Genomic DNA, 286,222 nt, shown 5'->3' with positions numbered 1-286,222 from the left:
CCAAATGACATGATAAGAGGGACATTTCGACTCCCCTTTTTTATTTTATTTTATGTTATTTTTTAATTTGAACCAAGGCACACGTCCCGCGCGATCGCGCATCATGCAAACACTCCGAGCAGGGGCCTGCGTGTTGTGCAAGCCCCATTTTTAGCTAAAACCACCCCAAGGGGTTTTGGCCCTATTGGATGGGCGTTAGCCCTGCCCACACCCCAAATGGGTATTTGCAAGGCTAATGGTCAATCCCACTTTGTCAAAACCTATTTAAAAAAAATAAAAAATCAATAAAAAAATACTTGAAATTCTTATGAAAATGTTGTTAAATTAAAAAAAAAATTAAATTTTGAGTTTTGGCTCTAAAACTCTCTATAAATACCCCCACAGTCTTTTTTCTTGGGCATGATTTAACACTTAGGGAAACCATAGTTCTTTTTCACTTGAAGATTTAGAGTTTTCGTTAGCTATCTCTCTTCATTTCTCTCTTTTTTCTTCTTCTCCAACCTTGAGAGCAAACTTCTCTAAGTTCCAATTCTTCAAGGGAGCACGAGGAGATCTCTTGAAGGAATATCTTCATTGTCTTGGAGATTCACCCGAGGTGACCCTAGGATCATTCAAGAAGGAGACTCGTTCATAAAATTATCCATATTAGAGGTATGTAGTCCTCCTCTTGTTTTTATTTATTTTCATTTCCTCTTGCCACCTCGTCATGGTTATGCAAGAAAGCTCTAAAGATTTCATATTCGGAGTCGTGAGCTACTCTTGAGTGTACCAAGAGTATGAGCAAGGCAAAATAAATTTCATTTCTTCATTTATTTTCAAAAAATATCGTTGTTATATTGCTTTATTTATTGTTTATGTTTAAGATGATGTTCATGCATGATAGATTAATTTTTCTTAATTAATGAGCAAATGCACAGTGAGAATAAGTGTTTGGGCTAGGATTTATTCATTATTATTTTGATTTTGAGGTTGGGATTTTTCCAACCCGAGAAAGCCCTTCACGAATGTATACTTGTTAAAATGCATCTTCATGACATTCTTACGTTTAGTTTCTCTTTTAATCACCTGATTAGGACTCCCAATGCACGTTGCTCTCCATTTCATGTATATTTTATTTTCTTTCATACCCAATGGTGGGAGAAATAAGTTTTCTTGTAATAAACATGATTTTATGCTTATATATAAAAATATTTGAAACTATGTTTTCAAAAAAAAAAGAAATTCAAAAACAAGACACTATTTAATGAGGTCTTGGAGACTTAGCCTACGCTCTTGCATGGGCCCAAGCTTCTCTCTTGCCTACATAGAAAAATCGAAGTCAGATGTTTTTAAAATTATTTTTTCATATCAACTCTCATGAAAGCATATGTGTATATGCATGTTGTGTACGTATACGTACACATGACTATCTCTCTTTGTCATTCTCTCTTTATGATTTTACATACTCTTTTTCAAATTCTCATATACTTACATATATAAATGAATATATATACGTTTTTTTCTACTTTCTCTCTCTCTCTCTTTCTAACATCTTCTTCTTCCTCTCCATTGGAGTTAATACTTTCTTTTCAAGAGTTTTCATATACCTATGCATACGACATATCTCTTTTCATTTTATAGACCTTTTATTTTGTGATTTTCAAAATCTCTTTCTCTCACTTCATATTCATCTCATATTAAAGTCTTTTTTTTTTCATTATTTTGAATATTTTCCTCCCAAGATCTAAGGTTTGAACTTTGCTGACTTCACCAAGACCAAAATTCAAGTAATGACCCAATTAAAATCATGCTTGATGATCCACGACCCATTTCATTTTCAAAATTTTTTTCTCCTTCCATAAAAACACTTATGATAATTATATAAATAAAAATGAGAAACTTAGATGTATGTAATGGTAGGAATGTTTTTAGATAAATGTTATGGTAAAAATGAATGGTTTGCTTCTAATCATGTTGGGTCAATGCATTCATACATCACATTCACTTAACATCACGAATAATCACAAACACCCTTCTAAAAGAACTTAAGCAAAATGAGATTGAGCTCTAGTTAGGTAGTAACCAAATTAGAGCAAAATCTCAAACCTATTTAAATTCTTAAGAGAATACTAAATCCACTTCAAAAACAAACTTCAATGGTTTGCAAATGATATTTGTAAAGATTTTCCAAATCAAAGTGTTCTATACTCTCACATGATTCTTCAAAACTTTCTCAAAAATTTGTAACATCAAATCTTTAATATTTTCTCAAACACTACACCACATTTAGAATGAAAGGATGTTTATGCAAAAACAAAATGCATAAAAAATAAGCATAGCCTTTGGATTGGTTACCCATGATAAAGGCGTATGGAACAATCAATCCTTGTACTGACGGGCAAGTCCATTTCTCTCTCATTTCAAAATGAAACCTCATTTTTATGAAGCACTCCAAAAACCAAAATATTTTTGGGAATGCAAACAGTGAGACATTCGTTGTTTTACCAAACAATACTCATACACCTAAAATGTATGAAAAACTCTTTCTTCCTTTGAAAAATCTAATTGGAAAAAAGATATAGACAAAAACTTGGCTTCCATAAAAACAAATAAGGTCTGAGACCTTGATGATCTTGTAGATGGAAGAAAATCAATTGAAAATTAGTGGTCCTTAGCATAAAAAAAATGTGGAAGGATCAACTGAAATATTCAAGGTTTCATTACACTTAGGTAGAATGCATAAACTATGAAAAGATTTTCTCTCCTATAATCAAATTGAACTCTCTTCATCTTTTACTAGCCATTCTTTTGTACATGGATATGGAATTACACTAGATGGACATAAAGATAGCATTTCTCAATGGAAAAGGATGAAAAAATTTAAATAAAACAGCCTGTGAGTTATGTTTCTAAATGACAAAAATGCATTTTGTAAGCTTAGATGGTCTATTCGTGGATTAAAATACTTGAAATTTCAAAATACAATCATAAACAACGAATTTAACATGATTGATGAAGATTACTATGTCTCATGAAACATCAAAAAAAGAATAAATCTCTCTATATATGTGAACGATATTTTATTTTTTAGTAATGATACAAAGATATTAGTCTGTAAAGAATGACTATCTACTCATTTTGAAATGAAAGACATGGGTGATGCAACATTCATTTTGAAAATTGAAATTAAAGGAGATGCTCGAAATGACTTTTTGCTCTAACACAAGTTTTATTTTAGGAAGATCCTAAAATGTTTTGACATGAAAACCTGTAAGTCCAAATCACTAATGGTGATCAACTCAACCTTGAATTGTATCTTAAAACACCCGAGAAATAAAGCTTATGTCTAAGGTCCATATTCTATTCACTATGGGTAGAGTAATCTATTTAATGATGTGCACCCAACTTGATATATGTCATGCAGTTAAGATGGTTAACTGGTATCAGTAGATCTTTGAAATAGAGATCGGAAAGCTGCCAAAAAAAATGTGATAATTAAAAGGCACAAACAATTTTGCATTGTGCTAAAATGGTGGAGATATTGCACAATGATGTATATAGATGTAAATTGTGGTGGTGACCAAGATGAACACAAATCCACATCTCGTTATGTATTCTTATTGAACTAAGGAACTATATATAGGTGTAGTAAGAAACAAACAAGAATCTAGCTCCTTCAATGGTAGTACAAGAATAGTTCCTGATGTAGAGCTAGCTGCCTATGACTATCTATTAGGATAATCAGGCCACCAGTTAAAGAATCTCAAATTTCATAGTAAAACCAAACATGTAGACACCACATGAAAATACATACAAGACATTGTGTTAAAAGGAAAAGTCATGTTGCAGTGTCTACCTACTCATGGGATGGTGGCCGATCCTTTCAGAAAACAAATGACTAAGGATTTTTATTTGAACTATGTAAAGTACATGTGACTATACAAAATCTGACTCATCAATAAATTGTTTTCTGTTTCAAAGCATGTTGCACACCTATATGATTATGCAACTAGGTTAGATCATTTTCTCACATGGACATATTGTTTAGGCACTACATGCGAGTGAGCTACAATGAGAGGTTGACAACATAGGAACATTCATCGGATAGTGAAACGAGTTTTTGAAGATATTAAGGAACTCAAATAAGAAGAATGATGAGTTAAGTTATCTTCTCAAAAATATTATAAATCACTTTGAAAGGTTCAAGATGAAGCCTCATTATTTGTAGGCCAACATGATATACCTGAATTTTGTAAGCTTGGTAAAGCAAATTCAAGAGCTTAGATTTAACAAAACTAAATTGGACTCTTGGTTATCTGTATGACAATTTGTTTAAATTTTAGTGCTTTGCATATGCTCATTTAGACATGAGTTATTTTGCTGTAGTACGTGATACATAACACATATGACTGACCAATAATGAGAAATGAAGAATTATTCCTACTTCTTCATTGTGTGAGTTTCAGAGGTATAAAATTAAATAACTCAAGTTATATATGTGCCCTCATGACTCTTGACTACATGTTAACGAGATAAACTAGTGTTGCTACTTTAGCATGTCACCTAAAGCCATGAATGATTCAGTGACTCAAGAGATACATGTAGGGGAGGAAGGTCAATTGTCTCTTCATTGACATTTAGAACCGACAATATCGAATCACTTAAATAAGACTTGATTCAATAGTAAATATTGAGCACAAGATGAGATCTCAGCCTAACATATTCAGCTTTATTATTAAAGAGAGATTGAATATATTAAGACTTATGAAGATTGAAATTGATCTAGGGTAAAATGAGCAACCTCTATGAGAACTATACATTTTTCTTTTGCATGTACAATATATTGTATGATTTTACTCGGTGCATAATATCCTTTCATTCCTTCATGCTCATAGGGTTGCATGATCTATTTGCCAATATGTATATAAGAATACACATAGTATAGTTGACAGAGTCATGTATTTTTCCCACCATATGCAAGTGGCAGAATATTGTAATTTAGTTCCAGATCCACCTAAGATGGGAAAGATTCGTATCTGTTTCAAGGTTGAAATTTCATATTCAAAACTTTGAATTCTACATTTGATTTTTGACTAAGTTTGGGTGGTTAAATAACCAATCCTCCCTCCCACACACCAAAAAAAAATGTAAGCAGTAGTGTAGAAGTTAGTTGAGGTAGTGCGACCTATAAATAGACTAGAGCAAGCTTCCATCTCAAACAAGAGAAAAACTAAAGTAACTTTGTCTTATGGCTTTACAAAGTACTACCATGAGGAAGCATGTAATAAAGTGGAAGATGGGATCCCAAATCAGAGGCTCTTGGACTGTGGTGATTTGAGAAATTAGGAAATTCAGATCAAGTTCTAGCTAAATTGAGCTCCAAACATGAAATAGAGTTAAATGATTGAGTGACCTAAATGGATAAGATTAATAAATATGTAAAATTGAAAGTACACTTCACCATAGATATTTTAACTAAAACTGAATTGGGGAAGCTTCAATGCAAACTTATGGGGAGAATAGGTCTCCCAAACCTTTTATAAAAAAATTAAGTTGTACAAAAAATACATGAGAGAGGCACTAGCACAGATCTATGGTCACAAAAATGACTCCAATGGGAACTATGGACTCCATGAACAAGGTGGTCATACAGCTCTTTGTATCAGAGACAAAATGTTTTTGACAACTTACAGAGGATGGTTATCATCTACCACAATTAGCTAAGCCTTTATTCTATAAACCGGAGGAAATCTATCCAATAAAGGATCACTGTCCACTAGGGCTTTATGAAGGAAATTCTTGCATCTTCTATCATTTGATAAAATATAAATTCTAGGAAAGTAAGCAGTCATCTTACTGATACATTGAGAAAGAAGGCTCAACTACAGAAACAGATTATCTTCAACATTATCTAATAAAATAATCTAACCTAGGTTTGATGGGACTTTCATGTTAGAGGCTCCCACCTTGAGTTGGTTGTCCAGATGAATGGACAAAACAAAAATGAAGCAGTCGAATGTCTCCTCACCAGCCCATGGATCAGCAAGAATACCAAACTTCAGCCATATTCTGAACTCTCCCTCTTGGGTCTTCCAATCTATTGTGAGGAGATTCTCCACATACACTGATCAAACTGCATCAAAAAGCTTGGGGAATATAGAATGTCCAGCCTTGTTGGTAAGTCTCCTCATGCATAAACCAAATCTTCCATATCACTATAGGGAAGTTAGGTGTAGTTATGAAGAAGATACTTTCAATTCAACATGAGCTGATAGAATAAAATGAAATCGAAATTGAACTCGAAATAGTGTGCCCATCATTGGGGAGAGTGATCTCCCAATAGTTTGAAAATTGAAATGAACTAAATCCAGGATGAATTAACCTACATTGCTCTTAGTGACATTGACACAAACATATTCTAGATTCAACTTGGGCTAACTTAACCAAATGGAGCTAAAATGAGCCATTAATTGCCAACTTAAGTGAGAGAGTGGCCTAGAGAGTATGTTTTTAGAACTGTAATTTGGAAGTTGTACTTTTATAGCTGCTAAGGTTAAATTAAATGGGTTATGAAAACCTTATCCTAGGTTTGTTTCAAGCTATAAATGAGAGTTTAAGCTAAAACTTATCATTTTTGGAGTAGTAATGGGCCCTACTAGGCTTAGTTAGGCTAAAATGAGTTGTTCTAAGCAAGTCCAAGTTCATAGAAACCAAAAGTGGTAAATCTAGGGCCTAAATGGAATATGAGACAAGGTAAGTTGAGATCAGATTAATCTTACATAGTGAATTTTATGGTTGGGTTTAGGAACAAAATGGTAAATATGAGCTAGGGCTGACATAGGGAGGTAGGGTTTCATGGTTTTAGGGTAATGGTAGTCCTATTGGGATAAAATGGGACTATCTGATGTTGTTCTAGAGTAATGAACCAAACAAGTTAGAAAATAGTTTGAAAAAATAATAAAAGGACTGATATAGGGGTAAATTGGTCATTTTATTATGAATCCTCCATGTACATATCTTATTATTGATTCATGAATCTCAGTTTGCCAATGGTGAGAAAGAGGATTCCTCTATTGTGCCATGTTAACTATGCAAACAAAATGAAAATATTTGTAACTTTGCTTAGCAAAATATTATACTCAAGTCAAGGGAAAAGCAGAGGTCGTGATAATATAGTATGTCAATTCTATGAGAAAATAGGGCACAAGATAAGTTTTAAAATTACAAAAAAAAAAGGGGAAAGTCCAATAGTTCTCAAATGTTGACTAGAAGCAATTCTTGACCGCATGCATGTCATTGCTCCTTGGATGATTCATGTTGGTACTTGAACTCTAGAGCATCATATTGTATATCAAACAAGCTAAGAAATATGAACATTCACTCTCCATATGATGGTTAGGAATAAGAGCACATCAAGAAGTTGTATAGGTGAATATTCTAAACACTGGTCACTCATTTTATTCCTCTAACATATCTAAGTTTTTATTTAAAGATATTTTACATGCATCTACAATTATGAGAAATCTCCTTAATATGAGCAAGTTTACTTTCAATAATGATGAATAGAATTCACCTTGATTTATATATTGTGAAGGATCAAGCAACAAGGAAAGAACTTATCCACAGACCAAATCTTAAGTGGTACATAAGACTCTTAGGCGTTCACACTGTTTTGCTTAATGGTGATTTACAAGAAGAAATTTGAATGTCTCAACCCCTAGCTTTGAACAAAGACTCTTTAGTGATATGCAAACTAAACAAAGTAATTTATGGGCCCAAACAAGCTCCTGGAGCTTGGTACTAAAAACATAGACTAGTATTATTTTCTCTTGGCTTTGAATTGTCCCAAATTGATACTTCATTATTTGTGTGCAACAAAGCTAATGTGTTTTGTCATTCTACTAGTGTATGGAGATGATGTTTAGGACCTAGACAATTTGAGCTACATCCTCAGAATCGAAGCAAAATGAACCTCAGAAGAACTACTGATCATAGCTCAACAAAAATTATGTGGTTGATGATCTTTAAAGAACACGTACGGTTGGAGCCAAATCACTTAATACTCTTATGTTGACTTGAAAGTGTCAAGTGAAGGAGATGCAGCTTCATCTCTTCATCCTCCAAAATATCATTGTGTTTGTAGAAGCTCTACAATATCTCACTCTTATGATGCTTGACCACACATTTTTTAGTTAATAAAGTATGCTAGATCAGACACCGACCAGTAGATGAACATGTGGGTAGCTGTTAAATTAATTTTAAGATACATTAAGGGGCTGTTTGGCAGCAAGAATTGCTTATAACTGTTCCATGAATATCCTTAAAACATTGGGGCAGATTTATAGAACACTTTAACAAGTGTTTTATGAATCTGCCTCAATCTTTGTGGCACATATGTACAATAGTTACAAAGAGTTTCATTTGTCAAATGAGTCATAAGAGGTCATTTGTTAGTAGGGACACTATATGAGAGCCCCATGAATGTGTCCTTAACAATTAGAGTAAATTCATGAAACACTAGAGTTAATGTTCCATGAATCTAACCTAATCATTGGGGCAGATTCATGAGATACTTCCTATTGCTAAACGAGCCCTAAAGGAACCATACAATTTGGGTTAGTTGTCATCCTTTCACCATTTTTTTTCCAAATGCCCATTTTGATACTGACTAGAGTAGATCGCTTGATGACTTTAAGTAAACTGGTGGATTTATTTCTTAGACCTAACTTGTTATGATAGAGCTCAAGAAAGTAAACTGTTGTTGCTAGAACAAAATCATAAGTTGAGTATCACTTTGTTGCCAATTCTCATTACCAAATTAATTCAGATCCAATGCCTGCTTCAAGAACTTTATATCCAATATTCAAATACACCAGTTGTTTGGTGTGATAATGTAAAGTGTTATGTACATGTCTGCTCATCTTGTGCTCCACAGTTGCAACAAGCACATCAAATTGGATGTTCATTTTGTTCTTGACTGGATAGCTAAGAAGCAATTAAACTCACACATGTACCTTCATCTCATCAAATAGCAGACGTCATGACTAAGCTGCATCACTAGTGTTCTTCACGACACTAAGAACCAAATGCATGTCTTCTCTAGGGCGTTAAGTTTGAAGGGGGGGAGGATGTTAAAGAAATTAAGGGACTCAAAGTTGGGCTCAAATAATATTGGTTAGGGAGCTAAGGGCACCAAAGAAGACGATTCCACCACGATGAGGAAGGATGATCACAACAAGGAAGGAGTCGACTCATATTCAGCAATGCAGCAACGTCTATGCTAAAGTTCAAAAGAGCATGGATGAAAGAAACAAGAAAGAGAAGAACATCGTTTCTAACATTGAAAGCATCGTTACACATAGAAAGCTACATTATATATGTAAAACAAGCAATGCTAATGGGTTAGTGCAAGACCCACTTTTCTATGAGTTTAACTGAGTTACTCAAAGGTAGTCTTCCTTCTCACTATTCCATTAGAGAGAGAGAGAGAGAGAGAGGTCTAAGAGAGGACTAGGTGATATTTTCATCACCAAACCTCTTTATATTCTTGTGTCTTTCTGTTCTGTTCCTTTTTCTGACATTAAATTCAATCTGATCATAGGTTGCCGTAATTTCTTTCCTACATTTCTCTTCTTTTCACATTTGTGCAGCTGAATTAATTTGGAAAAGGTGCTTCAAATTTCTGGAAACACGAAACCAGTGCTCCAACTGATCATATTCAACTTTGATTTCTTGCTATAAATGTCACATCTGTAATGGGGTCACACATGTGAAGCACCAGAGTTCATCGTCTTCATTCCTATCTCGGCAACCTGGTTACCACTGTCTGCACCTTTGTACCTATACCACCTAGCGAAGAAAATGAAGTAGACAAAATTTACAACACCACAACCAGCAATCACGTAGTAGAAAAAGTCCAGTCTCCCATGGTTGAGGTTCTCATTCAACCAGTTTTCATGGCGGCCATGGCCTGTTGTCTTATGCACAACGCTCACAAAGAGACTGCTCATGTAGTTTCCTGCAGCCATTCCAAGAAAGAGGAAAGACCCACTAACACTCCTCATGTTCTCAGGAAACTGCTTGTAGTAAAACTCAACCTGACCTATTATGTTAAATGCCTCTGCTAGCCCTGCAATAGCAAATTGTGGTATGAGCCATAGACTTGACATGAGGGTCCCCTCACTTACTGCAAGTCTCCTCCTCCTTGCTTCCACAATGCCTGAGACCACCATGGAGATCACACAAAGCACAAGGCCGATCCCCATCCGCTGCAGAAGCGTGAATCCGCCGTCCTGCTTCGTGATCCGCCGGACCGCAGACACAATAACTCGGTCATACAAGGGCAGCCAAAGGGTCAGGGCCAACATGGAGATGACTATGAAGGAACCTGCCGGGATCTGGAAGTGTTTGCCGATGTGCCTGTCCATGTTCATGGCTTGAAGGACAGCGTAGGTAGTTTGCTGGGACAAGGCCATGTAGAAGATTACGGTTGAAGACCAGATTGGGATCACTCTCAGCAGGCACTTTGCTTCTTCTACTTTCTGGATGCTGCATAGCCTCCATGGGTTGGTTGGTGATAAGCCGTCTTCGTTGAGTGTATCTTCAGGTGCCCTGGTTGCTGCCTTGTCCAAGAACCTGTTCATGCATGAACAAAAAGCATATTAGTTACTGCTCTAACTGTTCGGTCTTCTTCTGATTATTTCTCCCAAAAGGAAAATATGTGATCTTCCTTATTAATTGTTGTATCTATATTGTAATCACTAATATCAATCAAAATTTGATAACCACGTGATCCGGTTTCCATTCTCAAGTGATGTGAAAATAAGTCTTTGCCAAGAATTCTTAAGAATAGGGGCTGTGGACAACTCAATGAGGTTGAGAGAAGAGCCACAAAAAATTGGCATAGTGGATGCAGGGGCTGACCCAGAAATTCTTTTTAAGGGAGAGGGGGAATAGTATTTTCAAAATTTGTACATGAGCTGAATAATATTTTCAGAACTTTTACGCAGGTCAATTTAAATATTTTCAAAAATATTTTTTTTTCCAAAGTGTGAAGGGAAGCTGTGGCTCTTGGCTGGTTAGATACACCACCTGGTGCACAAAAAATTGAGCACGAAGGATATAATGACCAAAATACCCCTGGAAAGTAAAAAGGGAGTCCCCGTACCAGTATAAATAAAAGGTAGTGAAAAAGGTAACTGTAAAAAAGACTTTTTTAAATGCCCAAAATACCCTACGTCTCTGTTTTTTTTTTTTGTGTGTATATGTGTTTGGTGCATACAACTCACTCTCCCTAAAAAGCACCATCTGGCACTAGCACCAGCGCACTGATGATAATACACCAAACTAGGAAATGTGCTACCTTTGCATGTAGTGTATACACCAGTGCCGGAGCCACATATAGACTAGTGTGGGCAGTTGCCCACACAGCACCTCAAATTTCCTGTATTTTTACATTAAGGTATTCTAATATTTACTTTGTTATATATGTAAGTTCCCCTTAAAATATGTGAATTTGTTATATATGTAAGTTCCCCTTAAAATATGTGAATTAGTGCCCGTCAAGAAAATTTTTCTGGCTCTACGAATGGTATACATTAACTAAACTACATAGTGAATTAATTCAGATGAGAGAGAGAAGGTGCACCTGAATTGATCTGTATGGTGAAGCTTGGAATTGAGCAAGCTTGTATGTGGGGGATCAAAGAGCTCCTTCTCCGGCTGGCTCACAGCCTTCAACCTTCTCTTCTTGATGCAAGCAACAAAGACTTGGGCTAAGCTGGTGAAGGGGCTCCCCTCTGGCTTGATCTTTACATATATGTTGGTGCCCAAAAAGAAGCAGACACAAGAGAAGAACATGGCAGTAGTGGGGATGGCAAGGCCCAAGGTCCAGCTCACACTCACTTGGACATATACTATGATTGTCAAGGACACCATCATCATGGATGTGAAGGTGAAATAGTACCAATTGAAGAAACTGTTGATGCCTTTTCTTCCACTCTCAGTTTTGGGGTTGAACTGGTCCGCACCAAAGGCTAGGTTGCATGGCCTGATCCCGCCTGCACCAACGACTAGAAAAGCTAACCCACCTAGCAAGAAAGCTAGCTGAGATTGGCTCGGTCCAATGCAGCCTGTCCCGGCTAGGTTTAGGCTTTTACAGTGTGGTGGGTGCAGCCTTGGTATTCCTGCAGTAAGGGTCACAAGAAGCATTCCCTGTTTGTTCAAGCCAAAAAAATAAGTGCCTTTAGTCTTTGCATTTTATATATATATATATATATATATATATATTGAAGAAATCCGCTAAGGAAATTACATCAAAATGAAGGTGCACATGGTTCAACAGCCAAAATACATATCATGGTGAAATCTCTTAGGGTCTTCCCTCTCCGCAGATCGGAAAAGCAATATGAAGTTTGATAAGACACAAGAAGGAACTAGAAATTAAACCATATCTGGCATCCCGATTTCTGCCACCATTCCAAATGCAATTATAAAACACATTAGATGCAACTATATATATATATATATAGTGCTAATGCAATACACCTGCTAATTTTTTGTACGTTATTAAAATGATTGGCACTAATTATTAAATGATGGGTAGCCAAAAGCCGGTGCCCTTTCTCTCTACGTACATACATAGTGATCCTCAAATATAGGAAAATCAAAATCGAGTTTTATATTTATAGCATTGGAATGCCATAGCTTTCCATATAAATTAGAGACCCCGAGGGAACATTGCTGTTGAATTGGTGGATCAGTAAAAGTCTAATCATCAATTTGATTCTTGTAATTGTTACTATTCTGAAATATAAATAGTGAATATGTGATATTGTAGTTGAGTTGGTGTACTGCTTTCCACTCAGCTTCCGAAGCAGCCATGAGCCACTGAGACAGAAAAAAGGAGGAGGGGCTTCGGCCTTTTTAGTGTATCCTCAAATCCCCAATATAAATTAAAGAGCATCTTCCTCTATATGAAAGCAAAATCTCTCTCTTTTTACAAGAGATGTATTTTCTTGTAAAATTTTCCTGGTTAGTCTCACTCATGGCGTTTAAGTAAAGCCATCATCGATTCCGTATATGGAACGGCTCCTATCGGGCCAATGTCGGCCTGGTTTTTTTCATTTTTGTATAAAAGACACTCAAGTACAAGGACATAGATAGGTGGGGGTTTCATGGTGAAAGCTTATAGTAGCTTTTCAACTTGGCTTGATCTACAGTTATATAAGACTGTCCCACGAGTCTTGTGTCACGGCTTTATGGCCAATTAAAAATTTGTTAACTATATACTTAGTGCTTCCTTAAAAATTTGTGGCTCTTCTTCTACTCAAGTTCAAGTATGTTCGAAGGTAAACTAGAAACTTGGAAAAATACTATTGCCTCGCCGATGGTAGCCACTAGGATAATGACATATTCGTTCACATTTTCTAAAGCAATAAATTTGAAGGGGAAAAAACTGATGATCACATGATTGATGGGAATGAAAGGGTGGGCCAAGAGCATCAGTCTTCGCGCTTCACATCTCAAAAAGTAAAAGTTGTGACAGAGGTAGTGCCAAAAAAGTTTTGGCTGTGAGCAATCAGTCCAAAAGTTTTAAACCCTAAACACAACCATGTATAAAAGGAAATGATTAAGGTGTAATAACATATAAAAATGCACAAATAGATGGGGGCCAACTATGTAAATAAGTAGCTTTTATGGGACTGTGATGCACAAATAGATGGGGGCAACTATGTAAATAACTTTGATGGGACTGTGTGGGCAACTGCCCACACATGCCCACATGTGGGTCACGCCTGAGTTGTGACGCACACAACCAACCAATTATAAGGCAGCAGATGCATTATTAGAGGAAAAGTAAACTGAATCTGGCACTTTCTCATGCAACTTTCATAAAGTGCTTCGTACTTCTAAAAGAACAAGTTGGTACCACTATTTAATACAAAATTGCCGTTTCAAACTAAAATGTATTGGTTAATTTAAAAAAAAAAAAAACTGTCGGCCTACGCTTGACTGTTTGGTTGAAAGATGGACACCAATGTGTCATTTCAGAAAGATACGAGCACTAAAAAAATCACGAAAGAAATTGTAGAAACTCGGAGCATATTTTCTGTTCGTCTAGCTTCTGATTCTGTCGGCAACACTAAAATTGATCATGAAAACTGGAAGAACTTTGAACAAGTTTTTGTTTCTTGATGTTGTAGGTTTGGAGATTTGGCTTTTAGCGTGTGGAAGGGAATCGCAGTAACTTGTGAACTGGATCAAGAATTGGCAGATAAACAAATGAAAATTTTCACTCGTGAAAATGATGTTACGAGTGACCTGGATGAAAAGGCTCAAAGGTCTCCACCTTTATTTTCTATGTTTTGGGTTGTACTGGCATCACTTGCGCCAAATTTTCTTTTAGTGAAAACACTCATTTAATACCTTTAATTTTTACGTATATAACAATTAAATATATCAAAACATTAATACATGTATTAAATTAATTTTGTGTAGGCAACTCAATATAATATTCCTACTTTTTGAGACTTAAAAGAAAGTAGTACTCATGAGAATCAATGAATGAACGAGCACGAGCACTCGTGTGTTCATCCCAACCAGAGTTACAAATAATGTTTCAGAGTTTTAACGGTGAGATTTTTCTTGAATATAATACGGTGAGCTTGAAAAAATAAAAAAATTAAAAATATTATAAATTTTTAAAAATTTAAAAAAATTAAAAATAATGAAAAAATAAAATAAGTGAAAAAATAATAACACAAACAGTAGATTTGCTACAAATAAAAAATAAAAATGAAAAAAAAATGTTCGGCATTAAAAAATAAAAAATGAAGAAAAAACGTGTTAAAAATATGTTAAATTAGTTTTAAATGACATTTAATTTGTTCACATTTTTTTCGAAAATAATGCATATTTTGTGATTATGATCCTTACCAACTATGCTACCCCATTTTGATGCCACTGTAAAATGTTAATGACGGTAGCTCGGAGAAAAAGTTTAATTTCAACAATTAATTGATTACCAGGAAGGTAGCAACGCAGGCGAAGCCCAGGGTAGCGTAGCGGCCGAAGTAGGAGTCGGAGAGGAAGGCGCCTACCACCGGCGCGAGGTTGGTGGTGCCGGAAAATACGTTGAGCAGGATGGCCGCATCAACTTGCTTCATGTGGAAGACGGTGGTCAGGTACACTATCAGGTTGGAGAGCATGCCCGTGCTCCCCAGCTTCTCAAAAGTCTCATTGCCTGCTTGATCCAAAGCAAATCAGAAGGTGATCAAAACCTCAGTTAGTAGGGCCATAACCGACTGAGTGCCTCTAAGGAAAAAAGAATCTGGAAGAAACCTAGAGCCAATTGCCTTCTGGTGTTCATGCTTACCCAGGACATAAGGCATGGCCTTCCAACCCTTGTGCTTTGTGACAGTGAGCTCCTCTACCTCTTCCTTGCTCTCCATTTTCGTGCTGGAAGCAGGCTTTCTTCCTCGGCAGATGTACAGGAATTAGGTGTCCTTTGGGGCAGTCACTGGCTCTTGGTGCCTACAGATCGTAGACAAGACACAGAAACTCTGAAAGAGAGAAGAGAGAGAGTTGCTCTCCAGTTGAAGGCGATAAAGGGATAAATAACGATTGGGAGGGGCTCTTTCTTTCCTACACAAGAGAGGATTTTTCTTCTGGCTTTTGTACATTCTCAACCGTAAAATTTGTGGGCACCTACTGTGAAATATATATATATATATATATATATATATATATATAAAAAGAGAGAGAGAGAGATGGGTTGGTAGGCTTGTTACTGTCTGAAGAAGTGACCCATGTCGCAGTTGGGCCATGTGCAGTGCTTGGATACGTGTTTGAAAGAGAGAGAGATGAGACAGAGAGACAGTTGCGTCCATACAATGCTTACTCGTTGTGGTCAAATTAAGATGGCTGTTCTGATACGTCTGTTTAACATCAACAAAGATTCGTTCGGACCAATGTGATGGTTAGCAGGCTTCCCCATGTGTGCAGTTGCAGATCTTTTTTGACAGTGCCACTAAGGGCTGACACTGGAGCATTAAGGGTGGGTCTCGTTCAGTGTTCGGGCCGGCCCGGGTCTCGTTCGGTGCCCGGCCTGGGTCTCGTTCGGTGCTCGGCCCGGGCCGGCCCGGGCCGGTCCATTTAAATTAAAAAAATATTTTTTAATTATAAAATAATATTTTTAATATAAAATATATTTATTAAGAATAAAAAAATTAAAAATATATATATATTTCTTTAGTTACCCGGCCTAAACGGGCCGGGCAGGGCCGACCCGGGCCTGGCTGTCGGGCCCGGGCCGGGATTTTCCCGGCCCATACCGGGCCGGGCCGGCCCGGCCCGATGCCCAGTATGATTAGCCTTAATCATACTGTCCATAAATTTTACTAAAATATCAGTATATTTAATTACTAAAATACTTTTAGTTCACATTAAAAAACTTTTGTAAAGATAAAAATAAAAAAAAGTAACAAGACTATAATAATAAATTACCAAAATGTTTTTTCCTTCCTTTTTTGAGCATTCAACTTTCTCTCAACAATAAGAACCACATGACATGAACTTGGTCCTACAATATGTGAAGGATCCAGTGTTTTCTAATTTTTAGCTCCTTGTTTGTTCGTGTTTTTGGGTAGATTATCATAAGGTCAACCAGTTCTGCTGCCTGCTATCCCTTTTAATGATACTAAAATTTTGTTACAAGACCCGACTTTGGGATCCTTCAATGGAAGGCCTTAAACATGTTTGGTTTAAGCCCCCTCGACTCTAGAGATTGGCCTTAGTTCCGGGTAAGCACAAGGGTTATCCCATCATTCCAAGCTTCCTTTTTCCCTGTGTCCAGTTTTTTAACAAAAATTTTTAAGTATAAATAATTATTTTTTAATCCAGTATATATGAGTGATTCCTAAAAACTAGACGCTTAAGTTAGGAATAAAAACCAGATCCATTGATTTTTTTGTTAAAAAAAAAAACTATTTTAGTTAAAATATAAGCATCTTGATAAGTTTATAAAGTTTATTTTGATATAAAACATGCTTTGATTCAAGTTGCTTTAATGAAAAATGTTGATTTTTTTATTATCATTCCATGGGAGCCGTTCATTTTTTTTTCTTATTATAGAAACACCATCAAGTCTAACAAACGATCAACTTTATGTTGTGCATCAACACATTCTTAAGATCATACCAACAAGGTTAGATTACAGAATTTTAAAAAAAAAACATAGTCCAAGGGTCTGGCTTTTATTCCTGATCTAGGTCTCTGATTTTTACTCTCTCTCTCTCTCTCTCTCTCTATATATATATATATATATATATATATAGAAGAGAAAAAGACAACCCAGATCACATCGAGGTGTTCCCACCGCAATTTAAAAATATGGACGTCTCAAGTGGAGCGTCAATAGTTCAAAACACAATTCTTGATCAAATTTTATGTTGACTCCATTTGAGTGTGTCCAACCCGTCTACATCCCCAGTGTTGTCTCTTGTCACTGGTAATTGCTCCTCGTTTAAATGTGAGAGCTCCTTGGACGGCAAGGGAAGACAAATGAGTTTAAAGGTTTATTTGGATCTTCTGATGTATAGCTGAGATATCTATGCGGATCCAGCCAGCCCGTCCACACCCAATTCTTCTCGCTTTTAATGCTGCTTGCTTCACTGTGAAAGCTCTTTGGGACCATGACAAAAGACAAATGAGCTTAAAGACGAAAGGGACAAAGGCATGATAAATTAAGAGTACCACTTTTCAAAGTGTCATCGAACTTGTCAAACATGTGCAGCAGGAATCTGCCTTGCAAATTTTTTCCTTTGGCATTTCCAGATCAATGTTGTTGGGGAGGCTCCACTTTCTATACATATATATATATATAAAAAAAATCAAGAATGAGACACTCAAAATAAGCAGTCAACGCAAACACAAGCTATACATGCAAGCTAAGTTAAGATATTAAGTTAAAAGATATCCCTGAGTCCCGCAGATCGAGTTGCGTGCACACTTCAAGTATGCACCAAAGGGGATGGAGCGCATTTTTGAAAATTTTCACTAAAAAATGGACAATTTAGACTTTTTTTTAAGTTAAGATATTAAGTTAAAGATATCAACGAGTCCTGCAGACCGAGTTGCGTGCACAGTGCACACTTCAAGTATGCATCAAAGGGGATGGAGGGCGTTTTTGAAGTTTTTTTTATTAAAAAATGAATAATTTAGACTTTTTAACTTTTTCACAATTCTTTTTTACCCTTTTAAAAAGTTTCTTTTTGTTATTTTAATGGAGGTATTTTGGTCATTGCATATCATATACACAACGTTTTTCGTGCATAGGGGTGTGCACATAACTTGCTTCACGAGTCTGACCCCATCTTCCCTCTTGATATAAGAGGCGACTGCTGACCTCTCTGACTGGGCAACTATGAAAATGTACGTACATAGCTTCAGTTTAAGTATGGATGTACAATGAGCACGAGCTAGCTCTGCTTTGAGTCACATATTGTTTGACTCGATCTCCATTTGTTTAAGCTTGTGTCTCTTGATTCATATTTTTTATTTAAGTAAAAATGAAAACCACAAAAATGTTAAAATTCATCAAAAAAAACCGACATACCCATGAAGATTAACAAACATGATAGACATTTGAGCTTAGTCGAGTTTAAACAGGTCAATCTCGTATAACTTGAACTCAAATCGTTTATAACTTGAGATTTAACCCAATCTCAAGCTTGACTCGTTTATTAAACAAGTCAAGCTCAAGTCGAACTTACGCAAGCGAGTTCAAATTGACTTGACTCGTTTATTAAACAAGTCAAGCTCAAGTCGAACTTACACAAGCGAGTTCAAATTGACTCCCAGTTGGCTCAACTGTTGTACAATATCTCTAAATTTAAGAGGCTCAACTAAATATATGATCAACAAATTTTCAATTGAGGTCTCGTGGGGCTGTCATGTATAAGTGGACACAGGTCCACCGAGATCCAACAATTAAATTATGCTTTTATAAAATTGACATTGTGGAGCACACACCCCACATGGCCATAGAGACGCCACCTATCTCCGCCCCTGCAACCAAATCAAATAGTGTTGGCGTAAGTCTGTAAGGTCAGCAGTGAGAGGGATGGCAGAAAGCATAGACAATAGCTTCTATTTCCTTTGAGATCGCACACAAGGTGCCCTTGGCCACGACCAAGTATTCATTGTTGGGTGGATGCATGTTCTGGCATATGCAATTTATAGAAAATGCATGCTACATTAGATCTAGACAGACAAATGTATAACAGGGCTCCCATTATGTGTCTATAATGATATGAATCAAAGAATGGTTGATCATTCGAAATAGGCAGCCTGGATGCCCAGCTATTGGTATAGAGCATGGTTTGGCATTCTCCATATGGGCACGTTAAGTAGTTTTGCTGACTAAAGTAGACTCTCCAATCAATATAGCTTACTTTGAGGCCCAAATTAAGTTCCTCCCAAGTCCTTTAAGTAAAGGATGCACATAACCCATGTATCATTTTTTGAATAAGAGCAGGTAACATTCTAGTCACCTAGATGTCATTAACATAAACATTAACATAGATTCATTGTCTCTTTGTGGATGCAATAAATATAGAGCCACTTGATTGTGCAGCCCAAAATCCTTGTTTCTTAATATAGCAACTAAGTTGTTGATACCATGCACACAAGGTCTCGTTGAATCCATATATTGCCTTGCCTGAAAAGAATGATGTTTAACGGCACACACATATGATAAGGATGCCAGCATCATGGTAAGGATCGTTTGGAAAGGATCATGGCAAAAATCAAGGTGGTGGATTATGGAAACAGTTACAGCAAAAATCAAGGAACGGTTTTGTTGATAATGAATATCTTGTTACAGCTCCTTAAAATAAGGAGTTATCTCATCTGTAATGCCTATATAAGGGATTGGCATACTTTGTCAATGTCAAGGCCGATGGCCTTCCGTGGGTAAAGAAAATATGCTCCACGTTAATCTCCTAAGTTCTTTTATGTTATTGTTTTATGTTTTTCAACATGGTATCAGAGCAGGATGCTTGAAGAAGAAGATCAAAGCCCAAAGATGGCTTGCAGACGGGCAAAGAGATCGCTGCCTTCTTCATCAAAGCGAGGACTCGATCCTGTGAACAAAATATTCAAAAATCAAGCTTGAGATTTCTGAATTGCTGCCAAAGCATGAAATGCCTCCACAAAATCTCCATGGCAAATTTGGACTTTGTGAAACGCCGTCCAATTTGAGGGAAGATGAAAAGAATGATGGTTAACGGCACACACATATGATAAGGATGCCAGCATCATGGTAAGGATCATTTGGAAAGGATCATGGCAAAAATCAAGGTGATGGATTATGGAAACAGTTACAGCAAAAATCAAGGAACGGTTTTGTTGATAATAAATATCTTGTAACAGCTCCTTAAAATAAGGAGTTATCTCATCTGTAATGCCTATATAAGGGATTGGCATACTTTGTCAATGTCAAGGCCGATGGCCTTCCGTGGGTAAAGAAAATATGCTCCACGTTAATCTCCTAAGTTCTTTTATGTTATTGCTTTATGTTTTTCAACGCCTAGTTTGGGCACATAAGCCAGTAGTTAAGGATCGGCATAGCGCTCGCATCAAACCATGTAGAACTCTTCTTTTAGTACACCATTGAGGAAGACATTTTTGAAATGTAGTTGATCAATGGGTCATTCGTATTGCATTGCCATGCGTAAGAGAACACAAATAGCAGTGGCCTTGACCACCAGATTACAATGTCTATGTATAGTATATCCCTTTTGCTTAATGAAATTGTTTAGCAACAATTCATACTTTGAACCAAGCAACAAAGGTATTGGCACTGTACTTCACCTTGTAAACGTGTTTTGATCAAATGACATTGGAAGTCATTGTATGGGCCTAAGGAAAGCCCCAAGATGTTGGTTTTGTAAGTTTTCAAATGCCTTGATTAAGTATGTATCTGCACTCTAAAGCAGATTACTCGATTTCATATTTCATAAACAAGCTATATATGCTCCATTGTGTTAGTATATGCTGATGACCTTATAATAGCAGAGAATAGTGAAGAGTGCATAAAGCAGTTTAAATCTTACCCCAACAAGGAGTTTCACATTAAATCTTGTCTCAGCAATGGTACTTCATGTGGAAGCAGCTATAAGAGTGATTCTTTATCTCAAAGGGACCCCAAGCAAGGCCAGTTTTGTTGAAGACAAGAAAACTGTATTTACTTGACAGTATACTGTGATGCCGATTGAGAGTCTTGTAACGATACAAGATGTTCAGTCATCGGATACTGTATTTTCTTAGGTGTAAGACTGTAAGTCCTATTTCATGGAAGACAGAGGCAGGAAGTGGTATCCTTGTCCTCAGCTAAGTCCGAGTACTGGTCGATGACACTGTTTGTGAGTTAATTTGGATTAGATCCATTTCACAGATTTTTTATGTTAAACATAAAGATTCAGCAGATTTAATTTTGTGATAACAAAGCAGTCATTCATATCTCATCAAACCCAATGTTTCATGAGTGCAAAGAAAACACATGGAGGTTGATTGCCATGTGGTGCATGTCTGCATAAATTCAGACATGACGAGAACAAGAAGTGTTTCCAGCAGAAATCAAGTAGGTGATATATTCATTAAGGTACTTAGTCAATCTTAAGAAGCAAGCTGGGTGCATTAGAGACTAGGGCTGGGCATCGGGCCGGGTACCTGTCAGGTACTCAGTACCTGGTCCAATCGGGCCCAGGTTCGGACCCGACAAAACCAGCCAGAGTCGGCTTAATAACCTACTGGGACGGCCCATGTTGACCCGATATATCTCTTGATTCATATTTTTTATTTAAATAAAAATGAAAACCACGAAAAAATGTTAAAATTCATCAAGAAACTGACGTATCCATGAAGATTAAGAAACAAGATAGACATGAGCTGAGTCGAGTTTAAACAAGTCAACTTTGTATGACTTGAACTCGAAACGTTTATAACTTGAGATTTAACCCAATCTCAAGCTTGACTCGTGTGTTAAACAAGTCAAGGTCGAGTTGAACTTACACAAGCAGGTTCAAATCGACTCCCAGGTGGCTCAACAGTTGTACAATATCTCTAAACTGAATTGGCTTCTCAAGCCCCTTCCTCTGCAAATTCCCAAACTACCCAGCTTTTTTTTTAACCCCATGACCAGGATGCATGATGCGTTTATGCATATTATGAACATTCTTATGCAAATGAGTCTAGGCTATAATGTCTTCCCCCACATCATTTGCACCATAGTGATATCATTCCGCATGTTGAAAACCTCCTTCTTTCTTCTTGACAATAAGTGTGCCTTTTCATGATCCAGATTTAATATGTAAAGGAGGCTTTTTATGAATTCTTGGCTCATCTCACACATCATGTCGCTATGATGCAACACTTACAAATACAGGCTGCTGCATTGGACACAAGAAGGGAAGACATTTACACAAAGGTGACGGCTATGGAAGAACATATTCCAGCGTTATGATGCCTTACCATTACAATCCACATGATGATTTAAGTCATGTCCTTCATTTACATTAGGCATAACATCTTATTTAGGACCTTGTTGTGGGTTTAGTCTCATATTGAAGATTTTGAGAAATCTTCATGAACTTATGAGAGGGTTAGTCACGTGACTAATTTTCCTAGTTTTTTTTTAGAGGAACAAAACCAATGCTAGAGGGAATGTTCAGATCCACAAAATTACGCGTCTGCCAGATGGTTACATCTTATGAGATCATTATCTTTAATTTGCTCCTTCAAGCTTAGTAAACAAGCAATTAAAAATAGATTCATCAAACTATCCACATGTTGCTCTTGTGAATGAATAAATTGTAGTTGGGTGTGTTCTTGTTTACATGATGTCTAACAAAATAGAATCTATCATGTTTTGTTCTAATTGCATGAAATACTTGACTGGATGCAAGGTAAAAGGCATTGATACCGTCACTATAAATGAGATGCTTAATTCATGTTGAGATCCAATTCTTTCAGCATAGATTGAAGGCATAGTATTTCAACAACTGCACACATACTCAGTGTTGATACTTGATCGAGCAACTATCCATTGTTTACAAGATGCCATAGCACTACATTGTCACTAAAGAAATCAACAAAAAGCCTATTTCTTTTCTTATAGAATAGATAATCAATCAGGGGCGGAGCCAGATTTTGTTTTTTCCATGAGGCATTAAATATATGATTAACAAATTTTCAATTGGCCATGGATCAATGACACTAGGTCTCGTGGGGCTGTCATACTGAACACAGGTCCACGCAGATCCAACAATTAAATTATGCTTTCAGAGAATTGACATTGTGGAGCACACACCCCCACATGGCCATAGAGACCCCACCTATCTCCGCCCCTGCAACCAAATCAAATAGTGTTGGCATAAGTATGTAAGGTCAGCAGTGAGAGGGATGGCAGAAATCATAGACAATAGTTCTATTTCCTTTGAGATCGCACACAAGGTGCCCTTGACCACGACCAAGTATTCATTGTTGGGTGGATGCATGTTCTGGCATGTGCAATTTATAGAAAATGCATGCTACATTAGATCTAGACAGACAAATGTATAACGGGGCCCCTATTATGTATCTATAAAGATACAAATCAAAGAATGGTTGATGGTTCTAAATAGGCAGCCTGGACGCCCTGCTATTGGTATAGAGCATGGTTTGGCATTCTCCATATGGGCACATTATGTGGTTTTGCTGTCTAAAGTAGACTCTCCCATCAATATAGCTTACTTTGAAGTCCAAATGAAGGGGAGTTCGTTCCAAATCCTTTAAGAGAATGATGTATATAACCTATGTATCATTTATTGAATAAGTGCAGCTGACATTATAGTCACCAGGACGTCATTAACATAAACATGAACACAGATTCAGTGGCTTTGTGGATGCAATAAATATAGAGGAGCCTAAGGAGCCCAAAATCATTTCTTAATATAGCAATTAAGTTGTTGATACCGTCCACGTGTGGTCAGTTTGGATCCATACATTGCCTTATCTAGTTTCCTCACATAAGACGACAATAGTTAAGGATTGGTAGGGCAGCACACGAGCCGAGCCAAGCACGACTTGGGTCAAAAAACTCGACCTCGAGCTCGGCTCACACTCGAGTCGAGCACCTTATAGCAAAAGCGAGCTCGACTCAACTAGACTACACAAAATCAAGCTCGAACTTGACTCTCGTTTAACTCGTATAAGCGTTAACTCGCGTAACTTGTTTAACTCATGTAAGCATTAACTTGTGTAACTTGTGAAAATTTGTTTTTACCTTCAAAGTTAAAACCAGTGATTTGGTGAATCGGTTTTGGAAAATATTATATAAAGTACTGGTGCGAGCCGAGTTGAGTATAAATGAGTCGAGTTCTTGAAACTCGAACTCAACTCGTTTATCGTTTTGAGTATATTTGTAAGCTCGAACTTGGCTTGTTTATAAACGAGTCAAACATAAGCCGACTTTTTTCGAGCAAGTTTCAATCGAGCCCAAGTTGGTCGGCTCGTTGTGCAGCCCTAAGGATCTGCATGGCCCTCGCATCGAACCATGTATAACTCTTCTTTCAGGACACCATTGAGGAAGACATTTTTGAAATATAGTTGATCAATGGGCCATTCATATTGAATTGCCATGCGTAAGAGAACACAAGTAGCGGTGGCCTTGACCACCAGATTAAAATGTCTATGTATAGTATATTCCTTCTTCTTAATGAAATTCTTTGGCCACTAATCATACTTTGTACCGAACAACAAAGGTATTGGGGTTGTACTTCACCTTGTAAACCTGTTTTGATCAAATGAATTGGAAGTCATTGTATGGGCTTAAGGAAACCCCAAGATGTTGGTTTTCTAGGTTTTGAAACGCCTGGAATAAGTATGTATCTGCATTCTAAATAAGATATTCGATTTCATATTTCATAAACGAGCTATATATGCTCCATTATGTTAGTATATGTTGATGACCTTATAATAGCAGGGAATAGTGAAGAGTGCATAAAGCAGTTTAAATCTTATCCCAACAAGGAGTTTCACATTAAATCTTGTCTCAGCACTAGTACTTCATATGGAAGCAGCTACGGGAGTGGTTTATTATCTCAAAGGGAAACCAGACAAGGCCAGTTTTGTTGAAGACAGAAAACTCTATTTGCTTGAGAGTATATTGTGATGCCGATTGGGAGTCTCGTAACGATACAAGATGTTCAGTCGTGGAATGCTGTATTTTCTTCGGCGTAAGTTCTATTTCATCGAAGAGAGGCTGGAAGAGGTATCCAGGTCCTCAGCTGAGACCGAATACTGGTCGATGGCACTGTTTGTGGAGTTAATTTGGATTAGAACCGTTTCACAGATTTTTTTTATGTTAAACATAAAGATTCAGCAGATTTAATTTTGCGATAACAAAGCAGTCATTCATATCTCATCAAACGAGTGTTTCATCAGCGCAAAAAAAACACATTGAGGTCGATTGCCATGTGGTGCATGTCTCCATAAATTCAGACATGATGAGAACAACGGGCCCAATAACCTACCGGGACGGCCTCCGTCCACCCGATATGTTTTAATATTATTTGTATTTTAATAATCATATGTATTTTGTCATTAAGAATATATCTTGTATTAAAATTTTTATTTTTTATTTACAAAAATACTTTTTATTTTAACTGGGCCGGGCTCTGGGTCGGGCAAGCTGGATACCTAGGCCTATTAGAGACTCATATGCACCAGTTTGAGGGTGAGTGTAAGTGTAGAAAATAAAAGTATCAAGAATCAGATAAAATTCAGTGATTAGAAAGTGATTCCACAGGGCCCACACTTGGTTGTGATCACAAGAGAATTGATTTCGAATTTTATTTTTTTGTATTTTCCTAAAAATTAAATTATAATTTTGTGGCAATGCATAAAGATGTACAAGCTCATTCTTTCTAAATAACAGAAGATGCAGGATCTGTTTTGTGCTTTCCCTCTCTTTACACTGTTCTTTCCTTGTGTATCCATTGCAGTGATCTGTTTCAGTCAGATATTAACAGATCTGAGAAATATTTATTTATAAAATACATTTTTAAATTAGAAAAGAATGCACAACTGTTTATTTGGAAATAACATTTTTTTCACTGTTTTCAATTCGGTCAGATATTTCCTTTCGAATTGTTTTGTAATAATAAAATACGATCGTTTAAAACTTTGAAAAAGCACCTTTTTCTAATAACACAAAAAAATTGAAAAAAAATACTTTTTTTCACTGTTTTTCATTTTATTCATTTTTTTACGTTTTTTAATGTCAAAATGTTTATTTATTTTCTAATTTTTATTTATTGCAAGCCTACTTATTTTTATGTTTGCATTATTAGTTTCTCACTTAGTTTATTTTTAGTTTATTTTTTCTTATTTTTAGTTTTTGTTTATTTTTAAAAAAAACTTATCGTATTTTTATCACATTTTTCCTGTCCGTTCAAGAGAAATACCTCTTTGTTTAAAAGGTAGGAAAGATTTTCGTGGCTATGAATATATTCAAAAGATCTGAATCATTTTTAAATTTTATGCTCTTCAAAATGTCGTATTCATTGTCTATTTACGAGAAGGGGGAAGAATAGCTCCAAGCTAATGATTTATGAAAAGAACTCAAATGTGATCAACCATGCTTAGAAAAATCGTCCACTTTCCTAAAAATATTTCGACTTTCGGCTTGACACACCAAATATCTCATAGTCAATAATACCAAGGAACGTCAATACAAGGGTCGCAGGCCCATGAACCTGCTTCTTTCCGGATTCTTTGTGTTGTATTTCTTCTTGTTTCTCATCTTCTTAGTTATGCGAATTTAAACATGCCGACCTTGTTTAAGGTGAAGCGAATCTTCTGAAGAAACAATTTGTTTGGGAAAATATCTTTATAATTTTGATACTGGACCCAAGAAAAAAAAATCTCCACATGCCTTCATCTCAATTCGGAAATAAAACAACTAAAAAACATGCACATTTTTCCAGGAAAAAAGTAAGAAAGTTAAACCAGCTAGAAAATCTTTCCACGGACTAAAAATAAATGGAATACATAATATTACAAAACCACTCTCTCTCTCTCCTCATGTATACTAGGACATAGTAAGTTGGCAAATGGGAAGAGGGTAACTATGATTCATCATGTACTTTAAGTCATTTCTTTCTGTTTTATGTTTGTGTTACTCATGCCTACCATGATAAGACTCATGCAGAGGAGGAGTTCAGTGGGTGATAGATGTAGGCAATTGTCCACACGGATCCCAAACACTTCTTATTTTTATAAATTTAAAATTTTATACCTAGTGCCTCTTAACCAAAATTTTGTGACTCCGCCCTGCCCTCAAAGGCTGAAACGGCCTATCAATAAGCTCATTAAACATTTCATTTCCTTGGAAAAGAGTTGAGAACGACACTAAAAACACCTGATTGTCAAGGGCTTCTTCCCTTTTGACCTCCTTTTCATCTTAGTGGTTGTCTTAAGATCGATCACATCTCCTTGCTTGCCTCATACTACAATATTAAGGTTAGGTCCAAGGCAATCTCAAAAATTTTGGATATTCTAGTTTGCTAGTGTTTGCATCCCCAAAAACATTTTGGTTTTTGCAATGTTTCAGAAAAATGAGGTTGTATTTTGAAATCAGAGAGAAAGGGACTCGCCCGTCCGTACGAAGATTGACCATTCCCGGTGCTTTTACCAGGACTAACCAATCCAAAGACTATGTTTATTATTGATGCATTTCATTTTGGCTTAAACATTACAGTGTAAGGTTTAAGAAAATGTTAGAAATTTGATGTTTCAAATTTTTGAGAAAGTTTCCAAGAATAATTTGAGGGTATGAAACATTTTGATTTCGAAAATTTTGAATTCGCAAATCCAAACAAATAATGTTTAGAAACATTTGAAGATCACCTTTCCAAGCTAATTTAGTATTCTCTTAAGAAATTAAGTAGTTTTGAGACTTTGCTCTAATTTGTTGCTACCTAGTTGGGGCTTCATCTCATCTTGCTTAAGCTCTTTGAGTGGTGCTTGTGATAATTCGTGATTTCACAAGGGGATATGAATGTATGGATATATTAATCCTACATTATTAGAAATAGATCATTCATTCCTATAATAACATTCATTTAAAGGCATTTTTACAATTAGATGCATCTAAGTTTTTCATTTTTTATTTATAAAATTCTCGTACGTAAGAAATAGTTTTTGAAAATGGAATGGGGTTATAGACCATCAAACATTATTTCAATATTGAGTCATTACTTCAACTTTGGTCTTAGTTAAGTTGGCAATGAAAAATTAAAACTTTAGATCTTCGAAGAAAAAAAAAACCCAAAATAATGGGAAAGAGAAAATACATTAATCCAAGAAAAATGAAAAAAAAAAAAGAGAAAGAAAAAAAAGATTTTAAAATACCAAAAAAAAGATTTTTTAAAAGAAAAAGAGAGAGGTAAGTATACATATACATATTTATATATATACATATACACATGTATATATATATATATATATATATATATATATATATATATATATATATATATATATATATATATACACACACATATATAAAGTTTGTCAAAAGAAAGTATTAAATCAAATGGGGAGGAAAAAGAAGATTTTAGAAAAAGATAAGAGAGAGAGAGAAAGTGGAACACACCTATATATATTTATTTATGCATGTACTTATATAAGAATTTATAAAATAATATGTTAAATCATAAAGAGAAAAACACAAAGAGAAATAGTCATGTGCATGTATATGTATATAACATGTATATATGTATATGCTTTCATGAGAGTTGGAATCAAGAAATAACTTGAAAATATCCAACTTCAAGTTTTTTATGTATGTTTCAAGTTTTCTATGTAGGCTAGAGAGGAACTTGGGCTCATGCATGAGCCTACGCCAAGTTTCCAAGGCTTCATTAAAGAGAGTTCTTGTTTTCAAAAATCTTTTGAAAAACATGATTTCAATATTTTTATATGCAATCATAAAACATTATTATTTTGCTTATTACAAGAAAATTTATCTCACTATTGGGTATAAAAGAAAATTAAATACTCATGAAATGGGAAGCAACGTAACAAAGCACTTATTGGGGTTTTTAATCGGGTGATTAAGAAAGAAACTAAACGTGAGAATGACATGAAGATACATTTTAACATATACATATCTGTGAAGGGGCTTTCCCAGGTTGGACAAATCTCAACTTCAAAAATCAACATAAGAACAAAAAAATCTCAACCCAAAGACTCATTCTCACCTTGCATTTGCTCCTTAATTAAGGAAAATTAATCTATCTCTCATGAACATTATCTCAAACATAAATGATAAACAAAGCGATATATCAAGTATATTTTTTTAAAGTAAATGAAGAAATAAAATTTATTTCGCCCCCTTGCTAATATTCCTGATACATTCAAAAATAACTCTCAACTCTGGAGATGAAATCTTTAGAGCTTTTTGGCATGGCCATGAAAATGTGGCAAGAGAAAATGAAAATAAATAAGAGGATGACTACATACCTCAAAGATGATATTAGGAATGAGTCTCCTCCTTTGAATGGTCCTAAGGTCACCTTGGATGAACCTTCAAGATGACGAAGATATCTCCCTAAGAGAGCCCCTGGGCTTGGCCGGCCCCTGATCAGTTATAATATTTTTTTTAATTTAAAATAATTTTTTAGCCTAGATCAATAGTAGAGCATAGAGTAATATAAAATAATGGAGAGAAATGCGATGTATCAAAATATCTAAGCATAATAACAGTATGCGAAAAAAAAGGAGACTGATCCTTACAACTATTAATTCTCTTCGGGCCTCTTGTAATTCATCATTTACAATATGCTCTTTGGCAAAGATAGTGGTATTCAATTGATCCAAGTCATTCAGCTCAGTTTCTTTTTCCTTTAGCAGGGTCCTCATGGACTCCATTTTGTCTCTAATATGCTCCATCATTTGTATTTTTCCTTTCAACTTCTTTATCTCTACCTCCAAATTCTACTTGTCCTCCAACTTCTTTTGCACATCAAGAACTTCTTGTGTGTTTCTTCTTTCTCTCTCTATACATTTAATAAGCATTATTTAGACCATACTCAATTTTTGTATGACAAACAATAAATTTTGTTAAACTAAACTCCACATCGAAAATTTTCAACAAAGCAAAGCTTTTGTAGACCTTATGATCCTCATATAGCTTTATTAAATTTTTCATCAATCTTCCTCTAATCCTGCTTGAAGATTGGCATCTCTGGCAGCATACAAGAAATATAGGAATTTAACATAGCAACCTAACATGTACATATTTTAAGAGACAACTCATCCATTTTGCACATATACAATACAAAGAAAAGACAAGTCATAAGAACATAAAAATTCAATACTCGTTAAAAAACAGCTAGGCATCACTAGACATTGGCAAATGCAGCCATCATGCAGCCCTATCCGATACAGGCTTGGGTCCGCGCCTGATGGGCCGGATCAGCAAGACGGGGGCCCAATCCAGTCCAATAACACTTAAATATTTATGTTATGAATAATATATATTTTATTATTAAAAATATTTATTTAATTTAAAAAATTATTTTACGTTAATAAAAAAGTTTTTATTTATATTTATAAAACAAATTTTTTATTGCGACTGAGCGAGGCCTGGTAAGACCGGAGTAAGAGTTAGTCCGGCTGGCCTGACCTAGTAAGAACCAGTTCCAGGCTGGCCCGATGTCCGAAAGTCGGGCTAGGGCCCGAGTCCGATACCCGAAACCCAAGTTGGGCTTCGCCGGCCACTGATCAGTTATAATAAATTTTTTAAATATAAAATAAAAAATTTTCTTACTGGATAGTTGATCATAGAGTAATATAGGATAATGAAGAGAAGTGCGACATATCAAAATATCTAAGCATAATAACAGTATGCGAAGGAAAAGGAGAATGATTCATACAGCTATTAATTCTTTTCGGGCCTCTTGTAATTCATCATTTACAGTCCGCTCTTTGGCAAAGATGGTGATATTCAGTTTATCCAAGTCATTCAGCTCAGTTACTGGGTCTTCATGGAGTCTATTTTGTCTCTAATATGCTCTATCATTTGTATTTTTCCTTTCAACTTCTTTATCTCTACCTCTAAATTCTACTTGTCCTTCAGCTTCTTTTGCATATCAACATTTAATAAGCATTATTTAGCCCATACTCAATTTTTGTATGACAAACAATAAATTTTGTTAGACTAAACTACACATCGAAAATTTTCAATAGAGTGAAGCTTTCGTAGACCTTATAATCCTTATACAGCTTCATTAAATTTTCATCAACCCAGTAAAAACTGGTTCCAAGCTGGCCCGATGTCCGAAAGTTGGGCCAGGGCCCAAGCCCAATACCCGAAACCCGGGCTGGGCTTCACCGGCCCCTGATCAGTTATAATATTTTTTTAAATTTAAAATAATTTTTTTGCCTAGATCAATTGTAGAGCATAGAGTAATATAAAATAATGGAGAGAAATGCGATGTATCAAAATATCTAAGCATAATAACAGTATGCGAAAAAAAAGGAGACTGATCCTTACAACTATTAATTCCCTTCGGGCCTCTTGTAATTCATCATTTACAATATGCTCTTTGGCAAAGATAGTGGTATTCAGTTGATCCAAGTCATTCAGCTCAGTTTCTTTTTCCTTTAGCAGGGTCCTCATGGACTCCATTTTGTCTCTAATATGCTCCATCATTTGTATTTTTCCTTTCAACTTCTTTATCTCTACCTCCAAATTCTACGTGTCCTCCAACTTCTTTTGCACATCAAGAACTTCTTGTGTGTTTCTTCTTTCTCTCTCTATACATTTAATAAGCATTATTTAGACCATACTCAATTTTTGTATGACAAACAATAAATTTTGTTAAACTAAACTCCACATCGAAAATTTTCAACAAAGCAAAGCTTTTGTAGACCTTATGATCCTCATATAGCTTTATTAAATTTTTCTTCAATCTTCCTCTAATCCTGCTTGAAGATTGGCATCTCTGGCAGCATACAAGAAATATAGGAATTTAACATAGTAACCTAACATGTACATATTTTAAGAGACAACTCATCCAATTTGCACATATACAATACAAAGAAAAGACAAGTCATAAGAACATAAAAATTCAATACTCGTTAAAAAACAGCTAGGCATCACTAGACATTGGCAAATGCAGCCATCATGCAGCCCTATCCGATACAGGCTTGGGTCCGCGCCTGATGGGCCGGATCAGCAAGACGGGGGCCCAATCCAGTCCAATAACACTTAAATATTTATGTTATGAATAATATATATTTTATTATTAAAAATATTTATTTAATTTAAAAATTATTTTACGTTAATAAAAAAGTTTTTATTTATATTTATAAAACAAATTTTTTATTGCGACTGAGCGAGGCCTGGTAAGACCGGAGTAAGAGTTAGTCCGGCTGGCCTGACCTAGTAAGAACCAGTTCCAGGCTGGCCCGATGTCCGAAAGTCGGGCTAGGGCCCGAGTCCGATACCCGAAACCCAAGTTGGGCTTCGCCGGCCACTGATCAGTTATAATAAATTTTTTTAAATATAAAATAAAAAATTTTCTTACTGGATAGTTGATCATAGAGTAATATAGGATAATGAAGAGAAGTGCGACATATCAAAATATCTAAGCATAATAACAGTATGCGAAGGAAAAGGAGAATGATTCATACAGCTATTAATTCTTTTCGGGCCTCTTGTAATTCATCATTTACAGTCCGCTCTTTGGCAAAGATGGTGATATTCAGTTTATCCAAGTCATTCAGCTCAGTTACTGGGTCTTCATGGAGTCTATTTTGTCTCTAATATGCTCTATCATTTGTATTTTTCCTTTCAACTTCTTTATCTCTACCTCTAAATTCTACTTGTCCTTCAGCTTCTTTTGCATATCAACATTTAATAAGCATTATTTAGCCCATACTCAATTTTTGTATGACAAACAATAAATTTTGTTAGACTAAACTACACATCGAAAATTTTCAATAGAGTGAAGCTTTCGTAGACCTTATAATCCTTATACAGCTTCATTAAATTTTCATCAACCCAGTAAAAACTGGTTCCAAGCTGGCCCGATGTCCGAAAGTTGGGCCAGGGCCCAAGCCCAATACCCGAAACCCGGGCTGGGCTTCACCGGCCCCTGATCAGTTATAATATTTTTTTAAATTTAAAATAATTTTTTTGCCTAGATCAATTGTAGAGCATAGAGTAATATAAAATAATGGAGAGAAATGCGATGTATCAAAATATCTAAGCATAATAACAGTATGCGAAAAAAAAGGAGACTGATCCTTACAACTATTAATTCCCTTCGGGCCTCTTGTAATTCATCATTTACAATATGCTCTTTGGCAAAGATAGTGGTATTCAGTTGATCCAAGTCATTCAGCTCAGTTTCTTTTTCCTTTAGCAGGGTCCTCATGGACTCCATTTTGTCTCTAATATGCTCCATCATTTGTATTTTTCCTTTCAACTTCTTTATCTCTACCTCCAAATTCTACGTGTCCTCCAACTTCTTTTGCACATCAAGAACTTCTTGTGTGTTTCTTCTTTCTCTCTCTATACATTTAATAAGCATTATTTAGACCATACTCAATTTTTGTATGACAAACAATAAATTTTGTTAAACTAAACTCCACATCGAAAATTTTCAACAAAGCAAAGCTTTTGTAGACCTTATGATCCTCATATAGCTTTATTAAATTTTTCTTCAATCTTCCTCTAATCCTGCTTGAAGATTGGCATCTCTGGCAGCATACAAGAAATATAGGAATTTAACATAGTAACCTAACATGTACATATTTTAAGAGACAACTCATCCAATTTGCACATATACAATACAAAGAAAAGACAAGTCATAAGAACATAAAAATTCAATACTCGTTAAAAAACAGCTAGGCATCACTAGACATTGACAAATGCAGCCATCATGCAGCCCTATCCGATACAGGCTTGGGTCCGCGCCTGATGGGCCGGATCAGCAAGACGGGGGCCCAATCCAGTCCAATAACACTTAAATATTTATGTTATGAATAATATATATTTTATTATTAAAAATATTTATTTAATTTAAAAAATTATTTTACGTTAATAAAAAAGTTTATTTTATATTTATAAAACAAATTTTTTATTGCGACTGAGCGAGGCCTGGTAAGACCGGAGTAAGAGTTAGTCCGGCTGGCCTGACCTAGTAAGAACCAGTTCCAGGCTGGCCCGATGTCCGAAAGTCGGGCTAGGGCCCGAGTCCGATACCCGAAACCCAAGTTGGGCTTCGCCGGCCACTGATCAGTTATAATAAATTTTTTTAAATATAAAATAAAAAATTTTCTTACTGGATAGTTGATCATAGAGTAATATAGGATAATGAAGAGAAGTGCGACATATCAAAATATCTAAGCATAATAACAGTATGCGAAGGAAAAGGAGAATGATTCATACAGCTATTAATTCTTTTCGGGCCTCTTGTAATTCATCATTTACAGTCCGCTCTTTGGCAAAGATGGTGATATTCAGTTTATCCAAGTCATTCAGCTCAGTTACTGGGTCTTCATGGAGTCTATTTTGTCTCTAATATGCTCTATCATTTGTATTTTTCCTTTCAACTTCTTTATCTCTACCTCTAAATTCTACTTGTCCTTCAGCTTCTTTTGCATATCAACATTTAATAAGCATTATTTAGCCCATACTCAATTTTTGTATGACAAACAATAAATTTTGTTAGACTAAACTACACATCGAAAATTTTCAATAGAGTGAAGCTTTCGTAGACCTTATAATCCTTATACAGCTTCATTAAATTTTCATCAACCCAGTAAAAACTGGTTCCAAGCTGGCCCGATGTCCGAAAGTTGGGCCAGGGCCCAAGCCCAATACCCGAAACCCGGGCTGGGCTTCACCGGCCCCTGATCAGTTATAATATTTTTTTAAATTTAAAATAATTTTTTTGCCTAGATCAATTGTAGAGCATAGAGTAATATAAAATAATGGAGAGAAATGCGATGTATCAAAATATCTAAGCATAATAACAGTATGCGAAAAAAAAGGAGACTGATCCTTACAACTATTAATTCCCTTCGGGCCTCTTGTAATTCATCATTTACAATATGCTCTTTGGCAAAGATAGTGGTATTCAGTTGATCCAAGTCATTCAGCTCAGTTTCTTTTTCCTTTAGCAGGGTCCTCATGGACTCCATTTTGTCTCTAATATGCTCCATCATTTGTATTTTTCCTTTCAACTTCTTTATCTCTACCTCCAAATTCTACGTGTCCTCCAACTTCTTTTGCACATCAAGAACTTCTTGTGTGTTTCTTCTTTCTCTCTCTATACATTTAATAAGCATTATTTAGACCATACTCAATTTTTGTATGACAAACAATAAATTTTGTTAAACTAAACTCCACATCGAAAATTTTCAACAAAGCAAAGCTTTTGTAGACCTTATGATCCTCATATAGCTTTATTAAATTTTTCTTCAATCTTCCTCTAATCCTGCTTGAAGATTGGCATCTCTGGCAGCATACAAGAAATATAGGAATTTAACATAGTAACCTAACATGTACATATTTTAAGAGACAACTCATCCAATTTGCACATATACAATACAAAGAAAAGACAAGTCATAAGAACATAAAAATTCAATACTCGTTAAAAAACAGCTAGGCATCACTAGACATTGACAAATGCAGCCATCATGCAGCCCTATCCGATACAGGCTTGGGTCCGCGCCTGATGGGCCGGATCAGCAAGACGGGGGCCCAATCCAGTCCAATAACACTTAAATATTTATGTTATGAATAATATATATTTTATTATTAAAAATATTTATTTAATTTAAAAAATTATTTTACGTTAATAAAAAAGTTTATTTTATATTTATAAAACAAATTTTTTATTGCGACTGAGCGAGGCCTGGTAAGACCGGAGTAAGAGTTAGTCCGGCTGGCCTGACCTAGTAAGAACCAGTTCCAGGCTGGCCCGATGTCCGAAAGTCGGGCTAGGGCCCGAGTCCGATACCCGAAACCCAAGTTGGGCTTCGCCGGCCACTGATCAGTTATAATAAATTTTTTTAAATATAAAATAAAAAATTTTCTTACTGGATAGTTGATCATAGAGTAATATAGGATAATGAAGAGAAGTGCGACATATCAAAATATCTAAGCATAATAACAGTATGCGAAGGAAAAGGAGAATGATTCATACAGCTATTAATTCTTTTCGGGCCTCTTGTAATTCATCATTTACAGTCCGCTCTTTGGCAAAGATGGTGATATTCAGTTTATCCAAGTCATTCAGCTCAGTTACTGGGTCTTCATGGAGTCTATTTTGTCTCTAATATGCTCTATCATTTGTATTTTTCCTTTCAACTTCTTTATCTCTACCTCTAAATTCTACTTGTCCTTCAGCTTCTTTTGCATATCAACATTTAATAAGCATTATTTAGCCCATACTCAATTTTTGTATGACAAACAATAAATTTTGTTAGACTAAACTACACATCGAAAATTTTCAATAGAGTGAAGCTTTCGTAGACCTTATAATCCTTATACAGCTTCATTAAATTTTCATCAACCCAGTAAAAACTGGTTCCAAGCTGGCCCGATGTCCGAAAGTTGGGCCAGGGCCCAAGCCCAATACCCGAAACCCGGGCTGGGCTTCACCGGCCCCTGATCAGTTATAATATTTTTTTAAATTTAAAATAATTTTTTTGCCTAGATCAATTGTAGAGCATAGAGTAATATAAAATAATGGAGAGAAATGCGATGTATCAAAATATCTAAGCATAATAACAGTATGCGAAAAAAAAGGAGACTGATCCTTACAACTATTAATTCCCTTCGGGCCTCTTGTAATTCATCATTTACAATATGCTCTTTGGCAAAGATAGTGGTATTCAGTTGATCCAAGTCATTCAGCTCAGTTTCTTTTTCCTTTAGCAGGGTCCTCATGGACTCCATTTTGTCTCTAATATGCTCCATCATTTGTATTTTTCCTTTCAACTTCTTTATCTCTACCTCCAAATTCTACGTGTCCTCCAACTTCTTTTGCACATCAAGAACTTCTTGTGTGTTTCTTCTTTCTCTCTCTATACATTTAATAAGCATTATTTAGACCATACTCAATTTTTGTATGACAAACAATAAATTTTGTTAAACTAAACTCCACATCGAAAATTTTCAACAAAGCAAAGCTTTTGTAGACCTTATGATCCTCATATAGCTTTATTAAATTTTTCTTCAATCTTCCTCTAATCCTGCTTGAAGATTGGCATCTCTGGCAGCATACAAGAAATATAGGAATTTAACATAGTAACCTAACATGTACATATTTTAAGAGACAACTCATCCAATTTGCACATATACAATACAAAGAAAAGACAAGTCATAAGAACATAAAAATTCAATACTCGTTAAAAAACAGCTAGGCATCACTAGACATTGACAAATGCAGCCATCATGCAGCCCTATCCGATACAGGCTTGGGTCCGCGCCTGATGGGCCGGATCAGCAAGACGGGGGCCCAATCCAGTCCAATAACACTTAAATATTTATGTTATGAATAATAGACATTTTATTATTAAAAATATTTATTTAATTTAAAAAATTATTTTACGTTAATAAAAAAGTTTATTTTATATTTATAAAACAAATTTTTTATTGCGACTGAGCGAGGCCTGGTAAGACCGGAGTAAGAGTTAGTCCGGCTGGCCTGACCTAGTAAGAACCAGTTCCAGGCTGGCCCAATGTCCGAAAGTCGGGCTAGGGCCCGAGTCCGATACCCGAAACCCAAGTTGGGCTTCGCCGGCCACTGATCAGTTATAATAAATTTTTTTAAATATAAAATAAAAAATTTTCTTACTGGATAGTTGATCATAGAGTAATATAGGATAATGAAGAGAAGTGCGACATATCAAAATATCTAAGCATAATAACAGTATGCGAAGGAAAAGGAGAATGATTCATACAGCTATTAATTCTTTTCGGGCCTCTTGTAATTCATCATTTACAATCCGCTCTTTGGCAAAGATGGTGATATTCAGTTTATCCAAGTCATTCAGCTCAGTTACTGGGTCTTCATGGAGTCTATTTTGTCTCTAATATGCTCTATCATTTGTATTTTTCCTTTCAACTTCTTTATCTCTACCTCTAAATTCTACTTGTCCTTCAGCTTCTTTTGCATATCAAGAACTTTGTTGTGTGATTCCTCTTTCTCTCTCTGTACATTTAATGTGCATTATTTAGCCCATACTCAATTTTTGTATGACAAACAATAAATTTTGTTAGACTAAACTACACATCGAAAATTTTCAATAGAGTGAAGCTTTCGTAGACCTTATGATCCTTATACAGCTTCATTAAATTTTCATCAACCCAGTAAAAACTGGTTCCAAGCTGGCTCGATGTCCGAAAGTTGGTCCAAGGTCCAAGCCCAATACCCGAAACCCGGGCTGGGCTTCACCGGTCTTTGATCAGTTATAATAATTTTTTAAAATATAAAATAATTTTTCTGACCGGATCAACAGTTGAGCATAGAGTAATATAGGATAATGAAGAGAAGTGTGATGTATCAAAATATCTAAGCATAATAACAATATGCGAAAAAAAAGGAGAACGATCCATACAACTATTAATTCTTTTCGGGCCTCTTGTAATTCATCATTTACAATATGCTCTTTGGCAAAGATAGTGGTATTCAGTTGATCCTAGTCATTCAGCTCAGTTTCTTTTTCCTTTAGCAGGGTCCTCATGGACTCCATTTTGTCTCTAATATGCTCCATCATTTGTATTTTTCCTTTCAACTTCTTTATCCCTCTACCTCCAAATTCTACTTGTCCTCCAACTTCTTTTGCACATCAAGAACTTCTTATGTGTTTCTTCTTTCTCTCTCTATACATTTAATAAGCATTATTTAATCCATACTCAATTTTTGTATGACAAACAATAAATTTTGTTAAACTAAACTCCACATCGAAAATTTTCAACAAAGCAAAGCTTTTGTAGACCTTATGATACTCATATAGCTTTATTAAATTTTTCATCAATCTTCCTCTAATCCTGCTTGAAGATTAGCATCTCTGGCAGCATACTAGAAATATAGGAATTTAACATAGTAACCTAACATGTACACATTTTAAGAGACAACTCATCCATTTTGCACATATACAATACAAAGAAAAGACAAGTCATATGAACATAAAAATTCAATACTCGTTAAAAAACAGCTAGGCATCACTAGACATTGGCAAATGCAGCCATCATGCAGCCCTATCCGATACAGGCTTGGGTCCGCGCCTGATGGGCCGGATCAGCAAGACGGGGGCCCAATCCAGTCCAATAACACTTAAATATTTATGTTATGAATAATATATATTTTATTATTAAAAATATTTATTTAATTTAAAAAATTATTTTACGTTAATAAAAAAGTTTTTATTTATATTTATAAAACAAATTTTTTATTGCGACTGAGCGAGGCCTGGTAAGACCGGAGTAAGAGTTAGTCCGGCTGGCCTGACCTAGTAAGAACCAGTTCCAGGCTGGCCCGATGTCCGAAAGTCGGGCTAGGGCCCGAGTCCGATACCCGAAACCCAAGTTGGGCTTCGCCGGCCACTGATCAGTTATAATAAATTTTTTTAAATATAAAATAAAAAATTTTCTTACTGGATAGTTGATCATAGAGTAATATAGGATAATGAAGAGAAGTGCGACATATCAAAATATCTAAACATAATAACATTATGCGAAGGAAAAGGAGAATGATTCATACAGCTATTAATTCTTTTCGGGCCTCTTGTAATTCATCATTTACAATCTGCTCTTTGGCAAAGATGGTGATATTCAGTTTATCCAAGTCATTCAGCTCAGTTACTGGGTCTTCATGGAGTCTATTTTGTCTCTAATATGCTCTATCATTTGTATTTTTCCTTTCAACTTCTTTATCTCTACCTCTAAATTCTACTTGTCCTTCAGCTTCTTTTGCATATCAAGAACTTTGTTGTGTGATTCCTCTTTCTCTCTCTGTACATTTAATGTGCATTTATTTAGCCCATACTCAATTTTTGTATGACAAACAATAAATTTTGTTAGACTAAACTACACATCGAAAATTTTCAATAGAGTGAAGCTTTCGTAGACCTTATGATCCTTATACAGCTTCATTAAATTTTCATCAACCCAGTAAAAACTGGTTCCAAGCTGGCCCGATGTCCAAAAGTTTGGCCAGGGCCCAAGCCCAATACCCGAAACCCGGGCTGGGCTTCACCGGTCTCTGATCAGTTATAATAATTTTTTTAAATATAAAATAATTTTTCTGGCCGGATCAACAGTTGAGCATAGAGTAATATAGGATAATGAAGAGAAGTGTGATGTATCAAAATATCTAAGCATAATAACAATATGCGAAAAAAAAGGAGAACAAGGAGAACGATCCATACAACTATTAATTCTTTTCGGGCCTCTTGTAATTCATCATTTACAATATGTTCTTTGGCAAAGATAGTGGTATTCAGTTGATCCATGTCATTCAGCTCAGTTTTTTTTTCCTTTAGCAGGGTCCTCATGGACTCCATTTTGTATCTAATATGCTCCATCATTTGTATTTTTCCTTTCAACTTCTTTATCTCTACCTCCAAATTCTACTTGTCCTCCAGCTTCTTTTGCATATCAAGAACCTTGTTGTGTGATTCCTCTTTCTCTCTTTGTACATTTAATAAGCATTATTTAGATCATACTCAATTTTTGTATGACAAGCAATAAATTTTGTTAAACTAAACTACACATCAAAAATTTTCAACATAGAGAAGCTTTCATGGACCTTATTATCCTCATGTAGCTTCATTAAATTTTCATCAGTCTTGTGCTGCTCCATACTGGGTGCTTGAAGATTAGCATATCTGACAACATACTAAAAATATATAAATTTAACATGGTTAGCTAACAAGTACACATTTTGGAAGACAGCTCGTCCATTTTGCATATATACAATACGAAGAAAAGACAGGTCATAAAAACATGAAATTCAGATACTCATTAAAAAATAGCTAGGCATCACTAGACATTGGGAAATGCGGGCATCATGCAGCCCTGCCCGATAAAGGCCTGGGTACGGGCTGATGCGTCGGCCCCGATCGGCCCGATAGGGGCCCGATCCGGTCGAATAACACTTAAATATTTTTAGTATTACTAGTGTATATTTTATTATTAAAAAATATTTTTTATATTTAAAAAATTATTTTATGTCTATAAAAAAGTTTGTTTTATATTTATTAAAAAAATTATTGTAACCGAGCAAGGCCCAGTAAGAGCCGGGTAAGAACCGAGTAAGAACTGAGTCCGAGCTTGCCCAACCCAGTAAGAACCGGGTCCGGGCTGCCCCGATGTTTAAAAGTAGGGCTTGGGCCCGAGCTCGATACCCGAAACGAGGGCCTGGACTTGGCCAGCCCTGATTGGTTTGTAATAATCTTTTTTAATATAAAATATTTTTTCTGCGCTGCTCCGTAGTAGGGCAAAGAGTAATATAGGATAATGAAGAGAAGTGTGATGTATCAAAATATCTAAGCATATTAAGTCAAGAATGAGACACTCAAGATAAGCGGTCAACGCAAACGCTAACTATACATGCAAGCTAAGTTAAAGTATGCACCAAAGGGGATGGAAGGCACTTTTGAAGTTTTTCATTAAAAAATGGATAATTTAGAATTTTTAAAGTTAAGACGTTAGGTTAAATATATCCCCAAGTCCCGCATATCTAGTTGCGTGCACACTTGAGGTATGCACCAAAGGGGATGGAGGGCAATTTTAAAGTTTTTTATTAAAAAATGGATCATTTAGAATTTTTTAACTTTTTCATACTTCTTTTTGCCTTGTGAAAAAGTTTTGTTTTGTTATTTCAGTGGGGGCAATTTGGTCATTGCATATCATATACACAATTTTTTCATGCATAGGGGTGTCCACATAACTTGCTTCACGAGTCCCAACCCATCCTCCCTCTCGATATAAGAGGCGACTGCTGACCTCTCTGACTGGGCAACTATGAAAATGTACGTACATAGCTTCAGTTTAAGTAGGGATGTATCTCTATGTGCAATCTAGTCATTTTATCCATATCACCTTCTATCTGTGATTCTTCTTTGTTCGTTGCCAGTCTTAGATCGTCTACATATATTTATAAAAATTTTCTCCCTAGATTTGTTTTAATGAGTTTAAGCCTTTCTTTGTAATAATATATTTTTTGTGACGATGTTTCATATTCTTTTTTGTGACGATGTTTCATATTCTTTGTAATTCATATGAATGATTCTTTTATAGTTCTTCCAGTCCCTTAACCTCTGCATGGTTTCGTACACCTCTGCTAGTCCTTTTAACCTCTCCACATGGCAATCGTTTCTCCTAACACGGCCTCTTGCCTCACATGGGTACCCTATTGTGCCTTTGTCTCTTGGTTTAAGGATTTCGCAACTTGTTCCTACTACTCCCAAATAGGTTTCTCACATATCCTAGGTTGGTATTCTTATAGTTTATTTCGTGAAAGTGTTTTAAGCCTTATACACAGTTAGTCTAACCACATGCTTCTACACAAACAATTCAGACAAGATAACTAGTTTATTCCATACATGAAATCATAAAGTGCATCAAGAAAACATAATTACTTACAACTAGTTCCTCGGCACCCTCAGAGAGGTTGCTTACATTCATCAAGTTGTTTGGAGCATCCTCCATGACTACCTCTTTTGTATATCTCAGATAGAATGGTCACATATTTCTTGACTCGAGTTCGATTTGTTTAAGCTTGTGTCTCTTGATTCATATTTTTTACTTAAATAAAAATGAAAACCTCAAAAGAAATGTTAAAATTGGTCAAAAAACCGACCTACCCATGAAGATTAACAAACAGGATGGACATGAGCTGAGTAGAGTTTAAACAAGTCAACCTTTGCATAACTTGAACACTTTATAATTTGAGATTTAACCCAATCTCAAGCTTGACTCATTTATTAAACAAGTCAAGCTTAAGTTCAACATACACAAGCGAGTTCAATTTGACTCCCAATTGGCTTAACTGTTGTACAATATCTATAAATTTAAGAGGCTTCTCTGGCCCCTTCCCCTGCAAATTTCCAAACTACACAGCTTCTTTTTTTTTAACCCCTTAACTAGGATGCACGGTGTGTTTATGCATATTATCAACATTCTTATGCAAATGAGTGTAAGCTATAATGCCTTCCCCCACATCATTTGCAACATGGTGATATAATTATGCATGTTGAAAACCTCATTCTTTCTTCTTGACAACAAGTGTGGCTTTTCATGATCCAGGTTTAACATGTAAAGGATGCTTTTTATGAATTCTTGGCTCATCTCACACATCATGTCGCTATGATGCAACACTTACAAATACAGGCTGCTGCATTGGACACAAGAAGGGAAGACATTTACACAAAGGTGACGGCTATGGAAGAACATATTCCAGCGTTATGATGCCTTACCATTATAATCCACATGATGATTTAAGTCATGTCCTTCATTTACATTAGGCATAACATCTTATTTAGCACCTTGTTGTGGGTTTAGTCTCATATTGAAGATTTTGAGAAATCTTCATGAACTTATGAGAGGGTTAGTCACGTGACTAATTTTCCTAGTTTTTTTTTTAGAGGAACAAAACCAATGCTAGAGGGAATGTTCAGATCCACAAAATTACGCATCTGAGTGTAGTGTCGATGTAGGGCAGATTGTTACATCTTATGGGATCATTATTTTTAATTGCCTCCTTCAAGCTGAGTGAACAAGCAATTAAAAGTAGATTCATCAAGCTATCCACATGTTGCTCTTGTGAATGAATAAATTGTAATTGAACGTGTTCCTTGTTTACATGATGTTAAACAAAACAGAATCTTCCTGGTTTTGTTCTAATTGCATGAAATGCTTGATTGGATGCAAGGTAAACGGAATTGATATGGTCACTATAAATGAGGTGCTTAGTTCATGTTGAGACCCAATTCTTTCAGCATAGGTTAAAGCCATACTCAGTGGTCATACTTGATTGGGCAACTATCCATTGTTTACAAGATGCCACAGCACTACATTGTCACTAAGGAAAGCAACAAAAAACCTATTTGGTTTCTAACAGATTAGACAGCCAAGCAGGGGTGGAGCCATAATTTACACTAAATATAGGGTTAACAAATTTTCAGTTGGCCGTGGAGCAATGACACCAGGTCTCATGCGGCTATCCTATATATTTGGACATAAGTCCACATAGATCTAAAAATTAAATTATGATTTTAGAGAATAGGTTCCGTGGAGTGCATGCTCCACAGAGACCCCCCACCTATCTTTGCCCCTGCAACCAAATCAAATAGTGTTGGCATAAGTATGCAAGGTCAGCAGTGAGAGGAATGGTGGAAAGCATAGACAATAGCTTATAATTCCTTTGAGATCACACACAAGGTGCCCTGGACCATGACCAAGTATTCATTGTTGGGTGGATGCATGTACTGGCATATTCAGTTTATGGGAAATGCATGCTACATTAGATCTAGAGAGACATATGTATAACATGGCTCCTGTTATGTGTCTATAAATATATGAACCAAAGAATGGTTGATCGTTCAAAATAGAATTCCCTGCTAATGGTATAGACCAAGGTTTGGCATTCTCCATATGGGCACATTAAGTAGTTTTGCTGGCTAAAGTAGACTCTCCAATCAATATAGCTTACTTTGAGGCCCAAATGAAGTTACTCCCAAGTCCTTAAAGAAAAAGACGTACATAACCCATGTATCATTTTTTGAATAAGAGCAGCTAACATTCTAGTCACCTGGATGTCATTAACATAAACATTAACATAGATTCAGTGGCTCTTTGTGGATGCAATAAATATAGAGGCATCTGATTGTGGAGCCCAAAATCCTTCTTTCTTAATAGAGCTACTAAGTTGTTGATACCATGCACACAAGGTCTGCTTGAATCCATATATTGCCTTACCTATTTGTGCACATAAGCCAGTAGTTAAGGATCGTCATTCCCCTCGCATCGAACCATGTAGAACTCTTCTTTTAGTACACCATAGAGGAAAACATTTTTGAAATATAGTTGATCAATGGGCCATTCATATTGCACTGCCATGCGTAAGAGAACACAAATAGCGGTGGCCTTGACCACCAGATTATAACGTCTATGTATAGTATATCCCTTCTTCTTAATGAAATTCTCTGGCAACAAATCATACTTTGTACCGAGCAACAAAGGTATTGGCATTGTACTTCACCTTGTAAACCTGTTTTGATCAAATGACATTGGAAGTCATTGTGTGGGCTTAAGGAAAGCCCCAGGATGTTGGCTTTTTAAGTTTTCAAATGCCTTGATTAAGTATGTATCTGCACTCTAAAGCAGATTACCCGATTCCATGTTTCCTAAACAAGCTATATATGCTCCATTGTGTTGGTATATGTTGATGACCTTATAATAGCATGGAATAATGAAGAGTGCATAAAGCAGTTTAAATCTTATCCCAACAAGGAGTTTCGCATTAAATCTTGTCTCAGCAATGGTACTTCATATGGAAGCAGCTATGGGGGTGGTTTCTTATCTCAAAGGGAAACCAGACAAGGCTAGTTTTGTTGAAGGAAGAAAACTCTACTTACTTGAGAGTATATAGTGATGCCTATTGGGAGTCTTGCAAAGATACAAGATGTTCAGTGATGGAATGCTGTATTTTCTTAGGCGTAAGTTCTATTTCATGGAAGACAGAAGCAGGAAGAGGTATCCTGTATCCAGGTCCCCAGCTGAGACCGAGTACTGGTCGATGACACTGTTTGTGGAGTTAATTTGGATTAGAGCCATTTCACAGATTTTTTTATGTTAAATATGAAGATAGAGCAAATTTAATTTTGTGATAACAAAGCAGTCATTCATATATCATCAAACACATTGAGCTTGAATGCCATACCGTTCATGTCTGCATAAATTCAGACATGATGAAAACAAGTGTTTCCAGCAGAAATCAAGTAGCTGATATATTCATTATGGGCTTGGTCAATCTTAAGAAGCAAACTCGGCACATCAGAGATTAAGGCTGGGCATTGGGCCGGGTACCCTTCCGACGGGTGCCATTGGGTACCAGGTGCATACCCGGCACCCAGTCAGATCAGGCCTAGGTTTGGGCCCAAAATAACCAGCCCGAGCCTGCCCAATAACCTACCGGGTCAACCCGATATGTTTTAATAGTATATATTTTATTATTAAGAATATATTTTATATTTAAAATTTTTATTTTATATTTTAAAATATTTTTTATTTTAACTGGGCCTGGTTCGGGCTCCGGTTTTGGGTTGTCGGGCCAAGCCCAGGCTCCTGTTTCGGGCTGTGGGCCGGCCGGAGCCAGACTCTTATCGGGCCGGCCCAATGCCCTGGCCTATTAGACACTCATTCTTTCTAAATAATAGAAGATGCACAATCTCTCTCTCTCTCTCCTTTATGTTTTTTCCTTTTTATCCATTGCAGTGCTATGTTTCAGTCATATATTAACAGTTGGTAGGGGGCAGACTTATGTTTGAAATGTCTCTGCTTTGTAATTGATTCAGAGTGGCATAAGTGGGGTTGAAGGTGGGAATTTTTCATTGTAGGGGTTGAACTATACTTTTAGAATTTTAATAGGTGCCAAAATCTATTTTTTCAATCAAACCAAAAAATTGTAAAATTTACACATAAATTTTTGCACCTGCGAATCCCCTGCCTCCACCCCTAGATACATACACGGCCATAAAGGCTTAAAGAAGATAAAAGATCAGTGACTAAAAGTTGCCTAAGTACGATTTAAGAGAGCTTGGACGTCAACCAAACTAATTCAAAATTAAGAAAAAGGTATCGCCAAAAGGTTGCTCTCTTTACCGCAGGATTTCAGATAAACTTAGACGAATATGCTTTTAAGAAAGTTCATCAATGATGTCATAGAAATTTATTTTTTATTTTTAGGTGGAGCTGAGAATATGGTACTCCCACACTTGTAGCATAGTCAAACCCCAGCATGATTCCTCGAAGAGTTCAACGTGATTTTATAAATTTATTTTAAATAATTGATTCCTGAATAGTATTTGAACTAAACAGGAACTAAACAGGACATATAGCTTGTGTTTTCAAATATGGGTGTTTCACAAATAATGTGTTTTTTCAAATGCGATAAATAAAATAACCGATAAATAAAACACCTTTTAAAAAAAACATTAAAATAAAAAAACACGAAAAAGGTGAAAAAATGCATTTTTCAATTTTTTTTTCATTTTATCTTTTTTCAAATTTTTTAATGTCAAACTGTTTTTCTTATTTTATAATTTTTATTTGTTGTAAATCTACTTATTTTTATTATGTATGTTTATGTTTGTATTATTAGTTTTTCACTTATTTTATTTTTCTCTTATTTTTAGTTTTTTAATTTTTTTAAAAAACTTATTATATTTTTATCGCATTTTTCTTTGTTTAAAAGGTGGAAAAGATTTTTGTGGCTATGAATATATTCAAAAGATCTGAATCGTTTTTAAATTTTATGCTCTTTAAAATGTCGTATTCATAGTCTATTTACAAGAAGGGGGATAAATGGCTCCAGGATCATGAATATCGGTATCTGCAGGACTGCATATTGGATTGCCAGTTGCCTTTCATCGATGCTGCGTATCGGGCGATACGCGTTACTGCGGAGAATATTCACTATTGGTTTAAAAACATTAATATACAAGCAAAATACAAGTGCATGGGCTGATAGGAAACGATACAGGACTATAATAATAATAAGAATAATCAAGACAAAATGTGCGGACGGACCTCGATTGGTTTGGTCGTCCCCTCTTAAAGAAAATCGGCAGCAAGGATGATACATCGAATGTTTTGAGGGATCGGTGCCTGATTTGGGACTTCAATGGTTGTTGCACCACAATTGGGAGAGAATTGAACCGATTATGCATTGATAATGTGTCAGCCGGCTCAACCAATTATGCGAGCAAATGGGCAATAGGGATGGCACCTGGAAAACCCAAACCCTTTCACCTCCATGTTTTGGGGGATCTGCATCTGTTTCGAGATCTAGATAGTTGCAGCACTACATTTGAGGAAGAAATGAACCAATGATGCACGGTTAATGTATCAGTCGACTCAACCAATTATGCGAGCAAAATGGGCAATAGAGATAGTACTTGGAAAGCCCAAACCCTTTTACCTCCATGTTTTCGAGGATCGGTATCTATTTCGGGACCTGGATGGTTGTGGCACCAAGTTGAGAGAGAACTGAACCGATGATGCGCTGTTAATGTGTCAGTCGGCTCAACCAATTATGCGAGAAAATGAGCAATAGTGATGGTACTTGGAAAGCCCAAACCCTTTTACTTCCATGTTTTTGGGGATCCGTGTTTGTTTGGAGACCTGAATGTTGTGGCACCATAGTTGAGGGAGAATTGAACGAATGATGCGTTGTTAATGTGTCAGTCAGCTCAACAACTTATGCGAGCAAATGGGCAATAGGGATGGTACCTCGAAAGCCCAAACCCTTTTACTTCCATGTTTTCGAGTATCGGTGTTAGAGGTGGTACCTGAAAAGCTCAAACCCTTTTACCTCCATGTTTTCAAGGATCGATGTTTGTTTCAGGACCTAGATGGTTTCAGCACCATAGTTAAAGGAGAACTGAACTGATGATGTGCTGTTAATGTGTCAGTCGGCTCAACCAATTATGCGCGAAAATGGGCAATAGGGATTGTACCTGGAAAGCCCAAACCCTTTTACCTCCATGTTTTCAGGGATTGGTGTCTGTTCAGGACCTGAATGGTTGCGGCACCATAATTGAGGGAGACTTGAACTAATGATGCGTTGTTAATGTGTCAGTCGGCTCAACCACTTTTTGAGCAATTGGGCAATAGGATGGTACCTGGAAAGCCCAAGCCCTTTTACCTCCATGTTTTCAGGGATCGGTGATTATTTCAAGACCTAGATGATTGCAGCACCACAGTTGAGGGAGAAATGAATAAATGATGCACCATTAATGTCTCAGTCGGCTCAACCAATTATGCGAGCAAAATGGGCAATAGAGATTGTACGTGGAAAACCCAAACCTTTTTACCTCCATGTTTTCGTGGATCATTGTCTGTTTTGGGACCTGGATGGTTGTGGCACCAAGCTGAGGGAGAATTGAACCAATGATGCACTGTTAATGTGTCAGTCGGCTCAACCAATTATGCGAGTAAACAGGCAATAGGGCTGGTACCTGGAAAGCCCAAACCCTTTTACCTCCATGTTTTTGGGGATCAGTGTCTATTTCATGACATGGATCGTTGTGCCACGAGAGTTAAAGGAGAACTGAACCGATGATGCGTTTGTTAATGTGTGAGTCGGGTCAACCAATTATGCGAGAAAATGAAAATGGGCAATAGGGATCGTACCTAGAAAGCCCAAACCCTCTTACCTTCATGTTTTTGGGGATCGATGTCTGTTTCAGGACCTGGATGGTTGCAGCACCACAGTTAAAGGAGAACTAAACCGATGATGCGTTGTTAATGTGTTAGTCGGCTCAACCAATTATGCGAGAAAATGGGCAATTGGGATGGTACCTGGAAACCCCAAACCCTTTTACCTCCATGTTTTCTCACATCGCTATTTGTTTCGGGACCTGAATGGTTGTGGCACCATAGTTGATGGAGAATTGAATCAATGATGCATTGTTAATGTGTCAGTTGGCTTAACCACTTATGCGAGCAAATAGGCAATAGGGATGGTACCTGGAAAGCCCATACCCTTTTACCTCCATGTTTTCAGGGATCGGTGTCTGTTTCAGGACCTGGATGGTTGCGGCACCAGAGTTAAAGGAGAAGTGACCGATGATGTGCCATTAATGTGTGAGTCGGCTCAACCAATTATGCGAGAAAATGGACAATAGGATGGTACTTGGAAAGCTCAAACCATTTTACCTCCATGTTTTCGGGGATCGGTGTCTGTTTCGAGACCTAAATGCTTGCAGTACCATAGTTGAGGGAGAATTTAACCAATGATGTGTTGTTAATGTGTCAGTCGGCTCAACCACTTATGCAAGTAAATGGGCAGTAGAGATGGTACCTGGAAATCCCAAACCCTTTTGCCTCCATGTTTTCAGGGATCGCTGTTTGTTTCGAGACATGAATGGTTGCGGCATAACAGTTGAGGGCAAATTTAACCAATGATGCACTGTCAATGTGTCAGCCAACTCAACCAATTATGCTACGCTCCTCAATGCTGGCCAAACAGAGCAGGGGCATGAAGAGTTACATAAGATTACGATTGCGCCACTTGTACGTTATACAAATCAGTCTAACCAGCTGGCTGGCTTGGTAGGACTAACTATGCGTGTCAACAATGCATTCAATTAACTCCTTTTGTTACTCTGTGAAGCTATTATCGAAAAGTTGAGCTCTTATTAATGCAGGAGCCAACTAGGGATATTAGATGGTGATGGCTCCCCTAGAATTTGTAAAACTTGAAAAATCATATTGAATTTTTCTGTTTATCATCTTTAAATTTCATGAAAAAGTCTCCTTTTCCCTAAAATTTGTGAAGTATATGAACTTTCTCTTCTTAAATATATATAAACCGGTCGGATCATTTTCTCGAACATAAAATAATTCCAGAAGCTAGTTTCTCGATCTAAACGAATTGAGATTTTCATAAATGAGAAATGAGATTTGGGCCATCAAAATCTTGGTTCTTGGGAAAGCAATATTCCTTTTTAGGAAGAAATTTCTCCAACCTGAGGGTAGGTAAAGGGAGGGGCCTTGGGCCTTTTCTAGGTAGGGCTACACAACAAGCCAAGCCAATTTGGGCTCGCCTCTAACTTTGCTCAAAAAAACTCTGCTTGTGCTAAACTTGTTTATAAACAAGCCGAGTTCAAGCTTATAAAGACACTCAAAATGATAAAGGAGTCGAGTTCGAGTTTCAAGATCTCGACTCATTTGTACTCGACTCAACTTGCAAACCGGTACTCTACATTATACTGCCAAAACCAGTTCACCAGTTTTAACTTTTAGGGTAAAAGCAAATTTTCACAAGTTACATGAGTTAACATTAGCATGAGTTAAACGAATTAATGCTTACGCGAGTTAACGCCATACAAGTTAATGCCTAAACGAGCTAAACGAATTGAGTTTGAGCTCAATTTTGTGCAGTCGAGTTCAGCTTGAGCTTGCCGTAAGGAGCTCGGCTTGAGTTCAAGCCAAGCTCGAGCTGAAGTTTTTTTAACCGAGTCAAGCTCGAGCTGGCCAAGCTCCGGCTCGACTTGGCTCTTGTGCGACCCTACTTCCACGTGTCTACCTTTACAAGGAAAATTTGTGATTAAAACCCATAAAACTGTCAAATCAGGCTATTGATTTATGGAAAGAACTCAACATGAACATAAAAGTCTTCCACTTTCCTAAAAAATATATTTCAACCTTTTGGCTTAGACACACCAAATATCTCATAGTCAGTACCAAGGAACGTCAATAAAGGTTTGCAGGCCACAAACCTACTTCTTTCCGGCTTCTTTGTGTTATATTTCTTCATGTTTTTCATTCATCTTCTTAGCTATTAATATTTAAACATGCCAACCTCGCTTAAGGTGAAGCGAATCCTGTGAAGAAATAATTTGGTTGGGAAAATGTCTTTAGAACTTTAAATGCTGAACCCAAGAAAAAAATCTACACATACCTTCTTCCATCTCACATCTACTCATAACTTTGCTTATCTCATGATGGTCATGCATGTTATTTGCTTGTGCTGGATGCTTGTTCTTGCTTTTCTTTGGCTCTCCCTTGGCAAGAAAATTGATATATTCTCACGCTTTCAAGTTTCTCTAAATATCATTGAGAGTCAACTTGGTCATCCAAAATTTTTCATTTGGTTCGGGGAATAGAGTTTATGAGCAAAGAATTCACTACTTGATTTGATTTCATAGGTATTCCTCTTTGGCTATCATGTATTGGAGTTGTAGAGAGGAAACGTTGTCTTCTGATCGAGATGGGATTAATTATGTTAATTCATGCTAAAATGCCTTCAAGTTTTTGTGTTGGATGTCATGCACATCATTAACCATTTGCCTTTAGAGAACCTAGATCACAATGCACCTTATGAAAAAGCATTTGGCAAATAATCTCAGTATGATTACATGAAAGTGTTTGGTTGCACTACTCATACATCTACAACACATTCTCACAAGTCTAAACTTGCCCACAGTCATAGGCATGTGTTTTCATTGGCTATGGATCTTGTCACAAAGGCTACATATGTTTTAATCTTGTTAACAAACGCCTTTTTATATCTAGTTATGTTGTTCTTTATGAGATACATTTCAAGTATGGTACTCATTCTCATGGTATTTTTGCTAATGATGTGGCTAAGTAGATTCAGACTCGGAGAAAATTTTCATCCCAACCTCATATATAGCCTTCAAAAGAACTCTTCATTCAACTAGGTAATCCTTTCTATCTTCTATGACCGACGTCTCCATTGCACTTCCATTGGCCACCACTACACAAACTACAAGGACACATCCCATGGTCATCAAAGCCTCAAGATGGAACCTGTAGAGCTAAAATATACTTGCCATCGGCTACACATAGTTTGAAGCTTCTGAACCTTCTACCTCTACAAAGCTTCAAGATCCTCATAAAAAGAATGCATGGGAGCTCATATCTTCCAAACCTAATCTAAACATTGTCAGGAGATGGATGTACAAAATTAAGCAAACTGATGATGGATTAATGGCAAAATTTGCTTACAAAGGGGTTATAGTCAAAGAGCGGGAATTGAATTTTTTTCTTTTTTTTCTTTTTTTAATCCAACTGTTGAACCTACCATTGACAGTATGTCAGTATCTGGTTCACTATTTCTCATGCTAACTAAGGGTACACCATTTGACTACTCGATGTAAATAATTTTTTCCTTCATGGGAATCACAAGAAAAAGGTCTATATGATGTAGTTACCAAGGTTTCTAGTTCCTGTTAATCATACTTATGTTTGTTGTCTCAAAAAGTCCCTTAATGGCCTTACATAGGCTCTTAGTTATGGTTTAATAGTTTGAGTACTTATTTGGTTGTTTATGGCTTCACTGAATCTAAATTTGATTCACCATTATTTATTTGAACCTCAATTGAGCCTATAGGCTTTGTCTTTACAGATGTTGATGATATTATTCTAATTAGGAGTTCATTTCAAGATGTATAATAAATTATCACAAACATTGGACGTCAACCATTGTGGAGATAATCTTATGTTATCACAAAAGAAATATGTATTGTATAACATTGCTAAAACTAATATGTCGGGAGATAATTTATGGTCACTCCTACTGTGCCCAATTCTTCATTGTGGGATCAAATTATCGCTACTATTAAGGCATGTCAATTTATGCAAGAGCTATTAGCAATTCATTGGGCGCGTGTGAAGCAAATTGTGAGGTATTTGCATGTTACATTTTCATTAGGACTTGAGATTCATAAGGCTACTATTCAGAGGAATGAAGTGTTTCTTTATATGGATTGGGTCCCATATGAGTGACGGTCTACAAGTGGCTTTGTTGCCTTGTTTGGAGGATATGTGATTTCATGAGGATCTCACATGGTGGCCCAATGCAGCATAATACAATGCTCTTGTTGCAATTATCTCGTAACTCATTTGGCTTAAATCTCTTCTCACTGAATTACATATACCGCTACAACGTACTTTCATAGTCAGATTTGACAACCTTGGTGCCTTGTACCTTGGGCGGAGCAAGAAATTTTTCATGAGGGGAGCCGAATTAATGTTTTTAAATTTTGACTGGGGCCGAAAAATCATTTTGTAAAATTTTTATATAGGACAAGTGAAATTTTCTAAAATTTAGATGTAAATTTTTATTAAAAAAAATTGAGGTGGGGCTAGGACCCATGCAGGTCCCCCTTGCCTCGGCCCTGCTTGTCCCTTGCCGCGAATAAAGTCGTTCGTATCAAGATTTACTTTCTCTTTGTGCAAGAGAAGGTAGCCAAGAAAGAAATGAATATTGAACTTTGTCTTAGAAGAGCAACCTGCTAACATATTAACAAAAGTCTTGTCAAGGCCTCGTTTTTCATTATTTCATAAACAAGCTTACACTGGTTGAGACCCATTTTTTCTTTGAGGGGAGTGATAATTTAGATGGAAGTCAGGCTCACAACAGTCGTGCTGAAATTAAGGAAAGTCCAGCAGGCTCGGGCCGATTTTAAATCGGGCTGGCTAGGGTTCCATTTTGGCAGCTCGGGCCAACTCGGACTGGGCCCAGGCCCGGCCCATTCAGCTAGGGTTTAATTTTTAATAAATGTTATACATATATATAAAGAAAAAATACATACAAATATAAGTGAACTTAATAAAAAAATTATAAGTGAACTTAATTTTGAAGCTCGTAGTTGATCATCTATGTCGACGTTTTCTCTTGCATGTATAAATAAGATGAATCAAAACCTATTGCTCGTTATATACATTATGTAAATCATTTCCATCAACAATTTCATTTGATGGTCTTGTGACAGAGAAGTGACGCATAAAATTTGGGGCATACCATTCATTCACTCCTAATGGTGGGCTAGCTAGCTGTTCTCTGTGGTGGTTTTTTACGTTCTACCTTCTTGGAAAATTAATGGATCTATGTACATTCACTTTCATAATAGAAAGTCTGCAATCGATAGAAAATAACTGCACTACTTTCCTTGTCATCACTTCATTTTCTATTTTTGCAATTAGTATATATATGGTAAATGGAAATGGATTCTTCATTTTCCACAATTATGTTTATAGATGGCTGCTTCATCAATTTTTAGATTTAACATTTGAGCAAAGATATGCAATATGGATTTACCAGAAACCTTCTGACTTTTTTCCCAGAAAATGGGAAACCCATCAAAGCAAAAATGAGAGAGAGAGAAAGAGAGAGAGAGAGAGAGAGAGAGAGAGAGAAAGAGAGAGCTCAACATACAGAAATATCCACAATTTCAAAGGCATGACCAAATGAAGATTCCTCATATGATAAATTGACCAGTGGAAAAGTTCTTTTCGGGTAATTTTCTATCAGACGTAGAAGTTCTACTTCACAATTCCCTTAAAATCAATGAGACTCGTGTTTCAGCTACACCGGTAGAAGATTGCATGAGCTCTGTAAGCCACTTTGCTGTAGATTATACCAAAACCAACATACAATATTTCAGGATCATAAGAAGCTCTTTTTGTCCTCTAAAGCATCAACCTATAAAGGTTCAAAAAGACATTAAAGTTTCAGTATTCCAACTGCTCCCTTAGCGTCAAGAGTTTTAAAGCATCGATGCTCAGATAAATCCAATCTCTGCAGTTCAAGGAGATATTGAGGAACCTAAAGTTCATTTGGAAAAGCTATCTAGATCCATGTATGAATGAAAATACTAAAGAAATTATCACCTTCATTCACACAAGAATGAAATGAAAGTTTGTTTTGCCATGAATTATTGTTTGCCAGTCAGCGTAGCCAGAAGCCAAGTGATCAGGGCAGACTGAGGCCATTCAGGTGTGCACTCAGATTGATCAGTAGCACCACGCAGATCTAAAACTTCTCCTTCAGGTTTGAAATATAGATCCTTAAGGGGACCAAAAGTTATACATGGAACTCTATTCGCTGCTTATGATAAGATCCTTAAACTGCGATACAAGATCACATCTCCATGCACGAACTCTTGAGAACAGAAGCCCTTTTGAGTCCTATATTGTTCTATCATCTCTGCAACAACAAAAATTTGACTCGTTCATAGAAATGTGTATTCTTTAGTGTGGAACTGTTAGTGTTTTTCCCAATATATGAAGGCATACCCTATCTTTAGAGATATTCTAAGAGTACAACCAGTTACTGTTTCCATCTACCAAGCAGGGGTTGTGACAGGTAATGCTTCATTATACCTTTCTGCAAATGTTTTTATCCAGATAAAACTTCGATAAATCATCAGATTTCCCAGCTGTTGTATCCCCAATCTTGACTGTTGAATGGCCGAACCATTCTATTAGAAGACATGGCTCAACAATGTTTTATCTGAAAGGCAATACAGAGTACTTATCTGAATGCCCTGCCCCTGACTAAATATTAATTAATATATATCATGCTCACACAACTTCTAGTTCTCCTACTACTACCATTAATTTTCATTCTTCAATGTTAATAAAAAAAAGGAAGCTTGTTTGAGTAGAGATTAATCATTCATCAGCTTCAATCACATTTCACCTCTCAATGCTAAGGTTGCTCCTGCAGTTGGAAGCTCAGAAGCAAATTAACTCTGATTCAGTTGCAGAAACTAAATTGCTCGCACTTGGCAACAAAGAAAAACAAAGGCAGAAATACTTGAGGCAGAAAACTGCAGAAAAGTGAAAACCAGTTTCATGTAAAAGATGTAAATGACCATTGCGATTTTCAGCAGCAACTATAATTTCAGGGATCATATTTCAGTAATTAATCTCTACCCAGAGTGAAAGTTGATCATGAACAGACACCATAAAATGAAACCAAAAAGTTGAATCAAACTATCAGAGCCTGACCTCCCTTACATATTCTCACTTAGCCATACGCAAGCTTCATAAGTAGAACAAGTAATACGGTAAAGACTGAATCAGATCTACAGAACAAGTGGATAACGAGATGGTTTAGGTACTTTGACTGTACAACCATAACTAGGAGTCGTACATTCAAATCCCTCTGCGCTATTTGTCCATTTGAATGTCCACATAAAAAGTGCAGTATGTGCTGTTCCACCTACATAAACACGACATAACCCATGAATTATACATTCATAGTGATATTTACCCAAATATAGACACCTTTCTTTTTGTTTTGAGAAACTTGGACCAATACGAAGAAGAAAACAAAAAGCAATTAGAAGATTCCCTTGAACAAACACGAGCAAGTTACATTTAAGACTATCCCAGGTTAAGAATGTGATGCAATAAACATGAATGAGGCAAAAACAGCTAACAGTGCAGCAGGACAAAATGGCTGGGAAGTTGCATTTTAGGAAGAACTGTCTCAACCTTCCCAACCGTCCCACCTCCCATATTCATGGGGCAAGATCAAGCTACATAACCAATTAAATCATAGAAAGTTGAAGCTACAAAGTTGCATTTTCCAGGATCTTGTGGCGAAGTCTACTTAAGAAGAAGATATAGCCGAAATCTACACTCCTCTTTGGAGTTCGAACTAAAGTTCAAACCTGAGAAAGATATCAGTCCCTTCATGTCGTTTACCTCATCATGCTAGGAAATATGTTGTGCTATTAAGGAATCTCATACAACGAAGTCAGACTTGAGGATAACTTCTTTGAATAAGTTCTGAAGGTGAAAACAAATGACAAAAAGATCCACACAGACAAAAAAAAAGGAAATGAAATTTTTTCGATAAAGCAACCAGAAAAGTTCAAAATGAAACACACACACACAAACACATAAGCCCTAAGAAAAATTGAAAGCAGGATGGTTGAGTTTTTCAGTCAAGTAACCAGAAAAAGTTGAAAATGAACACACACACACACCAACAACTGGGGGCGGAGGGAAGGGGCGCATAGGCTATGGCCCCACCCCAACCAATGAATTTTTTTTTTTTTTTTACATTGAAAAAAATAATATTTTTTAATTGCGTAATGTATTTTTTGTATTAGAATTCAGTTTGGCCCTACCCGGATTCAGAGGTCAGACTGCCGGCCCGCCCCTGAAGAAAATCCTGGCTCCGCCCCTGCCAACAACCAAAACACCCCAAGAAAGATGGGAGCAGGAATTGAAGGTTTTTAGCCAAAAAAAAAAAAAAGGTTTGAACTGAGTTATTTAAAATTCAAAAAGCAAAAGCAAGAAAAATTAACTTCTTTTATACATAACGCTACTAGCTCATCAAAGACCAAGCACTAAGAGAATACTGATGCAAACTAAAATATTCTTCCTTTGCAGTTACAGCTATAGCTTATGGGACATAAAAATGCAAAAACAGATGCCTTGTATAAGTCTATCAGATATAATTAGTATGTGTTTATTGTAACGACAAATGACCAGTATATGCTAAATAGTAAACTAATTCCAGCAAAAAAATTTCCAACAATTCATTCAGAAGAGTATGTAACAGTTTTGCCATCATCATTCTTTAACTGGATTAGCTAAAAATCAGTTTGAGCTTCCATATTTCATGTGATTCAATTTGCACAAACTAATATAAAGATCACAGAAACTAGCTTAAGTGTGAATATAACTTTCAAAATGAATATCATCCTTTCTCAGTTTTCACATCCAATGCATCAAAAAAATCATAACAAAATTTAATATTAAGCATGAATCCATGTTTGAAATGTGTTCCCTTTTTGTGGATAAACCTGCAAATATAAAGACCACCTTAACAGTCCCCTTTGTGTACAATGATCCATATAGGCAGCATGGAGCCTGCCATACAAATCTCCATAAGAATGTAACATCCATAATATGTGTTAGATACTAGACACATACAAATCATATTAATTTAGTTCAAAACAGAAATAACACACGAGAACAGATAAGAAGGGAGACTTTGAAACTTACAATGTGATTGGTGGAGGAAACAAAACGAGCATCATTATCTAGACTTCTAGTCCAGACGTCTACTTCAAAACGAACTAAAGCTAGAGTGTATTCAATAGTTGACTCAGCCTTCATGCAGCACATTCTCATTATTTCAGCTAACGAGGCACAATATCATGTATTTCATACCTAAAGATAAGCAACGACCATTCAAAATCCCTTTTAGAGTGCACAACTACCTATAAAAAGCCAACTTTACATCTGGTGTTATACAAGGAGACAACGATCAGCAGCAGAGACATACTTTGCGTGCAAGAAAGGGACCAACCTTTAGTTTTCTAATTTATTCCACAGTACCATGAGGAACCGATCTTTAGTTTTCTAATTTATTCTTCAGCACAACTGTCTCCAGCACATACACCAATTGCTTATCTTACAAGCAAAAGAAAAGCATCGGCTCGCTTTCTCATAACGCAGATCATGTCCAACATTCCAGATTAGCACACGAAATATACTCGCTAATAGAGCGTGCACCAAGGGAGGTACTGCTACATTCTTTCAGGAACGTCATACTTGCATAAGCTGCTATACAAAATAATGCACTAACCAATAACAAAGACATCTAAAATGAAAAGTTTCATAAAGCTTCTACAGAGGACTGTGATTGATTTAGCATTGCCAATCCTAAGCTACGAAAAAGAATACATTTGTCGAAGCGAACAATAAACACAACACCATCCCATCGATTGATCCAGGACAGAGCATAAGACCATTAATTTAGCTAACCCAAAAGAACACAGGGAACACAAAGGGACCTCTGTAGTGTATGCTAATCGTAAGGATGGACCAAACTCCCCAACGGAAGTCAAGAAGCCGCGGCCTGCTTCTTGACGGCCTTAAACGATGGGTGAAGCAGCCCGAGCTCATCCTTCACCTCGAGCGGATTGCTAGTCTCGTTGCGAATGCGTTTCACCCGCCTGCTCGCGAGACTCTTGTGCGTGAAACCATATATCTGGAGGATCTGATTGTCGCCAAAATTGAACGCTCTGTCCATCTGCTTCAGGCATCGTTCTACCGAGTAATCTCCAAATTTTCCGCAGGGCTTGCACCCCACAAAATGCGTCACCAGCGGCCAGCGATGATCGCCGAGGCCTGGGTGATATTTCTCTATGTATTCCTCGTAGTGATCCACCAGGATTCCCCAGTACCCATGAAGGTAATAGGCACTCTCCAGATACACCTTGTCACCCCACTTCTCCCTCTGAGTGGCAAGGAGATAAACCATTGCGGATTGATCGTCGGCCTCGAACTCGGGCCTATCTTTGAGCACTCTGGTGAGCAATTTCCCCGCCTCTATCCTGATCTTTCCCTTCGGCCCCATGGGCGCCCAGACGTCGAGAAGATCGAGCGACCATTGGCAATTACGCAGTAGGAAACTACCTGTGTTCAATCCGATCCAGTTCTTATCGTCATAGACCATCTCGTTCCACCCGTGCATCACCAAATTAGAGTCCTTGTACCGATCCCACGGCAGCTCGAATACCATGTCGGTGAACATCGCATCACTGTCCATCCACCAGAGGAACTCGACCTCCGGGTGCGAGAGTAGCAGCTTCCTGATCAGCGGCAGCTTCGCCCAGAATCCAGCCATCTCCGCGTCGAGGAGGGCCATGTTGTAGAAGATCTCGATCCCATGGAGACGGCAGTAATCGATCTTGTTCTTAATCGATTTAAGGAGGTAATGATCGCCGACGGGGTTCTCGCAGGCCTTCGGGGACGACCCAGTGACGAGGAGGACGCGCGGCTTGCCGGGCGCGATGAAATTGGGGAAATGCGGGTGGCGAGCAAGCCATTCGGACCTCTGCGAGTCCCAGTCGGAAATCTTAGGCCCGAGAGAGTACGGCTTGTTCGGATCCGGCGGCGGATCTTCTTCGTCCTCCTCGACAGCGACCGGCTTCTTCTCCTCAGCCTCCACGAGCACGCGGTGGGGCTCCGATCTCTTCCGGAGGGACAGATGATGCCGGATCTCGTTGAAGTCCTGCTCCGGCGTGCCGAACTTTCCGGCGCCGATGGTGCCCCGCAGGACGATGACGGTCATGAGGAGGCACAGGACGGTGATCTTACCGTTCCTGAAGGCCCTCTGCATCTGCCTCACCCTCCGTACGCCCAGGCAGAGACTCAACACCATCGCAGCTCCTTCCTCTCCTTCCCTCTCTCCTCTTCACCCAAAGCTTCAATCCCGGCTGGCCGCAATATGACGATCTCAGGTGGCGATTTTCATGGCGGAATCGTGATTCCCGCGGCTACTCACTGTCTCCTCTGCTCCAATTTCTCCTTCGCTCCGCCACTCACGACAGATTTCCTGCAACTACGACGCCCCTCCTTTTAGAGCGAGAGAGAGAGAGGGTGGGGGTTTAGGACATTATATAATGTAAATATTGTAATGCTTTTTAGCGGATGGGAAATAGGCACACAAGAACACTTGTAATTTGTTTTCTGGTAATTATCACGTCATTATCATCACTAATTGGAATAACAAGTTTCAGATTTCAATTGGGCCCATTTATTTGGTAATAATTTTCAGAATAAACCTCAATGTTTCAATTTTCTTAATACACTACATAAAAAGTTGTGAAATTCGGACATACTTTTAGGGCTTCAAGCCACTCTCACGGCAATGCACCTCGCTTGGAAAGGGCATAGAAACATAATTGGTTGGGTTGGGAGTCATGTTTCATTAGACTGTAAATAATAATTTACAGTTACACGATTCTTGGATTGAAAATATTTCATATATAATTGAAGGTTAAAGCACGGAGAGCTATGTTCCATAACATCGTTTACTTAGGGTTTAGGGTTTATTTATTTTTAAACCAGGTTTTATGAATAAAATTTAAATGCATAGTTTTAATATATAAGTATACTTTTAACACTTGAAAGAAAGTACTATACAATACAATATTATATGAATTAAGTTAAAATATTAATAAATAAATGTGACGCACATGAAGAGCACGCTTACAGCCAAGCAATGGTAGAGCTGAATGTTACATGTACGAGAGAAAGAAATGAGAAAAATACATTTTTTAAATCAGAAAATACATTTTCCAATCGTGTCTTTATAATTAAAGCTAAAAGCACATTCAGGTTGAAAATACTTTTTATGTTAAAAAAATAAGAATAAACTTTTAATTTAATTGTAAATATGGAAAAGGAAATAATTTGATGAGTCTTAATTCGAAAAAAATATTATAGCTGGGTTACTTATTGAGAAGAAATGAAGAATGTACCAAAAAAAAAAAAGGAGGGAAAGGCAGAGAAGTGAGGCCTTTTCCGGGGTATGGCTAAAAGTTGTGGACTAAATAGACATATGAAATTTTAGTCGGTGGCCTCTAAAGTTGTTGCACCTGAAGAAAAAGCCAACTTCCCGGCGCGTCCCATTTTTAACGCGGCTAGGATTGCGAAGCCGGGTCGGTTATGAGCAAATATCCGGTTCGAATTCGGTACTCTATTTACGGCTTGGAAATTAAAGCAGTTTCCTCCAAACCAGGCAAGCATTTGGATTTGGACCGCTTTTGGATATTTTTTACAAAACCGAGGAATTCACATTAGAAGTCTAGAAGTGAATTCGTGATGAAGTTTAATATATAAATATATATATATATAATATATAAAATCAAAATGAAAGTAATATTTACGATAAACCATGGATATAAGTAAAAACACTATATTTTAATGAACAAAAACTCTAAAAAAAATAATGAAAACTAAATTTAAAAAATTAAATCAAGTATGACTAAGTAGCTTGAATCAGCTTCATGCTAAAAGTACTCAAGTATGTTCAAATATTCACTTTAAATACACATAACTGTGATACAAATACTAAACCGTGTTGAAGTACTGAGGTAACTTAGTTTTCAAATAAGTGCAGCATTTTGGCTGTTGTTTTTTTTGTTGGATCTAATAATGTCATACACTTTTTTTTTCTCCATGGCTCAAATCCAAATCTCGAGGTTCAGCATTTTGGATCCTGATTATCTAATATCAAATCCGCCAGGAGGACCCGGACTCCCCTGCTCTTATGACTCGGACCGACATTCACAAAGACATCTAAAAACAACTAAAATATTTTGCATCAACGTTGCTGGAATTTGGATCCGATGGTTGTTGATTTTATTAGTTTGTCTCTTTGGAGAAGAAACCCTTTACACTATAACGCTTTAAGGCAATGCCGACAACTTGGATATTTGTTCGGATTCATATTTTATCTATATTTCTTAGTGATAAACTATGCAACGTGGTTGGGAAAGGGTCCGAATCATAAACAACCAATGCATGGAGGGTCGGATCCAGAACAGCCAAAGATTATCAAACCCCCTCTCTGGATCCCACCTATTTGGGTCGCTATCGTGCCCGGCTTCATGATTCAAAATAGAATCTCAAGGGACACTTCACTCGGTGGAAACTAAGCTGGCCATCAGGCCGGCCCTATTAAATTAAAATATAGTTTTAATATAAAATAATATATAAATATAATTAATTGTAATAAAATATTATAAATATATATATAAATATTAAAAAAACTTTTATCGGGCCCACCTGCGGCCCGATAAATTATTAGACCGGTGCCATTTTTCCCGAGTTCAAGGTTGAGTATCGGATACCCACCGGTAGAGTAATTCGATCCGGTGCCCAAGCTTAGTGAGAACCAGCCAGCCTGCGTTGAGGCCCAAAAACTGTTGGTGTGGGCTCTTTATGGCTGGGTAGCAGGCCAGCCCAAGGCTGGTTGCAGTGGGTCTGATGTCTAGGCACACACTGCATGGGCCTGGCCCTTTCGGTTTCGGTTATTGGGCTGAGCCGGCTGATGACTAGCAAAGGTGCTAAAGTTTCCGTGAAAGTTTGAAAACCTCTTGAGGGTCTTTGGAGTATATATATGTAAAGTTTGAATAGAGAAATCTTTCAACTTCTAACAGAATTGCATCTATCCAGTGCAATACATGGGGCAGCCGTGAATGAAGGGAGCTCAAGAGGCCAGAGAAATTCAACCCTCTCATATATATATATATATATATATATATGGATGGAGAAATCTTCCAACCTCTCACAAAATTGCATTTACCCAATGCAACAAAGGAAACAGCGATGATTGAACCAAGTTCAAAAGGCTAGAGAAATTCAGCTATATATATATATATATATATGTATAATGTCATGTTCTAATGGTGGCAGAGCTCAAGTTGAGAATACTAAAACCTATGAAATTCATATATGCCGATTGGATTTACCATATTCCAAGTTACAAATGTACATATAGGGACACATACTAGATCTCCAACAATCAATCTCACCTGATTTCACCTGGCTCAATAGCTTTGTAACAACCCGACTTACTTTTAGGCTCAGACCCTTAATTTGGCGGATCCCAACTCTCCCCCTACCATTTTCAACTTCAACCCTTCAAAAGGTTAGGAATTTAAGACAACCATCTATTTAACAATCATTGTGGCTCTATTTAACAACCCAACCCATGTGTGGGACCATTGGTCCGAGTGTTGAACTAGCTTTGTGTAACAACCCTACCCATGTCTTGGAGCTTGAAACCCACCTCATTAGAGCCTGCAGGTTCAATTACCTATCCGGGCCACCAACTAGGCACGAGGGACCAGCCAATTGCACACACTTTGGCTTTCCCTGAGCTTATCTTGTTTGAGGTTGAACCAGCTCTTTAATGGCTTTAAATGAGCGCCTTTCCCTTTCCAGTAGAATTGAAGCCTGACCACTCACATGGCAGCTACGGCCCACCCCAGTAGACCATCAATCTTTATGAGTCCATCCATTATAACTGTTTTTTTAAGCATATGAAGAAAACCTCTCGTGAACATTTTACTTAGAAGTGTTTTTTTTTAAAAAAAATTTTCCATTTTAAACGCCTAGATTGCATATGAAAAAAAAAGTTCGAACTAATTGAAGTTTTTATTATCTCAGATAAAATTAATCGTGATTATATAAAATGTTCTCATCTCCATAAAGTTAGTTCCTGTCTTGCTATGTCTTTTTTTTTGTGTGTTTGAATGAGTGCCTGTTAATTTCAGGCCTTCCTTGTATAAATTTATAATGAACTGCATTGATTTAAGCCAAGAGCCCATGTTCCATGTCTTGGACATGTCCAAGACAAATCAAAACACTGACCTCATTTCCAGCATTAAGATGATGTGATACGTAATTGAAGGCCAATTTCACCGTTGATCGCCGTCATCCGACGGCCATGAGATGTCAACTAGTCTGGATCATTCTTTGATCTAACAATATTGATTTGGTTGTCTGCTTTCATGGTGAAACTCTGCGTGTTTGGTGGGGGAGATGTCTCGAACAGGCCTAAGCTCTCTGTTTTTCTCTTGCCTTTAAGGATTGAAGACTGCTTAGAACTTGGGTGAAGAATCGTACATCTGTCAATTAAAGTGTCGCGCATCCAGGGTTCCAAGACAAGGTGAAACAAACGTTGACCATGCCAGCCATCCTTTGCATCCACACCTGACAGGCGAAACTTTGTTCAGATTTAAATGTCACCGAGTATCTAAACGTTTCCGATACTTCGGGATGGTTTTGCCCCTTACTGGGTTCGGTTTAGCCGGATTATTTTGTAACTGGACCTAATTTTTTGAATTTTATTTTCAAAATAAATTCAGATTTTAACAGTATAATGTCTGACATTTACATATAAACAGGTCTCGAATCTCAGTTGGATGTCAGACTTGAATTCAAATTTGGTTGTGAATCTGCATATGGATCCAAGTCCAGTCACTAATCGGATCTGGATTATTTACCAAATCTCACTAAAGTGACTTAAAATAAGATCAATGCCATGATGCATTCAACGTGTACTTAAATTTGGATTGTTGAAAGAATCAAATTTAGAAGCATTGCTTTCATTTTTTTTTTCTTTTTCACATTTAATTAGTTGGACTAGGACTTGATTTAGATTCACAATCAAATCTCCACGTAAAATTTATTTAGTAAACCTTACCCAGTTAGTGAAAAACTTAAGTCTTTTTGCACTCTTGAGATCAAGAAAAAGAGATGAAAAAATAGAACGCACAAGAACACAAAGATTTACTTGGTTCGCAAAGACCAAGTTCTTCCTACATCTAGGAGGACATGGGGTTAGATGAAAGCTTCAACTATTTTTTGTGCATCAGGATAAAATACTCCTCCTACTCACTCAAAAGGTCCCCCTACATCTATGGCCACATTCAACCTCCATTAACAAATTAAAATCCGGCTCCTCACACTAACCGCAACGTCGATGTCAATGAAACCTTGAATCTGTTCTTGGTATATCCCTCTCATTGTCATTTTTAATTTAGTTCAATCAAGAACCAATTAGAACCCCAGATTGAATACTAAATCTAGATCTAATTAGGAGAAGTAGATATATTTTTTGCGTTTCAACTCATTTCCGAATCAATAAAACAGTAACATTATTTTCTAATTGATGGTGTCATTTTGAAAATATTTTGTAGTTTTAAACGCTAAAAGATATGCTTTAAAAATGCCCCAGAAATACTTAACTTGTTGGTATTCTTAAAGATATCCTAAGGTTTCTTCATAGTTAAAAAGTTTGAGTTGTCATTCATCATGTTCCACTTTAACAGGTGGTAAAGACACTGTTTTACCTGTGAAGCACGCAAATGTAAAGTAGATGAAGTTTCCATATGTATGTGTGTGTGTGTGCGTGCGTGTGTGTGTGTGAGAGAGAGAGTGTGAGAGAGATCGCACTTACTTTTTCAATTAAATAGTAAACAAAGAGATGATAAAGCTAAATAAATTTATTAACATTAAGTAAGACAACGGTGGGGCAAACATATGAGCCAACTGCAGGGTGTACCAAAAAGCCGCCGACATTCGAAAGCAATTTTGAACCGTTGTCACATATATCGCGTATGAGTATTATACGGTGAGGAGTTTCTTGGGTATATAATATGGCAAAGTTGTATATCTTGAAAATATCTTGGAAAAATCTCGGTAATTTTTTAAAAAAAATTAAAAAATTTCATAAATCTTAAAAATAATGAAAAAATAAAAATTAATAAAAATACGAAAAAACACGAAAAAATGTGTATAGTACTTTTTTTTCCACGTTTTTTTATTTTCTGGTATCTTTTTAAAAAAGACACGTTTAATTGCCGTTTTATACGACCGACTTATTTCTCAAGTATTATACATGTTTTTTTCGAATAATACGCATTTTATGTAACAATAGTTTGAACTGGGTGTACAATAAAACTACCCATATTTCGAAGGAAGTGGCTTTTGCCTCTTGCTTGTCACCTACATGGGTCATGCAAATGGTATGGTTTCATTTTCTCCGAATTACATCGGATGTCTAGGAAGAAACAAGTTTAGAACCATGTTGGTTTAAACTAGTTTGCAAACAGGTCAGATTTAGTTTGACAATAAACACATTAAACCTCATGCGAGAATAGGATAACTAGTTTGATTGTGTCAAATGACTTGAATATCCATACTTACTTTTGCAAAGTAGACAAACATATTAAAATTATTTTTTTTGCAATATTGCAATAACGGCCATCTTCCTTAGAAATATACGTTAGTAAGAAGACAGCCTCTTATGCATCAATTTTTTATATAAAATCTAATGCCTAAATTTGTTTCTTGACCACATAAATCTTCCATCGACATAATACTTAAACAACAAGAATGGCTTCATCTAAGACAGTCATAAAATTCCTATTTCATTTATAATATGAACCACTCGTGCAAATTCAACTTGATTTAAAGTTAGAAGCTTCGTGAATAAGATGCAAATTGCTTTTGGTATTTACTGACGCTTGAAAAAAGCACGTGTCAGTAGAAATTCAGTAAGCTTGTAATGGCTTGTTTTAGAGATATTTCCAAGTGTAAATATACTAGTAATTAAAAAATTTTGATAAGTAGTGGTACAAGAAATAAATACTATGTGTTTGTGTGGAGATATAATGTTACTCTTGTTGCCGGATTTATTGTCTCCAAAGATATGAACGTCATTTCTCCGAACGAAAGAGAAAAAAATATTTTCTCTCTCTAGAACACAAAAGAAAGGGAATGTGAAAAGTATGTTTATTTTTTATTTCATAAAGATGAACGGTGTTGGCGCTTCAAGGAGCATAGCGTAGCTGGTCGAGATAGGAACCTGTACTAAGGCAGGTCTCTAGTTCGATTTTCGTGGGCGCTATGTTCTTGTGTCTTAATGCGGTAGGACACAGCATCTAAGTTGAAGGATGCACCGTTGCTATCGCTGACACCGACGCAGCTCAGGACCCCAGAGGCAGGGGGAATGGGGGGGCCTTCGGGCTTTTTTCGAGGGGTGGGATTAATACCTCTTGCTCACTCGAAAAGATGAACAGTGTTGGCCAACGAAAATGTGTTCCGAAGGAGCAGATTGTATTGGCCCCTAACAAGGAATCACGTGTTATGAAGTGGAAGCCACCAAAATGCACCTATAAGAGCAAAAAAGAAACTCAAAATTTTTTCCCCAACAAAAAAAATACCTCTCTAGCTGGCAAAAAGTTGGTTGCTGCTTCAAAGTTAATTTTAAGAGAAATTTACAGAAAACAGGCTTAACATTTGAGCATTTTACAGGGACACGGCCACTGCTTAAGAGAATACATCTTACGCCTAGTTTTCATACTTAATTCTCAAAAAACTGCCATCGTTTGCCACCATCCACTTAACTGTGGTTTGCTAAGGATTTAGTTCAGTAAAATGACGAAGCTAACCTCCCTTATTGTTCCACATATCTGGCTAATATTGGCCTAACTAAAAATCAATGTATACTAAACACTTTTCATGCCACACCTAGTTTAGTTGAGTTGGTAAAGCGAGCAGCTTGGGTGTTCGGCAGTGGCGGAGATACATGACGGCTGGTGTAAAGACTTAAAACTTACATGCAACACTCATATCGGACGTGTGTTGTGACTTGAGTGTGCCTCGGCCAAAATATCCTATCTCCGCCATTGGTGTTTGTTCAAGTGTGAGGGCTACTTTTGCCATGCAGATTTTTTCTTTTTTGTGTGTGTGTGTGTGTGCAAGCGGTTGTTTGAGAAACCATTTATTAACTCCTGCAGTTAAATATAATTTCTAAAGGTTGAGCTGCTTTCGCAAAATCTACTTATGGTTGTGCCTGCTTATATATATTTTTTAATGTTCACATTATTAATTTATTGAACAACCTTTGCCCCAAAAAGAAAATTAGGACGGGCATATAGATATATGGGTTATTGGAAAAAATGCCTGTTTAACTTTTTTTAAAAAAATTGCTGATGTTCACTCTCCTATTCTTGGTTTATGCAACAAATCAAGCCATCACAAATTCTTGACACAAAAAAAAGTTCATTTCTTTTTTTTTTTTTTGGTATACCAGGAAGATATATATAGGGGCATAATACAACTTAGTAGCAATGCAGCTCACACTTGAAAGGTCTAAGGTTCAAATCTTATGGTCCCTATCATATTTTGGTGTTTTCTTCACTCATCTACAAATAATCGTATGTGCGATACTAAGTTGAAGGATGTACCGTAGATCCATCCAGACCTTGAAGCAAGTCAGAATATTGGAAGCATAAAGATATGACCTTAAAAGTTTTATAATGGAAGTAGTTTTCCCTAAGTAAACATTAAAAATAAAACTACTAGATTTAGCTTTCCCAATTACAACATATTTATAATGTTCTAGTCCAAGGTGGGATTTTGATACTCTGCAAATGTCTTTTGTTGTTTGGTTTATACCTTGTTTGGAGGAAGATATTATGACCGTGATTAAAGAAGTACCCATTTTTTATGAGCATATCAATTCTTCAATGAGGACTTTATCCTTTAATGCAGTAGTTATCTATGTTCATGTCATTTTTTTTATTTAATAGCACATTTTGTGTATCTACTGCAAATATTAAGACAAATGCATGAAACACTGTGTTACAGTATCCTACAAATGTCCCATCTTATAATATTTAGTGCAAATACATGAAATAATAACATATTGTTACTGTTGCCAAACAGCCTTTATGGAGTCGAGTTAAAGATTTCAGTGATGGATTCATTCAACTTACTCGAGTTCCCAATTTTGGATCTGCAGAAGCTGCAAGTATTAAATAATTCAATTGTTCTTTTCCTTCATCAGTAAAGCTGTGAATGATGATAAAAGAGTACCACACAGTTTTGGGTTTGTGGTTCTCTCACAATAGTCTTCCTCTCCACATATTTCTTTGCAAATTCTAAATAAAGAAAAAAAATAAACCTCCAATTTAATGTGAACCTCTAATTTTCTCTCTCTTTTTTTTTTAAAAAAAAAATCAAGTTACTATATTATAGATATGGGTAACAATTATGAGCTTCTAAGAGTGGAAGAATATCAAATTTAGATATCTACCAATCACCAAGAAGCATAAAAAAAAATGTAAAGCTCATTAAAGTTGGAAACTCCAAATCAATGCCTTACCCTCTGATTGTGCAACATGAGTTTCTTTACAGTACAAATTTAGTAAAGCATAATGATGATAAGGGCATGTGATTCCCTTGTTATTATAAAGGGACTGGTTTAATTAATGCTACCTTAAAATTTTTTATTCTACATGGAATAGGACCTTTAAGTTCTTCATTGCGCTTCAAGTCTATGGATCTCTAGTAAAAGATCTGACATCTGCAAATTTAAAAAAAAATGCAAAGATCAATGCAAAACTATGTTCCAATACATGGTTCTCTTAAGCATAAGATGTAAAATTTTTTAGTATCATGAATATAAAGTTTTTGAGGACTAACATTCTAAAAACTGAGAAAAGAGATAGCTGTGAAACTTGACCTTCTTTATCATGTTGTTTTAATCATGAAACATAGCTTTGCGTAAGCCTGGGCACCGGGCCGGGCCACCGTCGGGTACCCGGTACCCGGCCCGCCACAGGCCTGGGCCCGGGCCTTGACAAAAAAGTTTTCGGGCTAAATTTATCGGGCCCGGGCCTGCCACTGTGATCGGTGGCGGCCCGATAAGCCCGACATGGGTTTTTTTTTTTCTTTAAAAAAAATGAACTTAGAGAATTAGGAACTTAGGGTTATGGGTTAGGTTTTCTTTTTCTCTTTTCGTTTCATTAAGAAATTTCATCGCTGCGAGCTCGAGACTGTCTCCTCCAGTCTTCCTCATTGGCCGTCGCCCATTGGCTGCCTCCTTCGGTCCTCCCGTCAGACTACTTTTTACTGGTTGGTGTTGTTCTTGTTTTTGTTATTCTATTAAGTGCACATGGTTTATGTTCGTGCTCATTTTTTGAGTGAGCTAGAGGTTAGCAAGTAGCAACCCGCCTCAAAGCCCGGCCCAGCCCGCCCGGTCCGTTAATAATCGGGCCGGGCCTCGGGCATAAATCGAAGCCCGAGGCCCGATATTACATGGGCCCGGCCCGACCCGTTTAGAAACGGGTCGGGCCTCGGGCCAGCCCGTTTTGAATGCCGGGCTTTGATTTTTTCATTTTTAACGGGCCGGCCCGGCCCGACCCAGCCTGCCTTTGCGTCAAATCAATAAAATTGCTTTTAGTTGAATCCATTGTCACATATATCATATACAGATATTATATAACGAGAAATTTCTTGAGTATAATATGACAAAGTTGTATATCTCATAAATATCTTGAGAAAATCTCGGCAAAATTTTTAAAATATTTAATAAAATTTAAAAATTATAAAAAATTTAAATTAATAAAAATACGAAAAAACACATTTTTTTCGAATAATATGTGTTTTATGTGACAATGGTTGAATCTTAAATGAACTTATAGCTTTGAGATTTAAAGGCATTTGATTCTATTCTTTTGTAAAAGCGTCAAGGCTCTCTGATAGGCAAATGAAAGTTGATTGCTAATTCAATTCCTATTGGTACTATTTTTTTGGATTGATACTTTAGTTGATGGGCGTCTTACTCCCCACCAATGTTTCGAGATAAAACCTTGAACTCTAGGGCTAGGGCAAAAATGTAAGAAAGAACAACTTGTGAACAATTAAGTTGTGGGGATGAGGCATTTGGAAAAATAATAATGCAAACTACACCAAGTATAGGTCCAGAATTGTTTGAGATTGAGGTGGTAAAAAGAGATAGCTGTGAAACTTGAACTTTTTTTATCCTGTGGTTTTAATCATGAAACATAGCTTTGTGTCAAATCAATAAAATTGCTTATAGTTGAATCCATTGCACATATATCATGTACCGGCATTATACGGCGATGAATTTCTTGAGTATAATACAGCAAAATTGTGTATCTCGAGAATATCTTGAGAAAATCTCGACAAAATTTTAAAAAAAATTTAAAACATTTAATAAATTCTAAAACTTATAAAAAAATAAAATTAATAAAAAATACAAAAAACACGAAAAAACATGTATAATATGCATTTCTTCATGTTTTTTTATTTTCTGCCTTTTTTTTAAAAGATGCATCTAATTGCCGTTTTATACGACTGACTTATTTCTCACGTATTATATGCATTATTTTTAAATAATATGTGTTTTATGTGACAATGGATGTAATAATTGAATTAGCAATCAACTTGAATCTTAAATTAACTTATAACTTTGAGATTTAAAGGCCTTTCATCATAGTCTTTTGTAAAAGCGTCAAAGGCTTTATGATTGGATTGACATGCAAGTGAAAGCTTCAGACAAAAAGAAAGATCCATATATTTTAAAAGTGAGGTTTCTCTGTCTTCTCAAGAAAATTTGGTCATTAGCAATAGCAACAGAGTCACCCAGCACTAAACAAAAGATGGCCCCATAACTGAATAGCAAAGTGGATATTCCCCTACACAAGACGTGGTATAGACTCTGACGATGAGAATGTGCTCCTGAAGACCCATAAAAAAAAAATTGAGAATAGTTGGTTAACTATAGTAATATGCTTATTTCTTTTATTTTGTTTTGTGTCGCTAAAACGGTAGTGAAAAGTGTATTTAAGACGACCAATTACTTGTCCACAGCTTTTAGCGATAGAATGCACCTCGCTCCTGCGTGAAACATATATATTAGTAGGTGTTAAGCACTTATTAAATAGATGAAAAACAATTTCAACATTTGATGCTTTCTACACGGACAAAAGAAAAATAAGCTGAAAAAAAATGTGAATTAATAATAGCTGACAAAAATGACTTACCACCATCTTCTTGTTTTTTTTTTTCAATCCATTAATTTCAAAAAGTTCAAGATTAAGATTGTTTCATATCTATTTAGCATATGAATGTCTAGCACTTACCAAATTATACATATATGTATATAAACTGAATATCGTCAATGATTAAAATAATAAAAATTTATCACTAAAAGATAGTTGCTGCATTAATATTAACAATGTGAAAATGGTTTATGACAACAATGTATATTTTTTTAATTCATAAATTTTAAAAGTTTATTGTATATATATCGTTCAACCATCATCTTGTCTACTTTTTGTCCAATTATGGCCGCTCTAAACATTGCATCAGAATCATGATTAAACGCAAAAGCTGGAGGGTTCCTCCATCCAATCTGGAACGAAGAAATGTAAGGATTCTCTCTCTCTCTCTCATAATTTTAAAATTCTCTAAATAGTAAATATACAAATAGTAAGACCACAAGCTGAGCTTTAAAAAAAAAAAAAAGCATAAAACGGAATTTGCGTCAGGTGAATAAGGAGAGACGACCATCTTTCTCGTGCACACTTCCAGTTATCCGTTTCCTCCTCTTATTTCCTCTTTTTACCCAACTACTTCTTCGTTCTTCCATCTTTCGAATCTCTGTTGGTGGGCTTAGAATTCCTCCCCTCGCCGTTGTCTCTTTACCTCTCTGTCTCTGTCTCTGTCTCTCTCTCTTTCTGTCTCTCTCTTTCTTTCTTTTTTCTCTTTCTCTTCTCTCAGCTGAAGAAGCAAATGGTTGGGAGTCATCGTCCTCGTTGCCACCTTTGACTAGAAACCAATGTCTTTCCAGAACTTTTCGTACCAAGAGTTCTTTGCTTCTTTGAGAAAAATTCCCTTTCATAACGGAACAAGGAGAAGAAGGCAGAGGAGCCTCAGAAATTGATGCTCATGTCTCGTCTGCTTGCTTTTTCCGGAGGGTCATCTGCGGATTCATGGCGTTGCACCACCACCACCATGCTTTATTCCTGTCCTCCTCCTCTTCCGAATGTCGTTTGTTCTCCACGTCCTCCGTTTCTTGCAGAAACCAGCCCACCCACGTCGCTTTTCGGCCAAAACTCGCCCGAACCGTCATAGGGTCGACGTTCCGCAATGGGTCTGTCTCCTTGAGGAGGTCGAACTTTGATGGCGGTTTCGATCTAGAGGACGAGATTTTTGAGTTCATGAAAAGGTCTGAGAGACCAAATATGTTCCCTACCAAGGAGGAGTTAATAGCGGCCGGGCGAACAGATTTGGTGAATGCTATCGTTAAGGAAGGTGGGTGGCTATCGGCCGGCTGGGACGGAAGGGAGGAAGGTGAAGAAAGACGGGAAGCTTGGCAGATTGAGGAAACGAATAACGACCGTTTTCAGTATCCGGATACGTGTTTACGCTCTGATTTGGGGGATTTTTCTCCTTACGACCCATATTCTTCATCTGCGTTGTCGACCTCAACTTCTTCTTCTTCTTCTTTTTCGTTACATGAATCGACGTGGGTATTGGTGATTACTTCTGATATGGAATAGCTTTGGATGCTCTTAATTGCAATGAAGTATGTTGGGTTTTTGTTTGGCAGGGAAATGAAGCATGGTGGAGGAGTTGAGGGTATCTTGAGCCGGCTAGAGAAAGAGAGAGCGGCCTTTTTAACAATCGAACCTAGCGAGAAAAAAGGGAACGAATCAAGAAGGAAAGAAACGAGAGAAGAGGCGACATCCTCTTGGAGAGAACTGACAAAGATGTATGGTGACAGAATGTGGAGGTCCCCTGTAAGTAAATCCATTACATGTTCATGTAGAATGATTGGAAACTATTTGTTGAATCTTGCTTGGGTTGCATTTTTCTCACAAACCGTTGTTGGACGTTTCCTTCTTTCTCTGAACCTCAGCAGAAGTTTGTAGAACCATAGAAGGCATTTGTTCTTTTATCTGAATTTAAATTCCATATAATACGATGGCCTCAATGGCAAACATGATGATGAGTGCAATTAGTAGTTCCAATTTCCAAATGATTTACAGGAGTTTCTTTTAGGGAGTTCTGATCCGAGTCCGGGTCCATTCATTTCTTTTATTAATCTGCATATAGCTGCACAATGTAAATATTAAATTTTTGTTAAACCATTTTTTGAGAATGATACGGCCTTGCATTCATATCCTTTTGTATGTGCAAAATTCATTCTTGTCATACGGAGCAGTTTCCTAGCTTTCTATGTATGGTTGCCGTTTTCCCCAACGTGTGCATTAGGAAAACAAAATGGTTTTATAATCATTCCTTGTGAAGGTTGCTGATTGAATCTGTTATTATTTATTTGTGAACTCATATCCTTCTATTTATAAAATTCATTCCTGTCATACGAAGAAGTTTCCTTATGGTTAGCTTTCTATTATGATGGTTTCTGTTTCCGCCAATTTGTTCATTAGGAAAGCAAAATAGTTTTATGATTATTCCATGTCAAGGTTGCTGATTGAATAAATTATTTGTGAAAACCCTTACTATTACAGTATGTCTACTTTTAATATTAACTTAAAAATGCACTTTTGGTTTTCTGTTTCATTATAAAGGCAGCAATGAGCAATGGTGAGAGAAACACACGACCTTTATCATCCAACACCAATGAAGTCCATTTGGATGGGTCTGAACAGCACTCCGTCCAAGATTTAAACAATAATGATGATGGTGCTAATCCTCATCACATTTGGAGGGTAAAGAGTCTGAGAGAACGTAACCACATAGATACCAATTCAGGAGGTATTTATCTCTTTCTCTCCCTGCGCCTTTTTTTTTCTAGATAATGGGCACTCTCCTGATCATAGTCCTGTTTTCCGGCCTTGGGCATGTTCAAATGGAGAAGTTAACGGAAATGGTAGAAGGCCTCTTAGTTCTTCAAAGTCCAGCAATGACGATATAGATCTCGACAACCAAAATTGTATGGATGACGATGAGAGTTACCAAGAAAGCATAAGGTCCCGCATTAAAAAATTAGAGTCAGAGTTATCATCAATGATCCACTTAGTCAGATCAGGGACAAGTGCTCATAATTGGAGTGAGGTTGGTAAATAGACCTTTTCCTGATATAGCTGTAGTGCAGGCTTTGTACATTATTTATGATGAATTGCTTCCATGTGTGATGTGTGTTGCACTTTCATTATTCTTTTCACCTTCCTGGAAAGCACATAATGTTGCTTTCATGGAGCTTATATGTCATTCCCTTATATATATATATATATATATATATATATATATATATGTAATTTCTGAAATCCAAAATTGTTAAAATAGAATGAGTTCAAGTGGTGAATTTTTAGTTATACTGCATGACCTCAATCACCTTGACTTTATGAATGGACTTCGGTTATTTATTCATGTACACATAAGTACATAACTACTATTTCTTTGGTCCTTTCTTTTAGGGGCAATTGCTTAATCATGAAAAACACTCTTTCAAATGAAAGAACACCTGTTTCTCACTTGAGGTGAAAAGAATACCTCCTGAAAAGCAGGACATGAAAAAGCTGTGTTAAACCTCTCCCTAACAAAGCAAATTTTCAGGGGAAGGACTTGTGCAAAAGGCACATCTTATGAGCATGCTTTTGACATCCTGCTTAAAGTTTGACACTTGCATAAAAATGTGATGTTTTAAACTTTTGTCTATTTCAATATGGCAAAAGCGGACTGGTCTAGAAAGATAACCCAGATATTGCTCTCAATAATATCTCTGCACGTTGATGCTTTGAGATATTATGGGATCTTGTGCAGATCTGGGGAAATCTCAGGCAGCATTTGGTGTTTAATAATATTGGTAAATATATATATATATATATATATATATATATATATATATATATATATATATATATATATATATATATTCTTCAGAAATGAAAAAAGATAGAAGTATTTTACAATCCCTTTTGTAAATAGATAATATGAATTTTCAAACTATATTTTGATGTTGTAACAATGTCATAATTTGCTATGAGCCTATGAGTGATATTTTGAAAATTTCACTTCCTTTTTGTAATAAAAAACTGTTTTGCTTTTCAAACAGTGCTCTAATGTTTGAGAGAAGCTGTAACCTTGAAACACAAGAGTTTATGCTTCACAGGTTTATCCTTTTCTAAATTGGCATCAGTGATTTCCATTAAACTTGATCATATCATTGTTCATTTGATCGGCAATCGCTGTTACTGCTGTCATTATTTCTGTTGTTAATTGGTAGTGCATAGAAATTGGTTTAAAGGAGCTGCAGAAAACAGCTAACAGAGAAGGAGGCACATTTTAGACCACATGAAGAGATGCATAAATGACTAGGACATGTCCAAGAAATGAACGTGAGACAACTTTACATATCATAAGGTCAAAAGTTAAGTCTGTATCTTATGACACTATGATACATTTAAAGTAAAGTTTAAATATTTTATTGAAAAATATATAATATTCTTTGTCTCTAAAAGATTTTTTTCTAGCATTGGACTAGATTAACTTTACATGCTTTTCTACTTGATATGAAGCTTTAAATTGCATATCATCTTAGTAGGCATAAGGAAATCTTTGGAGTGCATATAGATCGCATGTTCTTATTATAGAACAAAGGGTGCATGCTGTTGACGGCATGGGAAGAAAATTTCAGGCTATGTCACATAGGTACGGGTGGCAGTACGGGTACCAGTGCGGATACGGGTATGGATCATTTTCAAAAAACTTGGGTGTGGGGGTATGGCCGTACACACAGACACACACACACACACATATATATATAAATTACAAATAGAATAACATATTCATAAATCATGATCCAAAATTTATAGATATCTAAACAAAGTATGGAAGTAATTAACATACAAAATATATCAACTTTCTTGATTCTCCTCAGTCGCATCATCAAGATTAGAAGGAACAACAGGTTCTGTAAGGTCCATATTAAGAGCATACAAATCATGTTCTCCTTCAAGTTCCATGTCAATGTCCTCTAGATTAACATCCCAATACTTGGATGATCCTGAACTACAAGTTGCAACAAAATCACAATATGATTTTAAGTTAATATTAACTTTAACCAACCAACATAATATACTTATGTATACATGTCAAAGATAAAAAAAGAAAGAAATACCTGTAATCATCTGAAATACGTCAAAGTAAGCATAGGTTGGAGTGGACATAAACTAAAAATCTTCTACTCGCTTATTAGTTAGCTTATTTCTCTTGATGTTGTGAATTTGAGAATAAGTGCTCCAGTTTCTTTCACAACATGAAGAGGTTGCAAGTTGAGAATAATAACTTCAACGCAAGTTGTTGAAGATTTGGTGTCGATGCTCCAAAACATAACCACCAATTAACAGGATCTTCTTCTTCTCTTGCCATTGCAGCTTGTAATGAATCACTTCTTCCATCAGAGAAGCTCACAGACTCATTATGAATCAGAAAATAGTCTTCCCAAACATATCTCCCTATTGTTTGATATTTTTGGATCTCGATTAGGAGGAACACGACCAGTACCTCCTGCCAACCATGTTTGTCCATAATATTTGGGATTTAATGATGTGTCATACAATGCAAAGGGTTATTGCTTATGTTCCATCTTCTTACTAAAATTTTATGCACATGATCGAAAAACTCAGAATCATTAAGTGCACCATTCTTCTTCTCATGTTTAAAAATGATGTTTTGAATTTTTTCAATCATGTTGTCCCACATATCATAAACTCTATGAAGCATGGGCCCTTCTTTATCAACTTCTCTTAGCATCTGCCAAATAGGCTCTGTAAACTGCAGAAAATATGTAATCTTATCCCAGCATTCATAATCTAAAATACATTTTTTAATTTCTTGAGCCTTCACAATGTCATCACTCCGATAAAACTTTCAATCATTGTCAGTCACGATAAGTGTTAATGCATGTTTCACCTGCTTTATTCTTTTCATCATTACAATAATGGATGCAAAACGAGTCTCTGCTGCCTTCAACAATTTCAAATCAGAATGCTTATTAAATATAGCAAGAGCATTGTTGTGGTTTACAACAAAATTTCTGATGTTTTTGACATCATGCTCAAGCTCCTCAATCCATGAGCACAATTTAATAGTGTTTGTATTTAACAGTGCCACACAAGGAATCCAAAATATGTGACTATACTTGGGATCACTTGCCAAATTCATCCCTGCTCGTTGGCAAACTGGAGCATTATTAGTAATAATTTGCACAACATCGTCTTCACCCACTTCTTTGATGACTTCTATAAATAGCCATTTTAAATACTCAACATCTTTATACTCCCCAAATGCATCAACACATTTCAAAAAGTTTTGCTTCAGTTGCATCTTGTTCTTTTTTCAATTCCTTCATCGATTCTTCACTAATTTTTTTTGCATGGTCTAATTCCATGGCCTTTGATATGCGATAAATGTGCTTTGCAACGTGTATAAGATCCAGTAAAATGTGTATGAAAAAATTGCAAGAAAAAATTATATTCCCACCACCACTAGTAGCTTTTTTTAGTTTTTTCACATAGCACCAAAGAGGCTTAGATGAATCCATTTCTACTGCAGCAGCGGTATTAACACTACTATTGCTGCTTGCCATATTTCCACTTCCACTTGTAGGCATCGTTCCTTTTCCTTTATCGGCCATTGCAACTTATGTCTAAAAAGCAAAAAACTATAACCAATAACTGGAAATATATATCAGCAATTCAAGCACGTAAGAAAAAAATTAGATGATCCACCAGAAAACAGTGCAAGCACAAATGAAAAAAAAAAACAGATGATCTACCAAACATATGGAAATCGTGTTATTGGAAAAAAGTGCTCGCAGACCTTCATCACTCTTGCTCATGACAAGCCACTTTGAACAATTTTCAAGTGAAAAAATTGAAAAACGAAGAGCAGCTAGGTAAAAGGAGGAAGGGGAAAGCCAGAAAAGTCAATCTGAACAACTCTGGAGTAAGAAAAATGAAAATGAAGAGGAAACAAGATATCTCTGAACACCATTTTCCCTTATTAACACAGCAGCAACCACAAAATATACAGTCTTATGCATACACTTCTTCAATATACCAAGGACGAATTGAGAGAAAAACTGCTTACACCGTTACCATCTTGACCTTCTTCATACAGGGATCAATATGGTGGAAAAGAAAGAAAAACACTTATTTTTCTCTATGCATCTATATATGCAAGCTGGTGGCGGGTGGTAAATACAGCCTCTGCCACTTTCGCTTGAGTACCAAATGGGCACGTGACAAACTTAAGACATAGGCATGACCATTAACCGGTCAAGAATGATTAGAAAGAACATATGAGAAAACAGAGGAACAAAAAATGAAGAAAGGAGCTCGATCTTCACAAAACAAATGAGAGATCCTTCAGATGAAACCAATCACTGCATCGGAAAACCCTAAAAACCAAGCAAGACTAAAACAAAGAGCTTGCAAACCTTTATGTTCGCCGTTTGCCTCTCGTCGTTCGCCGAAGTGGATAATCGCCTTCCATCATCGGTCTCTATCGGTGAAGATGAGGTGAAGAAGCAGAACCATCGTTCTCTATGGTTACGATATTTTTAACATGAAAAAAGTAAACCACGTTAAAATGTAGAACACGTTAAAAACCTAAATCGGACAATTTTGGACTCAGTCAACTTTGACCGAGTTCGAAAATGGTCGAATTCGACCTCAGGTACGTAGACATACCTGGTACGGTCAACGGTGTACCCGGGCCGCACCCGTACCGATATCGTACCGGTACAGTGCAGGAGCAGTACCCTTGTTACATAGATTTCAGAATAACCAAATGGAAGTAACTTGTCATTAAAATGTGTGACTTGAAAAAATGGTCAAAACATAGTCCTTCTAGTTCTAGGAATTTTCTAAATTTAGCATATTTCGTGGCAATTGACTAATTGTTGATACAAAAGTGATTCTATTTTAGGGAGAACATGGTTTTTAGACAGTGAGAAATATCATCTTAGGAAAGGAAGCACAAGAACGCAGACAACTTTTCCTATTTTTACTTGTAGTTGTCCAAGTCAATTACATACTTCAGTAATGCTACATATTGAAGTAAGTAGCTTATAATGTTTCTACTTTTTTGTGAGTGGCGTGGTAAAGTGACTTTGGCCACTTCTTTCTGCTCATTGTGGGCATGCTAATAGATTGAGAGATCAATTTGCTGAAAACGAGTACTATCCGAAAATTATTTAACATTTGTCATGCATTCTAATTTTGGGTCTACTTGTGCAGGAGTATGGGAACTCCTTGGAGAAATTGCATGAGCTCTCTAATGCTTGGGAGTTTCATGAAACTGAAATTATGAAATCTCGTGCTAAATTGAGATCAATTCGTGCTAAGTTAGCAATACTGGAAGGCAAGATGGGCTTCGAGATTATGTATTTTCCCGCACCCTACATGGCATGATGTATCTAATCAAAACATTTTAACTTTGTCAAATTGGTGAATATTTTACTTTTGCACTACAGGGAAGCACAAAAAGTTGCAGAAGAAAAACAAAAACGAATTGAGAAGGCTCAAAGGGTTTTAACTCTTCTACGGACTGCTTGCATAGTCTGGTCAAATTCCGCAAATGATGTTTTGCTAGCAGGATCTTTTGATGGCTGGACAAGCCAGGTTTGTTGTTTTCCAAGTTTCCAACTAATGTGTATTACTAGGCGTTATCTAATTTTTCTATTCATTTATTTCTTCTGCACTTGTTTGTTCTTTTAGAGAGAAAGAATGAGAAAATCACAAGAACAATTGATTTGCTTACCCTTCTGGAAAAGGTCTCAAGAAGTTGTTCTCATCCTGTTGGGAATTTGTTTGTTAGAGTAGCTGCAGAAAGGTTTTTTTTTTTTTTTTTTGGGTATAAACATTAGATGACCGTTTCCAAAATTAGCAACCCAAACTCATACCCTTATTTACAAAATCCGAAAAATTTGGTATGCCACTTGATCCTCAAAACACTTAAATTTCCGACCATCTCCTCCTTCATTGTCTACTTCTGAAGTTTTAAATATTTGTATATTCAAAAGTCATTCTCATGCATCTCTAAGTCTCTAGTTGGTTTCAAAAGTTAAAAAGAATAAATAAATATCCTTAATATTGGCTGTCAATCTGTGGACTAGTTTGCTGGTCGACTAAGTTTGCAGTCAGACTGGTCTGTGGACTCAAGATTGATTCAATCCAGTTTTATGAACTGGTCGGCTAATCATTACCCATTGGTCGGCTAATCATTTAACTAGCCGTTGAGAGACTAGTCCTTATGTTGGTAAGTTGCATTTCTTTTCTACCTTTTTCAGAAAATCCTTTAGGAAATATCAATACCTATTTTTGCCTATTTATCTTTTTTTTTTGTGGCCCCTTCTTTTTATTTTTTCTTGTAACATGCTTTGTTTTCCAAGGCAGTACTTTTTTCTGTTTAACGTGTTTCCTGTTTAGCCTATTATATATATATATATAGCACATACCCATATAGGAAAGCCCGCATTAGGTTTAGTGCAAAAGACATAGTAAATTTGTAAGTTTATTTATCTATAAATGTTCCACAAGACAAAATCAAGTTAACAAGTACTACATGCGTGAAACCTTAAAGCAGAATTAATTAATATTGATTCTACTCAAATTGGTCTCAACCGCTAGAATTCAAGACATGTTTTTAGAAAAATGCCAATGCCTACAAGTCTCCCTTGAAATACATGATTTATGATAATAAATGTTGTGCTTAAGAAACTAGTACTTACTTTTGCTGATTAGATATATCAGCTATCTCTTTTTACTGAATGGACTTCCATTTCTTCTTGTTGCATCTTATGTTTTTTAGTTCACATTTCAAAGTATTTTCTTTAGAGCCTTTGTATGTATAATGTGTTGCAATGACCTTACCTGCTTAGTAGTTACCAATGAGCAGATTTTCTAATCTGATGACTAGATGCTTTAAGCGTTTTGTTTGCTTACTTTGGGCTAATCTCTTGAAGCTTCATTCCCTTCTACGTTATCAATTGGACGAAGCTGGATGCCTCTAATGGCATGGCAGTGCATATCACGGCACCTTGTGTTTACCATGTAGATATTTTTCTCCTGCAATACCTGCTACGGGAATGCAGTGATTAGGACATTACTTGGACTTCTCAATTCCCAGAATGTTCTAAATGTTGTGGTTGACATTCCTGGCGTGGTATCCAAATTCTTCAATGCCTCATAAAGGAAATGCTGGGTAGATTTTGACTGATTGTTAGGATGAGTTCTCAACTTCGGCTTGGAAGTTTCTAGTAAAATCATGGATTGATGTTAGTAAATATATATATATATATATATATATATATATATATATATATATAAAATAAATAATGATAAATAGTTGACTTTGAACGGTATAAACTTAAGTTGCATGTTTTGGATTTTCTTGTTTTTCTGTTGTCGAATTTTGTCAAGTGCATATTTGTTTTCAAGTACATTTTGAATGTTATTATCATCATTCTTATGTCATTTTAAAATATTTTTTATATGACACACGCAAAGTTATTTTAGTAGGAAAACAGATTATTTGCCAAGTATAAGCAATATGTTGTTCTATGGTCTCCTCATTACTTTGATATGATGATCTGGACTATTTCTGTCCGTTCTCCTCGTCCTAGTGTGTGAGAGAGAGAGAATGTGTGTATGAGAGAGAGAGAATGTGTGTATGAGAGAGAGAATGTGTGTATGAGAGAGAGAGAGGCGAAGCTTGAGCATGAAATTGCCAAGGGTCACCAGTTCCATGATTTGCTGTCAATTCGTAGTTGGCAAAATTTGAAGCATCTGCATTGCGATCAATTGCCAATTAAGCAGGTGAATGCCAAACTAATGAGTCTGTCTTGCAAAATTCGGTTGTAAGCAGGTCCTTTGTTAAAATGTGAACCTGTGGTCAACGATGTGATCAGAAAAGTTTTATCGCACCTAGAGGGGCATTTTTTTTCTCCCTCAACTATAATCATTCCTTTTAGATTTTTTTTTTTCTGGAAGTGGAGATCTGCTACGAATGGCGGCTTCTGGCCATGCTGCGTCTAAAATCCACGCTTTTTCTGTTAGCAAATATTATTACATTCATATCTATCCAAAAAACATTTTGCATGCACTTTTGCTTTTTGAATATGACATCAGACCTGAAGGTGGACCAGTAAAAAAAATGTGTAAAAGCTGGATTGACAAGCAAATACAAATGAGAAAAAATACACACAAGGGAATTTTTTGCTTAATTGCTGTTTAGTTTAAAGGTGTCAGTTGCAATTTTGTTTCTTCGTTATCGTTGCCATTATCTTTGCTGTTATGTTACTGCAAGAATTGCTTTATGGTGAACACGGTCTTCGGAAACTTTTGTCCATGCTCCCGATCTGGATGCTTTAACATCTTTTACATGCAAAGTACGTTAATATCATTCTAACTACTATTCTGTATAATACGGAACTTTTCAGAGGCGAATGGAAAGAACAAGCTCAGGTATATTCGTGTTAAATTTGAAGCTATATCCTGGACGGTATGAGGTTAGTTAGCCATCACTATCTCCTGATATTAACTTTCATGTTTTCTTGCTAGTAGATGTTTTTACATTTTGCCGTTTTCTTCTACGTGGGTGTGCATTGCAGATCAAGTTCATCGTTGATGGTGTCTGGAGAACAGATCCACTTCGTCCCGTTGTGAATAATAATGGATATGAAAATAATCTTTTAATCATTTCTTGAATGAGAAGCAGTGATCTAATGTCCATATTCCTAAGAAAAATGTCTAGTTCTAATGCTAGAATGTCGATTTTGGCCTCTCTATCTCTCTCTCTCTCTTCCCAACACACACGAATGTGGGTTTTCTTCACTGAGAAGGTTTCCACGCTGAAAAAGTTTTCCTCAGATCGTCGCTTGAATTGTTCGGGCTTTTGGATGGGACTGGTGGAGGGATGTTGTTCTATATTTGACGCAATAGGGGTTTTCGATATTTGAATGTGGAAAAGAAAGTACTAAGCACGATTTCTTTTGAAAGTATGTGGATACTGTAGTGAGATGCATAATGAAATGGAATTTCTGTTTAAAGTTCTCCTCAAGCAACCAAAAATAAGCTGAGAGCTTTCCCACCAAAAAAAAAAATGATTACCTCGGGGACCTTTAGTTTTTGTAAAGTATCCTGAGAGCATGTTGTAGGGTACCCTTTACTCTGAATGACTTGGGTCTGACATTTTTGTGCGCTCTGTTAAACTTAAGAAAGAAAGAACAGGGAGAAAATATCTCCAGTCAAAATCTACTATGTTTGTAGGGATTTACTACTGGATGGACATTCTTCACTTCTTGGACATCTTCATTTCCTTCAACCAAGGTGAAGTATTTTCCTCCTAAATAGGAATCTAGGACATTCTGTGGTGCAATTCCATGCCTAGTGAAATTGGAAATTTGGCATGCAGGAGGGAGCCGGAAGTGATTCACGACAATGAGGTCCTAGCTTCCAAATCTGATTTAAACGTCGAAGACCTAGTGATTTGTTGGAAACTAGAAACGATATGCATGTAAATTTGTACCATAAACCTATAAATGCAGACAGAACCTTTGTTAAAATCACTAAGTCATGAAGTTGCAAAGGCGAGCAATAAATGCCAATGTGGCCTCAAAATGTGTGGATGATCCTATTTAAAACTTAAAAGAAATCAAGACTTTTCCCCTGCCTTGACTATAATCTATGGCAGAGGTCAGACCTGGTTAATTTAACTTCATAAAATCTGTGATCAGATATTCGTGAACAACCATCGTTGTTGTGTGTGCTTTAGAAAGAACACTTTCGTAATGAGCTCATTCTAGACTTGATTTATTTTATTAATAGTGCTTCCATGAGAACTAAGTTTTTATCTTAGGAAAATGAAAATATTTTTGAAAACAAATAGGGGGGGCTTTTCCTCCACTCATGGCCGTAGGCTAAAATAATGGGTCAAAACAGGACGAAGTTTGAGGTGATTACATAATGAAGTCTTACCTTTATCTGATTATCCTGTATGCTAGAATCAGATTTAGACCAAGTAGCGAAGCTAAATATTGTATCCAACAACGGTAAAGTCGTCCCTGCTCGAGGAAAGAGAAGCTCTCATAGGGTCTTCAATCGTGCCCGTGAACATCCTCCTATCCTTCCACTCGAAGACTCAGATCGTCTTCACGGGAAGATATCAAATGGCGATGAAGACATTCTGGGGCAGGAACCGGAGACATTTCCGACTCCGTCTGAAGGTTTGAGGGATCGAAAACGATGATGCCCTCTAAACAAAACCGCACAGCGCAGGCACCAGTGAAAACTTGGGCAGCCATGTTAAGTCAGAATGAAATGGAGATAGAAGATGGTTTGGGCGAATTGGAGGTGCGAATGATCAATGGCCATCCATGAGTCAGTATCTCCTAGGAAGATCAGGAAGACATGAAGAGACCATTCAAGTTTACAGCAATAGCGTGTTTCCTGGGTGGATCGAACATAGGAACGACGGAGGCCAGCTATATCATCTCGGGCCTGCGCTCCTTATGGTATGAAATCCATAACCCCCATTTCTCTTTTGTGGGGAAGGGTTACTTTCTGGTAAGGGTGGACTTCATGGAAGATCTTAACGTCATTCTGAGTGTGAAGAAACTGCAGTGGAGCGGAACAGAGCAGAGCAGAACAAGTTGAGAAAAGAAACGCACAGAAAATAGGTGAGATGTATTCTTCACTGATCAATTGAGGGTTATGAACACCCTTTTATGGAGCATCGATACAAGAATAATGAATTATAATAAAAAAACAGAAAAATCAGAATATAAACCAATTCTGTTAAAACTTAACCACCCAATTCTGTTAAAACTTAACCACTTAGCTGTCTTCACATGCGGTGAAAACCTTCTAGACTCTTGATCTAAACAGCTTGCTAATAAATTCAGAATTGGTGGCTAGGCTGAACTTAATTGCTAAGAGTCTCATAACTTAACACACCCCCTTCAAACTGGTGCATGGAGATTGCTCATGCCCAGTTTGCCTCTTAGAAACATGAATCTGTCCTTTGGAAGAGCATTGGTAAATATATCTGTCACTTGCAAGTTAGAAGGTATATACTTGGTTGCTACAGTTTTGTTTTTCATCAAGTCACGGACTAAGTGACAGTCCAACTCAACATGTTTGGTCCTTTCGTGATGCACAGGATTGGCTGCCATTTGTATGGCTGATTTATTGTCACACATTAGTAAGACTGAAGAAGATTGTGTAACTTTTAGGTCTGACAGAAGATTTTTTAACCACAGAACTTCACAACGCACATTGGCTAGAGACCTGTATTCAGCTTCAGCTGATGACCTTGAGATGGTGTGCTGTTTTTTGGTCTTCCATGAGACAAGACTTTGGCCCAGGAAGACACAATACCCAGTAATGGATCGACGAGTGTCTTTGCATGCTACCCAATCAGCATCGCAATAAGCAATTATCTGATCATTGTCATTGCTTGAGAAAAGAAGACCTTGTCCAGGACTGTTCTTGAGGTAGCGTAGGACCTTGAGTGCTGAGTTGAAATGAACTGTGGTGGGATTTTGCATATGTCGACTGAGTGAGTGTACATCAAACATGATGTCGGGCCTGGTAATGGTCAGGGTAGATCAAACGCCCAACCAATCTTCTAAATGTTGAGCCATCTTTTAGGGGTTCTCCACAGCTTGCTGACAGGTTCTGTTTGAACTGCATTGGTATATCAGTTGGCTTAGCATTGATCAATCCAGCTTCATCTAAAATGTCGCATGTGTATTTTCTTTGTGAAATGAAGATTCCCTGCTTGGAGCGAGACAGTTCCAATCGTAGGAAGTATTTAAGGGTACCCAAGTCTTTCATACGAAATTGTTGGTTCAAATAATTCTTGAAGTCATCAATTCTTCCTTGATCATTTCCTGCAATGATTAAGTCATCTACATATACCAGCACAGCTAAGAACACTGACCTTTGATGCAATGTGAACAGCGAATAATCACTTTCTGATTGCTTGAAACCATATGTGGCAATGGCTGAAGAGAATTTGGCAAACCAGTTGCGGGGAGCTTGTTTGAGTCCATAGATGGACTTGTTCAGTTTGCAAATTCTATTTTCCTTTTTGCTGCCATACCCTGGCGGCAACATCATGTATATATCTTCTTCAAGATCTCCATTTAAAAAAGCGTTGTATACATCCATTTGATGAAGCAGTCAATTTCTCTTTGCAGCTACTGATAGCAGGCATCGTACAGTTGTCAATTTTGCTACGGGAGCGTATGTTTCATCGTAATCAATTCCTTCAATCTGTGCAAAGCCCTTTGCCACTAATCTGGCCTTGAATCACTCTATTTCTCCATTTGATTTATATTTGATGCGATATATCCATTTGCAGGGAATCGGTTTGGCATCTTCTGGCAGTTGAGTGAGTGTCCAGGTATTGTTGCTCTCCAATGTTTTTAGTTCATCTCGCATAGCATCTGTCCACCTACAGTCATGTATTGCTTGACTGTAGGATGAAGGTTCGGTGTAGCGAGAGATATTTAAAAGGTAGGTAGTATGACAATCAGAGAAATTAGAGAAAGATAATGAGTTGGAGAGAGGATACCTTGTGCTAGACCGATTTCCAGATGAAGATTGGTTGAGTGACTTTAGGACAGTTGCATTGCAGTAAAAATCTCTCAAGAGTACTGATTGTCTGTGTAGCCTGGTGGAGCGTCTCAGTTCACAAGGTTGGGCAGTATTAGGATGAGTTAATGAGTTTGGTTCAGATTCAGTTTCAGTTCCCACAGCTTGAGGGTTTTCGATGGAATCGATATCATGATGGTTTTGGTTTTGTGATTGAGGATGTGATTCTGATGAAGGGAAAGTTGTGTCATACTGAGGTGGTTGGGCCCTTGGGTTATTGGTGTCTAAACGACCATCAATTGTCTTCATGTGATCATCTGTAAGAGGCAGTGGAATAACAGGTGATACTTGTGGTTTTGCAACAAGTTTAAATGGGAATATATTTTCATAAAATATAACATCACGACTAGTGAAAACTCTTTTGGTTTGCAAATCACACACCTTGTAGGCTTTTTGTCCCTGAGGATAGCCCAAGAAGATGCATCGGATGGCTCTGGGATCAAACTTGGATTTGGGATAAATGTTAGTTGCATAGCAAAGACAACCAAAAAATCTGAGGTGAGAATATTCTGGTTTCTTTCCCATTAAGATTTCATACGGTGTTTTGTTCTGCAGTAACAAGGATGGTGTTCTATTTATTAAGTATACTGCTCTGAGAACACACTCATCCCAGAAGATTAGCAGAACACCTGATTGGAATTTTAGTGCTCGCGCAACATCAAGAATGTGTCGATGTTTCCTTTTGACAACACCGTTCTGTTGAGGGGTATAGACACATGAATGATGATGTTCAATCCCCTTTTCAAGTAAAAAAATTTTCAGATTGTCAGAAAAAAATTCAGTGCCATTGTCTGATCTGATTTTCAGTACATTGGCGCTGAACTGATTTTTGCTCAAGTTTATAAAATTTTTCAGATGATAGGAAGTCTCACTTTTGTGTTTCATAAGGAAGACCCACACAGCGCGGGAGAAATCATCAACCAAAGTCAGAAAGTATTTTGCACCAGAGTGATGCTTCAGTGTATGGACCCCAAATATCACAGTGGACAAGTTTAAAGATTGCAGTAGAGACAGTTTCACTTGAGTTAAAAGGTAATCTGGTCTGTTTTCAGTCACATTTCAAGAAGGGATGACCTTTGGATATTGACGGGTGTCCTAGCCTTATATGCCACGTTTCTGGTGAGATGAACCTACTACTATGGAAGGCCATAGAGTTCAAGGAGTTGTTGAGGAAATTTGCAACATACAGTCCATTCCACAAGTCACCCAGACCAGTCTTCATCATGGAGTTCTGGTCCTGCAAAAAGCAACACTCACCAGAGAAGGTGATAAGGCAATCAAGCTGTTTGACAAGTTTGTTCACAAAAATCAGATTGAATTTGAAGTGAGGCAAGAAATAAACATTGTCAAGTGTTAAACTAGGCGAAAGGACAGCCTGACCTATATGAGTTGCAAAGGCGATTTTATCATTAGGTAATCGAATAGGAAACGGAGTAGTCAAAGGAGTGACGTTGGACATCAGTTCTAACGAAGATGACATGTGGTCGGTTGCACCACTATCAACAATCCAAGAATTGGTTTGATGAAGAGACATACCTGCAAAGTTTACTTGAGGTAGAAAATTGTCTTTCAGGAGTTACCTAATTTTGATACACTCATCCATAGTTAGGGATTGGGCAGGCTCTTTGGCAGCTTCAATGCCAATTTGAGATGAACCAGCAACATTGGATGCAGTACCACATCCATCGTTCTTCTCTGAATCAACAACGCTGTTCGCAGTCGCACCCTTGTCAGCCCTCAGCTTTGTTCCTTTTGGGTTTGTGGGATAGCCCACTAATTTGAAGCAACGGTCTCTTGTGTGTCCAGAGATGTGACAGTATGTGCAGAAGTATTGGTTCTTCCTGATCCCTTTGCTTCTCATTGATCTATTGTCTAAATTTGACAGCAAGCTCACATGCTCGACTGGATTGAAGGAGTTTCTCGCTTCACGTTGCTTCTCCTCTTGGAGAACCAGTGAGTAAACTTTAGAGATTGATGGCAGAGGGTCGATTAAAATGATCTGACCACGGATTGTGTTGTAGGAGTCGTTCAGACCCATGAGAAACTGAATGACTTTGTCTTCTTGCTGCTTGACAAATATTTTACTCAGAGCATCACATGAACAGTTAGGTAAAATATCATAAGAGTCCAACTCGTCTTACAATGCTTTCAACTTGGTATAGTAGACAGCAACAGTCATAGATTCCTGATTCAGTCGACAGATGGCAGATTTGATTTGGTATTTTCTAGGAGCAGTGCTTTGGGTGAATCTTTCTTTGAGGTCGTTCTAGACTTCTACTGCCGTTGAGGCATATATAACACTATGCATAAGATCAGGAGAAATGGAGTTTAAGAGCCAGGTAAGTACCATGTGATTGCAGCGATTCCACAAACAATACTCAGGTGCCATGGTTTTCGGTTGAGGAAGGCTGCCATCTACAAACGAGGTCTTGTTCTTGGCTAAGAGAGCCATGAGCATTGCATGGCTCCAAGTTGCATAGTTCTCACCCGTAAGAAGTTGAGAGACCAATACAGTCCCAGGGTTGTCCGAGTGATGCAGGAAAAAGGGGCTTGAGAAGTCGACAGAATTGATTTCTGTTGCAGCCTCAGAAATTGGTTGGACAGGAGGCATTTGTGCGTTTGCCATGGATCAATGCTCTGATACCATGTGAAGAAACTGCAGTGGAGCAGAACATAGCAGAGCAGAACAAAGTAGAGAAAAGAAACGCACAGAAAATAGGTAAGATGTATTCTTCACTGATCAATTGAGGGCTATGAACACCCTTTTATGGAGCATCGATACAAGAATAATGAATTATAATGAAAAACAGAAAAATCAGAATATAAACCAATTCTGTTAAAACGTAACCACTTAGATGTCTTTGCATGCGGTGAGAACCTTCTACACTCTTGATCTAAACAGCTTGCTAATAAATTCAGAATTGGTGGCTAGGCTGAACTTAATTGCTAAGAGCCTCACAACTTAACTCTGAGGAAGAGGTTAGGCGGTCGACTTCTGCTGGTGAACCGTTGGACTCTCGGTATGGATTTGAGCATCGAACATTCTTTGAAGGTGCGTCTTCTAGGCTTATCGTCTATCCTATGAAACAAACGAATTTATGGGGCAGTGTCGAGAGCGTTGGGAGGTTCCTTTGTCGAAGCAGACCCTTTCACCAAACTACAACTCAAAATGGGCTATGCACACATATGTGTAGAGGTAGAACTAGAATGCGGAAAAGGCGACATCTGCTTCCAACGAGTTTAGTATGAGTCCCAAATAAAGTTTTGTCTGCAGTGTAGAACTACGACTCACCTCACTGAGGATTGCCAACTATTTGAGAAGAATCAACCGTCACAAGCGACGTCGGTTGTTCAGGGTTGGAAGGAGGTGACCATCGCTTGCAACGGCAGCACACAGAAACTGCCCAGGATGAAGGTCCCCGTAACCATGACGATGATGCGTGGCAGATCAAGGACTTTGAAACCCCTCCGGCCTCCAACCGAGAATTTTTTTTTTATGGGAAAGACGGTAACAAAGAGAGACGCTACCGACAGAGGAACCACCAAATTCCAATCGCGAAGACCTTACCAATAGCACATGCAGGTTTGCCCAGCGACCCCATCCACCAGACTGAGTCACAGACACCGAACAGTTTTCGTTCAGGCAAGATCACGCAACCAGCGGAATAAGGAAGACATGCCCTCTGCATCTTCGTCGCCACGTGCACTATAGGATGCATTAGGTACGCCTTCCCCCTCTCCTCATTTTGTTGGTCGCACAGGTGGCCCCGCCCCTAAATGGGAGAGTATTGAAGAGGCATTTCATTGGTGGTAGAAACGCTTTCCCAATTCCAAATGGATGAAGGTCGTTTGGCAAATGTGTCTACCTATGACAATGTGGCACATGTGGAAATTGAGGAATAGGATTACGCATGATACCAATACGACTGAGAGCCTAGATATTGGCAACATCTTATGGGATGATATAAAGAACATCTGCGGCTCACCGAGATTCTCTAGGTACAGAAAGGAAATTGCAGTTTGGATAACCATTTCTATCCGGCCAGACCCTTGGCCTTCCTTTGGCAACCACTCTTTAGTGGACCAAACTGCGATGATAACTGGGAAGCACATATCCAATCTTATACTTGTGGTCAAGAACAGAAATGGAGATACTTTCAAGAGAACCAGCAGTTCTTGTATGCAGAAGCTGAGCAACTTTTTGAGGAAATAATCCCAACTTTCCCTTGTATAGATGACAAAATTGCAGTGGTGGCGGCCCCACACCATTGGAAATTCCACCTACAAAGACGACACTCCCACCAAGGGTGGGGATAATTTTGAAAAATGACACCTACACATTTTCCTTCTTCCGGTGCAACTATCTCTAGAAAAGCCTGTAAGTAACTCTGAAAAGGGACTGACTTTTGGGGTTATCACATTTTGCAAGACAGCTTTTGTCCTTTGCCCTCGGGTGATAACCATTTTTGTTTATCTTTTGTGTATTGTCTTTGTGTGAAGGTCATCGCTTGTTCTAATTCGCTATATCTCAAAACATTCTCTCTCTGCTATGGCTTTTACACATCCAAGTATCCTTTTTATCACTTGCGGGTTCATCAAGTTTGATGTCCAGAGACCTCGGTGGATCCCTTTACGGCTGCATACAGTTCTACTGTCTCTCCACCTTTTCTTACCTAGCAGGAAAGTATTTCCACCATGAGATGATGAAAACCCTCGACCTCCTTTTTCTTGAGCTAGAAGGATGAAAAGGTAAAACACCCAGCCTTTGGAACACATGCAATCGGCCAGTTATATAGCCCACGGGCTCATCCTGTTTGACAGTCGGTCATAAAAATTGCAGCGACATGAATAACAATTTTTGTTGTTGAGGGGTTGTCTTTGGAATGGACTATCGAACCTCAAACATGTATACATGTCTTACAGTAAGGCAGAGTATTCTGGAATGCATTCAATCTTTGTGTTACTTCACAAAACTAAGAATAAAGTAGCAGAACCTGCTGCATGTGGCCCACGCGGTGGCGATCTCTTTCTGCCTGTTTTATTAATGTAAGCAAAAAATTTGAGATATGATCTTCGTCTAATTGATATGACAGCGCCTCAACTCACAAGACGTATTCAAAATATTTTTCAGACACCTTGCTTTATAAATTGAACTGTGACAAGACTAGTGATAAGCTACACATTGAGACGTTGAAGAAACCGCATCACCATCCGGTAAAAGGACCATAACAACAGGTGCGTAACCCTAGCATTTGAGGGTGCCGTTCAAAATATGGCTATCCAAAGAGGAAGGAGCATTTCATCCGAGTAGTGCAGCTCTCTCTCTCTCTCTCTCTCTCTCTCTATATATATATATATATATATATATATGTCTTCAGCATGCGTAGACCCTACCCGAAAGGAGTGCTGCCGACTGTTTATTAATTGATTAATCTGAGATACCCACCAGGAAACTGCAAACAAAATAGAGAGGGGATCCAACAGCTAGAGAACCATCAAACATTTGCCGACGTACTGTGACTAGATGTTTCACCAAAACTACTTGAAGAAGGGTTCTAATCAAGCAATGGATAGCGTCTACAGGGTGTACCATCCACGCCGACAGACGACGTCCCTGTTTACTCTGGTATTGCTCACCATCACCAACCAGGCGAAACGAAACATCAAACATGAACATAAAAGATCAAGTGATTAAAAAATTCAAGGTGAACAAAAATTTATATAGCATAGTACTACACCATGTCTACGTTAAAAACATGTTTAACTAAAGAAAGAAATGCCTCACGATGTTTGTTTTCTTCCCTACTTGCGTGCAAAAACAACTAATACATGCTTGAGACCGTCAACAACAAACGATGCTTCTTTAAGTTCCCCAGGCCTTGACAAGAACCGGAATGTTCACCACAGTGTCCCCTCGATGCAAAGAAAACAAAAAGAACCTAGAATAGCGAAGTCCCTTTTCCCTTCTTATCACCACCAATCTCGAAATGCTTGCAGCGCTGCAGAACAGAACTCCAGGTCAAACTTAATGGGAGAGAGAGAGAGAGAGAGAGAGAGAGGGGGGGAGAGAGAGAGAGAGAGAGAGAGACCTTAATTGGATGCTGAGACACATGCTTGCAGCTCTGGCATTGCAACCTCAACACAATCTTCTTTGTTGTTTTAGCCTGCAAACAAGAAGCGTAGTTTAGTGAGTAAGAGACTGCCACTTCACCTTTCCAAACTTAGCTTAGCAGAGAGGGATGGTTTACCTTCTTGTGGAAGACTGGCTTTGTTTGGCCTCCATATCCAGATTGCTTCCTATCGTAACGCCTCTTACCTTGGGCAGCCAAACTATCCTTTCCCTTTTTGTACTGAGTAACTTTATGCAAGGTATGCTTCTTGCATTGCTTGTTCTTACAATATGTTTTCTTTGTTTTTGGCACATTCACCTGCAAGTACCATATTACTCATCATCACCTACCAAAAGACAGAATGAATGGTAGATTTTCTAGCAGACGTGAAAATTATAGCACAAAAAGCAAGTACTTTTTAGTCTTAACCTCAACAAACCACACTAAGTAATCATCTTATTTTACAAGTCAAAAAGAAGAACCACAGATTGTGCATGTGCTGCAAGGCTTCAGAATAGAACTAGGTTGTTTAGTTTTAAGAACTTCATATGCAGCTTCCAGGTGACTCATCATGATAGAACATAACCAAATTTATATCACTTTAGAGCCTACAAGTGAAATACATGATCCTGAGCTTATTTCAAGGAAAGCCTAGAGGTCAGTGGCCGTATTTTACAGGTAAAGAGGTAGAGACACATTAAAGAAGATATCACAAAGCGTGATGATCCCAAGAATCCCAAAATAATTTGCTGAAACGTACTCACACCATCACAATAAAATCATCTTGCATTCGATCAACCAATTTCACTAAATCAAAATCTCACAAACAACAAATGAACATTTGAGGTCTTCAGATGACCCAATTACATAAGTGACGTTCCCTAGTAGTCCCGTAGTAAAATTTCGACGAATAGCTGATCTTATTTTCACAATAATCGGCACATAATACCCCAATGAAAAGCAGAACATATGCGCTTCGAAAGGGAAAATATCTAAACATAAATCGCCCATTTGGCAATATAGATGAACAGATTCCAAGAGCCATTTCCGATTCATAAACAGGCACAAACCAAACTAATTAAAGCACCAAATGGATGAAAATACAGTCACTCAGAATTATGCAAGCGAAGGAAAATCAATAACGAAAACCGAAATAAAAAGTTTTTAAGCAAGCTCAACAAATCCAATCTACGTTTTACACAAGGAGAGGAGTTAATCTATTAACCATTACCGAAGCATATGGTCAGATGAGGCGTAAACCGATGTGGATATGACACGAATCACAAAAAGAGAGAGAGAGAGAGAGAGCGCGCGCACCATTGTGGAAGGCGAGACGAAGAACGCGGCTGCTCTCAGGAAACCGAAGAAACGCCCGAGCGTATGAATTAGGGTTCTGGAGGGGTCAAGAACAGGGCAGATGAAGGGCGTCAAGTAGAACAAGTGCCAAATTACATAAAAGCCCTTATATACTAGTTTTTTCCAGATAAAGTCTCCACCGCGCTTTCCCCCTTACCTATCAACACTCAGTTACTGCTCTTATAATTTTATTATTTGAAAATTTTATAAAACACTATTATATCGGTCACCATGTTTATCCTATGGAGTTGATAATAGCATTTTGAAGATGACTATGGAACCTTGCCTTTCTTGCTATTTACTTCATTTTATCATATTTTCTATCTTGTCCCAATATCAAGGAGGGATTAATTTTGCTTCTCCATGACTATGTTTATACAATTTCCACCGTCTTCCTGCATCTCTATTTCCTATTTATTCGATAGATTCTGCAATTTGTTTTCGTTTGTAGTGATTGATTGGAAAACCAAATATGCGTTTTTGAAGAACCTGCTACCTATTCGTGCTTCCGACTTGCTTTTTTTTGAATTTGAGAAGGGTGAGGTTGATGATGATGGTGAAACAGTAGTGCATGTGGCCCTGATCATATGCATCCACCAGCACGCATCTTGATCTTGTTCATCACAGTAGTGAAGAGATTAAGTTAACTTTGGAAATATCTACATGATCGAGGGTTTTCTGTGTTTAGGAAGTGCACTCATGTAGAGTCAATCTTAAATCCTTCCTAGGGGCTAAGTTATAAATGTGGTTTGTATAAATCAGGCCTAGATTATACAAATTATTTAATTCTCATGGATGCTACTCCTTTAGACCATAAACCGTGTTCAGTTCATTGGTGTATCGTACCTCACCTCTGTCCCAACTTAGTCCAAAACCCAAGGGTAGGGGAAATGATAGAGGCCTGCTGTATGCTTGATTCTTGATGTGTTTAATCGAGATTTTCATGCCATGAAGGTTTTGAAAGTGGCTTTCAATCTTGTTATGTGAGTTGTAAAATTATACTTTGACTTGTGATTTTCATGGCTTGAGGTTGTGCCTAGCTTAGAAAGTATGTATAGGACCCAAGCCTACCTTTGCTATGATTTTGTTTGAGAATGTGTTGCATTGCATACTTGGTGATTTCAGGAAATTTCAGTCCTGTTGTTAATTTTTTCATGAAAACCAGTATCTAGCAAAATAATCTTGTTATGGATTCGACTTAGCTAAGGTGTGCAATATGCCTATGTTTTTGGGTGCACCTTAACAAGTTGAGAAAATTACCAGAGTGGTCATAAGCCTTGTTGAGTTCATGACACCATAGATGTAATAAGCGCAGGTTGGTCTGTCATGTACTTCAATTATAAAGATGCTTTGGAATTTATTATGTGTATAATTCAACTAGTGAGACATTGCGTTTAGTTTCTTCTACCCCTTATATAAATGATGAAGAATTTGAAATGATTTTGTTATTGGAAGAGGAAGATTATGTTGTCTGTTTGACATAATAAATCAAATCTTTATTTAATGGTAAATCATTTAGGGCCCGTTTGATGGGCAGGAAAAGCACTAGCTCCAGAAAAAATTTTCAAATTTTTAAAATTTTTCTTGCTTATCAAACGTAGAGAAATTTTTTTTACTGTTAAAAGGTGGAAATGAAAATATATTTCCGGAAAAATGTTTCCAGCCAGAGATGTGGAAACATTTTTCTGCAATTTTTTTTTTACCGTTAGGAGGGAGAAAGGATGCAGAGGAAGAAGGGAAGGGGGGAGGATGAAGAAGGAGGAGGGAGGGAATGAGGGAGGAGGGAGGGAAGAGGAAGAAGAAGGAGGGAGGTGGAAGAAGGGAGCTAGGGAGGAAGGAAGAAGGGATGCGGAGGAAGAAAGGAGGGAGGAGGAAGAAGGAGGAAAAAGGGAAGGAGGGAGGAAGAAGAAGGGAGGCGGAGGAAGAAGGGAAGAAGAAATTCTGAAATTCGGCAGAAGGTACATCGCATGTGGTTCTCAGTCTCATGCCTGATAGAGAGGACCGCAGGCGGTGATTTTTAGAAAAATCAGGAAATCTCCTAAAATCACGAAACTTGGCTCAACAAGAGCACAAGCCAGGGAGTAGATGCTCCAATTTTGAGAGAAATCCGAGTACTCTCCAGCAGACTCATTGAGATTGAAGATTCGGGTCACCTGTTGCCTGTGACGGAGTTCGGTTCTGCGACGCCATTGTTTCCCACTAGATTCCGATCATCTCCTCTAGTTTCACGTCCTGTGGTCCGATCAACCTCAAAATCGGTAGATATGATCTCCTAGATGTTACGGATCGAATGGCACCGGAACCAACAAAATCCGACAGTCCGGTCGCCGGAAAAGCCACCGGGAACAGGAACTGGTCGGCGCAAAAACAGGGCAGAGCCTGGGTCGTCTTTCACTGCTTGAATCTTGCTTTGCACTGCTCCAATCGCCGTGATTCCACCTTATATCAACAGATTAATCAGAGTGGAATCCATCGGCACCAAAATCCCCAAGAATGATCAACAAATGAGTTGACAATCGCCAATGGTATTCTTCCTCCTCCTCCTCTGCAAAGGGTTTCAGAGCAACCCATCATTTCCACCAATTCTTCCTCCCTCGCCATCAAACGATGAAATTTGTTTCCAGAAAAATAATTACAAGTTAACAAACACAACGTGGTTTTAGAAATATGAAATTTTATTTCTCACTCACCAATTCCAAAATTAAATTTCTAGAAATTTCTTTCCAGAAACATATTTCCAGCCATCAAACGATAAACTTATTAAAATCCTTCAACTTAAAACGATTAGTAGGTATTATCAAAATTTTCAAATCACCATAGCCTTGAATCCTTGATCCAAGCGTGGATGTGCTTATCGCATAATTATAGTGCAATGCAAGATGAGAGATTCAAGCAAGCAGAAGTCAGGTAATCCATAGAAAGGAGGGAAGATGTAAATAGAGGAATCAAAAGGAAGCCTATGGCTAGGCCAGAGGGTGCCATGGAAATGGAATGGTCATGGAAAGAGGCCAAATGCTATTTGTTGAACACCGACCTTACTGCCGGTCTTGGGCTGGGCCCAAGTCCGAGATAGACAACAAAACAATGGGGGCTCGGCAGGGGTAGAGATAGGAATTTTTTGTTGCGTAACGAACCAATTTCAAAATTTCAACATGGGCTAATCAAAATTTTTATATAAATTAAACTAAAATTTTAAAAATCTACAAATAAAATTTTAATGTTTCAAAAATCTGATAGGGGAGGCCATGGCCCCTGGGGCTCAAACTGCCGCACGAAAGACAGAGTACTGCCGCACGAAAGACAGAGTAAGTAGACAACAAAACAAATCCCCCTTTTATCTTGCACTATTATTTATTTATTCATTTATTATGCTATGTTAAAACTTCCTTCCAGGAGTTGGCAACAAGGACATGTTTAATCCTAAATTAGGAGGGCTAGCTAACCTTACCTATTTTATGTTAGTTAAAAGTGGATTTATCAGCTAAACATCTTATTTAACCTTATTTTAACTAAGAGAAGTACATTGTAGACCAGTATGGAAGTCATGACGTTCAAGCGCTACCTATTACATGTAGTGTAGAAGCTCGATGATACCAGTAAACAACTAAAAGCAGTGGTGAGGATCAAAACCCATATACTTTGACACAACTATAGGTGAAATGCATTTGTATTACTACAATGGAATTTTGCCTATTTACATTTGAGGATTAATGGCTATAAATGCATGCAGGAAACAATTTCAAGGTAGGTGGCTACAGCATGATGCACAGAATAAAAGGAGATGCAAATTTTATGGTCAAGTCCAGCATACATGCACACATTAATAAAATTTCTATTAGGTTAATTGTGCATGCAATTGATGGTATCTGCATGCAATTTTTTAGAACCCCGTGAGTAACATACGTAGAAAAGATGCTTACATTAAAAGAAGTGCTTAGTCCAATGTGGCCACAATGCTTTTATTAAAAAAAGTGCTTAGTCCATGTGGCCACTTACATAATTAGACACATGAACCATGAGTTGATCATTTGAAGAAAGAATACAAGCCTCCACATCCAACTCCACTTTTCTTTTATTGCAATAAACTGCACATTCTTCTACGATTCATTTGATTCAATGAAAAGCTTCCTTCACTTGTAAATAAGGGCTACTTTTCAAAATAGAGCTGAGATATTGAGCAGTAAACAAATATGACAATAACTCCTCAACTACAGGGATATTTGTCTCAGGAATGTTGCTCATCTTTTTTACCGGCATACTGTACTGTCTACTATTTATTAGAAGAAAAGCCAGTTTAGATTTTTACCATGCTCCTATGAACATACTTATTTTCAGGAAGAGCTAACTAGTTAGAAGCAGAATATATATCAGTAAGACTTAGCAGAAAATATTGCACTTATCCTAGTTAACAACAGATATATGCTGCTACAGACATAAACAGCAAGTTCCCCAAAGTCGCATAGACCAGCAATGCAAAGAGCAAACAAAGCCAAATATGAACTTCCACTCTGCAATTTTGAGCTTTTCATCTAGAAGCAAGCTTTAGGCCCGCTTAAAAATGTAGTATCCCACATCATTCCAGTCATCACACCCATTAACTTCAATAATTTTCAAGAAAATGATGCAATAGATTTTCCAAAAAAACAAAGCAATAATAATAATAATTTTCTAGGACCACCTCCCCCTCAAAATAATAATAATAATGATGATGATGAACACGCAATGAGGAAGAAAAAGCAAACGTCAAAGTAGATAAACAAGTACAATAAGTGTACCAGCAGAAAAATGTTACAGCTGAATGTGCCAAAAGTACAACAAGAGCACCATTGTTTCTTCAGAATGAAGAGAAAGGAAGGAAAAAACACTTAATCCCTCCATTGCATGGGAATATGGAATATAGTACGCATGTGCAGGAGTGAAATAAAATAGCACACACCCTCATGAACATGATCTAAAGGGTGCTTGTTTCGGCTGGACGAGGTAACACACTATGACAGAGTATCAACATGTCTTAAAATTTCTATGGGTGTGATAAAAATTTGGAAATGAACTATGCAAATTTGCGAGAAAATGGATTAAGGGACGAAGATTCTCAGACGTAAATTTCAGGACACTACATGCTCAAGTTCCAGGAAGCAAATAGCCTATATATGGGATGTTCATGTACATAAAATGATTATAATGGAGATCAAGAGAACATATGACCCTGCAATTGTAAAGGTAAAGAGACACATCCACATATATCCAATGTCGTTAAGTGTGCGCGCTCCGATATGTGATGCATTGATGCAAGGGCATGAAGCGCAAAAGAGATTGATGCATATGTATGCTTCAACCATCTGAAGTGCATGGACCACGCTGATGAGCACTGATTACCTGAAGCTTATGCTTTGGGCACCCTTTATCACGTTGTTAACTACATCCATACAATTTTTTTTTTTATGCCAACTTCACAATGTTAAATGGAGCTGAACTTCATAGCTTTAAGAAAACGATTTTCAAAAGAGAAAACCCCTTTGACTCATTTCTTCACAAAAATCCCTCTCTCTCTCTCTCTCTCTCTCTCTCTCTCTCTCTAAGTCTCTCCAACAACCAATGACCACCAGGGCATCCCTCCTTCTCTGTAGCCACCCCCGCATCAGTACTCCTCCATCTCTCTCTCAGTCTCCTGCCAAGGCTGCCTCTCTTGCTGGCATGCTTAAGCTAGTTTTTGAGTTCTCTTTCTAGTCTTTCCCTCTCTATCTCTTGATTGAAGGCTGCCACCAATAATGTTCCATCAACAGCTATTTCTCTCTCAATGTGAGATTAGAAAATCGATTCTCAAGAGGACTAAATAATCTTAATAGAAAGAAGAGAGATCAAGGGTCATAATATGTGGATAATGCAGAATCATTTGTTCCAACCACTTCTATTGATACTTCATATAACTGCTAAATAAAATAAAAAAGTCAAAAATAGGAACCAGCTTCCATATTAATCGACGCAAGGAAACGAAATTACGTGTAAAGAGTAGCAAACAGAATTAGTAAAGGTATCTTATCAGCTTTGGCTCAAACCAAGATGAGCCAAAATTGATGTGGATCATATCTCAAGCAAATTGTTCGGTCTCATGACAGGCCCAAATAGCACTGAGCAACCGTGTCTCTCTTAAGTCTTAAGTCAAACCATTTTTGAACATAAAATCCAAAAAAGAAAATCTTACTGACTGAGCCATGATCCGTGAAAATCAAGCAAGCCAAGGTAGAAAACTTTCAGATGCCGGATGCCCGATTTGAGACGACTGAACCGAAGTGATAGGTTAACCTCATTCCTTTGCTAAACACGCAAGCAGAGGGAGAGAAAAAGGTGGATACGGAATTCAAAAGAAAACATGATGAATATGGTAGCATAAACATTCACAGGAACCTTTTGCATAAAAAACTACTTTAGAAACCTGACTGCATGACAATTACATGAACTTGCAGGCATAAATCTTCCACATCACAATTACATGAAAAAGGAACTTAGTAGCATCTATAACAGTTACATATAGGCAGGGCCCTTACAAGCTGATTTGAAAAGCTTGAGGTGCAGTTGGAACTATGTAGCACCCACAGTGAAAGTAAAGCCACTCCCACAATAAACTCTGAAGCTAATTGATGAATTAGATGGTCTATTGCAAATTCGAACAATCTGAGGAGTTGCCTGATCACATGTACCCCCTAAGCCCAGTTGTCCATGCTCTCCCCAGCCCCATGACATGATGTCCCCACATTCTGGAATCATAGATCACCACACAGAGAGGGTAAAAGACAAGATTGATCAGATCTAGTGCTGCAGAAAGTATATGGAAGAAGTCATGTCAGGCTGCACTAACCTGATACCAGAACAGAATGCTCAGCACCAGCTGCAATCATTGTTGCCTTCAAACCATATAAAGCAGTTATGTCATGCATATGTGGGACAGCACCAACTACAAATAACGAAAGAAAGTTATAAGAATAAAACAAATTAACGAGTCAAAAAATTTTCAAGGGATCCCTCATGCATAAAGTTTTCTGTTATATCTTGTTCATCAAGAAATAGGCACATATGCCAGTCCAAAATAGTTAAGGTTTTCCACAGCCATAACACCTTATATTCTCAACTAGGTCACACAGTCCTACGCGCAGCAATGGGACATGAGATAGTTGTGAAGGATGAAGGGGATGATAAGAAAAAAACATCAAGGTCAATGTGAACAGATATCAAGATGCATGCACACATAGACATGTAAGGAATTTCACATACCAATTTGTTAGCCGTCGGCTAACAAGGTGCGTACAAGAGGGAAAGAGAAGGAAAACAGAGAGAGAGAGAATGCTAATTCATGCTTAATTAGGGCAAAACACAAGCTTAAGTATAAAGCACTGCGGATCAGGACCGGACCGACTCCTACCAAAAGCAGATCCATATTGGATTAGTCTAACATAAAAACATTAAGAAAACAGATACTGATGCTCAACCCCATCCGACTCCTACTGGACACCATGATCCATACATGGATCGTAACAAATACTCCCCCCTTTTAAGAACACCTTGTCCACAAGGTGTGAATGAGGGAAATTACCCCTATATATCCTCTGGGTCCTCTCATGTAGCTGGTAAATCGTCCTCGGTTAATCATTCAATAAGCCACTACCATTTCCACTTCCTGTCCACTTTGAGCCGTCTTACTCCTACTCGACGTAAGGGATGGATGCCGGTGGGAGTCACCAAGGCGGGTGCTGCTGCTACTTCCCCTTCGGTAGGCGACTTGAGGCACGCTTTTAGTTTGGATACATGAAAGACCAGATGTTTGGTGCTACCTGATGGTAGCTGCAACTCGTAGGCAAGATTGCCTACCCTTTTTAAAATTTTATAAGGACCAACATACCTTGAAAGCAGCTTACTTTGACTTGCCCCTCGCATCCCTACTAAGCGTTGGGGAGGTCGCCTTAGGAATACCCATTCCTCTTATTGAAACTGAAGTGCTCGATGATGCCGCTTGTATTGGATCACCATGTGATTTCGTGCGGCTGCTAGGTGTACCCAACTGATACCATCGAATCGTGGTGGGGGTCGGCCATAAACAGCCTCAAAGGGGGTGATGTTCATGGAGGTATGTCAGCTCGTATTATAAGCAAACTCTGCCCAAGATTAGTAGTTTTGGTGCGCTCCCCGACGAAACACCTCAAATAAGTCTCAAGGCTTCGGTATACTACCTCTGTCTGTCCGTCTGTTAGCGGATGATAGGCAGTATTCATCTCCAGTTGAGCCCCTTGAAGACTGAAATACTCCTGCCAAAAAGCACTAAGGAACACAGAGTCACGGTCACTTACGATGGATCGTGGCATCCCGTGCAGCCTTCTCACTTGCTCTTGAAAAGTCTACGCCACTGTTTTGGCTGAAAATGGGTGTGCAATATAACGGACTTACCGTGAGAGCGGGGTAAGCCTTCGATAAAATTCATGGATATGTCTTCCCAAATCTGCTCGGGAATAGGAAGGGGCTGCAGGAACCCCACGGGCCTCGTGGTCTCATACTTATTGCGTTGGCATACATCACATTGTCGCACATACTCCCGAACTTCACACTTCACACTTCATCCCCAGTCAAAAAAACGGTGCCCTTAAGCGCCAATACGTCCCTTCTACTCCTTCATGACCTACACTTTTAGAATTGTAAAAACGTGAGATCAAAGTACCTAGCAAGGCTCTCTTGGGGGGGATAAATACCCGATTGCAAAGTAGAGATAAGGGGGGTGCCTTTCATAGCCATATTGCCTTGTGGGATCCTATATTAACTCGATTTGTATCCTCTGCACCGACGTTGTCGACTGGTGAGCTTGTTGAATATCCACCTTAGTGTCATAGTGAATGGCCGATAAGGTCCAAAAACCTCTCCCTTCATGCAATTGCCGAGATAGTCCATCTGTTGTCGTATTTTCTCTCCACTACGATGTCGAATATCCAAATCAAAGTTGAGTAGTTTCATTACCCAACGCTGCACCGGCGGGTACTAATGTTTGTTGTTGGAGGCAATAACTCAGACTGTGGTGGTCCGTCAGCACCACAAATTTCTGGCCCAACAAGTAATGACGCCATCTGAGAACTGCCAACACCATAGCAATGAGCTCATGCTCATAGGCTGATTTACTGCAGAAAGCGGGTCCCATGGCGAGACTGAAGAAAGCCACCGGGTGCTGGTCTTGGCTCAAAACTGTCCTTCACCACCTCAAACTGCATAGTGAAATTGGACATGCGTAGGACCGGCGCCGACGTGATGGCCTGTTTGAGCTTGGCGAACGCTTCCTTAGCCTGGGCTGTCCACCTAAACTGGTCTCTTTTTGTCAGTTGTGTCAGTGGCGCTGCAATACTCCCGAAGTTTCGCACGAACTTGCGGTAGTACCCTGCCAGTCCCAGGAAGCCATGTAACTCCCTAACCGACTGCGGTGTGGCCCAATTACATACGGCTAAACCTTTGTCATCTTCCATCCTCACGCTGCCCTTGCCGATAACATGGCTGAGGTATGTGACCTGATCCATCTCGAATGAGCACATGGAGAACTTGGTGTGGAGGGTATGTTGTTGCAGGGTGGATAGAACCACACGCAGGCTAAGTCACTCGGGTGCGGGTGCGATACGGGTGCAAATACGACAATTTTCACAAGTCTCGGATACGCTGATACGGAAAATATAATATTCTCAAAAATTAGAAATGGTCTCTGCTGATAGTGAGTTTACTCTTCAAGTGAACAACAGGGAAAATCATACAAGTATTCCCTAATTAACAAGAACTCATTGATATGTATTGTGCAGTTGTAAAAATCATGCAACAAGAAATCAAAACTTCTAATATCGAAAAGAAAAACAGAAAAAAAACCCCAAAGAGAACCTCCCCAAATCGACAAATCCAAAAACAGAAAAAAACCCCAAATGAAGAACACGAACCCTAACTTCTAATATCGAAAAAAAAAAGAAAAAAAAAAAACCCACTTACCTATCCGTCGCCGGCTGCTGCCGGACACGACCAGACGTTGCCTTGGGTTGTCGGAAGTCATCCCCGTCGCCCGCCATCATTGCCGACTGTCTGCTGCATAAACCCTAACAGGAGACCTCGTCGGGTGAAAGGGAGAAGAGCTCCATCTAACTTAAAATCGGGTTTTTTGGGTTCGGATCTGACCCAGACCCGATCTAAAACATATCCACGCCGTATCCATGTCTGAATTTCCGTATCAGCGTATCGATACAGATACGTGGGCTAAACCCACGTATCCGTGTGACCTAGCCCGCAGATGATTTAAATGGGTCTCGTCATCTGCACTAAAGACAAGGATGTCATCAAAGAAGACGAGGACAAACCTGTGCAAGTGCGGTCAAAAGATATCGTTCATGAGAGATTGGAATGTCGTTGAGGAGTTCGTGAGACCGAACGACATTACGCAGAACTCATAGTGGCCATCCGACGTCAAGAAGGCTATCTTGGGGCCATCCTACGGTGCAATCCGGATCTGGTGATGTTTGGCTCGAAGATCTAGTTTGGAACCAAACAGGGCTGCGCCTTTGAGTGCATCTAGGAGATCTTCCATAATAGGAATTGGATAACAATCTTTCACAGTGATCGCATTTAAGGCGCGGTAGTCCACACAAAATCACTAATTAGCATCCTTCTTGCGAACAAGGAGAGCGGGAGACGCAAAGGGGCTGGGACTGGGCTGAATAATGCCCTCTTCTAACATCTCCTGCACCAATCGAATTAGGGCATCACGTTGGGTCGGATTATACCTGTATGGCCTCCTCTTCACTACTTCTACTCCCGACTGAAGCTCCATGTGGTGGTCATAGGCGCGGGGAGGAGGTAACCCGTGGGGCACATCAAACACATCGAAAAATTCCTCTAACAGGGCAGGTAATCGCGCGGCAGTGAGATTGGGAGGCGACCTCTCTTCTGCAACTGTGTTGGCTAGGAGTAACACGTAGGAAGCGGTTGCCCCATGTAGCATTTTGGAGGTGGTGGCTTTCTTAACTGGTTGTCTTGGAATAGCCGCCAAGGTTAGGCGCGTCCCATCTGGTTGTATAAAGTGCATTTTCATGTTGATGAAGTCTCACATGACCTCACCCAGTCCTTTCAACCAGTGGATGCCCAAGACAAGATCTGCTCCTGCCATGGCTAGTATATACAAGTGCATTGAAAAACCAGGGCCTTAGATCTCCAACTTGTCGTTGGTGCACCGCCCTTTACATTTTAGTGCACTCCCATCTCCCACGACCACATCAAACGCAAGTTGGTGGTCTATTTTGCACCCAAGGGCTTTAGCGGAATTCTCACAAATGAAATTGTGCGTGGAGCCAGTATCCACAAGTAAATTGACCGTCTGACCTCGAAGTCGACCTTCAAAGCGCATCAACTGCGGCACCTTGTGTCCCGATAGAGCATGGAGGGGTATTTTGGGAAAATGTGTGAGTTCTTCATCGAGCTGCCCCCAATCGCGTAAGTTCTCTCCAGGGGCATCGTCGTCTTCTTCCTCAACTAGGTACATGTGGAGTCGCCTACAGGCGTGGCCCGGAGTCCATGGTTGACCACATTGAAAACAAATACCTTGATGACGTTTTTCACGTATTTGTTCAAGGGTGAGGCGGTGAATAATGGGTGGCTCGTTGGTTTTCCCATGTTCACCCTGGGTAGATGTGCCTCTGGGCCCGTATGGGCTATGGTTTGGGAACGAACAATGGTTGGCCCCAGGCCTAGTGTCTGATATCAACAATGTTTCTCTTCCACCATGCGAGTCATCGCAAAACAATCATGCAAGTTGAGGGGTCGCATGCCTTGCACCTCAATACGGATCTCCTCTTTTAATCCCCCCACAAAACGCCAATCAAAGCATCCATAGGCTAGCCTCGAACCATGTTGCTAAGTTCTTCGAAACGCTCTTGATATTCGACAACTGAGCGCTTCTGCCATATCTTGGAGAGCTCTATGTTATAATTAATGTAAACCGAAGGCCCGAAGCGCGCTGCCATGACTGCTATCAAAGACCTCCAATCTGGGCGTCCGTGTTGAGCCTGCCTCGTCGAAATTCATGGCAGCATGAGCCACCTTTATCGTCTCCAAGATCCCATGGCACTCAAAGAATTGTTTGGCTTTAAATATCAAACTATGTAGGTCTTCTCCACTGAATTGAGGAAAATCTATCTTGGCGAGCTTGAATCGTGTCCCCATAAGCGCCGGTGAAAGAGTTAGGTTCAGTGGAATTAGGGGCGAACCCCACAGCGAAGTCGGGCCGGTTGTTGCTGTGCCAGCGAATGGTCCCTACGTCCACGCCGACGAGCCCGAAGATCTATGTCGCAGTGGGCAAAGCGTTGCTGGTGGAGATGGCCGACCCGAATGAGCCAAAGGCGACACTGGAGCCGATGGTAGGAGACGAAAAAAGGGGAACAGTACTGAGCATAGGGGCAGGCGGTTCATGGCCGACATCGACTACGTTGGGGGTTTAGAGTAAACTGAGTGCTATGCACGCTGGCGAACGGCCGTTGGGAGGGAGGTTGCGGGGCGGAGTGCTGCCTAGGGAGGTGGCCGACGGAAGTGAGGAGCACGGGAAAGGCTGCTGCAACAGATCACGAAAGCCCACTGCAATAACTGCATGAAGGCGAGTCTCAGCCTCAACCTGGCAGCATTCCATGTTCTGCAATCGCCGGTTTACCTCAATAATCGTCTCCTCGGTCTAGGCACGGTGAGCTTCCACTGCGGCCAAAGCGGCGTTACTGAGAGGGCCCCTGTCTTGTTCATCGGTCGTCGGCGGCTCGGCCATGGCTGGCTCGGATACCAATTGTTAGCCATGGGCTAACAAGGTGCATACAAGAAAGAAAGAGAAGGAACACAAAGAGAGAGAAAAGCCAATGCTAATTCATGCTTAATTAGGGCAAAACACAAGCTTAAGTATAAAGCACTGCGGGTCCGGACCGGACCAACTCCTACCAAAAGCAGATCCATGTTGGATTAGTTTAACATAAAAACATAAAGAAAACAGATCCTGATGCTCAACCCCATTTGACTCCTACTGGACACCATGATCCATACATGGATCGTAACACAATTACACCACACTAGCAAAAAATCATTTATTTAAGACACAACAAATGCAGTGTGATGTTGTAAGCCAAGTCATGTACTTCAGTAAGGTCCACGTACCCGTGTCGCCCTACCCGTATACAAAATGGGTACTTTGACACTTGGGTACCTATAGATCCAAACTGTTTAATTTTACTTTGATTTAATTTTTTCCACCTTACTTTTTATTTTATTCTTTGGATGTGAAAATTCGATTGATGTTCATGTTTGACTAGGGGGCTGTTTGGTTGTCAATATGTTTAAAGGTTTTCATAGGTTTCTTAAACACACTGCTGCAAGAGCTGTTGATATATATTTTCTATGTTAATAGTTAGTACCCGTACCCGTACCTATGTGACATAGGCTGTAAGCAGTTGAGCAAAATTTGTTACATTTGTAGATAGAAAAATGGGCTGACCCAGGTCCAAAATCCAGTTGACCCAAATTGAAGAAAATACCTGACGCTGCTGCCAGTGACAAAACAGTCTTATACAGGTAACAGCCTCTAAATAGCTTCTAAAAGTGCCCATACCAGTCTGAAGCTGAGATTCATACTCTGTTTATCATGTGATGGTTTGATGAAGAAGGAGCAATATCTGGTCTTAGAATGTCAGAGCTGGAAGCTCATGTTACTGACGAGAATGGCAAAGCAGTGATAGTGGTAACCGTGCTCTCAGAATATATCTTACAATGTTATTTGCTAATCCAGTTGAATTGCAAGATCACCTTACTGAATTTAGATTAAGATTTTCCACCAAATTGAACTGGTTCATGGTGCACATACATGAATTGAACAGCCAGATAAATGGTCCATTTATGTGTAGAGATGGGTAAGTGTTCATAAATAATCTCTTAATTGAGGGTGTTTTCTCCTTCCCAAAACACTTAGCTGGACAGACTGAAATCAGTTCATGCTCCACACCTTAAGACTGAAAAATCCACATCAGATTAGCATCTGAGAAACAAGTGCACATAAGATGGAATCCATGTTTTCGTGTTAATCTTAACACAGGGACTTGCAAGCAATGTGCCTAGACCTGTTATATAATCTGAAGTCGTATCCCATTCAGGCTATATAAGATCATCTTGGCAGAAAAGTGGCCAACCCATGCCTAGAGGATAGGGGATTACAGTTCTTGGATATAACCACACACACTTCCAAATATGACCTTAAAAATCAGCTCTGAACCTAAAATGATATTGCTTAAAGAAATGATTGAAAAACGAACCAACCAATTCTTATTTCTTAGTAAAGAGAAATAGAAAAGAACACAGTAAGTGTACCAGACTCCAGGTTCTTGAACTCGGAGCCACTGAACTTTCCATGACGAGCACCAACAAGCATAAATACTTCACCAGTGTCTGAATCCATCACAATGTTAGACTTTCTGCAAGTACAGCTGTGAAAGTTGACCTTATGAAAAAATTAAAGAAAACAAATTGATTGCTAGTTGTGGCAGGAAGCATACAAGTCAATAACAATGCATGGTTCCAGCCCAATGCAACTTGAGAAAAGGCCAAATGTGAAGTTAAAAGCTGAGGAACAGGAATGTTAGATGTTCCACCAAATCCCCTTCCCCATGTATATAAATGACCTTCCCCTGGAAAAAGATAACAATAAAGATGAACCACCTTAAAATATTATTGAAAGGCCATTTGAAGCTACTTTTGTGTACATATTAACTATGAAGCATGAATCATATCAGTTATTTTCAACTAACCAGACAATGCAGCACTTTGGTCGCCATTTGCACATATTACAGTAATATGATCTTCCCCAAATCCATTGACAACTTGAGGAAGATTGTAGGATCTAAATCCCTTTTCAACTGCCACACCAAGTTGCCCATGCCTTGCAGAACCAAATGAATAAACCAGCTCACCTGGAGGCCCTGCTGTCCAATTTGACAACCTTCACCAATTTCATCAAACAGGTCACAGAAGAACTTCATGCCTTTTGACAAGAGCAATTCCTATAAAAGTTTACCTAAAAAGCCACTGTTCCCTGTCAGAAGGCAATGGTTTCTGCCTTATACTCCTAAAGTTATGAGTTAAGAAAACACACCTAATGGAGGCCTCATGAATATTATTCTTTGTAACAAACAAGCATACCCAAGTTTTGCAAGCAATTTATGAAGTAATAAGCAATTCAAAGAAAGAAATCTTCTTGATTAAAATGAACCATGTTTTTCTTCATTTTCACATTTCACATATTCCTAGCTAAAGAGATCAGAATTTAATTACAGTAGCAACTTCTGGTATTCTCAGACCATTCTTATTAGGTAAGTTTCTAATACAGTAGACTCATAGGAATATGTCAAGACTGACAAATGCTAGGTTAAACATCAAATAACAGAGGTTAAAGAATCAATCTATTCTTGCACACTGCTGTCATTCCATTCTGTAGTTCAAACAAATAAAATGATATCTCAAAGCACACACACACACACATAGAATATATATATATATATATATATATATATATATATATATATATATATATATATATATATATATATATATAGAGAGAGAGAGAGAGAGAGAGACAGACAGAGAGAGTAAACGGGCATAAACATAAAGGAAATTAAGTGTGATGCTCTTCATTACCTTCTAGTAGAACCAGTGAATGGCGCATTCCAAACGTCACCTGTGCAACATGCTTGGAATTAAAATATAAGACTTTGAGAGGAAGACTTTGTGTCTCATAATCACCATGTCCTAGCTGTCCATATGATCCATCGCCGCAGGTGTAAAGACATCCTATATCTGATATGGTAGAGAGGTAAAAACTAGTAAGCCAAGATTTCACAAATGACCAGGCAGAAACAGCTAGCAAACAGGAGCATGTGTGAGATTAACAGAGACTACAGAGTCAATGTAAGATCACAGAAATCTAACAGGAGCATCTGTGAACATAAGTGAAAGAAGTCATATTTCAAGTAAAAAATTACCTACTACTAACATGAAGGAAGGTAAAATCTCAGATGAAGGAAACGGGGTACTCGTACCAATAAGAAACTAGCTTACATTTGACATGAAACCATGAGAGAATAAAAGATTCTTCTTCCAAAAATTACCATCAATGGCACAGCATCAAATATTGATTTCTCAAGCACAAGCATGAAAAAAACTTGCATAGGGTTTCAAAGTCATTGTTTATTCAAACAATGCATTTCTAGGGAACCAGAGCTATGTAAAAGACTTGGATGCCAGAGATAACATGCAGTATATTCTTTTGATGCAAGGAACATAGTAACACTCATAAAAAAGTGATGCCATTCTCAAACTTTGAATTGCTTCATATAGGTGTTTCAACTTTCAAGTGAAAAGCTTAAGGCATTCCTTTGCTAAAATTCGTGCAAGTTTTATGCAACACACAATTCTTGAAATAAGAAAGTCCCAAAGAAGACAAACATGACGGCTGATGAATAATTTTAGATGATAAATCAAGCTCTAACAGACTAATAAATAAAAACAAAATTTCACCATCCTGAAAGTCCTGAATTAAATTAAAGTTGAAAGTTTCTCATGCAGGAAGAGTTTAACGAAGCATCCATATACAGAGTCAAGAATGACAAACCAGATACAAAGCCCGAATGATTCCATCCAGCAGCAACACTACGTATAACTGTATCCTTCAATAACTCAACAACCTTTGGTTGCAACTGATTCTCAGAATCCCCATGACCGAGTTGGCCAGATTTTCCACGACCCCATGTCATAACACTCCCATTGCCTGAAAGAACAAATTTTTATCTTTCGAGTGTCGTTTTCATTCAAATCATAGTTGCAGGGAGACAATCGACATGCGCACATTCATGACACTTATGCACGCATCAGGTAACTGACAACCATTTTCAGGCAACAAAATAAGACGGTCTCTACCATAAGTTCACTTGCCCACTGCCACAAAAAGATGAAACGTCATGCAATATCAGAACCATGGCATCAAGAAGGGAAAGTTGCTTTCTAGAATACTAGGTTGGTGTAGAATGAATTGGACAGTGCTAAGGCCAACGAAAAAGCTAAATGAGTGAGTTAAGAGTAGAAATACTACACTACTCAGGCAACAATAGCAACCGAGAGTTTGGATATCCACACCCTTAGTCCTGGGAAAGTTAAGATGATTTCTTACTGGAAGTACAATTCACTATCCCGTCTTACAAATTACATCAGTTTTCTGGGTCTAAAGGCCCATCCGCCATCCCTGCACCCTTTAACGGGCTATCTGATGCACATAATTATGCTGACAAATGTGTGAATAGATCATTTACCTAGGGAAAAAGGGCTAACTTGGGACATCATATTCTTCTTTATAACGCAATATGCCAAAGTGTTACCCACTTTCCTCCACAAAATGATTAATCCACATCCAATTTTGCCCAAAACAAATTGTGACATATATATTCTTCCCTTGAATGAAATAACCCAGACTACCCAAGTTTCTGCACCAGTAAGTCCCTCCAAACCTATTTCATCGGGAAAAAAGGATAGCTGGAAACATTTTGCTCAACCAATTAATACAATATCCCAAACAATCCTAGTTTTGTGGACACATTGAGTGTTCCACAACAGAAAGGCGACTGTGAAAGGTTTCATGTAAAAGAGAATGGCAACAAAACCAAGGAAGAGTTTGACGTCAAAACTCTAAACTGCCCAGCACACAGAGGATAGAAATGGACAAAAATTGATTACTACCAAGGGTGTTGAACATAACCGTGAAAGATGAAGGGGGTAGAAGAACTGTTTACTGGTGAGGGCAATGGCATGAGCACCACCACAAGCGATTTGAGAGATGGGGAGGACTGAGGAAAGCGAGGGCAGAAACTGAGGGACAGGTTCATCGTCCAGCCTCCCGGTCGCAAGCTGACCTTCTGAGCCTGCTCCCCAACTCCAGGCCCCTCCTCCTCCTCTTCCTGAATGTTCCTCGCCAGGAAGGTTCTGCCTCTCTTCTTCCTCTTCCATGCTTGCCTAATGCCTGTTGATCGACTGCAGACGGGAAAGAAAACCGGACAGGTCCCTGACGTCGTGGCAACTGACAAGGGACGAAGACGGGTGGGTCTGAAGTTAAAGCCGATCCAATATGAATCCCGTCGATTTTACTAGAGGTCCAGTCGGCATGGATCCTTGACATACCCGGAGGTAAGTGCAGAAGAAGCTCCAATTTTCTTCTTTTGTCTTACACATGGAGTCCTGTTTTGATACCTTGGTAGAGAGCATGATCAAGTTGTCATTAAGCATCGTGTACCCATCATTTACAATTCATAAATCAAACTAATGATAGACTTTCATTAATCCACCAGTTTGACAGCTACCCAACTTTTCTCACTGCTCAAATATAGTAAACAAGTCGGATCAAATTTTCATACATCCCATCTCTTTAGTCATTGGTTGGTTTCATCCAATGCATATATATATATATATATATTACTGCATTTAATTTTTTAGAGTACTTATCATGTTTTTTAAACACAATTTTATTTAATTGTATTATAAAATAAATCTTTCATTTATGTTATCACAATTTATTTTGTTCAACTACTTATCATAAGAAAAATCCTGTAGTTTGATCTTTTGTCCAGATGTTTATCTCTTTTTGTAAACGTCTTTCTATCGTAAAACCAGTTCACACAAAGTAATCACATTTAATTTAATCACATTTAATTTTTTCGAATGCTTATTCCATCATTGTGAGCATGATTTAGTATAACAGAAACAAATCTTGCAATTGTATTATCACGATTTGTTTTGTTCAATTACTTATCGTCTCTAAATAAACACCTTTTTAACGTAAAACCAGTTGATACAATGTCGTCGCATGTAATTGTTAGATACTAAATCACTTGGGTAAAAGACAAAAAACAGACCTTTTAAAGAAAATATGAACCTTCTAATGCGTTTATAAAACTAATTTATTATAAATCATATTTTAATTCAAATCATGTTTGTTTTTATACCATCAACATTTTTTATGGGATAAAAGCCGTTCATTTCTTTTACATTATAAAAACATTATTTAACTAAGAAAACTACTAATTTCATAAGTGTTTTTCATCAAATCACTCTTACCACCATATCTATAACATTGGCTTGCAAAAGAAAAAAAATTCAATATTGATTTTAATAGGTCTGGTATCTACTAAAAATTATATATATATATATATTAATTGGTAGTACTAAATCTCTAGGGCAAAAGATAAAAACCAGACCTCTTAAATTTCTATTAAAATATGTTTTAAAGAAAATGCTTACCTTCTAATGCGTTTAGAAAAACTAATTTAGTATAAATCATGTTTTAACTCAAATCATGTTTGTAAAACTATTTTATTTTTATACCATCAAAATTTTGTATGGTATAAAAGCCCTTCATTTTTTTTACTATTATAAAAACATTATTTAAGTATAAAAACGACTCGCTCTTACGACCATATCTATAACATTGGATTGCAAAAAAAAAATCAATAATTGATTTTAATAGGTATGGTTTATATCTCTTACTCAAGTGGTCTGATATTTACTAAAAAATAATTATATATATATAGTTATAGTTATAGTTATAGTTATAGTAATTGGTAGATACTAAATCACTTGGGTAAAAGATAAAAACCAGACCTCTTAAATTTCTATTAAAATATGTTTTAAAGAAAATGTGAACCTACTAATGCGTTTATAAAGAGTAATTTAATATAAATCATGTTTTAATTCAAATCATATTTGTAAAACTATTTGATTTGTATACCATCAATTTTTTTTATGGTATAAAAACCGTTCAATTTTTTTACTATTAGAAAAACATTATTTAAGTAAGAAAACAACTAATTTAATATATATTTTTCATCAAATCACTCTTACGACCATATCTATAACATTGGATTGCAAAAAAAAAAAAATCTATAATTGATTTTAATAGGTCTAGACCTTTTTCATTGTTGGCAAACTCAGCAAATTAAGCTATAACTCTGATCAACCCCCGAGTTAGGATGCAGGTGTCTCATTACGGACAGATCCTTGGGGACAGCAGTTTAACTTGGCTGGCCGAGACAATTAAGAACCAAACACGTTATCATTAAGAAAACGGTCCTACTCGTTTGCTTCTAATGACTCAAAAACATAATTTTGTTAAAGTGTTCGGCAAACGTTGAAATCTAGAAAATAAAGATCTGATATATTTTTTTTCATATTTGAATTAAGAGACATAAATCTCTCGCCCTCTCTTACAAAGGGAAATGCAAATCCTTATTCCCTAAAAATCACTAAAGAGGGAATTGGCGCCACGGATGGGCCAGTGCTGTTAAGCAACCAAATTTTGTTTAAACTCCGGTAAGGTTAACTCTACATGATGTAACAAGGAGAGTGTACCAATATGCAAGTTGAAACATATGAGTGTGTCACCTCAAAACACTAAAAGTAGTCTTAGACCCATAAAGAAAGAGAGAAGTATTCAACATTCACTTCAGCACTGAAACTAGTCTCATGCTCACCCGATTGAACTGTATTTAGAACCATTACCCTCTTACAACCTCAAAAGGTACATATTTACTGTTATGCCTGAATTAAAAAATGTTCCATATCCCTCCCCTACTAGGAAAACAGTCCCGTACACATGCAATGGGACTCATATCTCAAACTTAAAAGGTGAACAAATGAAGAAAAAGGAAGGCAACAAGATTTGTCCATTATGCAGCTTCGGAAAATAGGATAATCTTTATAAGGCAGGCAGAATTAAAATTTGTCTTGTGATGGACAATATCCACTTAGGAATGTCCTAGACAGTAGTGTCAACTGTCAAGCATTACAAATTTAGAATCCACTTGCCATTGCCTTACGGAGAAGAAACAGGCATGTTCAAATGGTTGCTCTTATGCCTTGTCAAAACCACCCTGTTGCTCCTCTTATCCTTAATCATGACATGATTACCATGCAATTGAAAGAATAAGATATGTCATGATAAGTCAATGGGCTAAAAGAAAGTAGAGATTTCTTAATTTTTGAGTGACACGGGTACGTGGATTCAACCCACCTACCCGCTCCGGTACACAGGCACGTAGATCCAAGTACGGGCTGGATTGGGTTTGGGTCAGACCCGATCCGAACAAAAAAAAAAACATTCGATTTTATATCGAACAGAAGAAGTCAAGCTGCACTTCACCAGTGATTTCTGTAGCAGAGCAAGTTTGGCAACTATGGCCGACAGCGACGACGACGTCCGACGACCCACGGTGAGTGTTATTTTTTTCTTTTCAATATTAAAACTTAGTGTTTCATTTTCTTGATTTGGGGTTTTTTTGTTTTTCGGATTTGCCGATTTGGGGATGTTTTTGTTTGAAGATTAGACGGTTAATCTATCAATCTTGAACCTTAACTCTTGTTCAATGCTATGGATGATGGATTTAGTAGACTTTATTTTTGTGGACATGCAAGTTATAGTCTTGTGGCTCTTGAGTTTTGCCTAATCTTTCATTTAATCGACATAAATGTTAGTTGAATGTTGTTGAAGACCATGCTTTCTAAGGCTTTCCTTTACCCCTTTTTATGTGTTTGTTCACTGAATTCATGTTTGAGTATTGTATCTGCAATGGCTTTGATTGATTGTTATAAGGTGTGGTGCTTGGATGATGGCTTTGTTTGTATGATTTTTCTATTGGAGTCTATCTGCAATCACCAGGGCACTGGGTAGTCAGCCTTCGGAGTCTATCGCAGTCTACAATTGCCATAATTGGAATGAAGTATATGCTGGTTTCACATTTATATTAGCTTTGCAGATATTCTGAGTTGTTATGCCCCCTTATGCACTTATAATGTTGAGATGTTTCCCAAAAACTGTTTGGTAACTTATTATTTTGTTCTTAGTATTGATTTTGTTGAACTATTGTGTATTGCTTTATTCCTTCAATTTTTTGTTGATTATATGTTCACATTTATATTTTTTTTCATTTTATCATTTTTTAGAATATAAAATTTGTCGTAACCACAAACCCACAATTTTCAAAATCGCCATGTCCATACCCATACAGCCGTACACGTACCCATTTCGTACCCGCACCCATGTGGCGTAGGACCACAAGAAAATTCTACCATTTGAGTTTTCCTCCATAGACGATCAATGCACAATCATGAAAATTAGTAAAAAGAAGAATTCACCTTTCAAACTGTCTTAGCTCTTTTATAGGCAGCTAATAGCTTTTGAAGAATATCTCGAAGCATTTCCTGGAAAAAAGGGTATACAATTTCGCATGATCAATGACTATAGGCTTCCGAAATAAAAGATGGAAACTTCATTACCCTAGGCATTGATTCACAATTTCACATGCATGTGCAAGAGAATGTTAAAAAAGGACGTCAACCTCAAGTTGCAAACCTTATGCAAATTTGATTCCACAAATGTTTCACCAGACAGTGTTCTGTTAACGCATTCAGGTGACAAGTTTAAGTGCAAACATCCTCAGGCATGACCTGCATATACTTGAAAACTGAGTCACGTGGGTGTGGGTACGCTTTGGGTACGGGTATGAAGATACAGGTATAGACACGACAATTTTAAAAAATGTGGGTACGGAGGTACGACAGGATGTATTTATGTATATGCACAATAATACAAAAAAAAATGAAAGCTACATTTTAGTAAAGAAACGACATAAATAAAAAACATTAGTATGTTAATGAATAATAAGTGTAAAAATATAATGAAAAGTGAGGTGAAACAAATTAAATCAAAGTAAAATTAAACGGTTTGAATTTAAAGGTACTCAAGTGTGTCCAAGTACTCATTTTGTGTATGGGTAAGGATACAGCAACACAGGTACGTGGACCTTACTAAAGTATCCATGTGACTTACCTTGAAAATGACTCAAATTAGTAATGGAGGGAACATGAACTATCAAAAATAGAAGTTTCGTAAGGGTGTAGCAACATAATAATATAGTATCATAATGGATGGATGGAGTGATAAAATCCCAAGTACCAAACGGCCTCTCACAGAATCCTGATTTTGGTTCTTAAAACCTACACAGTATCTACTATACATAAATTGAAGATAGTTACACAAACAAAGATCCCTGCAAAAGACCCATATATATGGGCTAAAGTTCTAGTATGATGAAAAACATATTCAAAGAAGTACAAGTGAATGGTAGGACTATTGGACCAGACAAAGTAACCATGTATTATAGTATTCTCTCATGTCCATGAATTATAGATGTGCACATCAATAATTCATTACTATAGATATACACATGAACCATGTGTATATAAGATAATATATATTGTAAAATACTAAAAGTACTGTGTGGTTCCAGTAAGCATGCAATTACACCACGTAATTGGTAGCTGCAGCCAGGCATCCAAGTTGTTTCTTCTCTACAACAAAAATCTACTTTAGTGAAGAGTGGTCACAGAAAGAATGTTCATGAAACAAAAAAGGACATACTTACCTTTTATAGCATTAAAGAAGACCTTCACACATTGCCAAATAGGTGATATTATTAGGAAAAATATACTCTCTCTCCCTCTCTCCACGAACAATGATGAATTTGGCAAGTGATCCCAAGTATAGTCACATATTCTGGGCCCCTTGTGTAGCATACAACTTTAATGTAGCACTTAAAACTAAAAGTGTTTGCAACCCATCAAAAGAAGATACAAATACTCTTAAATTGTGTTCATGAATTGAAGAGCTTGAGCATGATGTTAGAAACATCAGAAATTTTATCATAAACCACCACAACTATCTTGTTATATTTAATAAGCTTTCTGATTTGAAATTGTTGAAGGTAGTAGAGACTCGTTTTGCATCCACTATTGTAATGATGAAAAGAATAAAACATGTGAAACATGCATTAACACTTATGGTAATTGACAATGATTGGAAGTTTTATCATAGTGATGACATTGTGAAAGCTCAAGAAATTAAAACATGTATTTTAGATGATGAATGGTGGGATAAGATTACATAGTTTCTACAGTTTACATAGCTTATTTGGCAAATATTGAGAGAAGCTAATAAAAAAGGGAATATGCTTCATATAGTTTATTATATGTGGGATAATGTAATTGAAAAAATTCAAAACATCATTTTTAGACATGAGAAGAAGAATATTGCAACTTGTAGTTCCGGATCACCCAAGTATTGGGATGTTAATCTAGAGGACATTAACGTGAAACATAAAGGAGAACATGTTTTGCATACTCTTAATATGGACCTTACATAACCTATTGTTCCTTCTAATTTTGATGATGCGATTGAGGAGAATCAAGAAAGCTGATATATTTTGTACGTTAACTACTTTCATTCTTTGTTTAGTAGTATCTATAAATTTTGGATCATGATTTTTGAATATGTTATTATGTTTGTAATATATATATATATATATATACCCCGCACTCAAATTTTTAGAAAATGGTTTGTACCTGTACCTGCACCGGTACTCGTACCGGCACCTATGTGACATAGAATGGTAGTGAAATTCACCTTAGATTGTTGTTGACAAAGATCAAAACTTGATTATATATAGAAATTTGATATTCTTGGCAGCCACATGCTTAACTTATAGTTTTAATCTTCTTAAAAATTTCATGTACTTGTAACTAAAAGCCATAAAAAACAATAAAGTAATAATGAGTGTGAGCATCAATGAAACTGATATAATATCCATCGTCATCACTTAAAGCAAAACATGCAAGTTATGACATTTTGTCCAAGTTCAAGTTCATGTGCCATATATGTGTATATATATATATTATATATATGGGAAAATAGGTAGCTATCAAACCCTCATATGCCATACTTTAATGGGAATTATCTGGGCCATCAATTCTAAAGAAATCAGGTAATGGAGAATAAGTTGTAAATATAGAAGTCAAGCTGTTTTTTTAAGAGTCCAAAATGCCTTTCAAAGAAGAGATTAGAGAGAGAGAGAGAGAGAGAGAGAGAGAGAAGAAAGCAAATGAGTGTCCTGAATGAAACCTCTTTCCTTTGAGGGTTATATTGGACCCTTGAAAAACTTGGGTTCCATATTTACAACTTAATCTTTACCATGTGATATCATTAAAATTGACAACCCTACATGAATCTCATTAAGTATGCTATATAAGGGTTTGGTAGCTACCTAATATCCTATATATACATGTCACAAAAAAACATGTTTTGTTGAAAAAAATGTTCCAAACAGGTCAGCCAAAAAAAGGGTAAAAATGAGTTATTTGGGAAAAAACACCAAAATGAGAAAAATGCAAAAAAAAAGTCGTCTTTTGTGTTTTTTTTGTTGTTTGTTTTCATTTTCTTGCTTTTTTCATGTTTTTGTGTTTTTAATATTTTTTGTTACCTTTTTGATTTTCATATGTTATTTTTAGGGTCTTTCCCAATATCTTTAAAAAAAAAAAAAACCAACTCTGTCATATTATACCCAAGAAAAACCTCGCTGACAATAATATTTGAAAAAATGTGTGTGTAGGTGTGTGTATATATATATACACGAAACTTTATAGAAATCATATATGTCATTGATTCCAAAAATGTCAAATGGCTGAGATTAAGTTTTTTCAATAGAAAAAATTACATCTTAAAGGAGGAAAGTGTTCTCCTTAACTAATTTGTTAATTTTTTTTTTCTCATCTCCCTTGAAGGGTATTTTGTTTCTTGAAAAAACAATTTGACTTCCATATTTTCAATTTAATCTTTATCTTCTGATCTTAGAATCAACGACTTAGATGCTTTCCATTAAGTATGGTAAATAAAGGTCTGGTATGTACCTAATTTTACACACACACACTTGCACACATGCTTTCTGCTCTACCTCTAGCAATAGCTTTCAAAATGACAAACACAAATATATATATATATATATATATATATATATATATATATATATATATATATATATATATATATGTATATAGTCACACCAATCTTTTTTGGGTCTTAAATGGCAAGGTTTTTCTTGGATATTATGTGGCAAGCTTTTTTAATGAAAAATGACAAATTTAAAAAATTAACAAAAAAAAACCTAAAAATTAGGGAAAAAATAGAAAAATGAAAAACTAATAAGATGATTGAAGCAATCAGCTTGGGTAGCAAACATGCTTTTAAGGATTTTCGAAGTTGTGAAACCTGGAACATTGTCTTCCGCAGAAACCATAGATTTTTCATGATTAATTTAAAGTTACTGTAACCGGATGATGACAAAAAATAGAAACATGAAAGATCCATAGGGCCTGAACAAACCACAAGAAGTGATTGATGTACATCATTGTGTTGGAAAATAACTTATTTGCGGCACATGAATCGTCTTCTCAGCAGTGCCATGATAGTACTATTACAAAGCTTTAATACCAAAATGGGAATAAAGAAAACCTCACTTCTTTGGACTTTGGAGGGGTCGAGTTCTTTTGAATTTAGAGAACTGACCTTAGATCGAGGGCCATAAATATCAATTTAAATAATATTTTAGTTCAAGTTATTTTTTTTCTACTATCACAATTTTGATTCTATAAGGGTCGTTCATTTATCTATTATTAAAAAAGACATTGTAAAAAATGACTAACTTAACATACGATCTTCATCAAATCAGATCAAATTTATAAGGTTAGATTACAAAAAGCAAAAACAATTTAACAACTATTTTTAGTAGGTTTGGTTTTTGTCCCTTAACCAAAAGTGGTTCAGTATTTAGCTCTCTCCTTTTCTCCCTATAGAGGAGGTGAAGTCCTCTGTCCAATCAAACCTTCATCCAGTCACAACTGCACCTGCATTGCATTGGGTAGACATGATTAAACACACAGATGATTTGCATCGAGTAATATTCGAGGCCAAAGGATTTCTTCGTTCAAACCTGGAATCCATAATGCTATATATATTTACACACACATACATACACACATGCTTTCTACTATGCTTCCAGCAATGTCCTTCAAAAGAAATGATCAACAAACACGAAAAAAGAATGAATGACCCAAATGGGGAAGTGGTGAAAGGGTTCAAGGTCACCTGAAGATGGCGTCTGATCATCTGGTTCCTTGACGAGCTTCTTCGTCTGGAGACACAGAGACACGAGAGAGGCGAGAGACGAGTTCCTTGCAAACAGAAACAGGGAAACGGGAAAAAGAGAAACAAAGGGGAGAGAAAAAAGGGGGACGAGAAAAAGAGACACGACAGAGATGGAGAGACGAGGGGAGAAGAGGAGGGACCGACGACCTCCGAGACGAGAGAGAGAGAGGTGAATCAATTGAGAGCGGGAAAAAGAAACTGGTGCAAAGTTCAATTTTTTAAAATAAGTCCTTGGAAAAAAAAAATTGTACGATGGGTTTTCAGAAAAATATTTCCGGGAATATGTTTCCACCCAAACAAGAAAATGCCCGTTAGGGCATTGGTCTCGTGCGAGAGGAAGAAAGAGGGGGAAAGAGGAACGCCATCTCTTTCGTCTTCCGCAGCAGCTGCCTTTCTCCGTCCGTGCGAAAGGAAGAAAGAGGAGACGCCATCTCTTCCGTCTTCCGCAGCAGGCTAGCAGCTCTCTTCTGCCCTCAACCCCAGCTTCCGCAGATCTCTCTCCCCCAACTGCCACTGCGCAAGCGACAAATCTGCTGATAGTTTTGGCCCTCAAAACCCAAACCGTTTCCAACTTCCGGTGAGGTTCCCGACCTGCAAACTGACCGGCGAAGCAACCCGGTGTCTCTTTGTTGGCGGGTTCCACGGAGCGGCACCCACAGCAAACCTCCGACTGCTGGGTACATTTTCCACACCCAGCAAACCTCTAACTGTCCGACCTCGTTCTACGCTTGCTCAGGTAGGATTTACGTTGGTTTTTTCAGTCGATTTGCAGGTTTACGTTGGATTTTTGGAGTTAAGCAATACTGAAAAAATACAGGACGTGTAGTTTTCTAGCTTCTGCTTTTTTTCTTTTTTTTCAGTCGATTTGCATATGCTGATTTTTCAGTCGATTTGCATATGTGTGATTTGCATATGTGTGTCAGAAGTTAGAATTTAGAAACTTTGTGCATTGGAGTTTCTATGCCTTCAATTTTTTTTGTGCGATAGCCAACAAGTGCAGGCCACGTTCATTCCCTTTCTCTGACTTTGCTTTTCTTTAGGCCACGTTTGATGCACAGGGATTTCACTGTGCATCAGGGTAAATTTTCCAAATTTGTACGGCTTTTCCTGATGCAATCAAACGCAGGTTTTTTTCCCCGGGTAAAAGGTTGGATCCAGGGTAATTTTTCCCTGGAAAAAAGTCGGACCCAAAGTGGGCGGAGACAAATTTTTTGCCCGTGAGGGCTTCCTCATCACTCGTTTCTTCGCTCTCGTTCCTGCCTCCAGCCATCGTCCGCTCGCCGTGCTCTCCACCACCGCCGCTGCTCTGCCTCCAGTCGTCGTCCGCTCGCCGTGCTCTCCACCACCGCCGCTGCTCTGCCTCCAGCCGTCGTGGTATTTAGAAGAAGTTGAGGTACGCCATCCCTGCGTTCTGTCTTTTTTTCTATTCATCGCCATATGTTTTTTTCCTTCCGCTGCTTCATGGGTGATCCTTGCCTTCTTCCGTCCTCAATCTCGATGGCCTGAACAACCGTTTCTTTTTATCTTTTTGGTTACTATGTGCTATTAAAGCTATCTTATGCATATTCTTTTATCAGCGCCTGCCAATCTTGTTTTAGTCCTTTATAACATAGTGGATATTGCTGTAAGTGTTCTTTTTTTTTTCCCAGCTAAAAAATGCAAGGTATACATGTCTTCAGTTTTGACAACTACCATGTTCGTCTGCTTCCTCTTTACTGAACGCCGTACCAACCTTCCCTTCTTGTCCGTCTGAAGTTTTCATGGTTCTCCAAGATCTCCGTTTTAGTGGCATTTTCTTCCAAAGCTTGTATTTGCTAGATCTTTGTTCTTTGGCATGATTGAAACACGTTCTGGATCTTGGTGGAAGAACTTTAGAAGAACTTCGTTGAACTTTAGTATTTTTGGGTATCTTATTATACCCAAATCATTTTCTGTTTTCTTGAAAGTTTCTGTCTTCTGCAACATCCTGGTTCTTAATCCCGTTTATGTATTCCTGGAGTTTTCTGTCCTTTCCAAAATCTTGATTTTACTTCCATTTTATTTCAGAACTTGTTGTTCGAAGATCAGGCTTTGGACTAAAATGGGATTGCCTTACCTGAATCTGGGCTTAGTCTTTGGTTCCATGCTATTGGTTTTTGTGAGAGGGATTGGTGCTAATTGGGGAACATCTACTGTTTTTGAACCAATCAAAGTAAAACTGTAAAAGAGTTTGTTATGTAAATAGCTTGCTTCAAGCTATTTCCCTTGTGAGTTCTTTGTACTTGGCATTGTAAAACAAGGAACATTGTTTTTGCCCCAATTGGAAGTGTTCATCATTTTGATACTGATTGTCATACCTGTGATTGTATGTGCCTCTATAGCTCATTCAGTTATGTTTATTTTCTTGTTCATGTGTTAATTCAATCACGCTTAGGCAAATGTAGCAAGCATGCACCTTTGTGTATATGTGAGTATATGCAACTAGGTCAGTAGGTGTCAATTTGTATCTGTGGGTATGAATGAAACTCTGAGGTGAATTGTCATGTGCTTGAATTCCTAAAATTGTTAATTAGCAGATAAGACTTGCATTTTATTATCTTGCTGCCTTAGAAACTAAGAAAGGCAAAAGAGAGCGTATCTGCCTCTGTTTAGGGTTGCCTTTGACTGCGTCATCTTAATAAGGTTTTGAATCTAGTTTACATTTTCGATACTGCTAATTCTACAAAGTTATGGGCTCAATTATTCAAGGATTTCTGTGGGTTGCAGTTTGCCATTGGCCTTTCCTTTTTGTTGTTCAACATTGTGAGCTTTTTATCCAGCTTTCTCGTTCTCTTTCTCTCTCTTTTTCTGAAACCTTATTAAGATTACACAGTCAAAGGCAATCCATGAACTGAGCCTAAGCCCATCTGCTACTGAACAAATTGATTCAACTCAAGTGTTGAAGTATGCATCATATTTGTTCTGACCATTTGGGAAGGGAAAGTTGGTACAGTTTTGTTATTCATGTTCGCCTCTAGAGATTTGTTTCTGTTCCTTTGTTTAATTCAAAATTTTACTGTTTCAGTTACAAGATTGCTTTATTAATCCACTTGTGCAAATCATTAACATGGAGGATAATGGTACATCAAGGGAGAATCTTACATGGACTGATGCACAAATGGACTACTTAGTCCAGCTTCTTTTTTATGAAATGTTTTTTGGCCTTCTGCACTTATGGCATTCTTACTGCTGCAAATGTTCCTGCCCCTTATGCTTTAGCATCAATATCAGCTTTAAGATTTGATCATTGTGGACATCGTTTGGCTACTTCTTCATCAGATGGAACTGTATGCACCTGGTTACTTGAGGTTGGAAGCACGAACAATGTCCAGCCCACAGAATCAACTGTCTGCTTTCAAAGCTATGCATCGTATGTTTGTTGTACAGAATGGGTTATAAATGTGACAAGTTTGTCATCCTTTTATAGTTTCAGTTTCATTTTCCTTGTAGTTCAAGTGGATCAATTCTTGTTGCAGCAGGATGTAGCCCCAATAATGCAAATGTGGTTGTTTGGGATACATTAGGAGGCACTAGACTTGCCAAATAGGCCCACAGCATTGGCTAGGGTGCAGGACTCGTGTTAAGTTCTGGTAGGAAAAATGGGACAGATAGACAGAGAGAATGTCTTCTTGGCACTCATTGGGGCTGGAGGTAACGTACCAAGTAACTTGTAGATGATTCCAGTGGCTTTGAACGATGTAGCGTTTATGTTGTACATTACACAGGGTTTTATTGAATGGCTTTAAATATTTTTTCCATGGCTGAATTGCATGATGTGTGTAGGTGGTGCACGGTTAGTTGCAGTTTTTTACCATGACAAAACACGGTCAAAAAATTTTTTCTTGAAAAAATTTCCCTGCCTATCAAACTAGGCATTTTTTCTCCTTCAAAAAAGTTCCAGACCATCAAACATGGTCTGAAACAAGAAGAAGGGAACTTTACCCTTCTGACATTTTTCCATGGAGATTTTCCCCTAGAAAAAGTTCCCCCTCTAAAAAATCGGTGCCATCAAACGTGGCCTTAATGTGGAGAAGTTCTCAAGCTCACTGATCGCAGCCGCTAGCCTCTTTTCCTCCTATAATAGCGGCTTGCGTTCGTTTTTGGGAGTGTCTGTCAAGGTGGACTTGCCCATCTACTTGATGGTCTAGAAGCTAAAGAGCAAAAAGTCCTATAGCTTGGGCCACCTGATGGGTACCTTCAAAACAAAGTAGATGAAGAAACAAAAAGAAAGCATGGTTCTTCTTCTTTCTATTGGCTGGAAATGAATATCATTTGAATGACAACTTCAACTAGGCTCCACTTTGGAGGGAGTGCTTTCAAAGGAAGAGCAAGAGCTCCCAAGCCGAATCCCTATTGATAGGAGGTCAACTTCTGGTTGTTTGGGTAGGCCAGCTTTGCTTCTCTTACCGGCTATGTTTTTGAATCTGCTTTGACCCCCTGTCTATGGCCACCCTAGATGGCTATGCTTTAGCTCTTTTTGCCTTAACCTCTACCTCTCGTTGGTGCTAGATTTCGATCTAGAAAAAAACATGCTTTTGAGCAGATGCCACACGCTTTAGAATGTAATATAGTCTCACTTCAATCCAACCTATGCCTTTGTTACCTCCTCTCTAGTAGGTAGGCCCTGATCTCGATATGCAATGCATAAACGGATGTTGGATATGAATCGCTTGCCATGAAAGAAAGTAGAAGTTTGGCTCAATGTCATGAGATTCGTGAAGCCCACAAAGCACTCACAAAGTGAACTGTTCATGTCGTATATGTTCACTGGTACTAGCAAACTGCTTTGCTTGTGACGTGACATGACATGGCGTGACCGCTTTCCTTGTTAAGTCAAGTGGAAGTTTAGAAGGCTCTCAAGTGGACATGTAGTAGGCATCACTTGCTTGACAGACCTCCTAGTGCCAATGCAATTAGAGTGCAAAAGAGATGGTTGTGATGCGATCTCGTGCACCTACGTAACTCGGCTCGCCTGCAACCCCACCCCTTTATGGAAAAGTTGGGCTTCAAGCTTGGCGGGTTATTAAGAGCTTGCAATTGTCTGCCTGGTTTCGTTCCACTTCCTATTCAAGAGGCTTGGGTGGTGTACCAGAGGCCACCCTGGGTTGTAGTGTCAAGTGTATTATTATTATACATGGGTTGGACTTTCTGAGTTCGGCAAGTGGTTGTCCTCTTGCTGGTAGGGATGGCGAGAGATACTATGGGTCACAAGGGAGTGCTGCATACAAGCGAGCTTGAAATTTGTAAGTCGAGTTCAGACAAGATGTTAAGAGTGGTCGAGTAGGAAGTCATTCATCGAGTTAAGAGAGCCCTGCTCTGTAGTCAAAAGGGAGTCTCACTTCGTGAGCTGATGGAAATGCAAAAAGCTATTAAGCTATTTTCTTCAGCAGTAATATACAACTAAGAGGAGCTGCGCAACACAACGCTGGAAGTCAGAGGCCCCATACTACCTGCCACACCCTTCGCTTTGAGGGATCGTAGAATGGAAAGTGCCTTCTGAACAACTTGATAGAAGGGAAGGGGCATGTAGGACTTTTGTCATGACTTTTTTCGTTTTGCGAGTGCTTTCTTAAGGGAACTCGTCAAAGAAGTAGGTAGGCACCTTTTCTTGTTAATTGAAAAACCTGTCATTGCTAGTAGCTTCTTTGCTTCACTCAAATATAAGAGTTTGTCAATCAACCACTTGCACTTGATTGATGACTTCCTTAACTTACTTCACTTATCGCTACTCACCCAAGCGCCTAGAACAAGATCGTGTTACAGTCCACTTTCCCTACCGCTTCTCGGAAAAGAAAACCTCTCAGAGCAAGATTCCATAAGGCCTTTGCTCCCTCTCCCTTTGTTCTCTGTTTCTTTCGTTGAGGTATTAGTCACTTTCCGCCTAGTAATAAGAGTTTGTAAAAGTATAGGAGGAATGATGAAATGATTATTGCCATTATCTAATCAAAGTTCCCATCCCTATTGCACCAAGAATTTTAAGGTAGTAGCTCAAAAGTGGTTGTGAACCCTCCCTTCACCCCCCATCCCCTAAAGTGACTCAAAATAGTCGTTGGTTTGTCACATGACATGAATCAACTGCAGGAAGTGTGCCCCTGTCTGTTAAGAAGAACAGGCTGGGTGTGCGATGTTCTCAACAAAAGCTTTATTTCCTCAATCCACTTATATGTTCTTTCATATACCTCCCCACCAATAGATAGAAACAAATGGGAAGAACAAAGCCCTCTTGTTAAGAGTGCTCTTTGGCTTTGCTTGTCAAAATGACTTAACTTGACGTTCAGTGATCAAACCAAGTGAAAGGAAGCTGAAAGTGGTGCTATGGACATCAACATAGTTAATTGTCATACGTATGCTCTAGAGGTTTCCAGTTTCGGGGAGAATTCACAAAAATATGTTTCCATTGATAATTAATTGAATGGGGTTTTATCATATTTTGGCCGTGATGTCTTGCTTCATCTATTCATCTATGCCGAGCCAAGAACCTTCCATTTCTTTCAAAGACTCAAATGACTCAGCCTCCCCTGGCTCTGACACTATTCGGGTTCCCCATTAGGCTCCCTGGCGCAGGCCTCCCATGCTTCGTGCCTACGGCGTTTTTGCCAGCCTTTCTCATTAGCTATCGAAAGCAATTCTACACAGGCCATGAACTCGGATGATGGTGCGAAGCCGCAACGCAGAGGTGACAAAGTGAAGGAAACCGGCTATGTCCATTGAAGCGGAAAATCCACTAAGACATCCACTTCCGTAACATATGACAATATAAAAGGGAATACCGATACCTTACTGATTGAGCGTCCCCTTATCTTGATCGGTCGGTTGGGCATGTATATGATTTCGGTGAGGATTACTCAATTATCATTGATGAATTTGAGGATAGAAATCAAAAGGTGATGTTTGACTTTTTTTGAGCGTTTAGCTGTTGTTGTTAGACAAAAGCCAATTAACAACTTCTCACGATTCGATGGCATTATCTTACAAAAATATTTAGCTACTCAAGATAGTCAAAACTACAAGATTAAAACGCTGATAAGGAATGTTGTCAAAGGGAAATGGCGTTGGAATGGATGAAGGGGTCAAAGAGATTCCAACAACTACTTGAAAACGCGATCCAGTCTTTTCTAAGGAAGTTTGTTAGGGGACCAAACCACGATTTCCCATATCCCGTGCATCAAAGAGGATTGTTTCATTGATTGCACCAGTGAAACCTCTATCGAGGAGGTAGAGGCACAATGGAAGCAGGACACTTTGACTTTTGGAGCGGAAAAGGTCAGACTTGATTTGATAAGTGAGTTTAGAGACAAAAGTGGTTGAGGAGCTAATTGACTTGCATGCTTACCGCAGTGAGTACTTAAGCGGACTTAGCCGCTTATTGAACTGATCTCGAAGTGGACCGGATTGTCTGAATCTATTTAGAAAGAAGATCTTTTGTCTCATGGTAGCATGAGTCTGTTTTGTCCACTTTATCCATTCCCCTCCATCTAAATGATAAAAAAGGAAGGCGAGCTTGCTTTGTTTGCTTCTTATTCCCATGTTCAAATGACGTTCAGTTATCTTGAATTGCCTCTTTTGCTGTATACATAGCTTCATATGAGTACCTTATGGAAGGTTTGTCCTCACTATTAGCTAACCTTGAGGACTTTGATTAATGGGACACATATCTTCAATAGCGTCACACATGATTCTCAAAATTTATTATTAAATATAATATCTACAACTACAGAAGATTTACTTTTATGAGCATGTGGATATGCAACCCATTCATCACTAGAGAACATCTTCCTCAATGGAGTTTTTTGTTTCACTATATGCTGTGCAGTCAACACATTTGTAATAGATCTAGTTTTTTGTAGGTCATATTAATTCAACTCCATTTGTAAATTTTCTTATCAAACTCAATACATATGCAATCTCGCATTAGTCAACAACTGATCTCATATCAAACATTTTGTCAAGATCTTAAAGTATTTGATTAACACAATGAGTGGCACATGGACTCCAATAAAATTTTATATACTTTTGAAGCAACACCTTTCTTGCAGCTCTATAATTTTCAGCATTATTCATAATAGACTGTACAAGGTTTGGAAGCCCAACCTTTTGTACAATATTATAGAACACAACAAACAAAATCTTAGCAATCTTAGGAACATTAGACAAATCAAGGGATTTCAAGAACATTGTACCTTTAGGGAAATAAACAAGAAAATTCACAAGTGTCATTAGCCATGTGTCAGTTCATCCATCTGTCATAATGCTGCAGCCTGATTTCTTCTAGCTCAATTTCAATTTGTTGCAATGTTCCTTTGTTTCTTTGACCATAGCATCAAGAAATTTGCTCCTCAACTGATGATATGACAATATTTTAAATCCAATGCCTATACAAGTAAACACATCTGTCATGGCTTGGAATTGAAAGGAAATGCATGAACCATAAAACAATTTCCCTACCATCATTTGCATATGCTCTAACATATCTCTCAGTGTCACAGCAGCATGAATGTGAGGCTGAGAACTTGGGGCAGCATAGATGGGAAAGTTCATAATCGATCCAACACTAGACCTACCACTAGCAACTCTAACACCAGGTTCACCCACAACCACGAGGTCCTTAACCATGCTTAATCTGGTACACCTCTTCTCTTCCTCCCAGATGGGCTAGATCTACCTCATTCATACATGATTAGTTCCCCATTACCTCTTGAACCATCCACATCCATTCTTAGACTGACTTCATATTTATATTTTTTAACATTTTCATCATCTTCTTCCTCAAATTCCCAAGGCTCACCATAGCCTTAATTTGCCTCTTCCATTTGTTTTTTCACCTTCTTTTGATGTAACACATTTATCATATCTAGACATTGCTGACATACAAATGGTGGCAAAGGCTTTTTTTGGTTTTCCAGTGCATGGAGCCACATCACAATGTGTTCCTGCAAAATGGTGCTTCATTCTAATAATCTGTCTTGAAAATATCTGTCTTGAAGATATATTGTTACAATAGTCACATTGGATTCTTAACTGGTCGTTCTTCTTCATCCTTTTGCACCACTGCTATGTGGGATTAGGCAATGTCATATCCTCACAAAAAAATGAAGACCTATGATGATGAAAAACAGTTAAAATATATGAATCTAAGGTAAAAACAAGAAATTTCATGCCTGATGGAGACGAAATTGAAAAAACCGCTTTTCTCCCAACAAAGATTGACCACCCATCCACAAATATATGGTTTAATCGACGATTTCACGGTGATAATCGATGATTTCCCTCCAAATCGGGACAATCTCCCAATTCTAGGATAGGTTATGAAATCGGACCCTTTTTTTACGAGTTAGCATTATATCTTATGATACATGTGATACATGTAGGATACACCACATGTTTATGATACAGGTGGTTTATCATGTAACATTTTGAAAACATGATGGTAAGTATCCTACGATATGGGCCCATTTCATACTGCCATAAAGATTCCGAAATAGGCTATACTGACGGAAGAAAACGCATTCGTCACTTCTTTCTACCAATCTTCTGTGGAATGATGATGGAAAAGTGGCATCGATGGGGTTAACCATTTAGATAAATATACAACATTCACACTCTTTTCTTTTATGTTATGAGACCAAAAAGCAAAAATGGCAAGAGAAATGTAGTTAGATGGTCGGTGTGGAAAAGAAGACACTCTACAATGACACTGTACAACAATGGAAAGGGATGTAGCGCAGTTTGGTAGCGCGGTCTATTCTTCTTTCTTAGATTATATTAGAAGATTCTAAGGAAGAATATCTCATATATATGCTTGAATCCGGAAAATTCTGATTCCTACATGATCCATTCTTTGTCGAAATGTGAAGATCTGGTGTATGGAAGATCAAGTCTTCTACTAGAAGGATATAGCGATGCGGATTAGGACCACTGTCAGGTGGATCTTTGGAATCTGATGCGGCGGAGCGTTCTCTTCTATCATGTTACATCTCCTTTTTTGGCATAGCAGCACCCCCTCGATCCATTGTAGTAGAGCGATTAGGGTCATATTCGATCCTTTCTACTATGCCCATAGACGAAGTGCTTCGTTTCAGATCAATTCTTCGCATGAATCGCTTCGATCCACCTCCTCGGTGAAAAACCGTAATTCGCCAAGAGGAATTTCTCCCAGCGGACTTCCCTGTACTCAAAGTGAATTGTCTAAGTGCTCTCGATTTGTACCACACTGTTCTGAACATTCGAAGTGAACATTTCTGAGCAATTTGACCAGTTGTAGATGAACCCAGTTTTAAAGAAGCATGTATTCATCTACTCTCGAAAAAATAAAACTTCTTAGTTTCTTCACTGACCAGTCATCGAACACAACCACCATGGAAAAAAATCTGAATAACCATAAAAAGGAGGCCACATTGCCTTCCCTTTTGCCATTTGGCAGTAATGGAAGCAGTTTTACTATCAGCTGAGTGGAAGAAGACTCCCAACCCTCTTTTACCATTGACCTCTTTTACTGTATATGATAATGTAGGCTATACAACCCAGTAATAGGATTTACAGATAAAGGTGGCTACACTTTTGCTGGTTAGGACATACTCAACGTTTTTCAAATAATTGGTCCCTTCTAAGATGTAATGCTACCCTTGCAGAAGGTACATTCATTGTGGTGTACTTTACTAACTTGATAATCCTTGTAAAACTTTGGCTTATACTTTGTTGATGGACATGGACAACTTTTGAGATTTATTTGCTCTGCTCCTCTAATTTATCTTTTAAATTTTATACCTTTTGAATTGCTTTTTAACTTGTTTGCCTCTATATGCTTGTGTGCATGTGCTCTTAAGTGTCAATCCTGACTACTTGATCAACTAGTCTTCCTAATCTATTGAGTCAGAAAAGAGTATGCGAACAGCAAATTTCCCTCAATAATATTCCATTACTAGCTTGGAAATCCTACTTGTACTTTAGCTTATAATTTGTTTTTCGACAAGGACATATTATGAGTTTTATCTGTTCTGCACTAATTTATCTTTTGAATTTTATATCTCTTTGAATTGATTTGCTATTTGTTAGCCTCTACATGCTTGTGTACATGTGCTGTTAATTGTCAAAATCCCGACTAGTTGACCAACTATTAGTAACTCCGTAATTTCAAACATATTCCTTTGCTCTGTAACTTCGTGATGGATTTAATAATTCTTTTCATAAGCATTTTTTAACTGGGAGATTAGACAGAAAATGAATCACTCTAATTCTTCATCATGTGTTTTGACATTAACTGCAGCTTTAGACCAGAACAGGACAAAGTACTGATAATGAGGAAACAGAAACCGAGGAAGAAACAGGGAGATGTAAATGAGGAGGCAGATGAGATCAAACTGCTTGAGTTGTGGATCGAGTCAGGGAAACCTGATTCAGGGACCAATCCTCTCTCCATTTCTGGTGTTCCTGAAGTTGGCCTTGTGGGCCAGATGGACAATGGCTCCTTTTCACCCTATGTGGGTTGTACCCGGTTTGATCAATTGCCCTTATCCCAGAGAACCAAGGATAGCTTGCGGGACAAGTTCACTGTCATGAGTGACATTCAAAGGGCTACTCTCCCTCATTCACTTTGTGGGAGGGATGTTCTTGGTGCCGCCAAGACTGGCTCTGGAAAATCTCTGGCTTTCATTATCCCAGTGAGTCTCTCTCTCTCTCTCTCTCTCCCTCTTTATGCAGACTAAAGAACAGTATTCCTTCAGGTGCAGCTATTAATATTTGATCAGGGATACAATACATTGAAGTCTTTTGATGCAAGTTTCATGTTCAGATATTTATTGTTCAAGGTTTCAGGTTCTAGAGAAATTATACAGAGCAAGATGGGGCCCAGAAGATGGAGTTGGATGTATTATATTGTCTCCAACAAGAGAATTGGCATCACAACTTTTTAAAGTATTGGAAATGGTTGGCAAATACCATGGTTTTAGTGCAGGTCGTCTGATTGGTGGTTCCAAAAGTGTTGATATAGAGAAGGAACGTGTGAATGGTATAAATATATTGGTCTGCACTCCTGGTCGACTTCTTCAACACATGGATGAAACCCCAAATTTTGATTGCTCGCAGCTGCAAGTAAGGACTCAATCCTTTTGGGTAGTTGATCTTACTGATCCTCATTAATTTTTTTTTTTTTTCGTGGGAAAACAGATTTTGGTTCTTGATGAGGCAGACCGAATTCTCGATTTGACATTCAAGAAAGATTTAAATGCAATCATTTCACAACTACCACGGCAGCGCCAGACTTTGCTTTTCTCTGCTACTCAGACAAAGTCAGTTCAGGATCTTGCTAGGCTGAGTCTGAAGGACCCGGAGCGCTTGTCAGTGCATGAGGAGTCTGTGACTGCTACACCCGAGCGTCTAATGCAACGTTCAATGATTGTTCCACTTGATAAAAAATTGGATATGCTCTGGAGTTTTATCAAATCACATCTTAATGCAAAGATACTTGTGTTCCTTTCAACATGCAAGCAGGTAATGATGGATTTTTCTATGTAGTGGTTGGTTAGGTAAGTTGGTGCCAGGTGGATGGGACTAGAGCATGTAAGATGCTAGGTTAATGTCTAATAGAATGGCCATCCATTCTGTTGTTAAACTATCAAGTTTTAATGTTGCTTGAATGCATTTCAGCGTGACCTGAGTCAGTTGTGGTTCCTTGCAGTGCTGTCAATTTGACTTTTAAAAGTATTTATGAGAAGATAACGTGTATCTCTCAATCTGTAGGATTGAGGAAAACATAATGGGACTCATACACCACCCATATCGTAAATAGGTGGTATATGTTATATGCATCATATGAATCATACGATACAGAGCCCATATCATATGTTATGGGGGGATACACCCCTTACCTTATGATGCAGGTCAAATGTAATTTTGTTTCCTGGAATTAACCATATTTTGTCTATTTTTTTCTATGTTTTCTGATTTTTTCATTTAAAGAATATGATGTTGAGCTATCAATTTGACTTTTAAAAGTAGTTCTGAGCAGATAACATGTATCCCGTAGTCTGTGGAATTGAGCAAACATAATGGGACTAGTCTGTGGAATTGAGCAAACATAACGGGACTCATATTCCTTGGATTTCTACTAATTGTATTGAATTTGTGAATGTATATTGGAGTTACTAATAGCTACTACACAGTTTATGTGTCAAACAGTTCTAAGCATAGTCATAGAAAATGCGTTTTTTTCGAAAAAAATGCGGTAAATTAAATGGCCGTTTAAAACTTAAAAAAATGTATTTTTTGAAAAAAAACCATTAAAATGAAAAAAAACGTGTTTTTTTTCGCTTTTCAGTTTTTTTAATGCCAAAGCCAAACTTTTTTTTTTCATTTTCTATTTTTTATTATCTTTTGATGTTTGTGTTATTAGTTTCTCACTTATTTTATTTTTCCTCATGTTTAGTTTTGTAATTTTTAAAAAGTTGCCATATTTTTCTCACATTTCCCCTTTTTTTTAAGCTCACCATATTATACCCGAGAAAAACCTCGCCCTTTAAAACTCCAAGATGTTATTTGTGACTGGTTCTAAGCACCTGAAAAGTATTGTAACATGCTTTAAATGTAATGTAAACATTGTTACCTATGTTAGATTGACTAGATTCTCTCATAAACCTTGACTATGAATTTCTTTCTGGCATTATCTGAATGACTTTTCATTCTTTAAAAAAGCATGTACTGTACTTTATGGGTACTTAGACTCAGTGTTATTAGATGTGCACGCATCGCATCACCCTCTTAAATGCACCAAAAGAGAAGGGTGATGCGTGTGTGTCAACCTTGTGACGCACGCACTTCAGGTAGATGCGCGGTGCGTTGTTTTTAATTTTTTTTAACATTTTTATTTAAATATTTTACCTTTATATTCTTTTTTTAACCTTCACTCAGATTATGTTTTGTGCCTGATCCCTAGTTCTTCACTGTTCTTTATTTGCACTTGCTATAATTTCAGTCCTCATTGCATGATATTGATGGTTGGTACCATTAGTAGGACTTGGAATTGATATGGTGCTTAACAATTTCTTAATATGAATTAATATGAATAGTACTATCACTTCTAAAGTTTGCCTAAATTTCTAAATATCCAACCGTTAGAGTTCCCTAGGTATTCCTATGAATCTCATCTCTTATCCTTTCTATGAGCATACCTCAGCTACCAACATTGAGATACAGTTTTTGGCTTGATGGACAGGCAGAACTAGGGATTTTTCATTAGGGACTGAACTATAGTTTCAAAAAAATTAATGTGGTCTGAAATAGGATTTTTCAAAATTTTTATATAGGATAGAAGATTTTTTTTTGAACATTATATGTACAAATTTTTTTTTGGGTAAAAGCTGAGGGGAAGCCATGGCCCCTGTTGGGCCCCTTGTCTCTGCCCCTGTTAATTGATTTACTGTATGTGGTGAGATCTGTCATACCAATCCTTATTTCATTGTAAGCATCTTAACCTCATCCGTTCCAAAGAATTTTTATTTTGTTTCTGTAAATTTGTAAATTGTGCTTAATAACAGGACAAAATTCCCACACGAAATTAGCATTGTTGTTTCTCTTGAGGATTAGATTTCTGTTTGATGTTAGTTCCTGCGCTTCAATGTCGACTCCCATCCCTTATACAGAGAGATATGTGTATGCGCAAGCCATACTCTACATTGGTTGTTTACTTGCTTGTTATTTTTTGATTGTTGATTCACTTTTGACATTATTTTTATAAATATTATATATTTGACATTTTTTGTCTTGATGCTCACACATCTTTGACCATCAGTTCACATCAACGCACTTAACAACATTGCTTAGACTTGTTTGGCACGTAATGGGATCGGATATAATTTTTTCTTTTTCCTTATTTTTCTCTTTTTTTTTTATTTTTTGAATAAAAAAATTACAGTATGTTTACGATAATTTAAGATACAGTGTATATATTGGCCTGACCAATACGGGTTATGATACACTTTTTACAACATTGGTTCCTTACCAGTTGGTACTCAGGTTCTTCCTTGACCATTGAGGTAAGTGCACACAGTCATGGACATGCATATGAGCTGCCTTTTTTGTTTGGTTTTCTTTTTCCCTCACATCCATGTCATTTCACTTCTTTAAAACCTGATCAGGTTCTGTTTCTTTTGTGGATTTAGCTATGTTTTGCAAAGGCATAGGTTTGAAATCCAAGATTGACGATATTTCCTTTTTTTGTCAATCAATATAGGTGAAATTTGTTTATGAAGCTTTTAAGAAACTGCGTCCTGGCATTCCTTTGAAGTGTCTTCATGGTCGGATGAATCAGAATAAACGCATGGCAATATTTTTCCAGTATTGTGAGGAGAGACGCTCGGTTCTTTTCTCTACAGATGTAGCATCAAGAGGTCTTGATTTCCCTGCAGTTGAATGGGTCGTGCAGGTAATTGGCTTCTTCATGCTAGCCTTTCACATTTATCTTTGTGTTGATTTATTTGATTTTCATAGGTAGACTGCCCTGAAGATGTAGCAGCTTATATACATCGGGTTGGTCGCACTGCTCGATTCTCGTCTGGAGGAAGATCCCTTTTGTTCCTGATGCCTTCAGAGAAGCAAGTCATAATAAATTTACAGGATGCAAAGATCCCAGTTCAGATGTGGAAGGTAAACTTCACTTCCCAGATTCTGGAGGAACCATTATATAAATTTTAATGATTGATTTTGAGGCAAATGACAGCTATTTTTTATCTTAGGCAAACAATAAGAAAATCCAATCAATTTCTGGAGCCCTAGCTGCGTTGCTTGTTCAATATCCAGAACTGCGGAGGCTAGCTGAAAGGGCCTTCATAACGTACCTGAAGTCCCTAAAGTGGCAGGCCAGTGGACTTGAGTTCGATTGGAACAGCTTGCCAATATTAGAATTTTCCATCTCCTATGGTTTGCCTATGGCCCCAAAATGTAGATTCCTGAACAAGAAACTTCAAGGTGGAGAAAATGGTCATGCCAGTGAAACCCTGGAAACGAAGATAGAAAAAGGAGATGGTGGAGATCGAGAATTTGATGATATCCTTTTGCCAAGAAATTCATTGACTGAAGCTGGACCAAATGATGACACTTACGGGTATCTTTTCGTAATTTAGTGTGAATTGTTTGTGTATGAAATGGAAATCCCTTTGAATAGATTTTACCTTTTTCTTGTAGTTTGGCAACAAGAATTTTGAAGAAGAAGAAGCTGAAAATCAATGTTGATCGTCCAGCAGGTTTGAAGTTTGTATTTGATGAAGAGGGGAATGCTTTGCCTCCTCTTGCTGCATATGCAAATGCAGTAATTGAGGATAGTGTTATTGAACCTGAAAAAGGTACTCATTTGACATGCTTTCTGTAATTTTCTTTTGGTTTGTTGCTTCATGTTATCATTTCTGAATCTCCTTTTGCTTTCATTTGGGGCAAATTGCTGGTCGAGAAGTAAGGGAGCGATACCAGAAGCTGAGAGAAGAGATGAAGGTTTGGGATCAGGAGGATAAGGTGCTTCTGAAACGACGGCTGCGTGAAAGGAGAATCCTAGATAAGATGAAGTACAAGAAAAAGTTGGCTAGAGAAATTGATGATGAAGATGAGCCTGCGAACTCTGATGGTGAAGTCAGCAATCATTTGAACCAACTAACGAGGGGATCAAAAGTGTACTTCGGTAGTGAGAGTTCTGATGAAGGTGAAGTTACATGTGATGGTCCCGATAATAAGAAAATCAAGAGGGAGTTGAACGCTAAAGTAGATACGATTTCCTTAGTAGAGCAAGAAGCTCTTGCCCTCAAGTTGTTAAATTCTTTGCATTGATTAGTTCCTCCAGATGGGGATTTTGGCAGTATTTCTCTGTTCTTTCCTTTCTCCCCTTCTACTGATCGCATGCAATTCATCCTTTTTGTGGTTAGTCCTTTCGTTTTTTCATATTTATCTAATGTATTTTTGTAAACATTTGAAGTTTGAGTTCTTCCTCAAGTAGAATTAAGTCTGAGATTCTGGGCAGTGTTTTGCTTCCTCTTATATTTAACCGAAACCTTAAACCCTAAAAACATAAGCCTTAAAACCAAAAGCACAAAATCTGTAAGCCTAAAATCTGAAACCCCAAAAGGCCGAAGCACCAATAGAGTCAACCCTAAACCCTAAGTGCTAAAACATCAAACCTTGTAACCCTAATACCCTAAAAGCTTAAACTCTGTACCCCTAAACTCTAAAACCCTAACCCTAAACCTTAAAACTCTAAACCATAAACCTAATCTCTAAAACTCTAAAACCTTAAATCATTAACCTTAAAACGCTAAAACCCTAAACCCTAAACTTTGAACTCCTAACCCTAAAACCTAAAGTATAAACCTTAAACCTTAAAAACCCTAAATTCTAAACACTAAACTGCAAGCCCTAAATCCTAAACCTTGAGCACTAAATCTTAAGCTCTAAACTCCAAACCATAACCTTAAACATTAAAACTTTACAACTCAACCCTAAAACCCTAAGCCCCAAACCCCAAAATGCTAATGACCAAAACTTTAAAACTCTAAACCCTAACTCTTATACTCTATATAACCGTAAGCCCTGAAATGATAACTCTAAACCTTTAAGCCTTGAATGTGACAACCTAGACCCCCAAAACCCTAAACCTTATGCCCTACAATTTTGAAACCCTGAAACTCTAAACCTTAAATCTTTGGACCCTAAAACTTACAACCCTAGAGCCCTAAAACAATAATCCTCTTGCCTTAAATGTATAAAACCCCTAAAACTATAAACTATAAATAGTACTCCTAATACTGGAGACATTAAACACAAAATCCCAATATGTGAAACCCTAAACCCTAGGCCATATGCCTTGAGCTCTATCCTAAATATCATGCTCTGATACACACGTCATTGGTGCAGGGCAGAGGGAGGTGTAGTCTCTGTGGGGCTTCTCTTTGAAATGTTAATTTAGTATTGATACTCGTGTGTATTTGTGTTCAATTATATGGAGTAAGCCCACGAGATCCGAGTCACTATCCCATGGTCAATTGAAAATTTGTTAACCCCACATTTAGTGCCTCATGGCCAAAAATTTCTGGCTTTGCCTTGCATTTGTATTTCTAACGATGAGTTGCTCAAATAATCACCAAGAAATGTCATCATGGTTGTATGAATCTCCTCTTCTTAGAGAGAGTGGAACAAAACGTCAATCCTATTGAGGTCATGTTTTCTTAACCCCAGTTTCATGGCTTGACTTTTCTTCCTTTTCTATGATGTTAGTTTTTGAAAATGATTTCTGGGTCTTTCTCCCTCCCTCTCTTTCTCTCATTATGTCATTCTTGGTGTCATCTCACTCCTCTATTCATGTGTTTGCTTGATCTATTTTCCTTTTTGGTCGCAAGAAGTTGTTGAGAATAGTACTCAAACCTTTTTGTTTTCCTTATTTTCTCTCAATCTTTTACTCTAAAATTACGACCTAAAATTCCAAACCTAAGTCTTCAACGTTGAAATCTTGGACCTAATATCATAGGATTTCATATATTGTATGCTTAACATGGATTTGAATTGTTTCGAACCATCATGGATCATAGCAAATCAGCTGTCTATTGGAAACTATAGAAAATAAACTAGCTTACATTCCAAATTTAAGGGAATGGGATTTCCTTTTGAGGGTGTCATGGTATGAATATTCCTTTTTCAAACCTGTCTTGGAACTTGGTGTAGTCAAAGCGGCAAAACCCATCATGGAACCTCGTTTGCAATCAAAATATAATCTTAGGTGAAGTAGGTTTTGCAAGTTTGAGTTTCACTGCCTATCAACATTACCGGTACCCATTTCAAGAAACAACATGAACAAATGTTAATCACCTAAGGTAGACATATGACGTCTCTTATGAATACTGAAACATGCTTCATTAGCAAAAGTTGTTTGCACATGCATAACAAGAAGAGTTGGACAGGAGAAGATTAAACCATATAGATAAAACAAAAGGCTCAACTCTGCTGCATATATATATTTTGAGTATGTGTGTGTGTGTGTGTGTATATATATATATATATATATATATATATATATATATATATATATATATATATATATAGAGAGAGAGAGAGAGAGAGAGAGAGAGAGAGAGAGAGAGAGAGAGAGAACGCATACTTACCCAAGTAGGAGAAAGAAAAGTGTCCCCAATTGTATCTTAAATCTAAAAGTTCAGCAAGGGGTAGAAGTGCTAATATTTGGTTGGTTCACAATTTTTTAGCTCGCTGGATCTCACATGGAATCCTATCCTGCACTTAAGATATGAGGCTAACAAATGCCCTTTTCAAAACCTTAGACCGTATATCGAAAGCTTTAAGCCATACACCTCGAAGCTAAACGTAAACAATTCATTTAATTGGTTGACAAACCTTAGACTCTAACCCCATGCGATACCAAGACTATGAACTCTTAAACCTCAAAATTATCTCTTCTCTTCTCACAAACAAGTTAAACTAGCTTTGTGCATAGGAATCGCTTTAATTTCGGGCATTTTGGTGAAATTTTTTCGCCCAAGGGAACACGCGAAGGCCTCGTGATCCGGGCCTTTAAGGGCGTCCACGCTCTGTCGCCTTTGTTCCTCTGTTCAACTCATCGCCCTCTTTCTGTGCTCGGACATTCGCCGGCCACTCGCAGCGCCGGTGACAGGTCAAATCTCCCTCTCTACCTCTCTCAATTCTTTCTGTCCTCTCGCTGACTCTCACCCTCGATTTCTTGTGCTGTCGTTTTCTCCTTGCCGGACACCTGCAGCCCGCATGTCCCGGAGGCCACCACATCTCTCACCGCTTCAAGGCACCGCGCATCTCTGAGGTTACTCTTTCTTTCTCTCGTTCTTTCTACGTTTTCTTCTCTACTGACTCATCGACAGCAGCGGCAACCTAAACCCTTTCTTCCAGATCCTCATCGTCATCTTTTGAAGCCCTTGAGCGAACACGGGGCACTACGGTATGAAGTAAACTAGGAAACATTTTTCACATATTTTCTTCATTTCATGGACAATATTTTTGTAATTTTGTACAATTTCTCTCTGAATAGTTGTACATAGAAGACAATACTTTGTTTCCTTGACACACATTCGAAAGTGACAAAGAGAGAACGTTAGCCAGTTAGGTAGCCATCAATGACACGTGAGACTCAACACCCAAATGGTGTCCTACACTAATAATTATTCGACTTGAGTAAGATCTCCGTGTGAGTTGGTTTGGGGGTGAAGTCCAAGTTGGAATATGATCGGATGCCATTTCTTAAATCTTAAATCTGAATTTGATCCTATTTCTTAGTTTCAACTTTCAACTTTTTTTATAGTATCCAAAATTTTTGAAGTAATTTGGACAAATGTTGGTTGGGGTCCGATTGGTTGATGTCTCTGCACAACTCTACGAATAAAGTCTAGGTGTGTCTTACCAACCAGAAAACAAAAATGGATCATATTTTTTATTGTCACTACATTTCAAGATGCTTTTTGCGAAGGTAGAAAAGGGGAAAGGAGAGAAAGAGTTCTTTACTTCTTGCTCTGAACGACGGGCAGCAGACCAATCTCATTTCTAGCTTCTCTGTCTGGGCTGCGGGAGGCAAGTCATCTCTTCACACGTAATCCTTTCATCGTTTTCTCTCTTCTTTTCTCCTTTTCCTATTTCCAGAGATTTAATGTTTAGGTTTAGGTTATAGATTTCACAATGTCTTCTATTCCGTTGGGTTTCTATTTTTTCAGTTTCGGGTGGTTAAGAATACCAAATTGTCACCCCTGCTCTAGGAGGAGAGGAGGAAACAATAACTTCCTTTCACAATTCAAAATCTAACGGTCACTAGGATAAAATTTCAAATTTAAAACTGATAATATAACTTGGAAATGAAGTATAATGGCTAGTTTCTACATGATATGCAATGCATAATCAATAATCGTGGGTCTAATTCCTACGTATTACGCTGGAAACTCGGAGTCTTAACTATAACCGATGCTTAGTTGCTTGCTCAAAAAATTATATCTTTGTCAGCTGAAAAAAAGAAAATACAAAAATGAGTCCTACTGACTTAGTGAGTATCAAACTGTAATATCATAACAATTGAAAGCAAGTACATGACATCAACAATTAAGACATAACACTACCTAAGCAACTTTCAAGCATATCTCTTAGAATTGTTTTAAGCTTAAAACTTAATTGTCTGCTATTGGATTGTAACTTTCTCATATCAATATCTTTACTTAAATTCTCTCTTATCGCCTCAAGAGAGACTTTCTCTCCACTTGAGGTGACACACTTGAACAACATGCTTGTTCGTGGAATCTTGTGAGTAGATGACTATTTTTTTTCTTAAAGAAAAGGTGAGGCACAGGTGGTGCGATAAAACCCTCCCCTCTTTGAATTTTACAAAATTGACCTATATTAAAAGAAAATTCTTCAAAAATACACTTTGGTTTAAAAATTTTCTAATATAGCCTCTTAAGAAAACTTATGGGTGTAACAGTCTGCTTCCCCTTCTCTTCCTCCTGGTACTTCTATGCCCCGCTACAGAATAGAAGTTTTATTGGGTTTTCATGTGAGTCTGTGACTTTTCTTTTTGGGTGGTCTCACAAGTGCTGTTGACTACACTTTTTATTCCCTCTGATTTTGTGTTTGTTCCTTTCTTGTGCGAATTTCTGTTGTTAGGTATTCATGCTTTTGGTCATTTTTAGGCTCTTCAAGCCATAGAGTTGGTTTTATTGCCTTCCTTCCTTCATATTTGCTGATTTCTGTTATTGGGATTGGGTGAGGGAGGCACCTTAGTCGTTGTCCACTTTTAGATCCTGTTTCTGTGTGAAGGGTGCAGATCTCACATCAGGATTTTATTTTATGCTTTCTCTCATTCATTTCTTCTTCTTCTTCACATATTTTAATTTATACGGCCACCAACTATTGGGATCCTTAATTTTGGCCTTTGATGGTCCATTTTCTTTACAGATTTTCTGGATGTTATGTTTTGGGTTGTTGATATCAAGTATCTGGTTTGATCCTTCAGTTGATCTTTCACGTTAATCATTTTAAGAAGTTAATAAAAATGAGGGAGGAAAGCATCTGTCTTTGCTTTTTCTTACTCTAATACGTTGGATGATGCACATTAATGTACATTTATGCAGAGGAGTCATGAAGATCTACAGCATCAAAATGAAGCTCTATGTTGAAAACTGAACGTATAAAAGTTTCCTTTTTATTTTTTATTAGGTAAATCTGCAACCCAAACAAAGAATAAAATAATACTTGTTCAAGAAACCACTATTTCGATCATAGAACTCTATAGACAGCAAGTAAAGAGAGAGAGAGAGCATGAAGTTCCTTGCACATATCTCTTAATTCAAGTACTTCCTTTTTAAAATTTTAAGATAATAGGTTTTTTCTCTACCTCATAGCTTCATTGGTTTGATTTGAAAACATGATTTAGTTATTTGTCATCAAGTGGAGTAGTACCATATGGCGCAACACCACGAGCAACAACTTGAGAAAGATCTACTGGAACATCATCAACATCATTTACCTAAAGATAACATGCTTGATTGTGTTATGGCTATTGAAGCTGCCCTTCTTCCATGTTTACCTGCTAGAGAGCTTCAAGCAATAGACCGCTCAACACATCCATCTCATCAGAGTAAGGTCTTTCTAGTGATTATTCTAGTATTTGGTTTCATGAAAGTTCAATCAAATTTCCTCCAGGCAGATCATTTGAAATGTTGTACTACTTTATGAGACTTTTCTGATGAGTTTTTGTCACACTCAATGTTGTAAAAGAATACTATGACAGTGGATTATGCTGCTTTTGGTATTGCTTCCAACGGCGTGATCTATTTTCTGATATGGTAGAATAGTTTCTAGGCTACCTAACCTTGCATAAAACCTATGCCACATCAGTACAGTTATGGGTACTGGTGTGGAGCATTTTGAAGAAAATTGGATATAGAGTATGGTCATGTATATATATTACATTCAATCCAACTATTGCCATTCAATACAACCATTGCCCTTTCTCTTTTACATTTATATGCAACTATGCCGTTCCAATATTTTCTGTTTTGGTACTTAAATCTTGCATTTTCTGTAACAGAGCCATTCAAGTTCAGCATTTAGTGCTTAGATTCTAGTTCCACAATGCTGAGCCGTGTTTTGGATGTGAAAATTTGGCTGATGTTCATATTTGATTGTCTAGGGGGCTGCTCGGTTGCCCATATGTTCCAATATTCTTGTTTACACGCACACACACACACACACACACACACACACACACACACACACATGTACGGCTGTAACACCCGCACCCAAGTTTTTTGAAAGTGGTCAGTACCCCTACCTATGTGACATGGCAAATCAGCTTTCTGTGAATAATTAGTTCATATTTTCAAGTCAAAAGTTACTGTTGATTTGAACTTTATGATGCCTGAACTTTGCAGCACAAACATATCAATTTTTTTTTTAATCTTAGGTTTCTCAACATGTAGGCTACATCCACATGGTCAAATTTGCAATAAAATACACGTGGTACTGCCATACTGGATGAAATATTTGTGGACTGCAAAAAAATCTTTACCTCTGTGTGTGTGTTTGAGAGAGAGAGAGAGAGAGTCTTCCAAGCACATGACAAATAAATGGTTAAACTCACATTGAATGTTCACTTAGAGATCATGAGAGCATATATTTCAAGAACATGAGAAATGATTAAAATCAAGTTTGCTATTCACGTAAAAAGGAGAAATAAAAGAAGAAGCAATTGAGATGAAAATATCATTCTATACTGACTCTTTGTTGTGAAATTCTTGCTCAACTCAGGTGACCATTTGTGATAATCTAACAGTATAATTGCCATTTGTAAATATTTCAAAATTTGTGTAGTTTTTGCTAATGGCATGATCCTTGTAGATGGAAGGAATTATTGATAAACTAAATATTAATTATTAAACCGTAGTCAAAGGTAATTACATTATTTGGTTCCTTTTGTTGCAAAGCAGTTGATGTAGAAAGGCATGCTAGAGACTTCATGGAAGCGGCAAAAAGGCTTCAGTGCTATTTCAATAAGCTTCAACAGGACAAAAAGCCAACCACAGAAGAGATGCTGACAAAGGTCTATTCGCTGCTTCTGATTCTCACCAGGAGATTTGTTAAGACTGCAAGCAAATTTCTTCAAGTTACATACTCTTTTGCAATGTTACGGAGGGATGGTAGACTAGGTATTATTGGAAGAGAAACATACATGCATAAACACACAAATTGGGTTGCAGGGTTTAGGTTGGGGGAGGGTGGTGTGGTTGTGGAGGCTCATTTTCGAAAAAAAATCAGGAAGGGTTATACCCAGTTTAACTCTAGAGGTGGTCCAAAAAAAGTTGAGTGTGCAATGCCTATTTCAGTCTAACTGTGAACTTAGTTAAGTTTGAGAAAGTTTAATTTTGTACAAAAAGTAATAACAAAATTTCTTTCTAAGACTTGGTATGCTTTGTTAGTTTATTTTTTATCTTAGTCATTGAATCTTTGTTACTATAAATATTCTTTGTTGTGGGACTCTTGTGTTCTTCAAACTTCAGACTTTAAAGTTCAAATTATTTCTGAAATTCATTTATAGTTGTGAAATGTGAACAATTGGACTTCTTAGTTCAATTGGACTACCTATGCTTTATTTATTTATTAGTAATTACTGAAAAGCAACTTTTTTGGTGCTTGGCAATTATGCCCACAGTGTTACTTCATTATACACACATATGCACATGCACAGACACACACATATATATCCATAAAATGCACAAAAAAGTGAAATTATCTTAAGATATTTGCCATTTTTGTACAATCTCAAGTATAAAGAGAACAAAGCCATCATAATTCATAAGACATGTAACATTCGTACTTACATGTGGTCGTATGAAAATAAATTGTAAAATTAGTTTAGTTTTAGGTATCACTTTCAAAAGTTATGAGATTATTAGCTTTGTCATCAAAGGAAAACAATTGCTTGAGAAAGAGGAAGAGAGAGAGACATGTCAATTAAATGTGTGTGAGGGGTGAAAGGAAAGGTTCAATTTTATACCAAAGCACATGTTTGGGAGAGAGAAGGTGTAATTAGTTATACAAGTAATTGGTTACTTGTTTAGTTATAGATTAAATGAGATAATTAGAGACTTGGTTAGTTATATATTAAATGAGAAACTTGCTCCCATTGGATGTAAAGTGGAAGTTTGGTGACTTGAACTAAGTTTCAGTTCACTTTTTTTTGTCTATATGTGTGTATGTCTTGTGTGTATGTGCATGTGTGTGCATGCATCTCCTCAGCCAGTTACCTTGTGCTCGTGTCCACTGTTAGGATATATGTCTTGGGATTTAGTATAAGTAGTTTGATTAAAGTTTTTATTACTTTTGTAATGTTTTGGTGAATTTTGTTTCTGACCTTTGCTTTATAATGCACTGGCATTAGATGCCATTGGGACATTCAACGGCTATATATTTTTTTATTTTTTGTGTAGCCATTGGAAGTCCCAACAGCTCCTTCCTCCTTATTTATAGGACTCAAAGTCTATTATAAGCTCTTTTGGTAAGAGTATTGTTGAAATTAGAAAGTTTATGTTCAAGTTTGGTAGCTTTCCAGTTATTTAAAGAATTAGAGTCTTCTTTTGGCCATTTTATATATGTGTGTCTCTCATATATAAGAAGATCTGCTGACCCCTAATCTCTTAATTAGAGATTAGGGTTAGCTAATGTAATCGGTTTCTCTCTCTCTCTCTCTCTTCCTCCATTGTGTTCAACATGGTATCAGAGTGAACATCTGATTTGCTAGGGCGATGGTGCTCTTGTGAACTCCTCTTCTCTCTACTCTCACGTCTGATCTGTTAGGGCAGCCTCTTCTGCGAGCATATCTGAGCACTTTGGGCAGCCTTTTTTAACCCAACCTAGGGTTTCTTAAAACCCTAAGTCGATGAACTTATGAAGTTGTGTGGTGGAGCAGCACAGTTGAGGTCTTGTTGTGCAGGCAAATTTGAAACCCTAAGTCGATGTAGTCTTGAAGTCATGTGGTTAAGCAGCACAATTGAAGTCGTGCAGTGCAGGCAAGTTTGAATTTTTTTTGTCGTTGAAGTTGTGCAATGAAGCAGCACAGTTGAAGTCTGATGTCACGTTGAAAAGCCTGAAGTTGTAGATGCCATGCCTGCAAATAGTTGGCTATCGTTAAAACTGTGCACAGTTTTTGGTTTTCTTTCTCACGGCTGCTTGAAGAAGTATATGTATACTCCCAAGATGTTGGCATAATCAGATTTTAGACTATCTATATCTGATTTACTGCTGATGTGAATGTTAATGACTAGGAGTAGGAAGAAGTTCTCTGTTATTTCTTGTGGGATGTTGCTGAGCATTGGTGACGTAAGAAAGTGGGACTGCATGTGATATAGTTGATTTCTATTATGCTGATTAGCTCTTTGCATGACTGATTAAGTGCAAATAGAGCTTTTTTTTCTGTGTTCAACCCACTGCACAATTGTTTTTTGTGGTCTCTTTTTGCTAGTATATTGTTTTTATGGCTAAGTACAACAAACCAGATTGTGGCAGTGAATATAAAGTAACTGCCAATCCATTTTCTTGTGGATCGACAGTCAAATTAGATGGACAAAACTATGAATTATGGTCTAGGTCCTTTATGATGTCGGTCACATGCCATCAAAAGAGGCATATAATTGAAAATGATGAACCTATTGTCAAGTTAGGAAAGTACATGACTTGGGAGGAGGATGACAACATGGTTATGTCTTGGATTATGAACAAGTTAACAACGTCCAACCACAAATTTCTTCCACTATTGCTTACTATACTATTGGTAAGATGAGATGGACGCTCTCTTACAACGTGGTACTTGGGAGTTGGTTGATTCTCCTTCAAATTGTGATATTGTTGGCTCCAAATGGGCCTTTACAGTCAATTACCATTCAGATGGATCCACAAAAAGATATAAGACTCGATTAGCGGCCAGGGTTTGAGTGAAAAGGGGAGTCTAGAAAAGTGTGTCGTCTGAAAAAGACAATTTATGGACTCAAACAAAGTTTCCGGGCATGATTCCACAAATTATCTGAAGTTGTTTTACAGTGTGGATTTAAAAGATCTTCTTTGGACCACTCTCTATTCATCAAAAAGACTTCCAAGGGTATAATTGTTATGATAGTATATGTTGATGACATTATCTCAGTAGGTGATTGTGATCAAGAAATTTCAGTTACAAAGACTTTTCTTCAAAAGCACTTTGTCACAAAATATCTTAGTCACTTGCAATATTTTCTTGGGGATTGAGGTTGCTCATAACAAAAAAGGTATAGTTTTTTCTGAGAGGAAATATGAACTTGACCTACTGTAGGCTATAGGGATGTTAGGAGCTAAGCCGACTAATCTTCCTATGAAGCCATGTCTTCATCTTCATGATAATCAATCAGAGTTAGTGGTTTCGTGATTTTCCTGGTCTCTTATTGGCAAACTTCTTTATGTCACTGTGACTAGACCAGACATTAGCTTTGTTGTTGGGAAACTAAGTCAGTTTATGGAAAACTCTACAAAAGTTTACTGGGATGCTGCGTTGATGGTTTTGAAACATCTAAATCATCCACAGACAGAGGCCTCTTTTTTCAAAAAAGGTGAATCTCTAGAAATTGTTGCTTACAATGACGCTAATTATGCAGGGCCTGTTAACGACAGAAAATCCACCTCAGGGTTCTGTATCTTTGTTGGAGGCAGCCTCATATCATGGAGAAAACAAAAAACAAAACTTAGTTTCGAGATCAAATGCAGAATCTAAATGTAGAGCAATTGTTCAAACGACTACTGAGATGACATGGGTTAAATCTGTGGTAACAAATATGAATGTTCATGTTCTTCTTCATATGAAAATGTATTGTGTTAACAAGGCTACCACTTACATTACAAATAATTCAGTATTTCATGAGAGAACAAATCACATAGAGGTGGATTGTCATTAATCATTATGTTCAGGATCTTACACAAGAAGGTGTTGTGTCTACGATTCATGTAGCTTTTGAAAATCATGCAATAGATATGTTTACAAAGGCCCTTCCTATTGGTGATTTTTCTAGATGTTGTAACAAGCTGAGCATGGTTGATATCTATGTTCTAGTTTGAGGGGAGTGTTGAAATTAGAAAGTTTATGTTCAAATTTGGTAGCTTTCTAGCTATTTAAAGGATTAGATTCTTCTTTGGTTATTTTATATATTTGTATGTCTCTCATTTGTAAGAAGATCTGCTGACCCCTAATCTCTCTTTAATTAGCGATTAGGGTTAGCTAATGTTATCGAGATGGTTTTCTTCCCTCTCTCTCTCTTTTTCTCTTCCTCCATCGTGTTCAGCAAGTATTGGAATTCATTCTACTAGAATTTACATTTGTTTCCTCATTTGTGAGAGTGTGGTGTGCAACTGAGTTAGACTCAATTTTGTCAACATTCAGTCATATGCTCTGCTAGTGTTCTGTGAGAGCCATTGTGATCAGAATTTGGGGGCTTTGATTCCGTAATCTTTTCATCCATACCCACATGTTTGTGTATACCCCCACACACACCCATATGACGTAGGTGAAGAGTCAATTATGAGTTGAAAAGGAAGAAACAAGTTTATAACCTAATCTCGTGCAAAGGTTTGACTGCATGTTTGGTAATGCTGATGCTCAAGGTGTTTGATCTTCTCAATTAAATTATGGTTGTATGGTTTGGCAGGAAATTGTGGTGATGGAGAAGGAGCTGAAGGCCAAATCTGAACTGATTAAGAGGTATGAAAAGTTTATTGAAGGTTGGAGAACCGATCTGAAAGCTCAACTTGAGAAACACAAGATGGAACTGGAAAGAGTGTGAGCCTGGTGATCATATATCATAGAGGTAATTGCATCCTTTTCCTATTATGACTATAGGATATTTGCCTCCATGAGAGATATGTGCATTTTATAGAATAAATGAAATAAAATGCCTCAACCATCTGTATTTGCTCTAGCTGCAGATTTCTTTATTCGCACTTCTGTTAGCTCTTCTATTAGATTCGAGAAAGAACAGAATGATACAAGCAAGGCCTAGTTATAGAAGACAGAAAGCTTTGATAGGAAGCTCATCTTAGTCTGGAATTTACCCAAGCATAACCAAGGTATATTAATGCCTCTTATGATTACTGAGACCATCTTTGGTCAGTCTATCTTCTGGGGCACATAATGGACTGCAATTGATAAGCAAAATGTCATCCAGATGTTTACTCTAGAACCACAATCATAAAAACCACATCTTATGATTCTTTCTCCTTCTCCATTGGTGTTTCCTTTTCCTGTTGTGTTACTGAACCGAACATTGAGGAAACTGTTAAAGATTTTTGGCATATTGTTTCTGAACATTCATGCTGGACCAAGTCCAAGTGGGGGATATGGTTATGGTCTATGCAATATTTATAAGAGCTGTCTGTGTACGCTTTTTGGGCTCAATTGTACTTAGCATGGCTTCAGTATAATTACCTAATGTTCCATCCAATAGAATTCGTTTGTAGGCATATGTTGCTATAAGCTAGGTGGCATGAGATATATCATAAATCTGATTCACAAGTTCAAAATTTTCTTAGTGTCTTTTTACTTTCGGTATCAATAGCAAAACTCCAAGAAACTTTGTAATGTTTTTTATTTCCTCAAAGGGTACATCAACATAGTAAAATAAATTCTTGATTATTGAATATTGATGGATTTCTATGCATGCCCGAAAATGATACATTCTTTGTTTCAAGGTGAGATATTGTTTATTTATGTTCCAATTGCAGAGCCAAGAAAAAAAAAAAAACTTCCAAGGGGCTTCACATCTTATATTTTGCAAAATTCAGGGAAGGAATAACCATATTTTTACAAACTCTAAAGTGACTAATGAGATTTTTCCCAAAAATATAACTTGGTTCTTAATCTTGGTTTTCTGGTTGTATCTTATGAGAGAGAGGCCTCTAATGTTCTTTTATAGCACATGAATTGCCTCATAGTAGTTGGATGAAATGTGCCAAGCTTATACAAGATGGAAATGATTCTTGATTTTTTTTTTTAAATTAGAATATGTTACTATGTCTGTTAAGTTCTAGATTAGGAAGAAGAATTTTTATTAATTTTCATGATCAAGAAAGATTGCGTTTTAGGAAAATTATCTTAGACTTAATATGGTCTCTGATCTACATATAAGTTAGACAACGTTGTTGTTGTATTCAGTCCAAATTCAAATTAAATTAGTTCGTTGTTTCACTTCTAATTTATTTATTTTTCTTGTTTACTTAGATAACTCTAATCCATTATACATTTTAGTATAGTGGTACAGGTAATTTTCTTATGTGACTAGTATTAAATTTTATCTCATTCTGCCAAAGGAACATCACGTTGCTTATAATTTCGAAAAAAGTGGCCCATTTTTCATAGTTTTCTTCGCGACAGGTATATTTTTTATAAAAACCATCAAATAAGGGCTTGACAAACATTGAAAGCTAATTCTATCCGACTTCAATTTTGTTCCTATACTAAATGGAAATTGTCAATATTGTGTATCTCTATTTTGAAAATATTGCAGGGACTACAAAATCTTGAAATTCATGTAGATGGAATTTCTAGTTCCTAATCAGATGGTCTTATAGAAGCCAGATGGATTGGCATTACAAATTGTGTTGTATGAGAATGATTGTGGAGTTAATTTTGTAACACCATCTTGTGAAGGGGTAGGATAAGGAATTTTTTGTATCCTGCCCAGAGTTACTTCAGTTCCATTATGGACTTGGTGACTTAATATTTTCACATACAATAATTTGGCTAACTATATTGGGCTTTGTTTTATGTTTCATTTTCTAGGCTTCTTTTATGATGGATGAAGAAGCTTTTTCTTTGTGCCTTGGACAAGCTTATAGCTGGTAGGAACTTGATGTGACATACAACTTAGTTTCTTGAATTATTGTTATTAAATTCTGTTGTGCTTCTAGTAAAAGATTTTGAACTTAACTCTGTGGTTAAATATTTGACTGGCACCCAATATCCCGGCGTAAGCCTGACTTAGTATGCTAACCTCACAGGTTTGGCATGATTAGGTTAGGAACTAGGCCAGGACCTGCTCTCATCGTTACAAGTTGCTCATTAAACATGGAAAGTGGTGATTGACGGCTGCCGTGGAAGTCAATATAACCTTCAACGTAGCAAAAGATGGGACAACAGAAACAAGTAAATAAATATTTTATATGTAATGTATATACACAAGTCCTCACCACTAACACGTTCCTGACCCACGAGTGTCCTTCATTAGAACTGGGACTGCTTTCTTCTATATGCAACATTACCTTTGGCAAATTGGATGTGGTTTTTAGGACAGGTGACAGTTCTTACCGTCGATGCTGATATGAATCAATTTTCTTGAGAACTTTGAAAAGCACGACTGGCGTACTTTGTCGTAGGAACAATGAAATTCTTGTTTGGTTTTAGTGATTTTTTGGTTTTAGTGATTGTGTAATTAGAACAGCTCATATAAAGGCCATCATTAACACAAAAATGCAAACCTGCCAAGGAGTTTCACAGAGAATTTTCTTGTTTTCCATGATCATTAATACATACAAAAAAAGTTAATATTTAACTCATTGTGGGATCCAGAGCGATGGGACTCTTTGTTTACATGTAAAAATTTTTGCTTTCACATGGTGGATATGAGAAATTATTCATCTCCATTTAAATAATTGCAGGATCCAGCGGTGCAAGCTGTAATTGTTCTTCTTGCCTTATCAGAAGACTTTTTAATCTCTCTTTAGGGTACATGTAATAATGGTTTTAAATCATCAAGTTTAAAATTTTAATTCATGTTTTATCGAACACGTTATTTTCAATTTTTGGAATTAAATGTCAGACTATCAAACACAAGTTAAAATCAAAATTCAAGATCATCAAATGCCCCCTATTCATTCTCCCAAAATATAAACTTGATATTGAATTAAAACTTAATTCCAATCTCGCTAGCATTAGGAATTTTACAATAAAATTTAACAAAATTAGAGAAAGAAAGAAGACCGGAAGAAAACAAGCAGTAGCAAATACCCGTTGCTATGCAGTCCACTTCAAGTGTGACGAACTGCACCCTCCTTGTGGTGATGCGATTCACGCACAACTAAAACATATGATGTGCGATGGAAATATCAACATGATTGAGTGTTTCTCAACATTGGCATATGGCTTGACTTGTCAAGCCTATGTAATGGATGCTACAACATGGCTTGACTTGTACTGATGTGAGCAATAAAAAAATGTCAGCAATAAACAAATGTCTATGTAATTAGTGCATAGCATGACTTGTCTTAAACAATTAAATTGTTCTAAATTCTAGTGACATAATAATGTATGTGTCATCACAACAAATAGTAAAGTTCATGTTAAATGTGTCATCACATTAACTTTCATCTATCCGAACATAAAAGCATTTTGTATACAGCGAGATGTCGCTTGGTCCCTCAGTCCAGGTGCCTAGAAGGGCCCGTCTACCACTCCGAGTTGTTGGTGGTTTGACCTTATTGTTGCATCGGCAATTTGAGATATCTCAAGACGGTTCACTACGAGTTGCGTCAGTCTATGTGGATCACTTAGTGAAGATTTATGATGTTGTACTTGTGTATTATGTTCACAAGGTTTTCTGATGCTCATCACTATTAGTGGTCAATTGATTGTTTGTATAATTTTGTAACCCATAATGGATCGTGCTACCCCATTTGTGATAAAAAGCTATAACTCCATGGTGTGGCATGAAACCTGCAGCTCATGGGTGGTAGACCTGAGCTTCATACTGAATCTGTTTTGATATTATCCATTATCGAACCATACTCCACCTATGGCTGGACATTGCATATATAGAGCAATTTGACCATTTTTTCTTTTATCTTTGTAGGTAGCTCTTGATTGATTGAAGGATTTTTAATGGACTTTTTCATTTTTGCAATAAATTGACGTTGTCAATCTAAGCATTGAATCGAGTATGGGGTTCTTGTGGATGTTTTGTTAGTTATGTCTATGTTTGTCTGGCTCTAAGTGAGTCGTTGAAACTGTGGTTCTGACACATTTTGGCTTGTTATGATTTTTTTCTAATGTTTAAATGATCATCTCTATTGTGTTTAAAAAATTGTATCAAAACTTGGGTTGTGATAAATTTGGTATCATCTATACTCCAAACATATGACAAATTTGGTCTAATGTTCATTTCTATTGTTTTAAAGACACTTTGTGGTTGAAAACGTGTTGTTTTACCAAGCTAAAAACAAAAGAGCGTTCTTTTAACCATCCAGAACCCAAAAACCAAGCGTCCTTAATCGAAAAGCCCCGCCCCATGGAACGCAAGGGCCTGAAGACAAAAAGCACCTTTCATGCTCGCGCGCCGCCTGTCTTTCCACCTCTCCGCCACGAGAAACCATCCAGCTCTCTCTCTCTCTCTCTCTCTCTCAGAGATTGCTGTTCGTCTGCTGTTCATCTGCCATGAAGAGCATCCATCTTTTTTTTCTTCTTCTTCCCCTACATCGGTTTCATCGTTTGCTAGTGCGTCTTCTCTCTCCCGCCTGAATGGAGGAGAGAGAGAGAAAGAGAGCGCACGAGATGAGGAGCGCTCAGAGATTGGTGTATCACATCCTCCACGGTGTGAAACCCGTATCATGTACCGGCGGATCTCTGTCTGTTGATCACTGCGAGATCGGCAGCTTGTAGCGGGTCGCATTCTTCTCTTCCCGCACCGGCCCCTTCTTTCTTTCCAAAACCCTATAAGAAGGATCGGCGACCCAGAGGCCCTCCCTGGCCCTCACCCTAGCCGGAGCATTGTCTCTCTCTGTCGCTGAAGCGTCTTTCGTCTCTGGAGATACGGAGGCAAAACACAGTTCCGTAGAACTTTGATGCCCACCGGTTTTCCGTACATTGTGGAATGTGTAGTTGACTTGTTAGGTTGAGTAGCAGAGGAAAGAAAGATCGCGCTATGTGTTGTAACAAAATTTTATTGGTTTTTGCGATTACACATATCATGGTTTTGCATTGATATTTTTATCTATGTCACCTGAGAAGTGCGAGCGAGACGCAGGAAGTTTAATAAAAAATTAGGTGTGAGTGGGCGAAAGCACACACACATATATATATAATTTTGTTTATTTATATTTTGAAAGTTACGTTAAGTCGATATATCAATGAAAATTTGGCCAAAACAGTTTTTCAATATATTCAAAACTCATTTCACGCCGTGTTGTACCGCACTCGCACCGATGTGAGTGCACAACATCATCATAATTGGCGCACCGTGTGACTTAGTTTTTGATGTTGTTGTGTTTGTTTGGTTAGCATGTGACATGCTGTTGTTGTTAGTTCATACATATTTTACTTGTTTTATCATGTAGAGGGAGAACTGAAAAATGTGTTAAAAGATGTCTATCTAATCATTTAAATAAACGGCAGACGAGACTAGTTGAAAATTTCGAACATGTAACTCTGTGTTTTTGTTTGTTCCTACAGCCAAACAGCATCTTAAAGAATTCTGTATCATTGAAAGAACGGAACTTCTTGTTGAATCCCGAGCAGCTCCTCAATGGCGACTCACGAGACGATGGTGGCTTACAGGTTCTTCCTAAAGAACCTCCGTAGAAAATTCCAAGGGTACCTCAAATCAAGCCTCCATGAAACCTACTGTGGATTTCAGCAGTCCGCGAAGCTGAGTCACCGCAGAACTCGTCACCCTTTTGGATGTGGCTCCCAAAATATTAATTATTTCTTTCCTCATTTGGCTCCCAAAATATTAATTATTTCTTTCCTCCTCTTTTGCCTGCTCTATTTGGCCTTCGTTGTGACTATCAATAGTCCGTCATTTTACTGACCGCAATGAAACATATCTTCCTATTGCCGTTGCAATCAATGCAGGGAATGATACAGCTCTAACTTATTGACAAGAAGATGCAATGAAAATGCGCATGGAAGTGCCATCAACCACCAAGCTGAATGTAGGATGTGCAGGAAAGTTTGCACCATGCACTAATGCCAGACGTCTTTCATGAATATGTCAACAAAGTTATGAAACCTTGGAACTCCAAGTTCAACTTGTCCATTCGGTTCTTCTATGTGTATACCCAATATTATATGAAAAAGGAAGTTTTATACAACTGCTAACAGATAGGCACCTAGCAAACACTACAACAATGGATTGCTCGAAAGTGAAGTAAATAAGCATAATATACCCCGTATCACATTTATAAATTCCTGAACAAAACTTATACAGGAATCTGAAGCAACTCACGGATGCCTTCACACACCTGCAATACCAATTGAATTTTCCATCAGTTCTGCATCAGGTCTACACCAGATTAGCGATATATTCCTAACACTATTTTTTGTATTTGACAGGCATCAGCAACCCCACCAGGAGAAATAGAGAATAATGAGATCCATAAATTTGTGACTACTAAATAATTAGCTGAAAGGGGAAAAAAAATATTGGACGAGAAATGGAGTATGGATGGAGCTTGCTTTGGATTCTTCAGAGAAAGCCCTCATGTGGAGGGTCTAATCTATATTAGTGGAGCCAAATTTTCAATCATGAATGCCAAAATTGATAAGAACAGTAACTAAATGAAAACAAACAGCTGAACTTGAAGAACTAAGAATGGCAGTACCAATTTGATCTGAGCTTTGATACTAGCAATCAAATGAGTGTACTCCTCCACTTGGCTGCACAAACATACAACAGATGAAACAAATACAAGTTAGCAAAGACAGAGAAGAAACACCAGTAATACCATAAGTGAGCACGCACATGTGAGACAGAAAGAGAGAGAGAGACCACCTGGCAAGTCTAGCTTCTCTAATTCGGATAAATTCCAATGCTTCATGCCATGTAAATTCCACGTGGAAGCCAAGTCCAATATCAACACATATAGAACGTGTACATGGGCTAAACAAGGGCAAAAAGAAAGATCATATCAACTGACGATATGATAGCATGAATTAAAAAACTTCAGGAGTCAAAGATTGGTCTGAAAGTGAAAGCATATCACAATCGTTTCAGGTTCTATAACAGTCAAAGTCATTCATAATATTTGTAGCTAATAAAAATGGTAGCTGAAAGTTTCATATCTGTCCATCAAGAAAATTTTTTCAAAAACGAAAAATTACTATGTTAAAAAATTGGTTGGACGATAAGCATGCATATGTCAAAAGATCATAGCTCTTTGACTACAGCAATTGTGCATGATAGGCTGATCCCAACTTTTATTTATTTCTTCAACTTCATTGTGTTCATTCCAACTATTCTTTTCCTCCCATTACATAAGTAAACAAGAACCACTACTATCAAAACATAAAAAAGAGGGTGAAGCTGGGAAATTAGTAGGCAAGAGATTACAGCCATACATGTCAGCTTGCACGTACACTTCTGACCCAAGGTTAACCAATGTGCGTAGGGATGCTACTTCATTGTTCTGCAGAGCCTCTATATTCTTTCTAAGATCTGAGCTACATTAAGTAGAAAGTCAAGAAAACAGATAATTGATAAGATTGGAACCCTGAGCTGCATCATGAAGGCCTTACAGTTACACATTTAAAATCCCTACTTCTTAAACGTGAACATAACTTTCTCAAAGTCAACAAAAACAGTTTGATTTCATATTATTCTAAAACTGAAAAATTTTTTGGACTGTCAGATGGTAGTTGAGAACCCTTTCATAGATGAAAGGGACAAGGATAGAACCATCATTTGAACAATGCATGCAATGACCTGACCCACTCTCACACCAAGCTCGAGCTCCTAGTTGGACAGTACCCAACCCAGCCCCTAGCATCTTCGGTTGAAACCAATGTTATAAAAGGCGTAGCGTATCGCATATCGGTCGGGCCGACCTATACGCCGTATTGTAACGTATTGCAAACATTACGTTAGCAGTTTCTGTTCAAGCCCCAAACAGGCTAAGAAGCAAGATAACCAGCCACTTAACAAACCCAATTATAAACCCTTGAAGATATTTCACAATCTTCAATATGGGACTAAACTTCTCAAAGTGGGCATTATAAAGTACGAGCTAATATAAACAATAACTGATCTCATGCTCAGCAAAACAAAAGATTGGGATTGCTCAATGACTCATACATAAAGAAATCAACAATAATAAGACAACTCTATGAGGATTATAATGTCTACAAACTGAAACAGAACTCTCATGAAGGAAAACTGGAAAATACTTAATTTTTTGCTTTCAACCCCAGAAAAAATTGTATGCATTAACTCATCATGTATTATCTGGATACACCAGAACAAGCATTTCCACCTCTAGCAGATGAAATTATTTAGAAGAGAGAGTATTTTCACCTTCTGCATATTTTTGACTTAATAAATTGAAATTACCCAGTAGAAGTTGAAGTCATTGACTGTTCTTGTCCAACTATGACACAAAAATTATGCCATAAAAGAGAAGGCTAGTGAAATAAGTTGAGAGAAGTAACCAGCACATTGATAAACCACCCACTTAAGATTTGATGGCACCTAGATGCACATTAAGTGGAATTACCTTTGACTTCCATCCGTTAGGTTGAATTTGACAGAGCAAACCCATGAAGGACAATGAGGAAGCAATGACCATCTAAAGATAAATTTCAAGATACCAAATGTACATTCTAGAAAAGAACAACACATTAAAGAATACAAAACTTTTTGCTGAGCAAAAACCTTGTCCCTGCAATGAACACAAGAATGATCAAAATTAATTTCTGCAAATTGAAGTAGTCCTAGATGCAGGTAACAAAAGCATACAATATTTAACAGCTTTTGAATAAAGAAAGATGCTCAAATGAACCACCAGTGCAAACATGGCATGCCATACCATCAAGTCCATGCACCACTGACTATGCAAAATTATGAAACAGAAGCAGAAAAGTCTAATAAAACATGATTTTACATAGAAGCCCCAGGGTTCCTCAACAGAATTTCCTCGTGCAATCAGATGACAACTACAAAAGCATAGCTCATTTTAGGATTTCCCTTTTGGTATATAATTCACAAAAAATTTGGGATTAGGAAAATCTAAAATCCAAAACTTCAATAACACCATGAACATGAATTTTGATGACCAACCATAGGAAATAGCTTCAAGAAATCATTCCTACCGTTCAGCAACAGCATGGACAAGGTCAGGCTTTAAGCGCTTGTCAACAAACTCCTCAAACTTTTGTACCTTCTGTTGTGCAGTGTTATCCATCATCACAGAATTCACCTGGACAAGAAAAGCATAAACATCATCAACCATGCTTCTAGCCCTAATCAAAGGGTATGAGGATTAAACCACTTTGATTCTCCTTTAATCATGTTATTTTTTCCGTACTAACTGTTGTAATACTATCCAGCCAACTGGTTAAGGAATATTCCACTTAAAACATCCAGGTGGACAGTGACGAACTCAATATTGGAGGCAAACCACTCACTGTAATCTAGATTTGGTCTACCTAATCCCAGTTCACCAAACAAACTAACATGCACTGGCCTCTATATATTAATCTCTCAAACTTTGAACATAGGACCAGTACTAAATGTTTGAACCTGAAAGCCTTTTATGATTAAGCTTATATATATTATCTTAGTTGGTTCAGCATCAAACATGGTTCAAGGAATCAGTTTTCGGCAGAATGAAGAAGAGATCGGTATCGGTATGCAAACCCCCTAATTAAGAAATGCATCCAAAGAGATGAAAATTCCATGAGATACGGACAGATTGTAAGTTAGAGACATCATACAAATTCCTAAAGACTTTAATAATTTCTCAAACATCACATTATTACGCTGTCTTTGAGAGCATGCTGAATGATAGAGGCACAAAATCTTGTGCTATATCTGATTAGAATCCTCCACCTCATTCAACACGTGAGGTACCACAAAAATATTTATTTTTTGCAAATTTAGTAGTTCATCCTATTCCGAGGTAGATGTAAGTATGTTATCACTGCCGTATCGTATCGTGTATCGGTCGGGCCGACCTATACGCTGTATCGTAACGTAGCGTAAATGTATCGTAACGTATCGTAAAATTAATTTTTTAATTTGTAAAAAATATTAAAAATTTATAAAAAATAGAAAAAAATCAGAAAAAATCTAAAAAAATCCGAAAAAACTAGTAAAAATCAGAAAAATTCAAGAAAAATGTATTTAAAGGAACATTCATCATTCATGTATATGAACTATGAAGTATGAGGTATGCATATGAACAAGACATTCCAAAATAAGAAATCAAACATTCAAAAAACAAAATAACATACTAAACAACCTAAGAGTATTCAATTACATCACAATTCATAAGTTCAGAAGTCAAAACTCAGAACATATTGACATAGTTTTCAAAACTCAAAACAAAAAGCATCGTCAATTGTCATTTGCATCATCATCTTCATTCTTCATCATCATCTTCATTTTCTTCAATAACTTCTTCTTCTATCCCCTCTGTTGCAAATGGAATGTCACCAACATTCCATTGCTCCGACCCAACCTCTCCTTCTTCAACAATCTCTGCTGCTCCTTCAACATTCAAAAAATCAAGATCGTCCTCATCAAGTATTGCAGCTGGTTCTTCTTCAACCCAAGAATCTAATATATCAAAATGGTCAATGAAGATAGGATCATATTGATTGTGATGCTTCCTCGTAGATGTTGTTTCTAGTTGCCTAACAAGAGAAAAAATTAACAAATTGTTAGAGATTAAAATATATATCAGAATTTGATATTCTTGTATAACAAAACAAATGTTTACCTTTGTCTCAACTTCATATTATAACGAACATAAACAAGGTCATTCAACCTTTTATGTTCCAGCCTATTCCTCTTCTTACTATGGATGTGCTGAAATACACTCCAATTTCTTTCACATCCAGTTGCACTACATGTTTGACTGAGGATTCTAATTGCAAGCTTCCTTAATTCTGGGCAATCAGGCCCAAACCTTTCCCACCACAAATCTAATAACAGATGGAAAGTAAAAATGTTGTCAGCAATAAATATATGAGAAGGTAGAATAAAAGTTAAACAACAAAAACTAAAAGTATAAAGTTTCTTTTTCTAATACCTGGACGCATAGTTGTCCTGCATCGAACTGCTGTGTCTCTCGCCATGGTACCAGAAGCCGTATCATATTTGTTGATCGACATATGGATAGCGTCTTGTTCTTTACTGTCACTTACTAACACATCAATGCAATCCAACATGCCATACTCGACCTCTCTGTCCTTCTTAAAAGTGGGAAGATATCTAATAGCAGGATTTAGGTAGTAGGCTGCTGCATGAAGTGGGCGATGAAGTTGTCCAGACCACCTTTCATCTATAATCTTCCATATAGGCATGTACAACTTCTTTTTTCCCTTCATATTATCTCTAATGGCCTCCTTGGCTCTATCCATAGACTCGTATAAATATCCAATAGAAGGTCTATCTTCACTATCAACTAATCTGAGGACTTTCACTAGAGGTACACAAATCTTCAATAAGTGCACACATGATTCCCAAAAGTCAACATCGAAGATGGTATCCACAACTGTCGTAGCCTTTCTTTTATAGGCATGTGGATATGCAGCCCAATCATCACTTGAAAACATCTGCCTCAGAGAAGTTCTTTGCTTGACTATACCCTGCACAGTCAAAACATTTGTAGCAAACCGTGTTTGTGCAGGTCGAATCAATTAAGCCCCATTTGTGAATTTCCTCATCAAATTCAAGACATAAGCATGATTGTAAATAAACTTCGTGATTTCTTGGCATCTGTGAACTGTCAACTTCATATCATCCCTTTCACCAAGATCCTGAAGCATAAGATTTACACAGTGAGCAGCACATGGACTCCAATAAAATGTCCCATATCGTGCTGCTAACATTTCACCTGCAGCTTTATAATTTGCTGCATTATCAGTGATAAATTGTACGACATTTTCAGGCCCAACTTCTTCTATAACTTTATCAAAAATCCCAAACAACACATCAGCAGTCTTAGGAGTATCAGACAAATCAACAGATTTTAAGAACATAGTACCAAGAGGGCAATATACAAGGAAGTTTACCAATGTTTTGTTCTTGATGTCTGTCCACCCATCTGCCATTACACTGCATCCTGTAGCTTTCCAGCTCAATTTTAGTTCATCACAATATGTCTTCACATCTCTAACTATATTGTTGAGAATTTTACCTCGCAATTTATGAAAAGAGGGCATTTTATACCCTCGCCCTACACTAGCAATCGCATCTGCTATAGGCTGATAATGATAAGAGTTTGCTGCATTGAAGGGAATGGATGCATCATAGAACCACCTTCCTATGGTTTCATCTGCTGCTTCAATAATATCCTTTGATTGCATGGCTATACGAATCTCAGGCTGAGCACCAGCAGCAGTATAATTGGGAAAAAAATTCTTGATCGAACCAGACATATTGCTCGACTTCATAGTAGGTACTCTACCACCACCAGTACGACCCTGACTTCTGCCACGTCCTCGTGAAACTGAACTTACACTTGCACCTCTTCTTTTTCTGGTTGCAGAAGAACCACCACCATGCATGATGCCTTTCCCTTTAGTTGTTTCCAAACTGACACCAACATCTTCTTGTTCAAGTTGAACATCTTCACCTTCACTTTCTTCTCCTTCATGTGGGTCCCCATATCCTTCCTCTGCATCTTCCATGTCCTTTTCAATCCTACTTGCTTTCACTGCATCAAGAAGTTGCTGACACTGGTGCTTTACATACGCTGACAATGGGATCTCTTGGGAGCCATTGCAAGCAGCCACATCGCTGTGTGTACCAGCTATATGGTGTTTAAAGCGAGAAATCCCTCCTGATATGATTTGCTTACAATAATTGCACTTAACTCTTAATCTATTTTTGGGATTCACCCTTGTACACCACTGCCATGCAGGATCCGACATTATATCTTTACAAAACAAGTAAAAACATACAAATAAATGTAGGAAATAAAGAGAAATGAACGATTCAACGGCAAAAATGAGTTATTTCTTACCTTCTTGGTGTTAAAAACCAAAAAACCCTCTTTCTCCAAGCTTCCCACCGTCCCAAGACTCCCCACAACGAGGAATGAAGCTTCTTCACCGGCAAATCTTGATGCAATGGAGAAAATCTCTCCCTCCCACGTCTTTGGCAGCGTTGAGAAACAAGAAGAGAGAGAGAGAGGAGCGTCGGTTTGAGAATAAGAAGCAAAAAAGGGGCCCGATGGCCCCTTTTTTAATTTTACTCCCGTATCGTGCGATACGGGGGTGTATCGCACGTATCGTGCGATACGCCCACCGTATCGCACGATACGTGCGATACTCGTACGATACATACGCGTATCGTATTGATTAGGTGTACCGTATCGAAAATGATGATACGGACGATACGTATCGTACGATACGCGTCCGTATCGTACGATACGCGTCCGTATCGTACGATACGGATAACATTGGATGTAACCATTTCAGTGTTGTCGTTCTACCTTTAGAGTTACCTTTTATCTTTAGTAAGTGAATTTACTTCAATATTGCCATCAGGCTATCATTTCTTTTGCCCTTTTATTATTTAAATGAAAAAAAAAAAGTATAGTAATTAAATGGTCTGAATTGGTAGAAAGCAAAAAAAATATATGTGTTTAGGTATATCCTATGTAACATGGGTACCTTAAATTTTGATGGAGTACCTGTACCAGTCGGGTGCGACATGGGTACAAGTACGGTCAACGTACCTAGGTCCGTATCTATCCAAAAATAAACTCGGTCAATGTTGACCGAGTTCATTTTCGTCCAAAACTTAGGGTTTTTTTTTGTTTTCTTATTTCCTTTCAAAAACGCAGAGCCTCGACAAAATTGTGGGCGACGTCCAGCGACCTCCGGCAACCTCTGGCGACCTCCAGCAACCTCCAGCGACCTTCCTGCATGAACTAATTTTTCTTTTTATTGTTGTTCTCAGTAGGATTTTGTTTTCTTAGCCTGAAAATTCGACTAGTGTTCATATTTGGCCGTCTAGGGGGCTGCTCGGTTGTCCATATGTTTAAAGTTTTTCATAGGTTTCTTAAAAACACTGCTGCAAGATCCGATGATATATATTTTCTATGTTGTTTATTTGTTTATGTTGATATATTTTCTTATTTTGATATATATTTTCTAAGTATTTCTTCTTGTATATATATATATACCGTACCCTGCACCATAGTTTTTTTTTAAATGGTAAGTACACATACCCGCACCAGTACCTGTAGGCTGTAGCAGCACCCATACCTATACCTATGTGACATAAGGCATATGATTGAAGTAAAGAACTTGTTTGAGGGTTAGGCCCCCTACCTTTATTCCAACAAAATGGTTATATACAAGGGAAGGCCAAAACAGACCTTAACAATATGCACAAAGGATTGACCCAACCCTTCACCAAAAAAATGTTAAAGAATATAGCCTACAAGCTATGTATTTACATATTCAAGTCAACAAAATAGTCATGAAGATCATTGGCATGATCCATGATCAGCCGTCCTATGTCAATTGTAGCAGCACTCTGCTCCACAGAAATTCTCACATGAAATTGATCAAAACACCTGCTCTCTAATTTCGTCACCCAATCTTTGATAGGGGAAATGATGGCATAGTTACATATGGAATTTGAGAATGCGCTCCAAGACTTCCATTTCTCCTTCGTGAATCCTTCCACGATCCTTGACAATTACCAGTTTTTAGTTCAGACTATAGCTACCTACAGTCAAGAGAGTCCACACTAATCGGCTGCTTCTAATGAACTGCTGGGTGGTATGAACTATGAAGTATGAACCTAGTTTATGCTATACCCTTTCACTAACTAATTTAAGCTCAAACATAGAAATGAACAAGGGCCATAAATTAAACACCTAAAATTATATTTCTGCCACATAAAACATGAGAGAAGAAACTGTAAATTGAAGCAAGGACAAAGGAAATCAAGTTTAATACAACTAGCAACTACAACATAGTCCACAAATTAAAAATCAATCCTAAAACATGATGAACGAATAAACCATGTACTTTATAAGTTTATACTAGTCTACAGCAGGATAATTATCAAAACCTAACTATGGAACATTAAAGTAAACTGAACTCCACAAGAACAAGCTGCTAGGCATGGCTAACACTCAGTAGCTTGTCACTGGTGGCAGAAACCTATGGAGAACTAACTAGGAAGCATACACCATGCTACCAACTATTTTAAACTAGGTAATCTAAAGTTGCATTACTAATGAAACACATGAAATTAACAAGTTACAATCTAAAATAAGTTGTTTCTACAAAAATTACATGAAAAAAAAAAGTAAATCTACTCAAAATGAAGAAGGAAAAATGTATACTACACTTCCTGTATACTAAGACTATGAATGAAACAAACTTCTAAACTAAAAATAATCTGTACTGTTCATGAATGAAGCACCCATGGCATACTGCTGCTACAGAAAAATCAGTAAAAACACCATGTAAATTTACTTAGAACTAAAGAAATATGTAAACTACATTGTAACTAACTAATATGTAGTCCATAAGTAAAATATCAATCACATAACTAACAAAAGGCACATGAAAACCAGCTAGTCTATACTAATCTATATTGAAACTTAATTAACTAAGGCTGAAAAGGTAAGAAATAAACCAAAAAAAAAAAAGGAAGAAGGGGGGTTTGTTGGATGCAGCCAACAGCTTCACCGGACAATCAAGAGGCTATCGGTGATTCCTTCAAACAACTCCTACATCCAAGAACTACCTCCTAGAGAGACTCACTAATACTTAACAAAACAGAGTACGCATACACGTTGTAGCTATGCTGCAACAGAAAATAGCTAAAAACCAAGGCCCACCTGCCGCAAAACGCAAAATTCTGGCAGTGCAGGATGGAAAAATAGCAACACGATGAATTATTCTAAGTAAATGCGCAATGCATACACGATCTAGACGACCGAAACAATGACTTATCAGAAAATATCTAAGGACCGAGATTCACTTGCTGTAAAAACGAAATCCTAAACCGGCTGAAAATCAAGAAAAACGCATAATCTATGACATATATTAAGCAAGAAATCGTGAAACCCACCAAAAATTCGTTGTGGTCCCTTTGAATCCCGGACTCGAGTTGCAGACGCCTCCTAGGATCCTCCCTTTGGCTTCAACCCTCCATCGAGCTTGGTTTGAAGGCTCTACAAAATGAAGGGACGTTGGGTCACGGTGGGAGTGGAAGACTGCCTCCCATTAGGAACTCGACCTACGGCTACCTCCCTCAAGTTTTTCTTTTTCTCCTAAGGCGAGCAACAAGTCTGTGTTATGGCGGAAGAGAGAGGAACGCAGAGTCAGCGGATCACCAGCAAGAGAGAGAGAGAGAGAGGATTACCTACACAGCAGGAGAGTGAGAGGGCGAGAGAGACGGCAAGGGGATTTCCTTTTCGGTGTTGAGGCTACTGCGGGGGTTGAGGCAGCAGCAGCAGCAGCATGAGGACGAAGAAGACGAGGGAAGCCCGACGCGAAGAGTGTAGGCCCTTTAAATAGCAACACTGGAAAGGGGCGTGTTACTAATACTATTATACGCTCTTGGTCGAGTTCCGCCTATTCTATACAGTGACATAAAGTTTGTATGTTGTAAAAGAAGACCGTTGATATGCCAATTGAAGCACCGTGGATCCTAAGTTCAAAATTTTGATAAGAGCTCAAATATCATTTGTTAAAATTTGATGTAAGTAATTTCTTTTTTACATTTACATGTAATTTTTTTTTTTTTTTTAGGGTTAGGGGTTGGCGGCTCTTATTGGTCTCCCTTCCTAGCCATACCCTTAGTTAGATAAGGAGTTGAGTGGTGGTTTCGACTTTTTTATGAGTGGTGAAAAACCTCCCTCGACTTTTTAATGAGCGGTGAAAAACCTCCCTCATCCAGAAATGAGAACAGGTGTGGTGCTATGAATTTTTCAATAAAAAAAGTGAAATATAGTTTCAAATTTTCAATGGGGACCGAACATAAGGTAAATGAAAATGTTTTAAAATTACGAGTAGATTTTGTTTTTGTTTAAAAATCTAAAGGTAGGGGGAGGGGAAGCATGTCGGGCCTTGGCTGAGAAGAATTTGTTGACAAAGCTCAAGAACTTGATGGTTTCTGCTTTGATGCGTCTACTAGAGCCAAGTTGATGGCCTAAGCTTTTTAAGTTTTACTTTGATGTAGAAACTTACTCCATGATACGTTTCTCCAAGACACATAGCCATTGGCAACTTTTTCTTTGCATTAGAATATGATTTATGTTGTCTTCGGAGGGAGGCTTGCGTAGTTTGTTATGTCAAAACATATAATTTTTAAAAAAAATCATTTAACTGATATAAAAAATTTTGAAAAATTATATTTTGGTCCCTATTAAAATTTTAAAACTATAGTTTGGTCCCCTTAATGAAAACTTTGTGGCTTCGCCCCTGAACTCACCTACAGTTAAATTTGTTGAAAGTTTAACTATTTGTTCTTTATCAGCAATCATGTTTTTTGATCATTGCAATCAAAAGTCCATGGAGAAGGAACCATGTTCAATCATTTCTGTTTTTCAAAGTTCAGGTTAGTTAGCATTAGGCATGCATTGGAAGGGAATTAAGGTCTAACGAAGCACTTGGGAAATTATGCAACACATTTTGGTCATGGAGTCGTTCATATTTGGAGCAATTCCAGTATAGGTGGGAGGATAATTGAGTTGCAGAGACAATAGGACCAAACACCACGCTTAGGGATGTTCATTGAGTTGAGTCAACTCGAGTTCAACTCAAACTCTCTTGACCTTAACTAAGAACTCTGGTTCATAAATGAATAGAGTTAGAGTTATATGAACACTACTCGATTAACTCGAATAGGCTCTCGCAGGCACCTATTTGGATCTTCTCTCTCTCTCTCTCTCTCTTGCTCCCCGTCACGACTCAGCTCGTGTTCATTCCAAAGTTCGAGAGAGTTGATCTCAAGCTTGACTTGGCTTGTCTATATCCCTAAGCATAAGTTATAATGAGAAGCCTCACCCAAGCCAATGAACTAGGTAACACGCAGCCCTCCAAGTGTATGACCAACTCAATAATGGAAGCTTTTACATGTAATTAAGAAGTAAAACCACATATTTTTTAGGATGAAAAGAACTGAAAAAAGTATGGATGCAAACTAAAAAACAGTTGATGAAGATCAAGTACAATGGAAAATGGACATTAAACCCTATTCATAGTCATAGTAAGTGTTTGTAGTACGGAAGTATGCAATGCACCAATTGTAAGTATAGAACAATACAACAAGTTCGCCAATAAGCATTGGCCTACATCAGATTATTTTTTTTTTTTTCTTAAAAATTAAGTGGATAGTAGCTTAAATAATTCAAAGATGAAATATGCGTTTTTATCATGCATGTATTATCCCAATTTTGCTTGGCTAGGGGCTCATGAATATGGTATTGATAACACTGGTCATAATATTGAATTTAACAGAACATTCTTCAGCTTCATTATGTCAAGCAGAACTAGGCTAATACGGTAATTTTGCAAGTGTTCCACATAAATTAAGATCGTATAAGAGAGTGTTCAAGTTATAAGTACCTCTAGATGAACAAGAAAGGTATTTCATCTTACCATCCAAAGGAGAGTCGAAACTCCCACCCAACCCCTTGTACCTCAGGGGCCTACTTTTAGTGCTTTAGAGTACCTCCTTCGCCATGCTTCAACTTGCATGTTAATAGTTGTCCTTACAGTACAAGGGGTTGACACTTTGTGGATTTGAAATGAAAACTGACCGCCTACCAACCCGTGTCCCAACCATGGTGATACGATGATCTCAGTATTTAAGGCCAGACACCTCCCTCTCATCCAACCTTAAATTTATGGTTTTTAACATATAGCATGGATTTAAGAACCATGCTACTGAGATCGATCGCTCAAACACACCTTTTTATGCAATCTTGGATCTTAGATTCGAGGCTACCGAAGGCAACCTTATGCTTTTATTAAGAGGGAGCATTAGAAGTTTTCTTTAAAAAATCTTCAACATAGAAAATCTTATCTTCCATTTGAAGGGGCCAACCTCCTCCCCTTTGGGTCCCTTGTTTGTCAATGGATCATATTCAAATCAAATATGACATGAATCATATCCGTTTATTCAGATATTCACATCCTTGGATTCGAATACGAAAGAAGAAAAGTCATATCTGAATCTGAAATCTGATTTTACAATCCGAATCCAATGCTTATATTAATATTCAAACCTAAATCCTAATTTCAACTGAATCCGTTCGATTTTCAAATTGTAAGAGTATATTTATTTACAGATAAACTTGATCCAAATCCAAATCTGAATGCAATTGTTTGTCACTTCTTAAATCTAAATCCAATCTGATTTCTTAATCGGATATTAATTATTTTTCCATGTTTGATATTTTCGAAATGGTTCGATCAGAAATCCTATCCAAATCGCAACACTTCCTGGCCAATTGATGGAATTTGCTTGCGTTCCCAATCTAGCGTGTTGGCAGTGCTACTGTTACCATGCAAATTAACGTCCCTTGCTCCAAGGCAATGGCGTGGTGTCCCAATATTATATATATGCCTAGAAATGGGCGACCAGGAGTCTCCAACTCCAAAATATTACAAAGATCTCACAAGATCCAGATCGGTTACACATAAATGTTGGATCTAGATTTTGTTTTAAAAGTTAGGCCTATTCCAAGTTCCACCTCAAATCCAATTAAATGGGATCCAACTAGGGGCAAAGCTAGAAATTTTTCATGAGAGGGTCGAATTGAAGTTTCTAAATTTTGACTATGGTAGAAATATCATTTTTCAAAATCTTTATATATAACAAGTGAAATTTTTTAAAATTTACATGTAAATTTTTAAGGAATAATTTTTTGAGGTGGGGTTGCCTCCCTTGGCTCCACCCTTGGATCCAACTAATTTGGAGCTGGTAAAGTCCTAGATTCAACCAATCGCAGAGCCAGAATTTTTTTTATAAGAGAACATTATTGTAGAAATTTTCATTTCTTATGGGGCACAACATATATAAAAAAAGTACATAATGATAAGATATCTATATAAAAGTAAATATTTTGTTGCTGATGTAGGCAAGTGCCCACACTAGCCTATATGTAGCTCCGAGACTCGAATTCGACAAGGAGGAAGTGCCCATGGAAACTAATGCAGTGAAAGAGAGGACTTCTCCTCTAATCCTTGATCTTCACTTAAACTAAACTAGGGAGAAACAAAAGGAATGGAAAACTAAATGTAAATAACAGTAAGAAGAAAAAACTCAAAGAAGATTAGGGTTTCATTCAACTCAAGAATGATTACAAATGATCTTTAAACCGCTTGATATAGGTTAAGATTGAATCTATGGATCTAGATCCAAATAAAAGAAAATAACAATTAAAAACTCGAATTGAAAACTAGATCTTTTATGCTTTGCTCTTGTGTAAACATGGGCATCAGGCAGGCCCAATAACGAGTTGGGCGCGGGCCGGCCAGACATTTAAAACTCGGGTTCAGGCCCGGCCCGACTCAAAAAACCCGAGCTCAAGCCGGGCCTGATTATATTAAAAAATAGTTTTAATATAAAATAATACACAAGAATAATTAATGGTAATATATATATATATATATATATATATATAATTTAAAAAATGATTATCGGGCCCACCCGGGCTGGCCCGATAACAAGCCCGGCTGGCTCGGGTCACGTTTTCCCGAGCTCGAGCCTGGGCCTGAGTCGGGCCGGATTCCCGGCGGCAGCCCAGTCCGGTGCCCTGGCTTACTCATGCATGGTAGTCGTAACTACTCTGCGTGGTAGCCGTAATCTACTTTAACTAAACCAACTTCTGGGCGTCTATTGGCTTAAGAAGCCTTTAGGGCATGTTTGAATAGTGAAGGAAACACTAAAAATGAGACGAGTGTCTCGAGTATATGTTCCCCATTCAATGGCATGTTTTGATAGCTATCCTGTACAATTTTCTTGTGAACTCCATCGTCTCTACACTCTTTAAATTGAGGAATGAAATCATAATTAAGATGCATATTGAGAGGCAAAAATAGGAGCATTCTTAGGGATGTCAACGGATTAAATTGAAATCAAATATATAGTACCCTTAGCTGTATCGGCTTTTTCAGATATTCACACATTGAGATTCAGATAATACAATTCCGAATCAAAAACCCAATTTTTGCATTAATAGCCAAATCCGGATTTTGAACTGATTATCAAAATATAAGAGCATCAGAGATAGGGTATTGATTTAAAACTAAATCTAATCCAAATATGAATCCGATTTGATGTCATTTCTTAAATCCAAATTTGATCTGATTTATTAATCGGATATTAATTTTTTTTCCTACATCCAATTTTTTGGAACTGTTCATCGGATATATAATCCAAATCGTATATATTGACATCTCTAAGCATTCTGCACAACCAGGTGATAGAGTTTTACGCCACAAACAACAAATGTTGCTCCTGGGAGCGTGTTGCATGATTTCAAACCATGATACTTCCACTGCTTTCTCCTCTTAAAGAAAAGAAGAAAGAAAGAAAAAGGTTGCGCACATTCAAATAACAGAAATTTGCAGGAACACTCTTAAGATGGTGGAATTCCTATATATAGTTAGGCATTTCAGGAGTCTGCTGATTTTTTTTTCTGGTCTGAATATGAAACGGGAAGTGAAAAACAATTTCTGAAGTCTTAAAGCATGAAAGCCTGTTTGTTTTGCTTTTGGAAAACAGATTGTAATCAGAGCAGCATATTCTTGAAACATGGCACTGATCTTGAGGACCCATTGGTAACTACCATGCATTCTGCCAATAAAAATTTCAACATTCGATCATTTGAGCGAGAGGAGGAGAAGTTGAAGTTGGTATTTTTTAATTAAATCAGAAGACAAAATTCTAAATATTCCCATAGTTTCTTGCTAATGAAGCTACCAACAATAATATTTCACTATCAGCTTAGTGTAGTTCCAGATTTACATATACGTTTGCAACCCAGCCCAAGTCAAGCTCTCAATCAAATCAAGAACCAATCCATGCCAACTAAAGCCAGGACTTCAATTCAAGCTTAGAAATTTCAAACTAGCAATTCAAGAAGGCCTCTCAGTGTAACAGGGCTAGTGAGTGGTGCAGCAGCCTCAATGGTGATCTTCAAGTCCTTCAGTACCAGTTCCACAATGTCTGCCATAGTTGGCCTATGAGGCTCACTTCTTAGGCAGAGCCTCACAATCTCTCTGGCAGCAGCGAGCTCTGGAATCGGTACATCATGCATTGATGGATCAATGAAGTCCAGCATCTTCTCCTGGCTCGGTGAAATGTCCCTTGTCTGACATACAGGAACAGTTTACAGGCATGTTATCAATATAGCTCATTGACAGAGTGTATCCGTGGATACTTACAACAAGGCTGATATGGGTTGTTTTTTTAGTATTTTGGTTTTGAAATCAATTTAAATATTTGAAATAAATTTTCAAGATTCATAAAAAGCAAAAAATAAAGAGATACAGGCTGATACATAATGATACGTTGATATATATTGTCCAATATCAGTGAGCAAACTGTTATGGCATTGATACCTTCTTTACACCAATGGTTTGTAGTGTTAAAAAATCTCTTTAGTTATTTTATACAATCGATTGTAAATTTTATGTAAAAAACAATATCGTTTTCATATTTCTCACATTTGGACAAGTTAATTTACTTGTATTAGTGTCTATGTTAAGCATTTGTTTAGTTGGTGAAGAACAGGTTTTGGATGACAGAAATTGCAAAAGCGTTAATCTTTTTCTTGAGAACTTTGAAGACCAAGTTGACTCCTGCGAACAGTTCATTTTGAGCAATTCTAACTGCAATATAAGACCCATCCAACTCATGCGTGTTAAACTGCACTGTGTCTGTGTGCATCTTTTGGAAGTGTGAAAGAGCTTTAAGAAGTACCCATTGGTCCAGAATGCAGGCACCATCGGCGGATGTGATCATCTTTCCTGAAACAATTTCAATAATGAGAATTCCGAATGCATAAACATCTCTGGCAGAACTGTATTCTCCTTTCTCCATGCCTTCTGCTTGAGTGGTTGAATCTCTCTTCTCTTTCTCAGCAGATGCTGGTCCTGGCAATGACTTTCCTATGCCACCAATCTGCACATTACGGAATTTAGTAGTAAGGCCTCGTTGTGCTGTCATCTCTAGGAGGATTGGTCCTCTGCGTGACAATGTTTCTTTCTCAGATAAGGAAAGCTCTGTTACAGATAACGATTACCTTTGCAGCATAATCCTCTGTTAGTAGGACGATTTGTGAACAAAGATCACCATGAATAACAGGAGGAACACAGGAATGAAGATAGTGAAGCCCATAGGCGATACCACCAATGATCTTTGTCCTTTGTTTCCATGTTAAATGTTCATTCCCTGAAACATAACAAGAAGAAATATTCAGATACCATAAGACAGCAGATACAAAGAGGAACCTGAGACCTCCAATGACAAACCATGTAGATTTTCATAAAGTGTCCCATTTGATGCATATTGAAACAAAAGAACCCTGAAAAAGAAAAACATGAACCTTTTTCTCAATTTGGTTGTATACAATCAATAAGCATAGATTCCATTTGTTTCTCTGGTTTTGTGTACTTACTGGCATCCTGCTTCGTCTGAGTGACCAACAAGATTCACCAAGTTTTGGTGGCGAATGCGTGATAGAAGCTCAATCTGTAACAAGAATTACAGTTAGAAGGTAACTGCAAAAAACTTAAATCATACATGAAGCTACCATCAACATGTATCAACCAATTTGCATCCTTGGCCTTTTAGTTTTCCAAAATTGTCATTAGGCAATCATTTTTAAACAAAGGCATGGTAGCAGCTACTTTCACCTGAATTTCTGTCCTTGCTGCGACATATAAGCTGCACATGCTCTCTGCATTAGGCCTCTTGATTGCAACTTCCGTGCCATCAGGCAGATTTCCTTTGAACACAGTGTTTGTTGACCCATTTCCAATCTTATTACTGAATTCTTCACTATACATATGGATCTCCTTGAGAGTGAATTTCCGTGGGCGTCGACCTGTAACCGAAACAAAACCACAACAAAAATAACATGATCACTGTTTCTTTCATGGTTCAAACCAAAACTGAACACCAAAGGTGAACCAAATTCTCTAAAACCAAATGAAAAAATTTCCAGGGCAAAGTTCTTACTCTTATGGATCAAGGGGACATTACCTTTTCTTCTTAACCTTTTAGCATTCTTTAGTAAACCTTTCCCACTTCCACTGAGGAAGCCATTGGCTACAATATGAAGAACGAAGAAGAGCAACAACAGCAATGCAAGAAAAGAAGCAGCACCCAGCGCACAAGCTATCCAAGGGCTCATCATCTTGGTCCTTCCGACAGAGAGACTGAAGAAGAGAGAGAGCTTATATACATACAGGGAATTTATGCTGGTCTTCTTTCTTCTGATCTCTAGAAAAGGCTAAAGTGCGACACATATTCACACACCAGGATGCTCATATCAAATTTAAACATGCTGAGGAAGACACATAAATCAGTGATTTATTTTTCCCAATGAAAGTGTTCAGCTAAAGGCAAGAAATTGCTTCAATCTTAGGTAGCATCATTTGGGTTTTCAAAGTAGCTGACAGAAACACCAGAATATCAGGGATAACATTAATGTCATAAAAAGCCGTTCTCTTTTAATTGTTTTATTTTTTATTTTTAAATTTTTTTTTCTCTTGGTCTCTTTCATCTGAAAAGTGATCTGAAAAGTGATGTAACAGCTTAGTTTCATGAAAAATTATTCTACTCTCTTGATCAGCTTTCTTTTCTCTTTTTTATAACATCTGAAATCTTTTCAAGATTGTCAGATGGCAGCTACACTTTAAAAATGGCTCCTAAAGAAGGCCACATAAATGAAAACATCTCAGCGAGGTTTTTCTTAGGTATTTTTGATGAATTTGTTATTCTTAGATAAATCTCAGGAAAAGCTTAATAATTTTTTTAAAACTAAAAATCATAAAAAACCTTTAAAAATTCAAAAGATTAAAAATATTAAAATCTTGGGCAAAATTACAAAATATCATAACAAATTTGTGAGATTTTCAGAATCTTGGGTGTTTCCCTTTTTTGTTTTACTTGATTTTCTTGTAAATATCGCGAGTTTTTTTGAAAATCTTGCAATATCTGAGTTCCAACTATAATTCCAACTAAGGACTAATCCTGTTTAGGGTTCACCTCTTCATATTTGCTACAGTTCACACCACCAAACTTCTTGGTTAATCCACTGTAACAGTCAGATACTGAAAATCAAGGGCAGGGATGAAGATCCACCAGAGACAAGTGAATGCAAGAGGCAAATTATACATTACTTTGTCAACAAAATACTCTGATTTGGTTGAGCTAGGTAGGTACTGTTTAATTGATCTTGACAAAATATAGATGCATCTGCACAACTTTTTTCATGGACCCACTTGGCCTAATGGGCGCGCACAAGGCCAGGTTCTTTGGAGTAAGTTCAGCACCACTAGTCATGTCTCAAAAAACAGTGACACTATGAAATCATTCCCAATGAGACCTACCATTGGAGATCACATAATAACCAATCATGGGTTCTTTTAGGGGTATCAATGGCTATAGGAGCCAAGCTTCCTATTGTGGAGAACCAGTCTCATGGGGTCAGGAAGACCAACAACCCATCTCAAGATCACATGATTTCTGGGTCTATTTGGAGTCTAAAAAGTTCATTTCCTTAGGGAATTTGCCATTTCGACCTATCTTTTGTCCCAAAAACTGAGCCTCATATTTATGGTTGTCCAAATCATAGTCATAAATAACATTTCTGAGTTTTAAATGAAATTATTTTTCTTGGATATAATAAGGGAAGCTTGAAAAAAAAGAAAAAACAGTAAAATGTTAAAATTTTTAAAAAACTAAAAATGAGAGAAAAATAAAATAAATGAGAAACTAATAACACAAACATCAAAAGATAAGTAGATTTGCAACAAATAAAAATAAAAAATAAAACCGTTTGACATTAAAAAAATTGAAAAAACTGTTTGACATCGGAGCAATGATAAAGGCATGCCCCTATTTTAATAGTTGTCATTAAAAGCAAGGCCTCTATCACAAAAAAGTAGTGACACAACTCAACTTTTCCAATTCTCTCCAAAATTTATGCCCTTACAAATAGAAATTCTTTTTCATGTCTTAAAGATATCACTGAGTCTTTTTGTCATGATAGAATTTGATGACTCGGGAAATTCTAAATGCTTTTATGGGGTTGTTTGGCAGACTGAATTTTTCATTAATCTACCCAAAAGATGGGTAGATTTATGAAACACTAGAACTAGAACTAGATATCCATGAATCATAGTAAAAGAAAACGTTTTTTTTTTTTTTGAAAAAATACGAAAAAACTTGATAAATTAAGTGGCTATTTAAAACTAAAAAAAACACGTTAAAAACGAAAAAAAACGTGTTTTTAACACATTTTTTCCGTGTTTTTTCACCTTTTTCACGTTTTTTCATTTTTTCAGTTATTTTAATGCCAAACAATTTTTTTTTTATTTGTTGCAAATAAACCTATCTTTTGAAGTTTGTATTATTAGTTTCTCATTTATTTATTTTTTAGTTTTTTAAAATTTTAAAATTTGATTCTATTTTTCTCTTTTTTTTCAAGCTCACCGTATTATACCCAAGAAAAACCTCGTCGTTTAAAACTTCAAGATGTTATTTGTGATTATGTCATAAATCATTCCAAAAGATTGTGGCAGATTCATGGAATACTGACAAAGTGGTTTTGATTTATGACCGAAGCTTTGCATAAGGAAAAACTTTTGGCAAAATAATTTTCCTTTTTTTGTAAAAAGTCTTGTTTTTAAGCTAACGGCGAGATTTATGCTAGAGCTCATGACTTTAATTAAACAGCCCATTAGTGTAAAGCTTCCAATAAGCATCTTTTGGCACTTCCCTTCAACTTTCTAACAAAGAACATACACACACACACATACTCTCTCTCTCTCTCTCTCTCTAGGTGTGAACTTTTTACCTTCCAACAAGAAAGCACCATGTTGCAACATGCACAAGTAGGTCCATAAAGCCTTTTGCATAAGCCACTTCATCTTTAAGATGTGATAATTCATGATCTGATTGAGTCTTTTAAGAACATTTCTCCTTTAATCACATGGTTAAGCTGGTTTTAAGGGGAACATTGCTTAGTTGCCACTTAAGGGATGATGGAATCATATGAGAAATAAAAGCAAAAGGCTTCCACAATCTTTGTACATCAAAATGGAACCCTTGAATCAAGTGAAAAGTGAGGGGAAAAGGTTGGCTTGCATTTGATTACTTTTGATATATAATTATGGGCCCATGGTGTGTGGGGTGGGGGCACTTGACTCTCACTTTTGCCACAGCTTTTCACTGTCCCTCATTATTATTAGCTTTTGTGTTTTATAATGAAGCTATGGTTGGCACTTGCTACCTCACTCTCTTTTTTTTTCTTTTTTTTTTTCTTTTTTTTTTTAAAGCCTCTCACCTTATATAATTGTCAGAAATAGTTTTTAGGTATAAAACAGCAAGGTTTTTCTCAGGATAATATCACGAAGTTGTTTTTCTCAAAAAAATCTCATCAAATTTTAAAAAGTCAGAATAAAAATTTGGAAAATAAAAACTGTATAAAACATGAAAAAACAAGAAAAATGGGAATGAAATGTAAATAAAACACTTTTTTTTTGTTTCGTTTTGTTTTTTTTTTTTTTAAAATGTGTCATTTTTGCTTTGTTTCTTTTTCCCGAACAAAACAATGCTCTTTATGACACTGCTTTGCGGCAATTCATTTTCGGGTGAGCGAGAGGGTCAATCCCACCACCCGAAGCGAAGCCCGAAGGCCCCCCCATTCCCCCTGCCTCCGCAGTCCTTAGCTGCGTCGGTGTCAGTGATAGAACAGAACACCCTTCAACTTGGATGCTAAGCCCTACCGCCTTAAGACACAAGAACATAGCACCCACGAGAATCGAACTATAGACCTGCCTTTTTGCGGCAATTCATTCGTTTATAAAAAAACCAAATGATTCTTCAAAAGTTGCATTTCGTTTGATCAAGGTGGGATGCAGTTATGTTATCTCTTATTTGAATATTAGTGGTTTTGCATTAGGGTGCAAAGAGATATGATTATGTTAGATTAAGATCTGCACTCAAAATACTGATGCCTAATCTTGCCTCTGAGTTTGAGTTCGGATTTGAATATGATCTGAATGGTAGAGCTGCATTCGAATTTGAAACATATTTTCTGACACCGATCCAATAGGAAAATGCAAATTGCGTAGATGCAAGAATCGAATTTGGTTTGGTTTTGATTCAAATCTAAACCAGGCTGAATATAATACCGATCCAGATCTCCATGGGCTAGTTGGAGTTTGAACCATGTGTGCATTTAGACCTTAATCTAATGATCAAGTGAAGGATCCTGATATCACATAATATCAATCTTCATGATCCAATATGAGGTAACTTAAAAGTGTCGACTAGAGTTTTAAGTAGAACTGGCATCGGCCCGGCCAGAGCCAACCTGATTAAAATAAAAAATATTTTTTAATATAAAAAATTGAATATAAAATATATTTTTAATAATAATATATATTATTATTAAATAAAAAATTAAAAATTAAAAAAATTGTTATTGATGCTGAATCGGGCCCATCGGGCCAACCCGGGCTGGCTTTCTCGGGCCCAGGCTAAGACCCGATCGGGCCAGGATCCAGTACTCTGGCCCCTTGCCCAAGTTTAATTTTAAGACAAAAGGCCTAGGAAACTTTAGATCCTTTAAGTTTTGGATAAGATCTCATTTTTTCATCTAAATAAGTGGTTATAAATCGGTTTAAAAACCAAATAGATAGAGCGCTGAATCGGCCGAAAATTGGTTGACAATATATAAACAAAAATTTATTTTGTGCAAAAAATAACCTTAAAATTTTATAAAATAGTTAAACCAATAAAACTTTTACTATATTAAAAAAAATCATAGTTGACACATGGCACCACCAAATTGAATCGGTTTGCTACCAATCCGATTCAAACTTCCCGATTCTGGTAGCACTGATCTAAATATATGAATCGATTTGCATGTTTTGGATTATAAAGACCACGTATGTATGAATACAAACTTCAAAAGTGAAAAGTTAATTTCTGGGTACAATCACATGAAATTGGTGCAATGGACATCACAATTCATTAGATTTTCCTCCCAAAAAAGATAAAGAAGGACAAGCACCAAGTGCGCACATACTAGTTTTAACAATTATTATTGCCAATAGACACTCCCGGAGTTAGAATTCTTTTTTTTTGGAGGATCACTAATTTACATATTTTTATACTTGAAGGGACACTTACATATATAACAAAATAAATATTAGAAGACCTTAACGTAAAAATAGAAGAAAATTTAGGATCAGGTGTTGGCAACTGCCCACACTGCGGCTCCGCTACTGCCAATAGAACATCAATCTATCTACTCAAAGCTTGCAAGAATGGAGAGTGTAGGCATCTCCATATCACGATCACGAGTTGATATAGCCAAAGTTGCACATTGGTTGTGTCTGAATACGTAACATACGTAGATATCGCAGCCGTATGTAGATATACCCAATGCTAGAGCCATAAAATGCTTGCCAAGGGGCACTAATTATAATTTAAAATTTTTAAGAGGCACTAATAATTTAATAAATAAATGAGAAAAATTACTTAGAAATATCAATATAAAAATAAGAAGTTTTTTTTTGGGCCCGTGGGGGCAATTGCCCACACATAACTCACCTAACCAAGGTTATACATCAAATCACACACAAGGCAGTGACAAATTAGCCAAACTTGCCATTAGTGCAGGAGCTGGCGTGGAGAGAAAGCCATTTAGCAATATTTGCTTTTGCTGCAGAGACCAAAAAGTCAAGGAAAAGGAGGTCTGAAGGTACTAACAAGCGAACTCAAAACAACGTGGATGGCTTTGTTTCTAAAAAGAGTTTTCAAGAAGAGCAGGAGGATGAGGGCAGCATGGCAATAGATGTGCAAATGCTTAAGGCTGTTAATGCCACCCCACATGAGGCGATGCCCAAACTTGTGGTCATTGACACAGACCAGGACATGGCAATTAACCCTGGAGGAGGTGCACCCAAGCGGGATGGTCAAACTAACAGTGATGGAAGTCAACATGGTGAAGGGATGGGCAAGGAAACCTTGCTTGTGGGGGTAGTAGAACCCAACCATCATGAAAGTGTGTAGCTGGAACATAAGGGGATTGGCAGGTAGGGCGTCTAATCGGGAACTTCCATCCACCCTTGCCAGGTATAACCTTGAAATTTTCTTCATAATTGATAATAAATTATCTCTTGTAGGTGTTAGAAAACTACAACTTATGCTTCCAATGTATAGTATTGTTTCCAATTTATCTCATGACGATGACTGGGCTTGGATTTTAGTTATTTGGAATCATGATGTCATTAATCTGGTTCACGTCTCTTTGTCTCCTATGTGGATATCATGCAATTTCAATGACAAGACCACTGGACTACATTTTTCTGCAATTGGTGTTTATCTAGATACTGATTTCAGGCGTAGAAAGTGGCAATTGCTTGACCTGCAGCAAATTATCATGTTCTTTGAGGAGCCTCTCGTCTGTCTTGGAGATTTCAATGGTGTAAGTGGTGCTGTTGAGAAATCTGGCAACCCTCCTGCTCAGTTGGCTTGTATGGCCTTTGCAAATTTTATCAGCTGCAACTTAACAGAAATATCTAACCCTGACATCAAGTATACTTGGACTAACAACCGTATGGGCCTTGCCAATGTTATGAGCAAGATTGACCACTGTTTGTCACGCCTTCTTGGATCGACCTCATGTTTAACTGCAATGACCTCATGATTCTCCCTCACACTTGCTCTGACCACAATCTGATTATTCTCAATGCTTATTATCGCAGAATTGGGGCTAGTGGCAGGCCCTGCTTTAGATTCTATAACTTTTGGATGGAAGAAATAGAGTGTCATAATATCATTAATGACTACTGGCGTAAGTCTGATCATGGTTGTCCACTGATCAGGATTTTAAAGAAACTTGAGTTAGTCCAAACCATGGTGTCCTCTTGGGCAAAGAGGTATGGGAGAGGCTTTGAAACTAAGATTAACCATCTAAAAAATGACATGTTGCGGGTGAAAATTGAGGTGGAGAATGGCAATCTGAATGCTATACAAAAGGAAACTGAGTACAGAGAGCAACTGAGCCATATTATTCTAATGGAAGAGATCTATTGGAGACAAAAAAGCAAAATTAAATGGCTCAAAGATGGTGATGCCAATACCAAGTTTTTCCATGAGTCAGTCAAAAGCAAAAGACGTAGAAATAAAATTAATGCAATCACAGTGGATGGACAAAAACTTGAAGAGGAGGAAGACATCTCCAAGGCCTTTCATGATCACTTAAGCCATCTGCTAAGTAGAGGCAATGACACAGGGTGTTTGTCTTGCAAGATGCGTGAAGGGAAAACAGTCACTACAGCAGAGAATGTCAGCTTATTAGCCCCTATCTCTGAAGAGGAAATCATTTAGGCGATTAAGGGGGCAGACCCTGACTCTGCGCCTGGCCCTGATGGATTCCCAAACAAGTTCTACATTCAAAACTGGGATATTATTAAAGAAGACATTCAATCTTATATTAGAGATTTTTTTGCTCACGGTAGGCTGGTTCGTAAGGTCAACCGTACACATATCGTTGTCATTCCTAAGATTCCAGGTGATCATAATATTGAGAATTTTAGGCCCATCTCGCTTTGCAATAGCACCACCAAATTCTTGAGTCGAATCATGGTTAGGAGAATGAGACCTATATTATGTTGTATTATTGATGCTAACCAAAATGCCTTCTTAGCAGGGAGGTGCATCCAAGACAGTATTTTGTTAGGTCATGAACTAATCCACTCTATGGAAGCTAGGAAGAGCAAGTCTCTTTGTTTGAAAATTGACTTCAACAAAGCCTACGATAGAGTGTCTTGGGAGTTCTTGGAGAATGCCATGCAAGTGTTGGGCTTTGACCCCATTTGGATACAAAAAGTGATGACTTTGGTTATGGTAAGGAAGGAAATTGGTTTTTTCTTCAAAGGGGTTTAAGACATGGTGACCCTTTGTCTCCGTACCTATTCCTCATTGTTGCTGAGATGTTCACGAGAAGCCTGAAGCATGTCATTAACAATAAGCAAGTTAAACTGCCCACTATAGGTAAAGACAGGTTTGGCATTGATTTTCTGTTTTATGTTGATGACTTGATCATGTTCGCAGCCTATCACATGAAGTCATTGAAGACTATCAAGGGAATCCTTCAAGAATTGAAAAACTGCTCAGGTCTCAAAGTAAACAAAGACAAAAGCATTATCATCGGGATCAACACCAGCCCGATAGAACTTAGCAAAGCTGCTCAAATTATGGAGTGGCAAGATGGGCAACTCCCCCTCAAATATCTTGGTACCTCTTCAAAACAAACGGTTGGTAGAAAATCAATACTTTGGATTGGTGCTTAAAATTGTTCAGAAATTGGGCAGCTGGAAGAACAAATTATTGTCTTATGCAGACAGAATTTGCTTAATCAAGTATGTCTTGTCCACTGTTCCCTCTTACATAGGCATGGTATATAAACTGCCCCTCAAATTTATGCAAAAAGTTGAAAGCCTGTGTGCTAACTTCCTTTGGGGTAGCAATAATAACATAAACAAAGCACATTTGATTAAATGGGATCAACTTTGCTTACCGAAGAGCAAAGGAGGAGTTGGCATGAGAAGGATCAAGGACACTAATACAGCAAATCTTGCTTATCTAGCTTGCAGAGCACTAAGTACCGACGACATTTGGGCAGTTTATGTAAGAAAGAAATACCTCAAGGAACATGGTTTGTGGCATGCTATGTCTTTCATTAAAAGTTCTATAATTTGAAAAGATATAGTTAAATCTTGGAAGCAAATCAAGGACAAAGTTTGTTGGCAAATTAAAGATGGCAAAAGAGCCAAATTTTGGATTGACAGTTGGGCAGGAAGGCCCCTAGCAGCGTTGATTGATGTTAATGACCCAATGCTTGAGGTTATCAATCCTAGAATCACTGTCAGAGAGGTTATGTATGGCCCTAATCAGGCGCTGCGTGATACAGTGAACAGATGGAGACCTGATACTGCGATATTCACCATGGTGGATAATCAGGCTAATACACTCGTCTGGCCTAATCAACACTCTCGCCCAACCAATCGGAAACATATTTGGGAGGCCATCAGGCTGCATAAGGAAACTGAAAAGTGGCGTCATTATATTTGGGTTAAACATGGATTACCAAGGGCAACTTGAACAATCTACATTAGATGTCAAGGCAAAACCATGACTGAAAACAGACTCAAAAAATTAGGAATGCAGTTGGCCTCAAGGTGTGTTCTATGCCAAACCCATGAGGAGGATGAAAGCCACTTGTTTTTTGGCTGCCCGAAGTCGAAAATATTATGGCAATTCATTGCAGCTAAATTCAATCAAAAGATTTCTCATCAACTGACCATTAAACAATGTCTCGTTTGGTGGTTTAGAAGGAAATTTAGAAAGAAACTGTGGGTGGGGCATATGGAAAACAACTTTCCACATGACCATATGGTTCTTATGGCAGTTGAGGAACAAGGTGAAACATGAACAGGAACAAATAGTTGGTGACTACTGCTCTAGATTTTGAGAATATTGCAGAGAACAATACAAAAAAGTTAATTGAAATAGAATAGACAGTCAAAGAGTGGGAATCTGGCTACGCCAAGGTATCATCTCAGCAGATTGGAGCTTCCAAGAAGGAGTTGGTTACAACATTCACATTGCATCTTGGCATGGTGAAGGTTTGAACCATACTGTAGGACTGATTAGATGTTACAATGGAGAATACATGTTTGGAGTCTGTTCTTGGTCAAAGGAAGGGAGAGCATTCTCTGAGAACTGGGTGTTGCATAAATGTTTAGAGAAGATTAATATTAACGAGTATATCATTGTTGTACAAGCCAACAATGAGGCTTGGAAAGATAAGTTAGACAAAGTCATCAAAGGTACCACAGATAGGGCAAGACATCTTCTGCACGTGCAGAGGCTTATTAGAAAATTGTAGTTGGCGTACCATCAGCCTTCGGTGGAAGTCTGTAGTATGTTGTTTTTGTGTTCCGGTGATAGGGGATATAAAGAATGTTTTACCGGACAAGTTGGCTGGGATCCCAGTCAACTTTCTTTTTGGTAATGTAATAATCCTAACAAGGATTTGATTTTTTGTTGTATATATCCCATTTTTTGCTAATAAAATGGATGAGGGCCTATCCCTCAGCAGGTCTTTCACCGGGGGTGGAGAGAAAGTCATTTCTCATAATTTCTAACAAAAAAAAAAAAAAACAAAGATGAGTGCAGCAAACAAGCTAAGTACTAGCAGTCACTATACGTCTACCACTGGTTAGTAAGAAAATGCATTTTAGAAAAATATAAAACCAAAGAAGCTGGTACAGAAGACTCACCAAAGAAATGGTGTAGATTAGAGCACCCAACCTAAGTTCTTTTTTTTTTGCTAGAGTGAGTGGTTCATTCTACTACGCCTAAAAGAGGCCACTTGTCACCTTGTGTCCGTCCCTTAGGTTCACAGAACATGTTTCGTGGTCTTTTACGGTCCAGAGAAAAAACACATTGGGACGTGACAGTAACCACTCTAGGATTAGAGCACCCAACCTAAGTTAGAGATCCTACACAACAATAAAATGGTAAGGGGAGTTTGGCCGCTTTGAATTTTGATTCTAGAATTAAAATTTTAAAAATAAAATTCCATCTAAAACTGGAATTGAAATGAATTTACATTATAGTTGTTTGAATACTTCTCTGAATCGATGAGTCAACTCGTTGATTCAGTAACCCAATCATCTGTTGATCAGAGTCAGAGTCATGGCTTTGCTCTGTCGATCCGAGTAAGAGTCATGGCTTTGCCAACTATGGTTGGACCAGCCTGATTGCATTGCATCCGGCCTTCAATCATTACCATATTCCCTGGTGCTTCTATGCCTTGGAAGTTGGAACCAGTCCAATGCCTAGCTAGGCGAAGCGCACGGCTTCTAAACCTGGCTTTTCTTAGCTCTGCTGCAGCAACTCTTGGCCCATACCAAAGCCTACTCCAATCTTCTTGTGCTTGGTTCTCCATTCATGCTGATGCACACATCTGCTACTTCATTCTAGAGTGAGAATTGCATGCTTAAGAGTGAACCTTGAGATTAAGAAGTTGTACTTGGGTTAGGAGGGTGAAAACTGAAACCCTATCACTTAGGCAGTAATCTTATTCCACACCTTCTCAATCATAAACTTTCCAAATGGCAACAACAAACACTGAAAAAGAATGAATCGAAGTTTAAATTCTATCTATAAGGTCTGTTGGGGTGATCTTATCACTATGAAATTCATGTTTCAATCATCCGCACCTCCTATCAATTCTTGGAACTATAGCTTTTGCCATGGCCTGTAGCATCAACACCAAAAAGACATGGTTTTCTATATTATTTTCTTTGGGCACGGAAGCTTCTCCTTTGCATAACCATTCTCAACAAGACGCCATAAATCTTGTGAAGTGAAACTGGTTATGCAAAGGAGATACTACAGACTCCAATGGAAATTGCTTGGAAGACAGTCTCCCACCTTTACTAGAAGAAATATTATGTACATCAAACAATAGGGACAACCAGCATCAAGAAACCATGCATAGGCAAAGGCCAACACAACTGCCAAAAGCCCTGGCAGCAACAGAAACAGAGGGAGACCACAAGTAAAACAGATAGGAAACTCAATAACGACCACGAAGAAAGCTCAAAAGATGAGAGAAACTAAATAAAAAATAGGACACCAAATGATAATACGCACGAGCTATCAACCTCGATTTTACCATCCCTATAACCATACCGACAAATACATAACTTTCATCATTCTTTCACAACTTCGATACCTCTATATCTGAACATAGATGCTTTAGTACCACAACTTATTGGTTTCCTTGATCATACATTAACTGATTACATGTTTCTGGAATGGAAATCGACCATGACCACCTAACCACATTAAAAGACGTAAATGGAAGAAGCGGAAACAACCAAACTTTTCATGACGGGTCTCTAACTTCAATGCCGCACTTTCCTACTTCCCAACAAGCAAAATAAATGCCCTCAACCTGCCTTTGGCTTGTCCACTGCAGCCAATCCACGCACCCCAATGTAATTTAGCTCACTTATGTGAATAGTGGACGAAGCCAAAAAAACGAGAAAGGAGAATAGCAGATGAACTCAAAGTAAAGGCACCTTTATAATTTAATTCGACGGCTGCCCTCGCAGTCAAATGGAGTCCATTGTGAAATTACGTTGTTAATCAAGAATTTAAACTTGATATTTGGCGAGCTAAACTTAGTTTTGTAAAACGCGTAATCGTTAAGAGTTTTCTCATTTCTGTAAAATTTTCTTCTGTTTTAGTGGCGAGCTGGGTTTAGTCCTGTCAAGGAGGGTAAACACAAGTGAAAGTGAGCACTGCGAATGACAACCGAAAGCTAAATCGAAGAGGGTAAACACAAGTGAAAGTGAACACTGCGAATGACAACCGAATGCTAAATCAAAGAAGGTAAACACAAGTGAAAGTGAACACTGCGAATGACAACCAAAAGCTAAAACTGCAAACACTGCTTCATTTTAAGACTCTCTCTCTCTCTCCCTCTCCCCTCTGGATCAAATGGCAACACTTGGTGCAATTTTGTCCTTTCATAGATTCTCTGATTCTTTCCCGATCTCATCTTCCCCAAGATTCCGCCCTTTCAAGCACCAACACCAAAGACTTCTTTCTTTTCATCATTGTCGCGTAAATACCAGACACATAAAGCGTCATCTTCTATGCTTTAAGGTATCCAGTTCTTTATGTTGACTGCATTTTGTTCTTGTACCTTATTACCTTCTACCAATTTGTGCAAATTGCATATTTCTTACTGTTTCATTTGGGTTTTCCGAATTGGGGTATCTGTACTTTAGGCTGGTCATGAGAATTTTCCCTCTTCTTCCTCGCCAGCCAGTAAGGAGGCTGATCAAAGCAGCCGCAGGAGAAAACTAGTCAAGGTTTTTGTGCCGTTGATATTATGTGCGCCCCTCTGGCTTTTGGTATCAAGTGGAGCGGCTTATGCTGCCGCTGACTCCATTAGAGCTTCTGGTTTTGGCCTCAAGATCGCAAGCTTTCTGCGTGGCTCAGGATGGGCGGATGAAGCCATCGTTTTTGCTTTATCTACGTTGCCGGTTATAGAGCTCCGTGGCGCAATACCAGTTGGATACTGGATGGAAATGAAGCCTCTGCAACTTACTGTCTTATCTGTTCTTGGGTAACCTTCTAAATTGTTGCTTTTATTCATGAGAAATTTGATTTTCTGACGTGGGAATTTTGCTATCTTTAAAAAGTTTTGTGATTGTGGCCTTATAGGTGAGGGTGTAGCTTGAACATTGTAATCTGGGTATCGGTGGTAGTTGAATTTGATATGCTTTTAATAATGTGATCCTGCTTTAACTATTCTACAATATTCCTTTTGTCACTCTTTGTTGTTCTTTAGTTTGTCTTATGGTAGTGAATTTTTTCATTTAAATTTTAATGAATACGTGTATTTTAAAATCTTGCAGAAACATGGTTCCTGTACCTATCATTGTTATCTATTTGAAGAGATTTGCTTCTTTTCTTGCACAACGGAATACCAGTGCTTCTTTGTTGCTTGACCGTATATTCAAGAGGGCTAGAGAGAAAGCAGGTCCGGTGGAAGAGTTTCAGTGGCTTGGCTTAATGCTGTTTGTTGCAGTGCCTTTTCCTGGAACTGGTGCATGGACCGGAGCTATAATAGCATCGATACTGGATATGCCTTTTTGGCCTGCTGTTACCGCTAATTTCATCGGGGTGGTTTTGGCTGGCCTTTTGGTGAACTTGCTTGTCAACCTTGGTCTCAAGTATGCGGTTGCAACAGGATTAGGCTTATTCTTTGTGTCTACTGCAATGTGGAGATTCCTCCGGATGATTAAGAAGACATTGCACTCCAGATAGAACTGGACTCTGAACATGTGCAAAAATTTAAGTAAATTTACCTGTCATCCATTGCTAAATCATCAGATAAAAGTAGCCGTTGCATCACATGCTTTACAACTTTCTTAGAGCGTTAGATGATGAATGTAGTGTTCTGAAAGATTTTTAATTATGAGACCAAGTTGATTATTGAACTTGTTGATAATTTGGTTCTGTTACAAGCTACTTACTTGGCTTGTGCACCAAGTACCTGAAATTATGAAACACAAGGACTCTCAATGTACTCTTCCAGATAAATATAATATAAACATTGAGCAAAAAATGTTGTCACACTTATCTTTCTGTAGTTGATACTATGAAGTATGAAGTCTTCATTGTGCTTGTAAATGAGAAAGCTATATAGGTTGATCATAAGCAGATTGCCTGAAATCTCTGTACTTGAAGATTATGGCATATTATCACTACTTGTAAAAAATTTCCTTGGCCCTCGATATAGTGTGTGAAACAGAAAATTGCAGTGTTTGTGTTGTGCTATTGTAGAGAATGGTTCACAACTTCACATTGAATTGCATATCTTCAAAAAATTGTGTGTTTATGTCGGTTCATCTTTTCTGCATCCAGCAACCATTACTTGTTTCATCTTTTTATTTGCATTACATCTTTAGAAGTGTCAAATTGCATTTACTTCTTGCCAATTCATGGTCCAGCTTATTTGCCATGTTCCAACACATATCTCAAGGAAAACTGTCACACTGAAGAATTAAAAAGCACCGAGCATAATATTCCTATTGTGTTCCACCAAGTATAACAGTAAGTATCATGGAATGCTACCAGTGCAGATTGTAGTTCAAGAGGCTCAACCTGTGTCACATGGACTTGCCTGGAAGGGCACTGCACCCATGTTTATGGGGTTGGACATGTGTATGGGTGCAGTCCACGTTTCAAAAATAATATTTGGTAGTTTTTGGGTCTTCTATACACACACACACTCATTTATACTGTCAAGTTTATAGAAAATGCTGCATACCTGCCATATAATATAGGACTCATTAGTGGATGTTATTTTTGATGCTCTACTTCATGTATTTCAGGATTAGCAGATCATTCACAAAATTAATAGGGCACCACAAGTTGTTCTTATACTTTTCTTCTTGCAATTATTTCTTTATCATATTGCTGAGATTCTTTCTTTATGGTGCTTTAGTGTTTCGTTTTTCAGGTCAACTGCTTTGTTGATGATTTTATTTTTTCCAGTTCATGTTTTAACTGGTAATTTCCCAAATATTTTGATTTTTGAGTTCATGGCCTCACTAATTATATCCAAAACATGTGCATTTTCTTCATGTTTAACCATCCTAAAGGCTAAAAATCTAATTTCAGATTGTAAAAATTTTATCATACTTTTAATTCAAAAGGTTTTTTGCATATGAACTCTGCATGGTTGTCCATTAAAAAACCTGCTTTGGCCTTATTCGTCCTCTTTAATTTTAATTTTTGTTTTAATTTATGTTTTCTAGCTTGGCAACTTCATTTTTTCTTTTCCAGTCTGAGATACACCTGCGGGTATTCATACATATGCTCATTGTGGGGACATCAGATTGTAAAATTTCTGTGCTGTTTCTTTTTCTTTTCACACTTCATTCATGAGGTTGGTTGAAGTTTGCTTTCTTCTGGAAGTATTCCATTAGTTAAATATGTGTATGCATGTTTAACATATGCAGACCTGTGTGTTTGGTACACTCATCTATGGGATACTCTCTAGCAAAAGTCAGGGATGTGAGACTTGTTTAATCAGTTGTGTCCTATGAGTTTATTCAGTAGTTTAAATTTGATATAAAACTTTAGAGAAACAGTTTATGAACATTGAATACTTTTTCCTTTTTCCTGAAGCAAGGCTATATGTTTTCGACAGAAAATATGCAAATATATAGATGATTATAAAAGTGGGATGCTCCTAAAACTGTTTAAAACTGAATTCTCTCTTCTTTTTGTCCTGGAAACAAAATTCCAGAATTCTTGGCCACATTTGAGGTCCATAGACGAAAGAAATCATGATAAAAGAAAAGACTGAAGATATCATGATAACCATGCTTGGTTATTTGTTAAAATCAGCAGCTCTGCTGTATATCTTTAGGTTTCCAATATTTCAATATGTGACCCTCTTTCACTATACCATAAAAATATCATGTACTTTTGAATTGTCATCTATGTATCTGACAAATTATGTACTTCCAAATAATTTCCTGGATGGTCAAACCGAGATGAATGAGGTGATTCCCTATTTCGCTCCCATGCCTTCCTTGGTCGGATCAAGCCAGTTGACTATTATAAGGCTGTACAACAGAATGCCATTCTGGCGAAGGGTCAACGTCACCCTTCATTGCCTATCGGCAGAGTGACGTGACGTTGCTCCGCTTTGAACGTGCTGGAGGGTCCTTATAAGTAGATTCATTGCCAGGCCGTCAGCTGAGGAAAGGAGAAACTGCATCTGTAGATTGACTATTCTAGTTATTCTGCTAATAGATACAGGTTTCCCCTACTCAACTGACTGGAATCATGTCTTATTTCTTTGGTAAGCCAAATTCATATTTTTGCTTTTGTCCTCTTAGAACATGTTCCAGCTTATGAAAGTTCTATTAAGTGTATATCCTAACGGTTGGATGTGCTCTGAGAACAAGTGCTAAGTCTTATGTGGACGTAAATTTTTTGAGAGTGCGTTTGTAGCATCGAGTTAACCCTTGAATTCAGGGTAAGCTATAATGTCATGTCTAACAATTAGCAGCTAATAGTCCTGTGCATGTACGGTTAATCTGTGAGAACCCATGGCTTTCCTCACCAGTGACTGGTCTGACATCATGGCACCAAAGTAACGGTATAGATCACATGGAAAAAGTCTTTCCAATTCTGCTTTCTGTTTCGGTCTCTTTCCAAACACTGAAACATTTCATGTTCTTTCCTCTATTAGCTACGGTGGAAATATGAGTACGAGGTCGTTCTATTGCATTAGCTTCACCTGACTATGATCTTGTTAGTGTTTGGATACCTAAATTTTATGGATATGGCTTCTGTTATGTATTTGATTCATTAATGCACTCAAATTTGTGCAACCATCATTTGGTTTCTCTGTAGTTGTCACCTACAAAGAAACAAGTCAAGGAAATTTAACTCAATAATTGGGTAATGCAACTGAAGTTGACTCCTTTGTTACCCCCCACGGTTTCAGAAGGATGTTCTCTCATTTATAACACTGATAGAAAGCATTACCTGTCATTGGCCAAAACACTCGGAGGATCCATGGTAGAGTGCAAATATAAAGGTGAGAAGGTCTCATTCTGAAACAGATGCTCTTCTTGCACGACAGAAAAACTGACCTAATGCAAGCAAATGGTCTTGTACCTCGCTCCCATCTTCAATGAGGCCTGCTCTGATCTGCAAACATCTGAACCCCATACCCTAACTGCCACTTTCCATCCCAATTCCAGCTACCACTTTCTCTGTTTTGCATATTCCTAAACACCAAACCTTCGCTTCAACTTCCCTTCCCAATCTCAACTACCACTTTCCAGACAGCCATTGTCAAGGTAGTCTGACCAAGTCTCAGCCAAATGCACCAAGTCCTATCCCAGCTACCAGTTTGCCAATATTATTGCAGGCCTTAGTCAGTAAGCTGAAAGGTTAGGCCATTACCATCCAGAGCAGAAACAGATGGGGCTTTTAATATTTCTTAACAATTTATCAACGAATTGCTGATCCAGATATTTAGTTATCAAAAAAGGTTTACTTGGATATCTGACAGCCAGTTGATATCGTTAGCTTGCAAGATCCAACTGTACACTTCATTGCTGATTGATTTGTCATGAAATTGGTTCATGGTTTTGGCAGGTTCTCCTTGAGAATGGCTTCATATCCTGCGATAAGTTGTTCCTAGGTCATGCCAACAGAGGTCAGGGGCTCGCTTAGAGATCTTCAAATTGAAAGATGTTAAGCGTTGAAAGGTAGGACACGCCTCTTGGCATAGTCCAAGGGTCTTTCTAACCGCAACCTATCAATGTTTAAAGAAGAGGAATATATAATATGGACCTGCAGTATGAAGCAGAGAAAACCTGTCTTTTCTTTTGGTCAATATCTGTTCAATTTTCACTCATTCCTTCCGATAAATAATTGATTGGCGAATTACTAATTTGCAAGTTGAATTATATTAAAGCTATGAAACGTACTCAGTTCCAAATGACATCATGTTTTCTTTGGTTCTTATGGAGGAAAAACTTCCAACTTGATCATGTCATGAATTCTCAATGACAAAGTGTGCTATTTAATGATATACCATGTGAATTCCCTCTTTTATCCCTCAAAGGATTGAGTACCCAAGAACATCAAATGTGACCTACTAGTCAAAATTGCTGCTGCTTTAATTTTGTGGCAACTATTGAATACAGTATTGGATTGTAACAAAAAATTTACCATTATCTTGATAAAAACTTGTTTAAGCATTTATACACACACATGTAGGCGATAAGTCAATCGTGTTGCTCTAACACATAAAATCATGATGATTCGACGAGAGGTAGAAACCGCCCCCTTTCTTCCCACTGCCAAAGATTAAGGCTGTTTCGAGACTAAGTAATAAACTTGTCAACTAGAATATATCGTTTGCAGTATAGAAGATTAGTGTCCATTGGTTGATTTCTCCGAATTTTTATCAGCCTGCCAACCTGACCGGCGGCCGCTGTGCTACGCTCCTTAGATTTCGACTGTTTTAACGTATAATTTTGTTTGTTTAAAATGATGTAGACTTTTCGGAAAAGGCTGACGACAGCCGACGGACAAACAAAGTTGTGTTCCCAAATAAGCACGGGCATATACGGCCACAATTTTACATTTAAACAAGAGAAAGAGAAGAACCAACAAAATTTTTGTGTGGACATCAAAATTATTTGAACTTTTCCGTAAAAAGCTGGACCATGTTGCGGGAAAGTAAAGTCCATTGAGGCTCACGAGGAGCCACACGCTCCCATCGATGTATTTTGCGGCCACCCAAAAGGCCAGGTTGCCCTTTGTTCCCCCTCAAAGCCCATCCAAAAAGATCCACCCCAATGCAAAAGGCCATCGTCCTGGAATCTGTCTCTCCTTGCTTTCAGGGAGGACTTCAGCCATTTGAATCGAAGTAGCAGTGAAGGGGAGGGCGGATGGCAGATTCGCTTCTCCACTCTCCCTTTCTTTTAAATCATCGCAGATCATCATCTCAAGTGCCCCCCTTGGAGCTAAACTCCCTCCTGTTCCATGGATTAGAAGCTGCCAAGAAGAGTTGGGGTCTTCCGACAAGGGTCAGGCGATCTCTGTCTGTAAAGAATGCAGTATCTGCGAGCAATGAATCTTGGAATCTCAACCTGAGCAGAACTCGCCCCTGCCTCAGCGATATCGTATGGCCGTCGGCAGGTGAGTTTGTCCATTCTCCAGATTCCACCTTCCCTGCGGGCTAGAATTAGTTTGCTTTTCAGATCAAGCGGCCATTAATTCGTAGACGCTTATGAAAAGGCTTTCAGCGTCTCGAAATTGGGTCGTATCCTTTTTCCCCACCAGAGAATTTAGCAGCAGTTATTGATGAAAAGTGAAATTGGCATTAGATTTTTTTTCTTGTTCCATGATCTTGGATTCTTAATTGGTGTAGTTGGTGTTCCGTTTGCTTCTCCGGTAGAGATTTTGCCTTTTTTTTTTGTTTTTTCATTAGACGATTGAATAGATAACTGACGGGAAGGAAGGTGCAAATTGAGAGGTTTGCAGGGGCATTTGCAGCCATGGCGATAATGGGGAGAGTGGATCAGATGATAGCTGTGAAGGGACTGGCGTTGACGACTCCACCCTTTGGTGCAGTTTGCATGGTCTTGTTGGCCACTCCCACCGCTCCTGCAGCTAAGGTCTCTCTCTCTTTCTTTCTCTCTCCTTCCATTTTCTCTGCAACAAGTTTGCTTACAGAGCTCTTCCTCTCCTCTGTGTCCTTTCTTCGTTGTTGGTGCAGAAGTACAACATGTTCGTGTCTCAGATATGCTGTGCAGCCATCGGGGTGCTTGCGTTCGTCATATTTGGTGCAGGTTGGGTGGCAAGGAGCACTGCTCTTGCTGCGTCCATTGCTTTCATGATCTATACTGGCTACACCCACCCTCCCGGTACTCTCTCTCTTTCTCAATTTCTCTCCTCTCTCTGTAAGTATGTCAGATTGCAGTATATGAAATTGAATCTTCTTTTCATTTCTCTTCTTATATATATGCATATTATGTTTATGTGTATTTGTTATTCATTATACATAAAAGAAAGTCGAAGCCGAAGTTGCCACATATTTGTTGGAAGCATATTATTGATGCAAATGGAGAACTTTTCCTATTTTCCAACAAGAGAGAGAAACCAATTCTAAGAAACTTAGCTCATCTGTATAACCCGATGTGCCTACACTCAGCAGTCAGCACAAAGTAAATCCCATGGATAAGAAAATCTGTTGGTGACGAGAAAAAATTGTGCATTTGAAAGAAGAATGTTTTCTCCTATGAAACAGAGGACGTAGTCCAAAGAGCAAGGAGGAATATGTTTTGGGAATCAAACACGTTCTTGATGACATAATTTTTTTATGCTTTGTAAGATACTTTATTTCAGGACATAGTTTTTTCTGGCGGTTTGGAGGGGCATAATAAAAAAAATTTCATGAGAAATAATGGTTTCAAAATTTTAACAAGGGTTGAAATATTATTTTTCAAAAATTTTATATAAGATACATGAAAATTTTTAATATATATATATATAATTTTTAAAAAATTGAGGAGAAGCCAGGCGCATGTTAGCCTCCTCTGTGTCAAGCATGTGTGAGAATTCAAAGCATCAAAGACATAATTTTAGCTCATTCTTTTATATACTTTTTATTAATAAAAAAAAACAAACAAAAAGACTTTTGAAGTCATAAATTTTGGCTGGAAAAGTACTAATTTTAAAAATATTAACGTAAAAATGAACAAACTCGCAACTGGCTGGATTGGGATCAGTACTTTTGCAACACATGTAAGTGGATGGGACCCGCAATTTTCTTATATATATATATATATATATATGCTGCCGTGTGCCGTGTGGAATGTTGTTGGATTACAGAAATTTTAAAATTTGTGGCTAAAGCCATCATTAAATTTAGTTTGTGATTTTTTAGCAACAAATTTTAAAATTTTTCCATTCGGGTTACTATGCAGCATTGACTTTATAATTTCGGTTGCGGTTCTTAAGTTTCATATTTAAATTAAACCGATTCAAAGTTTATTAGCTTAATATTGTGCTATATTGGATCCATTGGCATTTCCAATTGAACTCTCAAGGTTCTAAAAGAAAAGTTCCTTAGATTTTTCACACGCCAAAAGCACGGGAAAGGGAAGATTTACTTTCAAGCTTCGTCCGCCGGTGTCAAATCTTCTTTTTTGGGCAAATTATCGCCAAGACAAACTACCACCATCTTTTAAAACGGCCCTATGGTTTTTAACGTAACAAAAGGATCGGGGCATGGGTCATCGGATTTGTAGCCTTTATAGTTGCATGTGACTACAATTCAGATCTGATTTTTATGCATTCAGCCGATCCAGATCCGATCATTGAGACATCTATCCGTTTATGAATTATGATCTGATCTCCTTTTTTATATAATACCATCTTCTTGATTGGTAGGCACATGTACGTGGGCTTCTAGGTGACCTGCAATCTTGGGATCACCAAAAAAATTGGGGTCGTTCGAACTCTCATCTCTAATTACATTTACATATCCAATTGTCAAAAGAAGAAAATTCTTTAACATTGACTGGTAGGCATGCATTCTTGGACTTTCGGCAAGTAAAGCCGCTTGAACAAGTCCTTAAATGGTTTTGATAAGGTCAAGTAAAAGAAAATACAATTGAATGGCAATTGAAGTCTTGCTGCAGAAGCATAATAATTCAAAAAAATATGCTGGTATCTGTGAGTATCCTAGAATCTAGGTCAGTAAAATGACCAACAAAATCACATTTTATAAGTCCAGCTACTTAATAGAAGCAAGGCCATCAAAATTTATATAGTAGTAACTTTAAAATCCCAAAAATTACTGCATGTATATGCCGGATTGCATGTCAATATCTGTATCGGCATGTTGATAGTTTGTTCTTGGTCAAATATGTTCTAAGTTCTAACTTTAGATTGTTGAATTGCAGCTGCTAGTCTGCCTCTAATGTTCATCGATGGGGCAAAGTATCATAATCTGCAACTATGGTACGCTTTGTTCCCTGGAGCCACAGGATGCATTCTATTGTGCTTGATTGTAAGTTGCATCTCATTTCTATTGCTAAATGTGTGAATCTGCAGTCTCTCAGCAGCGTAGATTAGCTTATCCTTTTCAGAGGGCTGACTTGTGTTCCTTTTGAATGGCAGCAAGAGATTGTATGCTACTTGAAGGAGAACTATAAATTTTGATGGAATATGGTTGGGAGGATCAGTCCTTGGGGAGAAAAAACTGACCTATGAGCCCTCTATATGCAATCCCCATTTACCGAAACTACACTATTTATCGAATGTGGAAAAGGTACTTGATTTTCCTTTGGGCATCATTATGTGTAATAAAAACAAAAAAAGGTCATATCCCTGACAGAAATGTACACAATGAAAATGTACCTTTTTCCTTCTTCCATCACTCACTCTCTCTCTCTACATCTAAAGTTAGTGGCTATCCCTGACAGAAATGTACACAAGAAATGAGAGGAACACCTTAAGCTGATAAACATTACTGCACAAATTTGTAGGTCTCTTGAAGAAAAAGCACTCCTGCAAATAGCATCTGCGGAAGTGCAACACGAACCAAGAAATATTTGTACGTCCCTTGAGCTTCTACAGGTGCCTCTGTGGTCATGTCATGGTTTCTAAGATGATCTGTTTGTAAATTTTGGTGTTTAATAGGTTTGTGATTGCCCACTACAGCTGCTTTCATACTGTTCATGTTCATGTTTTTCCTTTTCTTTTTATTCTTTGATCTCGTCAAAAATTTTCTTTTGGACTTGAGACTTTGTTCCTCATTTGTTTGAGAGAGAGGAGAACTGAATTGTATCTAAATTTTTTATTTGTATCCCCTACTGGGTTTTCATTTTCAGTACCATTTGTTTGATTGCTATAAATAATTGAAGCAAGCGGCAACAATCAAGAACGATGTGCCTGTACCACTCATGCTCTAGATTAATTATCAGTTGTCACCCGTACCATTCTCACCCCTACCATTGTCCCTGAAGGAAAAAGGAAAGAAAGTTCAATGGTCGAAATGCTCCATGTTTCTTGCGGATGCAACACGCAAGGTATTCGCGATGGAGTAGTACAGACACATAATTTGAGACGTGAAAGATCTACCAAGTTTGACCATTTTTTATTATCCTTTCTAAATATAAGGCGATTGAGTTGGTAATTGAGATCCTAAGAATTGAACTCTAGTTTAAAGCAGTAGTAAAAACCTCACAGGAGGTCGCTAGCATGAGCATTAGTTATATAGCGTTTTTATGGGTTCACCACTTGAATTAAGAAAATGGCTGCACTACACCGACAGTGAAGATCAGTAAGAACGGGAATTAGCCAATAGCAAGATATGTTTTTGACCTGATTAATCAAAACTATGTTCTCCCACAAACCACGCACAAGATGTTCGCCATCTATTAAACCAATGGATAAGGTTCATAAAAATAATAATGGAAAAACCATGAAATATTAATTGACAGTTAGAAGCCCAGAGTGCACAATCTGTAGCTAAGCAAATACAGATGTATACTAGAAAGTATACCAAAAAAAAGCAAGCGGCCCAACAGTCTAGCTTACATGAATAGGTTGCATTTTTAAAATTGCAAAAAAAAAAAAAACGACTTTTGATATGGCTGTACAAACAAGAGAACTCACCCACATTTCCTGACGACAATTGTCCAATTCTCAGCCTTAGCACAGGCTTTTGAAACAATAATCAATGGAGCCTGAAGTTCACAAGCAGCTTGGTTGGCCACCGGATTTAGTGGACATATTGGAACTGAGGTGGGTAAACCATTAATGCAGTAACGAACAAGCTAAGAATACATCAACTGATTGATGATAGAAACTCAATAAAAGGCTCAAGGCAATGCACTATCTAGATGAAGGGTTTACTGCGATTTTGTTTCCAGTCGGTTTGATTTCTCTAAATGATTTAGAAGCACCACCAATTGCAATATTTCCAATGCCTGCTTCCATTGCTTCCCTCTCATCTTTCTCTTTCTTCTTCCTCTCAGACATACTGCGGTCTAAAGCTTGGCTTTGGGGCTTAGATGGAGATTGTGGAGGCACCCGTGGATGAGATTGGGGATGAGACTGAATTTCTGCTGGGGACTGTTCTGCAGGAAGAGCTGGAGATTGTGACGGCTCAAGAACTCGAGGGCCAGCATTGAGCCATGGGTGAAGCAGCAATTGAGCTGCAGTTGGTCTCTTCTCTGGAACGAAGTCCAGTATTGGAATAAGGAAATTTGCCATGTCATTTGCATCTTGCTCGCTGAATGAATACTTCTCAACAAGCACTTTATCCAAAGGCCAGAAGCGCAAACGTCTTATATGTCTCAAGTCCCCATGTCTGTTAAAAAATTCCCGTGAATACCGACCACCTAGAGCAATCTGCAAACGAAAAAGAACAATTTTTCCCTTAAACCAAAGAAAATAACTGAAACCACTAGTAAGTTAATGAAACTTCCTTACTTTGCGAGGCATCATCCCAAGGAGTTCCATCATCAATGCAAGATGGTCCTGTAAAAGAACACAAGGCATAAGTTGTTTCCTAGATTGAACCCTTTTGTATGTACATCTGCAAACCCAAGGAGGAAAAAGGATTGCAACGATGCAAACTTTTCAGTACATAATGGGGGACACAACCGGCATAGTGATCATACTAGCGTCTTATTTAAAGAGCAGGACTTGTGTCTCATTTCTAATTCAGAGAGGCGAATCTAAAACAAATCAAGCTGTGAAGAAGTATATAGTAAAAGGTGACAAAATTAAGCACAAAAGGACAAGAAACATATTCACACAAAATGTGACAGGAGTTGGAATTCCAACCATAAAGGTTGCAATTAACTTTCAAAGAATAGTGCAATGTATGAAAACTATTGAAAAAATTTAACCATATCTTATCATTGCTTTAATGCAACTCAAAAGTTCTACATAACCCTACATGGGAAGATTCTGAGCACATGCAAGGATTGGAAACCCTAGTTTAATAAAGGAACTTGTTCAGCGCAACCAGGACAAATACTGCAGGCTCTCGTAACATGTCTATTACTTCAGAACACAAATAAGCTATCCACATATAATTGGGCTGATTGGCAAGCCATCTCAACAGCCCAAGTTCTTCATGTGAAATCTTTTATAGAAAGTTTGGATCGTGGGACATCGAATCATTTTGCCGCTGCAAGGCTGGCCAATTTTTATGTACGCAGCAGAAACAAGAATTTGATAAGGAACAGAGAACCTTGAGTATAGATGAGGACTTCTAGAGATTTCAAACCCATTAAGAAAAAGCATGTCTCATATCATTTACTGTTGTTTTTTCTCAAGTAAAATGCCATTTACTATGCTCAACCAATGCCTCAATTTTTTAAATATTATTCCTATGTCAAGAGGCATTATGTACGGGAACCTACTAATACATATCAGGGTACCATGTAAATGATACTGCAACTTTACCATGAAATAATATTTTATCTTGTGTAGCAATGTATTGCTTATATCAAGATACTTCATGTCCTAAATGGTGGGTAAAGCAGCTAGTCATCCTCAGATGAAGGAGTGATCTTTAACTGAATTTGAGTGAGAGAGATACAGCGACTCAAACAAAAGAAGCAATCACAATGCACAATTCAGTAGCATACCTACCAAAGTTATCTTTTATTAATTGAGATTTTCTTAAGATTCTTGTCAAAGATGGTTCATGTAGAATGAATAGAAAAATAAAACTTATTAGAAATTAAAATCCAGCACTTCTTTTCTTTATAGACAACTAAATCTGAGAAATAAAAATTAATCAGCACAACTAATTGAAAAGGCTTTCCAGAACAATTTTTGCATACCTAAATAGTAGCAGACAATCTGCAACATAAGCATACTTCAAACTTGTAATCTTAGAAAGTATGTTATCTTTCCTAAGTGGATGAGATTACTCATATTTATTAGACAAATGGTAATATTATGTGATGCCGGTTTTGGTCAAGCCAAAATAAAATCCTTATGTAGCTCCAACAAGGTTACATAGCATTTGGATTTTTCTGATCATCAAATTTCTCTGTTTCCTAAACTATTTTAATAAAGCTTTACCTAAAGGCTAAAACCTAGAACTAGTCCTCCTTAAAATAAGGAAAGCTACGGGTGTGTTGAATATGAAGAAAATGCATAAATAGTGTCATGAAGGAGAATAAAAGAGTAAAAATAAAATACAAAAAAGTTCTTCTACACATATGGCCAAGAAAGACAGAAATACCTCATCCCTGTCAAAGTTGTCTCCACTGTGAGGATCAAAAAGAACATCTCCAGTTGCAAGCTCAAAACAGATGCATGCAAAGGACCATAGATCTGCAGAGGTGGAGTATTTAGAACCAAGGAGGACCTCCGGACACCTATACTGACGTGTCTGAATGTCACTTGTGAACTGCTTGTAGACCCAACAAGCATTTCCAAAATCAACCAATTTGCACTTCAGGTCAAGTGAAGTCAGGAGCTTTTGTCGAGTAGAACGGCTTCCTCTTCTATGTGTGTGGTTCCCGCGCTGTGCTTCCTTTCTATCATTAGAATCCAGTAAGCTGGCTTTGTTAGTAGAACTTTCAGCTAGATCCTGTGGCAATTTTCCATCCACCTTTTCATTGGCAGAATCTTCACCAATTGGGTCAGTCCGGCCATCCAGCTCTACATCTTGATTGCCTCCGCTGCCAACACAATCTTGTGCTGCCTTCTTGGCCCTCCTCTTGATCTTCTTCTTCTGATTTTTTGTCAAATCTCCATTCGAGCTCTTCATATCTTTTACAACAGCAGAGTTCAAGGTCGTCTTATCCTTATTAATTGGAAGGACCAGGGGAGCACCTGACTGCCCTGGGTCCTTGGACGGGTCTATCATAGAGAGAAGTAAAATATTTTCTGGTTTCAGATCAGTATGTATGACAGAGAGCTGCCGATGCAAATAATCCAACCCAACCAAAATATAGCTACAAAGTTCTTTCACCATATGGAGTGGCACACCCCTGTAGTCGGTATACTTTATGAGCGTCAGCAGATTATCTCCAAGGTATTCAAAAACCATGCAGACATGTTGCCCATTTGGTCCGGAATGCTTGAAATGGTCCAGTAACTTTACAACACATTTGCTATCATCTGGGTCACCCTCCGCTATTTGCTTAAGAATTGTAATCTCATCCATGGCAGCCTCTGTGTAGTGTTGTGCACTCTTCTGAACTTTCAGTGCTACATATCTCTAAAAAATCATAAATCAACACGTGGGCATCACTCTTTTTTTTTTCTCAAGTTAATCCAAAAAGCAAAATCTAATTAAAAGTTTCGAAAAAATAAAGCAAACTATACAATCCCCAATTAAAAAAAAAACAGAACTGTTACACTACATTTCGTTTCAATTAAAAAAAAAAACTATGAGATAGTATCATGACTAGATCCTAATTAATGCCAAATAATAAAAAGGGGAAAATACCAAATTTCGACATTATATAAATAATAAAAGATCCAATAACAGAGGAAACTATTGCACAGAATGAGAAAACAAATGAAGCTAGAAATGGACTGAAGGTAAATTGGGGACAACAAAAGATCTAAAAACGAAAGGATAATAGATATAAAAGAAAGTGGGAAGGACACACAAAGAAGAGGGGAAATGTGGCCTACGCACGTTATGCTGCGTGTCCCAGGCGAGCCAGACAGTGGAGAAATGACCCCAGCCAAGCTTGCTCTGCACGACGTAGCACCCACCCTTGAAGGTGTCACCGATCCGGACGGCGTGGTATCCTCCCCTCCGGTAATCCTCCGTTCCCTCGTCCTCCGACGTGTAGTCGCTGCTCTCGCTCCGATCCTCGTTCTTCACTTCCGCCATCGCCGTCAAATGGTAGAGAGAAGAAAGATCCCTCCACCAACCTCAAGACGGCGTCAAGGAAGGATACGCGAGCACCAGAAACTCTCCCTCTCTCCTCTCCTTCACTATCTCTCTCGCACGAATTACGGGGTTCCTAGGGTTTTCAGGCTAAGTAAAAAACAACAAGAAGAAAAAGAAAACCCTAAAAATGGGGAGGAAGAAAGAGGAATCTCAGAGGGAGCAGGGCCGGCCTCGTTGTTTGCTTCCTGCTGCAGACCCACGCCCACACGCCCCCTAAAACTATAAATACTCTCTCTCCTCTCTCTCTCTCTCTCTCCCTCTACTGTATTTCCTGAATTCTGATGGTGAGAGGGGATCCCAATGGATTGAGTTCTTGTCGGATATCAAACTTGAATGTATTATCGGATCCGGATCCGGACTCAAACACGTGGACCCTATACTTCACCTGGATCAGATTACAGTGTTTAACGTCATCAGATTTTTGGGGAGTAGGATCCAAGTGGTTTGAACCCGGATCTCATTTCCATATAAAAACACGATTTTCTTTTTTTAAATCATTTACCAGGCGAAATTTATCGGATATTCATTGACACATGTTCGGATCCGAGTCTGGATTGACGCTTCTCCAGGATTAGTATAACAATTTAGAATTGGATATCATTGTCTACAATCTATCTTGATTTGGATCTGTAACTAGAGATCATTCATGGGATTAGATTTTATACCCTGATTTGGATTTGAAACTAGAGATCATTTATGGGTTTAGATTTTATATCCTGATTTGGATCTGTAACTAGAGATCATTTATGGGATTAGATTTTATACCCTGATTTGGATCTGTAGCTAGAGATCGTTTATGGGTTTAGATTTTATACCCTGATTTGGATCTGTAGCTAGAGATCGTTTATGGGTTTAGATTTTATACCCTGATTTGGATCTGTAGCTAGAGATCATTTATGGGTTTAGATTTTATACCCTGATTTGGATCTGTAACTAGAGATCATTTATGGGATTAAATTTTTTTCAAAGGAAAAGCAAAAAAGAAACCCCAATACAACTTTGATTGCATTTTGGAAAAGAGTAAAAGATCATCATCCCCAATCCAACCGTATAAACGGGTTTACATTCCAAAGTGAAAGGATTGAGAACAATGAAAACCCTCACCATATGTTTACAAAACAACTGTTTTAGGATTGTTGGCTTGAAAAATTGATCTAAATATTGGAAGATTATGCGTTTTATTTCTATACTTTTAAATATCTCAACTTCATTTGTGGTGATAGTTTGTGTGTATATAAGAAAGTTGGTAAAGGCCAGACCACTTGAATAAGAGACAAAAACCAGATTTAAAAATCTAACCTTATAAATATGATCTTAAGAGTATATATATATATATATATAGTTTGTGCCTTGTTCTTTTATGCTATTGTCCTTGTGAGGTTGGCTTATTAGCCTGTCTAGATCAAGAGAGAGAAAGAGAAAGAGGGAGAGAGAGCGCTACAACCCAATCACTTGAGCTACTTAATGCAACTCCTCAACACAACTCTCAATTCTGTCCAAAGGATAGTGTCAGCCCAGCTCTCAATGCCATTTGGAAGGTAGCACCCACAAGAATTGAATAGAGATGTGCTTGCTAAAGCGCTTCAGGCCCGACTAAGCTACCGTACATTCTTTTATGCATATATATATATATATATATATATATATATATATATATATATATATATATATATATAGAGAGAGAGAGAGAGAGAGAGAGAGAGAGAGGAAACTTCTACAGTAAGCAAAACAGTGTTGGCCTGCTTTAGGAATGGTGAGATTGATATGAGAGCTGAAAGTAGAGCTGGACTGGGGAGGATAAAGACAACTCCTCCTTCACATAAAGAAAGAGGCTTGGCTTTTCACTGCTTTATAGCATAGCCAGTTCCCAAAGGAATGGATGTGTGAAGTGCACACAAAGCAGACTTTTGAGACTGCACTTGAACACATGCACCATGAAGTGCTCGCTAAGCGTTAGGGAAAACCAAATTAAATAAAAGGTACTGCAGTTTCACTTTTCTAAAATGAGTGCTTCAATTCCGTTTAATAAAAATATACATTGCATATGGGCACCAGCTGACACCATTGCAGTGAAACTACACACAGTTTCATCAGTCAGGGGGTTAAAGTTTTTAAATTTCAACCTGCGAATGACATATCATTTTTTAAAATTTTTATATAAAACAAGTGAAAATTTTTAAAATTTTACATGTAATTTTTATTTATTTATTTTTTTGAGGTAGGCCATGGCCCTTGCGAGCCTACCTTGGCTCTGCTCCTGAATTTAGTCATAAGTGGTGCACACATCAGACTCAGATTGGTGATTCAGAGTGCTCCTCAACTAGAAAATACTGGCTCTACCGCCACATATGGGTATTCCACTAGAGGAAGGCTTTGGAGCTTTTCAGTCCAAAATTTCATCCATTTCTATGTCATTCTAGTTGACATTGAGTAGTTGTAAAAACCAATTTTTTTTTTTAATTTTCTTTGGTATGTTCACTTTGTAGTAAAATCAAATATGTCTCGCTTAAATGAACCAAATTAAACGTACAGTCATGTGCTTAGTAAAGTAGGTTTATTTCATATAAAGTTACTTTTTTTTTTCTCTCTAATAGCCCCGACGGGTATAGCATAGCTGGTTAGACTGACGAGCTGATAAAAGTTTGGTCGTTAGTTTGATTCTCATGTATGATACTTTTATAGACTACAAACAATAGTTGCATGACACTTTAGTTGATAAGTACTCTTATAGACTGCAAACAATAATTGCATGACACTTTAGTTGATAGGTACTTTTATAAATTGCAAACAATAGTTGCATGACACTTTAGTTGATAGGTACTCTTATAGACTGCAAACAATAGTTGCATGACACTTTGGTTGATAGGTACTCTTATAGACTGCAAACAATAGTTGCATGACACTTTAGTTGATGAGTACTCTTATATAGTGCAAACAATAGTTTCATGACACTTTAGTTGATGGGTACTCTTATAGACTGCAAACAATAGTTACATGACACTTTAGTTGACGGGTACTCTTATAAACTGCAAACAATAGTTGCATGACACTTTAGTTGATAGGTACTCTTATAGGCTGCAAACAATAACAGCATGACACTTTAGTTGATGGGTTTTTCGCTTTCTACTCAGGTCTCGAAGCAGTGGTAAACCCTTTTAGAGCAGGATAAAAAATGAGGGACTTCTACCTTTTTGGGGTCATGGTACTTGTATCAGTAACAAAACATAATGAAAACTATTCCACAACTTACTCCTAGTTGGGGATAAATTTTGAAAGAACTAAGGAGTTTAAATCAACGAGACCCAATTTTAAGAAATAAGTGACTAATTCCTTGAAAAAAGTGGGAACTTAATTTTCTTTCATCTTTGAAGGTGTTAATGAATCACATGGTTGACTATGATGTTCTAAGCTTTCAAGAGCATAGAAAGGGTTACACATCAGTTGAGCTTGACTACGGGCTTAACAAGCTCAGATTAAATAAAATAGGATGTAAAACTACAAATTTTGGAAGGAGGAGCACTTTATGTGAATTTTGAGTCTTTAAAGAGTCATTTTGGGGTTGCTCAGTTCTCTTTTAGGTGGCTCTCCCCTAAGAGAAACAGTAAGCCTGGTGGTGGAGCCAGATATAATTAGTTGAAGGGCATTCACCATATTTTTGAGAAATATTATATATGTATATTTTACCGTATTGGCAATTGCTCACACATGCCCACATTAGTCCACATTGGGCGGAGTAAAAAGCCCATGTCAACGATATTTCGGGACTTCCTTGTTAAAGAAATCCTTGTCATACAAAAGTAAAACTTCCAAATGAAGATGTAAAATTTATGATCCCCATGTTTGGGAAGAATGCTTTTCTCATGGGATCATGTTGATCATATGGGACTTGACGCCGCATATCCATCTTTTTCCTTCCATCTAAACAGGGTGTTAGCAAGCAATGAGTAGGGGAAAGGTCACTTTTCATGAAAGTGATGTCCACTTGATTAGTAAATTGCTTTATATAGAAGGCATTTGGCCGAATTGTATTGTAGGACCTTTTTCTCATGGAACTCATTGGCAGAATCCAGAAAAAGATTGGCCCCACACCATGCACCTTTTGATTAAGTAAAACAACTTATCATCCTAGATACCAGGGGCGGAGGCATATGTAGACTAGTGTGGGTAATTGCTCTTTCCATATAAATTTTTATTTATGTATTAGAACTCTATAAACATTTACTTATTTACACATTAATTGCACCTTAAAATTTTTAATTGAACAAGTATTAGTGCCCCTTAGCAAGAATTAATGTTAGTAAACATCTCCTTCTGTCATCCTATTTTTTCAATTTTATGAACTTAAAAATACTTTAGAATGTTCTAAATTCATCAGAAATTGAAAATAAAACCCAATGTTAGCCCTTTGTATCATGCCGGTAAGGTGCCGAATCAATTGACTTAAAAGGGAGTGTTGTCATTTAAAACTTAAAAAAAAACATGTTTTTTTTTTAAAAAATGTTAAAAACAAAAAAATGCATTTTAACGCATTTTTTGCATGTTTTTTTCCTTTTTTATTTTTTTAATGTCAAACAGTTTTTTTATTTTTTATTTTTATTTTTTATTTGTTGCAAATCTACTTGTTTTTTGATGTTTACACTATTAGTTTGTCACTTATTTTATTTTTTTTCATATTTTTAATTTTTTTAATTTTCAAGAATTTACCATATTTTTTTGTTTTTTACTTTTTTTTTTTTAAGTTTGCCCTATTATACCCAAGAGAAACTTTGCTGCTTAAAACTTTGAAAAATTATTTCTAACTATGTAATATAGATTGCTCTTTTTGGGTGGTGTGATTAATACTTCTGTTCATCCAAAACTTAAAATTTAGTGCCACCTTCATTTGAACGTAAGTATGAACTTTTTGGCAGGTCCCAACGGTTCATATCTCAGCCGCCCAACGGTAGACAAAGACAATGTTGGAAATTAAACAAGTGAATTTTTTTTCTTGTTTTTTTTTGTTTATTTTCTCATTTTGTGGTCATTTTCATAGCATAATTGTGAAAAAAAAACTTCTAAATTTAAATTTTTTTTTTCCGGAAAAGGAAGAACAACAGGCTTGTTTTTCGCCTACAACGATTGAGCTCAATTACTAAGCCTAAAGTTCACCTGAACGGTTATCGGCTAAACATGATATTAAAAAAAACATTTTAAAAAAATAAATGAAAACATATATACAAATAATACATATCATTCACAAAAAATTAAAAGTTGGCATACAAAACTCTTAAATGGACCATATAATCAAATATGTTGTTACCAATTCTGATAGCATTAAGTGGAAATATATACAAAATAATACAAATCATTAACAAAAGAATAAAAGTCGGCATATGATGCTCTTGAATGGACCATATAATCAAATTTGTTGTGATAGAATAAAAATATATACAAATGACACAAATCATTTACAAAAAAATAAAAGTTGGTATAAGGCACTCTTGAATGAACTACATAATCAAATCTGTTGCTACCAATTCTGATGGCATTGTAAAATAAATGAAAATATATACAAATAATTCAAATCATTTTCAAAAAATTAAAAGTTGGCATATGATACTTTTGAATGGATCATATGATCAAATCTATTGCTACCAATGCTGATAGGATTGTGAAATAAATGAAAATATATACAAATAATTCAAATCATTTACAAAAAAATAAAAGTGGACATATGGCACTCTTGAATGGACCAGATAATCAAATCAGTTGTTACTAATTCTGATAGCATTGTAAAATAAATGAAAATATATCCAAATAATACAAATCATTTATAAAAAATTAAAAGTAGGCATATGACACTCTTGAATGAACCGTATAATCAAATCTGTTGCTACTAATTTTGATATCATTGTAAAATAAATGAAATTAACATACGCACAATGCAAATCATTTACAAAAAATAAATAAATAAATATTGCCATATGACACTCTTGAATGTATCATATAATCAAATATGTTGTTAAGCATTGCAAATAAATGAAAATGTATACAAATAATACAAATTATTTACGAAAAATAAAAAGTTGGTATATGACATTTTTGAAAGGGCCATATAATCAAATATGTCGTTACTAATTCTGATAGCATTGTAAAATAAAAGAAAATATATCCAAATAATAAAAATCATTTATGAAAAATTAAAAGTAGGCATATGACGCTCTCGAATGAACCATATTAAATCTGTTGTACCAATTTTGATATCATTGTAAAGTAAATGAAAAAAATATACAAAAAATACAAATCATTACATGAAAAATTCAACGTTGGCCTATGACACTGGATCATATAATTAAATATGTTGCTACCAATTCTTATAGCATTATAAAATAAATGAAAATGTATACAAATAATACAACGATTTACAAAACTAAAAGTGTGCATACGACACTCTTGAATTGACCATATACTCAAATTTGTTGCTATTAATTCTGATGCCATTGTAAAATAAATGAAAAATATACGAATCGTTAATAAAAAAATAAAATAAAAGTTGGTGCATCACATTCTTGAATAGACCCTATAATAAAAAAATGTTGCTACCGATCCAGATAACACTGTTTGTGACAACACAACACGTACCAGCCATTAAAGTTTGTGGTACATATCGGGACAAGGTCTGCATCATACAAACAAAATGCCCCAATTAAAAAAAAAAAAAAAAGGGGGGGGGTTGCTCCACAACCAAGCCTAAGCACCGGCGATGGTGCTTGACTCAGGCCTAAGGGCACCGGGCCGGTTCGATGGGTTTGATAATATTTTTTAATATATATTTTATTAACTTTTATACATAATTATAGTAATTTATTATGATAAATAAATCTATATTATATATATACACATATATATTAATTTATTCAAGTTGAGCCTGGGTCAAACTCGAGTTCAGGTTTTAAGTGTCGAGCCGAACCCTAACTCGGGTTTTGAGTGTCGGCTCGACCCAAACCCGACTTTTTATCCGGTGGAGCCAGTCAGCCTGATGCCTAGGCTTATCCGTGATCGCTCAAGAGTCCTCCATCTCCGGTGAGACCATCTCCGGTGAGAAGTGGTCCTAAGCCAGCCCGCCCGGGCCGGGCCGGGGTCAGCATAGAATGAAGGGGATGGCAAAGCCAACTTATTATGTTGGGGGCAGAGAAAAGCGGACGTGGGGACTCCGGTCCAGGCGCAGCATTTCCAGTCCGGAACAACTAGTAAAAGGTGAGAAGCCTCAGGCCCAGGCCACCCGGGTAAAACCTGAATGGTTTGGCAGCGACTATCGGATGGCAGACATTTCCAACCCAACTCCGAAGGGCCGACTTGATGTCTCCGTTGTTTGATTTTCAAATGGATCCATAAGGACTAGTAGATCAGATTTGGGGTTTGAATTTAGTTTTCTTAGTATCTACATAAAATTTGGTGGAGAGTTTGATAAAGATATTGGATTCTCCCATGTGCATACATGTTTGGTTTGATCCAATCATCTAGTTTCTTCAATAAACATTTTTTTTATTGTTTTCACAATCCTTTTCCTATTAAATGTATCTATACAATGTTAGTTTAAAAAAAAATTACTTCAATAAACAATTTTTTGATTAATTGATTGCATTCATTTATCTTCTTAAAGTTTATTTGGTCAAATAATATAGTGAATTATTAAAGTATGCTTGTTTGGTTAATTGAAAATTTTGTTTGGGTATAGTCATTGTTGTGGCGTCGGCTATGCAGCAGGTAAGCGTTTCATGAATTTGTCCTAAAGATTAGGGCAATTTTATAGAATAATAATTCTAGTGTTCTATAAACTTATCTCAAACTTTGAGGCATATTCATAAAACACTTACAAAGTGTCTCTATCAGGTGTTACAACAACCAACCTACAATATCAATCAATTTTTTTCTCTCACATGGTACAGCTTTAGCCTAATTTATAGGTAAAAAAAAATAATCACTTACCAGTATAAACTTTTAATGAAAGATTATCACAATGAATTTGATACGAGATAAAAGCAAATTTAGAAAATGAGGAAACATAAATAATGCAAATAATCAGCTCTGATACAGCAAATCTTTCAACACCTTTAGGATAGCGATCGAGTAGGTTCAGTGATACACTAAATCATTCAACACACTTCCTTAAGATGCATCTTGTTGAAAATATTTCTTAATTGTAATTAATTACTTCCTTGGTAAAAAATATCGGCGAGTAGATTGTAGCTTTTGGTAGAAGCTTTGCATATATCTCCACTTTTTACCTTTTCTTGTATGAAGTTATTGATTTCAATGTGCCTGGTTTGCTTATAATGTACATGGTTGGCTGAGATATGTATTGTAGTAAAATGAAATCCCGTTTCTTTGAGAATAACTATACTCCAAACAATCTCAAAAGCCATGACATGACTGTATAGTCACTCGACTCTCGTTCCTATAGTTTGACATTCATATAAGGCCTGCATAACGAGTCAAGCCAGCTCGAGCCCAACTCAAACTCTCTCGTCAAAACTCAACTTCAACTCAAATTGTTTATAAAACGAATCGAGCTCGAGTTAAAATGTACACTTGAAATGTTAAACTACTTGAGTTTAAGTTGTAAGAACTCATTTCGTTTAAACACGACTCGGCTCAACTACATAATAATGCTGAAATATAATGAGAGAATAGTTAAACAAATAGTAATTGAATGAATTAAAAGAAACAAGATAGGGTTTACAAAAAGAAGTTCAACGAGTTAAAGAGTCAAAGCTTGAGCTCAACAATGCATTGTCCAGCCGAACTCGAGCTTGTTCTCTGGAGCTCGACTTTGTTCGTGTGCAGCCCTATTAGTGTTTTTCTTTCTCGTGACGTGCCCAAGTTGAGATTTCCCACCAGAAAACAGAAGTAACAAATTTTGCACAAAACAAGTAATCAATATATTAAAAGCTGCAGAAGTAATTATTACAGAGGGATTTCCCTGTTCCTATGCCAAAATTCATTGTTGGTGTTGCTACTAAGAAGACGACCAATTCACCAAGCCAAGTAAAAAAGAATACTACCAAAAGAAGAAAAAAGAGAGCATCAGTTTTTAATGTTCTAAAGCAAGTGTGGGAAAAAAAAAAAGAGTAAAACAACAATGCAACATGCAATTGATAAATGGCAAAGCTATTAAATGACAACTTTTTTGGGTAACCAATAACAAATAATTTCTCAAGCAGCTTTTCTAGAACACCATGCGCCAAAAGTTTGGCTCCCAAGGCAACAAAGCAAAAATGATCTTGGAATTTGGAAAAGGTCGCAATTTATATTACCATCAAGAGGATACTCACTAGACACATCACTAAATTTCAAGAACTGCCCACTGATAGCCTCAAAGCTCTTCTTCAACACATTAATCACAAAATTGCTGGAAGAATTAAAAAAGGTAGTAAGCTACCATGGCAAGGTAGTAAACTCTTCCTTTAGGCTCCGTTTGATGTCAAGGTGAAATTTGCAATGTTAAAGTTACAATGGAGAAAAATCCATGGCAAAAAGTCGGACCTACATCAAGGTGAAATTTGCAATGTTAAAGTTACAATGGAGAAAAATCCATGGCAAAAAATCGGACCTCAAAAGGTCCGACTTTTTTGCAAAGTAAAATTATCCTGTTCCATCTAATAATCCATGGTCATTTTTCTTGTGTTTGATTTGAAAAGGGAAAACCGTACAAAAACTTGCAGTTTCCTGTGCATCAAATGGGGCCTTAGAGATTCTAGGAACAGATTATCACAATGAATTTGGTAAGAAATAAAAAAAAATACAAAAGGAAAGGTAAGTAATGCAGGAGACTGGCTGCAATATGCAAAGTCTTTCAACATTTTTTTCCCTTCCCTGCTGCAAAACCCATTCCTCCTCCTCTCTCATCCTTCCTTTGTTGTTTCTCAATGAAAAGGTTGTGGAGCGACAAAAGTAGATGTAGCTGCTGCTTAGCTTCTAGTTCGACTTAAATTCTCTCTTGCCCAAGTGCCTCCTGAACTTTCCTTCTTCACTCTTTGTTTTCTCCTTCCCTATTCTTGGGAGTTTGGAAGTTGAAGAAGGTTGATGAATCTATATTGACATAACCTAATAGGGGTTTTCTTAGCCTCAATTTGCTTATCAATATTGATTACTTTGTTGATAACAAAATATTAAGATATAATGTATATACTTAGGTTATATTGTTGGTGCTACCCTCATGACCAGTGTGTCTTCATGTCTTGCACTGCTTATTTTCTTTGGAGAAGAAAATTCATCTTGTTACTAATAGAGAAATATCTGCTATCATCAAAGACACATAATAATCGACCTGAAAACCACGCAACAAAAAATGATAAGGGTTGCAGTTTTTTTTCTGTCGTCAAAGTTTGATCACAAGAACTCTGTTAAAATACACTTTTACGTTGGAGATCTTAAGTCACCTCTCTTTTAATTTGGAGATCTTAATTTAAATATCCCATGAAAGGAAGTAAAATGTTAGTTAAATTTTGGAAACTTTTTGTGTCAAATTTTATTGTCAAAATTCAGAAACTTAAAAGATATGTATACAAGACATAATCATCGTGGTAAACATGCAAGGGCAGTTTCATTTTCTTTTGGTAATGCAGAAAATAATACAACTGTGTGGTAATGGACAAAATTGAATAACTTTGTGATTGATATTGGTTAACTGTACTATTGAATCACTTTTTTTCTATGCATTTTTTGGGACATCCTGGTCAGTGATCTATCACTTGCATGATGTGCTTCTATTAATATTTGAAACAGAAAACTTGCTACGTTGCGTGAGTTTTCATTTTTCTTTGTTTATTTATATATAAGAAAACAGATTGGCAGATTTTAAAAAATGACCTTTGATGTTCTTTGTTTTTTACTAAACGTGTCGCTTTACATGCTTAGTATAAATTCTATCAGTCGTAACTATTTTCTTTTCTTGTCTAAATTACTGCTTCTTTTGTGGTAAAAAAAGCTGGAAAACTATCATATTTGATGCAGATGATTCTAATACTGATTTTTGTTTGGCTATCTAATCAAAATAAAGGTTTCTAGTGGTCTAGAATCCACATACTTATAATTCACAGAGCATTATTGACATCCAGACTTGGCAACAATTATAACGCAAATCAGCGAATGTCATCCATTTTAGGGGCTGTTTGGCAGTAAGGACACCTTGTGAGTGTATCATGACTCGGCCTCAAAGATTGGAGAAGATTCATGGTATAATAGAACTATTGTTTCATGAATCTGCCCTAATTTTTGAAGAGATCCATGGGACACTCACTAAGCGTTCCTAATGCCAAAAGACCCTTTACTGCCGTTCCCCCTCCCCTCTTCATGGTGAAGCACCTTTGCCACAATATTTATTGTGCATGAGTCTTGAATGGTTAAATCTTGGACGTGAAACAACCACCTCTTTGTAGATCTTCACCATGTTTGATCACTATCCGAGAATCTTTGAGAGGATAAAGATAGATGTTAGCTGGCTTATGACAATGGAGTGGGTGAATGACAATGTATAATGTTCACTAGGAAGGCCACAATTACTACTTTAATGAGGGAAGTTAATTAGGAATTTCTTTAATTTTTTCCTACTTAAGTTGACAGATGCAATTGGCCATCAATGAACCAGACCCTGCAGATGCTTGAAGAAGAAGCCACAACTATGAGACTCACTCATCAGATTGTTAGATCACGCCAGGCTTGAGTTCCAGTTTAAAATTTTTGCTTCGATGCATATGATCATGCAATAGTGCCCAATTAATTTTGTATGTGGTTAGGAAGCAACAGTTCCACTTACCCACCACCATCTGTACATATCAAAGTATTTTTGTATTGCAGAACAATCTTTAGATTCTCCTTTTGGTTAAATTTTTTGCATAGACGTACATGATAATACAGTTGTGCCTGATTATTTTTCTGTGTAGTTCGGAAACAAGTATTACACTTACCTGCCACCACCTGTACATATCAGGGTACCTTTTGTTGCAGAACAATCTTTAGATTCTCTTACCAACAATGTGTGCTGCCATGTGTAAATAAACTGAACAAATTTGTATACATTTGGGAAACAACAAAATTAGAAGGCTAAAACTAAGTGGAGGATCAAGCTCCATTTTATCTAAAAACAAGGGTCTGGGATGTCTTCATATCTTGAGAAGATGTTGCGCTCATTCGTTCAAACTAGGTGGATAAAAAAGCTTTGAAACCAGAAGGAAATCCCACCACTCGAGTGAAGGCTGAAGCATGACTTTTTCCTCCCATCTCCTTTGGGTCCACAACTGCTTTCGGACCTCAAGGTGAATACCCTCACTATAATTCAACTTGTGTAGCACGGAAGATTGATGCCATGAAAATGGGTAATGCAAAAGCACGGAAGAGTGATGCCACAAGAATGAGCCTCCTTTTACAGCACTTAAGATTGATGCCACTAGAATAAGCAATGCAAAGTTGTTCGCTTTCGGGTGGATGGGAGAGTGATGTGTAAACGAAGAGGAAATCCCTCCCTGAATCTAATATCTTAGAAACTGGCCCAGGCTTGGGGGACCCTGCCGGCAAGCGATGATGCGTTTATTAACAATGGTAGAGTCCAAACGAGCTCAACCCTCAACACCTGCAAGCAAATCAAGAAATTTTCCAATTGGAGCTTATAATCTTACGCGGTCCACTGAAGGAAAGGCCTCTGTTATCGTTGGTCTCCTCCCAAAGCGCACTTACTATCAGACTTGGGACTCCAGGCCTAGGAAATGTTTTCGGACAACTGACGGGGTTTCCCTTCATGGGAGGTTCCCCCAGCAGGTGTGTGTGTGTGTGAAAGAGAGAGTGAGAGAGAGTACATATGAGAGTGACTATTTAATGGCCTTCTGCAGAGACAATTACAACATCCGTAGATGATCGGTGTCTAGCAGAAACTAGTTCATGATTTGAAATAAGTTTCTTCACGCTAACGCAGCATGAAAGTCAAGCATAGTTATTGCTTCCAACAAAAGAAAACAGGCCATTTAAGATGTTAAAACATGGATCATAATTACCTTCAGGGTCAGCATTATACATGGACCCTGCTACGAAAAATGAAAAACGAGTATCTCATGCACCTTGTGGTCGCACTAAGCAATGCTGCTCATATGATATGCCCCGTAAGAGGACAAGACGAAAGGACACGACAGTCATGGCAAAAGAAAGTTGAAGTGGCTTCTTTTAGCTTACCAAAATAGAGAAGACCTGGTAATAAGCAAATCAGAGATCCCATAATTGTAGAACCCGATGGCTAGAATGCTCGCCCTCTGAGCTCTCTATGCTATTCATTAGATTGTGCAAGTGACATGCACGTATGGTAATCGAACCATGACACACCATATCACAGTTGTAACTCCCATTCGCTTGTACCAGGTGGCTTTCATCATACTTGGTTTTTTAATAGGGAACAGAGCATGGGAGCATCAAACATCAAAAATTTTATTAGCTGCACACTACATAGTTCCCAAACAAAAGCAACAATGCATCCTCTTGATAAACGCTTGTGGCTTGCATGCTTCGCACTGTCATTTCCAACTAAATTCAACTGCAACAAACTTGATCTCTGTAACTTGCTTCCACAGAAATATATGACTGCAACCAATAGCATACAGTCAGATCAAATCACTAGAATGGTAATCCACTAACAGGCCTTAGCAAAATATGAAAAGGAACAAATATTGGTAAATGAAATACTAGCTTTTAGAGAAATATAGTGCGACACCAGGCAGCTAATGCCAAAGGGACCATATGGAGGCTTGGTTACATGGATGTGCTAAAAGAGTTCAGTTCCATAGGTGGACATTCTCTACTTCAAGGACAAAACAACAGAGATTTCACCATGTATCCAAGATCAAGAGAAAACCAAATAGGCAAGGAAACATGCACCGTCCAAGTCACTGGCTTGTTAACATCAATGGAAAGAAGGCACAGCAATGTTCCGCATATTTTTCTCAACATTATAGTGAAAGAACTTGTTTTCTATAGGTTACCACATCAATCAACCTCACAATTTCCTAGATCCTTCCAATAGTATTATGTGCCATCCGAAATATTAACAAAGGAAATGTGCATTTGGTTAAAGTTGAAATAGTTGATCATCATCTTAAGGGGACTTTTCCAGGGAATCCTGGCTGGTTCGTTCACAAAAATTTGTCAAGAGAAAGCTCCGTTCTCCTAGAAATAGATTTCAAAATTGGCTCCTAGCATTTGAATAATTTGGTAAACAAGATATTTTCTGCATGAAAGCAACTTGTACCTGTGATATAACTATTTCTCTCTATGGAACACTAGTACAATATTCATCAGTTCCCAGACTACACATTAGTTTCCGAATGTGATATAAGCTAATAAAATTGATGAATCTTGGGAAGGGATTCACTTTTCTCATAAGTAAACAAACCCAATCACTTGATCCTTTCGAAGATGAACCCTGCACTATGCAAGGCTATTGCTAACTAAGACTAAATGTATCTCTGACATGATAGTAGTGTATAAACGACCTCTACTGAGATAGAGCCACAAATCAAATCTAGGTATGGTGGCAAGAGCCCAAATCAGCTCACAAGCATGAATCGACAGTCAAAAAAAGACAAGCAGGGACGGGGTGAGGCATGTAATATCATATAGAGCCCCATAGAGGTGGTACTTGTGTATGAACATCAGGTAATTTACCCCATCAGCTTGCCTTCTCAAAGCCTCTGAGACTTGTACAATGACTGGAGATGGAGCAAATAATCCTAGAAATAACAGCACAGTGAGGCCTTACTACTGCATGACATATAAATTAGAAGCATAGGAAAAAACAACAATAACCAAAATAACCTCAGAACCAGCATCGACTGAGAGAAAGACTCACTAACTCAAGCAAGACCTGCCTGAGACAACCACACATGGCCAGCATTCTCTGTGTTTACCCTTTTCTCTTTCTCTTTTTCTCCTTTGTGGTTGTGGTTGGTTTTTTTTTTTTTTTTTTTGTGGGGGGGGGGCGTGGGGGAGGGGGAGAACCTATGTGTCTCATCCGGTCCTTTCTTTTCTAACATTTTCAATTGTTTGAGCAATTTATTTTCATGAAATTTTGAAAAGCATGCATAGAGAATTGGAAACAATTAAAAAATAAAACTAACTTTTCAATATTGTTAAAAGTACACCTACCCTTACAATGGTTGAACAAAAAATTTATAAATTTTTTAGACAAAGTGGTTGTTAAATGAGTAAAAAGTACCATTTTGCCCCTACCAAAATGGCATGAAAAATATAACAACCTTGTGAAAACATATATACAAGTCTCCCTTTGGACAATTTTTAGCCTCTAGTGAAAAAAACATTCACTTCAATAATTTAGATAGTAACTTAAAAAAATTAATTATAATTTAGTATGTACTTAGAGTTAATCATGCATTAAAATTATCAGGCATAGTTAAAAAGTTTAATTCAAACTATGAACTCAATTGTTCTTGTTTGAGGGCATTCAGTCTTTTTATCATATGAACCCAACTTAATGAACAGCCTAGGTTTAATATTTTTGTGAATTCAAAACCTAGGTGTGCTTTAATAATATCAGAAAGCTAGGTGTCTTTTCTACTATTCCCAGATATTAATACTGTTTTTGAAAATTTCCTTTTATTTTATATACTTCTGAAATCTTGCAGAATAAAATTCTTGGGGCTCTTAGTCAACACCTTGATTCAATTAGTCTTGTAAGGCGCATGCCATTTACTATACAGGAGGGTGGAAGACTAACCACAACAGAGACACCTAAAACCTGAAGTTACAAAACTAACATTCAGCTGCAAAGACTAAAGCTGATTTGGAAAAAGGAAATCAATTTTTCCAAAAAAATCATGTGTTTCTAGAAAAAGTTTAGCATGTCTTGCATATACATAGGACAATGCAAAAAGACAAAACTCCTACTACTTAGCACCAAGTCTTTCCACTGGCATTAGCTATAACTTCAAATGCATCTTGTGAATTAGCTGCATTCAGTAATAGAAACTACTAAAAGGCAAAAAATGTTAATAGATTGAGAAGACAGAGACTAGTGAATCTTAGACTTTTGTTAATGAATGGACATCCTTGATACAAGAAAAGTGAGGTTTCTGTAGATAATAAACAATAAAAAAGGACATTCTCCACTCAGAGATGGAACAGCTAACATGAGAAAGATAGGGAAATAATATAGAGACTTAAATTCTACAGTTCAAACATTAGTTGAACTACAAAATAAAAATTAAAACCTCCAAGTTTAGGGAGATTCAGAGTCCATCTCCCTCAATAGCACATTCTACTTCTTGATGTTTAAAACTACCCAAAATTGATGCAGGTTGCCTCCACCTTTCACTAAAGTTGAATGAAAACTCAAGAGTCAAGAGAACAAAAAGCAGATGTAGGAACATGTTAACAAATTTATATGCCAATTTTTAAGACCATAAGCTGATGATTCGTGAACCTGTAACTAGGGCAAAAATGGATGGAGACGCCCCAAATCAGGTATTCAAACCATGGATATCATCGAGTCATCCTTGACTTACCATGACCAGTGACGATATTGGGTTTGACTTTGGGGTACCAGCGCAATCTTCAATCATGTTCCACTAATAGATAAGGTTTTTCCTGATTCCCATACAGGCTAGTGGTAACTTGGGCTTCCCTTGGTGCTAGTGCTCTAATATGCAAGACCCAGGTGTGACCCAATTCATGTGAATAACTAAACAAAAAGCCTTATGTGAGCAATAAGTATTGCCTTATATTTTCTAAGACACCTTGAGATATATAAAACTTATGCTGACCTCAACCTTATGCTTATACATCAATGCATGTGAGAATCTAAATTATCATAACTGACTAGAATTTCAACTATACTCAAATCTGTATGAATTTGCAGAAGGATATTGTCATCAGTTACAGAAGTCCAACAACTTTGCCTTCTGCAAACACATCCTCTTCTATTCAAAGTTATGATGCTCTCCAGCAGAATCAACACCCGAGTCATGGGGTCCAGTCATAGTGATAAATTCACACTTATATTCAGCTAGTGTATTGCATGGTAGTAAAATAGTGGTAAGATGCTGAATGCTCCTGTAGTCAAGCATCAGACTGCGCCCAAAAATGAAAACGGAAAAGAACCTAGCAGAAGGAAAGCTTTATATTCAAGGGCATACAGGCACGATTAGAACCATCTTTAAAAATAAAAGGTAAAGATTAGGTGAACAAAATGTTCTTGACAAGCCTTCTAAAAATTCCAAAGGTGTAGAACATAGAATAGTGACCAAAAGAAGACTTGACCCGAACTAATAAGATGATCTCAACATACTACAAAGAACATAGCCTTTTATGACGTAACGCTAGAGAGATCCAGATCGTTGATACGACCATTCTGAACATATATGAGAAATGCATAAAGTAAGGAAAAAAAACAGAAAGAAGTATAGCTCCTGTTGTAAAAAATAACAATAAATAAAAATTCCAGACATTCAAATCAACCGCCAGAAGTAAAAGTATCTACACTATTTACTTTTTCCCTTTTCTTCCGAGAGACTATGATACTTATGTTCCCCATTACCACAACTACGAATAGCATCTAGCTTTGTCTACCAATGAAGAAAATCATGAAAATAATGCCCAAACATGCAACTCAGTCTCAAAGAGAAAAGTGCAAACATCAAAACAAAATCTACAAGAAACCAACATCGCATTACATTTCCTGGCTCAAATGTGGTATTTGTCATCTCATATACTTTATTTTAGAATAGCCATGATAAAAAAAACAAGTTATATCGGCAAAGAGCAAAATCAGGTAACCCACAAAACAATAGAAAAGGTTAAACTACAAAAACAAAAAGAAACGCATCGGACCAATAAATGGAAAACAAACAAGAAAGACTAGAAGTAGGAGAGGCGAGTAAGACAAGGGCACCTAAACAATTCATGGTTGCGGCGGCGGCGGGGGTGGAGGAGGCAGGTGATTGACGACAATGGGAGGCCGAAGAGCCTTGTGGGCAGCTTCTTTTTGCTTCCTAGCGTTGTACATCTCCTCCGTTTCGACGACTACCAATCTCTTCACCTATTGCCCCAAACGGCAGAGTGATCACCATCCATCACCGTCCACAGAGAGAGAGAGAGAGAGAGAGAGTACCTGCTGAAGCATGCCGCGGACGGTGGGGGTGTTCCATCGCATGACGGTGCGGTTGCATTTGCCGAGGCGAAGCGCCTCCAGCGTCCGGCGGTGGAGCCGACGTGTGCCCGGTATTCCCCTCACCAGCGTGATGTAAAGGTGCGGACTCCAACCGATCCCCACGCTCGCCTTGAACGCATTGAACGCGCTGTTCATCTTTCTCTCCCGCTGCTTGCCTTCTCCCTCCCTCTGCAACGCAACGCAGCGCAGCCAGACCAGAGAGGAGGAGGACTGCATAGAAAAGCCAATGAAATGGATGCGTAATTTATGGTACCACGCAAACATCAAGTCGACGGAAGCGAATGTTTGCCAAAGTGAGGGTAAGGTAGGAATTAAAGAAAATAAGTTACACGTGGCATATTATAAAGGCAAGATTTCTTTATCCGTGTGCTTTTTGGCCAAGACTGATCCCCCACAAGGCCTTAGGGCTAGGAGTGATTGGACATGAGTTCGACCCGAAACGAGTCCGGTTTTGGACCAAAGCACATCAGGTAATTTGTGCAAGTGTATTCATCAAATAGACTGGACAAGTAGGGGTGAACAAGTGCCAGTTCGAGTGAGCTCGAGTTCAGTTAACTCGAGCTTGGCGGCTCGATTAATAAAGCTCGAGCTCGAGAATAGCTTGACAGAATCAATTAAGGTTTGACAAATTCGTTTTACTTTACTATAAATCGAACTCAACTTGATTAAAGCTCGACAAACTTGTAAAAACTTACATAATTAATTAACGTCAATATACCAATTTTTTAATAAAAAACGAGTTGGATATTTATAACATCCCTACACATCATTTTCGAGTCAAGCCGAGCTTTAACAGTTCGAGTTCAGTGAACTCCAACTCGACTCGATTATTTGAATGAGTCGACTCATGAACTTGAGCTCGACTCATTAACCAAATGACTCTGCTCGAGCTCGTTCACGAGCCGAACTTTAACCAGTTTTGTTGTTCACCCGTATCGATAGCATAGCTTGCACGAGTATAATATAGCTTGCTACCTTATGAGTATGTAGAAAGGCAAGTTTGTAATTTAATTTTTATGGGTATTATGTTTTTGTGTCTTAAGATGGTAGGATGTATGGATGTCATGGCCTATGTAGACACGATTCAGGACTTCGGAAGCAAGAGGAATCGCTTATGCGAATGCAGTTCAGGACGTCGGAAGCAAGAGGAACAAAAGCTTTTGAGCCTCATTCCGAGAGAATGCACTCACCGGAAACCTGTTTTATTCTATCTGAACCTGAATTAGAACATCCGATCTGAACGTATATACAATTCATAGAAGATTCAGTAATGTGAAGATTAATGTGGATCCAAACATCTCGGTACTGAATCCAATATAAAGCCGTTGATGGCATGTATTTGCGTGGACATGAAATAGAGCCAAACCAAAGTTGTGGATATGAATGCAGTCCAAACCTATACCCGATTCAAATGCAGTGAGGTTTTATTTTAATGATGTGAACTAAAAATAGTAATTCAAATCAAATATGATATCCGACAAGATTAATTCATTACTTACTCTCAATTAATCATTCCTAATCTAGATATTAAGGTTTTTAGATTTTGGCCAAGAATCGAGTGATACCGCCCAACAAAAAGCCAAAACTCTCACCCGTCTCCCAACCCAATTGGAGTTAGAGCTGTTCATGAGTGAGTTTTGAGTCGAGTTGAGTCGGCTCAAACTCGCTCAAGCACGACTCGAGTTCTATTTCATTACTTCGAGCTCGACTCAGCTTGGGTTCTTAAAACTCGAACTCCGCTCGATTAAGCTCAAGCTAAAGATCGGCTTGAGCCGAGACAAGCATTTTATTTAAAAAATTTATTTTTTAAAAAAAGAGGCAGTATATAGACTTAAACATGAAACCTCCCACATATCAGTCACATGTATATTCATTTGAACAATTTACCATTTTTTATAATTTTATGATACAAATTTTATATATTTTCTTTCTCGAGTTTAACCGAGTCTAACTGAGCCGAGCCCACTTAACTCAAGTTCGACTAATTTAAGTTGTCGAGTTTATTTCTTAACTCGAACTCAACTTGTTTAATAAATGAGTCGAGTTCGAGTCAAGTTTATCGAATGAGTTCGAGTCGAGCTCGAGTTAGCTTGACTCGCTGAACAGCCCTAATTGGAGTTGTGACGTGGTTGGAATTTTAGGAGTCACTCACAACAATAACATGGTGCTACTATTTCATGAGTATATTTTATTGTAAATTACTATTCCATGAGTATATTTTATTGTAAATTCATAAAACAGTTGGAGGGGGCGAGGCGCGTTTCATGGATTTGGCTCAATATTTGAGATAAATATATAAATAGTAACATTTACCAAACGGTCCCTGAAGCATTTTCTAAAAACTGATTTCCAGAAAACCGAATTTTGGATCTTTTTAGGCATAATTTCACTGAATTTGAAATGGTATATCATTAAGAGCTACCTTCTTTTGTCTCCCATTTTTAGCATATAGTATCAGAATTGGAGTATAGCATCTACAGCACAACACAAGGTGGTTCATTTTTAACATGAAAGTTGTGTTGAATTATAGTCACAAAAAACCACGAGGTTTTTTTTTTTTTGGTATAACACAGTAAACTATTAAAAAACATAAGAAAATTATGATAATTTTGTTTTAAAAACAGAAGCCTAAAAATTAGGGAAAATAAAAGAAGTGAAAAACTAATAACACGAACACAAAAAAATGAGTTGCAACACAAAGATATTATAAAATAAAAAAAACAATTTGGCATTCAAAAATCTGAAAAAAAAATGAATAAAAAGAAAAATGGGAAAACACCAAAATGCAAGAATAAAGAGAGTTTTTTGTTTTGGCATTTTTTTTTTAAAAAAAAAGGTGTTTTCTAAAGTTTTAAACGGTTAGCATATTTAATTGCGTTTGTTCATTTTTTTTTGTGCTCTTTTATGACTATGCTTTGAATTTTCAACCTCCTATGTGTTATTGTGCAAATTGTTGGATATGAGGGAAGCAAGAGGGGAGCTAAGGGGGGCCCGCAGGGGCCTTGGTCCCACCTTAAAAAAGTTTTTTTTTTTTAAAGATTCACATGTAAATTTTAGAAAATTTCACTTGTCCTATATTAAAATTGTGAAAAATGATATTTTGATCCCTGTCAAAATTTAAAAACTTTAATTAGTCCCCCTCACGAAAAAATTCTAGCTTTGTCCCTGTCCTATAGTGCCACTACCCATCTGGTTCTTTCCTTATCTGCTAAAGAGAACATTGTTTATGCAGATTGGTGGTATGAGGTCAAGATACCAATGTGGAAGCTCAGTTCTGCTCGACGCATGTTCATTGAAAATGAAGAGATGGCAAATTGTGGTTATGAGAAGAATCTGGAGATGTCCACGGGCATAGATAGGTGGGGGCATGGTGAGTTGTGTGTCCACGAAACTCATTCTCTGAAAGCTTAAATTAGTAGTTGAATAAGAGTAGATCTGATTTTAGTTATCTATGACGGCACCACGAGACACAGGTCTCTGTCTCATGGCTAATTGAAAATTTGTTAACTATATGCTCAGTGTCCCATAGAAAAAAAAAAAAAAATTCTAGCTCTACCTCTGCTTTCAAGATTGGTGGAGAATTTATGAACCAGGAGCGGGCGGGGCTGTTTCTTTGTTGGAGGTCCTTGAGGTGAGTCTGGTCAAGCAGAATGTAGTTGAATAGGAGGTTTAGACTCTTGGGTTGTGGCTTGTCTAGTGGTGATGGAGGAAAGTCCTCGACCCTAGCTTTTCTTGGTGCATAGAATAAGCCTTGGCCCCACCTCAATTTTTTTTTAAAATTTACATGTAATTTTAAAAAAAAAATCACTTTTCCTATATCAAAATTTTGAAAAATGATATTTCGGTCTCAGTTAAAATTTAGAAACTTTAATTCGACCCCTCTCATGAAAAATATCTGGCTCCACCGCTGCTTGAGCCTAAAAAGACTTCTTTATTAGGGATTTCTAAGAAGCCTAGCTGCACATGGAATGAGGTCAGACAACTTGAAGTAAGGTCGCAAAGGAGTCGAATTCTTACAACTCGAACTCGGCTTGTTTAATATTTCGAGCATATATCCGAACTCAACGAGACAAGCTCGAGCCAATTCAACTTGTTCTGCACCCCTAACTTGAAGAGAAAGGAAATTTTAGCTGGAAGTAAGGGGATGATTTTTGAGAAGGTTGGAAAAAATTGGGAGGGAGGAATGAGGATCAGGTTGGGAAAGTCAGCTTAGAGAGACAAATTGTTTCTAGCTTTGATAAACAGGATTATACCGTGATTTTAAGTAGTAATGGCAATAAGAATCCAGTGGAGCTCTATCATAAACTAAAGTTGTTTGTTAGAATGTGAAGGGGCTCGCTAGTTTGGCAGCCCAATGTGATTGGTCACTTCCAGAGTCAAGAACCACAAGTTGAACATTTCCTTTTTGATTGACACTACATTTACCAAAGAGAATTTGGATAAATTTTGATACAAGGCAAAAGGGTTTTAATTTGGAGCTAAATTTGGAAGTGGTTAGTGGAGCATTAATTATTTGCTCAATATGGACTGTAGAGTTAATTTGCTTTAGTGTCATTGTATTTTTACAAGGATCACTACAAGATAAACAACCTTCAATAACATAGTATTTTTGTTGCTAAATATTTTTACCAAAAAAAACAATGCATGACAACATCTGTTACTAAAAGTTGCGACTCAGAATCCATTAGCAATGAAAATCTTTTTTGTTTTTAATGATCCAATATCACTAAGTGAAGAAGATTCATTACTAATAATCTTTCGTACGCTAAATGATTTTACCTTGTCATGCTCTCTAAATTGTTGAGTTGGTAATTTGGTGTGTCCTGACAGCTTATGGGTTTATTTTTTTTGATATTATCACATGTTTTTGTGATACTATGAATTTGCTACTTGGTGTGCCCTTATAGCTTATGAGTTTATTTTTTATCTGGGTGAGCAAGATGAGTATTCTATCGCACCGCTCAAATGAGAGGCAAAACTCTCACCCAACCCTTGTCTCCCAAGAGTACATGCGGAGTGTCGTCCCTGCCATGCTTCAACTTGTGCGTCAGTGGTTACCCTTTTGTACCCCAGAGAGTTGATACTTCGGGGATTCAAAATGAAAACTGACAACCTACCTACCCCCACCCCAAATTGCGCCAACCCCCTTGGGGGCATGGGTTTATTCTTTATGAGTGCCACTTATTTATGTGATAGTTTTAGTTTTTTTTTTCTTTTTACAAACTCATTGCCACCACATGAATAGTGGTCGACTACAATCATTACTTCATTTCTTTTGTTGTTCTATCATCTACATGTTAAAAGTTTTTTGAGAGTAAACCATATTTACTTTCATTGTCTACGTTATGTTATCATCACATGAACAAATTTAAAAAAAGTTTGGTTTAAAGCCTATATTTGTAGACTTTTGAAGAAAATAAGGCCTCATATTTGCGAACAAAAGTATGTAGAAGAAGGTGCTACTTACAACACTTCACAGCTTTGCTATGAAATTTATGTGAAGCTAAAATACCTTGGGTAGATTATTGTTACATTATAAGTTGAACTTCTGTTTTTGGAAGTATATCATTTGTTAAGCTATAAAGACATATAGCTTCTATATGGCTTTAATGGTCACTAGTTTAACTATCAAGTATTTCTCCATTGACTGATCTCTATCTTTCACGAAATCAATCCCTTTTTGATTGCAACATTGGAGCTCAGCATGTCTAGAAGTAAGGGAGACAACACTTTTACTCATATATGTTTATTTGTTATTTACATGTCAATAGGAGCGGAGACAAGGTGGGGCCGCATGGGCCCTAGCCCTACCTTAATTTTTTTTTTAAAAAAAAAGTTACATGTAAATTTTAGAAAATTTCACTTGTCTTATATAATAATTTTGAAAAATGATATTTCAGCTCTTATCAAAATTTAGAGACTTTAATTTGGTCCCCTTCATGAAAAATTTTTGGCTCTACCCTTGCATGTCAACCTGCCTTATGATTATACACTCACATTACCATTTACCAGGGAATGTGCAATAAAAGGTGCTTACATAGTTGGCATATAGCTCGAAATGTCCTAATGTAATAGAGACATAAATAAAAAATTATCTGTATAGTTGCGACACAACACGGTGTATTCTATGCATTTAAAGTTTTCTAAGGCCGCAAAAATAAACATATCCATCTATGTGCAATAAGAGTTATACAAGGGTGCTTGAATCCTTGACAAAAGCACACCGCAACAACAATTTGATCAAAAGACAACTCATGTCTCCTCCCAAGACAAACAAGAGAGGTGTAAAAATTTCAGCACTGCAGAGTTAAAAACAACCTCATTTTGAAGTGCTTTCAAAGCTTGAAGTCTAAACCAAAGAGTGCTTTTTCTACAAGCTCCAATTAGGGCTGCACAACGAGTCGAGCCAACTCTGCCTCGACTTAAACTCGCTTGAAAAAATTTGGCCCGTGCTCGACTCGTTTGTAAATGAGCCGAGTTCGAGCTTACAAAGATACTCGAAATGATAAACGAGTCAAGTTCGAGTTTTAAAAACTCGAGTCGACTCATAAACCGGTACTTCATATAATACTGCCAAAACCAGTCCACTGGTTTTAACTTTTAGGACAAAAACAAAATATAGTGTTTTATGCATGCATGCATGCAATCTTAATCCGAGGTATCTGAATGTAGGTGCATCTGGACATAGAACATGGTCACATTCAGGTAAGAAATTAAGAGACATGGTTAAAACCAGATCATGTACTCCACTATGAACTGGAATTGATAATGTTCTGGATTAATTTTTGATTAATCTCCAACACAAATTTTTAATTAGGCGTAACATGAATAGGGGAGAATGGATGTGATGTTCAAAATAAAACCACGAAAATCGGACATAAATGTCAAAATCTTTTGACATGTACACGAATTTTACCAAAAAAAAAAAATCCTTTCTAGCTGCTAATTATTCTTAAATTTTTATAAAATTTTATACATTAGAAAAAGTTATTTAATTAAAGATCAGATTCATGTGATAAATTTTTTGTAAAAGAAGTAAAAAAATTTAAAAATGATAAAACTTTGATGCTAACGTCCCTTGAATGTGATATGTTTAAACCGTAATTGGTTCATATCCAACCCGAATGGGATCCTTGCCGGCAATCCACCAGCAAAAGCGAAACCCATCTATATTTACGCCCACTGTAAAGTAAAGGATCTTATAACAAGCCCAAGGTTTGGATCCGTACGCTTGATCCAAATCTAGGGGCGAGACAAAGTGACACAAAATTCAAAGCACGAGTCAGGGGACGTCTCGATTTCCGAGAGCTCACAGGATCCATTTACTCGGATCTGGATATTTGAACCCAATAGCTGGATATATATGAGAACCAAACCATCACCTTATTCCGATTGACCTGGGCCTGTCTCTATGCTGTTGCTGAATCTCATTTGCTCGTTGAAACTTGCTCGAATGTATGGAAACCTACAGACATGAGAACTCATAAAATATCATCATGGATTTTAATGGATTTCTGGGCAACTTTTAAGTGTTAAAATTTACCTTCCCATAATAATATTTCAAATGAAGCAACAAGTTATATCAAAGGACATAGCGCAACCAAAGCAAGGCCGTTATTATATTCAAAGGGTTGAAGGTTTGAGATTTCTCATGGCCATTATCATGTTTTGGTACGTTACTTTTTTAGGCTGTAAATGCTGGTAAACACGACACGACACTCGAGTTAACACTCGAGTTAAAAGGTGTAACATGGCTCAACTTTGAATGTGTTATGAAGTTTTACACCCAAGGTGGTTTCTCCTAAATAAACATTAAAATCATGTCTAATCATATGCGTTAGTAACTTACAACAGGTTTTCATTTGGTCAGATATTTTGATAAGCTTACAAACTTTTTTAGATTATATGATTTATCTTCCTAACTTCTTTAAGGTAGATTCATGAAACGCTATATTGTAAGGTTTCATGAAACTGCTTAATTGTTGGAACAGATTCGAACGACAATAGACATTTGTTACTGGTGCCAAACGGCCTCCAAGTATCCTTTCCAGAATCCACTTGATCGATGACAAACATATTATCACATGCACTTACGGATCTAAGCATGCAAATCTCAGTTTCAGATTCAAACTCTGACTTGGTTTATGATTTTTATATAACGGATCCAAGTCAGGCTAGGTTCAAATCTTATGTTTAGATAAACATCATTATTTAATTTTTTTCAGATTACTTGAGGTTCCCGTTCAATTTCAATTGCAAAAATTGCTCAACAAAGTCCATTGCCTTATTGGATTTGGATCCATAACAAAATAAATCTGATCCTTTGAGGTTCCTATGTGCGCACCGCGGGGCGTTTCATCCTGCGCGTGACTGCATTGATGCCACTAAAAGAGTCAGAAAAATATCTTTCCTACGTTAACCATTACGGTTCTTTTTAAAAACACGTTAAATATGCGAACTTATAAAATATATTTTTCATAAAAGTTTCTTTACAAGTTATTGAACCTTTTAGAAAGTCTTACAGGCTCTCTTTACCTTTAAAAAAGATATATGACGATAAAAACGTGGGTGCATTGAAGCCACTTAAGAGTGAGAAAAATATCTTTCCCACATTTACCGTTATCGTTCTTTTTAAAAACACGTTAAATATGCGAGCTTCAAAAATATGTTTCTCATAAAAGTTTCTTTAGAAGTTATTGAACCTTTTAGAAAGTTTTAGATGCTTCGTCTCCTTACCTTTAAAAAGATATATGACGATAAATACGTGGTTGCATTCAAGCCACTTAAGAGTGAGAAAAATATTTTTCCTACATTATTCATTTTTTAAAAAATCACGTTAAATATGCGAACTTCTAAAATGTTTTAAAATTTTCATGAACGATTCATTGAGAAGTTAATGAACCTTTTAGAAAGTTTTAAATATCTTCGTTCTTTACCTTCACAAGCAACATTTGACGATAAAAACGTGGTTGGAAATAAAACTTTTAGCATTTGTAACGGGCATTCATATTTAACGTTAGAAAGCGATTTTGGCGCCGCACGCCCGTGGACCCCTGCTCACCCCGTCCCCATCCCTGGGGCGCTGTCAAAAGGCGAAAGCAAAAAAGCACCCGCTCATCTTCCTTTTTTTGCCTCCCGAACTAAGACCCAATTCGTTAGACGGTAATTGATCCAAGAAGAAATGGGTACGACGTAGTCGCGGGTGGAAGGTGAAGGTCGGGAAGCCATGAACTTTTTTTCATGAAATCTTGGCATTCAGGTTGTTGGCTTTCTCCACCACCAGCATAGCGATAATGGGTTTTGCTTCCCTTTCTCTGAGGCCCTTTGCACAGCCTCTCTGCTGCAGGAACAGGTGACGCTCGGATTCATCCTTCTTCGTGGCTTCTGAAGGTTTTGTTGTTCGTCTTTTTATTGGTTAAGTAATTGGTTCGGTTGAATTTCATTGTCGAGCGAGCTTATAATGACTATTGGTTCTTCCCCAAACACACACACACACACACACTCTCTCTCTCTCTCTTTCAATCAATGAAGCAAGATAAGGAAGCTCATTCATTTGATGCATATAGTTTCCCCTTTTTGTTGGAAGAGAGGTTGTTCAGTTAAATTTTGATAGTGGACAGAATTTGAGTTTCTTCTCTCTTTTTATTGTCTATCCTGAACTAGCTCCTAGAGATTGCTAGTGGATGAATGAGGACGTTTGACATAGATATGTTGGTTATATCCATCAAGATGTTTTATGTACTGGGTTGTTTGGACAATTTAATAACTGGGATGATGGTTCTGAGTTCAAATAATCATATAATCTTCTGCTTTGCTCTGTGGAAAGAATAGATGTGATGATTCTGAAGAGTGAAATTATGTTGTGGCGTTGCATATCCATGCAAAATTTTCTTTTCGTGGAGTCTGAAAGGGTTTCCTTCCTTGATTCTTATTCTGTTTCTCTTGTGTAGCAGATGCATGTGCTGTAGAAGGACAGACTCTTTTTCTGGTCGTAAGATGCTGAAAGTATTGTGTTCGCCCATGAAAATTACTAGCTTTTGCTACTCCCAGAGTGCTTATATGAACTCCAAAGAAGTGGTGGAAGATAAGCTTCTGATTGATTGTGGTCCGGATCAAGAATGTGTGATTGGTGGGTGTGGTTTCTGGTCTTCCTTTTGTGGTGCTTGTGGTTGTTCTTCTTTCTTTGTTCTTTTCTCCTTCCTATTTCCATGAGAAGAAAATGTTTTCTTCCTGGCAGATAGATGAAGTGAAAGAGACTAATTCCTCAAGGCACTGTGCGCCTACTTGTTGTTTGTAGCAGGCCTCAGTCCATTCTTAACTAGAAGGCTCTTGATGCTATTCATTACTCTTTCAGATACTACAAAATCAAATAATTTTTTCTTTCATGTATAGATACTTCAGCGTTTACACAGTAAGATCTTAAAGATTCCTTTGTATGAAGAGGAGAGGAGCCCGCCCAGATCCCACGAGTGAATAGAAAGTTGGATCGTCTAACTTCTAAATAGTCTTCGTATGACCGATCTGTTGAGTAGCCTAATCCTTTCTTGTCAACAATCTGTCTTCCCAGCTGCAAAAATACGATCAATTGTTGTTAGATAACTACCATGTCTAATAAAGTTGTGCCCAAATTATTTATACTTTATTTCTCAAAATGGATGCTCTGGATAATATTGCTGGTGACACCTTCTTATTTATGAGCATATTTACCATGGAGTTGCACGAGGTTGTCTGTCTCCCAAATGTTAGATATGCATACTAGCCAAGTCAATTGTCAGCCAGATTTCTCAACTTTACCTTTGTATTCGAAATCAAGGGAAGCTGCTTATTTGAGGGCACATCCTTTGCAGATTTAGAATGTAGGTGCAAGGAGAAATGCTTAACCATTCCTAATACTTGCTTAGGCTTATCTATAATGGAATGAAAAGGAAAATAAAGTTAGAATAATTGGACAAATTAGATAGAAAGAGAAGGAAAAGGAAATAAAGTTAGAATAATTGGACAGAGCTGATAGGAAGAGAATTGATAGGATGGAAATGATAAATAAATGTTTGTCTGTGTTGGTGCATGAAGATATCAAGGAAGAAAATAATATGGAAGAAAATTTATGGGCGAAGGAGAGTAATGGTAAAAATTTAACACCAGAAGGACTGGCATCACAGACAGCTGCTTGTGTAGGTTCTAATGATTCAGAAATGTGAGTGGAAGGAAAATGTTGCAAGGAGATACTATCACATGCACTATACAATATACTCATAGACTTGTGTATATGCCTTAGCATGCTAAGGAAAAACTATCTTGGCTCATTTAACCATGATATCATTTAGTTGTGCACCATGTAGTTTTCTCATGATGAAATATCTACTAGGCATTGTCAGATGTTTGACCTAGTTAACAGTAATTACGAAACCAGACTTTCATATAGTTAGGAAGGTTATCTAGGTTTAATTACCTGGTTCCAAGATTATGGAGATCGGAACTGATGATTCTGACGGTGAAGCTGTGGTTCCCAACAGGAAAGTCAGTAGCCACTAGCCACTAGCCACTCAGGTTTATTTGACAGATGTTTGTTGTACAGAAGCTTGTAACTTTCCTTATGGCTGAGAAGGTGAAGGGATTCATGCTGTTTGATTGTTCTTTTCTGGAATTTGTGCCATGTTCTGATTCCAATTGTTTGATTCCTACTCAGGTATTTCACTACTTCACTTATTTTATAGGTGGTATTGTTGCTTTGGGAAAATTTGAGGCCCTTCATGTTGGCCATCGAGAACTTGCAATACAAGCATCAAAGGCTGGAACTCCCTTCCTTCTTTCATTTATTGGCATGGCAGAAGTTCTTGGTTGGGCACATAAGTATGCTTAATTTTTTTATTGCTTAAATTTGATTTCAGAATTCTGTTTAAATTATGAAAATTGTGAGCCTGCTCCTATGAAGTACTATGCATCATTTGTAATTTTATGCTAAAAAATTAACGTAAGTTTGTTTCTTGCACTAAACTAATGATGCTGTCGTTTCTCTTATTTCAGCATAAAATTGCTCTAGAGATGATTTCTCTTCGCTCCCGTTGTGTCTATACAGTCCACTATCTGAAACAATGTGCAACTTAACGTAGCACAGGAAAACTCAACTGCAAAAGATCAAGACATAATTGGAAAAGAATTTTCTGGAGACTAAGCATGAAAATATGAATATTGGAGGTCACAGTGTTTTGACTTAATTAATTTTTTTTCACACTTTTCATTTTACAATGCGCCGTTATGCAGTTTTTTTGAATTAACTTTGTTCTTCAGAGAACTATTTTGAGTTTTCAAAACTCGAAATTCTATTATTAGGTTATAGGGATAGAGATTTAATCCTTACGTCACATACAATTTGAGCCTTTTGGGGTTTCCCATGAAAATTGTGGATGAAGCTTTCAGGAAATGAGTAAATTTTTGGGGGATGTAAAAATAATTTTCTTGAGGAAATAACATTTGTTTATGCTTGGACAGCAATGAAGGCCCTTATGTAGGTCCCACATGTTCAGGCATCTCATACGTTGCAAGGACACTTACATGAGTTCGGTGTTGGACAATATATATGAGTCTGACACAACAAACATTAAAAGGTTAAAGACAGTTGCAAGATCATGTCTACTCTTGCTTCTTTCATTTATTGTCTAACTGAAACTTTGCTTTAGTGATATTGATCTATAATGGTATCTTTCCGTAGCTGAAGCTTCATTTTTTGGTTGATTGAAGCAAGCTGGAGAGGGTAATACTTAGTAATGTGGGTGTTGGATGCACTACAAGCCTCATCTACACGATTATGCACAAGTGCCCCTAATATCTTAGTGCTTTCAAGTTGTTTCAAATTTCAAACAATTTTGACTGTATGGGGTAGAGGTGATCTGTATTGTTGATTTAGTAAGAATCAATCCTTGAATGGCCACACTCTTGCACATACATGATTTTATAACATTATCTAAAGGAAAAGCAAAATCTTGGCTACTAACAAAATACTCTTACATCAACAGGAGTCTACTGTTACCAAATCAACTGTAAATCATATCTACGTACTACGTAGTGTCGTAGGCTTTGACAGGAACAGTGAAAGGGTACTTATTCATAGTCTTATGGGTAAGCTTTTACTAGATGGTACTTATTCATAGTCTTATGTTTAAGCTTTTACTAAATGGTAACTGTGAAATTGGTTTAGACTAGAAAGCTTGCATGTGGCAATTCTCTTTAAGTTTTTCCCTATTCATCCAATTTTCCCTATTCATCCAAGTATTTGCTACTAATATCAATAATGATGTCAATGATGATGCAATGAAAAGAGGAAGAGGAGAACATGAGAGCAAACAGAAGGTAGGAAATATGGAAAAAGGCAAAAAAAAAATGAAAGGAAGAAGAGAAAGAAAAGGTAAAAAGGGAGAGGGATTGGATGAAATGGTGGAGAAAAGGAAGATGACTCTGTAAAACTCTATGTTCTTTTGCAGATAGAGAAAAGGATGAGGCTATGAGGAAAAAATTTCACGTCAAGCTTTCTATCCTTCTCTCGTCTATCTTACCACTTCTTTTGGTAATAGTGGCACAGTAATGTGGAGTTTTACAAGAATGGATGGTACAAACTATCCAAAAGCCCAAAAAGATATCAGTGCAACATATTTAAACCATAACCGCAAAAGTAGTTCGGTTTCTATCAGCTAGGTACCTTTGAGTTTTTTTTGTTAATTTTTTGCGACCCCATTTAACTCAAATAATAATTATAAAATGAAAACCTTTATATTTATTTTCAAAATATATTGACAAAGGTTCAAAGTTGCTTTTAAAATTTTCAATGAAACGGAAAAAAAGAAAAGTGAAAACATGCACCGAAAATATGTTAGTTTTCTTTATAAGAAAGAGAAAGATATCATGATATTAACATGAGAAATTGAAAACTTTGAAAGGAGCAGTGGATGGCGTATGAAGAATTTCGATCTTTAGCTGAAAGCTGTCATTGTAAATTAATGGAGACTGATAATGCCAACCACAATTGGTTGGATAGAACTTGATGCCAATAATGTAATGATGATTGCGATCATGATGATGACAGAGTGGGGACTTCTACATCGATTTACCTTGTCATGGTATTACAAGTTATTCATCAGGTACTACAGTGGTGAATATTACCTCAAGACCACATGTCCATAGGACCACTCTGCTTCTTATGGTAACTAAGGCTATTTTTGTTGTTACAGTCACTGTATGTTCTGCCTATCGGAATGATATGTAAACTATGGATTACACTTGTTTTGTCAGTGAAAAAGTATACTTCAGGTTCTGTTTTCCTGCAGATAAATGGCTGTTCTTTTCATGCTTAGCACATGGACTATGTAGAAAAGTAGCTGCCATAAAACCCATCACGTCTTCATAATTATTGCTTGCATCCCCATATAAGATATTTAGGAGGAAAAGCTTTCTGTCTGCATTTAGTTTTTGCTCATTTAAGAGGCAATGATGGTTGTGCAATTATGGTCCTGCAATGAATTTTCTACAAGCATCTCTGTAAGTTGTGAAGGATTTTCCTTTACAGGGCACCTATAGTTGCGAACTGTGACAGGAAGCGGGTCCTTGCTTCTTGGGCACCTCTTTGCGGTAATATGGTGCCACTAGAATACCATGTTAATTTTTCAAATGTTCGGTACCTTAGTCCACGACAATTTGTAGAGAGGTTATCCAAAGAGCTTGGAGTAAGTGGAGTTGTAGCAGGTATGAAGTTCCCATTGTTGCATATGGTACTTAAAACAAACAAAAGTTCTAAAATCCTTTAAACTGTTTTGGCAGGAGAAAATTATAGATTTGGCTATAAGGCAGCAGGTGATTCATCTGACCTGGCACACTTATGTGAAGAGTATGGGCTTGCTGCTTACATTGTGAGACCTGTCATGGATAAACTCCAGACATGCAATGGAGTAAGTTTCACTAATGGTAAAGAGAAAGGTCAGGTTTCATCTACTCGGGTTCGCCATGCCCTTGCTTCTGGTAATATGGAATATGTATCACAGCTTCTGGGGAGAAGTCATCGTCTTTTTATGACAAACACCAGGGGGCATGTAGTAATGGGAAGTCGGCTCTCATTGCCTACTTTGTGCTTGATGAATCAGCAGCCAAAGGAGGGATCTTACAATGACTGCACCTTGTATGTGGACGGCTTTGTTGGAGACTGTAATGTTGTCATTGATGGTACACATATACATATTGAAACAGAGTCCTGGCCACCCTTAGACGATAACTGTCTAATAAGCGTCGAATTCAATGGCAGTGTCTCCAGGGAATCTTGAGTAGTTATAGTTGTTTAATAAGCATGAAATGAAATTCAACGTTTCCTCCTTTTGATGAAGTTGAGTGATGAGAATTTTTTTGCATATGGCTGCAAAATTTTGAAATTGAAGTTTTCTTATTCCTGCCATTCATTTGGAAAGAGGGGTGGGGGGTACCGGAACATCTGTGGATGTTAAAAACCGTTAAGCTGCACTTGGGATTGACAAGCCTAGCAAATGGTTGGAAGACGATTCTTTTGTCAACGTATAAAAGGGAAAGGGAATGGTCAATCTCTCTCCTGCAGGTTAATTATTTTAAGTTGTTACCCATGGTTATAAGCATGGGTAACGTTGGCCTGGAAGGTGCAAAATGTATGGATTGGTTTACATGGGGTCTTCAATGAGGAGATTAACCACAAAATAGATGGGCTACTGGGTTTTTCTACTGGGACAAGGCAACTGGAAAGTGCGAGTTAGTATTGTTGAGCGTGTTTGATTATCTAAGATCTGATTTTGATCAGGATTTTCACATTTTTAATCCATGGATTTAAGATCAAACCGTTGTCTGGTTTTCAATCAGATCATCAGACACTACGAAAGAGCGACAGGGGATGAGGATCTTTTAGTGTGACTGAGATCCTTAGTTTGACGAACTATAAATTTGTGTTTGTAAATCTTTGCACAATAGCAAAACTTGCCATATCAGATTAAGATACATAGACATAAGATCTTTGGCTCTCAATAAGTTCATACTTTCAGAAGCTTGGGTTCACGGGCATGGGAAGTCAAGCCTTTCCAAAATGTTTTGCCTAAAGCATGATATAAATGTGGGGTGTACCTCGACTTTATGTTTTGGTCGCACCTCCCTAGAATAAATAGGGCATACCTTGCTCTTTCAAGAGGGGCACCAACCACGAGACAGATCAAACTTAATCTGTGAACCTTGCCAACCCTTTTGGGTCATTTGACAATGGGAACAGTAACAAATTGTTTCATGTAACTGTCTTAAATATTGAAACAAATTCTTGGAACATTGTGTTCTATGTTACACTGTCTTATGTATCTACTTCAATTTTTGGAGCACATACATGAAACAATTTGTTAGTGTTCCCATTGCCAAACTCCCCTTAGTTCTTTCAAGTCCATATACACACGCATAAGTTTTATTTAAATATTATGCACGTGCATGTTATATGAATGTATACATAAGACTAGAAAATGGTAGAATAAAATAAATATGTAATATATCAGCGAGAGGAAGAATGGCTGAAATATTGATGGAGTGGCCGTCAATTTGCAATTTAGATTCCCCCCTCTCAATTGTTGAAAAAAGCTTTACGGAGTGGCTGCTATCAAATTTGATTCCTTGTTCTTCTATAAACAAAAGGCCGCAGCAGATCTCCAGGTTTTGCAGCTTTTGTTTCCCGATACTTACCCCGTTTTACGTGGATAAAATGTCTACATCAGTGGCTGCAGTAAACTAGGAATTTGTACAATCTAAAATGGCAACAAGCCTAATAGAAATGAAAAAGGAAAAAGAAAGAAGAAAAGAAGTTCATAAGAAAAAAAAAAAAGAATCCAAGACCAATAGCGACCATACACGGAGTAGAGCAAGCTTTTGTATTTTCAGTAAATGCCAGGAATCACTAAATTATCTCCAACAGCATGGCGATCTCATGTGCCTTGAAGTGATGATACCTTACAAGGGCAGCATGTGGCAGCATGTGCTAGCTGCACATATCATTCAATTTTGCTAGACTTTACTCCACTCGAAGTCTTTCAAAATAGTGAAATATCCAGCTACTCCCCTGAAAAGGGACCAAGCTTTATGCGCCATTATATGAAATTATATGAAAGGACGGAAGATGTGGAGAAGGTAGGATCACGGGCGGACACGTGAGAGAAGACATATGTGTGTATGTATGTGAGAGAGAGAGAGAGAGAGAGAGAGAGAGAGAGAGAGAGAGAGAGAGAGAGAGAGAGAGAGAGAGAGAGAGATCCTCTAACGTATCTCAACGCCACAAGAAAGAGTTCAAAGGGGCAGGCAAAGAAATTTGCATGAAGACACAAGCGATGAATCTGGCATTTATAGCACTTGATTGACTAAATGACAAAATCCATGTTCTACTATTCATCTTGCACAATTTGCTTTTGTTGACAAAAATAAAAGAAGCTTATTAAACTACCAAAGTACAGACTGCATAATCAAACAAAGCTTGTTTGCAATATGAGGTGGGGAAGGAGGTCAACTAGACGCATGCAACCAAGCCCCAGAAGAATGAATATTTGAATCATATACCAAGAGCCTCATTCAAGAACCTGCAGCCAGGTCAATTAACTAAATCTATATGGCAAACTTAAAATGGCGAAGAAGATCAGCCATGTAATATATATATATATATATATATCCCTAATCCCCACAAGAATAAATTACGAAGTCTTAATTCAAATTACCAGGATGGTCAATAATCACTTGACCATATCCTGCATTAACCACAAACTAAATCCGTATGGTATCCAAAGACACGAGGTTGCTGCTGCGCCTCCTAGGAGCTACTACAGAAGCTCAAAAATCCCATGTATTCATGATTCTGGATCATCACAATACTCTTGTCAATGCCAACGATGCCTGAGGCCCAGCACATTAATTGTGTTAATATTAACGATCAGTGATTCAACTAGTTGTACCAGCAGAAGGTAATAACAAATGGTTTGCTGCCATACCCATTGTGAGTGCGCTTGCGAAAATGACAGATGATAAAATGAAAATTATGATAGAAGCCCTCCCAAGAGCAGCCACAAGCTTCCATACAAAGTATTGCCCAAAGAAACCAGCAATAATTGATACCCCTGTAAGATAGAGTGCTACCGAAAGCAAGGATAAATGTTAAGGAGATAACTGTTAAAAAAAAAGTGCATGCAGAAGAATCCAATGCCATACTCATATTTCTATCATTTTTCTGAACATCGTAGGTGAATTTAACTTGTTAGACATACATCCACAAGAGAAACAGAAAAGTTACTGACAACAAACGACAATTTCATGGTACCGATCCTACAGAGAATAAGGTGGACGAAGACTCATTTCCCAAGGTTCTTAGAGATCAATCCAAAGACATATGAGGTGATAATAAAAAGTCCCAAGAAAAGGAGAAAAGAAAAGCACCAAGTTCCTAAGTCGTTATTCAAGTAACTTAGCCGATCAAATCTTCTTGTGGAATGTGCTAATTGCTAAGCTTTTAAGGGATGACTTAATGCTGGCATCACCCCCAGTGCAATTAACAAAAAAGAAAAAAAGAAAACAACATATGACATATGCATACCATAGGGGATTGGAAATCTTTTGAGGAAATAGAGTTCCATGACAGAGAGTGATGAAGAGAACATCATAGCAAACGCTGCCGTTGCACTAGCAACCTGCGAATCCATTGCAGGCAAATATTTAACCATTGAAAAATGAGAGGTATTATGATTTAGCAGTGTTTCTCAAGAAGGAAATACCTGTGGTATAACACCAAGTTCGAGTAGAAGGGGTCCCATTATGAATCCAGCACCAGAGCCCAACAGCCCACCAACTGTGCCCCCAAGGGTAGCACAGAATGCACAGAAAATCAACTGGAATGGAGTCCATTCAATAGAAGCTTCACATACAGGCTCTTCATTCCCACATTTCCTTCTTTGCCTATCCTCCTTCCACAGTTTTGCAGCTTCATATATGAACACAGAGAGTGCCAATGGAAACTAGTCCAGCATAATTCAAAGACAAAGTGAGAAATGAGTTCAGCTCTATGTCACATGGGTGCGGCTGCTGTGAGAGCAGCAAATATATATATATATATATATATATAACTGTTATATAAGTAATTTCATTTGCCTATCTTTTTTAAACTTTTTTCTTTATCAAGGTCACCTTAAATTTCATACAAAATTCAAAGTTTTATTGAACAAAATAGGGGAAAAAAGAGAGGAGAGAGAAAAAAGAAGAGGGAAAGATAGGAGAAGGAAAAAAAGGAAAAAAGAACAAGAAAAAAGAAGAATGGATGTGGTCAGCAGCACCCACACGGCACCTGCACCCATACCCAAGTCAATGTGGATGCGCTGCCATATTTGGGGAACCCGTGAGACTTGGGTTCAGCTGTGCATTATCTGTCTCCGTTGCTTGAGATTCTTAAAAGTGCTTCATAGTTCATACCTGCAGGATGTAGAATGCCCAATATAGAGGACTACACTCCCTTAAATTATTCTGAAAATTTTACGGCAATGTCGTCTATTAGATTCAAAGGCAATTTCTTATAAGAGAAGAAATAAATTTTGTTTTATTATGAGGTTTCAGGCTTGCCTTGGTTATCTGTATCAAAAGAAACGAAATCCAGACAACCATCAGAACGAGTAGCCCTTTCAACCTTATGTTGAAGCATATTATTTCCTGGAAAATGTCAAAACAATAAAATACATTGAGCACAACAAGAACAGGAAATCTCTCTCTCTTCACATGTGTGTATATATATATATATATATATATACTTTGAAAATGTTTTACCAAGTCGTTCTTCACATGTGGCACTACCAGCTGCTGAGACTCGTCACCAATTTGAACTGCAACGGCAAAATGCTTGTTTGTTAGATAACGGCGTCTTTACATCCGCATGGTGTTAAGATAAAGGTTTTGCCTTTACTGACCACCTGTCTCAGGCTTGGTGAGAGGTTCCCTCAAGTTGGCTTCAGCCTGCAAACAATTTCACTGTTTGTCACAACATAAGATCGTCAACGCCAGCACAGGAAGTTGCTAGAGATGCCTTCCCTTACCTTCATAATCGTTTCCTGATTCCACATCTGTATTGCTTTGCAGAAAGCCCTTGAGGACGTACCTGATTGCACCAGAGCTCCTTGGTTATGGTTTCAAATCATTACCAGTAAAAAAAAGAAGCACCATTCTTCATCTTTTCTTATTTAAACCATAAAAGCTAATGCACCTATGCAGTTTACCAGTAAAGAGTATGATAATCAGTACAGTTATGAGCCAATAAGGGAAGACCACACTGAGGGCCACGCCGATTGTTATTCCCAACATGAGCATGGGTTGGAAGAGGAGAGCTAAATCATAGTCCAAGATGGGTACATCTCTACAGGGGTGGGGAACCGTCAGGTTGTACCATACTGATGAAGCTGATGCTCCCATGATCATACCTGCAAATAATCAATTAAATCTTTTGATTCTCTTTTTCATTCTGATAAGATGCATCTTAGCCAAAAGCTGAGACAATTTTGGGCAATTCAGTTTCCTCCTCTAAGCTTTTCAGTAGAAAAAGGTTACACAGAGATCAATCCTGCTCCTTGAAGTAAGTTGGGGGGAGGCAACAGGGAAACAATCCTAACTTCTGCCTTTGGAAGAAGTGGTAGCCACAGTGTTCATGCCTGTGACCTTTCATTTTCACAATCCAGCGATGCAAATGCATCTGTATTCCTTTCTGGCTAAAAGCTTGAATAGAAAAAAAAAAAAAGAACAGAAAGAAAAGGAGAGCCAGAAGGTGTAGTGACAAGTTATGTTTATAAAAGGCACTTACATTTAGAGAGAGCAGCAGCAGATTTAGCATCAAAACCAAGGATCAAATTGAACATTGGAACAAAGATGCCACCTCCACTAACACCACCAACTGTTCCCAAAGCGGATCCAAGGAAACCTATCACGGTAACGACCACTACCCTCCAGCTAAATTGCAATTTCTTTTGTACGATCGCCAACAAAAAAATGAAGAAGAAAAGAAAGATAAAGGAATCAGTGCGTTCAGCTATAATTGCAACCCAATGTTCTTCTTACTCAAAGGTCATACAAGGAAGAGTTCCATGTTTTCATGGATCAACAAAGCAGAAGTTCCTCTGCAACAGACGAGAACAGAAAAAAAGAAGAAAGGAACCAATACTTCAGAAACCAATACGAAAAAGGATTACAACAAACTAATGCTAGCTCATTGATACTTGGGATAGCATTAATTAGCATGTAATCTTGTTATCCTTGCCTGTGAGAGAAAGAGAAAGAGAGATGACCGACTGGTCGTCGTGTCTTACCGGCCAAACTCGGGCGGTCTCACTGTGCGTGGAACTGAACCCATCAATCTGTTGGTTTTCAGTAGACTTGAGAAATTCATTGACGCCCAGAACGCCTGAAGTTTTTTTGGCTGTTGTAATGGTGGAGAAGAAGGCATAAGAAATAACCACCATGGAACCAGACAGAAGATAAACAAGGAAGTACTTGGTTCCCATGGCGACACAGAGAGTGGGAGAGGGAGGATGATGCGATTATATGTATACTAAAATGTAGGTGCCTACAATATATATTATTTTACTTACTAAGAGTCAAACTATATCTAGAGCTTTTCCATGAAAAAACATGTTTTAATGACTCCATCAAGTTTTCGTGGGGCCGGTGGCTTTTCAGGTACTTACTTGTAAAACATATATTTATATTAATTTGCAACGCAAATTTTGTACACTCCAGTGCAATAATTAACTGCTAGTATCCGACATAGAATGAATAACATATGAATGATATACACACAAAAATACAAGAATCGAGGTAATAGTTAATACATTCTAGCGCGTAAATGATCTTCTATAAGAAAAAACCTCACTAATATTAACGATCTTTAAGTCCTTTAAACCAGAAAAAGAAAAATCTTATTCGTCTCTTGTTCGGTTCTACATATACAGATGGCCATCACAACCGCCCAATTAGTTTTGTGAAAAATTAAAGATTATTATAATATAATGATGTTCATATTTTTGTTATGCTTAATTAATTGATTAGAATAGGAATTGATTAGAATAAGGAATGCAGGCAGCTGGCCGATTGGAGCGTCCTACCAATCGTCTGTCTGCGGCCTGCAAAACAACTGTCCTTTTCCCTCGTCAACTTGGTTGACGTGACAATGGAAGTTCCTCAATAAAAAGTTCTCCTTCACGAGGGAATGCCTCCCCAGACCGGCCCTCTGCCTTTTGCTTTCATTTGTACATATGAGATTCTCTTTTCCAAAATCATACTGTCAGTCCAGTTCCAACCACGTGGAAATGTCCCACTTTCAAGTTTAAATTTTTTTAAAAAAGTGGCAATATATATGATTTGGATCCTATATCTAACGGAATTATTTTGAAAAAATTAGATATAAAAAAATATTTGATTAAAAAATCAAACGGGATGTGAATTTCAGAAATGACATATGATTAGATTCAGATTTATATACATAAATATCCGACCTGATTCAGATTTGACTTAAATTTAAATAATATCCTACTTCGAATGTTCTTAAATTTTGGAAATGGGCTAGGTTTTCAAAATTGAAAATCGGATTCGAAGCAGATTTAGATTGTGAAATCAGATTTTAAATTTAGATTCAAATGTGACTTTTCTTTGTTCATATTTGAATCTAAATTCGAATCTAAATATGTAAATATCCCAAAAAACAAATGAATTAACGTCCCCAGCTGAGAGATAGGCTCTCTAAAATAAGAAGATAGTTATTTACAAACAAAAAAGTGACAATAGAGTTCAACAACCATGATCAAACAAAAAATGATTTGGTCTATATTACTGGTTCCAAAATGACCATAGCTTAAGACGACAAAACAATAAAAAGATTCATTCATACCACATTCACACACCCATCCTCTCAAGATGTTAACCTGTGCCGTGCTTTCCCTCCATATCCCCATATTTAATGTTCAATGCTTCACCTACTTCAACTGAGCAATTAATAAAACCCTTGTCTTACTTTTCAGCTGAAGGAACTCTAACCTTTTTATAGTAATCTCCTTTGTACTTTCCAACCAACAAGGAAGTTTTGTTTCTTTGAACTGCAATGTTAAAAACTACGAGGATATCTCTATTGTCCAACAAAGGAGAGGAATAAAATTTTGGCTTATTTCTTGGCTAACAATATATGTAAGTTCCCCAAAGTGAACAACTCATTAGAAATAAAGGGCAAAAGGAGAGACCAATTCTGCAAGTTTCAAAATCAATTGTTTTACGATATATATATATATATATATATATATATATATATATATATATATATATATATATATATATATATATATATATATATATATATATATATATATATATATATATATATATATATATAAACAACTCATTTTTATTAAAAAAACTTGCCTTAATACCGTTCAAAATGGATGCTTTCTCCTCCCCTCAATTAAATTTCGCCTTTGAAATTTTTACTGACCTAAGGAGAAAATGATACAGATATGAAGATCTCAAGTCATTATCTCTTTCTCAAGTATCATTTACTATAGAAAGATATATCTACTGCACTGTCACCAAAGATATCTCCTTTCCATGGATGTCCAAATTCTTTGGATCCACCACACACATGGGTCAAATTGGATATCTCAAATTTTCTTTCAACTAGATTGCTTGCTAATTTAAAATATGCTTAGGATCAGATATAAACTTCCTAAGCATGAATACATGCAAAACATTATGAATCACATTAGTATTACCTTATATGCTAGGTCATCAATTTTCTTTGATTTTAGATGGTCCAATATATCTCGTGTTCAAGTTTGCACTCTTACTAAATCTGGTTACTCCTTTCCAAGGACATATCTTAAGGAATACCTCATCACCCAGATCAAAGTGAAGGTCTCTATGTCGATTATATATATAGCTTCTTGCTTGGTCTTGTGTTACTTTCATATTCTTTTTGTTCAATTTAATTTTATTAATATTTATTTACACTATTTCTTGCTCTAATAGACTTCTTTCACCAACTTTATCTCAACATATTGACATTCTATATTTTATATAACATAGAGCCTCATAGGGTGTCATACCAATACTCAATCCAAACGAAAAGCAAATGAACATCCCAAAAGCCCTGAAGTTCCAATATGCAAGCACCTAACATATCCTCTAATATATGAATAGCTTTTTTAGTCTTGCCATTTGTTTGTAGGTGGAATACAATACTAAAGTTCAACTTGGTCCTCATGGCCAAATGCATGCCAAAGCTCCGACCTAAATCACAAATCTCCATCAAACACTATTGCTATAATGGCTCCATGCAGTCTAACAAAATTTTCATTGACAAATATTTTGGCCAATTTTATCAATTGAAAATTTTATTTTATAGCTAAGAAATGCATAAACTTAATCAATCTATCTACAATTAATCCAATAACATCATTTTCACTTTCGATGTAAGGTTAACCTATCACAAAATCCAATAATGCATTCTCATTTATATTCTAGTTTAAGTAGATTTGGTAACATCCTGGTACTTTGCATTAACAATGTGATAGTTAAACACTTGGACACATATTTCAGTATCTCATCAATAATTTTCCTTACATGTCATATACATTTTGATGCTACTTGGGTGCATAGCATATTTTAAGACATAGAAATTTTTTAAAATTATGTTTTTGAGTTTTTGATTGTTAGGTACACAGTCTTTTTCCAAACATCAGTGCATCTTCTTCATTTACTACATTTTTACTTCTCTTTTTTTTACTAGTTGAATAATTTGCTGCAACTTTTCATCTTAGTATTGTAATTATTTAATTCGATCATATCGAATAGGACACACTCAAAATTGTGCACATAAGACTCCTACACTATGCATCACCAGCTCAATTCTTAGAGATCACATTTACTACAATAAGGGAATCCGTGCAACTTGCAAATGGACAATACTACTTGAACTTCCACTCAATACATGTGCAACTAAGATGACTTTTCCAAGGTGATAATCAATGATATAACTTTTTTGACTGAGCAAATATTTCAAACTTCCATGACCATATAGATAATAATGCTTCCATGTTTTAAGTGTGAATACAATCATTATCAATTTTAGATCATGTGTATGACCGTTTTCTTCATGCTTTCACAATTGTCAAGAAACATAGGCAATAACTTTATCATTATACATCAAACACATCTCAATTATGTGCAAGATTCATCATTTTATACTACAAATCGAACTCATTCTTATGGCAAGTTAAACACTCAAGTTGATGTGAGTTTTTTCTTTAGTTCTTGACAATTCTCCTCACAAGTTACACCTCATTTTAACTTAATGTTTTTTCTGATCAACCGATCATAGATCAGGCTATGAAAGAAAAATCTTTAATAGATCTTCTATCATGCTCAACCAATTTAAAAAAACCACAAATCATTGTAGGGGCGATCTTCTATCATGCTCAACCAATTTAAAAAAACCACAAATCATTGTAGGGGCGCTAGGTCGTTCCCAATTCACCTATGCCTCAACCTTAGATGAGTCTACACTAATACCTTTGCCAAAAATCACATGAGCCAAGAAGGTTATTTTTTTAAGCCATAACTCATATTTGCTAATCTTGGCATACAATTTATTCTTTCTGAATACATACAATGCTTTTCTAAGATGTCTTTCATGTTCTTCATTGCTTCATGAATAAATCAAAATGCCATCAACATAAACAATAACAAACTGATCTAAAAAGGACTTGAAAACCCAGTTCATCAAGTCCATGAAAGTTGTAGGAGGACTTGTTAGCCCAATTGCTTGACCAGAAATGCAAGATGTTTATAACAAGTACCAGATATAGTTTTAGGCACATCAAAATCTTTAATTCTCAACTGATGAAACTCATACCTCAAAGCAAATTTTGAAAATATACATACACCTTAAGTTGGTTGAACAAATTATTAATGTGGGGGCAAATGATAGTTGTTGCACATAGTCACTTTATTCAATTCTCTATAACTGATACATAATCTTAGACTATCATCTTTCTTTTTTATGAATAATAATGGTGCACCTCATGGTAATATATTAAGCTAAATAATTTTTTTTATCCACCAAATTCTGCAACTAAAATTTCAACTCTTTTGATTCACCTAGGACAATTTTGTAAGGAGTGATAGCAATCAGTTGAGTCCTTGAAATGAATTCACTAGCAAACTCATTTTCTTGATCGTTTCGGGAACACATTAGAAAACTCACAAACCACGTGACCTCCTGTGTTAGAGCTGAACAATCAATCATTGGTGCTAGGAAAGCTTTATACCCTTTGCTTAACATGTTCTACACCAAGCGACAAGAAATTATGTTGGTGGATATAATTCTTCGTTCACGTTGTAATACTACTACTTTGTCATCTAAAATACAAAAGGTAGCTTCTTTCTTATAGCAATCCCAATGCAAGATGTGGCTAAATTGCCCATGTCCAATATAATAGTTTTTTGGATGTGCATGGATATCAAGTCTGTACAAATCTGAAACATACTATGAGAAATAATGCACATAAGATAGACCTCATCAAATACCACCATATTTTTTAAATGAGGTGTGACTGCTAAACATAGATGTAAAGTATTGAGTTTCTGGGTCAAAAAAGTTGTAGCTTTAAGGGACACAAAAGAATATTTTGACACAAATACATGCAAACATATACCTTAATAACATAAAGAAAAAATTACTTGAGATAACATTTAAGAAAGGTACAACCTCTTGGATTGACATGGCAAAGGCTTAGCCTCTACCTTGATTTATGGTTTGTGAGATGCTAGTCTGTCCTCCAATGGCTGGCTGATGTCGAACTAGTAAGTCTATTAGAACATGAAAAAACTACACTAGAAGGTGAAGCCTCCATCCTACTTTCTTGAATGGATGAATAGTTCCTTTTAATGTGCCTCAACTAGCCGTACTCAAAATACCCCTGAGATCTTTACAAACATTCTCATGAGTATTTATGTCTACATGTACCTATGGTTCTATGGATCTAGGCATCCCTACAATCTATCCATCACCAGAAGCCACATAGCTATGTCATACGCCTGCGCTAGAGGGAACTCTCCTTAGTATGGTTGCTATGGGGCCACTGCCTCCAAATGTTGTTCATGGTTAATGATGATATGGTCCATGCGACTGTTGAAATCTACCAACTCCACTTACTAACATGTTTCTATAGCTTTAGACACTCCTATATCTCACATACTGCTATCTGCTGGATGCATTGCCTTTATCAATTGAAAAAAACTCTAGGTATCTGTTAGGGGCCAAGATCTCGGCCTAGCAAAATTGCCACCGAGTGTGACTCCTCTATGCCCAGGTCACTCGAGGGGGCCAATGGAAGACTCTGAGAAGGGCCACTAGCCCAACTGCAGCGTCTCCTGGTTGATGGGGAACAACCCAAAGGCCTAGGAAAAAAGCTGCGAAAGGAATAAATTCTAGCTCAGTTGGAGAACTCGGACCAGGGTCCAGGTAGATGGGTTAAGGTCTCAGGTTAAGGGGAGTTAAGGCCAAAGGGGTTACCGGTTATCGAGGGATGCTCAATGATGAGACCTGAATTGGGTCGGATGATTTGATAATAAGGTTTGATTAGGATGTAATCACGAGGAGAGGTTGAGTTATCGCAGGTGAAGAACTCAAGGTTGATTGGGATTGAATAGGCTAAGGTGGCAGGTCATGGAGAAGTTAAGGCTCTTGGGACTCGAAGGGGTAGGTTGGTTCATTAATGAGCATTTAGGAATGGCGTGAGAAGGGAACAGGGTTCAAGGGAGAGTTAATGACAATGGGTTGAGGGTTGAGAGGTGGACCTGCAGTAATTTAAGGCCACCCTGGGACTTGGCGTGGAATTAATGCGATGAGTGGTTGGGAAGTTAAGACATGGGAGGCCAGCTCAAGAATGTCTCCATGCCACAATGATTAGAGCTATCTCTTCCAAGGCACGCTCCGGTTGAGGTCTCTTCACCTCGAGAATTAATTGACTTAATGATCGTAGTTATTGCGATAGGTCATGGGTCAGCGAAAGGTGAAGAGTCGCCTCTCAGTAGGCTCCTTTGGTTGAGGATGTTTCGCCCCTAGCTAGCAGTAATAGGTCGACACTGAGGGAAATGGCGAGATGGCAGTCCGCTTTCTAACAACTCTTCTTTCGCTTCACCTCAAGACAGTTCGAGAGTGAGAGGAGTACTAGGCTGATATGGGCTTTGCCACAAGGGTTCTGCTAGAAGAGGGGTTCCCGGGGAAAGGGATGATAACGATTGTACTTCGAGGCAGCCGGTTGTCGATGCTACAGTACAAGCCGTTCGGACTTAGCTGTTCGGTCTTCTCTCAAGCCTTTTCGGACTTCCGTCGGCCTCAAGTTGCCTTCCGTGTTCGAAGACAGCCCACTATGCAGGAGTTGCAATGCTTTTGGGGGAAAATGCAGAGGTTGTCCGCCTCAAGGGGAGCTTCCGGCATCTCCCTTGTCATGGCCATACCTGTAGTCACTCCGGCCAGAACCACGGGCTAGAGGGTCCAAATACACCACCACTCAGGTGGGGAAAAGAGATCCGGCAAGCTTACCGGCTAAAGACGAGTTGGAAGAAACATGCCCACGGCCGATGAGGACAAGCTGTAAGAGATGCAGCCAACAACCGATGAGGACGAGTTGAAAGAGATTCCAGGCTACTACCGGTTGAGGACGAGTGGGGAAGATATCATCCCACGAGAGGAGGAGAAGAGACTCTCTCTCTTCAAGCTTCAACTTCAATTTTGTTCCAAAAACATTACATAAGATAACCCTAATCAATGTAAAAGAAAGACTTAAATAGACTAAGCATCTCGGTTCACTAAACTCTATCCTGAGACAAGTCATTAAAGAAAACAGTTTAAAACTTTAAAGTAAATACAAGTCAAAATGTCTCGAGTCATTAAAGAAAACAGTTAAAAACCTTAAAGTAAATACAAGTCAAAATGTCTCGAATTGAGACAATACAAAAAGGAGCATTAATTGCAGCGTTTGGATCAGATCTGGTTTGTGCATGCTCTAATGTTCTCTGACTTGAGGATCTGAGTGATAACTTGCTTGGGTCATGTCCAGGCTCGTTCTTGTTGATGACGCGTTGCTCTTGGCCCGACGTCGTCCTTTGGCCTTACTAAGAATGTGCCTCGGCTGCTATAGCATGGCGCTGGAGGTTTGTCAGGATAGCCTCGCTCCATTCATCCTTGTGCTGGGTCGGCACCACTCGGCTGTCTTCATGGCAGCTGGCTCTGCAATCTCCCAGGCATCTGGATGTAGCTGCCGTGCTCTTGCCGATGCCTGTATTGTGTGATTGTCTAGGGCTTTGGCCATGTTGCGTGCTCTTTTTCTCTTGTGGTATTCGCCGTGCCCAACTGTAGCCGGCCTTTAGAACTGGTCCTGTCTGAATGCCCTTGGTCACGATGTCAACTGGCCTTGGCGCTGGTAGTAGTAGGTTCTTCCCATATTGCTCCATATGACAACTGGCCTTGGCGCTCGACCAAGTTAATGTCAGTAAGAAAACTTCGTAAACTTGTAACCTTCTGCTCATACTTGTCTACTATCACAATACCCTATTGAAGCTGGTAAAATTCATGTATTTTACTTTATAAATATCTAGAAGGATAGTAATTTGCTATGAATTCCATCAAAAAGTTATCCCAAGTGAGAGTGATATAATCTATGCATCTCCCGCAGTCTTCCACTAAACATCAATTGGGTCATGAAACAAAAACATTGAAACACCACAGTTTTTTCATCAGTGTTGCCCAATAACTCATAGATTTTATTAATCTTACTCAACTAATTCTTGACCTTGTTTGGATTTGTGGTTTCCTACAAATATTTGTATGCTTAATTGTCAAATCTACTTAAGACATTTCTGACATGCCCCTACATCTGCTAGGGGTGCCTGCTAAGGGTTTCAAGGCATCTCCTTAAAAAAAAAGCATGTGGTGCCCCACCTCCATGATGGTGAATACAATCCCTATGACGAGGTGACATATGATATGAAATTGGTCATCTTTAATGAGTTTCATAACAAATACATTGCAAATCATAAATGCATGTGTAACATTTACATCCTAAACCATTATCTCACATCAAATGTGACCAATTGTCCCAAAAAATGAAAAAAAATTGTAATTTACAGTATATAGTTCAAAATCTAACGATAGGTACAGCAAAATTTCAATTTAAATGATAATAAGAATGAAAGCTCAAGATACAGTACTCATTTTACATTCATCTATAAAAAATAACATTTACAACCAATCCTTTTCACTTATAGATGAAATGTATGTGTTCCGTTGTATGTCATGCAAAATGAACTAAAAAAAAGAACGACAAAATCGATAATATGTCAACTGATAAGAGTAGTAGTAATATGGATGTCTTATCTTGGATCTGTGCCAGTTCCCTATTTGGAGTTGTATCACGTTCCATTGAAATGGAGAGTACATAAACTATGAGTCCAAATGACATAGTGAGCAATTTCACAACATAACCTAAACAAGACAGGAACACACTATGTAGAAAAAAGGCAAGCATAATATGCATAAGCTTGTATTCTACTTTCAACCTAATTCATATTCTCTCCTTGATAGAATTTTGTTATTTTATATTATTGATTCATTTAGATTATTATATCAGCTCAAGAACAATTTGTTTTACATGTGGAGTTGTCATTTTTGAAAGATACATCCTTTGGATAAACTTGTTAAGAGGACTTGTGTTTAGTCATCTCTAGTTTCTGGACTCCAAGAGATATTAACATATCTTGATATTTATGCACACTAATTTCTAAACTCTAAAGAAGTATTAAGAGGCATAACATCAATGTACCTTTAGCTTCTAGGCTTTCAAAGAGTGTTAACTGGTTTTTCAATCATTTACCTCTAGTTACTCCAAAGGAAGTTTAATCAACTTTCAATAGTAATTTGCTATTTAAAAATCATGTTTCCATCGTTATACATTTACATTCTAACATGATAATTACTACTGAAACACATAATTTGGGATATGTAGATGAAATTGTAAGATAGACCACAACAACATACTTTCTAAGCTTACTTCAATCATAAATGTGAAAAAGTGATTAGAATAACTTCTTTTGCATTGACTCATGATCATCTTTATGGCCTATCCCATCATATGTATAACAAGGTAACCCCACCAATTAAAGATGCTATAAATAATTGAGAATCATAGAAAATCAATTATATATTCACAATAAGCAATAGATTTTGTTACACTAAATCATTTCACATAATATCCAACTAAACTCAATTGACAAGAACCTATTACAATTGTTAATCGCTCTTCATTAATAGACAATTATAACTCAAATAGTATAAGGAGTTCCATTTACTTAGAAATAGACTCTTCTTACATAATAACTTACTAATTATTTGCAAGGGAATGTTGATATAATAAATATTTTAATTGAATAAGTTCTGCTATCAACATTTAATATTTATAACTCAAATAATCAATTAGAAATTTAAGATCATTCAATAGAACTCATTATTTTAATATTAATGTAACTACAAAACAAAGAGCATTCCTACTCAATAAGATGTCTAGGCAGGTCTTGGCTATGTTTATGCATGCTTATTCATTAATACATGTAAAGAGTGTAAGTTTAACACAAATTTATATGCAGACATCTCTCAAGCCTACAAATCAATGCCACAACCCTGTTTCTTTTTAACGCTTCTAGTCCACTGTAAATATTCCAACTTCATAAGCTTTCAAGAGTCTAAATTATGATTAAAAGAATGCCCTTATTCACATCATTTTTATGCTGAGTTGGATTTGAGTAAAGCACTATTTTATTAGATCTCATCTACCATAAAAGAAGAAAGTTTATTCTAATGAAAACTCCTAAACGAGTAATGTACACACTAATAGTCTCTCCACAAGACATAAGAAAACATTTCATTCTAACACATTAAAATTATATTTTTCATTCATAATTAGCTCTTTTTTTCTTATTCAAATAGTTCAACCCAAATTTAGATCCCTAAATGGGCAATTTCAGTCTTTAAAGCATTCTTTTACATAATAGGGTCATGATACCAATATGAAGTTGAAATCAAAACCCTAAGTATTACTAATCAGGAAACTAATCTTTTCTAGTTAATCCACATCAATTTATCAATAAACCCCTATTTTCCTAGACATACATGCTTATTTATGATTAAAGAGGATAACAATAACCATAAACCCTAAAATATTTATTTATGCTTAAAAAATGAAAATCTTCTAACATACCTTATGACTCGTGCAACCTAATATGATGATTAACTAGAAAAAAATCAAAGAAAATTAAGAAGGAATGAAAATTTTTTATTACTTAATTCAGCACCAAACCCATCTTTCTTTCTCTCTCTCTACCTCATGGGAAAGAGTAGGTGGGGTTCGAAATCCTCAAGTCTATTTGGTAGGGGATGGTGGAGCTGCCAGTTGGGGGTGGATTCCGGAGGGTGGAAGATGATTGACAACATACTTACTCTTATTCCTCATTAGAATAATTCCATTAGGATTTTAGTGGCTCCTAGCGGCTGTGGTTGCCTCTATTTCTTCCTTGAATCTTGTTGTTGAAGTTTTTGAGTTGTTGTTTAAACCTGCACTAGAGTTAGGGAGACCTTTTGGGACATTTGGAATTGAGTTTTTGTCCTGTAAATTTTGTGTACTTATCTGTTTCTTGTCAATAATAAAGGATAGCGCCTCATTCCCAACAGGGTTGCAGTGGAACTTCTAAACAGAAGCTTTTTGAAAATAATATTTCTTTTAGAACGACTTAGTTTTTAAAACTTTCCTAAGTATCCCTCAAAATGGACATGGGTGTAACAAAATTCTTCTTCCCCTTCTTTCAGATAACTCACTAAAGGCAACTGCAAAAACATTTGAGGCGAGAGTGTGCAGTACAAAACTGAAGTTGATGAAGACCAAGCTTGCCTTAGAGTAGTGGGAGAAGAAGAACTTTTTCGACAACCCGATACTTTAGTCCATGACATCAATGAGTGTAGTAGATGATGGAATCCCTCTCCCTCCTCTCCATTGAGCGGACAATGGAGAAAAAGCTCAATGCGTCTCTCTGCTTCTCAATCAGAGGCGAATACACCTTCTTGATTTCTGATAGAGCCCACTTAGAGCTCGGTCATCCTACGCTGGGACCATTGCCGAAGGCACCTTAAATCTAAGTGAGACTATCTTTTCTTGCGAGGGTGCGCCTACAAGATGCAAGGAAATTCGTGGGGAGGTTAAGGATGGGACTACGACAACGGCTGTAGAAGGTGCCAAAGAGCCTAGTGAGACTATTCATTGTGGATCGACTATGGTAGCGGGCAGCGGAGGTCTTGATTTGCTTAGGGAGGTTATCACTCAAAAGCGGAGCATGGCAAGTAGAAGTGAAAGATGTGTTGTAAACCTTAGGGAGGTTAAGAGCACGAGCGGGAGAAAGGCCTAGGCAACCCTTGCCTAGATGATGAAGACAGTGGGCTCAGCATGGAAAGGAGCGACTTGCAGCATGAGGCGACTTAGGTGAGATGGGCCCACTTCACGGACCAGATTGAGGAGCTCAGGCTGAACCTGGGTGAGTGGGGCTTTGGCCCAAACTAGACTTTGACTTTTTTCTTTTGTTTGACTTTGCTTTAAAGGCTTTGTACCCGTTTTTGTTCTTGTTTCAGTTTGTTTTGCGTCTCATCTCGAGGCTTTGACTGTACCGGTTTTAGCTCTCATATTTAAGCTAGAAACCGAGATGTTTATTTCGTTCTATGCATAACCAGATCGAGTTTTCTCTTTCGTTCAAGCGAGGAGAGTCCTTGGTCCGCTTCGTTGAAGCACTATACAGAAATACTCACATAACCGTGAGAGAAGTGAAAGATTTTACTAGGTTAATGGCCGCCAATAGCCATTAATGACAGAGTTCAGCAACGATTCTGAACCAAGAAGAATTTGGGTAGACAGGCATGCATTCACCTTGAAAACGAAGGTGTTTAGAGGCGGCTGTGCTATGAGGAGGTGGAGGAGACGACGAGTCGTGGTTCTGCCCACCAACTATATGCCATCGACATCTAGCGAAGGTTCTACCATGAGCTAAGTATTTTCTTCTTTCGATACTTAGTGGTAAAAGTTTTGGTTCAACCCTGTTCAAGACATCAACGTGAGATCGATCTTTGCATTCGAGGTATCCATCGTTTAATTGAGAATGGTCGCAGCGACATCGAGTGGGAGGAAGATCTTGTTGACTGGTTCAATAATGAGAGAAACAAAGTATCCGGCTGGTCCAACCAGCCGCCTAAATTTGGGTTTCTCCCTGGATATCTCCGACCAGATGTGGTGGTTTCACATCCGTATTATGAGGATCTGAGTCATCTTGTTTATCAAAGTGACACGAGGAAGAAGGAGAAGAAGATCTAATCAAAAGGAGGAGTCACAGTGCAGGAAGTTATGATAGAACCACTTGATTAACAGGTTGATTCTGGCGATCCGTTGAGAGTTAAGGGGTGTATAAGGTACAATTGGAAAGATCTCGACGTCCTCTAAAACATACTAAATTTTGGTGGTGATCGGAGTTCGGTAAGATATTCAAATCTGCAAAGGAAGCGCACTGGTTCTGTCGCCGTTACCTTGCCGCAGCCGCCATAGAACCGCCTGATCAACGGGCTCTTTCTGACGATCCACCAAGAATCTGAGGACGCGCAATACGTTGGAATCTTTTTGTCATCGTCCTCCACATAAGCAAATTTCACAATGATCAGATGTTGTTTGACCATCAAACCATTTTCGGAAGGCTACTTGTTTGCGCCAGCCTTCATGCCGCAATCCATGTCTTAGATCTTCATCTCCAGTGACAACTCCGACCAGCACCGACAAATTCCAATCAGTTCGTGAATTTGGGTGAACTATTCTTGAAGTACCCTTGCTGTGATTTAATTTGCTTAAGTTAATAATTATTATCTAATGGTGTTTTGGTCCAAAGTGGTTCGTGAAACCCTAGCACCACTCCAAACAAGAGAAATCCTAGTCGTTAGGGTTTTTGGCAAGTTGGCACCATTCCAGCTCTTTTCAAAAGCATCGCTGACGGTTTGGGATGAGGGATCTCGCCAAGGAAGGTGGGAGGATAGGTGGCAGCTCGTGGTGGACCAAAGGGAGGAGCTATCTCTTTTTGGATGGTTTCGGAGGGATTCAAGGATCACGCACAACCTCGCCTCGTTCAAAAAGGGAAAGAGTGCACTTTCTCTTAACCGTTTCTAAAGTTTAGGGAGTGTGGCCTCTATGCCTCCACATTCATTGAGTCTGGACTTCTTTCACGAAGAAAGTTTCTAGACAGCTCAATGAGGGAGTACCACATGTCTAGTGGCAGCTCACACGTTCTCAAGGGAGATATTTTTTCCCAAACAGCCTTCTATACTTTAGGAAAGTGGTGAGGGGCGTCTCAGTGCAATGAACCAGACCATAACTGAGCAAGAAGGGAGATTGTGACACGTCAGTCCTGGGAGCATCATAGCCGTACACGTGGTAGAGCTCTAGGCAACGTGGGGTTTCAGTTGGGAAGGATGATTAAGTTTCGATCAAGGTAGAGCACCGAAACTTGGGCGCTTCCCTAGCTTGCTTCCCCTTATCTACATCACTTCCTAGGGATAACTTGTGAATCTGGTGAAGTGCATCAACCTTGTTCTTGTTCTTCTTGTTGTTTGGACTTTGACTACCATCTACCATTGTATTCAATAAACCGAGCAATGACGTGGCTGATTCGAGAGATTGGTAAAGGTCATGATTGGAGGAGAAGGAGCGTAACCGTGAGGAAGGCCCCAACATTCGCCGGCATTACCGGCGATTACGTCCCCCATTCTCTACAAAAGACCAGGGTGCATACGGTCTCACGTTGAAGTCTGTCTCTCGCTTGAAGTTGACATCTTGTCTTGTTTTAAGAAGTTATTATTTGTTGGATTTGTGCTTCAATTTGAATCCAGCAAAAGAGAAAGACATCTGTCGGCGGTATCCGGTGATTGCATCCCCCAATCGACACACTTAGATACTCTTGGGGTTAATCGGTGATCGGGTGATTAGATCCTCTCTTTCTGTGGTTCTTACTCCTTGGTAGAACAGTAATCTTTCTTGAATTCGTTGTTGTAATCAAGGTGAAGCTTGCTGCTCGTGAGTTGGAGGAAGCCAGATACTGAGGGGCAACTACTAGTTGCTGGTCCTTACCCTCGGTGCAGCTAGAGGAGTCCCTGAGCGAGGCCTCAGGAGGAGAGGTGAGGTATCACCCTATAGATCCGTGGGTTGGGTTGCACTTTATTTCAACTGTCTTCGGACATTGCAACTGACTGGGGTTCCTCTAAGGCTATGTGCTGAGGACATGACTCTCGGATTATGAGCCTACCTAGGGGCAAAGGTGTGGTTTGGCAGCTTAGGGATTGCATGGCAGGATGGAATGGATTGTGTTGAATGCGTGAGTGATGAGAGAAATTTTTATACGCTACAGTTGTATTAAGCCTTCTCACCAACCTTAGTCAAATTGTGATAAGAGAAACCATGATTGGGATAGCCCTACTTGTATTCTCTTGACCTACTTGTAAGTCAGGGTGATTGTCAGGCGGGGAACCAATCTTTGTAATTAATATTTTAAACCCTTGAGTTCGGCAACCTCCTCCAAGACCTGGGTGAAGGATCGGCCAGCATTTGCAGATTTCTGTCGCCGCAACTCCGATCCTATCAATTTCTCTCCTTTCCAACCTTAAGCTTCCATATGTGCTCAATTCTCCTTCGACTATTTTTTCATGATTTCTAGGATGTTATCTATCGTCATGGGCAGGGACCATGGCAGATGGACATCTCTTGTTGAATTGAGAAAGTTAAACAGCAAAACAGGATCCTCTAAGTCTCGCCTGTTTGATGAAGTATAGATTTTAGTTTGCAGCTCTTTACCGAGCAGCAAACCATCCCACATAACAATAGATAGATGTAAAATCTCAAAAAGTCTCTCTTTCATAAAGCTTTTCTCTCTCTCTCTCTCTCTCTCTCTCTCCATCACCGGCCCTATTACTGCTTCAACGAGGAAAGTGGAAGAAAGGAGAAAAAAAGGAGAAGGCTAAGCTCTCCCATTGCCGCCTGCCTCATACTTGGCCTCATTCATACTTGGCCTCATTCTTCCACAAAGGGCAATACCTGTAAGTTTTGATCCGTGAATGCCAGCTTAATAGGCAGAACCTTGGCAAAACTTTTAGTTCTCTCAAGTCCTTATACGCATGCATATGCAAATAGCATGTTTATGATGCACATGCATGTATTAATATAAGTATATATGAAGTATATAGACGAGATAAGTGGCCGGAGAAAAATAAATATATAATACACATGAGCCTAGAAAGTGGCTCGAGGAAGAATGATATGGATGGAGTAGCAGTTAGCAATTTTGATTTCTCCTCTTCTCAATTGATCGAAATAAAACTTGACGGATTGGCTGCTACCAAATTTGATCTTTTTTGTTTCCACATAAATGAAAGGCGCCGTAGATCACCAGGTTTTTTTGCACTTTTTCTTTCCTGATATTTATCCCATTTTGCTTGGATGAACGTCAATATCAATGTCAGTGGTCACAGCAAAGGATACGTAGACAAACTTGTACACCTAAAAACGAAAAAAGAAAAAAAAATCATAAACATAAGATTCCAACATCACAAAAGTGACCATATGTGGAGTAAGTCTTGCTTAATTTTTTTTTTTTGGTAAAAGTCAATAATGACTCAATTATTTCCGTCATGTGACTCGTATCGCTACCCTACAAATGCAGCATGTGCGGACATGTGCCTACTGCACACACCATTCAATTTTACTAAATTTTACTTCACTTGAAATCTTCGAGATATTGAAATATCCAGCTACTCCCCTCTTGAAAAGAGCCAAGTTTTCTACGTCCACATGAAAGGAGCGTGTACTGAAGAAGGTCGGACCACTGCAGGACATGAGAGAGAGAGAGAGAGAGAGGAAGATGAATTGAATTAAGAATGGCAGCCATATTAATCTTATCTGGCATTTATAGCTCTTGATTGACTAAATTCCAAAATCCATGTTGTACCGTGCGCAAGTTGCTCTTTGGTGTCAGATACCAGAAAAGCTACCATAATGTAACTCATGTACATACTGCAAAATGAAACAGATCTTACTTCCAATATGAGGCGGGGAAGGAGATCAGCTACACACTGATGCAACCAAGCCCCAGAAGACTGAACATTTGTATCACGTATCAAGTGACTTATTCAAGAACTTGCAGGCAGGTCAATTAGACATTAACCAGCTCCTGCACTAACTAAATCTACATAATAAAATTGAGCTTCCTAGATGGGGAAGAAGATCAGCTAGGTACTGATATCTTCAATCCCTACATACAATAAATTAAGGAGATTTATTTTGAATTTACCAGGATAGGTCAATAGTTACTTGACCATATCCTGCATTAACCACAAGATAAACCCGTATGGTACACAACGAGGCGATGATTGCTGCTGCGCTTTCTAAGAGCTACCACAGATGCTCAAAAATCCCATGTATTCGTGATTCTGGATCATCACAATGCTCTTGTCGATGCCAACGATGCCTGAAGTTCAGCAGATTAATTGTGTTAGTGTTAACAATCAGTGATTTGACTAGTTGCACGAATAACAAATGGTTTGCTGCCATACCCATTACGAGTGCGCTTAAGAAAATGACAGATGATAAGATGAATATTATGATAGAGGCCCTCCCAAGAATGGTCACCAGCTTCCTCACAAAGTACTGCCCAAAAAACCCAGCAATAATTGACACCCCTGTAAGATAGAGTGCTGCCAGAAGCAAGGAGAAATGTTAATATATATCAGGAAATACAGTGGAAAAAAAGTGCAGCAGGATCAGCAGGATCCAATGCCATACCCATGTTTCTATTGTCTTTCTGAACTTTTGAAGGTGAATTTAAAATTAATTTAAAACAGAACAATTACTGACAACTAACGACAATTTCAATTCGTTTCCTGAAAGTTCTTAATGACCAATTCTAAGGCATAAGGCACAAATCATACGTCAGCCGAAACAAAGAAAAGTAACAATTTCCTAGGTCCTTGATCAAATCTTCCTGTTGAATGCGCTACTTGCTAACCATTAAGGGAAATGACTTAACGATGGCATCACCTACAGTGGAACGAAGAAACGAAAAACGATAACACAACAGTTGAGATGTATTACCATAAGGAATGGGGAATCTGTGGAGGAAATAAAATTCCACGACAGAAAGCGACGAAGAGAACATCATAACGAACGTTGCCGTTGCACTGGCAACCTAAGAATGAATTGCAAGCAAACAATTAGCCATTAAGAAATGAGAGAGAGACTATGAATCAGCGGTAGGGGTTTCTTGAGAAGGAAGTACCTGAGGGATAACACCAAGTTCGAGCAGAAGAGGTCCCAGTATGAATCCGCCACCAGAGCCCAAAAGCCCACCAACCGTGCCCCCAAGGATGCCACATAATGCACAGAAAATTAACTGGATTGGAGTCCATTCGATAGAAGCTTCACATACTGACTCCGTGTTCCCGCATTTCCTTCTTCTCCTACCCTCCTTGCATAGTTTCACAGCCTCGTATATGAACACGGAGAGTGCCACAGGAAACTGATCCAGTATAATTGAAAAGGAAAGTCAGAAATTGGTTCAGTTTGCCGTGCTCTTTCCAGCTCACTTGAGATTCTTAATGGTAATTCATACCTGCAAGAGGTTGAGTACCCAATATAGAGGGCTGCAGTCCCTTGAATCATTCTGAAATTTTTATGGAAAAAGCCGCGTGTTAGATCAAGTAGAATTTCTTAGAGAAGAAACCATTCTTATTTTATTTTGAGGTTGCAAGCTTGCCTTGGTTATCTGTATCAGAACAAATGAAACCCAGACAACCATCAGAACGAGTAGTCCTTTCAAACTTAGGTTGAAGCATATTATTTCCTGAAAAATATCAAACAAAAGCCAAGTCATATATTGAACAAAACAGAAGCGCAGAAATTTGAAGGAGAAATCCTCAAAACACATTGCCCGATGCATTGGATCAGGCAGTGTGTTTAACCATATACAATGTATCGGACAGTCATGGTGAATGGACCATGCAATGTTTTGGGCAGAGCTGATTAGACCGAGCTTAAGATGGCTGAGAGTTTCAACTTACCAGGCCACTTTTCACATGGGGCACTACCAGCTGCTCAGAGTCGTCATCAACTTTAACTGCAAGGGGGAACATTGTTGTTTGTCAGATAGCGACTTGTATCCGTACGGTGTTAAAATAAAGGTTTTTGCATTACTGACCTTGCGTCTCCGGATTGGTGAGAGGCTCCTTGAGATCGGCTTCAGCCTGTAAACAATTTCATTATTTGTCAGCACATGAGATCGTTAAAGCCAGCACATTAAGGAAGCCGGAAAGAAGTGCCTTCTCATACCTTCATGATCGTCTCCTGATTCCACATCTGTATTGCTTTGCAGAAAGACCTAGAGGACGTACCTGATAATTGCACCAAATTAAAGCTCTATAGCTATATGGTTTCAATCATTGCCAGTAAAAAGTAAAAGCACCTTTCTTGAACTTTCTTTTTTTCTTTTCAAACCCATAAAGGCAAAAGCACTTACCAATAAAAAGTATGATGATCAAGATAGTGATGAGCCAGTAGGGAAAGACGACACTGAGGGCAACACCGATTGTTATTCCCAACATGAGCATAGGCTGGAAAAGGAGAGCTAAATCATAGTCTAAGATGGGTACATCTCTACATGGATGAGGAACCCTTAGGTTGTACCAGACTGATGAAGCCGATGCTCCCATGATCATACCTGCAAATAACCAATTCAACCCTTTTGAATAATCTTTTTTTTGTTTCTGATAAGAACCAAAGGAAACACGCATCTAAGCCAAAAGGTGAGGCACTTTTGGGAAACTTAATATCGTCCTTTGATGATTTTCTGAATGAAAAAGGTTAGGTTATACAGAAATCAATCCTGCGCCTTGAAGGTAGATGGGGAGAGGCAGACAGAGAAGCAATCCTAACCTTCTGCCGCCTTTGGAAGAAGTGGCAGCCACAGGAACCATACCTGTGACCTATCAGTTCCACACCCCAACGCCTTGCTGTTGCACCAAACAGTAATGCCTCCGTACTTCTTTTTGGTTGGAAAGCTTGAGACAGAGAAGAAGAGAGGAAAAAAAGGGGGGAGCCAGAAGGTGTATGGACAAATTTACATTCTATAAAGGGCACTTACATTTAGAGAGAGCAGCCGCAGATTTAGCATCAAAACCAAGGATCAAATTAAGCATGGGAACAAAAATGCCACCGCCACCAACGCCACCAACTGTTCCAAAAGCAGATCCAAGGAAACCAATCACGCTGACGACCACTATCCTCCAACTAAACTCCAAATCCTTTTGTGTGATCCCCAACAAATAAGAAAAGAGAAAAAACAAATAAATGAAATCAGTTTGTTCAGACATCAATGCAACCCAATATTCTTCATTGCTCAAAGAAAAGCCGGACAAGGGACGGTTCCATGTTTTCAGAGATCAAGAACAGGGATGTTCCTTTGCCACCAACAAATAAGAATAAAAGAACAGGAATCAACGACTTGAAAGGCCGATATGGTAAAGCATTAGAACAAACTAATGCTGCCACATTGATGTTTCGGATAGCATTAGCATGCAAAGCTGTTATATTTGCCTTTTAGAAAGAGAGAGGGAGACGAAGCCGATCGGCCGCGGTGTCTTACCGGCCAAACTCTGGTGGACCGGCCGAGGGCCGAACCGAATCCACCAATCTCTTGCTTTTCTGTAGAGCTGAGCGATCCATTGAATCCTAGAACGGATGAAGTCTCATTGGTGGTGGTGATGGTGGAGAAGAAGGCATAGGAAATGACCACCGCGAAACCAGATAGAAGATAAACAAGGAAAGACTTGGTACCCATAGCGGCAGAAACAAAGAGCGCGCGAGGGAAGAAGAGGAGAGAGAGGGTGATTGAACACAGAGACGGGGATACCAATGGGCTACGTCCCTCCTATCTATTTATGGATCGCGTGTGGCGTTGGCGACATGCGTTTCCGATTTGAATACCTAGGGATCGGATTATCCTCCCTCCATATATATATATATATATATATATATATATATATATATATATATATATATATATATATAGAGAGAGAGAGAGAGAGAGAGAGAGAGAGAGAGAGGTGAATTAGGCACTAAGAGGATTTCTTCACTTAAAAATACAAATTATATATATATATATATCTTGCTCATGCAACTGGACGTGGAGCCGTAAGGAATCCAAGAATCCTATATATGAGGAGTTGAATTCTTTTTGTCATCCGGCCTTTCAACAACATTATACTTCATCAAAAGCTGCATGTTGTGAAGGGCCCGATAGTGAATCCTTTGTATGAGAAATTGAAAACTTCAATCACCCTCACAACATGCAGCCAATGAACCGGTGGATTAATATGTATATATATATATATATATATAATGTATTTAAAACATATATGTATATACATTTCAAATGTTATTTGACTTGAAGGGAGTATTTCTCATCAAATGCGTCACAAAGAGCATCACAACTATATAAATTCCTTTTGCAAAACAGTGCATTGTCAAATAATAAGGCACATAGTTGGACTGCGTTTGCATACTGAGATGTTGATTTTTATTAGAAACAATTAAAGGATGCTTATTGTTGACATTTAGAACACCGAAAGAAAGGAAGAATGGAATGGGAAAGAACTAATTCCGTTGCATAGAAAAGTGAAACAGCTGGTATAATGAGGACCACAGCGTGCAGCCCACCGTATTTTGTCCTCTGCCTGCAAAAAGCTTTTGTCTGCTGCCGTGGGCGTTGGTTCACGTGAAGATAATAGAAGTTGCCGAGGAAATTCCCTTTCCTCGACGGCTGCCCTTCGCCGGCCACGAAATCGATACGGATCGGCTCGTTCCGACCTTATGAAAAAGTGTCACTCGTCATCACAATGGTTTGGCGCTTGTTAATCAGAGACAGAAACTTTCTTTCTGTTTCGTCACTAAAATAGTCCGAACGCTGACTCTCAATACTTATTTAAAAATTGGTTGAACAACTTTGGATTCCTAACTTGACAACGACGGTCAACCGGTCGGACGGGTGAGTCGGTGAAAGTCCCACGTTTAGTTGAAACGTGGGTGTTATTTTTTTAAAACTGTAAATTTAAATTGTAAACAGTACTTTAGTGACAAATTGTAAATTTAACTTATAAATAATAGATGTATTATTTCTTATAATTTGATAAAGGAAAACGTTGGCAAAGTTCCCACAGTTGGCAACAAGTTGAATTATAGTTGCAAAATTTTGACAAAAGTCTAAAATATTCATTTTTTTAAATTTTTAGATAAATATTTTTTTCAAAAAATTTATATGTAAATTTTTTAAAATATTTTTTTAAGGAGGGCACGGCCAAGTTGGCGTACGGACAACTCAACAAACGCCGCTAACTACAGATATTCAAATTCGTTTCCGCCTACTTTTCTTGAATGGGTTTCAAACGTGTTCATCTTCCAATTGCCAAAACTACAAAATCGCCATTAGCCTGGCTGTGATCCTTGAATGCGTGTATGAATAATTGAATATTAGATATAGGAAGCAAGTTTATATATATATATATATATATATATATATATATATATATATATTATAAGGCTTACGTAATCTTTTGGGATACACCATCCTCATTCGCAGATTATACATTCAAATATTTTTTTTTCTCATAAAAGGGTGCTATAGAATGGCAATATGTGGGAGAATTTATTTTTTTGTCCTTATATGCATTAAATAAGTATAAAATCTATATGGAGTTTTCCAAGAAAGTGAATGTGGGGCAACTATACTTTGTTATTAAAAAATAATTTATGATTGGCAGTTTCTAAGCTCTCAATCAAGTTTACTGAGGGATTGATAATCAGTTCAGATATAATCATATTGTGTGTATTTGTATTAATTTTACTTAGGGCTGCTAATATATTCAATTTGAATAGGATAGTTGACCAAGCTGTTGCGTGAAAAATCAGACAATTAACAAATCCGATCAGATCCAGATTTAAGAAATGACAGGATAAATATTAGATCAGATTTGAATTCAGATCCAATGCCCTTGCATTTTGAAAGTCAGTCAAATTCGGCTTAAAATTCAGATGGATGCAGCCAAGTATCGAATTCGGATCGGTTTTAAATTGTAAATCAGAATATGGATTTGGATTTAGATATGGTTTTTTTTTTTTTCATTTGCATTCAAATTTGAATTTAAAGCCGAATATATGAACATCCATAACCATAGATGCAATTAAGAGTATAATCGGATCTGTTGGCATCCCTAATGTTACCCGCATATTTTATCCATGGATCTCTGATTTGAGGAAAACTCAAATCCGTGATAACTGAAATCCACAATTGTATCAAAACCGTAGATTTCAGCTTTTACCCACAAGGTGGATTTCAAATTCACACCTCAATGTAAAAAGAACGGATTTGAAATGGGACGGGGGGCGGGGGCAGGAGTAGGAACTGAAAACCCCGGATTTCAAATCCGCATATCACTGTAAATTTGAAATCTGGTAATCAAACACAACATTCAAATGTGATCGGATGTCAAATGTTAAACCCAAATTCGATCTAATTGCTTAATTAATATTAGTTTTTTTTTCTATTTTTTTTCTGATTTATCTTTTAAAAAATTAAGAAATTTTTATTTTACAATTTTTTTTTAATTTACCATCCCAAATGGCTTTCCACGTTATACTGCTAATATGAAAAGATATGATCCCCGTTTATAGAAGCATTTTGGTAATTTAAGGGCGGGGAAAAATTTTCCCAGTTTTACTGTTGCCGAGGATCTCCCATTTCAATTAGTTGGGACATTTTTGTCATTTTCATCTCATAACAAACATCAGTTAATGAATTTTTTTCAAGGGCGAAGCTAGTTTTTTTTTTTTATTTTTTTTATTTTTTTATTTTTATTATACCAAACATCAATTAATGAAAACTTTTTTCATCTAGTTGCTCTGACTTCCTCACTGAATTCGTTGTTGATTCTATCTGGCCTCTTACTTTATTATATTTTTTCTTTTTTCCCTCATTAATCGTATTTTTTAAATTTTATTTTATGTTTAATAGGTTCACTTTTTCACTTTTTTTACTAAATAATTTGTTTTAACAAACTTTATGGCTGTGTTTGAGAGCTTTAAAATTTAGATGCGGGTAAATTTAAGGTTTTATCAAGCAGTAGATTTTAGATCCGTGAAAATGCTAAAACCCTTGAATGTCAAATTGGAAGGAGGGAAAAGGGTTTTACTTCAAGTGTGAAGAAAGGGGAGAGAAAAGGCTGAAGGTGTGCATGTGCACATCAAACAAGGGCTTTTAGAACCTCATGCCTCATATGAGAGGTTTTTATCTCCATGGACTAGGCATCTTGGGATAATTATGGACAAAATTATATAACTAGGTTGAGTTTGTTTCATCTGGGATATCAGATCCTGAGATTTTTAAGATCTCATGTCCATAGAGTTAAGCTCATAACCTCTCTATTATTTAAATTCGACCTCAAATCCATGATTTTTGACATTACGTTAATGAGAGTTCATCGGTTCGTTCAGTGCTAAATATAATTCTTATGTCAGTCTAGGAATTTTTTTTTTTTTTACATTGAAAATTTTAAATATTTTTAGTTTGGCCCGATCGGTCGCTCTTCTTGGCCCAATCTTAACCCGGCCCTGCAAATCGTCTTGGCTCGATCTTAAAAAAAATCTTAATTTCACCCCTGGTTGCTTGCTACTTATTTTATATTAAAAAAATCACACAAAATAAAAAATATTGGAACTCTCTCTCACTCTTTCTCTCTCTCTCTCCAACCAACAATTAATAATAACAAAATCCCGAAAAATAAATAAATATTCGGATTTTCTCTCTCTTCCCAACCAACCAATTGTGTGAGGCTGTGGACGTCCACTTGTATCAACTTGCAAATTGGATAAGCGTCAGAAATGTCATTGGCTTCGAAACTATGTCCGCTCCTTTTTTTTTTTTCTTTTTTTCCGGTGGTCTGCGCTGTTGCTTGTACGTACTACGTAACGCCACGAAGTGATAAATATAAATATCGGAAATGTAGACAGTGACTATAATTTTATAGGATTATAGATTTTTAAAAAAAAAAAATTATGTAAAGGAAAACTACATACATATTGGCTGCACGATATTTAGAAATCGGTTGGTTGTATTTGGATGATAAAATAACAATAATTTCTACAAATACATTGAGAGCACTACTTAGAGATCAGCTGGCTGTCCGCTGATGAGAAAATATTTTAAAATTGTTGCTACAAACATTATCAAAATTAGGGATGTCAACATATTCAATTTGAATAGGATATTTCACGGACTACTGAACGATTTGAAAAAATCGAACATAAAAAAAAAGTTTAATATTTGATTAAGAAATCTGATCGATCGGATTCGAATTTAACAAATTGCATTCGGTTGGATTCAGATTCAAATATACAAAAATATCCAATAAGATTCAGATATGGATTCGGGTCGGATTCATTTTTAGACAAATATTCTATATTTAATGCCATTAAGTTTTTAAAATTGGCAAAATCTGGTTTAAAATTGGATTCAGATATAAATATAAAAATCTGGTGTGGATCAGATTTAGATTCAGATACGACTTTTCCTTATTCGAATTCGAATCCAAAGCCGAATCCAGATATGTGAATGTCCAAAAAAATGAATATAATTAAGGATATATCCGATCCGAATCGATATGTTGACATATCTAATAAAAAACATTTAATATATGAAACATTTAGCAGCACCATTCAACACTCGGTCTATTTCAATTTTCCACGACATTTAAATTAAAGAAAAATTCAAAAAAAGAAAAACGCTACGAGGATCTCACATGTATGAAGGTCTTGTTTAGGGAACGTTCGATGGCCAGATAAAAATTCATGAAATTTTTAACCAGAAATAATTTTTTTTTTTTTTATAGGTCCGTCCATTTAAGTTTGTGCTATAAAATATGGCCGGAAAAAATAATATGTGGTCGGAAAATTGCGAGGCCCGGCGATGGCCAACTCAACTTTGCCGATTCCGTCCACACGGTCAGATTGATGGAAACGACTTTAAAAATTAAATTCTAAAACATAAGTTGGTAGACAAGGCGTGCACTACATTCCTACTATTATTTATGGAAGGTTTTAAGATGTTTGCGAGCTGTGCATATCAAGAAGTGCTTAATTCTTAAGAGTGCGATTGGATGGCACAGATCTTCACAAACTCTATTTTGTAAAAGCATGGCTTTACAGAAAACCCATTTTTTTATTATCGAGTTTTCCAAAAGTTGATTTTCTGTGTTTTGAAAATGAAGTTTTGTCAAAATTGAGGTTGTTATGTCATCCAAACACTCAAAAAAATGCAGTTTTCTTTGGCTTATTACTTTCTCAAACTCTTTTTTTTTTTTTTTTGAAAAATTTTCTTGTGCAGACCAGCTTTTGAGTCAAGCATCCGAGCAAGCTCCACCTCTCATTGGGAACACTTGTCATTGTAAGTGTCGTGGTGTCACCGGCACGAACGTGACATTCTTTTATAGTTGACCGGAATTTCTATACATATTTCTATACATATAGGCATGTGTGGACAGTTGCGGACATAGTGAGGAAGAAAAAGAAGGCCCAAGGACAGATCACCAAGGGAGGATGTGTCACGTCGTTCCAATTTTTTCGGATGTTTACTACTTATTGTTACCTAGGTGAAAGGTTTCAACCCTTGTTTCAATTTTATCGGATGTCTTTTAATAGGTTTTTTCCTTTTTTAAAAGGCATTATTGATCAATCATGATAGTCAGTTAATGTTTTTATGACAATTGTATTTTTAGAGTCACTCAGTCGTCTAATCAGAAACATTTGATTGATCATAATAAACAGTAACGGTTAAGAAAAAAACGAATAAAAAAAATCATGAAATATTATAGGTTCTTACACACACATATATATGTGAACGATGTACGTAGGGTTTAAAAAATACTGATTCATTAAAAGACATCTCACACATATATATGTGAACGATGTACGTAGGGTTTAAAAAATACTGATTCATTAAAAGACATCTCAGAAAGCATGAGGACGATCTTAAAGAAAGAAGATGATAATAAGATGCCCAGGTGACTTGCACATGGAAATTGCATGATTTGCATCCATAAAGTCAGATATGTGAAAACATGCATGGCATAACATTATATTCATTAATGCCATAACATTTTTATTCATTAATGCCAACCTGCTTCCCTTGTTAAAGTTTCGGACTCTGCCCCTGCATTATGTGCTTCACGTGGTGCCTTAAATGCTTGCTCTCAAGAGCAGGTCCTACACCTGTGCAGATCTCATCACATGAAATTCATATTTTAGTTTTGGGGTGACAACTCATCGACGGCCATGTTTTGGATGCATGTATATTATGATCATTTAAGTTCACCTCTCTCTCTCTCTCTCTCTCTCTCTCTCTCTCTCTCTCTCTCTATATATATATATATATATATATATATATATATATATATATATATATATATATATATATATATATATATATATATATATATATATAAAGAGAGAGAGAGAGATGGGTCAAGCCAAACACTTACATCCTGTTTGGTTGAAAGGAAAGGAAGAAATTGAGCAACATTTGTTTGGTTGACTAATTAGAAAGGAAAAAAATAGAGAAAGTTTGTTTGACTACGAAAGGAAGGAAAGAAAAAAAAAGTGTCTGTGAATCCAATTCTTCCAAAATTAAAAGGATTGAAAGGAAATGAAAGAGAATGATTGAGCATTCCATTTCTTTCTCTTCCATTTCTCTTTCTTTTCCCTCCAACCAAACAGGGTGTTAGGTTAAAGATAAAAACCAGACCCTTTAATTTTTTGCCAAAAAATTATTTATGCAAAATAAAAACATCCTAATGTATTTGTACAATTATTTTGTTATAAAACATGCCTTGAATCAAGTTGGTTTTACGAAAAATGTTGTTTTTCTACTATCAAAATGTTGATGCTATGAGAGTCATTCATCTTTGCTTATTATAAAAACAGTATTAAAACTCAAAAAATGATCAAATTAATACATTTTTTGCATCAATTTATCCTTATACCGGTAAGGTTAGATTTTCAAAAAAGTACTTTAAATATCATATTTAAGCTATAGATTTTTAATCTTTTGCCATCCCGCAGTAACGATCAAATAAGAGTTTTATATTATAGAAAGAAAGAAAGAAAGATTCAAAGAGAGAGAGAGAGAGAGATAGATGGCAATGACTTGTCAAAATCATATAAGATTATTATCGGAACAACTTAGGGTGTCAGCTATATTAGGTGCAGCATTGTTTATTGAAGGAAGCATGTTTGAGAACGATTGTTGAGGTAAATTTATGAAAGATGCAGTGACATAAGATTAAGAGGTAATGTGCATGAATCCAAGGGTCCACCTTCCACTGCACCTGAACTGTTGCATGCACGACCGAAGTACCACACTTAAATGGAGACGGAAAGTATTTGGCATCACAGTTGGGGTGAGGGTGGCCAGTTCATATTGCAAATATCCAGTGGCATTAATTTTTTATATTGCAACAGATGCGTAAGTTAAAGTATAGTAAAGACAGTATCAAAATGAGTTTTGGTTTTTTTTTTTTTTTTTTTTTTTTATGTGGTAGAATAAAATACTCAATATATATATATATATATATATATATATATATATATATGGACTTGGATTTCTCGGACCATCCAAATAAACCTTCCTCTCACACGTACAATTTCATGATATATTTTTATTTTTTTAATCAATAGACATCATTTAATAGAATCGAATTCTTATATATGTTATATAAATACACATAAAATATGCACATGTATGTAATTTTTCACGCTTTTCATTTGTATTCTTTACGAATTTCACTTAGAATATTCCTTCTTGGCCACATAAAACTGTTGAGAGCATATGTTGTTTTCTAGATATATTCTGGTTAATTTAATGCCTTCGCTTTCGTGTATATATCCGGCTGTCCTTTCAACAAGCAAGGAGACGCCTTCTTTGACGAGTTGGTTTGACGTTTTCTCCTAATTATTGAACAAAGATGGCTCAAGCGCTCTTACATGAATGTTATTTTAACGTGTATCTATATATGCATGGTTGATATATTATTTTTTTCCTGGTTAAGACAAAATTAAATGGCTAGATGCCAATTAATTGATGCGACGTTGGTTTATTAAAAAAAATTGCGATGTTCACTTTATTAGAGGACAAGGGAAGCCAGCTTAAGATACATCATGCATTTCGGCATAAAGGTTGTACCAAGGGAGAGTCGAAATCAACAATGAACAGATACAAAAAAAAAAAAAAAAAAAAATATTCATATGAAAAAGAACCCTTAGAAAAAAAATATTCATATAAAAAGAGGCCCTTCACAAGTCTGCATACGAATGAAATGTTCCACCAACCTTTATTAACTCATAATACTCGGAGTCAACCTTTGCTTAGATTAGAGGAGAACCCTATCCTTTTCTTTTTCTTTCTTTTTTTTTTTTAATATGATGACCCGATTATTTGACAATTACCAATACATACCTTTTTGATAAAATATTAAGAAGAGATGTAAATTTTGGCTTTTGCAAGACAAATATTTTCTTTAAAAAAGTTAGCCACATAAAACTAATCACGAAACAGTACCCCGTTCGCTTAGCAACAGGAGCATTTTGTGAGTGTTTCATGAATCTATCCCATAGGTCAGAGACTTGAAAGTGATTCAAGGAACAATAATTTTAGTGTTTCATGAACTGTCCTACTAATCTTTGAGGCAGACTTATGAGATATCCACACTATCAAATAATACCCAAAAGCAAGAGAGAGAGAGAGAGAGAAAGAGAGAGAGAGATTTAACACTACTCCCCATCGTCAAGTATGAAAGAAAATAACCAGTTAAATGCAGCTCTTTGCTTCAACATCATTCTCTATAGCACTCTCCATGCAATAGATTATCCTTAATGAGCTCAATTAAGGAGTAGTTTGTCTCCTTACTTAAGGATATGTCTCAAGATTAATTTTCTGATTTTATTACCCATGAATTTAAGTACAGGCTCTCCTCCCAATGTCATCTTAGATAACATTTGTAACCCAAGATAAAATTCAAGACAAAGTTTTTGGTTCATAATAATTCATGATGTTTTTAACAAAGGTTTGTAGTGCTTCTACTGAAAGATTGTTAGGTTTTGACAGGTAGGCAACATTCAACATACGGCAGTATCAGAATTCTGCTATATATATAAAAGCAAAAGGGTGGCAGGAAGCATCTCCAATTAGACAAACAATAAAGAAGTAGAAATTAGAAGCCAATATGACTTCGACATCTAAAAGTTAAATCATTATCATTATAATACGACTCATCTTACGCAAGACGACGATATTTTTTTTTTTTTTCCAATTAGTTGGGATTCTTCCCAATCAAATCAACTTTCATGAAAGGCAAACTATCATACAGGATTCCTGTATTTAAAAAACGGATGCAAGTTAGCACTGAAAGCAGACCTATTATTTTGGAGGGTCAAGCGGTACTCTTGTTGAGCAGTAAGATGAAATATTCCTCATGCTCACCCAATATAGGGCTGTTTTGGTGTGCCAAACTAAAGAGAACTTGTATTGTGCCCCACCCCCACCATGCATTTTATGTTGTTACAGATAGAATATAACAACTTCTTGGCTGGTAAAAGGATCTTTTCTAACACTAGAGAGGGGGTGGAATATTTAGAATGGTATATTAGAAGAGGCTCCAATATAGATTATTCAATATGAGTAGGAGTATTTCATCCGAGTGTCTGGTTGAAAGCCGAAGCCCCCACCCTTCCATACGTGAGACTGGTTGTGAAAATATGTGAGAGTGAAAGGAAAAACAAAGAATCAAAAAACTAGATTAACTCATTCTTTTTGTCCACAAAATCTTCGGTTTAAGCTTTTTCGAATGTCTTTTTGGGCATCTTTTGTGATGTTTTCAGTTATTTTTATATACTAAAACGTGCAAGAAAAAGAAAAATCAGAAGTATGATCTTTAGATAAAATAACATGAGTAAAGAAGCTTAAGATAACTAAATCTAGAATAATGAAATTTTACTACACATCGAACTTTTATAATTTAATGTCTCTCAATGGAACGAGGGTGACTCGACCAAGCATTTGCAAAGCGAAATGTGTCACTTCATGTCACGAGTTCAAACGTATGCTTGAAATGTTAAATGAGTCGAGTTCAAGCTGTAAGAACTTGACTCATTTAAACTCGACTATACTTGCTTACATAATAAATGCTGAAGTATAACGAGAGAATGTTTAAATGAGTAGCAACTAAACAAGTTAATTGAGTTAAAAAAAAATGAGACAAACATAACAAAAAAAAGTTAAATGAGTTAAGCTAGTTCAGCTCGAGCTTGGCACTACACCATCGAGTTGAGTTTGAGCTGGAGATTTTTGAGTTGAGGCGAGCTCATATGCTGCCCTACTTGCAATCATGCATATTAAAATGTTTTATAAACACACGCTTAGATTGAAAGGGATAACAATATCGAAGCTTATGGATTTAATTGACTGGGTTAAGGAGTGCGTATCACAAAAAAGAAGTGGTTAACTGAGAAGCTTGAATGTGTTTTTTCGTTATTTCAGTAGAAGCTAGGCGCTTTATTTATGAAGTAATTGTAGGCACATTTGAAAAGCAACTGGTTCAAGTAGATAAATAAGGTAAGTCATTAGCTTCGTGGGATGTGGTGCACCCTGCGGCAAGGCTCCTCTTGACAATTATTCTTCTTGACCTGAAATGAAGTTTCTTTGTAATAATGTTACCAAGAACATTGGCTGGCAAAAGCCTTGCCTGGTTCAGCATCGATAATACATGAAACCTACAAAATAGAGTCGATTCACGAAATACTTAGTTTCTAAAATGCCCAATAAAGCTAACCAAATTTTAGGTTTGGTAATCGGGACAGTTGTGTCTAAACAGCTCCCATGAGTTACTTTTACTGTTCCATAAATCTATCCTAATGATTAAAAAAAGTTTATAAAATAATAGTTTAGTGTTCGATGAACCTGTCCTACTCTTTTGGGGTAGATTCCGACAAAACCTTTCAAATATATAGGTCATTTAGCAGTTAGAAAACACTATCAATATTGCATGAATCTACCCCAAATTTTAGAGTAATTTGAGGTAGATTTATGACACTTGGAAGACTTTCCGATATCAAACTACTTTTAGGGGGTTATTTCATGGTTAGAATACACTACCAATATTTTCATAAATCTACCTCAAAATTTAAAGTAGTTCATGAAACACTAAAACTTAGTGTTGATGACTGATTAGGAAAAAATCTACAAGACGCTCACAGAAAAAACAACGAAAGAAACAACAATGGAGCCAAATATTTTTTGCTTGGACCTGAAGTGAAACAAACATGCCCCCCAGTAAAACCTTTTTTTTTTTTTGAACAAATTGAAATAAAAGAATATCTATGTGCTAAAGTGCCAAAAGCAACAGCTGAATTCTCATCTTCCCATAATTTTCAACTGCCAAAAGATTTCCATGGTAAAATTACAACCAGCATACTTGATGTGGTTCTTAGAAAGATCACAGAATACACAATAGGAATCTGCCCCTCCACAGTCCAAAGATACAATGACAAATCGTGCATATGACCAACGATGCAATAATGTGCAATATAGCCAGAGGCTTCTCCATTTCCTAGTCTGAAGCACATTTTTCTCCCTGCGCTACTGTGTTATTACTTGAGTATAAGAGGGTAAATTCCTGGTTCTTTTTCAATAAGGAATGCTCAACCGGTCGAGTAAGTTTCTCTGTCAACTTATAAAATTCTATTGAAGTCAACTGTAACAGCTCAATGAGGTTGATGCTCAAACAAAAGCATGGCCAGAAGCATGCTTATCAAGGGCACAGAGATGTTATCATCAATCGCCTTTGCTATGGGAAGGGACTCGACCATTGTTGCAATCAAAGAGACCAGGGCAACGTTACTTGCTGTATTTTGCCAGTTCAGAGGAAAATAGCCAAGAGAATGGAAGTAGAAAAGCATCCTATGGAAAAGGGATCAGATGTCAGCAACAAGTTGAAAAAAAGTATTGACTACAAAAGGCAAAATACACGAATGCAAATGAATACGGAAATCTCTGGAGACATTACAGCAGATCTCAGAAGGTAGCCAAGATATGGACATCTAAGAAAACCAACCCAGAAAAAGAGAGAGCGCATATGAATATGAGCACATTAGTAAATTTGTATAGAGCCAAAAGGTCAGGATTAGTTTCTCATTACGAAGCTAAGGCAGAACAAACTGCTCATGTCTACGTGCATATGCATGCCTCTGCATCTTGTATTAACAAGCGTTAATAATTTCTCTTTATGAAGCAGCAGTGGATTGGCAAAATAAGCGTAATAATGACCATCAGCCAGGCCACATATTTTCAATCATAGAGTCAGACTACCATCCGCAAAATTTGTTATTTATGTAGTCCTTGCTTTCTAATTGCTTTAACATGAAATGCTGCTTCAAAATGTTTCCATTGTTGTATAGATCTACGAACATCACAGCTGTAAAACTTAGAGAAGTCATACTCGGTAAGCAGTTTGACCATTACCGTTTCATATAATTCCTAGTTTAAGCCCCTGTGTTTGCTTTGCCTGCATGCTTGTGCATACGAGAGAGAGAGAAAGAGAGAGAGAGAGAGAGAGAGAGGGAGAGATCCTTTCATGTTACTAAACATACCCTAGAGAAGATAGTGAACCAAACATGAACATGGAAATGCTGCCAACCCAACTCTTCTGTTCATTGTAGGGAAGCTTTTGAGTGCCAAACCTTCTGCCCATTATATCAGCAACACCTGGAAATGAAAATTGCTCATAATAAATACATCTGGAGAAAGCATTTTTTGAAAAAATTTGTTGCCAACGTCGAATTACCATCTCCAGCACACATCATGGTCAATGATATCACACCAACAGGAGATTTACGCCAAAAAAACAAGGCTGAGCACATCAATACCAGAACATAATACAAAGGGCCTCTAAGCAATTCCCTGCCAAATTACTTTAATAAGTGCTGCAAAATAGACATCAATCTGAAACACTACTATGATGTGTAAATAGACAGTAATCCCAGTTATAAGCCTTACTCTGGTTTGCCTTCCCTCGTTACTGATTTCACCAGACTTTCATCTTTCGCTAATGAAAGGCCATAGAAAAGAAGCCTCAACATATTGGCTAAAGGAACAACTGAAGCAAAGAACCGAGCCTCTGTAGAGGAGCTATAAACATGGAAATTTTCAGAAGAGTTCAGAAATTCAAGATGGCAATCCAGGATTATTACAAGATTTAGCATATCAATTTTTTACTCTTTCATGGGAGGAAGAAAGGTATATAAAAAACTGTGCTAAAAAAATTCATGGCTTTTACCTGAATAAAGGCCAGGAGGTCATGAAAATAAGTCCTGATAGTATGTGAACCAATTTGCGGCTTAACTTCTGTAATAAAGAAATTCAAAGATTTCCCCAATTTATCAGTGCACAAATATATTTATATGCATCATACAGACACAAGAAAGAATAAAGAAAATGAAAACACAATATATAATAAATATTTGTAGAATATGAGCAGAGACAAATATAAACACTAGCATGTACCAGCAGGACCTGTCCATCAACATGATCAGTGACTCACAAATGGAGACATGTAAGATATTTTTCAAAAAAATTGGCTTTTTACCTTCCTAAGTTGACAGCCACCTAACCATACTTTTCAAGTTTACAGCCTTTATAACCGTATTATCAAACAAGATTGATTGGTTGAAGATATATACCGGAAAATGAAGTGCTACTGGATTCTAGATAGTGGCTGGATGGCTAAAATTTAAAAATTTGTGGTAAAAGGACTATCAATTGTTGTTAAAACCACCATAAACCATTGCTAATGCCAATGTAGTGATTTTTTTTTAGCAACAAAAGGACTGAAATATCCTCTCTCTCTCTCTCATATATATATATATATGAGAGATTGAAATCTGCCTGCCACCTTATGTGGCTGGATGGATTTTTCTAAATTTGTCACTTAAAACCATCATAATAGATGAATTGAGCCTTGGAAAAGCACAGCCAAATAAAAACCATTGCTAATGCACCCATTGCAATGGCTTTTAGCTGCGGACTTTTAACAAAAATCCATGCAGCCACATATGCCAGCTGGCAAATTATATACATATATATATATATATATATATATACATATATATATATATATTGTGTACCAGATGGTTGCCACATGAGTAAAATTTAAGGTTGTGTTTGGACTTTGGATGACACTTTTAAAAGATGGTTTGTGTAAAAACTTGGTTTTATGAAAACCAATTCTTTTAATAAGTTTTTGAAACATGATTTGTGTGTGGATGACATGATAAAAACCAGGTTTTCATTTCTTGAAACTTGTTTTCTGACTGGATAACACAAAAGGGTTTCAGAGGCTATTTTTAGAAGCTAATTTTCAGCAAAATGGTAGTTAATTTACAGCTCATTAATTAAACTGCAAGGTTGCTGTTTTTATCAAATAGTCTGTTTTTCCCAAATATCCATTTCCTTCATGGGCACTGCTCAGTAAATCTCCTCTGGGGATTCCTTCTCAAATATCCATTCCCTTCATGGGCCCTGTTCATGTGAAAACTTACCACCGTCGATGACATGCTTGTTGTTTTCAGGCAGGCCATCCTCTGCTAACTTCATCCGAAAAATAGTCTGTTACAATTTTGTTGTTTTCATAGTCAGCTGATGAAATCAGTCAACTTGCTCATTAGCACCATCGAAGATGTGCTACATTCTCATATTGCTGCATAATCAGCCGATGAAATGGGGTAAAAGTAAAACAAACATTGTCGTCTAGCATCATCATCAAAATAACAATGAATTGACAAATAGATCATTCTTCCAGCATCAAAATCTCATGTAAGACAATATTATTAATTATTTTATACCAATATATCATTGTCCATATATCTCAAAACTGGTTCTTAAATGAAAAACCTGTCCACCACCAGGTTTTTTCATTCGCAAGAAAAAAAGGTGTTTTCAAGAAAACTCGTTTCCTGAAACAGTCTGCTGTTCTGCGTCAGCCAATGAGCCAAATACACTAGAAAATATGTTTTGGAGCCGAAACAGTGTTTGTGCTCCAAAACACTGTTTCAGGCATGCATCCAAACATGCCCTAAAAATTTGTTGTTAAAAAGACCATAAATCATCACTAAAACCATAATACACCATCGCCGCATCATAAACTATGGATATTTAATAACTGTTTTTTATCAACAAATATTTAAATTTTAACCAACTCGCACTAGCGCACTTCACCAGCCGAGCTGAGCCAGCTCGAGTATCTTAAACCAAACTCGAACTCTACTCGATTTTGAGCCAAGTTCAGATTTATTAGTTCAAACTCAGCTCGAGTTCCAAAAGCTCGAACTCGGATTGATTAAACTCGAGCCGAGGATTGGCTACAGCCAAGCTGAGTATTCATTAAAAAATTTAATGTTTTTAAAGAAGAGGAGACAAAGACTTGAACCATGGACCTCACGCTGCAAGCAAGAACACATCCATTTAAACTATCTAATTCTTTTGATAATATTATGAGACATGTTATATATATTATCTTTTTTGAGCTTAACCGAGCCAAGCCCGTTTAGCTTGAGCTTGACTCATTTATGCGATCAAGTCATTTTCTTAACTCGAGCTCGATTTGTTTAATACTCAAGCTTGACTCATATACGTGATCGAGTCATTTTCTTAACTCGAACTTGACTTGTTTATTAAATGAGTCGAGTTTATGAAACAATTTTGAGTCGAGTTTGACTCATTGAACAATCCTATCTGGCATAGGGCGACATCTATATATAGATAATATATATACGTACATGGAGTCACCAACTCACTCGTGAGGGCTATTTGATCCATCATGATGGATGATTGAGAGAAAAAAAAAAAAAGATGCAAACTAACAATAGATGATGAAAATGCCCATCATCTTTTTCTCCTTATTTTTCTCTCAATTGTCCATCATGATGGATCGAACATTTCTCATGAGTGAGTTGGATGACTCTTCAGGGCATTCAATGTGTCGAGCTAACTCAGCTCGGCTCGAACTCGCTCTACAAACTTGACTCGAGCTAACTTCATTTATTAAACGAGTCAGTTCGAGTTAAGAAATGAACTCGATCGAACACGTCGAGCTCGAGTTAAGCGGGCTCCGCTTGGTTGAACTTCATTAAGCTAAAAAAAAGATAATATATATAATATGTCTTACAATATTATCACGCAAGTTAGATGGTTCAATGGATGTGCACATGACTAGTAGGCGTGACGTTCAATGCACAAGTCTCCTTGCAGCCACTTTCTTTAAAAACTAAAATTTTTAATGAGATGCTGGCTTGTCTCAAACCAGTCCTTGGTTTGAGCTTAATCGAGCTGAGTTCAAGTTTTTAGAGCTCCAGCCGAACTCGAGTTTGAGCCGGCCCAACTCGGCTCGAAATTGTCTCGTGAACAGACCTAGTGACTATGGATAGCCAAAGTCACCATTCAGTTTTCCTACACACACACACACGCATGCATATATATATATATATATATATATATATATATATATATATATATATATATAGATAGAGTTCATAAATTTGTGAAGTGTGAACTAAGTAAATATGAGGAATGAGGACCGCATGAAATCATTGTACGTCTGTATGATCAGCTTGATTGATAGCTCAGAAGGTGCAAGAGAAAAATTAAGTTTTTAAAGTATAATTTGACATTCATCTGTTTCAATAAAGTAACATGATCCCTTATAAATCATCAATCTAGTTAATTGTAATAAAAAAATAAAAAAGGAAGGCAACATTAGACTAATTTACATGGTACACTCTAGTATAGCATCCACAATTAATTTTGACACTCAAATATCTCCCCATCTCTTATTCATCATTTTAATGGATGATACAGGTTAGTGATGTTTACAATATTTTTCAGGTTTCCTAGAACATGTTTGGCATGTAAGCTCCTTCCTCAGATTCTCTCTCTATTCTAAACCCTTCCTCTTATATATGGATGTTGACATTTCCTTGCCTTACTGAGTTTGTTGATAATCATTCCTGTGTCACGCTTATCCATTGTTTTTTCATGATTTCTTGCTGCTTTGTGTCTTTTCCTTATTTGTGTAATCTGTCTTGCAAGGATAACAGCTTCCTTCCTTTTAATAACCAATTATGGTTGATTCAACGAGATCTTCACTGCTTTCTTTGTTGAAATCTTCTTCATGATATGGACAACCTTAACATGCTCCCTTGAGTTCAGCGTTTGAGAATAGATGTTCAGCTTGCTTAAAAGAAGCAAAACGAGTAGGAAAGCTTTGGCAAAAATGTCTGCTGTCAGATCCTGAAGAAATATACTGAATAATTAATTCCTTTCTGTATAAATTTTCCATGGTAATATGCAAATCAATTTCTATATGTTTCTAACAATTATGATAAGCTAAACAGTCTGCCAAATGAACTGCTCCAATATTGGCATTTCAAACAGGAGGAGGTGTGTGAATCGCAAGTCCAAAAGAGGATATGGATATATTAACCATATTATTTCTGCGAGAACATTAGTCGGAGCTCCACCTGTCTAGGAGCTCTTCATATCAAGTCCATCTAATAGTAACCATGATATGCATGAGCAAATCCAAGAAAGATAAAGAGTTGGGATTTAATATCCAGCTTATGTTCTTTGCAAATTCTCAAGCAGCAAAAGCATGAACACCAGAAAACATTCATGAAGAAGTAATCTGGTTTACTTTTAAAACACTTCTCCAAGGGCATCATTTTGTCAATAATTTAGTTAGGAGTTCAACTCAAGAGGTGTACTGCTGCATTAAAAGCAAGATGCCAAAAATGAGTGGGAACTCCTGAATGTGCCATCAACTTAAGAGTTAAGACCAGTACCCACAATTTGCCTTTGACGGCATTCAACAGTACAATTCTGTTCATGATTGTGTGGACACCTATTCCACATCCACAAGGTATGTCAACACGGCTTGAAATTCAACTCCCCGATCTGAGTGGAAATTTTCTATTTTGTGGCTTGTAGAATTTTCAGCATGGGTTTATCATTAAAAAACTTGTATGCATCCCATTTGAGCTTTAAGAACTACAGCCATAAGAGCTTAGAATATCCATAAAGGACAACACCATAATAAGTGGGCTGATCCTGAAAACAAATGAACATACGATTTCAAAAGGAGCCTTGCAAATACTTTTAGACAAACCAAAAGGAAGGTTGTGACTCTTGCCCAGTTGACAAGCTTGACACTTCACATCATTGGAAATCAAGAATAACTATAATAAACTACTTGCAGCATCGAGTGTTTAAATCTCCTACTTCATTGATCTGCTGATGCTTTTTTTCCAAAAGAATTACCTCCTTAGTATCCTTTGATAGTTTTATTTTGCAGAACCCAGCTTCCTTGTTCATTTCACAATGACTTTCCCTGTCGCCTGATCCTTGACAAGTTGACACAACAATAAGGTGGGTGTAATTCTTTGAACATGCAGAATTTCTTTTAAAACTAGATCCTTAGCAAAATTTAGGACAGCCAACAAGGAAGAATATTTAAACATGTCTCATCACCAATTTTCACTATCATGTGCCAAATATTTAGAGTGAGTTGCGAGATTGTTGATGTCATTGTTCATGTGATGACTAGATCCAGTATTTGGACACCCATTGCCATCATTATGAGTAAGAGAAGGCACATATAGAGCACAATCATAGGCTTGCAGTGCTGATTTTGGGATTGATGACTCCTTGTTTACTAGAAACTGTAAAATGGTAATATGTCTTTAATGAATTACCATTCTTTTCACATATTTTCCAAACAACCCTAATCTGATCTCCCCCTTGATTAGAGTGCGGCAAATTTCAGCCTCATAGGCATTGGTACCTGCTTTGATAATTTCAGCCTCTACCATGGCTGTAAGAATTCCAAGTAATTAGTTAGGTTAACCTTGGCAGTCATGTTAACAGAGGGTGAGGACAGTCACTACTAACGGATCACCAACATAAAAAATATGGGCTTCTTATATGAGAATAAGGCTATGCACTCACCCAATGATATAGGTCGCCAACACCTTAAATATTCACCTGGCAGACCTTTGAGAATTTGTGCCTGTCCAATGAAATGGTTGTCGTAGGACATATTCATTGATCAACTTAGTCCCCCCTCTTTAGGTCTTGTAACTGAGACTTTAGTTGTATGATTCTGAAGTTGAGTGGCAGAGTATGATTGCTGTAAAGAATGTCAAACATCACATTGGGAAGTATAAACCAACAATCTGACTGGACATGTTCAGAGGGAGATGACAGTACCAAATGCAGGAGAAGTTGGTATCATCTCAACCAATCGGCAATTCAGGATTCAATGAGGTGGAGAGACCTATATGCCAAGGTGGAGCAGATTTTGACCTATCTATGATTCTACATATCACATCTGTTTCTACATATCACATCTGTGTTGAGATAGGTGTGGAGCCCTTCCATGTGACATAACATGGCAATCACTCTTTTGATATTAATGTTTGAAATATACTCCATGAGCTTGTGCCAAATGTGAAGAGTGAAAACTTTTACCCTTCTTTTTTTTTTTTTTGTTGGGGATTATTTTGTCATGGTAAGTCTACAACCCTACATATTCTTTTATGAATGATGAGAACCCTGTTATGGCAGAATATTACATGAACTCTCCTCCTTTCCATTAAAGAGCATACAGGTTGTCGTACGTAAAATTGATTTTATCTAACTACACACACACACACATATATATATATATAGGCCAAGTCCTGCTGCTTGCATAGCAATTCCACATCATTTGCTATTTCTACACAGACACAACGCTCTAGATGCTTCTATGCACATGGATGGTAGGGGCCCGCAGCATCAGGTGCAGATGGAAGCGGTTGGATCCGATTCACGTTTAAGTGGCAAGTCTACAAATTACGAGATACAAGGACAACCCAGTCGCCCATCGGTCCTTGCATTTTGAGCAAGGCTTTCCACATAAAACGTCGTGGTCGTGCAATTTATGACGAAGCAGGGACCAGAAGAAAGGTACCCATTTTCTGTCTTATGCCCAGGCAACCAATCCCAGGAATATAATATCCATACCTCCCAAGATATCCATCTATACCAAAGATTTCAAATTCAGAAGAAAGAAAGGAAGAAAAAACCTAAAACAAGAAACTCCACGCCAGGGAAACTTACCTGACCTAGGAGCACGAGAAAGGCATTCGATTGGATAAAAGTTTTGAACCAGTGCCGGTATATGTCTCAAACCGGCCTATGTTAAACAGTATATTACTTCCACGGTAAGAGGAAAAGAGAAAAAATAAAAATATTCAAACTTTGCTTAGACCATTGATGCTGGATGGCTTTTTTTAATGCCAAGGCTCTCTGACATGTATGTGGCGTAAGTATCGACTCACCGGAGAAAAGGATTCCTTCGGTGGGATGATCTACTGAAATTGCCAATAATAATTAATGAAGATCAATAGACTGCAGTCTTCTTTTCTACTACTGTACTAGTAATAGTCTGAGACTCTAATAAATCTCGAACCTAATATTAAAGGATTGACATAATTTTCCTCTGTATCCCGTATTGCCCACTCAAATTATGCAGAAAAAAACCCAAAATTCAAGTAATTTCTCGCGTCATGCCAGATATAATTGGCATCGACAAAATGGTACGTAAGATTCTAAAAACAATGCCTCCCAAATCAATGTGGCAGAATATTCATTGGGCTCTCTTTCTCAAATGCCATCCAGAAAAGAAGGCCAAAAAGACTAAATGAAAGACTAAAGAAGATGAAGATGAAGAAGACGTAGAAGAGAAGAGGACATGAGGAAACCATGGTGATGGTGGTACCTGTTCAATGAGCCCTTTCTCCGTGAGAGAATCGAAACATAGAACCAGAGAGTAAGCCCCTGCCAGCACAAGGCTCGTAGCAGCTGTGTCCCGAACCACAGCGCTGTCCAAGGAGACGCCAAACACACCAAGGGAAAATCGAGGAGATATCGCACCGGGAGTACGTACTCTGTGCCTCTGAGAGGCCCTCTGCCTGAAATAGCCACCCGAAAAGAGACTGCCTCTCCATGGGATCTTGACAGAAGCCGGAATAAGACTGGCACCTTGGATGACCAGTCCTGATGGAATCAGTATGAGGCAAGAAAAAGGTTCCCCCATAACACGCATCCCTTGCTGGTTCTCACCTTTCACCGCCGTGGGTAATCTTGGTTCTTCATGGGTGTCCTTGGAATTTGTAGAGGGAGAAACAGGGAAGGACCCTCTTCTTTATCATGGCTACCTCCTGTCAAGCATTTCCAAAGGCAGTGTAAATGGGTTGGTACAGAAATTTCACT

At 37.3% G+C, this 286,222-nt stretch overlaps 19 protein-coding genes and 1 long non-coding RNA gene across 55 annotated transcripts in view; 6 read left to right on the top strand and 14 right to left on the bottom strand.

Annotated features, from left to right (window-relative positions):
* Positions 1-9,281: 9,281 nt before the first annotated feature.
* Positions 9,282-15,680, bottom strand: LOC116255865 (protein NRT1/ PTR FAMILY 2.11-like). The gene is made up of 4 exons (XM_031631944.2): positions 15,356-15,680; positions 15,006-15,223; positions 11,627-12,192; positions 9,282-10,614 (listed from the first exon to the last, which is right to left on the bottom strand). The coding sequence occupies exons 1-4, from the start codon at positions 15,429-15,431 to the stop codon at positions 9,741-9,743; spliced, it is 1,734 nt and encodes a 577-aa protein (XP_031487804.1). The 5' UTR covers positions 15,432-15,680; the 3' UTR covers positions 9,282-9,740.
* A 40,747-nt stretch (positions 15,681-56,427) lies between these two features.
* On the bottom strand, positions 56,428-58,606 carry LOC126410149 (uncharacterized). Its single transcript, XR_007573621.1, has 2 exons — positions 57,730-58,606; positions 56,428-56,813 (listed from the first exon to the last, which is right to left on the bottom strand). It is a non-coding gene; the product is annotated as an uncharacterized LOC126410149 (long non-coding RNA).
* Positions 58,607-59,212: 606 nt separating this feature from the next.
* LOC116256342 (xyloglucan 6-xylosyltransferase 2-like) lies at positions 59,213-61,005 on the bottom strand. Its single transcript, XM_031632693.2, has one exon. The coding sequence runs from the start codon at positions 60,777-60,779 to the stop codon at positions 59,457-59,459; it is 1,323 nt and encodes a 440-aa protein (XP_031488553.1). The 5' UTR covers positions 60,780-61,005; the 3' UTR covers positions 59,213-59,456.
* A 12,291-nt stretch (positions 61,006-73,296) lies between these two features.
* Positions 73,297-84,551, top strand: LOC116256842 (protein PTST homolog 2, chloroplastic). 2 transcript variants are annotated; one of them, XM_031633353.2, is made up of 8 exons: positions 73,297-74,258; positions 74,343-74,532; positions 75,325-75,511; positions 75,615-75,811; positions 81,001-81,146; positions 81,237-81,384; positions 84,204-84,272; positions 84,375-84,551. In XM_031633353.2, exons 1-8 carry the CDS (start codon positions 73,723-73,725, stop codon positions 84,468-84,470), a joined length of 1,569 nt encoding a protein of 522 aa, XP_031489213.1. In that variant the 5' UTR covers positions 73,297-73,722; the 3' UTR covers positions 84,471-84,551. The 2 variants fall into 2 exon arrangements, with proteins under 2 accessions (XP_031489213.1, XP_049934492.1); XM_050078535.1 differs by lacking the exons at positions 75,325-75,511; positions 75,615-75,811.
* A 9,562-nt stretch (positions 84,552-94,113) lies between these two features.
* Positions 94,114-95,985, bottom strand: LOC116256157 (60S ribosomal protein L44-like). Its single transcript, XM_031632398.2, has 4 exons — positions 95,850-95,985; positions 94,671-94,850; positions 94,512-94,586; positions 94,114-94,421 (listed from the first exon to the last, which is right to left on the bottom strand). Exons 1-4 carry the CDS (start codon positions 95,850-95,852, stop codon positions 94,362-94,364), a joined length of 318 nt encoding a protein of 105 aa, XP_031488258.1. The 5' UTR covers positions 95,853-95,985; the 3' UTR covers positions 94,114-94,361.
* A 6,257-nt stretch (positions 95,986-102,242) lies between these two features.
* On the bottom strand, positions 102,243-114,070 carry LOC116256156 (ultraviolet-B receptor UVR8). 2 transcript variants are annotated; one of them, XM_031632396.2, is made up of 8 exons: positions 113,747-114,070; positions 112,576-112,731; positions 111,603-111,761; positions 110,717-110,890; positions 110,465-110,596; positions 110,280-110,357; positions 102,745-102,840; positions 102,243-102,643 (listed from the first exon to the last, which is right to left on the bottom strand). In XM_031632396.2, the coding sequence occupies exons 1-8, from the start codon at positions 113,958-113,960 to the stop codon at positions 102,468-102,470; spliced, it is 1,185 nt and encodes a 394-aa protein (XP_031488256.1). In that variant the 5' UTR covers positions 113,961-114,070; the 3' UTR covers positions 102,243-102,467. The 2 variants fall into 2 exon arrangements, with proteins under 2 accessions (XP_031488256.1, XP_031488257.1); XM_031632397.2 differs by having other exon boundaries at positions 110,717-110,887; positions 113,747-114,069.
* Positions 114,071-122,700: 8,630 nt separating this feature from the next.
* LOC116256577 (uncharacterized) lies at positions 122,701-124,467 on the bottom strand. The gene is made up of 3 exons (XM_031632977.1): positions 124,252-124,467; positions 122,977-123,739; positions 122,701-122,735 (listed from the first exon to the last, which is right to left on the bottom strand). The coding sequence occupies exons 1-3, from the start codon at positions 124,465-124,467 to the stop codon at positions 122,716-122,718; spliced, it is 999 nt and encodes a 332-aa protein (XP_031488837.1). The 3' UTR covers positions 122,701-122,715.
* On the top strand, positions 123,635-140,049 carry LOC116255751 (DEAD-box ATP-dependent RNA helicase 32-like). Of its 3 annotated transcripts, XM_050078266.1 has the most exons (11): positions 123,635-123,772; positions 124,163-124,429; positions 126,080-126,705; positions 134,318-134,711; positions 134,866-135,141; positions 135,217-135,540; positions 138,278-138,469; positions 138,535-138,690; positions 138,780-139,147; positions 139,228-139,385; positions 139,493-140,049. In XM_050078266.1, exons 4-11 carry the CDS (start codon positions 134,349-134,351, stop codon positions 139,858-139,860), a joined length of 2,205 nt encoding a protein of 734 aa, XP_049934223.1. In that variant the 5' UTR covers positions 123,635-123,772; positions 124,163-124,429; positions 126,080-126,705; positions 134,318-134,348; the 3' UTR covers positions 139,861-140,049. The 3 variants fall into 3 exon arrangements, with proteins under 3 accessions (XP_049934223.1, XP_031487572.1, XP_031487574.1); XM_031631712.2 differs by lacking the exon at positions 126,080-126,705; XM_031631714.2 differs by lacking the exons at positions 123,635-123,772; positions 124,163-124,429; positions 126,080-126,705 and having other exon boundaries at positions 134,510-134,711; positions 134,859-135,141.
* Positions 140,050-142,496: 2,447 nt separating this feature from the next.
* Positions 142,497-157,949, top strand: LOC116256710 (mediator of RNA polymerase II transcription subunit 28). 19 transcript variants are annotated; one of them, XR_004173172.2, is made up of 8 exons: positions 142,501-142,705; positions 142,808-142,867; positions 142,954-143,002; positions 145,475-145,678; positions 147,030-147,142; positions 151,764-151,922; positions 153,893-153,951; positions 154,111-154,566. XR_004173172.2 is itself a non-coding variant. In XM_031633136.2 (7 exons), the coding sequence occupies exons 5-7, from the start codon at positions 145,504-145,506 to the stop codon at positions 151,896-151,898; spliced, it is 423 nt and encodes a 140-aa protein (XP_031488996.1). In that variant the 5' UTR covers positions 142,500-142,705; positions 142,808-142,867; positions 142,954-143,002; positions 143,532-143,647; positions 145,475-145,503; the 3' UTR covers positions 151,899-153,860. The 19 variants fall into 19 exon arrangements, 18 of the variants coding, with proteins under 18 accessions (XP_031488997.1, XP_031489012.1, XP_031488996.1 ...); XM_031633136.2 differs by lacking the exons at positions 153,893-153,951; positions 154,111-154,566 and adding an exon at positions 143,532-143,647 and having other exon boundaries at positions 142,500-142,705; positions 151,764-153,860; XM_031633135.2 differs by lacking the exons at positions 153,893-153,951; positions 154,111-154,566 and adding an exon at positions 143,528-143,647 and having other exon boundaries at positions 142,500-142,705; positions 151,764-153,860.
* Positions 157,950-158,125: 176 nt separating this feature from the next.
* Positions 158,126-168,599, bottom strand: LOC116256709 (uncharacterized). Of its 6 annotated transcripts, none has more exons than XM_031633128.2 (8): positions 168,442-168,599; positions 168,144-168,363; positions 161,186-161,292; positions 160,726-160,755; positions 159,440-159,541; positions 158,874-158,981; positions 158,704-158,758; positions 158,126-158,343 (listed from the first exon to the last, which is right to left on the bottom strand). In XM_031633128.2, exons 3-8 carry the CDS (start codon positions 161,278-161,280, stop codon positions 158,302-158,304), a joined length of 432 nt encoding a protein of 143 aa, XP_031488988.1. In that variant the 5' UTR covers positions 161,281-161,292; positions 168,144-168,363; positions 168,442-168,599; the 3' UTR covers positions 158,126-158,301. The 6 variants fall into 6 exon arrangements, with proteins under 6 accessions (XP_031488988.1, XP_031488987.1, XP_031488989.1 ...); XM_031633127.2 differs by having other exon boundaries at positions 168,438-168,595; XM_031633129.2 differs by having other exon boundaries at positions 168,144-168,336; positions 168,438-168,594.
* LOC126410173 (uncharacterized) lies at positions 162,030-165,337 on the bottom strand. Of its 3 annotated transcripts, XR_007573701.1 has the most exons (4): positions 165,067-165,337; positions 163,129-164,979; positions 162,817-163,021; positions 162,030-162,730 (listed from the first exon to the last, which is right to left on the bottom strand). XR_007573701.1 is itself a non-coding variant. In XM_050078446.1 (3 exons), exons 1-3 carry the CDS (start codon positions 163,652-163,654, stop codon positions 162,457-162,459), a joined length of 1,005 nt encoding a protein of 334 aa, XP_049934403.1. In that variant the 5' UTR covers positions 163,655-165,302; the 3' UTR covers positions 162,032-162,456. The 3 variants fall into 3 exon arrangements, 1 of the variants encoding a protein (XP_049934403.1); XR_007573700.1 differs by having other exon boundaries at positions 163,129-165,337; XM_050078446.1 differs by having other exon boundaries at positions 162,032-162,730; positions 163,129-165,302.
* A 5,328-nt stretch (positions 168,600-173,927) lies between the features above and the next one.
* On the bottom strand, positions 173,928-176,683 carry LOC116256656 (protein MALE DISCOVERER 1-like). Its single transcript, XM_031633047.2, has 7 exons — positions 176,295-176,683; positions 175,946-176,136; positions 175,708-175,781; positions 175,562-175,614; positions 175,333-175,481; positions 175,011-175,211; positions 173,928-174,399 (listed from the first exon to the last, which is right to left on the bottom strand). Exons 1-7 carry the CDS (start codon positions 176,446-176,448, stop codon positions 174,151-174,153), a joined length of 1,071 nt encoding a protein of 356 aa, XP_031488907.1. The 5' UTR covers positions 176,449-176,683; the 3' UTR covers positions 173,928-174,150.
* A 12,067-nt stretch (positions 176,684-188,750) lies between these two features.
* Positions 188,751-190,500, top strand: LOC116256254 (uncharacterized). Its single transcript, XM_031632559.2, has 3 exons — positions 188,751-189,020; positions 189,146-189,486; positions 189,779-190,500. Exons 1-3 carry the CDS (start codon positions 188,853-188,855, stop codon positions 190,188-190,190), a joined length of 921 nt encoding a protein of 306 aa, XP_031488419.1. The 5' UTR covers positions 188,751-188,852; the 3' UTR covers positions 190,191-190,500.
* Positions 190,501-195,148: 4,648 nt separating this feature from the next.
* Positions 195,149-199,299, top strand: LOC116255591 (uncharacterized). 2 transcript variants are annotated; one of them, XR_004172900.2, is made up of 6 exons: positions 195,149-195,605; positions 195,951-196,084; positions 196,186-196,333; positions 198,377-198,483; positions 198,594-198,744; positions 198,962-199,299. XR_004172900.2 is itself a non-coding variant. In XM_031631462.2 (5 exons), exons 1-5 carry the CDS (start codon positions 195,356-195,358, stop codon positions 198,633-198,635), a joined length of 681 nt encoding a protein of 226 aa, XP_031487322.1. In that variant the 5' UTR covers positions 195,149-195,355; the 3' UTR covers positions 198,636-199,299. The 2 variants fall into 2 exon arrangements, 1 of the variants encoding a protein (XP_031487322.1); XM_031631462.2 differs by having other exon boundaries at positions 198,594-199,299.
* A 578-nt stretch (positions 199,300-199,877) lies between these two features.
* Positions 199,878-204,619, bottom strand: LOC116256311 (uncharacterized). Of its 2 annotated transcripts, none has more exons than XM_031632646.2 (4): positions 204,097-204,619; positions 202,687-203,670; positions 200,913-200,960; positions 199,878-200,831 (listed from the first exon to the last, which is right to left on the bottom strand). In XM_031632646.2, exons 1-4 carry the CDS (start codon positions 204,295-204,297, stop codon positions 200,313-200,315), a joined length of 1,752 nt encoding a protein of 583 aa, XP_031488506.1. In that variant the 5' UTR covers positions 204,298-204,619; the 3' UTR covers positions 199,878-200,312. The 2 variants fall into 2 exon arrangements, with proteins under 2 accessions (XP_031488506.1, XP_031488508.1); XM_031632648.2 differs by having other exon boundaries at positions 202,687-203,660; positions 204,097-204,236.
* A 13,092-nt stretch (positions 204,620-217,711) lies between these two features.
* On the bottom strand, positions 217,712-222,793 carry LOC116255465 (uncharacterized). 2 transcript variants are annotated; one of them, XR_007573512.1, is made up of 4 exons: positions 222,503-222,793; positions 222,284-222,430; positions 219,043-219,107; positions 217,712-217,962 (listed from the first exon to the last, which is right to left on the bottom strand). XR_007573512.1 is itself a non-coding variant. In XM_031631293.2 (3 exons), exons 1-2 carry the CDS (start codon positions 222,776-222,778, stop codon positions 222,293-222,295), a joined length of 414 nt encoding a protein of 137 aa, XP_031487153.1. In that variant the 5' UTR covers positions 222,779-222,793; the 3' UTR covers positions 217,712-217,962; positions 222,284-222,292. The 2 variants fall into 2 exon arrangements, 1 of the variants encoding a protein (XP_031487153.1); XM_031631293.2 differs by lacking the exon at positions 219,043-219,107.
* Positions 222,794-231,675: 8,882 nt separating this feature from the next.
* Positions 231,676-237,926, top strand: LOC116256163 (FAD synthetase, chloroplastic-like). 2 transcript variants are annotated; one of them, XM_031632415.2, is made up of 5 exons: positions 231,676-231,914; positions 232,513-232,691; positions 234,277-234,412; positions 237,120-237,295; positions 237,371-237,926. In XM_031632415.2, the coding sequence occupies exons 1-5, from the start codon at positions 231,856-231,858 to the stop codon at positions 237,865-237,867; spliced, it is 1,047 nt and encodes a 348-aa protein (XP_031488275.1). In that variant the 5' UTR covers positions 231,676-231,855; the 3' UTR covers positions 237,868-237,926. The 2 variants fall into 2 exon arrangements, with proteins under 2 accessions (XP_031488275.1, XP_031488276.1); XM_031632416.2 differs by having other exon boundaries at positions 231,678-231,914; positions 232,516-232,691.
* A 1,979-nt stretch (positions 237,927-239,905) lies between these two features.
* LOC116256911 (sulfite exporter TauE/SafE family protein 4-like) lies at positions 239,906-244,154 on the bottom strand. 2 transcript variants are annotated; one of them, XM_031633461.2, is made up of 12 exons: positions 243,913-244,154; positions 243,411-243,570; positions 242,833-243,033; positions 242,653-242,714; positions 242,527-242,572; positions 242,387-242,442; positions 242,186-242,272; positions 242,039-242,089; positions 241,348-241,587; positions 241,170-241,263; positions 240,571-240,711; positions 239,906-240,475 (listed from the first exon to the last, which is right to left on the bottom strand). In XM_031633461.2, exons 1-12 carry the CDS (start codon positions 244,105-244,107, stop codon positions 240,393-240,395), a joined length of 1,416 nt encoding a protein of 471 aa, XP_031489321.1. In that variant the 5' UTR covers positions 244,108-244,154; the 3' UTR covers positions 239,906-240,392. The 2 variants fall into 2 exon arrangements, with proteins under 2 accessions (XP_031489321.1, XP_031489322.1); XM_031633462.2 differs by having other exon boundaries at positions 242,530-242,572.
* A 16,628-nt stretch (positions 244,155-260,782) lies between these two features.
* Positions 260,783-264,718, bottom strand: LOC116256652 (sulfite exporter TauE/SafE family protein 4-like). Of its 2 annotated transcripts, none has more exons than XM_031633041.2 (12): positions 264,407-264,718; positions 263,906-264,065; positions 263,282-263,482; positions 263,095-263,156; positions 262,964-263,009; positions 262,827-262,882; positions 262,523-262,609; positions 262,379-262,429; positions 262,046-262,285; positions 261,862-261,955; positions 261,324-261,464; positions 260,783-261,238 (listed from the first exon to the last, which is right to left on the bottom strand). In XM_031633041.2, exons 1-12 carry the CDS (start codon positions 264,599-264,601, stop codon positions 261,156-261,158), a joined length of 1,416 nt encoding a protein of 471 aa, XP_031488901.1. In that variant the 5' UTR covers positions 264,602-264,718; the 3' UTR covers positions 260,783-261,155. The 2 variants fall into 2 exon arrangements, with proteins under 2 accessions (XP_031488901.1, XP_031488902.1); XM_031633042.2 differs by lacking the exon at positions 264,407-264,718 and adding an exon at positions 263,698-263,774 and having other exon boundaries at positions 263,906-264,046.
* Positions 264,719-276,267: 11,549 nt separating this feature from the next.
* Positions 276,268-286,222, bottom strand: part of LOC116256160 (probable phytol kinase, chloroplastic) — a 10,035-nt gene continuing 80 nt past the window's right edge. Inside the window, exons 1-6 of the mRNA XM_031632405.2 lie at positions 285,729-286,222; positions 278,196-278,263; positions 277,916-278,047; positions 277,704-277,819; positions 277,510-277,624; positions 276,268-276,820 (exon numbers count right to left, since the gene is read on the bottom strand). The exon at positions 285,729-286,222 is cut by the window's right edge and continues 80 nt beyond it. Coding sequence (XP_031488265.1) covers positions 276,625-276,820; positions 277,510-277,624; positions 277,704-277,819; positions 277,916-278,047; positions 278,196-278,263; positions 285,729-286,055 — 954 coding nt within the window. The 5' untranslated portion in view covers positions 286,056-286,222 and the 3' untranslated portion in view covers positions 276,268-276,624. The remainder of the gene's footprint in view (positions 276,821-277,509; positions 277,625-277,703; positions 277,820-277,915; positions 278,048-278,195; positions 278,264-285,728) is intronic.

The sequence above is a fragment of the Nymphaea colorata genome, chromosome 6 (assembly GCF_008831285.2).
Source record: "Nymphaea colorata isolate Beijing-Zhang1983 chromosome 6, ASM883128v2, whole genome shotgun sequence".
Lineage (NCBI taxonomy): Eukaryota > Viridiplantae > Streptophyta > Magnoliopsida > Nymphaeales > Nymphaeaceae > Nymphaea > Nymphaea colorata.
The sequence above is the reverse complement of the archived record's forward strand: the minus strand, read 5'-3'. Positions and strand labels throughout refer to the sequence as shown.

What these genes read in the sequence shown, in the direction of transcription:
- LOC126410173 (XM_050078446.1), bottom strand. Translation starts at nt 163,654, where the DNA reads ATGTTTTCAAGTGATGATTGGGCTGCATATCCACATGCCTATAAAAGA. An exon ending in CAGGACAACTATGCGTCCAG is followed by an intron (nt 163,022 to 163,128) that starts GTATTAGAAAAA and finishes ATCTGTTATTAG; the next exon opens with ATTTGTGGTGGGAAAGGTTT. An exon ending in AATATGAAGTTGAGACAAAG is followed by an intron (nt 162,731 to 162,816) that starts GTAAACATTTGT and finishes TTCTCTTGTTAG; the next exon opens with GCAACTAGAAACAACATCTA.
- LOC116256254 (XM_031632559.2), top strand. Translation starts at nt 188,853, where the DNA reads ATGGCAACACTTGGTGCAATTTTGTCCTTTCATAGATTCTCTGATTCT. An exon ending in GTCATCTTCTATGCTTTAAG is followed by an intron (nt 189,021 to 189,145) that starts GTATCCAGTTCT and finishes TCTGTACTTTAG; the next exon opens with GCTGGTCATGAGAATTTTCC. An exon ending in ACTGTCTTATCTGTTCTTGG is followed by an intron (nt 189,487 to 189,778) that starts GTAACCTTCTAA and finishes AAAATCTTGCAG; the next exon opens with AAACATGGTTCCTGTACCTA.
- LOC116256156 (XM_031632396.2), bottom strand. Translation starts at nt 113,960, where the DNA reads ATGGAAGAGGAAGAAGAGAGGCAGAACCTTCCTGGCGAGGAACATTCA. An exon ending in TCATGCCATTGCCCTCACCA is followed by an intron (nt 112,732 to 113,746) that starts GTAAACAGTTCT and finishes TTGTTCTTTCAG; the next exon opens with GCAATGGGAGTGTTATGACA. An exon ending in GCATTCTGTTCTGGTATCAG is followed by an intron (nt 102,644 to 102,744) that starts GTTAGTGCAGCC and finishes CTATGATTCCAG; the next exon opens with AATGTGGGGACATCATGTCA.
- LOC116256163 (XM_031632415.2), top strand. Translation starts at nt 231,856, where the DNA reads ATGGGTTTTGCTTCCCTTTCTCTGAGGCCCTTTGCACAGCCTCTCTGC. An exon ending in CCTCTCTGCTGCAGGAACAG is followed by an intron (nt 231,915 to 232,512) that starts GTGACGCTCGGA and finishes TCTCTTGTGTAG; the next exon opens with CAGATGCATGTGCTGTAGAA. An exon ending in AGTAAGTGGAGTTGTAGCAG is followed by an intron (nt 237,296 to 237,370) that starts GTATGAAGTTCC and finishes CTGTTTTGGCAG; the next exon opens with GAGAAAATTATAGATTTGGC.
- LOC116256157 (XM_031632398.2), bottom strand. An exon ending in AGCCAGTCTTCCACAAGAAG is followed by an intron (nt 94,587 to 94,670) that starts GTAAACCATCCC and finishes TCTTGTTTGCAG; the next exon opens with GCTAAAACAACAAAGAAGAT. An exon ending in TGTCTCAGCATCCAATTAAG is followed by an intron (nt 94,422 to 94,511) that starts GTCTCTCTCTCT and finishes TCTGTTCTGCAG; the next exon opens with CGCTGCAAGCATTTCGAGAT.
- LOC116256710 (XM_031633145.2), top strand. Translation starts at nt 145,504, where the DNA reads ATGGCGCAACACCACGAGCAACAACTTGAGAAAGATCTACTGGAACAT. An exon ending in AACACATCCATCTCATCAGA is followed by an intron (nt 145,679 to 147,029) that starts GTAAGGTCTTTC and finishes GTTGCAAAGCAG; the next exon opens with TTGATGTAGAAAGGCATGCT. An exon ending in CAGAAGAGATGCTGACAAAG is followed by an intron (nt 147,143 to 151,763) that starts GTCTATTCGCTG and finishes ATGGTTTGGCAG; the next exon opens with GAAATTGTGGTGATGGAGAA.
- LOC116256911 (XM_031633461.2), bottom strand. Translation starts at nt 244,107, where the DNA reads ATGGGAACCAAGTACTTCCTTGTTTATCTTCTGTCTGGTTCCATGGTG. An exon ending in GATTATCATACTCTTTACTG is followed by an intron (nt 242,715 to 242,832) that starts GTAAACTGCATA and finishes TGGTGCAATCAG; the next exon opens with GTACGTCCTCAAGGGCTTTC. An exon ending in AAGATTTCCAATCCCCTATG is followed by an intron (nt 240,712 to 241,169) that starts GTATGCATATGT and finishes TGCTTTCGGTAG; the next exon opens with CACTCTATCTTACAGGGGTA.
- LOC116255465 (XM_031631293.2), bottom strand. Translation starts at nt 222,778, where the DNA reads ATGCAGTCCTCCTCCTCTCTGGTCTGGCTGCGCTGCGTTGCGTTGCAG. An exon ending in TCCGCGGCATGCTTCAGCAG is followed by an intron (nt 222,431 to 222,502) that starts GTACTCTCTCTC and finishes TTGGGGCAATAG; the next exon opens with GTGAAGAGATTGGTAGTCGT.
- LOC116256652 (XM_031633041.2), bottom strand. Translation starts at nt 264,601, where the DNA reads ATGGGTACCAAGTCTTTCCTTGTTTATCTTCTATCTGGTTTCGCGGTG. An exon ending in CAGATTCCCCATTCCTTATG is followed by an intron (nt 261,465 to 261,861) that starts GTAATACATCTC and finishes TGCTTCTGGCAG; the next exon opens with CACTCTATCTTACAGGGGTG. An exon ending in CTTAAGCGCACTCGTAATGG is followed by an intron (nt 261,239 to 261,323) that starts GTATGGCAGCAA and finishes GCTGAACTTCAG; the next exon opens with GCATCGTTGGCATCGACAAG.
- LOC116256709 (XM_031633128.2), bottom strand. Translation starts at nt 161,280, where the DNA reads ATGATGGATAACACTGCACAACAGAAGGTACAAAAGTTTGAGGAGTTT. An exon ending in GTCCATGCTGTTGCTGAACG is followed by an intron (nt 160,756 to 161,185) that starts GTAGGAATGATT and finishes TGTTCATTGCAG; the next exon opens with GGACAAGGTTTTTGCTCAGC. An exon ending in TCAAAGCTCAGATCAAATTG is followed by an intron (nt 158,344 to 158,703) that starts GTACTGCCATTC and finishes TTGGTATTGCAG; the next exon opens with GTGTGTGAAGGCATCCGTGA.
- LOC116256577 (XM_031632977.1), bottom strand. Translation starts at nt 124,467, where the DNA reads ATGAATAGAAAAAAAGACAGAACGCAGGGATGGCGTACCTCAACTTCT. An exon ending in TGATGAGGAAGCCCTCACGG is followed by an intron (nt 123,740 to 124,251) that starts GCAAAAAATTTG and finishes TCGGACAGTTAG; the next exon opens with AGGTTTGCTGGGTGTGGAAA. An exon ending in TGATCAGACGCCATCTTCAG is followed by an intron (nt 122,736 to 122,976) that starts GTGACCTTGAAC and finishes AATGCAATGCAG; the next exon opens with GTGCAGTTGTGACTGGATGA.
- LOC116255751 (XM_031631712.2), top strand. Translation starts at nt 134,349, where the DNA reads ATGAGGAAACAGAAACCGAGGAAGAAACAGGGAGATGTAAATGAGGAG. An exon ending in CAGTTGAATGGGTCGTGCAG is followed by an intron (nt 138,470 to 138,534) that starts GTAATTGGCTTC and finishes TGATTTTCATAG; the next exon opens with GTAGACTGCCCTGAAGATGT. An exon ending in CCAAATGATGACACTTACGG is followed by an intron (nt 139,148 to 139,227) that starts GTATCTTTTCGT and finishes TTTTTCTTGTAG; the next exon opens with TTTGGCAACAAGAATTTTGA.
- LOC116255865 (XM_031631944.2), bottom strand. Translation starts at nt 15,431, where the DNA reads ATGGAGAGCAAGGAAGAGGTAGAGGAGCTCACTGTCACAAAGCACAAG. An exon ending in GGCCATGCCTTATGTCCTGG is followed by an intron (nt 15,224 to 15,355) that starts GTAAGCATGAAC and finishes TGGATCAAGCAG; the next exon opens with GCAATGAGACTTTTGAGAAG. An exon ending in CACCATACAGATCAATTCAG is followed by an intron (nt 10,615 to 11,626) that starts GTGCACCTTCTC and finishes ATGCATGAACAG; the next exon opens with GTTCTTGGACAAGGCAGCAA.
- LOC116256311 (XM_031632646.2), bottom strand. Translation starts at nt 204,297, where the DNA reads ATGGCGGAAGTGAAGAACGAGGATCGGAGCGAGAGCAGCGACTACACG. An exon ending in CCTGGGACACGCAGCATAAC is followed by an intron (nt 203,671 to 204,096) that starts GTGCGTAGGCCA and finishes ATGATTTTTTAG; the next exon opens with AGATATGTAGCACTGAAAGT. An exon ending in ACAACTTTGACAGGGATGAG is followed by an intron (nt 200,961 to 202,686) that starts GTATTTCTGTCT and finishes GTTCTTTTACAG; the next exon opens with GACCATCTTGCATTGATGAT.
- LOC116255591 (XM_031631462.2), top strand. Translation starts at nt 195,356, where the DNA reads ATGGCAGATTCGCTTCTCCACTCTCCCTTTCTTTTAAATCATCGCAGA. An exon ending in CCACCGCTCCTGCAGCTAAG is followed by an intron (nt 196,085 to 196,185) that starts GTCTCTCTCTCT and finishes TTGTTGGTGCAG; the next exon opens with AAGTACAACATGTTCGTGTC. An exon ending in TGGCTACACCCACCCTCCCG is followed by an intron (nt 196,334 to 198,376) that starts GTACTCTCTCTC and finishes GTTGAATTGCAG; the next exon opens with CTGCTAGTCTGCCTCTAATG.
- LOC116256842 (XM_031633353.2), top strand. Translation starts at nt 73,723, where the DNA reads ATGGCGTTGCACCACCACCACCATGCTTTATTCCTGTCCTCCTCCTCT. An exon ending in GTGCTCATAATTGGAGTGAG is followed by an intron (nt 75,812 to 81,000) that starts GTTGGTAAATAG and finishes CTACTTGTGCAG; the next exon opens with GAGTATGGGAACTCCTTGGA. An exon ending in TATATCCTGGACGGTATGAG is followed by an intron (nt 84,273 to 84,374) that starts GTTAGTTAGCCA and finishes TGTGCATTGCAG; the next exon opens with ATCAAGTTCATCGTTGATGG.
- LOC116256342 (XM_031632693.2), bottom strand. Translation starts at nt 60,779, where the DNA reads ATGGTGTTGAGTCTCTGCCTGGGCGTACGGAGGGTGAGGCAGATGCAG.
- LOC116256656 (XM_031633047.2), bottom strand. Translation starts at nt 176,448, where the DNA reads ATGATGAGCCCTTGGATAGCTTGTGCGCTGGGTGCTGCTTCTTTTCTT. An exon ending in TAAAAGGTTAAGAAGAAAAG is followed by an intron (nt 176,137 to 176,294) that starts GTAATGTCCCCT and finishes TTTCGGTTACAG; the next exon opens with GTCGACGCCCACGGAAATTC. An exon ending in CCTGCATTCTGGACCAATGG is followed by an intron (nt 174,400 to 175,010) that starts GTACTTCTTAAA and finishes CCTGTATGTCAG; the next exon opens with ACAAGGGACATTTCACCGAG.